Source organism: Dendropsophus ebraccatus, chromosome 2 (genome assembly GCF_027789765.1).
Source record: "Dendropsophus ebraccatus isolate aDenEbr1 chromosome 2, aDenEbr1.pat, whole genome shotgun sequence".
NCBI classification, from domain to species: domain Eukaryota; kingdom Metazoa; phylum Chordata; class Amphibia; order Anura; family Hylidae; genus Dendropsophus; species Dendropsophus ebraccatus.
The window spans coordinates 84,686,188-84,974,545 of NC_091455.1; the positions used below are offsets into that span (position 1 = coordinate 84,686,188).

General features: G+C 41.4%; 1 protein-coding gene across 6 annotated transcripts; it reads left to right on the plus strand.

Moving 5' to 3' along the window:
- The first annotated feature begins 53,725 nt into the window (after positions 1 to 53,725).
- Positions 53,726 to 210,046, plus strand: NFATC1 (nuclear factor of activated T cells 1). Of its 6 annotated transcripts, XM_069957888.1 has the most exons (11): positions 53,726 to 54,206; positions 79,480 to 80,557; positions 93,636 to 93,795; positions 105,775 to 105,977; positions 109,815 to 109,987; positions 110,370 to 110,510; positions 145,159 to 145,214; positions 145,583 to 145,715; positions 172,622 to 173,004; positions 173,116 to 173,311; positions 208,248 to 210,046. In XM_069957888.1, the coding sequence occupies exons 1-11, from the start codon at positions 54,077 to 54,079 to the stop codon at positions 208,295 to 208,297; spliced, it is 2,703 nt and encodes a 900-aa protein (XP_069813989.1). In that variant the 5' UTR covers positions 53,726 to 54,076; the 3' UTR covers positions 208,298 to 210,046. The 6 variants fall into 6 exon arrangements, with proteins under 6 accessions (XP_069813989.1, XP_069813987.1, XP_069813992.1 ...); XM_069957886.1 differs by having other exon boundaries at positions 172,622 to 173,311; XM_069957891.1 differs by lacking the exon at positions 173,116 to 173,311.
- The last annotated feature ends 78,312 nt before the right edge of the window (positions 210,047 to 288,358 follow it).

The window sequence follows — 288,358 nt, forward strand, 5'->3', positions numbered from 1 at the left end:
CCGCTCAGTGTTCTAGAACTAGATGTAAACATGGCTGCTCATCCAGTGTATCATAAAATTTATTCTCTCCTAAACACATTGATCAGGGTCTATTGGGGGCGGCCTCCATATAGCAGATCACAGCGGTCCACCCTTTATGACCCAAAAGATGACTTCAAGGGGCATAAATTGTGTCACCACCGAGATGGTCCTGGAGAGTACTATTATAACTTTGAAGGGAGCTACCCTATGCACACTAAGTATAGGGCTTTCCTCAGGGGTGGGGCCAGGTGTAGATGGAGAAGGCACCTACCTAGGGTGCAGTGGCAGGGGGGGCACATTATGATTATGGCTCAGAGTGGATCAGTGCTGGGGGGGGGGCAGTAGCGCTCTACATGGCCTACCAGAATAAGAATTATACTTCAAACTGCATGGAAACAGCACAGAGGATCACGGTAAGAGACATACCTTCCTCCTCAGTGTCCGATGAGCAATAGGGGGCTATCAGCAGGTTAGATTTGTCTGATCCCGGCCATGCTCAGACAGCACTCTCAGAACAGGAACTTGTGGTACCCTTTAGTTCTTGGAAGAGTGAGAGTTGAACACACTTCTCTACTGCAGTAAAACCGAAAGACGGTGCTGCCAACTGAGTCCTTCCACCTGCTGCCAATTGATGAGTATTGAGATCCACATAGGAATTTTATTTTAGTTGCAAGATAACATACATTCCAATAATTACAGGTAAAAAACCTTTACTACAAGTTTGTTTCTAACATATAGGAGGAAGAAGGTTGTCCAAAGGAGTAGTTCCCATAGTTAACCAGTCCACTTACTCTAAAAGTCTTTGCATAGGTTCAAGGCTGGCCATAGGCGTGACATCAAAGCTGACTAAATCAGACTGTTTCATAGTGTTGGCTGGAATACTTCCCACACATCTTAAAAAGCCAGTTAGCAGAATTGCAGGTACCTGGAAACCATATACACTGTCAATCAAGTTATACATGGTGGTCCAAAAGTAGGTGGACAATATGTGTAATAGGATTATGAAGGGAGAGATTTATCAAACATGGTGTAAAGTAAAACTGGCTCAGTTGCCCCTAGCAACCAATCAGATTCCACTTCTCATTCCTCACAGACTCTTTGGAAAATGAAAGGTGGAATCTGAATTAAATAAAATTAAACTGTAGTAGAGACATAATTATGTGCGCACACAAATATTTTCTAATGTTCCTACATATGAAAATGAAGCTCAAAGTATGGAGATTTCAGGCCGGCAGGCTGTGAAATATTCGAAAGTTCGAAAATCAATTCGAGTAGACCGCGATGCTCGACTATTCGATCAAATACCTACTTGATTGAGCAGTACTTGCTAATCTCTAATAATAATTTAAAATATAAAAACTAATCAGATGAGATGAATCTGTACAGAACTCTGTATGCAAGCGGAGGTAACATTCAAACACACAGAATCTTGGGAAATTTTTGATAAAATTGTAATTGTAAAGTTATAAAAAAAAAAGATCCAGCTAGATCCAGCTATTGAAACCCCAAAAAATGTAATTGTGCAAATTAGGTCTTACATCGTTTTGAGGTTGTACCACAATGAAAACATACTAAAATCCTGACAAATAGAAGTAGGGTATAGGTTAAGGACTGGTCACTGGTGGGCTAGGTTTTGTATGTTAAAGTGAATGGTTGCCCTGCCAAACAAAATTTTTTCCCCGGGTGTAGATAAAGATAACTACCCCTCCAGTGGGAGTTAAGCAATTTGCGTAACTGTAATTGACTTTAAGGGGAGTTGCCCAAATATTGTAGAACCACTAGTGAAAAGCTGCGTTCGACTTTCTTCTGCAGTTCTGTAAAGAATGAAAAGAGAATAGACATGCATGCCCCAATGCTCACAGTGTTCTGATGGTCTCAGTTTCTTCCACTTTCTGTATGATCCAACAGGACCTGTACATTTAGCCAGTACATGACTGCAGCGGTGTTCCATCTCAGTCACTAACTGGCTGAATGGACTGATCCTGTGGGGTGAAGATTATATAAAACCACGGAGAAGTGATGACCAGCAGACGAAGGACAGCATCAGCATGGCAGCTGAGGGGAACAAAAGGTGAGTATAGCATGGGCTTAGGTCCATGGGAACTTTCCCCACTAAAATAATCTGACTCTGACACTTTGCAGTGGCAATGTGTTCATGCAGATATATATGATTATTTATCCTGTATACTTATTACTTTCCTTGCATTCGTTGCACTGCTTTATGCAAATCTATGGGACATGGATGGGATAGGAATATTGGGAGTTGCCATTCATAAAGTTACATATGTGGGGGGCCTGGCATGTTCCAAGACACCAACCACAGCCTCCCAACGTGGCTGGGAGATGTAATGTATGTGATCTCAAACTTAAAACATTTTTTCACATGTTAATAAGAAGCTCAGTAAGGATTGCTTAGCCCCTAGGCAGCCCTGGACATACCTGTACGTCTAGAGCCGCCTACGGGTGTTCAGAGTGGGGCTCTCAACCGCCACGGTCCCGAGTGCCGCATGTAGCCCAGGCCGCAGCTTTTAGCGGTCACGGTCCGAGCGCCGTGCCCGCTAATTAAGTAATCGGATGCAGCTGTCAAAGTTGACAGCTGCATCAGATTACCTTATGTCTAATGTCTAGTGGGGCGTTGTCCCGGAGGAGCGATCCACACATCCGGCTCGGGCTGGGGTCTGCGCTGTAATGGCGCTGATCCCGGCTCGGCACTCAATTGCTTCCGGCTGCAGCAGACGGAAGCAATCCACTGCATATCTCATTGATCTATGCTGTATACCTATACAGCATAGATCTCAATGAGAGATCAGTGTGCTTATACTAGAAGTCCCCAAGGGGGGCTTCTAGTATAAGTGAAAAAGAAAAAAAAAACCCTCCCCTAATAAAAGTGTGAATCACCCCCCCCCCTTTCCCCATGTTACAAATGAAAATAAATAAATAAATAAACATGTTTGCTATCGCCGCATGCGTAATCGCCCGAACTATTAATTAGTCACATTCCTGATCTCGCACGGTAAATGGCACAAGCGTAAAAAAATCCCAAAGTGCAAGATTGCGCATTTTTGGTCCCATCAAATCCAGAAAAATTGTAATAAAAAGCGATCAAAAAGTTGCATATGCGCAATCAAGGTACCGATAGAAAGTAAACATCATGGCGCAAAAAATTACACCTAACACAGCCCCATAGACAAAAGGATAAAAGAGCTATAAGCATGGGAATGGAGCGATTTTGAGGAACATATATTTGTTAACAATGGTTTGAATTTTTTACAAGACATCACATAATATAAAAGTTATACATGTTACATATCGTTGTAATCCTAACGACTTGAGGAACATATATAACAAGTCAGTTTTACCCCAGGGCGAACGGTGTAAAAAAATACCCTCCAAATAAAAGAAATGTTGTTGTTTTTTAATTTCACCACACATTGAATTTTTTTCCTGCTTTTGCAGTGTACTTTACGAAAACATTCAGCCTGTCATTGCAAAGTACAATTAGAGGTGCAAAAAATAAGCGCTCACGTGGGTTTCTAGGTGAAAAAAATGCAAGTGCTATGACCTTTTAAGCACAAGGCGGAAAAAATGAAAATGAAAAAATTAAATTGGCCCGGTCCCCTAAGGGTTAAATGAAAACCTACTTTTTAAAGGGAAACTCCAGGTAGAGGTAAAAAAATTAAACTTCTGCAGAAGCATTAAGCATTACTTACCTATCTATTCCATTTTTGAAACTACTAAAAATCTGCACCTTTTCTGCACTTCCTGGTTGAGCAGTTATACACAGTACTATAGGTTCCAGAATGCAATGCTTTCCCTCAGCTGTTCATCACAGTCCTCCACCCTGCCCATTCCCCGCCAAAAGCTGTTGCAGAACATCTAGGCTGTGTTCACACATTGCAGTTTCATTTTGTTACTGAATTATTTGCAGTAATTTATGATTTCATTGTGGTCCCACCCACACAGCACGCTCTATTCTCTACCTGTAACACCACACAGCACGCTGTATTCTCTACCTGTAACACCACACAGCACGGTGTATTCTCTACCTGTAACATCCCACAGCACACTGTATTCTCTACCTCTAACACCACACAGCACGCTGTATTCTCTACCTGTAACATCCCACAGCACGCTGTATTCTCTACCTGTAACATCACACAGCACGCTGTATTCTCTACCTGTAACACCACACAGCACACTGTATTCTCTACCTGTAACACCACACAGCACGCTGTATTCTCTACCTGTAACATCCCACAGCACACTGTATTCTCTACATGTAACACCACACAGCATGCTGTATTCTCTACATGTAACACCACACAGCACACTGTATGCTCTACCTGTAACACCACACAGCATGCTGTATTATCTACCTGTAACACCACACAGAATGCTGTATTCTCTACCTGTAACACCACTGTAACGCCTGGAGTCGTGGATCCACTGAACCGTCACTAGCGATGGTAGTAACCGCACCAGGGAGCGGAGTCTAAGGGGCCGCTGGTTTTCACCAGAGCCCGCCACAAGGCGGGATGGGCTTGCTGCGGCAGGCAACCCCCAGGTCGCTACCCCTGGCTTGGTTGCTAGTGACAGCAGGCGAGGCGTGGCAGGAGCAGTAGGCAGAAGATAGTACAGGCAGAGGTCTGTAGGCGTAACCGCAGGTGGCAGCCAGTGCTCAGGAACAATGGGTAAGCAGCGGACAGGGACTAGGGGCCGGGACAGCGGACAGGGACTAGAAACAAGGACTGAGGTCAGGAACAACAGAGAGCTGGGCCAAACGCCATGGGAAGCATGTAGAGGCTCCAACATGAGGGACAGGGCATGCTGGGATTTATAGGGAGTGATTGGTGCAACTTCCAATTAGGGGCGGACTGGCCCTTTAAATCTGAGACAGCCGGCGCGGGCGCGCCCTAGGAGGCGGGGACGCGCGCCGGCCGGCACAGCTGGAGACAGGAGCGGGGCGAGGTAAGGCGCCCCCCAGGGCCGAACAGGTAGCAGTGCCGGGTCCCTGCACATGGACCTCGGCGGCTGCATGGGGCGGAGAGGTCGTGGCGGTGGCCCGGAGCACGGGACGCGGCCGTGACAACCACACAGCACGCTGTAATCTCTACCTGTGACACCACACAGCATGCTGTATTCTCTACCTGTAACACCACACAGCACACTGTATTCTCTACCTGTAACACCACACAGCACACTGTATTCTCTACCTGTAACACCACACAGCACACTGTATTCTCTACCTGTAACACTGATATTGGAATAAAGTAAAGAACTTTTTGAATTTTTTTTTTCTTTTCATTTCCACACACATATCATGACCAAGCATCTGTTATCTTTGAAGTTGAGCCCCACAATAAGGCTCTGATCCTCTTTGCCATTTAGCATCATTTACTTGTCTTACTGCATCAATTTTGTGAATACGCTGCAGTACTGCAATGACACTCCAACATGTGTGAACACAGTCCTAATTTCCAAGCACACTACTGCACAATCAGAGAAATCAGTGCAACACCTGCTTCTGGCTGGTCAGAGATGGTGAATCACTCAGAGGATTGGGGGATCCATCCAAGCCTCCTGTGACATCACACCCTGCCCCCTGTCTGCATCATCAGCCTGATCTTAGCAAACACACCCAATGTGAGACAGAGGCATGAGATATTTGTCTTCTAAGGTGGGAGAGCAGTGGGAGCAAGAGACAATGTGAATTTGCGCAGAGGCCATTTTTCTTCACTTCCTTGATTTCTATCAGCCACCAGTGTGGCAGAACCATACAGATACAGTAATACATTGTTTAGACACATATATTTAACTTTTAATGTACTTTTAATAGAAAACAAGTTTTTCTTATCCGGAGTTCCCCTTTAAAAAGCATATTGTCATGAAATGGCGCCTTCCCAGCAACAATCACCAACTTCAGCATTAACACCTGGTGCTCCAGCAACTAAATCCAGACCCTATCATCCTTAATCCCTATCCTTTTTACTGGATAACTAAGGTCTTTGTAGAAAGCCAAATCGATTAGCAGTCTTTGTTCTGGTTATAATTGTAGATTATAGGTCTCCCACCTGTATGCATTTCAGTGTGAACATGCTCCTTTACCAGCTCCATTTTTTATGCACAGTCAGGGAGGAGATGGAAAATACAAAAACCAATTGTGGATAACTAAACAATATTTCCTAACTATCCAATGGTTGGCATAAGGAGTCAACAGGATATCATCTTTACTGATGCATGGGAGACCGCAGACAGGAATGAAGATATGATCTTTGATATAAAAGGATGTTTGAAGATTTGGTGGCAGAGTGGAGGTTTGTTCAGTAGTTAGAAATTTATAGGACTTTAGAATGTAGAAGAATGTTTTGTTTTTGCTTGAATTATACTTTTTATGTATGTTTATGTTGTATAGTGTACTCTTTTATATATATATATATATATATATATATATATATATATATACAAACACATTTGTTCGCACATCCACTGATCAGCCATTAAAATAACTGTGGTGAACTGACTAACATTGATTATATTATTACAATGAAAGCAGTTGGATATACATTATTAGGCAGCACATTACAAGTCAGGTGTTCAATTTAATGTATGGAAAGCAGGGTAAACAGCCAAGCAACCAGAGGAAAATTGCACTGGCTAGACAACCAAGTCACAACATCTCCAAAACAGTATACAGCTATACAGTGGTAAGTACCTACCAAAAGTGCTCCATGAAGAGCAACCAATAAACCAGCCACAAAGTTGATGGTGGCTAAATTTCACAGATCCATTATGAAAGGAAAGGCAAGCTTGTATAGTCTGATTCCACAGGAAAGCAGAAGTACTGTAGCACAAACTACTGATGTAGCCCCTGCCAAAGGTGACATCTCAAGGCTGCAGTTCACCAGTGTATTGTGGCCCCTCGTACTACTCTACGGAGTTTGCATAGAGCCCTGTATGGGACAAGCAATGCATAAACAATACTGTAGTTTCTTTGGTGCCCTACACAACCAGTATTGAGCACCACACAAAAAAATCTTAAAGAGGATGTACCACCAGGTACGTCCTCTTTAACCTGAACCCACTGATCGAACTGCACCGGCACGGGGAAGCAGGTGCCGCGGTCCGTTTTTGGACCGAGGCCCGGTTCCCATGTACGGCGCCGTTCTATGCACCGGAACCGGTCGGTGCTCAAACACTGGAGGCTGGCCGGGCTGCCCCCAGTGGGAGGGAATTCCCTCCCCTGTATGACGTGGCTCCATTCATGCTAAGGGAGCCGCGTCATACAGGGGAGGGAATTCCCTCCCACTGGGGGCGGCCCGGCCGGCCGGTTCTGGTGCATAGAACGGCGCCGTGCACGGGAACCAGGCCTCGGTCCGAAAAATGGAGCGCGGCACCTGCTTCCCCGTGCCGGCGCCGTTCGATCAGTGGGTTCAGGTTAAAGAGGATGTACCTGGTGGTACATCCTCTTTAAGTGGAGCATAGACTCCTGTCAAGCATAGCAAGAGTCCCTGTTCCTTCTAGTGAACATGAAGCCAGTGCTGCTGTATGTATGACTGGTTTACTGTCAGTAGATTTACTGGTCCAGGTGCTCTGTGCCTGGCCCAGCAAGCCTGCCTGGTGTGTTTGCAGTGTACTACAGGAGAAAGGATAGAACAAGAAGTACGCAAAGGAGCATCAAAGACAGGTGTCCCTGTCCCTTTCAAATCATGCTTTGCTGATAGTGTGGTGCTCTTTGTGACAGATGTAGCACGTCAACAATAAAGTTTGCGGCAGCCATATCTGTACTTAAAAATGAATGCTGGTTATTAAGTAAAGGTGTCAAAACATATAGTGCATTGCAGCTTGTAGGCTAGTCAAAGGCATCTTTACAGGTTTAGGTTACACCGTGGTTAGTAACCACGGTGGAAGCACAGCTGATAAACCACTGGTATAATTTATAGTAGTAAAAACGCACAGATGCATGTGGGGAGGGAAGGCTAGCCCATCTGGTCTGCACCGACATGAAAGCTCAAATTACTTAAAAAGTTAATGCTGGGTATCATAAATAGGCAACAAAACATACAGCGTATCAAAGCTTGTTGTATATTGGGTTTTGTATTGTCTGAAAAGCTATAGCATTTCCACAGCAGCAAATCCACATAAAATCGTACAGATTTTGAAGTGGATTTGCCTCGACAGATATAGGGATGAAAATACTAATATTTTGAAGAGAAAAGGTCGATGTATTTTTATTCTGCTGGTTCAGATACATCTTGCAGGAGACGTGTAGCAAAACCATAGCAAAATCAACAAAACCTGCTGATTTATTGTGGATTTCTAGCTGCCCGGAGTAATGGTACATCTGTTGAACTGATGGAGTCCAAGCCCACGTCTAGTTAACATCATTCTTATTAGTTTTGAAATAGCAGAAAGGGATGAGTAAAAATTATGGAGACATAAGTCATAGTTTTTTTTAATCCCCTTCTCAAGGCAACTATTGTTTTTTAATCTCCTTGTCATCTAAGAGGCATGACGGTTGTATTTTTAGGAGAGCAGCAGAGATTGTACTTTTTAATTTGAATTTTTTTATTAGAATTTTAACAAAAAATATGATGAATAAAGTCACTAGAAAATACTATTGTTAACAATGGCTGATCAACAGTGAACTGAGAACTATATGCACTCTTAACTTCAAGGTGTTAAATATAGAGAGAAGGCAAATCTCACTCTCCACCAGGCCTTTGGGGCAGGGGCATAACTAGAAATGACTGGCCTCCATAGCAAACTTTTGATTGGGGCCCTCCCAGCTACACACACAAATTGTACATTCACACATAAATAGGCACACTACATATGGTAGAAAGCATATTTACAATATATCTGCCGAAGTGCTGCGGATTCTGTTGGTGCTATACAAATAAATATTATTGTTATTATACTTCTAAAAGCTAGTAACCAACCAATAGACATGGTAATTCTTAATGACACTCTTTATTTTACCAAAAATATATTTCAAAACAATAAAATACTATTTATTTTTTTATTTTAAAAAGTTCAAAAAGGAAAATATTTAAAAAATTTTATTTGGGTGTATTTTATGTTTAAAATATTTTTGGGTTAAAATTTTTAAATCCTCCTTGTCACTTCCAATCTCCTTTAGGTTATGTTCACTCAACATTTTTTAGGCCAAAAAAAAAAAATGTTGCATAATGACGGCTGTTAGTAATGATCATGAGATCGGTGAGATGGCTAGAATTGTAGTTATCGCTGATCCCAACCACTGATGGCAGGTGTCAACTGCAGTTAGCATCCAGAACCTCCTGTTTAAGTCAGCTTAGATACATGTCAGCTAACAGCCATCCCTCCTGACATAAATTGATGGGTTAGTTGGCTTCAAACTAAAATGGCCCCAATTTTAATGAAAAATTAGATTGTGAGCCTCAAGAGCATAGGATCTGATGTAAGTGCTGAGACTCTCTGTATGGCACTAAAGTAAACATTTGTGCCACACAAGCAAAGATAATAGGTAAGTAATTGAAACCAATGTCCTTACCTCCCAAACCTAGCAACTAAGGAGAAACTTGACCAACAAAACACAGCAATTACTGAACTCAGGGAGATCAGTGAAAAAATTCCAATAAAGTACTCAATCAAGAGTCTCCATTGATGCCCCCTAAAAATTTAAATATGCAAAAAGGAGTACGTGGAGCCTTGGTTGCGAGTCTGAAAACACGGGAATAGCCAGATATCCCTAGCCTATTGCCAAGGGGTGCTTCCAAATGGGGAGAGCACCAAACCACCCTGATAGGTAGCCCCTTAAGTCCCACCCGGTTGTGAGCATTGGAACATAAATAGGCAAACACCAGGGTGGCCCGTTTTGTGTCAAAGTCTAACTCGGTTGCCAGTATTTCGACATGACAAGGGTTTACTAAGGCAGGCATTCATCCACAGACAGCTGTTTCGGGGTATTTTCCCCTCACCAGTGTGGAGCAGGATTCTGGCTAGCTAGGGCAATGGAAAATCGACCAACAAAACACAGCAATCACTAAGCTCAGGTAGATCAGTGGAAAAAATTCCAATGAAGTACTTAATTAAGAATTTCCATTGGTGCTCCCTAAAAATTTAAATATGCAAAAAATTAGCCAATGGAGCCTCGGTTGCGAGTCTCAAAACACAGGAATAGCTAGAGACACCCAGCCTTGTCCCAAGGGGTGCCTCCAGATGGGGAGAGCCACAAACCACACTGATAGGTAACCCCTTAAGTCCCACTTGGTTGTGAGTATTGGAACATAAATAGGGAAACACCAGGGTGGCCCCTCTTGTGTCAAAGTCTAACTCGGTTGCGAGTATTGCAACATGACAAGGGTTTACCAAGGCAGGCATCCATCCACAGACAGCTGTTTCGGGGTATTTACCCCTCCTCAGTGTAGAGCAGGATTTTGGCTGGTTGGGGCAATGGCAAATCGACCAAGAAAACACAGCAATCACTGAGCTCAGGGAGATCAGTGAAAAAATTCCAATGAAGTTCCAAATCAAGAGTCTCCATTTCTCCATAAGGAAAAACTTGGACATAGAAACTGATTGCTGCTATTTGCTTTATACTTTAAATATAGCTATAGATTCAAAGATATTTCTATCTTGCATCTTCATGGCACAGGGCTTTTCTTCACTTTCCTCTTTAGAAGGAAGGTGTTGTGACTTCATATATTTTCTGTATAATTAAAAGTGATGCTGGAAAAAAATGGAACAAGGAATGGGGGTGCGAATTATATATATATCTGAATATAACTTATATACAAACAGGTCTGTCATGAAGGTTCTATAGGTGGGACTGCTCTAAAAGACCCAGAAATCTAAACAAGGTGCCACCAACTTTCCAGCTACTCACCTACTGTTCATTGTTTAGGCCTTGATAAATATATTTTTATAAGAAAGATAGTATTATTACTATATTTAATTTCCATATGGTCCCACATGAAAAAAAATCAAACACATGCCCATTTATCTTTATGGGGCTGATTTGGTAGCGGTGTGTAGCATTGTATCATTATCAGCATTAGTATTACTGATGCTCTGTTGTAGTGACTCATCGTGTTAAAAAAGGTGTTATCAATGTAAATCTTGTAAATCTGCATTGTGTGTGGCGGTTCAGACATGCCTTGCAATGAATGTGATGATGGATCTAGTATTACCTCTACATTGATGGAGGCAGCCCCATTCCCCTTCCCTGCAGCAACACATGAACTAACCTTTAGTGAACCTGACAATCTCCAAGCTCTAGTGACAGAAAGAAAAACTTCAGACACTACAGTATAATAATGCACTGAAACAACAGTAATCTATAAATAGGTCTGTTTTTAGTGCTAAGCTCCTTTTAACTTTGTTAGTCATCGACCATCCTTAAAATAAAACCAGAGTAGCTATGGCTCTTGGTAGCAGTTGTAAACAAACTCAGGGAGGAAAAGTAGAAGGGGAAAAAAACCACATGCGATACAGCCAGGAATTCAGCTGTCAGTGGAAGGGGGAAGGGGAAGAAGATGTGCACACACTGACTGGTAGAAACATGGGAGAGACAGAACATGGTGGAGGCCAGAGGAACATCTGGACTGTGGTGTTGTTGAAAAGTTGAGACTGTGGTAGTTTAGGTGGGCGGCACTAGACGGTTCATAGCAACTGGGACCATTACTTAACTCATTCAACTCAGCAACATATTGCAGTCGATAGTTTAGATGTTGCAGATATCTCCTCTGATGTGACTGAGAATAACTGCTCTCGCAACAGCACCTTTTCTCACCCCCATGACCTGTCAATCAGGCAGACAATAAAAGTGATTTATTGGGGGTCCAATCTCTGTCATGCCCACTGTTTCCAAGATCAAGCAGGATGGGAATACACGACTGATCCTAAGTTGAATGGGAATATTGGTATCAGTGTTGCATGTTCACTTGGCTGTTATCACAGAGGAAGCAAACTGCCCGATCCCTGCCCTATTGTTCTTCTAGGTGTTGATTTTCTGTGCAATATAAATGACACGCTAGCCTTATTATTCTAAAGATGATTTTGTTTTTGTTTACCCAATAAAAGCACTAAACCCCTAATGAGACAGGAAATTTAAATTTTTGAGTTTTTATTTTTCCTCCTCTCTTTTATTTTTCTATCTACGGATGTGGGTTTGTTTATTAGATGACCAACTGTACTTTGTAATGACATTGTCATTTTAGTATAAAATATAATGCAAAGTATAAAAAATATTGGTGAGGTGAAATAAAAAGAGGCAATTTGGGTGGATTTCTGTGCAGTAAAAGTATCTATTATCTACACACCTCAGGTTGGTATGATTACAATGTACAGTTTCCATGTTTAAGTATTGTTAAAATATTAAACACGTTGTTAAAAAATATATATTTATATATATTAACCATTTTCTGACGTAACTTTTTTACTTTTCTTACTTTTTGTATAACTTTTCACCTTACACCTTTCATTTGGTATTTTTGCTCTTCAGTTGCCTTATATTTTATTAGCTTGGACATTTCCACCTGTGGTGTTGCCAAATGGAAAAAGAGGGTAATTTTAAATATGTAAAGTACATTTATTTATATTTTTTAAAACATTTCCTCTACACTTCTGTAGTCCCCCTAGGAGACTTGAATGAGCAATAACCAGATTACATATGTACTGCATTGATTTGTTAGATCTGCTGTTGACAAGCTGAATCACAGTAGCCATGTAAGCCTAGCAGAGGGCTTAAGGCCCTATTCCACGGAACGATTATTGGCTGTATTCGGCCGATATCGGCTGTTAAGGCCGATAATCGTCCTTTAGAATATAAAAAGCGCAGAAAAGGACAAGATCAAATCAATCAAGATCCAATCCTACTGTGTTAATCCAGGCAGGCAAAAAAACCTTGCTCAAAACATCTCGCTTAATATAAATCTCTCAATTAACCTCCAGAAAGCTAGTACCCAATTATGTGCTTTTTTTTAAAAAAAAATTATATTTCTTCCATAAAAAAGCTGAATGAAAACATGTGTTTTTTAATTCTTGCCATTTTTTTCTATAGACATTATTGATTTTTTTTTTTGTAATTCTTTTAGTGCCTCTAGAGAATCTACTAATATGATCACCCGATTGATCAGATAATATGCAGTGATACCTCTGTATTACAGTGTACTATATCTGTCAGTGTAAAACTTACAGGTACCCTACTATACACCCTTCCTCCGTCTAGCTTGTGTTTCAGGTTAGCCTATAGGGAAACTGTGGATGACCCCTGTCTGTGTATAAAACTGCCTTAAGCACTTTAGTACTTACAGATGGCTGTATACGAACCAACAAAGTTTGTGCTGACAAGAAAGAGAGTTGGTCACATTTATAGCCTTTCCCCAAAAACCTAGTGAACACAGAGACCTACAACCTACAAGTGCCATTGTTATTTTATTATAGAAGCCAGATAAAATTTGAACAAAAAAACAATAATGACATTTTGTGACAGTCGTTATGCAGCCATACTTTCCTTTGTTTCAGCTATAGCTATGGGCACATTCTGTAATTTAGAATAACTTGATCGCAGAGTCAAATAGTGTCTGAGCTGAGGGCTGGAGATAAAGAAAGACTTATAGGATGAATACACCTTTGGGATACTGGAAAGGGAGCGCTACATGTCCCAAGCATGGAAACTGCTCTATGCCATGCCATTTAAAATGATTGCAGGTGGGAATCAGTCTGTAGAGATATCTAGGGAAGGATAAACTGCTGTCTTACAGATAGATTTGTGTCTCCTTACCTTCTTGCTGCTGCCTCTTATGTGTCTATAAACAACTATGTGAATAAAGAGATATAAACTATCCCAAATATCAACAATATTTTAATATTATGATATATTAACAGCTTTTTAATAGACTGCTAATTATGTTTAATTTAAAAAAAATATGGAAATTAGGTGCAAATAAAATTTTTTTATAACTGATATTTATCATCTAGATAACTAAGTGGGTAGTCTGGAGAAAAAAATTTTTCAAATCAACTTGTGTCCTGCAGGAAGTCTTGTTTTCCAGTCTGACACGGTGCTCTCTGCTACTATCCCTGTCCGTGTCAGGAACTGTCCAGACCAGTAAAAAAAATCCCCATAAAAACCTCTCCTGCTCCCTCTCTTAGGGACTATTATAAGCAATCCCTGGATTATTTATTCTGCTCAATACAATACTATTGAATTAATCAGTTGGATCAGCCCTCTTGCTAGTAGAGCCTGACTATGGCAGACTTTATTAGCGAAGCTGCTAAAGCTAGCACAGAGGCCTAATAAAGGCCTCTGCCTGCAAAATTATCTGATTGGCACCCTGGGATTGTATCACCACACGCCTGCAGCAGCTGTCATCTTGCCTTCTAAATGCTGAGATTGATGACTGCATTTAAAGGATTAAATGTCCAACATTAGGGGGGATCGCTGCAGTTGGACACTATCTGTAGGTGTCTGCTGCAGATATCAGCAGACACCAACTGTGTATGGAGCAGGCTCAGCCCCAGCTCCAGAGATCCATTTCCATTCCAATTACAAGCCTAAAGAATGCATAGCAAACAGGCATTGTCCAGCAGCACCTCTTAAAAAGCTATATTCTTACTTTATTAAAAGTCCATACTCTCTTACAACAAATGGCAGTATACAGTAAGGGAAAGAATACTCTCAGACACAATCCTTAGTAATAGCTAGGGTAAGTATGGACATTTAGATAGAAACTGGAATTTTAGAACACACCCTGTTGTCAATATTGCCTCTGTTTATGAGCATCTTTATAGGGGTGGGGCCCTATTCCTAATGGCTTTTTTTAGTGCATATACCTGCATACTATAAATATTCTATATGTATTGTTCAACAGGAAACCCTGCAGGGTATCTCTTAAGTATTTACATTTATATGCTGTTTTATACTCAAGCAATATGCTAGACATAGGCCTATTCCTTTGCAATGGGAACATTCAAGGGCAGGGATGATGTTGGCTTTAGGCCAGCCCCTCAGCTGTCTCAGAAGGGAGGGGGAAGAGGGGTGACAGAGAGAAAGGCTCACACACAGATTTTTACTTGTTTGAAGTACAATGGCCTCTTGGTCAGTATCTCCAAGTGTCCATTTTGTGTAAAAGTTGCCTACGTGAAGTAAAGATTGATTCCTTGTTTAATGACTTCCACAGGGTCTTTCCTCTTGTGTTCTCTCTCTGGGCTACCACATATGCATACATTGCCCTGCAAAAGCAATTTAAGGCTATGTTCCCACACAGTATTTTTGCTCAGTATTTTGCAACCAAAGCCAGGAGTGGATTGAACACACAGAAAGGCTATGTTCCCACACTGTTAAAACTTAGTGGATAGCCGCTATTTAATGGCAAATAACAACCCCCAAAATACGCTGCGTTGCTATCCAATAAACAAGTATTTTGTCCCTGGAGAGCTTGGCAGCGTGTTCATCCAAGACAGGAGGATTGGGTTTTAAAACATGTATTCTGGCACCAATTGGAATCCACTATTTTTTGTTATTTCTGCATCATATTGTACCGGCACCTAGGAGGGTGTTCGGAAGGTCAACGGCAGCCTAGCCTCTAATACCTACCTAGTGGTTTTTAGTGACGTACCTAAGCATGTACAACCTTACCAGGTGAGCATGCATTTTTGTTTTTTCCAACCTTTGCTACCCAAATAACAGGTTTTACACATGCAGCGCTGTTGTGTCTTGGTTTTCGTCCCTTTTTAGCATTCAATGGAAAATAACGTCCGTTATTTCAAAACGATGGCAGTTTTACAATAACAGCAATTATTTGCAATTAAATAACGTCCATCCACTCAATTTCAACAGTGTGTGAACATTTGTGTTTTCAATTCACTGGTTTTGGTTGCAAAATAGTGACCAAAATACTGAGCAAAATTACTGTGTGTGAACATAGCCTAAGGTTTATTAGAACCAATTAACTCTCACAATTTGTCCACAAAGGCAATAATAATTGTTTTTTTCCCCCACAAAAACAATAATAAAACTGTAATATATATATATATATATATATATATATATATATATATATATATACTGAAATGTGAATAGATACATACTGTCGTTCAATATTAAAGTCACAATCCTTTAGGTGGTCTTTCCTGATTTTTAGTTGTATCTGTAGTTTCTATTTTATATTTTACCCCATTTGTTTTCTGCCTTCTGGATCAATGTTTATGAAAAAGAGATTTAAAAAAAATTATAATAAATTTTATTCGTCGTAAAATCCCTTTGACTATGTTAACTAAATCAGACCCTAAAATGCATCTGTATTATAGCCATGTCATAGTTTCCAACAGTCCTGGATTTCTCTGAACAATTATTAGAAGACAGTCTTTGTAAATTACCATCCTGGGTACTGTCCAAGCAAGTGGATATTACATTTCATGAGTCAGGTGTAGAGCATCACCACTTACCTCATTGGCTAGATTAGTTAGCAGCATTCTAGACTCCTATAATAGGCAGCATCCATTACTAAGTTGGAGCTTAGTGTAACATCAACTGGAAAGAGTGAGTACTACAGTTTTGGAGTGTCAAAAATGGTGCTCCTTGTCTATATAAATTGCCCGTCCTACCCTGGTATTACTAGGCTGCTGCTGTTTGGTTTCTACTTGGCTGGTATGATAAAGAGGGGACCCTACAGTACAGTAGTACTCGGTGCTTGAACGCATTGGAATTCGAACTGTTCATGATTGAAACAAAAATTTACCCCAAAGTAATGTTCAGAATTCGAAATTTGCTCGGTATCCAAACGTTTTTGTGGGCGTGGATCATGGGTTGTATGTGGCAAGTTTAGCACTGGTGAGGCTTCACATACAGTACAGGGCCATGTTCACACAACGTACGAGTTCCGTACGAATGACGGCCGTGGTTGGTATACACTCCGTCCGGGATCTCTAGCAGCGCCATAGGTACCACTGTATTTCCCAGTGATATGCTATCACTTTTTGTAATAGATTTGTTGGGACCATTGTGTTTTTCAAACTGCAGCCTGCTGTAGGTATGGTATATTGTAAGTGTTTATTTCCTATTGATAAGCCTTTGGTGTGTGTGTGTGGGGGGGTGCATACTGAACATGTTAGTGGCTCATGCATGCGGGGGAGCCGGGGCGGCAATCGGGCGTGCGGGTGGTGCAGGGGTTTAAGGGAGCCGGGGCTGTAAGCTGCGGGCGGTCGGCGGCGGAGCAGGGGTTAAAGGGACCCATGCAGGCAGCGTGTATGGGACCCATTGAGCTTCACAGTACAGGATCCGCAGCTGATTTTGCTGCAAACTCGCAGCATGAAAATCCGCTGCGGATCCGGTAGGTGTGAACGCATCCTAAAGGGGTTTTACAGGAAAAAAAAAAAGGTTGATAAGCTGTCCACTGGATAGTTTAACAGTCTCTGATCAGCTGTCCCTGCCCGCACTACACAGTGAATGGGGCCAGAAGCAATTTGTCTCCGTTCACCATTTAGCACCCACACACACACCAAAAAGTCACCAAAAAAATTAAACATGCTTAACGTGGTCCTCGTGCTCTCCAATGCCAGGGCTGAATTGTAGTTGCAGTCCGGCCCTGAGTCAGGGCAATCATTTCTCTTGAATACTTCTCAATGAACAAGCAGTGTGCAACGTCTACTGGCAGACAGTATGGAAAAAGGGATCTGTTATTATATATAACATCAAGCAAAGGTGATTATAAGAACTGATATAGAGGCTGGCCAACTGTAGTTAAGTACTTTCACAGGTCAAAGAGCAATTATGAAATCAGAAGCTTGAGTAAATGTATATATTTCCTGACTTTTCTTAATTAGTTGGGTATATTGGTAAATCAGCTGTCCGCTTTACACAATTCTTATTAAACAGGTTCCTTGACAATGAACAGATCGTAAAGGGTTGTCTGCTGGGACCACTAATGATCAGCTCAATCTGTGGGGTAATCTGAAAGAAAATATAACATTTTTTCAACATTATTTACTGTAGTTATATTGCATTTGTTCTTATGGGGCAAAATACTGCATGAGTGTGTGGTCTGCTCTGTTAACAACATTTTACTTTGCTTCTTGACAGAAATAAGTACTTAGGAAACAATAAATTGGAGGGGACTCCTTGACTATGAGAAAGTGTGCTAGGCATGCTCTGCGACTTGTGCAGACATCATTGTGAGGGGGGTAACTGTTATCTATATGAGAATAACCTGATCCTTTATACTGGTGTCACACTTTATTGTAATTCTGCATGTAATAATAATGATGATGATGAAACCAACATTTTTTTCTTTGCAGGAAGTGTAAGTTTTTTATTTGGCTTAGTGGCCAGACTGACAGCTGTGGGGTTTTAGAAATTAATATTAAATGTAGTCAAAACCAGGAGTGGATCCAAGACACAGAAAGAGAAAATATCTTTCTGTTATAGTTTTTCCCCATTGTCGTCTCTTGGTTTTGCATAATAAATAATTACCAAAATTATACTTGTGAACCCAGCCACATAAAGTAAAATGTAAAAAAAAAGCACAGGAAATGTAAATGCTCAGTTTAAAGTAATTTCCTAATGACACAAATATGGTTTGTCCAGGAGACGCAGGAGAAGACAGGCCCCCTTTGTGGTAACTGGGATCTTTAGCAAAGATGTGAAGATTCTCAACAGCAGACCCATCTCTAAGTATTCCATGGTAGAATATATAAAAGTTGTTTTTAACCTTGCCAACTCTTTTAAGTAGAGTTTTTCTATAACCATGATCGGCTAACCAATGACCACATTTTCCTAATAACAGATACAGGGCATACCTAGACTATGCTACATCATCAACAGACATCAGTGTGTCTTCAGCATCATCTACATGTGGAACTATGAGGCTACAGTATAAGGGAATCCACTGTAAAAGAGACTTTATGAACTCTAATTTCCATAGTGAATCTTATGATTCTTACACTTTTTGAGCACCTTTCCAGTTATCATTGTGAGAAATCAAATGGATAAAACCTATAACAGACAGAATGACAGCAATATTAAGATAATATGCTTCATTCTCCAGTCACATTATGTTACTGACATATGAAAAAGTTAGTTTGTATACCACAAGTGCAGTAACTCTCCAAAATGTCCTTGAAATATTCATCCTATATATCTCCCTATATGGTGACCAGCTCGCTGGTGGTATGCGTACACTTTTGTCCAATGACCATGAGAATGATTTACAGTTTGACTAAAGTTGTGTTTTTCTCCTTGGGGAGTGATTAGATTTGTGAAGTCAGGCATATATCTAAACCCAAAGTCACAGGACTGGCCTCCACCATAGCCTTTAAAATAAAAAAGCAAAAGAATAATGTTTTCATTCCACACAGCTGCATAAACAGTGGCATAACAAGACAGAGACTCCAGTTTACAACATCGGATGACATATACAGTACAGATTTGAAAAAAAAAAAAGAAAAGAAAAAACAGTGTCTTCCAAAAAGTGACGTAGCATTTATTCCACAAACAATCACTGACAAGGATTGGGAATTGAGAAATGCATGCTGGAGGAGGAAAGGGGTTACAGTGAATGGGAGGAAAAAGAAATGAGTGTTATGTGAATACATAGTTTGGTTGCAGAAAACTAATGTGAAAACACAGGACAGGGAAGAAGAAGGCTGCAGACAATCCTTGCAGACTATAGAGAAAACTCCCTTGTGAACTGGACCAATGCCATGGTGCTCCAGGCAACGGCATTAAACAGGAGGAAACAGACTGGGGATTCCGTCATTGCAATGGAGAGAAAAGGGAAGGCATTGAGAGCAGACAGGAAAGCGAAAAATATATATCTGTATAAGAAACCCTCTGCCCTTTACATTGCCTCATCAAACGAAAACAAATAGGGAAAGTCACATCAATGACATGGTATACATACATTACTTAACACATACATGCAAGGCTAATGACAAGAGCTGAATTATACTGTCTGGGCACAATGTCACTGCTGTGCAAACACAGGATACAGAAGAGGGGATCCAACAGGTCAAGGGGTCTCTGTAACACTGACTGATCAGTTCCCCCTCATTTGTCAACATCACCACCTATGTTTATGTGTGCCCACAGTTTTAAGATTCACTATAGATAAGCCGAAGATGAATTTGTCTATAAACATATAAAATAAACACTATGGGGGAAATTTATCAAACATGGTGTAAAGTGAAACTGGCTCAGTTGCCCCTAGCAACCAATCAGATTCCACCTTTCATTCCTCACAGACTCTTTGGAAAATGAAAGGTGGAATCTGATTGGTTGCTAGGGGCAACTGAGCCTGTTTCACTTTACACCATGTTTGATAAATCCCCCCCATAAATAGAGCCCATCTCCTGTAATGAGTCAGGGCATGAAGCGTGCTGCTATGTGCTTCTCCCAACTAAGTCTAGACCTCAGTGGCGTGCCTGTGTGACATATTAAAAGTTGTATTAAATGACAGTAAGGCCTTATCCCCACGTCCCGCAAAGTTTTCTGAGATTGCGGATCTGTAATCACGGATGAACTTAGTGCCCATTGATTTCTATTGTGCTTTTTCCACATTCCACTTTTTCATGGATCCACAATCCGTTCTGTAAAAAAAAATAGGACATGTCTAAGAATGGATCACGATTAGCCAATTGAAGTCTATGGGATCCATGTTTTTCATGGATGTCACATCTGTGCTGTCTATTGAAAGCGCGGATCAAACCTTAGCAAACTAGCTAAGTTTAACATTTTTGCGGCTGTGAATTCGAATGCACTATAAATGCAATTATTAACCTTTTTTCACGGATGACAGAGTAAAAATAGCGGACTTGAAAAATCACTCAATGTGTGAATAAGACCTTAAAGGGGTGCTCCAGCGTGGGGGCACTTTTTTGGGGGGACCAGGGAGGAGGTGGCTGAAATAAAAGACGTCCACTTACCTCCCTGGTTCCAGCGGCGGGTCCCGCATCACGATGCACCGGTCCCCGGTTCCCGGCCGCTTCCGGGTGTCTGACACCACCCGAGACGCTACGTCTCAGGGCCGCTCAGCCACTCAGTGAAGGAGGCGGGGTCCGAGCGGACTTCAAAGGGATCCCGCCTCCTTCACTGAGTGGCTGAGCGGACCTGAGACGTCGTGTCTCGGGCCCGCGTCAGACACCCGGAAGTGGCCGGGAACCGGGCACCGGAGCGCAGTGATGCGGGACCCGCCGCTGGAACCAGGGAGGTAAGTGGACGCCTTTTATTTCAGCCACCTCCTCCCCGGTCCCCCCAAAAAAGTGCCCCCACGCTGGAGCACCCCTTTAAGCTTTGAAATCCACACTGCAGGTCAACTTCAGTCAGGAAATCTTCTGATTTGAATAATCTCATCTACTTCTGCTGGTAATGTAATCCAGTGTGGATTTTACTAATGAAGTTCCATGCAGGAAATCCACAGGAAAGCTGCCCAGTGTGCATTTACTGTATAGGCCTTTGTAGAAGAGGAGTTTTTTTTGAAAATTGTTAAATGCTGTGCAATTATTTATTCCTTTTCTGGACTTCCCTTCTGGATTTCTGGAATCAGCATAGCACTGAACTGTGCAGCAGGACCAAATAAATTATAGACTCAATTATAGCTTGGTGCTCCTGTGCTCCTACTATACTATATATACCAATCAGTGAAACTGATATATTGCAAATTTTTGGTGCACCTAGGATCAGGACATGAGCTCTTCAATATATTCTTTTAACATTTTTGCTTAAAGTTCTCAGACAAGAACTTTTTAATTTATTGAATAAAAACAACTTCTCCCCAGGCCTTACAGCCTGTAGGACTGGTGTAGGTAATTCCCAGCACACCCACCATTGTCCTGTCTGAGGGAGATACAGTGCTTGTGTGATTGCTAGAGCCTCTTTAGTGTTTACATTGGTTTTCCCCCTGGTTTAAATCTTGTAATCACATCACTTTTCACAGTGACGTTCCCAGGTATTGCAAAATATCCCAGGGGGTTAAGGCTTCCCTATCTAGGGACAGTATAAGATAGTGATATAGAAGCAGAGTTCTGCAATATATTGGCCTACACCATTTGAAGCAGGATTTCTAAATAAAAATCAGAATCATTTGTGACTGGACTCCTAGGAGAGACACAGCCCTACCTAGCTCACCCACATATATCCATATACAAACAGATACAGAAGTGGCTGGAGACTTTAAAAGGGATCTTTTGAAATAGATTGCATTTACATAATGTGGACCAGGCTCAAACCACATATTGTAGAGGCTTCAGCATTCATACAAGTACTTCAGCCACTTCATTCATATAGCTGAGTATGTGGGGAGATGATTCCTAGAAAATGTCACTACTGTATGTTTTTTACTTTAGATTAATAGATCATAGATAAATGGAAAATACTGGGGATTACAATAAAAACAAATTGTAATTTGAGGTGGGATACAACTAGAATTATGCAAGTATCTGGAAATAAATATATCAAAGGCCCAATTTAAATGAAAGTTGAGCCTTAGGATTAGTGGTGAATTTCCTCTGAAATGACTTTCCCTGAAGCAATCTAATTGGGTATCATATATTCCACTAAAATGACTATACACCCTGTGTTAATTATGGTTCAAGGTTCGGCATACATTCTAGGCATGATGATCCTTTCCTAATATAATCCATTAAAAGACAGATGATACTATACCAGTTAAAGAGGCATCAGTGCTCAGCGCAAGCTAGTTAGGAAATATGTGTATACATACTAAGTTACATATGAGGGCCAAAGGAGAGATCAAATCTGTTATTTATTCAAAGCTTCTAGTCAGACTGCAGTGCCCAGAAGCAAACCCAATGTCATGTCCTAAGTCCCAGAGGCAGAGGCCATGTATAACAACTAGAGGAATTCAGAAAATGATTTTCTTATATGCAAGTGCACATTCTGTCAAATAAATTACAGTCCAGCAGTAACGAAATCAAAATGGAACACAGATGTATTACGGTCCTAAACAAACTTTCTTAATTTCTGCTGTTGAAACCTGCCTTGGTTTTGTGAGTCACTTTCAATTTTAACCATTAAAAAATGGATTCTACCAGTGCCGCGAGCTCTGTCTCCCTCTCGGGTGTCCCTGGTTTATAACATGACACTCCTTGTATATGAGTCAGTTGAAAAGATGTAAAATTACATTACAGCTGTAAATGGGGTGGTTCTACAGGGAATGACACAGAAATTATATGTTTAACAAACATTTTCTATTTCTTTCCAACAACAGCTTGACTAGGGCCAGGGATCTCAGAATACACCAAACGGGCAACCAGAGTTACACTTCGCTACCATTCCATCTATCTTTGCCATTCTCACCAGTACATTTATTCTGCCAGACTTGAATGAGTAATGATCCTACTAGGCCAGTCTTCCTCTGACAGCAGGTCCCATGACTAAGCTGTAACACGCTTTGGGTGGGCAAGTAGGTGAGGTGTGAGTTCATGATCCTACATTGGGACGCGCTGTGCGCTTATTCTCTGTAATTTGTGTTTTATTGTGCCCTCCTGAATATAGCTGTACATACACATTCATTTACATCCTGCCCAATGCATATTAGTTTATGCTACTTTTGGTGCTTTAACAGTTTACGGCTGGGTTCACACTACATATATTTCAGTCAGTATTGTGGTCCTCATATTGCAACCAAAACCAGGAGTGGATTAAAAACACAGAAAGGCTCTGTCCACACAATGGTGAAATTGAGTGGATGGCCGCCATATAACAGTAAATAACGGCCATTATTTCAATATAACAGCCGTTGTTTTAAAATAACAGCAAATATTTGCCATTAAATGACGGCCATCCACTCAATTTCAACATTGTGAGAACAGATCCTTTCTGTGTTTTCAATCCACTCCTGGTTTTAGTTGCAATATGAGGACAACAATACTGACTGAAATATACGTAGTGTGAACCCAGCCTAAAACTGTAAATTATGAGTGACAATAAAACAACGTGTATACAAAATAAAAAAAATGTCTATATTTTACAAAAACAGGTGGTAAATAATAAGCATGTTCATTATTTGGACGGTTAGAATCATTTACAGCCAGTATTCTATATGTTGAGTGCACTGCCGGCCAATTTCCCATTGACGTCAGTAGAGCACATGATTACATTGAAAATATGGCTGTGTTTTAACTTCAAATTCCAGCCATATTTTTCTTTTCTTTTAGGTTGTGTGAACACAGCCCTATAGTGCAGGACCATGCAGAGTAGTATTTCTCTTCTAATGATAGTGAATGTAATCATGTTAATACAACCATGACACAACAGTCAGCAATATGACCATCATGATATCAGTTGCTATTATAGTGAAATGAAACATTGTGATCTCACCAATGCACCAAGGTAAGTATAGAGATACAGAGTCCCATATTTTGTGGATGATTTGAGCAGAGTAATGGTATAAAACTACACAGAATATATTTTATAGACATAATCAAATAAAAATGTTTCAGTCCAATGTTCTTGCCTAGCTCAGATAGCATCATGAATGAATGTTAAACAACTTCCTGATGGAAAACACAGTGTATCCTTTCATCTTGTGCGATCAAGGCAGAGCTATGATATTAATTTAAGGTTTTCAACTGCCCTGGTTTGCTGTACAATGGTTTTCTTGTTGGAAAGAGGCGTGTAGCCATGGGTGTACAGTATGTTGTATGTCCTTGATGTAATACTACTTAGTTAATACTGCATTACAACTTCAGGTCACAAATGTGTTTGAAAAGTAAAACCATGATTATTTATGATCCAAATACAAAAACAATATTGCTAACATGAGATCACATTAAATCATAGATAAATATATAATTAGGCATTTTTGGACTATGAAGATTATAGTGTAAGCAAATATAAGAAACTTTGTAATAAAAAAGCCTCTTTCTCCTATTCTGAATTCATAAATAAAATCTGTACACATGAGACAGAGAGAAGATACATTTTCAGCTTCACTGAGAGATCAGATTATTGCTACTGCTCATAGATGTCTAGAGAATGGTAAAGGAGGTAGGAGAAGCTTCAAAAAGATAGAGCTCAAAAGATAGACATACTGCTGTATCTAGTTTGTGTTCAACTGTCTCACCTCAGTGCTTCAGCTTTTAGCACGTGTGCTACTGTCTGACCTCAGTGCTGCTGCTTCTAGTTAGTGTTCTACTGTCTCACCTCAGTGCTGCTGCTTCTAGTTAGTGTTCTACTGTCTCACCTCAGTGCTGCTGCTTCTGTGGTGTCCCACCACTGGTGTTTTTCTCTTCTTTTATGCACCTGTCCAAAAGTTCTCAGGTTAAGTGGCGGATGAGGTATTTTAAGTTTCCCCACCAGGTGTCACTGTTCTATATATGTATATGTATTACAATTGCACAGGGTTAATGATGTTTGTACCAACTTTTATGTGCTGACCACTAGGAGGCGCTCCTTCTCTTTGTCCTATCCTCTTTAGTCTTTCCTTTGCACATACTCCTGCCTGCCACTTCCAGGAGGGTACATAAACACCCCTGTAGGAGGAGTTACTGGTGGAGAAAGTGCAGTTCAGTCTTACTTGATTTCACAGAGAGGGAGGACACAACCAAAACCTGCAGTAGCTAAGCCAGGAACCCTGTCAGGGACACCAAAGTTCAGTTGAGGCAAGATACTGAGTGTGAACAAATACAGCTAGAGACCAAGAGTTTTCCAAAAGCCACCACTACTTACACTATGCAGTGCTAAGCACAAGTAAGGAAGAGTAACAACCAAGGAACATCATAGTCCATGCTAGGAACACGTCTACAAAGTGCAGGACAGACTCCTGAAGCAATAAGAGCTTAACCCAGTAGGACAAAGCTGCCATAAAGAAGGTCTACGTATCCTACTGCGCAGTACAGATAAATAAGACACCTCGCTACACCCAGATAACCATGACCGGGACTCATGCTACCCACCTAGGAGGAGTTCTACGACACTAGGGGGTAGAGATGAGCGAACCTCGAGCATGCTCGAGTCCATCTGAACCCCAACGTTCGGCATTTGATTAGCGGTGGCTGCTGAAGTTGGTTAAAGCCCTAAGGCTATGTGGAAAACATGGATATGTTACTATGTTACTATGATATAGTCATTAGCTGTATCCACGTTTTCCAGACAACCTTACAGCTTTATACAAGTTCAGCAGCCCCAGCTAATCAAATGCCGAATGTTCGGGTTCGGATGGACTCGAACCCGAACCTGGTTCGCTTATCTCTACTAGGGGGCAGAAGGCAGTCAGACATAGTCTAAACATGAGTACAAGTATCACTTCACTACTAAAGATATTTACTAAGGTTTTGGCAGAGTACAAGGCTACACTGGGCTCCTTTGGCAAACTCCTCTCCTCTTCTCTCTACCTTCTACAAAGCACTACAACTACTTCTTCTACTCTTCTCAAGCACCTACTTCAAGCACTAAGTTAAGCACTAAAGTCTGTATCAAGATTATTGTCTGTGAAACGTGTACTGTTAACCTGCAAAAGCTCTACAGTAAAGTTGTTCTATTTTTATATCAAACATACAGGATTCTGTTTATCTCTGCCCGCACCTGCACCTATACAAACACCACCACACACCTTGGGTTACTTCTCCCCCTTCTGTAGGTGGCAGTACCAACAATCCAAGTGGGTCAGTTGCCACTCCGGGTTGCTGTGACAAGAGCCCAAAAGACCCATAACAACCCGGAAGGCTACCGACCATTTTGGAAAATACAGCCGGCCATACAAAAAGCAAGTACCAACATAACATCTGTGTGCTGGCCTAGCACTGGCGTCACGACATATAACATCACTGGCTGAGCTCACAACAGACCATCCTAACCTCACCACACTTCTAGTAAGTGTTCTTCTGTCTCACCTCAATGCTGCTGCTTCTAGTTAGTGTTCTACTTTCTCACCTCAGTGCTGCTGCTTCTGGTTAGTGTTCTACTGTTTCACCTCAGTGCTGCTGCTTCTAGTTAGTGTTCTACTGTCCCACCTCAGTGCTGATGCTTTTAGTTAGTGTTCTAATATCTCACCTCAGTGCTGCTGTTTCTAGTAAGTGTTCTACTATCTCACCTCAGTGCTGCTGCTTCTAGTTAGTGTACTTCTGTCTCACCTCAGTGCTGCTGCTTCTAGTAAGTGTTCTACTGTCTCACTTCAGTGCTGCTGCTTCTAGTAAGTGTTCTAATGTCTCACCTCAGTGCTGCTCCTTCTAGTTAGTGTTCTACTGTCTCACCTTAGTGCTGCTGCTTCTAGTTAGTGTTCTACTTTCTCACCTCAGTGCTGCTGCTTCTAGTTAGTGTTCTACTGTCTCACCTCAGTGCTGCTTCTTCTAGTAAGTGTACTTCTGTCTCACCTCAGTGCTGCTGCTTCTAGTAAGTGTTCTGTCTCACTTCAGTGCTGCTGCTTCTAGCAAGTGTTCTACTGTCTCACTTCAGTGCTGCTGCTTCTTCTAGTAGGTATTCTACTGTCTCACTTCAGTGCTGCTGCTTCTTCTAGTAGGTATTCTACTGTCTCACTTCAGTGCTGCTGCTTCTTCTAGTAGGTATTCTACTGTCTCACTTCAGTGCTGCTGCTTCTAGTTAGTGTTCTACTTTCTAACCTCAGTGCTGCTGCTTCTAGTTAGTGTTCTACTGTCTCACCTCAGTGCTTCTGCTTCTTCTAGTAGGTATTCTACTGTCTCACCTCAGTGCTACTGCTTCTATTTAAAGGGGTAGTGCGGCGCTAAAAAGATATTCACAGAATAACACACATTACAAAGTTATACAACTTTGTAATGTATGTTATGTCTGTGAATAGCCCCCTTTCCCGTGTCCCACCACCCCCACCCGTGTACCCGGAAGTGTGGTGCATTATACATTACCTGATCCGTGTCAAGGGCCGTCCGCCATTTTGTGCCAAACGTCAACGTCGGACGGACGGCCGAATCCCTGCCGCCCGTCCCCCCTCCGCCGCGTCACAACTGTGCTCAGCCGCGATTGGCTGAGCACAGTTATGCTCAGCCAATCGCGGCTGAGCATCGGATGACGCTGCAGAGGGCGGCCGGCATTCGAAACAGACGTCATTGAATGAAGATCAGAGACGAGTGTCGGCACGTGACAGGTGAGTATATCGCACCACACTTCCAGGTACACGGGTGGGGGTGGTGGGACACGGGGAAGGGGGCCATTCACAGACATAACATACATTACAAAGTTACCGCCGCACTACCCCTTTAAGGTTCGACTGTCTCACCTCAGTGCTGCTGCTTCTAGTAAGTGTTCTACTGTCTCACCTCAGTGCTGCTGCTTCTAGTAAGTGTTCTAATGTTTCATCTCAGTGCTGCTGCTTCTAGTTAGTGTTCTACTGTCTCACCTCAGTGCTGCTGCTTCTAGTAAGTTCTGTCTCACCTCAGTGCTGCTGCTTCTAGCAAGTGTTCTACTGTCTCACCTCAGTGCTGCTGCTTCTAGTAAGTTCTGTCTCACCTTAGTGCTGCTGCTTATGTGCATTATTAGGAAATCAGACATTAAAGCAGTAGCCAAAATGAGGTACATATATTATATTATATACTAATATAATATTTGCTCAATAGTTTACTGATGTGGCCACATGTAAACTCTCAACAGAAATATATTCTTTAAAAATACCTATATACCGGCCTAAAGTTATACGTCCATATGCATAAACTATATATGAGGCCTATATGATGAACAAATATGCGGGACAAGAACAAAATTTCATGGTATATAAACATACAAGGTAAAAATTGTAGTAAGGCAATGTTCAACGTAGGATCTGTACCGGCCGGATAATCCGTCTGGTTGCAGAGCTTCCCATAGCGCACAGTGAAGCGAGCGGCCGGAGCCGCTCGCTTCACTGTGTGAACTGACAGGTCTTTCTGCGCCCGGAATTCACTGATTTCCGGCCGCAGAAAACTGACATGTCAGTTATTTGCGGCCCCGTATGGGATCCTGGCTGGAGCGTATACGATGTGTATACGCTCCAGCTGGGATCCCATATCAGATAAGGTTATGTTGCGCTCTGCAAAAAGTACGGCCGTTGTTACCAATGGCAACAACAGCCGTACTTTTACGTAGTGTGAACATAGCCTTATTAAGCTTACTGACTGTGTGTGAACCTAGCCTAATTTTTCCCCCATATAACTGGAGTCACACTTGTTGAAATTGCTTTCACATCTGGACGTACATGTAAGTCATTAGAAGGACATACTCCTAATAGCTGTGTCCACATTATCACCAGTGCCAGGCAGTAACTGGCAGCTGTGCTACAAAGACGTTAAAGGAGAAGAACAGTGTAATGACACCAGCTGATTTCTAGACAGCCTAACAGGACTTCGCCTCTAGCAGCTGTCTTTCTTGTGTCCTGTGAGTTCCAATGCTGCGATACCCAAAGATATACAGTTGAGTCTAACAATATGACCAACAGGCAGTAGGTCATGTAAAAAAATTAAAGAAATAATGGCCCTCTGTGTAATCCCCCTTTAGTGCATGGTCCCCTGTGTAGATCCCTTTTAGCAGGTGGCCCCCACTCAGTATATGGTCCCCAGTGGAGTCCCCCTGTCAGTATATGGCCCTCTGTGTAATCCCCCTTTAGTGCATGGTCCCCTGTGTAGATTCCCTTTAGCAGGTGGCCCCCACACAGTATATGGTCCCCAGTGAAGTCCCCCTGTCAGTATATGGCCCTTGTGTAGACCACCTTTAGTCCATGGTCCCCTGTGTAGATTCGCTTTAGTAGATGTAGTTTCTCCATCAGTGTATGGCCCACAGATATTTTTTTCCATCTTGCCATGCATTTTATAGTAAAATAAAAGGTGTAATTACCCAGTAAATTCAGTTTTGCTAAAAATGAGCCCTCATATGATTTGATGGAAAAATGAGAGTGTTATGAATTTTTGAAAATGAAAAAGTTATAAATGCGAGGAACAAAAAAAACAAATATAGAGGAATAAAAAATCAACGTTTCCCCTAAGGGTTAAATCGGTTTTCCAAATCTAACTTTCTTCTTGGCCATAAATGTCCTATGGCACCCTGGTTTATTGGCCAATTTTTTTTTTGTTAGTTCTCTACCTTTTTGGTGGCGCAGAAACCAGATACATGACCTTCAGAGAAGTGTTCTGGTCCTACTCCATGTCTGGTGTCATTCATCTCTCACATGATCTGTCATTTTGCCTTCCCCATTGCTCTGCTCACCCACAGCCCTCTCCAGCTCTCCCACAGCCTTGACGCTGGTCTTCAGCACCAGTCTTTCATGTCTCCCTTGCAAATTAGCAAACTAGCAGTAACAACATATTGGTAATGTGACTGGTTTGCAACCAGTACCTCATTTTTTTGTGATTTTTCTCTGACATAAACATAAAGTATAGACATAGTGCAATACCACCGTCCCTATCTACATAACCATATTTCATTAACCATGCCCACAAAAATGTCGCTTTGCCCATGCTTAGGAAAGCATTGATGAACTGGTATGGTGATTGCAACTGTTATTTGCAAATACATTATACAGTAGAAATCTAATACAGTATACAATATAATATACAATTTGATTTTACACATTTATTTATGTACCTAACATGGCCACTCATGCTTAAATTTGAACCTTCAGTATAAAGGTGGGATTTTTCTAAAATAGGAGAAAATAGGAGAAAACTCCAGTCAACTATGAAGCAGGAAAAGTGTTTGCTGCACACCAGGGAGAAAAAGGACTAGGAAATAAGACAGTTGCCAGGAGATGGTACACTAAGGGCCCAGACAGAAGGAGAATCCAGCAGTAATCATACAGACCAGGTCATTAACTCATAGTGCAAAAATAGATCCTAACAGACAGAACCCAATGAGCAGGCAAGAATAAAAGGGCTAATCCTGTGTGATAGAACATTAGATGTATGCTCAGTCACTGCAAACACCAGTTAGCAGCTTTTAGAAGAGATTCACACAGGTTCAGATTTTTATGCCTAAAGGATAGATCCTAAGGGTAGAAACAGACACAGCAGATCTGCAGCGAATTTGCAGTGAAATTCGCTTTGGATCCCTTGCTTGTCATTTTCAATGAGAATACATACTCGCAACAGGATTGAAACCCCTCTGCGAGTATGTAAGAGACAGCCCCCTAAACCCCCCGCTGGCCAGAGCATACTTTACCTGCTCCACGATATGGCCTGCTTCAGGGGCGTCTGGTCGTCCAGCTCAGCCAATCAGTGGCAGTGGCTGTTAAGGGGGCTGTCACTTACACACTCGCAGTGGGATGTCAGTTCCGCTACGAGATGTTATCTGATTGACAATGACAGGCAAGAGATCCGCAGCTGTTTGTATTTCAGACAGTCATGGCAGTTACCCTGCTTTATCCATATTCCTAAAACTGCTTGATTCCCATGAAAGGACTTTCCCATGTGACCAACTTTTGTCAACTGAACGCTCAAAGAAGCCGAAACTGTTTTTAACTCATTTGTGTTTTTGGCAAATTGCCTGTAAACATTGTATATGCTTCACATAAAAGCCTTAAAATGGTTTATTGTGTCAATTTGTACAAGTGTCATGAAATGCCAGTTCAGATCTGTGACCTAAACTATGCCAGATTATGAAAGAATTCTGATCCAGCTTTTTGTTCAGTAATCGGCAATCCAGATGAGCAAACCCTCAGCACGTTTGGGTTTGTCCATACCCGAGCGCTCTGCACTTGGTTACCGGTGGCTGAAGAAGTTGGATGCAGCCCTAGGGAGTCCTGGAAAACATGGATACAGCCTATGGCTGCCTGGAAAACATATGGTTGTATCCGTGTTTTCCAGGACTCCCTAGGGCTGAATCCATATTCTACAGCCACTGGGATTCAAATACAGAGCTTCTGGGTTTAAGCAAACCCAAACTTGCTGTTTTCCATCTGAGAAATCACAGATCATTCAATTGTTTTGATTCCACCAGAAATAAATGCTACTAGAGTTTTATGTACATGTTATTGAAACCAGAACTAATACCTTTTAGTTTTATCCACTACAGGTGCATTACCTGTGTCTATGGGGAATTCCAGAGTAAAGAAACACCTCTTTTAAGGCACGGCAATATTAGCAAATGTTATTAAAAAAAATGACATGCTCCTCTTTTCTCAAAAAGCCATGCAATAGGGGCATTGGTCCTTCATGGAAATGTACAGCGCCACTTAATGTGGGGCACTCCTAACCAGACGATATCGGGAAGACATTTTGATCTTTCCTATCTGACTTAATAAATACAGTCAATGCTTACTGTGGCATTTAGTTAGGATTTTATAGAGAATTTACATTTATTTTTAAGAGGAATCATCTATCTCATCTATGCATAAAAATTGCCTTGTTATATAACATATATACCCCTTTCAGTATATAAACCTCTGACACGTTGTGACTTCAGGTTCCACAGGTTTGATCCTTGGCTTGTTACTGTAGTCTGGTCACACATTTCCAAGGTACTGTACCTTGGCTGATTTCACATTGCCGACCCTTCCAGGCTGATTTTGCTTTGTTTCTCCTTTCAGCACAGTGCAATTCTGGCTTTTCCATACATCTAAAGGGATTTTTAGGGGAAGTCTATATAATTCCTTAGACCAGGGGTAGGGAATCTTGGCTCTCCAGCTTATGCTTCAACTTTGGCTGTCCAGGCATGATGGGAGTTGTAGTTTTGCAACAGTTGGAGAGCCAAGGTTCCCTACCCTTGCCTTAGACCCTGCATATGGTGTACTCAGTGAGTTTAAATAACGGGAAAGAGATAATCTACCAATACTACAGGTGCATAACTTAAAGGGGTACTCTGGAAAAAAAAGTTTCTAATCAACTGGCACCAGAAACTTACGCAAATGGTTATATGACTTGTATAAAAAAAATATAAAAAAATGGATGCATTACAGTACTTCTGTATGTAATGGAGGAAGTTGTGTATATTTTCCAATCAGACACAGCGGTCTCTGCTACCACCTCTGTCTGTGTCATGAACTGTCCAGAGCAGAAACAAATCCCTATAGCAAACCTTCCTTGCTTTGGACAGTTCCTGATGCAGACAGAGGTGGCAGTACGGAGCACTGTGTCTGACTAGAAAGAAAACACAACTTCATGTAGGGCATTCAGCAGCTGATAAGTACTGGAAAGCCTAATTTTTAAAGTAATTTTTAAATGTTCACTAAGAGTTAAGAGTAGGAGATCACAGCAAGAGGTCCCAACATGCAGGGACTTCAGGATATCCAGGCGCTGAACAGCTTGCAGCGCGCTTCTCACAGAGAGATGATGGGAGGCGTAGCAAGTTTTAACCCCTAGATGACCAAGGACGTACTGGTACGCCCTGGAAGTCTGTGCCCAGATGACCCTGGGTACCGGTACGTCCTTTCCTATGAAGCGCGCTCAGGAGCGGCAGTGCAGTGAGCAGCCCGGCCCTCACCGTTAATCACAGGCTGCAGCGATCGCACTGTAGCATGTCATTAACCCCTTAACCCCCGTTTAAGGGCCCTATTACACAGGACGATTATCGTGCGAAAAATTGTTATATCGTTGGAATTTGAGCGATAATCGTTCTGTGTAATTGCAGACAACTATCGAAAAATTTAAGCGATAATCGTTCTGTGTAATTGCAGGCAACTATCGAAAAATTGTTTGATGGATCTGATGAAGGGGGTGACCCTAAAATGCGTTATCTGCTTTTAAAACTTGCTGTTTTGATACTACTATGCCTCCCATCATCTCTCTGTGAAGAGTGCGCTGCAAACCATTCAGCTTCTGGATATCCTGAAATCCCTGCACGTTGGGCCCACCTGCAGCAATCTCCTACTGATTCCCCTCATGGTTCTTCGGTGTTCCAGGACAGGCAGCAGACAGCGATTTCATCCCTACGCTTGGCGGTACCAGGCTCAAAGCAGGACCGCCAGAGGTGAGCGGCTAGGTTAGCCATCCTACTTCTCTCTATTGTTTGTGGTCTCACACTATGTGCCCCTGTCGGTGCTTACTATTTTTCAAGTGACTAAGGGTTAAGAGACACATTTAAAAATTCAGTTTCACTTGTAGCAAGTGCCAGCAGCATGGATGGTATTCTTCTTTGCCAGGAGACTGCCTCCTCCATCCTAGTACTGGTAGGGGGAAAGGCTTATCCACAAGACCCCAATCAGAGTCCACTTGTTATGCTTGGTCACATACATTGGACCACCATACCAAGCGTCCCCACACATATTCCATACGCACTCTATTGTGCTATCTCCATAGAGTGTAGTTAATCTTGACATTTTGCAATTAAGGGTCTCTAAAATTTACTGACTCCCCCTTCATTTTCTATGGTCTTCTCTAACATTTTTTCTTCTCTTTCCCTCCCCCAGATGTATATTTTTCCTCTAAATGTGATATTTCCTCTCACTTTGCCTTCCCCCTGAAGAATACCCAATTGATCCAACCGGTCTAACCTGATGATACTGATAACCCTGGTACTTATAGGTATAGCATATTTCAGTTTTGAACTCATTAAGGCCTCATCCCTCCTGGATGAGTTTTGCATAGAAATGTCTAGTGTGCCACCCCACCCCCCACACTCCTACTCCCTTACTGTGCCTAGCTATTTCTTATATCTATACAAATATAAGTTAGAATTTTCTTTGTGTCCTTGTTAAGGATATGTTGACACAGTATTTAATTCAGTATTTTGGTAATTATTTTTATCCAAACACAGTGGAACCAACATAGAACAATTAGAGTGCAAAGATTTGAACCTTTTCCGTGTTTCTGACCTATTCCCAATTTAGGGCCAGTTCACACTGAGCAAGATTGTCGGAATTCCGCCGTGCTCAGTGTGCTTCTGTAAGTGAATGAGAGGGCGCGCGCTCGTTCTCAGCCCGGATCATCCTGGCCGCATCAGAGCTTCCCATAGCACACAGTGAAGCGAGCGGCCGGAGCCACTGTGTGAACTGACAGGTCTTTCTGCGGCTGGAATTCACTGAATTCGAGTCGCAGAAAACTGACAAGTCATTTTTTTCCGGCGCCGCATGGGATCCCGGCCAAAGCGCACACGATGTGTGTACGCTCTGGCCGGGATCCCATTGAAAATAAGGCTATGTTCCACCCCTCAAAACTACGGCCGTAGTTCTGCGGCCAGAAGTAGTTTTACGTAGTGTGAACATAGCCTTAGGCCCCGTTCCCACTGAGCAAAGGTAGCGGAATTCCGCGATAGAATTGTCCGCCGCGGAATGCCGTTAGCCTCCCGCTCATAATGGGAGTCTGTGGGAGGCGCACGCTCCTGCTCTGTACGCGCTGAAGTCTGTGGGAGCGCACGCCTCCCATAGACTCCCATTATGAGCGGGAGGCTAACGGCATTCCGCGGCGGACAATTCTGTCGCGGAATTCCACTACCTTTGCTCAGTGGGAACGGGGCCTTAGACTGTTCGCCCTATGGTAAAAACATAACCTGTTCCTATGTTCCTATTTGATTTAATGGCTTTTAAAAAATAAACCCTAAAAAACTAAATGTTTTAAAATTGCTGTATTCCCATCCTTATAACGCTTTTATCCTTTGGTCTATGGGGATGTGTGAGGTGTAGTTTTTTGTGCCATGATCTGTACTTTCGATCAGTAGCTTTTTGATAACTTAGTAGTTTTTGATAACTTTTTATTGCATTTTTTCTGGATTTGATGCGCAAAAATGTGCAATTTTGCACTTTGGTATTTTTTTCTGCTTACGCCGTTTACCATGCGAGATCAGGAATGTGATAATTTAATTGTTTGGGCGATTACACACTCGGCAATACTAAACATGTTTGTTTATTTGTTTATTTATTTATATTTATAAAATGGGAAAAGGGGGGTGATTTGGACTTTTATTAGGGGAGGGTTTTTTTTATTAATAGAAAACATTTTAACTTTTTTTTTTTCTTTAACTAAAAGCCCCTTGGGGGACTTGTATATACACAGCATTGATCGTTCATAGAGATCAATGCTGTGTATATACACAGCAATAATCAGTGAGATCAGTGATACATTGCTCTGGCCTGCTGCAGACCAGAGCAATGTATTGCCGAGCCTTGATTAGTGTCAGCGTGACGCTAAGGCCCGGTCCAGGCAGGAGAACGGATCTTCCCACTAGATCCATCTCACTAGACACCAGGGACATTAGGTACAGAGCATTTAAATACAGCTGTCAGGTTAGACAGCTGCAGTTAAATGCTTAATTAGCCGGCGTGCCAGCGGGACCCGCGTCGGCTAATAGAGGCGCTCCCCGGCTGCAGATAGCCATGACATGTGAGGTACATCATGGGACGCTAAGGGGTTAAGAGACCGGCAGGTCCTGGCAGTTCCCACACACTATATACTCGCTGCAGTCGTTCAATATGTAATTCTGCCGCCCTTAACCCCTTCTGCTCCCGCCCGGCTCCCCCGCTGTAAGCATACATTACCTGTCCTCGCTGCACGGGTCCGGCGTCCTGCTCTCCCGTCCAGCCAATCAGTGTGTTGCCCAGCTGCAGCCACTGATTGGCCGGACGGGAGAGCAGGACCCGTGCAGCGAGGACAGGTAATGTATGCTTACAGTGGGGGAGCCGGGCGGGAGCAGAAGGGGTTAAGGGCGGTAGAATTACATACGCGCTGCGGTCATTCAGACTACTTTATATTGAGAGGAATGACGGGCGTGTTGCTGCGTCACCTCCGGCTGTCCACAAAATAAAGAATTAAAAAAAAAAAAAAAAAGGTACCTCATATGTGGGCATAAACCACTGCATGGGCACACAGCGGGGCTCAGAACGAAAGGAGCGCCAATTATCTTTTTTAATGCAGATTTTGCTGAAGAAGTTTCTGAGCGCCAGGTGCGTTTGCAGTGCCCCTGTAGTGCCAGCGGAGTAAAATCTCGCCATAAGTCACCCCATTTTGGAAAGTGCACCCCTCAAAGAATTCATTTTGGGGTGTGGTGAGCATTTTGACCCCACAGGTATTAGAGGAAAGTATTCAAAAGTAGACAGTAAAAATGAAAAACTCGAATTTTTCCAATAATATGTTCCTTTAGTTTGAAATTTCTCAATTTGTAACGCAGGTTCTCATGAGTAGAACGGTACCCCATATGTAGGCATAAACCCCTGTATGAGCACACAGCCGGGCTCAGAAGGGAAGGAGCGCCAATTAGCATTTTCCGTGCATATTTTTCTGAAGAAGTTTCTGAGCGCTGGGTGCGTTTGCAGAGCCCCTGTAATGTCTACAGAATAGAACCCCCCCCCCCCCCCAAAAGTCACCCCATTTTGGAAAGTACACCCCTCAAAGAATTCATCTTGGGGTAGGATGAGCATTTTGGCCCCACAGGTATTAGAGGAAAGTATTCAAAATTGGCCAGTAAAAATAAAAAACTTGAATTTTTCCAAAAATATGTTGGTTTAGTTTGAAATTTAGAAATTTCACAAGGAACAGGAGAAAAAATGTACCCCAAAATCTGTAACGCAGGTTCTCCTGAGTACAACGGTACCCCATATGTGGGCATAAACCACTGTATGGGCACACAGCAGGGCTCAGAAGGGAAGGAGCACCAATTTGCTGGAGCAAAACCGCAGCTAGTAATAGTTATTAGAATAGCACAGTTACTAAAATAAAATAAAAAAATTAGATTAAAGGTAATCTGGAGGTGGTTACGGACAGTCTGGGGTGGTTCTGGGTAATCTGGAGGTGGTTACGGGCAGTCTGAGGTGGTTTCGGGTAATCTGGAGGTGGTTACGGGCAACCTGGGGTGGTTACAGGTAATCTGGGGTGGATACGGTCAACATGGGGTGGTCACGGGCAACCTGCTGTGGTTACGGCAACCTGGGGTGGTTACAGGCAACCTGGGGTGGTTATAGGCAACCTGGGGTGGTTACAGGCAACGTGGGGTGGATACGGACAACCTGCTTTGGTTACAGACAATCTAGGGTGGTTACAGGCAACCTGCTGTGGTTACGGGCAACGTGGGGTGGTTACAGACAATCTGGGGTGGTTATGGACAATCTGGGGTGGTTACAGACAATCTGGGGTGGTTACAGATAAACTGAAGTGCTTATAGGTAATCTGAGGTGGGTACATGTAATCTGGCGTGGTTACAGGCAATCTGGAGGGGGTCACTGGCAATTTGGGGTGGTTAGAGGCAAGGTGCAGTGGTCAGAGGCAAGGTGCGGTGGTCAGAGGCAAGGTGCGGTGGTCAGAGGCAAGGTGCGGTGGTCAGTGGCAACGTGCGGTGGTCAGAGGCAAGGTGCGGTGGTCAGAGGCAAGGTGCGGTGGTCACAGGCAAGGTGCGGTGGTCACAGGCCAACGGGGTGCCTGGGGTGGTTATGCGCAACCTGCGGTGGTTACGGGCAACCTGGAGAGGTTACAGACAATCTAGAATTGTTACGGATAGACTGAAGTGCTTATAGGTAATCTGGGGTGGGCAACCTGGGGTGGTTATGCGCAACCTGCGGTGGTTACGGGCAACCTGGAGAGGTTACAGACAATCTAGAATTGTTACGGATAGACTGAAGTGCTTATAGGTAATCTGGGGTGGGTACATGTAATTTGGGGTGGTTACAGGCAATCTGGGGTGATAACGGACAATCTGGAGGGGGGTCACTGGCAACGTGCGGTGATTACGGGCAACGTGCGGTGGTTACGGGCAACGTGCGGTGGTTACGGACAACGTACGGTGGTTACGTGTAAACTGGGGGGTTACATGCAAACTGACGTGATTACGGACAACCTGGGGTGGTTACGGGCAACCTGCGGTGGTTACGGGTAATCTGGGGGAGTTAGGGGTAATTTGGGAGTAAACGGCAATTATTACTATAATAAAAAGTGTGTGTTTCATTTTTTTGTATGTTTTTCACTTTTTGCACTTTTACACATTTATTTTCTCTATATTACTATGATTACTGTGATATTTTCAGAGTTGGCTGGTTCTGGAACGCATGCGCACTTCATAACCAGCCAGGACGCCGAGGAGGAAGGAGCTCCCAGGATCAGGTGAGTATATGCGGAAGGGAGGGTTACTGGGGGACGGGGGTGACTGGGGGGTGGGGGGCGACTTGGGGGGGGGGGGCACAGTATCACTTTTTATCCCGTCACCAATCATTCATGGTGACAGGGGATAAAAAGTGCCGGGGAGTACATGGCACAAGCGATCAGCAGTATATAGTATATACCGCTGATCGCTTGTACCGGGACCCCACAGGGGGGGCCCCCGATCACTGCCCCATGCTCTCCGCTACCTCCGGTGGCGGAGAGCATGGGGCTTTCATTCATTTTTACTATTTGATCACTGTGAACAGACATTAGTCTGTTCACAGTGATGGCGGCGGCCATCTTGGATCTGATGGCCGCCGCGGGGAGGGGGGTTAGATACTGGGGCACTAGGGGGGCTAATCTGGGGTCTGATTTCACTTATTTCATCTCCCCCCACCGTGGATCCACGGTGGGGGGAGATGAAATACAGCGGCGGCACCGGCCCATTAGTGACCGCCGTATCGGCGGTCACTAAGAGGTTAATGGGGGTCAGCTGCGGGATCGCAGCTGATTCTCATTATCTCCGATGCTGCATTCAGGTGAGAGCGGGATCGCTATCTCTGCAGCGATCCCGCTCTCATCATAAAGCCCCGTCAGAGCAGGAATGTATATATACATTCCTACTGCACGGGGTATGTGCAATAGGAACGTATATATACATTTTACTGACGTGAAGGGGTTAAAGTGACCCCCCCCCAAACAGCTTGTACCTTCAGATAGCTGCTTTTAATCCAAGATCTGTCCTGGGGTCCTTTCGGCAGGTGATGCAGTTATTGTCCTAAAAAACAACTTTAAACTGGAAGCCCCATGCCTAACGGCCGGGGCTTAGATTGTGTATGCATTAGAATGGCACACCCTCTCTGTCCCTCCTCCCCGCCCTCCTCATCATTAGGAATGCTCCAGGCAGATTTTCTCCTATTCCTCTATGTGAACACTGAACATGGGCTGGATCGTTGAGGCACCTGTGCAATGTTCAGACAGAAGAAAATGTTCTAGGGGCATTCCTAATGATGAAGAGGGTGGGGAGGAGGGACGGAGAGGCGCTGTAAAGTTAGGGCAAAGATACTCTAAGCCCCGGCCATTGGGCCCGGGGCTGCAAGTTTAAAAGTTGTTTTTTAGGACAATAACTGCATCACCTGCCGAGCGGACCCCAGGACAGATCTTGGCCTAAAAGCAGCTATCTGAAGGTACAAGTGGTTTTTTTTTTTTTTTTTTTGGGGGGGGGGGCAGATTGTGGGTACAGAGGTACTTTAGGATCTGGTTAAGGTCTGGAATAATGTTGCGAATTGAATTGGGAGGGGGAGGGTAGTACATTATTTTATACTTTAACCACTTGATGACACTCATCTCCAGGCTTAGGCTACAAAATAACATACTAGGGCTCAAGCTGGAGATGTGTTAGGAAGAACCACCTCCTAATTCACAGGTACAAACAGCAGAGAGTGGAGGCAATGGCACTTCCACAGGTACAAACAGCAGGGAGCGGACACAATGGCACCTCCACAGGTACAAACAGCAGGGAGCAAAGACAATAACACCTCCACAGGTACAAACAGCAGGGAGTGGAGACAATGGCACCTCCACAGGTACAAACAGCAGGGAGCAAAGACAATAACACCTCCACAGGTACAAACAGCAGGGAGCGGAGACAATGGTGCCTCTGTTAAGGTAGTTAGTTACCAAATTTAAAAATGGAAGTAATTTAGAAAATAAAAAGTGCTGCCTGATAAACATTTTTCATAAAACTTTACAGGTAGTGCTGCCATAGTTACAGTGGGGTGGGGGTGGGGGGGGGCAAGCTTGGCAAATAGCCTGGTGCCCATGTTAAAAGAAATACGCCCTTGGAAATAATCCCCTGCAAGTAAGTAGTCATTCAGCAATCTTTATGCTGGAACCCGAACACAGATTTATGTGCCAAAATACAGTCCTGGTCTGCTCATCACCACTTAGGGGACAACATTCAGTTGTACAAAACCAAACTAGCATTTTTCCAAAGAAAAGAGAGGCTAAAGAATCATTCATCTATTTAATACATTCACTTTATATTTATTGTGGCTATGGCACTTTCACACTTATCTTTCACACTTGATACTACAAGATTGCCTAAACTTTCCTGTATTACCTTACATCGAGTAGAGGAAACTGCATAGAGTTTATTTGACCTACTTAATTTGTAAAAAAAAAAAACATATTTGCCATGTTAAAACAGAATTTCTAGAGTGTGTATAATCATGTCAAGGTGAAAACTGGTTATTCATTTTTCTGAGAAAACAGAAGGAAAGAATCTGAATAAGTAAAAACAGGAGCTGCAAATAAAAGATAAACACCTCTTCTTATTTCCCTAAGACACAAGGAAAAGGAAAGATACTTACATGTCCTTTTAGAGTACTAATGCTATGTCTGTGGGGGGTTTTCCCCAATTAATGAGGGACATTTATCATTATTGGGCCCCTGGTGCAGATTCGCCCCTTCTCCCTGTTGTACGCCTGCCATATGTCCCACTTGCAATTCACTGGTCTCTCCTATGGTTGCGTCTTGCCCAGCTAGTGCTTTATTTTACATGTGTTTTTGTTATTTATACCGTCTTAGGCTTTGTTCACACAACCTCTTTTTTTGTCCATTTTGTGTCCATTATTTTTGGATGGCTATCATTTTGGCACCAAAACCTGGCCATTTTATGCAAATTAAGGTATGTAAATGACTGGTGCCAAAATGGCTGGTGGCCACAAAAAACTGCTGAAAAATGGCCAAAAAAAAAAGACATAGAAGGACATTTACTAAGGAGTCTAATTTGTGTGACTCTTCTAGTGAGGGTTGGTGGATATTTTGTTCCATTATCTTGTGACTGATTTATTAAGTCCTGGGGAGTCACAAAAAAGCAAAAATTGCACAAGCATATTCACCTGGTACTGACCAGACTTTAGCCTGCACCTGTTTGTGTGACAATGTAATATTGTTTTCTTTGTGTGTCACACAGTGAGATTACTAGTCCTGAAAAGGACTTTGGGGTATTTGTTAGCTAGTCACCTTCATAACTAATAAAACTAAGCCTACACTAGTACACTACCTCTGTCCCTGCTCCAGCAGCTCTCCCTCTCAGCTAACAGAGGGCAAGTGAGAAAAGCATCAGGTGACCTGGGTCTATATATACCCAGGTCATCTGATGCGGCCGGCCAATCACTGCTAGACCAGCAGCCAACATAGCTGCTGCATAGCCTAATGTGCCAGCCCCTTCCCGACGTTTATTGGCTAGATTAAGCCGCTAACCATGCGGGGAGGAGACTTTTTATTCTACACAAGTACCATGCGGTACACGTTAGAGTATTGAGCACTTTTGAGCACCCCGATACTTGAGCAAATAGTATACTCAAACATGTATACTCACTCATCTCTAGTGAAAACACTTTTTTTTTAATACGTAAAAGCACAGCGCCAAAAAAAAGGCATGACACAGCACTGGTTAATTAGAATACACCTTCAGAACTGTCAGAATTGTGTTGGCAGTATTAGAACTTGTCATACAAAGAAATCAAACTCCTCTGCCAGAACAGGGAAGATTCACAAAGACGCTCCCGAAGATGACTTTCCAGCCCCTCCAACCATTTTTTAGCGAACAGAGAGGTCGGGAATCCTGCAGATGCTTGGGATTTATGCAATTTGCATAACTCCACTGACCTTATTGGGAGTTGCACAAACAGTGTAGCCCTGCAAGCTATGATGTTTATATAACTCCAGAAACTACATAGACAGCCATCAATGAGTTACACAAATTGTGTAATTCCTGGGCTTCTGGTGGTTTTCACTTCCCGACCACCTCCAGCAGCCACATTGAACTGCACGATGTGATCTGTCATGAGTCTCTGCTTTACATTGGCTGCAATACACACAAGGCTTCCCCTTATGGGATTACAAAGATGAAAGGATGAGCCAGCCTCTTCCCTGCATGTTTGGCTAATTTGCTCGAGTATTGAGCACTTTCGAGCAACCCATTACTAGAGCGAATATTAGATTTGAACGAGTGTACAAGTAATGTTTACTAAATAATGTGAACATGAGGGCGAAATTACGGGAATATAAATTATTAAAGGGGTTTGCCAAGTATGAGATGGTGGTGGTGGTGGTCCAACCTGTCAGCTCCGTTCAAAACAAGCAAAAAAAGTCAACTTTTGTAAATCACTACATTTCTACTTTTTAAAATGTATTAACCAAAACACAATAAATTCATTAATTTATTCATCTGATTAAGTAAAACATTCCATAGGTATTACAACATACAGTGACACATTAGATTTCCAAAAAGATGACTGCGTCCTGAATGCCTAACCTGTCTGTGTCCTGAAGGGGTTAATGTGGTTTACCACTAAGCTTCATGTAGAATAACACAGTAAGTATAAAGCTGGAGATGTGCTGCCTCGGGGTAGAAGCCAGCCATCCCTAGGGCAGGAACAGGCACTAAATTCCGTGCTGACAGTGAAAGCGCAGTTTTTACCCAGGAGCCAGTGAGAAGGGCTGCTGGGCTTAGGGTTCTTCCTTTTACAACAACCACAACTAATATGAGATATATGATCAGTGCATAGAATAGCCTTTGTCTCTGTGTTCTGGCAGCATTTACAATGATTATCATGAAAACATGGAATGAAATTATAAAACTATATACCAATGCCCTAGGCACTTTACCTTCTGTGCTATACTCAGGAATAGGGAACAGAAGAAAAGGAGAATTGACTTCGGGGCCCCACCCTAAAGTTTCATGCGAAGATTAACTGTTCAGGTTTGGACTCTCAGGACACAGTATTTTCTTTTCACTGCAGCATTCCAAGAGCCAAAAAAGAAGTTTTTCCCATTGATGATGCCAAATGACACTGTTAAGAGGAACATATAATTATTATCATCATCATTTATTGATTACATTTACTCGCTGGGTGGGGGTTATTATCCCCATGTTGGTGTACATATAGTTTATTGATTGGCTTTGAAGTTTTCACCATGCACTGTGTGGTATAAAAAACTGTATTATGTTTGTTTTACAGATGATTATGATTGTGGCGGAAACAAATATGTAGTTTTTTGTGTAGTTAATGTATAGTGTTTACTATTTATTTTCCGTTTTTTTTTCTCACAATCAGTACAGGTCTAAACACTCAGACCCGGACCGATGAAAACTTTTGAAATGTCTGGCTATGTTCACACTACGTTTTTTCCTCTTTGTTTTCTTTTTTTTTTTTAAATCCAGCTTTTTGCTGTCTGGCCGTCCATCAGTGCAATGATGGCTGTTGGTACTTCATTCTAGTTTAGGTGGACTAATTGGCCTTCGATTTTGTCTTTAATTAAAAAGTCCATTGAATTTAATAGTTAAAGGGACTGTACCATCAGGCCTGGGCTGAAGCACTGGAGGTGGGCTGACCCACCCCCGGTGGGAGGAAACCTCCGCCCCTCTATGACACTGCTCCATTAGAATCAATGGAGCTGTATCATAGAGGAACGGGGGTTTCCTCTATGATACCTGATGGTACTGTCCCTTTATGGGTGCCTTCACACCTACCGACTCACAGTCGGCTAGGTCCTGGCTAGCCACTGATTGGCCGGGCGGGAGAGCAGGACGCCGGGACCCGTGGAGCGAGGAGGTAATGTATACAGAGCTGAGCGGGAGGCAGATTTACATACACGCAGCAGTCATTCAGACCGCTGCGTGTATGTACTAACAGTGATCTGCCAGGACCTAGCCGACTTGCAGCGTTATTAACGCTGTGAGTCGGTAGGTGTGAAGGCACCCTAAGATGGTAAAAGAATGGTGAAAATAAAAAAAACTGTGTGTGAACATCTAAAAAATAACATGTTTGCAAAAGATGTCTGAAAATAATTGACTTGAACATTTTTTAATGTCCGCGCAGACAATGTCCATGATTTAATACACTGTGCGCTTTGGACATCCGTCATTCCATTGACTTCAATGCATTGCCATGAAGTCAATTAAATTGCTGCAAAACCAGACACCTTTTCTGTTTTTTAAACATAGTGAGAACATAGCCTCTCTAAACTTTTGACATGCCTAATGCTACGTTTACACGAAACGAATATGCGGCGAATTTTCGCGATAACGATTGAATTCGAACGATAATCGTACGTGTAAACGCGGTGAACGATCGTTCATTTTGATCTTTTAACATGTTCATAAGTCGTCGTTTGCCGATTGCATAAAATTCGCAGATTGTTCCGTGTAAACAGTCGTTGCGCGATAGTCCGCCCGCCCGCAGCCCCGCCCGCCGCCCGCCCCCCCCGCTCATCCGCAGCCCCCTGCGCCGACTCGATCGCCACCCCCACCGCCCCGATCGCCTCCCCCGCCGCCGCTCCAATCGCCACTCCCGCCCCCGACGCTCCGATCGCCACCCCCACCCACCGCCGCTCCGATCGCCCCCCCCCCCCCGCCGCTCTGATCGCCACCCCGCCGCGGCTCCGATCGCCACCCCCTACCCCGCCGCTCCGATCGCCACCCCCACCCGCCGCCGCTCCGATCGCCCCCCCGCCACTCCGATCGCCACCCCCGCCGCTCCAATCGCCACCCCCGCCGCTGCCGATCCGATCGCCCCGAAATTCCCGACTCATCTCTTCAGCCAATCAATGCAAGGCAGCACTGATTGGCTGAAGGGGAGCCGTTTGAAATTCCTGACTCCCCTCTTCAGCCAATCAATGCACGGCAGCACTGATTGGCTGAAGAGGGGAGCCGGGAATTTCAAACGGCTTCCCTTCAGCCAATCAGTGCTGCCGTGCATTGATTGGCTGAAGAGGGGAGTCGGGAATTTCAAACGGCTCCCCTTCAGCCAATCAATGCTGAAGAGGAGCACTGATTGGCTGAACAGGAGCCGTTTGAAATTCCCGGCTCATCTCTTCAGCCAATCAATGCGCTGAAGATGGGAGCCGGGGATGTCGGAAGACCTGCTGCGCGGAGCAGGTAACGTATGCTCTTGGCCACGGCGGTGGGGGCGATCGGAGCGGTGGCGGGGGGGCGATCGGAGCGGCTGGGGGGCGATCGGAGGGGCTGCGGGGCGATCGGAGCGGCGGGGTGGCGATCGGAGCGGCGGAGGTGGCGATCGGAGCGGTGGGGGTGGCGATCGGGGCGGCACAGGGGGCTGCAGTTGATTGGGGGGTGGGCTGCGGGCGCACGATCGTAAAAAGGATTTTTCCGTACGATATATCGTACCGTCTAAACGCTGATCGTTATAAAAAAAAATTGTTACTTCGAAATCGTTAATCGTACGATCGGGCCAATAATCGTCTCGTGTAAACTTAGCATTAGGGTGCGTTTACACAGAGAGATTCATCTGACAGATCTTTGAAGCTAAAGCCAGGAACAGGTCATAAAGGAAAGACTGAGATTTCTCCTCTTTTCAAATCCATTCCTGGCTTTGGCTTCCAAAATCTGTCAGATAACTCTCTCTGTGTAAACACACCACTATCTTACACCACAGCAGCTTTCCTCCTTATCTGTGGCACAGTGCAACTAGACCTGCAAGACCTTTGCTGAGATCATAAGAAAGGTGTAGTTGCTCTCAGCAGTTTTTCTATACTGTGCAAAAAGTCATAACAAAAACGCTGCAGTTTTTACTTCAGTTTCTTTAAAACTGCTCCAGAAAAACACAGTCATGTACAAATCTAATTTTCATTTTTGCACTTTTGCCATAGCACTTTTTTTTAGTACTTTTTAGCACTTTAGTATTTTTTCACCTACAGACCCACATGATCCCTTATTTTTTAATATGTTCACAAAAGTTTCCCGACACTCACCAGAGGCTCGCTAGCTAATGTGCGTTTATTTAATAACGAGGTGCAAATTGAAATTGCTCTATTTCTATCCTTATATGGTCCTTATCGCTGTTATTTTTTGGTCTATGGGGCTGTGTGAGGTGTCATTTTGGCGCCATAATCTGTTCTTTTTATTGGTAGCTTGCTTGCAACTTTTTGATCACTTTTTATTACAATTTTCAAGATTTATGTGGCCAAAAATCTGTAATTTTGCACTTTGGAATTTATTTGCGTTTACGCTGTTTACTGTGCAAGACCAGGAATGCCATAATTTAACAGTTTGGGCAATTTCGCACAAGGCGATACCAAATATGTTTATTTATTTTTATAAAATGGGATGGGATTTTTTATTAATGAAAAACTTTTGTCTTTTTTTTTTTTTTAGTCACCTTGGGGGACTTCTACTATAACAATACTGATCTCTCTTAGAGATGAATACAGTACATAAATACTGCATTGATCAACGAAATCAGTGCTCAATTGCAATAGGCTGCTGGAGCCAGTTCCAATCGAGCATTGAGCTGGAATCAGTGTTATGTCCAGGGATGACTTGTTTATAGCCATTTAACCCTTAGGGGACACAGCCAGTTTTGGCGTTTATGACACGGCCACATTTTCCAAATATGACATGTGTCACTTTAAGCATCAATAACTTTGGAATGCTTTAACCAATCCTTGTAATTCCAAGATTGTTTTTTTCGTGACATATTCTACTTTATGTTAGTGGTAAATTTGGGTTTATACCTTTAGAATTTGTTTGTGAAAAAAATCCAAAATGTTGTGAAATATTGAAAAAAAAGCATTTCTCTACATTTGAAAGTCTCTGCCAATGTAGAACATGTCTACTTTATAATAACAGCATTTGGTGAACATGCTTTTACTTGTTTAGGATGATAGAGGCCGTTAATGTTTAGTAGCAATTTTCAAATTTTTCATGAAAATTTCAATCTGAGAAATTCTTTAGGCACCAGTTCAGTTTTGGAGTATATTTTGGAGGCCTGTATACTAGAAACCCCCATAATTTACCCCATTTTGAAATCTTCACCCTTTCAAGTATTCAAATCTACAGTCACACAGTTTTTTAACCCTTTGAGCATTTCCCAGGAATAGCTGCAAAGTAAGAGTGAAAAGTTAAAATTTGCATTTTCTTTGCAGAGATTCCAATGTAATCCTATGTATTTTTTACCACACCAATTACCGTTACCGATCCACCAATGCCGGCAATTGCCGATGCTGGAACTCCTTTGGGGTCCAGTGGCAGTTACACTAGACTGTCAGCTATCAGCTGACAGTTTAGTTGCGGCTCCCGGTCACTGTTTGTGTAAACAGCAAGCATCTGAAGCTGCGCAGTTATAATGCGTCATCGGGCTGAAACTAACCTTCTACCATGACGTATTATAACTGCATGGTGCGGCTAGGGGTTAAATGCAGCTGTCAACTTTGTCTTAACTGCATTTAAGTGGCTAATTAGCCAGGCGGGGTGATCGGCTGATAGATGCCGGGAGCCACTTGGTTCAGAGCTGGAGAACCTCTGATCTTAAGAAACATGAGGGTCCCAAGGGTGGGAATTGAATATAGGGGGCACTATGGCATATCTATTGCACTATGACAAATTATTTATCCAATAATTTCGATACTTAAAGGAGAAGTCCGGCCTTTTCTAAAAGCCGGCAGCCTGCAGGGGGAGGGAGGAAATTGATTTAAAGTAACAACTTACCTCTTACCATGGCCACGGTGAGTGGCGGGAGCTGCCGTGGGACCTCCGCCAGGCTCCGGGATATCCACGTCACAACCTGGCTGATGGACTGGCCGCTCAGCCAGTCAGGAACAGGGGCGGGACACTGCTCCAGTCACTGATTGGCTGAGCAGGCATTCTATTAGCCGGGACAGGCATTTTCCACCGAGTCGTGACATCATCACAACTCGGGGGGAAATGACTTCTGACAGCTGCTCCAGCCACTCACTATGGGCATGGGGAGAGGTGAGTTGTTAGTTGAAATCAATTTACCCCCTTCCCCTGCAGGCTGCCAGCTTTTAGAAAACACTAGACTTCTCTTTTAAAGTACCTACGGCAGCAGTTTAAGAGCTTATTTCCACGTCCCATATTTTATGGATGCTATGGACAGGGAAGCCCTGTAATGGAGTGTTTCCCCATCCGCCATGACGTATCAATATCATGCCGGGAGCGGAGAAACTGAATCTCCACGGCACTGTAGTAAAATACGAGACGTGGGAATAAGCCCTAAAGGAATTCTTTGTTTTGGCCACAGAGTACTTGTTGAAAATCGACTTCTTCATGTTTCATAGGGAATAATGCAGATAAAAGAAAATCTCCCCATCGTTGGCCAATATCTACATATAATTCTTTTTTTGTTCTTTTGTCATGACATTTTTTGGGTTGGAAGGTTCATTGATGACCTTCTAATTATTTGGCAAAGTACAGAACAACAAAACGTTTCCTGAGTATACAGAAAGATAACAACATGAATTTAGCCTTTACTTGTGATTTTAGAGGGAACACTGTCTCCTTATTGGTTGTTTTTATAAGTATCTGGTAAAGCCAGTGCTTGATAGCCCCTCACACAAAGGAAATGCAGAAAATTAACTATTTATGGCCACCTCTTGCCATTTTTAATATTATTTATTTATTTATTTATAAAGCGCCCTTAATTCCAGAGTGCTATACAAGCGATAAGGGGTAACAAACAGGAACACTACAATATCAAAAACACATTACATAAAAATAAATGGCAGACTGGTATATATAAGAGGACCCTGCCCGCGAGGTAAGGGCAGAGAGACAGCCAAAGTGTGATGCAGAATTATTATAGGTTATAGCCTAGTTTGAAGAGATGGGTTTTAAGGTTAGTTTTAAAAGTCTTGATGGTAGAGCCGGATGTATTAGGGGAACAGATTTCCAGAGTATAGGGGAGGCTCAGGCAAAATCTTGGAGGTGGTTGTGTGTGGTACGAACAAGGGGGAGCACAAAAGGAGGTCACTGGAAGATTGAAGGTTCTGGCCCATGTAACATAACATATGGGGAGTGGCCTAGACTACGTTGCAACTGTTTGGATGATGTGACTTTTGTCTGGCAACATCTGTTGGCGAGAGCCTATACTTTAGATCAGGGGTGTAAAACTCTGGCCCACAGTGCAAATATTTTTGGCCCACTGAGGAAATCTATTCATTTCCTAAAACTAGCCCATCAATACATATCACCTCTCCATATGTATCATCTGTATATACATGCCATGTTTTCTCTCGGCTGCCAGCCTTCTCCCTGGTGGTCACCTAGTTTCCTCTAGGACTCCAGGTATTTGCAGAAGCCAGTGGCCATGCTTCAGTACGTAGTGATTTATATTACCAAATCCCTGTCCAGCAGCCATGCTCCACACAGGACGGAGGAGGCTGGGGAGCCTCTGATTCTAAGATAGATGCGGGTCCCTGAAGATCAGGACCCAATACTCACCTACCAGTCTCATTAGTTTAGTCATGGTGATGGTCGCTATATTTTGACATATGCGTTATATATGTGTGTTCTCATGTTCATGTTGGTTCTCCAGGTTTTCTATATATATCTCCATGGTATGTTACAAGTCATGTGACAATTCCTTAGGTATTTTAAAGTTTCACTGTAGTTGTAACTTTCAAAATATAAATCAACAGCAATTTTGCAATTTACATTTTTTTTTTTAGTTATCATGGAGAACACGGCACTTCCTGTTTTTTTTTTTTGTTTTTTTTTTTGTGGGGGGGGGGTTCTCAAATAGACAGAAAACAGGAAGTCCTGTGTTTCCCAGGTCACCTGAGCGCTCATAGAGAAGGGAGTCATGTTATTGATGTTACACTTAAATACTGGCCGGTAATTCCAGTGTTTAGTCTGTTTTTTTCAACCAGCACAAGTCTAAAAATCTGTCTTCAGGAGACTGGACCTGGATTTCTGGTAAGTTCAGCTTTGTTTTACAGCAGGATAACATAAAAAAAATTATGAATGTAAATTGCAAACTTGCTTTATTTCACATCTACTGTTGATTTAGATTGTAAAAGTTATAATGACAGTGACACTTTAAGGATGCACTTTGTGATTTCTTATATGCTATGGGTCTTCTTTGTACATATGGATAGTGCATCCAGCCAGAACAAGTCTTTCCATTAGATTTCCCCTTTCCACTTGTGGCATTGTCTCAAAACACTGAATGAAGACCTGCTGTGTATGAAACCAGTAGTTTTTGGTCATGGTAAGGTGTTTTTTTTAAACTCAGAAGTGGATCCAGTAGGAAGGAGAAGTATAACACCTTCCTTATATTTTCCATTACCTTCAAATCCACTTCTGGCTTTGGCCCAAAAACAGTGGCGGATTTCCAAGACAACTGCTGATACCGACCCTTTTGGGTTCTTCCATTTTCTACGACACTGCTGTAAGTTAAGTATAATGAAATGTTTAATGTTATACATAAGTAATAAAAAAATAACATTAAAATAGTAAGAGTTATGTAAGTAGTAATAGTTTAAGAAAGGAACACAAACGTTTCTATGTAAAACCGCTAAATGCCTACCACTACTCCCACAGGATCTCAGACTGCAGTGGCAGAACAACAGTATGCTAAAACTGTGGGATATGATTCCATACAAAAACATAGCAAAGAGAAATAAAACCCAGTGAAGCAGCGCTTCCTGAAAAGTTCACAAAGTGCAAATAATTTCATAACCAGAGGCAGACACCTTGGTGTGTTAGGGATTTCAGGTGCTACTAGCGCAGTTAACAAACTTAATTAACCCTTTCATGCTGGATACACATGAGATGAGTAGGCTATATCATGAAAGGCAAACAATGATATTTTCTGGCAACATTACAGTTAACCTATCTATTAGATGGCCTTGTTTCCCAGTGCTTCATATTATGAAAATGACACTGATTAATATGGTAAGAGTCACAAGTCAGATATTTACAGTGTATTCACAATAATAACAAGCTGCAGTGTCTGAAACCAAATCCACTAAATCTGTAAGTAATTTAGCAGAATGGGATTTTCCTTTCCGTTGCCTGCCAGTTGCTCTTCTTTTCCAAATTTCCACAGCAGGGGAAGCCTATGACTTACATAATGACTTTAGCATGCAGCTTTTATTTATATATTTCAAATAGATTTTTTTTCCATTAAGAGTGCCTCCTTTTTAATGCAGTGGGTGAATAATATGGAATACTCCTAATAGTGTTATTGGTGGTGGTGATGGTGGGGGTGTTACCTTATTGGACATACTACAACTAAGAGCTGCCAACTCTATACTGATCAAATATTACAAACACTAATATACATGGCCATGGAATTTAATATACAAGCACAACAAACAGGTTTCTATGCAGCTAGACACAGTAGTGACAGATATGCAGAAGTGATAGAGTAGAGGTTGCTGAGTGAATTTTCATCTTATCTGACTGTTAGGCCCGTTCCCACTGAGGAAAGGTAGCGGAATTCCGCGACGGAATTGCCCGCCGCGGAATGCCGTTAGCCTCCCGCTCATAATGGGAGTCTATGGGAAGCACGCGCTCCTGCTCTGTACGCGCTGAAGAATGAACATGGAGGAGCATGTGACCGCCCCCCCCCCCTGGTCACATGCTCCTCTATGTCAGACATCTTATGGACAGGAACACCACAGAGCAGGACAGCACAGCCTGGAGGAGGGGAGTCTGATATTAGCTCTATGAGGTACACAGGGAGCTGCTGTCAGTATATACAGTGAGTGCACTTACTAATACGGTATACTGAGCAATATAACTATAAAGAGGCCAACCCCTTTAATATTCACTCACATACACACAGCATAATAATAAATGACTGATCAAATTTAAATAAAACCACCACAATATCTTACTATGAGTAAGGGTCCTTTTCAATAAAGACTAATGCATCTAAGTGCCGACCAAGTACATAGCGAGTTGGCTATGTTCAAATGACAAGAATTTATCTGTATTCATATATTCATATTCTTATCACTCCTGGGTGCCTATACCATGACTCCCTACAGGCAGAGATGGGCACTCTTATCATTTATTAGTCTATGTATACCGATACTACCTATTAGTAGTAGTAATATGCAGGTCACAAGTACTTTTTTTAAATACTTTTTAGAGACTTTCACACATATTAAAATCTGTGAATCTCTAAGAATCAGCCATAAAGATTTGGCAAACCCAATGGCGGAATACACCTTATGCCTTAGATATACTATATACAGAGATTTACTATACACAGAGAAATTTAATATGGGAAAGTCTTAATAAAGTATTTCTATGATAATTGAATTGTGACCAGAATATGACGTCCTCTGATGTCTTTTTCCTCTGTTGTCCTTTATATGTAACTATTACTATGAATGTTTTTATGATATTGATCGGGGGGACAAATTGTCGTAATTTTTGAATATAAAGTGAATTTGTTGCTGGTGCTTGTGTCTATGTGATGACTGTCCGCTGACAAATGATAATAGGTCACTGTAAAGAAAAAACGCTATCTGCAACAGATGAGCCGATAATGGATGATTGTTCGATCGCTGCATATGTTTACGCCGGGCAATGATCAGGAACCTTCACTTGATCTAATTTTCAGACAATAAGGGTCCTGTGTGAAAGACATTTAACCAAAGTGGATGGCTGGAGGGATATCAGTGAATGGGTGATATTTCCTGAGCTATGGGTGACATGTGAGGTCACCAGATTTGGATAAGTGTGTAGGGGTTAAGGAGAGAGCCCTGACAGAAGACTAGTGACACAGGCTGCCTCCCTCTCCTGAGTGACACTCCCCCAGCACTGGCAGGCAGCACAGGAGTAGCAGTCTAGGACGTCACACTGCCTTCTGGGCTGGGGGAGGGGCAGCAGAGGGGAGAGGGAGGAGGCACAGAGGAAGGTGCTGGGTGTAGGGGGGGTTTTCCAGCTTTAAAAAGGCAGCAGACACATAGCAGCCCTGCGTCAGAGAGAGACTTGGAGACTTTACTTAACTCCCAGCCTAACACAAACAGCTAGAGAGAGAGAGAGGGAAAGAAGTCCCCCAACTCCTCACTCACTGCCTGCCAGAAGTGCATGACACTGCCCAGAGCCTGCCATAGACAGCCAGTGCCACCCATACTCACCCATGCCCCAATGCCAGAGCTGCCACCTGCCTGCAGAGCTTGCCCCACTGCTGCCCCTTGTATAGTAGCCCCCTAGCAGCCCCATCCCCCTCCTCAGCTCCCCAGCAGCTCCTCGTCTCTCTCATCCCGGTCAGTGGAGGATACCGGTGCACGGTGACCCGGCCAGCAGCCCATCATTGCTCGGATCACCGAGTGGATGCCACGCACTAGTGTAGCAGCTGCCGCTCCTTGCAGTCTTCCCCTCGGTCCGCTGCTTCCAGCTTGCCTCAGAGACACTGTGGAGCTCCAGCCCTTCTTCCCATTCATCATGAAGTCAGCGGAGGAAGGTAACGTGTGTGCGCCCCGTCAGTGTCACCGGGAACACGTGTCACACCGGCTGCCTGTCACTGGCTCTCCGTGTCTGCCTGTCACTGTCTGCTGTCACTGGCTCTCCGTGTCTGCCTGTCACTGACTGCTGTCACTGGCTCTCCGTGTCTGCCTGTCACTGGCTCTCCGTGTCTGCCTGTCACGGGCTCTCCGTGTCTGCCTGTCACTGGCTCTCCGTGTCTGCCTGTCACTGTCTGCTGTCACTGGCTCTCCGTGTCTGCCTGTCACTGGCTCTCCGTGTCTGCCTGTCACTGGCTCTCCGTGTCTGCCTGTCACTGGCTCTCCGTGTCTGCCTGTCAGGGGGATTAGCGGTACATCTCACCATAGAGAGTGATGGGACTAGTGAGCGCTCAGCGCTTCTTCCTCTACCCACTATAAACTTTCCGTGTGGGATGTGGGATGTGTGCGCGGAGCTGCCTGTGGCTGCCAGTGTCCTCGCAGACCTGCTATATATCAGTCTATGCTTACTGGTCATACTTGTGTCAGCATCATGGACTGGTGATTGCTGTATGTGACAGGTAGAAGGACAGAAATAGTCCACAGCAGGACCATACACAGCTTCTCTGATCGGTGACCACTGTACCTAGTGTAGGTATACTGTATATTACTACTATTATGTATGAGGGCATGCTACACATGGGACAGTTCTATTTGTCTGTAGTCATTCATACCTTAGGCTACAATGTCATCAGTCTATGTGTAGGTATGGGATAAGCTGCACTTGGGACAGTATATATGTATACTATATATCAGTATGGGATAAGCTGCACTTGGGACAGTATATGTATATACTATATATCAGTATGTGTGTAGGTATGGGATAAGCTGCACTTGGGACAGTATATATGTATACTATATATCAGTATGTGTGTAGGTATGGGATAAGCTGAACTTGGGACAGTATATGTATATACTATATATCAGTATGTGTGAAGGTATGGGATAAGCTGCACTTGGGACAGTATATATGTATACTATATATCAGTATGTGTGTAGGTATGGGATAAGCGGCACTTGAGACAGTATATATGTATACTATATATCAGCATGTGTGTAGGTATAGGATAAGCGGCACTTGGGACAGTATATGTATATACTATATATCAGTATGTGTGTAGGTATGGGATACGCTGCCCTTTGGACAGTATATATGTATATACTATATATCAGTATGTGTGTAGGTATGGGATAAGCTGCACTTGGGACAGTATATATGTATACTATATATCAGTATGTTGTATACTATATATCAGTATATGTGTGGGTATGGGATAAGCTGCACTTGGGACAGTATATATATATATATATATATATATATATTATATATTAGTATGTTTGTAGGTATGGGATAAGCGGCACTTAGGACAGTATATATGTATATACTATATATCAGTATAGGATAAGCTGCACTTGGGACAGTATATATGTATACTATATATCAGTATGTATGTAGGTATGAAATAAGTTGAACTTGGGACAGTATATGTATATACTATATATCAGTATGTGTGTAGGTATGGGATAAGCGGCACTTGGGACAGTATATATGTATACTATATATCAGTATGTGTGTAGGTATGGGATAAGCGGCACTTGAGACAGTATATATGTATACTATATATTAGTATGTGTGTAGGTATGGGATACGCTGCCCTTTGGACAGTATATATGTATATACTATATATCAGTATGTGTGTAGGTATGGGATAAGCTGCACTTGGGACAGTATATATGTATACTATATATCAGTATGTTGTATACTATATATCAGTATATGTGTGGGTATGGTATAAGCTGCACTTGGGACAGTGTATATATATATATATATATATATATTATATATTAGTATGTTTGTAGGTATGGGATAAGCGGCACTTAGGACAGTATATATGTATATACTATATATCAGTATAGGATAAGCTGCACTTGGGACAGTATATATGTATACTATATATCAGTATGTATGTAGGTATGAAATAAGTTGAACTTGGGACAGTATATGTATATACTATATATCAGTATGTGTGTAGGTATGGGATAAGCGGCACTTGGGACAGTATATATGTATACTATATATCAGTATGTGTGTAGGTATGTGATAAGCTGCACTTGGGACAGTATATATGTATATACTATATATCAGTATGGGATAAGCTGCACTTGGGACAGTATATATGTATATACTATACATCAGTATGTGTGTAGGTATGAAATAAGCTGAACTTGGGACAGTATATGTATATACTATATATCAATATGTGTGTGGGTATGGGATAAGCGGCACTTGGGACAGTATATGTATATACTATATATCAGTATGTGTGTAGGTATGGGATAAGCTGCACTTGGGACAGTATATATGTATATACTATATATCAGTATGTGTGTAGGTATGAAATAAGCTGCAATTGGGACAGTATATATATGTATACTATATATCCGTATGTGTGTGGGTATGAAATAAGCTGAACTTGGGAAAGGTTTGGTCCTCTTCAGTATATGTATACTATATATCAGTCTATGTGTAGGTATGGCACTGTCATTTGTGCAGGCTATGCCAATCCTAATGCATTTAGGGAGGGTGATGGAGTGTGGTTCTTCAGTGGTCAGTGCATGGTATCATGCATACAGTATGGATTGGCATATGTAGACATGGCTCTTTGTTATACTTGAGAGATACGGTTTGTTCTTTACTTTTGGAGATTTGTAGGTATATTATTGTATCTTGTACATGGAGGACTTGCTACTCCTCTAGGTATATGGTTGAATGTTAGGTGTGAGGGGGTCACAATGTTATATGTGAGTGCATATGGCATAACTATAGATATAGTGGTATCATTGGACATCGTGAATGAAAGCTAGCTATTAGGTATCATTCTGAATCTGTATTATAGATCAGGATATGTTAGTAGTGTGCTTTCTATATTGATCCAGGTGTGTGGATCATCATGTATTATTGTATGCACTGTGTGTAACTATGTGAGAGCTATATCCCAACTGCTTTATGTAGGTCCAGTAGGAGGTGTGCTATTCAACACAGATACAGGTGTAGGCTCCTTGCTGATAACTTATATATAAAAACTACTGTTTTATATAAGGTTTGTGTGCTGTAAATGTGTAAAGGTGAATGTATTGGTAGATTATTATGTGCATAGAGTGAAGAAATGTCCATTTGAGCATGCATGACTAGTCTGTTTGCTGCCTGCTGCTACTACTGGGTGGTATTGATGCCCACCAATATGCCACATATACCAAATGGTTGGGCTACACGACACCTGATCATTGCTGTTGATCTGATTTGCTTTCAGTTATTGGCATACTGCCCAGGTAGGTACCAGGCTTCCTTAGATGACCCTTAGATGGTGACAGTGCCCAGTCGTGATATGGTGTAGCTGCATATATCAGTTTGCATACAGTCATGTGTTATGAGTGGCATAGCCCCTTGTGCTGCACAGGTGTACACCAGACACATACAATTACACAGTGTTCAGCTTTGCTGCGGGATAGGAAGCAGATGAGGTAGATGAGGAGGCTGGGTCCCTCCCTGTGTCCCCTGGTAATCCCCCAGCAGTCTGGGGCTGCACATCCTGGAGGTGTCTCCCGTGTTGGGTGCAGCTAGTGCCTCTCCTGCCTCCAGTCACTAGCCTGTCATCTCCTCATCTCCCCTTACTACACTGAACCTACTGTAGTCAGTGTCTGATGGGCAGTAATCATAGTCTAGCAGCAAATAGCAGCGATTAGGACAACACCCATAATTATAACCATCCCTGACATCCCCCAGACTGGAGAAGTGCACTCACTGAGACAGGACACAGTCCTCCTCCAGTCCCATCTCCAGCTTCCCCTTCACTTCTCTGGGAGCTGAGTAGCTGGCAGTGTACACGTGTCATGGAGCACTTACTACTATACTGCGCATACTGCTCTACGCTCATACCTATCACACTGGGTGCACTTACTACTATACTGCTCATACTGCTCATTACTGTCACACAGGGAGCCCTTACTATTATACTGCTCATACCTATCACACTGGGAGCACTTACTACTATACTGCTCATACCGCTTATACCTATCACACAGGGAGCACTTACTACTATACTGCTCATACTGCTCATACCTATCACACAGGGAGCACTTACTACTATACTGCTCATACCTATCACACAGGGAGCACTTACTACTATACTGCTCATACCGCTCATACCTATTACACTGGGAGCACTTACTACTATACTGCTCATTACTGTCACACAGGGAGCACTTACTAATATACTGCTCATACCTATCACACTGGGAGCAATTACTACTATACTGCTCATACCGCTCATACCTATTACACAGGGAGCACTTACTATTATACTGCTCATACTGCTCATACCTATCACACAGGGAGCACTTACTACTATACTGCTCATACCGCTCATACCTATCACACAGGGAGCACTTACTACTATACTGCTCATACCGCTCATACCTATCACACAGGGAGCACTTACTACTATACTGCTCATACCGCTCATACCTATCACACTGGGAGCACTTACTACTATACTGCTCATACCGCTCATACCTATCACACAGGGAGCACTTACTACTATACTGCTCATACTGTTCATACCTATCACACAGGGAGCACTTACTACTATACTGCTCACACTGCTCATACCTATCACACTGGGAGCACTTACTACTATACTGCTCATTACTGTCACACAGGGAGCACTTACTACTATACTGCTCATTACTGTCACACAGGGAGCACTTACTAATATACTGCTCATACCTATTACACAGGGAGCACTTACTAATATACTGCTCATACCTATTACACAGGGAGCACTTACTACTATACTGCTCATACTGCTCATACCTATCACACAGGGAGCACTTACTACTATACTGCTCATACCGCTCATTACTGTCACACAGGGAGCACTTACTAATATACTGCTCATACTGCTCATACCTATCACACTGGGAGCAATTACTACTATACTGCTCATACCGCTCATACCTATCACACTGGGAGCACTTACTACTATACTGCTCATACCGCTCATACCTATCACACAGGGAGCACTTACTACTATACTGCTCATACCGCTCATACCTATCACACTGGGAGCACTTACTACTATACTGCTCATACCGCTCATACCTATTACACTGGGAGCACTTACTACTATACTGCTCATTACTGTCACACAGGGAGCACTTACTAATATACTGCTCATACCTATCACACTGGGAGCAATTACTACTATACTGCTCATACCGCTCATACCTATCACACAGGGAGCACTTACTACTATACTGCTCATACCGCTCATACCTATCACACTGGGAGCACTTACTACTATACTGCTCATACCGCTCATACCTATCACACTGGGAGCACTTACTACTATACTGCTCATACCGCTCATACCTATCACACAGGTAGCACTTACTACTATACTGCTCATACTGTTCATTACTGTCACACAGGGAGCCCTTACTATTATACTGCTCATACCTATCACACTGGGAGCACTGCTTATACTGTCATACCGTCCAGGTAGGCTGCACTGGGATAGCTCTCCCTCTGGATCAGTCATGTCAAACTTTGGCCCACAGGCCAAATCAGGGCCTTAAGGGGGAGGCCTGGCTACTATACAAGACTACTGGGGAGGGCTGACTACTATATGGGACTACAGGGGAGAGCTGGCTACTATATAAGAGAATATGGGGGAGGGCTGGCTACTAGGGCTGGGCGATATAAACGATATGCCAAAATATCGTCATCAATTCGGTTGACGATATAGATTTTTGGCATATCGTCATATCGCGATATACCACGGAGCGGTAGTGAATAAGCTTCTCACTTACCGCTCCGTGGTACCGCGCTGCAGGGCCTTCCGTTCACGCATCGTCAGCGCGCTAGCGCGCTGATGCGTGTGACGTCAGGTCTCCCAGTGCATGCTGGGAAGAAGACGCGGCCCGTCTCGCCTCGCGGACTCCATCAGCCAGCCCTGCAGGAAAGGTAAGTAGCAGAGGGGTCGGGGGCGGCAGATGGCTTGGCATGGGGCTGATGATGGCCCTGGCTGGGGGGACATGATGGCTGGCACATGAAATGGCTGGAAAACTGAGAGGGGAGATGACTGGCAACGGGGGGCTGATGACTGGCAACGGTGGGCTGATGACTGGCAACGGTGGGCTGATGACTGGCAACGGTGGGCTGATGACTGGCAACGGGGGGGCTGATGACTGGCAACGGGGGGCTGATGACTGGCAACGGGGGGCTGATGACTGGCAAGGGGGGCTGATGACTGGCACAAAGGGGGCTGAAGGCATAGGGGAGGGCTGATGACTGGCAAAATTTTTTTTATATATCGTGATATATCGTTATATCGTGCATGCATCAAATTATATCGTGATATAAATTTTAGGCCATATCGCCCAGCCCTACTGGCTACTACATAAGAGACTATGGGGGAGGGCTGGCTACTATATAAGAGACTATGGAGGAGGGCTGGCTACTATATAAGAGACTATGGGGGAGGGCTGGCTACTATATAAGAGACTATGGGGGAGGGGGCTACTAATATAAGACTACTGGGGAGGGCTGGCTACTATATGAGACTATGGGAGAGGCCTGGCTACTATACAAGACTACTGGGGAGGGCTGGCTACTATATAAGAGACTACAGGGGAGGACTGGCTACTATATAAGAGAATATGGGGGAGGGCTGGCTACTATATAAGAGACTATGGGGGGCTGGCTACTATATAGGACTATGGGGGAGGGCTGGTTACTATATGAGACTATGGGGAGGACTGGCTACTATATGAGACTATGGGGCAGATCTGGCTACTATATGAGACTATGGGGAGGGCTGGCTACTATATAAGACTACAAGGGAGAGCTGGCTACTATATGAGAGACTATGGGAGAGGGCTGGCTACTATATGAGACTACAGGGGAGGGCTGGCTACTATATGAGACTACAGGGGAGGGCTGGCTACTATATGAGACTACAGGGGAGAGCTGGCTACTATATAAGACTACTGGGGAGAGCTGGCTACTATATGAGAGACTATGGGGGAGGGCTGGCTACTATATGAGACTACTGGGGAGAGGTGGCTACTATATAAGAGACTATGGGGGAGAGCTGGCTACTATATGAGAGACTATGGGGGAGGGCTGGCTACTATGAGGCTACTGGGGAGATCTGGCTACTATATGAGAGACTATGGGGGAGGGCTGGCTACTATATGAGACTACAGGGGAGAGCTGGCTACTATATGAGAGACTACAGGGAAGTGCTGGCTACTATATAAGAGACTATGGGGGAGGGCTGGCTACTATTTGAGACTACTGGGGAGAGGTGGCTACTATATAAGACTACAGGGGAGGGCTGGCTACTATATGAGAGACTATGGGGGAGGGCTGGCTACTATATGAGAGACTATGGGGAGGGCTGGCTACTATATGAGAGACTATGAGGGAGGGCTGGCTACTATATGAGAGACTATGGGGGAGGGCTGGCTACTATATGAGAGACTATGGGGGAGGGCTGGCTACTATGAGGCTACAGGGGAGAGCTGGCTACTATATGAGAGACTATGGAGGAGGGCTGGCTACTATATGAGAGACTATGGAGGAGGGCTGGCTACTATATGAGAGACTATGGAGGAGGGCTGGCTACTATATGAGACTACAGGGGAGGGCTGGCTACTATATGAGACTACAGGGGAGGGCTGGCTACTATATGAGAGACTACAGGGAAGTGCTGGCTACTATATAAAAGACTATGGGAGAGGGCTGGCTACTATATGAGACTATGGGAGAGGGCTGGCTACTATATAAGAGACACTATAGGGGAGGGCTGGCTACTATATGAGACTATGGGGCAGGGCTGGCTACTATATGAGACTATTGGGAGGGCTGGCTACTATATGAGAGACTATGGGGCAGGGCTGGCTACTATATAGGACACTTGGGGGGCTGGCTACTATTTGGGCACTACTGGGAGGGCTGGCTACTATGTCGGGCAATTTTGGTAGGGTTGGCTACTACATGAGGTAATATTGTGGGGGATGGCTATTACATGGGGTAATATTGGGGGGGGGCTATTACATGGGGTAATATTAGAGGGGTTGGCTATTACATGAGGTAGTATTAGGGGGGTTGGCTATTACATGGGTTGGGGTTTAATCATATCATAGCAATTTATTATGTCATTAATCATAGTGCATAGTGCAATAATTATCAAGGTTGACCAGCGACTTTGTCCATTTTTTTTATTTTTGCCCACTGTGTATTTGAGTTTGACGCCACTGATCTGGATGCTTAGTTGCAGTCCTGTGTAAGACACATAAAAACGCTTTAACATCAAGCCAAGCAGGAGAATGTCCACCTCAGTGCTACTACATGGCTACAGAATAGATGAGAGAGTGAGGGGGAGAGAGAAAGGGGGGGGGAGAGAGACTAAATACATATAATAGAGGAAAAACGATATCACATTATATTGTGAAATTAAAGTGACATTTCCTCCTGTCTTCTTAGACAGTGAGATAACACAATACAGGGCTGTCCAGCAGCCATGGCTGTCGGTAGGTCTCAGAAGTATAATGCCAGTCTCTGTTAGTTGCCTCCAGAACAGATTTGCCCCCATGGAGCTGTATGTCACCTCTCTGTGCATTGCCCTCCACCATCAGAGAGACGCCTGGTACCACCCTGTGCCCCCTCCATGCCTTGCTCATGAATACTGCATTTGTAGCTGTATATTCAATTGCTATCAAGTCTGTGCCAAATATTTGTCTAGTTCCTGCGTTGTTAATAAAACACATAGTAAAGAGGCTGCAGCCAGGGCAATGAAAGCCACCTTTATTTGTTGTATACATTACTCCTATAGATGAATAGTGTGTACCAGCATGCCCCTGTGCCAGCCTGCACCCGGCTGCGGAGACAGGAGACATTCGGGGGCTCTATCTGGGGGAGAACACAGCTAGTGATGATGGAGTAATGCAGGGTACGTGTACTGTGGGTGAGGTGCCCGCCTGGGGTGGCACAGCTGTGGTAATAGGTAACCCGCTGCAGGGGACTCCTATAGCCGTGAGAGGAGCAGCTCCCGGCACTGCAGGCAGCACACACCGGGCATCATAGAGCAGGCAGGCAGCGGACTGACACTGATCCCTATGGAATGTCCTGTAGTCGGGTGACATCCATAGGAGTTCTCTCACACACATACACACATACATATATACCTATTTGCCTCCTGTTATGCACACGACTAGAATTCGTATCAGAGCTATATTCGCACACCTTTCAGTTTCATTGCGTTAAATGATTAATTACTGCAATCAAGTGATGCAGTAACGCAATGAAATAACGCAGCACCGCAATAAAATCATCAACTATTGCAATGAAATGATTCCCCCCACACTGCATTTTCATTGGTTACTGCATGTCATTTACAAGGAATGAATCGTGAACTAATAATTGATCTGAATATATATATATATATATATATATATATATATATATATATATATATATATATATATATATACCGTGTGTTTTTCCTCTTTGATGAGAATAAGATTTTGGGGGGTTATTGACATTAGAGCTTTTTGTGTGTTTGCTTTTTATTAAATGGTCTGATTATAATTATTGTTGTATGTGTGTAGATCAGTAAGGGGAATCTATAGTGCTCTATTCTGTTCTTCTCCCAGCAATGATAGGACTAAGGTAAACAGTCTGGGTGGAGGAGGCAGTGCTGCTGTCAGTGTATAAGCTAACACATACATATACAGAGCACTCACCCATCAGCTACTATATAAGGAGGCAGGTTACTGGACATGCTTAGTCTCCCAGTTGTCTCTGCAGTCCTGCACATTCATCTACAGAATACTATGTTTAGATTTCTGTGTGTTTCTCTAATACAATGTTTTTATCACTTTTATGTCTTGGCCTTTCATGGGATGAACAGTAATCTAATGCCTTATCAGTATGGGACATGAGTGGTTTAGTGAGTGTCAGTAAGAACTGTGTGCACTGTATACAATCACTAGTGGGTGCTACAACGAAGCACAAACACTTGGGGGAGAAATGATAAAGCTGTGATATTAGTGGCTTAAAAACACACACAGTATTTTGGTCAGTATTTTTAACCAAAACCAAAAGTGGGTCAAAGCACTGAAAAAGATGCAAATCTTTCCATTATCATTTTCTCTGTCTGTTCCACTCCTGATTTTGGATGAAAATACTGAATAAAATCCTATGTGTGACAACAGCCTTAAAGTGGTACTAGTGGTAGATGTTATAATATTTTTCTATTCATACAAAGTGTTCTTATATTAATAGAAAAAAATATATAGCATCATTTAAGATATATACCATACAAACATTTATGTTGCATAAAAAGACAATTTGCTAAATATTTATAATTATGTATTAATATATTTCATATTACTTTTTATCTAATAATGTAGAAAATCTGCCACTCCACAGCTGCGACAGCATAGACCTGCAATATATCTTAGGTACCGCACACCCACATACAGAATATGCAGAGAGGCTATGTTCACACAACGTCAAAAATTGAGAAAAAACGTCCAATTTCGCTATTTAAAAAAAAAAGTCCTTTTTTGCAGCAATTTAACTGACTTCAATGCAATTGCATTGAAGTCAATGGGAAGACGGACGTCCTATGCACACAATGCATTAAAAAACAGACATTTTTTCCGCGACGTTAAAATAATGAACATGAACATTATTTTCGGACGTTTTTTTGCAAATAGCAGAGGTTTTTTATTAGTTGTTCACACACAGTTCTTCTATTGTCACCGTTCTTTCTCCGTTTTTACTATTAAATACAATGGATTTTTCAATTAAACCACAACCAAAGGGCAATTAGTAACCCCAAACTAAGATAATGTGCAAACACCCGTCATTGCACTAAGGGGATGCCAGGCTTCGAAAAACGTCCGTTATTTTAGACTCAAGATGACGGACGTCATTTTAAACGGAGCTGAAAAAAAACGTTGTGTGAACATAGCCAGAAATAGGAGCTTTTCTTTTAAAAAAACAAACAAACACAAAAATATAGTGGCAGATTTTCCGTTAACATTTCATTTTCTTTTTTTTTTTTAAAAAAAAGAGCCCATAGTGTTTTTTTAGGTAAAAAATGCTGCAGATAGATGTTAGCAAGGAGTCTATAGGGAAATATAAAATGTTTTAATTTGTGGGGTTTTTTTTTCACTTGGAGTATATTTGTCAAAAATGCAATAATGTGTTTCTATCCCATATACCGTCATAGTTTTTTTTTTTATTCAAAAGAAAAGCATTTGCAAATCGCTGCGTTTGTTTCTTTTTTCACATTCTTCATAAAATATCCTTGAATGGCATGATCAAATAATCACAACTTGTAACAGAATAAACGTAACAAAAATAGCATTTTATAAAAATACAAAAGCTGCTTAAAAATGCACAAAATAAAAAGCTGCAGTTTATTGCAGTATTTTCTTCAAGCCAGAAAAAAAATACTATGAAAAAAGTATGTGAAGGTAGCCCCACAAATGGAGTGATTTATAATCCAGAATATTCCACAGTCCACCTATCCGCTCGCTTCCGTGCACGGTTAAGGCCTCCTTTACACACATTATAATTATCATTATTATTATTATTTTTTTTTTGCAATCTGTAACACTTGCTATTTTTTATTCTGTTACATGTATAACATGGTTTGTTTTTTTCAGGCACTTTTCAGGCCACATATGGGAAAAAGGCTTGGAAAAAGTCATACGTAGACCATTCTGCATAAAAAAAAAAAAAATCCTACCCACTCAAAAAATGTAGACTTTAATAATATCCTATAGACCTTAATATCTGACTGCAGTATCTTATACCAAAAAGACTGAAAATGGCAATGAAAACAGTGCAAGGTGCTCTGCACATGCTGTGTGACTCCAACCTAAGAAGATGATGCAGTGTAGATAGGTAGGTGGAGCAGACCATGGTTTTCCTGTGTGACAGTGGAATTCCTTATAAATGCAATGAGTCACACAAAGATGTGATGTATATGCGATTGCCAGTGATTTTTCCCCTGACGCTGCTAGACATGATTTGTGTAACTGAAAATATGGTGGATGGTGTCCCTTTTACATGTAGAAAATAGTGAAGAAGAGAGTTTACTTTTCTGTTGTTTATCTGAAAAGTGATTTCTATCAAATATATATATTTTTTAATAAAAGGAAAAGAAAAGAGAGAAAGAAGCACAACGTCATGTGATCCCCTGCGCCAATGCACCACACTGGCCAAGCATCCCCGGCCTGAGGCCTTGTTTCCGTACAGCTTTTTTAACCATTTTTGAGCTGTAATTTATTTTCCTGTGTATGGACATAGCCTGACATGCCTGTACATGGAACTATTAGGCCCCAACGCCTTGTTTTTTTTTGCCATGGGGAATCTTGTGCAATATTTACTTTCCATAGCCTGAGGTGCATGTGCTTGGACGATTGTGACGTAGACAACACAATAGTGATTCTAGTATTTACTACTAATATAAATCGACTAATGGAGCGTGTAACGTCGAAGATGGTCTTAGCATTACAAAAACACCATTTCGGGCAGTGCCACATTGGCTAGGGCTTCAATTTGGTTGCACCATGAAGATTGCATTGTCGCTAAGCGTATGATGATTGTCAGTGTGGTAGTAATGCGATTTCTTATGTGACTGCGACATGTGGCGCGTTTCAGCTTTGATGGAATTTGCATTGCACCTTTTTTTTGGCCAAAATTACGTGACAGCGTCTTGCCAAATTGTAGGTGTAATAAAGTCATGTGACCGACGCAGATAGTTTGCTTATGCAACTTTGACTTGGTTCACACTGTGTTTTTGCTGTTCATTTAACCTATATGTTTTATGGGGGAAAACAATAGTGAAAAAACGAACAGTAAAAACGCAGTGTGAACCCAGCCTGAGATCTGCTGTCATGTGACCCATATGGCTCTGTATCCCGCCTAAAGCTCCATGTGTGGCCCCTGAGCACCTGGTGTGCAGGGTAACCTCTGGGCCCTTGTCTGTACCTCCCTAGGACCCCTGCTGTCCCGGGACATGAGGCCTCGGTACAGGGGGTAGAGCTGCCCCCCCCGTGTCTATATAGCCCTGGGTGAGGGGTGTCCCAGGCTGTAGACATGGCCGCCCCACCAGCTGAGGGTCCTGTGAGTGATGGGCACACCGGGCACACAGGAGGAGCCATGAGGACGAGCAGCACTCCATGAGTGAGGAAGCCGCCGCCGCCGCACTGAGCACATAGCGGGGAGGGGAGGAGGAGGAGGGCCGGCAGCCTCAGCAACAGGTCCCTGGTGAGGAGGAGCCAGCCGCTCGCCTCGTACCCTGCCTGGCAGCCTCACTCAGCGGCACCCACCGCCTGTCACTGCCCGGACAATGAGCGCCCCAGGGGACGACCCGGAGCTCGACTTCGACTATCTGTTCGAGTACGAGTACGACAAGACGGCGGGGAGCGAGCACCGAGGTGGGTGGACCGGGACGGAGTGTGCACGGGGAGGAATATCACTCTGCAACCTGTGCCCAGCCAGCTGTTCGGGACACTACAACTCCCAGCATGCACCGCCAGCTGCAGGACGACATGGCTGCTGGGAGTTGTAGTTAGTTGTAGAGCTGGAGAGCGCCGGGTTGCAGAGCACTAGTGTGTGTACTGGTGTCTACTCATTACTATGGGCTCGGGACGGTACCACCTGCCGGTGCTACTGTATGCCAGGGTGCCCATAGACTGCTACTGTATGCCACCCTAGCCAGGGTGCCTATAGACTCCTACTGTATGCCACCCTAGCCAGGGTGCCTATAGACTCCTACTGTATGCCAGCCTAGCCCATAGACTCCTACTGTATGCCAGCCTAGCCCATAGACCCCCTACTGTATGCCAGCCTAGCAAGGGTGCCCATAGACTCCCACTGTATGCCTGCCTAGCCGGGGTGCCCATAGACTCCTACTGTATGCCAGCCTAGCCCATAAACTGCTACTATATGCCAGCCTAGCCCATAGACCCCTACTGTATGCCAGCCTAGCCAGGGTGCCCATAGACTCCCACTGTATGCCAGCCTAGCCAGGGTGCCCATAGACTCTCACTGTATGGCAGCCCAGCCAGGGTGCCCATATACTGCTACTGTATGCCAGCCTAGCCAGGGTGCCCATAGACTCCCACTGTATGCCAGCCTATCCCATAGACTCCTACTGTATGCTAGCCTAGCCCATAGACTCCTACTGTATGCCAGCCTAGCCAGGGTGCCCATAGACTCTCACTGTATGCCAACCTAGCCAGGGTGCCCATAGACTCCTACTGGAAAATAAATAAAAGCCTACATTGTCTGGGGGCTTTCACACACAGCCTTGTGTTGCAATATTTTCTGCAGTATTTTGAGCCGAAGCCAAAAGTGGATCCAGCAAGCAGGAAAATTCGAAGTCCTTTATGTTTCCTACTAAATCCTCTCCTGGAGGGGTACTCCAGAGATCAGCTGGTGTCAGAAAGTTATACAGATGTGTAGTTTACTTTTATTTAAAAAAAGTCTCAAGCCTTCCAGTACTTATCAGCAGTTGCATGTGCTGTAGGAAGTGATATATTCTTTCCAATCTGACACAGTGCTCTCTGCTGCCACCTCTGTCCATGTCAGGAACTGTCCAGAGCAGTAACAAATCCAAACTTATCCTGCTTAGTTCCTGCCACAGACAGAGATGTCAGCAGAGAGCACTTTGTTAGACTGGGAAGAATACGCCACTTTCACTTCCTGCAGCACATACAGCAGCTGATAAGTACTGGAAGGCTGGAGATTAAAAAAAAATTAAAGTAAATTACAAATCTGTATAACTTTCTGACACCAGTTGATCTGAAAACGTACTTTTTTCTTCAGAGTACCCCTTTAACGCTGTACATCTCAGTATATGTCAGGATAACAGCAGAAAGGTGTGGGCTGTGAATGTAGGCTGCTAGTGACCATGCTTGGTCCACTTCCCGCATTTATTTTGCAGGACTCAGTAGCGGCGTCTGCTGGCCTGTCGCGTCATAGACGTGTGTGTTGAGGGTTTCTTTATGAACAGAAACTGCAATGTCTATTATATCTGTGCATATCTATTATATGTGTGCATATCTGTTATATGTGTGCATATCTGTTATATGTGTGCATATCTGTTATATGTGTGCATATCTATTATATGTGTGCATATCTGTTATATGTGTGCATATCTGTGATATGTGTGCATATCTATTATATGTGTGCATATCTGTTATATGTGTGCATATCTGTTATATGTGTGCATATCTGTTATATGTGTGCATATCTATTATATGTGTGCATATCTGTTATATGTGTGCATATCTGTGATATGTGTGCATATCTGTGATATGTGTGCATATCTGTTATATGTGTGCATATCTATTATATGTGTGCATATCTGTTATATGTGTGCATATCTATTATATGTGTGCATATCTATTATATGTGTGCATATCTGTTATATGTGTGCATATCTATTATATGTGTGCATATCTGTGATATGTGTGCATATCTGTGATATGTGTGCATATCTATTATATGTGTGCATATCTATTATATGTGTGCATATCTATTATATGTGTGCATATCTGTTATATGTGTGCATATCTGTTATATGTGTGCATATCTGTTATATGTGTGCATATCTGTTATATGTGTGCATATCTATTATATGTGTGCATATCTATTATATGTGTGCATATCTGTGATATGTGTGCATATCTGTGATATGTGTGCATATCTGTTATATGTGTGCATATCTGTTATATGTGTGCATATCTATTATATGTGTGCATATCTGTGATATGTGTTTATATCTGTGATATGTGTGCATATCTGTTATATGTGTGCATATCTGTTATATGTGTGCATATCTGTTATATGTGTGCATATCTATTATATGTGTGCATATCTATTATATGTGTGCATATCTGTTATATCTGTGCATATCTGTTATATCTGTGCATATCTGTTATATCTGTGCATATCTGTTATATGTGTTTATATCTGTTATATGTGTGCATATCTGTTATATGTGTGCATATCTGTTATATGTGTGCAGTTGTGTGACATGGTGCTGCAGTGACCACTCCCCCTGCTGTATGCACCGCTGTTATGGAGTAATAGGACATAACACCATGCTTTTTGCGATTTAGAGTCCGTTTTAAAAAAGTGGGTGGCTCTTAGGACAAAAGGGGCATGTCCCAGGTACGCCAGAGAGCTGGTATAGGTTGTAGCCAAAATCTACAACAGCTCGGAGCTGGCATAAATGTTAAAATGCTGCCCATGCATGGGCGCGGAAGATGTAGATTTATTAGGAGGCGCTTGTCTCTTAACAAATCTGGTGAGTGGAACACTAATGGGATTTTACCTAAGGTCGACGTGTGAAACACCGGCCATAGCAGGTTCCCCTATCGTTTTCTATACCGTTAAGTACTAATATGGAAAAGGTTGTCACTCTGAATATGGTGTATGGTATTTGTCACTTTAACCCACCTATTTGGCTGCATGTTAGGCTATGCTCACACATACTGTATACTGGAATACCAGCAGAAAGGTATGCCGACATATACTGTGGTACACAAAACTCAGGAATGAATGGGGTCTAGCAGTGACGTATATATATATATATTTTTTTTTTTTTTACATGTGTTATATACACGTGTCCTATATCCTATACATACATGTGTCCCATGTTAAATATTGAGTATGTTTATTTTTTATGTTAATTCTGTGTGTATTTTATGACAAAAAATAAAAAAAGCAAATTAAAAAAAGCCTGTAAACATGTCAAAATCACACATTTCTGGGGCATCTCTGATGTTTCTGTAGTTTCTTTAGTTTAAAGTTTGTGTTACATGTATTATCGATAACTATATTTCTATAGTTTCCTATTGTTATTTTTTGCAGTAGATTCAGTAGAATCATAGTCCCTGACATTTCTGTAAATAGTTATTGTCCTCATTACATGCTGTAATCTGTTGTATAATGTACATTTTCTGCATTTGCTGTGTATATGTTTTTAACCATTTTGTGTAAACTAGTCTTATAGGTTTGTAATTTTATATATGAGATCAATATACATAGCAGTGTGTGGATATTAGAGTGAGTGCCATATCAGAATATATCTGTAGCGGCCTCACATCACATATTGCAACACTTACCAGAAACATGAACAATGTGAACTTATGGGAAGTTATAACTTTGTCGCATTGTATTGCTTAGTAACATATGTAGAAAATATACGTATACAGACACAATATCATTTATATTACCGATACTCGGCCTTATATATTGGTTTTCGACACAAGATAATTTCTTGTGTAAACCATAATCCTGATGCAAATATATGATAGACTATACCTTTTGCACAACTTTTATTCAAGTCAATTGGGCCCTGTCCCAAATTTCCCTCCCGGATTCACTAAGAAGCACATGCCTGACCTCTGCCTGCTGTATGGCGGGTACAGAAATCCACACCTGCTCCTGAGCAGGGGTAGATTTGTGCCATGATTTATGACTGCCATGATTACATGCGAGCAGGCGTAAACCATGGTAAATCAGGTGCGGAAAGAGGCTTCGTCTCCTCCCCGCCACTGGGTCAGCGGGGGAATATGGCTGGCGTATGCCAGGGAGAAGGGGCGAATCAATGTTTGGCTTTCTAACCACCCTTAGCAGCTACAAGATGGCTGGAGGGGGTCATAGGAACTGGAGGGGGTCAGAAGCATGTTGATCTTAAAGGGAACCTGTCACCCGGCATTGCGGCGCAGAGCCCGCCCTACCCCCCGGTGGAGCCCCAGATACTTACCCTTTGCTGCAAGTCCTGCTCCTGGACCTGGAAGGTGAGCGCGCGCTGTAGGCTAATTACCAGAGATGAGTCCGATGCCCATAGAGAATGACTGGAGCCGTCATACTCTATGGGCGTCAGACTCATCTCTGGAGCGCGCGTGCAGGGCTGCCAACTGCGATATCTCCGTTCCGGGACCGGGTCCAGGAGGGGGACTTGCAGCAAAGGGTAAGTATCCAGGGCTCCACCGGGGGGTCGGGCGGGCTCGGCGCCACAATGCCGGGTGACAGGTTTCCTTTAAGATAGGTGTGGATCCCATAGGTAGGATCTGCATTTATCAGACATATCCCCTGGATATTCCATAATTATCCTAGATGGGAATACCTCTTTAAAGGAGTTGTCTCTAGATAGACATTAATGGCATATGATAAGTGACCCAGGACTCACAGGCATTTCTATTGCTTGATGAAATGGAGGTGGTTGCATGAAATGTGGCAATGTCCAGTTTTACAAAACTTTGGGAAAAAAGGAGTGGAGAACAAGTTGGGGATTAAAGGCCCTTTTCTCCTGCAGTGTGTTTACCAGGGGATGATCTACAGTTTGTTGGCTAAAGGGGTCGGAAAGAAATGAATCAATATTTTTACTTAGCAAAACTGTAGTTTATTAAAAAGTGAATGTCGCCACTGTCTCTGAATATAAGGGAGTGGGAAAACGTAAAGATATTATATGAGAGATATAGGGAACAGGAGGATTAACACAGGTTTTGTTTTTTTTTTCTTTCCTCTTAGCTTGCGGTGAATAGGAAGGGGGGTATAAAATTGTACATTGATAAGGGTTGTATACTGTTTAGTTATTTTTGTAGAATATTTGATATTTGTAACATTGGTTGTATAAGCATGTTGAAATTAATTAAGAAAGACTTAAATTAGAAAAAAAAGAAATATAGACATTTTAAGTTTGCAGCTGTCTCTCTAAGAGGCAAGGTTTTTTTTTAGAAATCATATTTTCGCATTTACTTGCACCTTTTGATCCAGCATTTTAAAATGGAAATGAAAAAAAAGACCCTAACCGAGCCTGAAAGCACCTCTTGTGACCCAGGACTCACAGGCATTTCTATTGCTTGATGAAGTTGAGGTTTGTCATCTCATCCAGGACCTCTTCCAAATCTAAAATGATTTGGCATCTGGTGTGCAGAAACCTTGCTTAGCACTCGGGTAGAGTGACAGCCTTGTACCAGTCACAGTGCTGCACAAGCCTTGTAAAAATAACCCAAGACATTTGCCAGGGGATCTAGTTAGAGATTGGGTATCACTTCTTCTGCTGATTATTGTATGCCCTGGTGCTGATGGCAGGGGCAGCATAAAAAGAGTATAAGAAGTGCTGCTGCTTAAGGGGGCACCACTAACAATCCGGCCATAATAGATTAATATGTGGTATAAAAATGATGAACGTTGTGCAGCATATATCTGGATGCTTTGCATATGCACCCTTGATGGATTATTAAAGAAAGTTTTTTTAAAAAGCTGTGTGGTTTTGGTAATTTTATGCTCTCAGTGCTGATATCAGGGCCCATTAGAGTCCTATGAATCGTGTACGGATATCTCATTTTATTTCAGGGGGCAGAACCAGAGCTGGTTTGTTTTCCAGCAATATTCATTCGGGGACTTTCTTTTGCTTACTTGTCTGGCCAATCACAGCACTTACTCTTCTCTGCTATGCCATGGGCTTAGTGCTAGTGACAGTGCACTGAACTGGAGAGGCTGACTGTGCTGGGAATAGTATGCTACTATAGATGTAATGTGGAGGGAGAAGAGGTTACTGGTGCTTTGACTTTGCAGTGTAAGCAGAGATAAATGAGACAGCAGCAGCACAGCAGGGAGTAGATTACACTAAGCACTGAACTTCTCATGATGATGAGTAGGCAGGGTGGTGGGTGATTACATTCAGGAGGCAGCGCAGCAGACAGGCCCACAGATTGCGGGTGAACAGGCCAGGCAGTAGCTAAGCCCCAAGGAAGAAGGAGCACAAAAGGAGTTCTGTGTTCTGTCTTCAACTATCCATGTAGAAAAAGTGTGGTATGGGATAATAGTTAAATCACCGTACACATCTGTATCTTGTATGTAACCTGTAATGCATCAACCTATGAGCGTTTATGTACGATGTACCGAGAATAAATCATCTTCATATTCGAAAAGGAGTATTGTGAGTATGTGAATATTATTATTATTTTTATGTGTCTTCTCTGAGGGGCACCACGCAATTAATTGCAAGTGACATACAAGGTACAGACGTGCACGGTGGTTTACCCATTATCCTATACCACACTGTTTGTCCATGGATTGTTACTAAGGTGGATAATGTGTGGAATACGACCGGTGTGGAGGAATGAGTGTATGGAGTGCGGCATTTATCTGATATTTACTGTATTCAACTGATCCTAACAGCAAGAGACAAACAGCAGATTGCAGGAAAGCGAGACACTTACTGGCCAAGACTTCACAGATTTTTTTGGGAGTAAGGAGTCAAATATCTACAAACACCACCATAGATACACTTTGGGTGTCATGTCTTTTTAGGGTTCTCACCAACCACATGGATGGGAGCTTTTTATAAGGACAGTGTCGATTTAACTTAATTACAAATAGTAAGGATTTTTCTGTTGTGTTTGCTGTGGTATGCAAAACAAGAGTCCGTGGAGCCTCAGTTACGAGTCTCAAAACACGGGATAGCCAGATATCTCTAGCCTGTTGGCAACAGGCTAGAGATATCTGGCTATCCCGTGTTTTGAGACTCGTAACTGAGGCTCCACGGACTCTTGTTTTGCATATTTAAATTTTTGGGGGCATCAGTGGAGACTCTTGATTGAGTACTTCATTGAAATTTTTTTTCGCTGTTCTCCTTGAGTTCAGTGATTACTGTGTTTTGTTGGTTGATTTTTCATTGCCCCAACTAGCCAGAATCCTACCCCACACTGACGAGGGGCAAAAACCCCGAAACGGCTGTCTGTGGGTGGAAGCCTGCCTTTGCAAGCCCTTGTCATGATCGCAATACTCGCACCTTGAGTTAGACATTGACAAAAGGGGCCACCCTGTTGTTTCCCTGTCTATGTTCCAATACTCGCAACCGAGTGGGACTTAAGGGGTTATTTATCAGGGTGGTGTGGTGCTCTCCCCATCATGGAGGCACCCCGTTGGCAACAGGCTAGAGATATCTTGCTATCCCGTGTTTTGAGACTCGTAACTGAGGCTCCACGGACTCTTGTTTTGCATATTCAAATTTTTGGGGGCATCAGTGGAGACTCTTGATTGAGTACTTCATTGAAAATTTTTTTCGCTGTTCTCCTTGAGTTCAGTGATTACTGTGTTTTGTTGGTTGATTTTTCATTGCCCCAACTAGCCAGAATCCTACCCCACACTGACGAGGGGCAAAAACCCCGAAACGGCTGTCTGTGGGTGGAAGCCTGCCTTTGCAAGCCCTTGTCATGGTCGCAATACTCGCACCTTGAGTTAGACATTGACAAAAGGGGCCACCCTGTTGTTTCCCTGTCTATGTTCCAATACTCGCAACCGAGTGGGACTTAAGGGGTTATTTATCAGGGTGGTGTGGTGCTCTCCCCATCATGGAGGCACCCCGTTGGCAACAAGCTAGAGATATCTGGCTATCCCGTGTTTTGAGACTCGTAACTGAGGCTCCACGGACTCTTGTTTTGCATATTCAAATTTTTGGGGGCATCAGTGGAGACTCTTGATTGAGTACTTCATTGAAAATTTTTTTCGCTGTTCTCCTTGAGTTCAGTGATTACTGTGTTTTGTTGGTTGATTTTTCATTGCCCCAACTAGCCAGAATCCTACCCCACACTGACGAGGGGCAAAAACCCCGAAACGGCTGTCTGTGGGTGGAAGCCTGCCTTTGCAAGCCCTTGTCATGATCGCAATACTCGCACCTTGAGTTAGACATTGACAAAAGGGGCCACCCTGTTGTTTCCCTGTCTATGTTCCAATACTCGCCACCGAGTGGGACTTAAGGGGTTATTTATCAGGGTGGTGTGGTGCTCTCCCCATCGTGGAGGCACCCCGTTGGCAACAGGCTAGAGATATCTGGCTATCCCGTGTTTTGAGACTCGTAACTGAGGCTCCACGGACTCTTGTTTTGCATATTTAAATTTTTGGGGGCATCAGTGGAGACTCTTGATTGAGTACTTCATTGAAAATTTTTTTCGCTGTTCTCCTTGAGTTCAGTGATTACTGTGTTTTGGTGTTTGCTGTGGTGAACTAATAATCTGTTGTGCTAATAGACATTAATAATGCTTTAATATAGTAGATGATAGTAGAAACCACAGTTGTTTTTATTGATGCATCTTGTCCAATGCTGAACATTGTAAATGTCACTCTTCACAAGGCAGGATGTTGGGGGTGGTTATCATTGTGTAGTATAGTTATCTGCTGCCTCCCAGACAATCACTTATCCTGACTGACATGTTACAGAGACTGATGAGTGGATTATAGCTTGACAAGTATTGGGTCATTGAGGGGTCCTAACATGTCTCCTTGTGTGGCCACCAGTAGCCTCGCTTATAAGACAGTTGGGGATGTTTTAGAAGCTGGTGATACAACTTGTGTTTCAGAGGGAAATGTCAGGTTTTAGGTTCTCACATCCATCATGAAACCCTTTATCTTTAATGTGACAATCAGCATTTGAATCATCTTTCCGATTCTGTTGCTGATAAATGCATGTTGATTTAACTCACCAAATGGCATGTGGCTTAGTAGTCGTTCCACAGTGGGATGCTGCCATCTGCCATTAACACCCCTGGCAAGCTGAGTACCGCATGTACTGAATGGAAGGAACTCCTGGCGTACAAGACTTAAAATGCATTTACACAGATCTGAAACTCTAATTATAGTCTATTTACAGGGCATCTAAATTGCAGCCTCCATCCCTTTGTTATACATGGATGAGAGGACAGAAATGCTGCACAAAGCTACAGAGTTGCCAGTTTGTTTGGAAGTGTTTGCAGTATCGCACCAATCTAGGTTAGAAAAAATAAGCCATGTGATGTCACAGGAATAAAAACAGAGTTAAAAGAGTCCAGCCTTCGACCCGAGGAGGAGATGAGTGCAGCTCTGCCATCTGAGTGTATATGAGTACTTTTATACATCTATCCTGGTCTATGTCTCATAGAGAGTTATATAAGCAGCATATTGGGATCTACAATGAAAATAATTGTAATTGTGCCATTTACATTGTATAACAACTTTTAAACTACTTAGATTTCTTCCTAAAGTGTAATGTAATACTGGATCTAAAAGCTTGTCTGAGTAAACATGTGCAGATTCATTGTCTAAAATAGTCTAAAAGGAGGAAAATGGAGACGATTATATCCTTAGACTGTGTATGTCATTAATCTGTCATGTTACCCATTATGTATGTGATATCCGTCTACTATATGTATATACCATAGTATACTTATGTTGTCCAGGTTTATATGCACTTGGTAGCTGAACCTAAGCTATAGAAACTACTACAATGCAATGCATTTCTATTATTTAGCTAGGATTGCATGCATAAAATAATAATGTATTAGTATTATATTGGGGTGTTCATCCTATGGCTATAATGCTACTAGAATACTACTTTTAGAGCACCACTTGGTGACCAGGTGTATGCAAATTCAGCACTTTTTCACTTCTCTACCACCTGGTCCTCCTGCCCAACAACATAACATTTCAATTCTCTTCTGAAACTTCACTAATAACATTTACATGAATTAATAAAATCATCTGAACCTTACCACCAGTAATAACTATGTCTTATGGTCCTTTTACACGGAACGATTTATCGTTTGTTTTTGCACGATAACGATCGAATTTGAACGATAATCGTACGTGTAAAGGCAGCGAACGATCAAACGACGAGCGAGAAATCGTTCATTTTGATCTTTCAACATGTTCTCAAATTATCGTTGGTCGTTCGCAAAAAATTCGCAGATCGTTCCGTGTAAACATTCTTTCAATGATTTCACCTATGTGTGAGATAGGCTTAAGCGATCGCAAAACGATCGCATAACTATTTTTTCGTACGATGTATTGTTCCGTCTAAACGCTGATCGTTGTATGGCCATTGTGACGCTATACTTTGTTAACACTGCAGGTGATCTATTGTCATTCTAGTGTGGGGGAAATGTTTCACTTACCTGTATACCTTTATATGTTTAGATTGATCTAATGTTTAAGAGTAAAGTCATTTATCTTCATGGGTAGAAATGTATTTGAATATCCAGTGGTAGGGATTATGCTGTGAGCCTGCAGTGTTTGTGCAACAAAATCTGCAACTCTGCAGATTTATTGTAGAATTTGCCTTTCACAAAAAACCCTGGTCAGTATCTATGTGGATTATCTCTGGATTTTAATACAACCAACTCTCCTCCCTTAGGTGGGTTGGAGGTATCAAATTGTATCACAACATCCAATTGCCCAGAGGCCCAAAAAAAAACCTTAGCTGTGACCTCATCCTATTAAAACATTTTAAATATAACTTTTATTCAAATTGTGTCTTAAAATTGGCAAAAACAAAAACAAAAAAAACAGGAAAGAAATTTCTAATAATCTCATTTGCAATGCCGATACCATAATCCACTGTAGATTTTTCACAAACAAATGCCCAGCGGGAAATGCTTAGCAGATATGACACCTATACGTATAAATTATAAACAGAGACAAGTGACAGGTTATCTTAAGTTTTCGGTCATTTGTTCAGTTAAACGCAGGGTCAAATTACTTTTGGGGTTAGATTTGGTGCAAAAATTTTGCATACATGGAGAGGAATATTTATCCAGACTGGTGTACGCTGGTCTTAAATAAAGCCTTGCTCCCCTTTACCTGGCCGAATCCACTAAGTGGCACACACCGGATGCAGAATCTACACCTTGTCTGGAGCATGGTGTATTTGCTGCGTAGATCAACTGCCCCCTTCCCCAGCCTTGCCAGCCTGGCAAGAGGGGCTTAGGCCTGACAAATGCCACGGAAAAGGCTGAAATCAGCACCTTTACAGTAGTGTATGCCAGGAGCTTATAAATCTGCCCCAGAATGTCTACAACCTTCTCTAACAATGGGAATATAAGTGAAAAATCTCTCCAAGTCTTCCTTCTTTCAGAAACTAAGACACCAAAGAAGCACTAAATAGAGTAAAACACAGCACAGTCCTGGAAAAAAGTTACTGTATATTTATTGTTACATTACTTTGTACAATGTATATTCATTTTTTGCCCTTTCATCTTGCATTTACCATCTTCTGAAACATACTATTTTATCTTAGCTTTTAGATATAGCACATGCATGCATTATTTTTCTTTTTAACTAACCTTGACATCTTTCATAATTTTTTTTTCCAGAAAACTATAACTATGCATCTTCCAATTTAAGTGCCAGCCTATCACTGGGTGTGATGAATTCTTCATTACCAACTCCATGCCATGGTGTTCAGTCATCAAACCCAATCATTTCCATTATTCCATCAGCAAGTCATTCATCTGGATATGGAGGGAATCCTGAGAATGAAGCCTCTGGATACTATTTATCTCCGAATTTAAGGCCTAATGGAGCACCATTAGAAAGTCCTAGAATTGAAATCACTTCTTGTCTGGGGATTCACACTGGCAATAACCAGTTCTTTCATGAAGCTGATGTGGAAGAATCCATACCTAAACGAACACTCTCTACTGCTACGTTGAACTTACCAAATGTTGACACCTACCGAGACCCTTCTTGCTTGAGTCCAGCAAGCAGTTTGTCTTCCAGAAGCTGTAACTCAGAAGCTTCCTCTTTTGAGTCAAATTATTCTTATCCATATACTTCCCCTCAGACCTCTCCATGGCAGTCACCTTGTGTATCCCCTAAAACCACTGAACCAGATGAAGGTTATCACAGAAATATGGTGGCCTGTAATCTGGTAAACTCACCCAGGCATTCCCCATCTACATCTCCCAGGACAAGTATATCAGAGGAAAACTGGCTCACTGCTCCAAACTCACGTCCTACATCTCCATTCAAAAGAAAATATAACATCAATGGTAGACAAACCTCGTACTCTCCACACCAATCTCCTACTCCATCTCCTCACAGTTCCCCCAGAGTAAGCATCACTGAGGAGACCTGGCTAGGGAACACTCACCAGTATACAAATTCGGCTATAGTGGCAGCTATTAATGCTCTTACCACTGACCCCATAGATATGAATGATGGCATTCCAATTAAATCCCGGAAAACAGCAATAGATCACACTCCAACCATGGCTCTAAAAACAGAGCCTATTTGTGATGAACATGACACACTGTCACTAGCCACTGATTTGCCATCAGAAGACTTCTACCACATCAGGAAAACAATGCCCTGCGAACAATATTTATCAGTACCACAGCATCCTTATCACTGGGCCAAACCAAAGAACATTTCCCCAACATCCTATATGAGGTAAGACACTATAATCAGGTGTATTCATTTAGTTAAGTATATCATTTATGTAATTTTGGGTTGTCATTTCCAAAAACAACCATGATATTATCACTAAGGCTGTGTTCCCACCGGCATGCATGAAAATGCATGCATTTTCCAATGGCCGCATGATGTTGCTGTGATTTTAGAGGCATGCCGGATGCATGCATGTAGGAACACAGCAACTACAAACATGCTTCCCATTATGGGTAATGAATATATATATGTTTACAAATTCTAATACATTAAGGCTCGGTTCACACGTTGTAAGAGTGCGGCTATATTTGCGGCTGTAATTGTGCGGCGGTATTTTTGGTGGTTCGTGTGTATGCTTGGAAGTATAGGATATGCGGCTGCACAGTGCACACTATCTCTGAATCTACGGCCCTATCGTATACGGACCCGTAAAAAATGAACAAGACCATTGTTTGCGGCTGGACATGCGGCCGTGGATTGACAGGCGGTCCGTACGGAGTACTTCAAAAATAGCCGGCAATGATGCCGAATGCCGATGCCTCTAATAGTTAATATATTAAATTAATCAAACACATTTTATTTGTAATCAAGACACTTTCGTTGATCAATAATTTATTTCTAACGAATCCATCATTTTGCAATTAAATATACTGTTAAAAAAAATAGATATATAAATAAATGTATATTTATCTATATATGTATTTTTTGACAGTATATTGAATTGCACAATGATGGATTCGTTAGAATTAAATTATTGACCAACGAAACTGAATTTATTTCCAAGAAAATGTGTTTTATTCATTAAATATTAATTAGTACAGGAAGCTCTATAAGCCGTTAATTCATATGCCGGCAATAGAGCATTCTGTACTAATCATCACTTTACTTTAATGAAAACATTAAATGTTTCTTCTAATTATGTTGTGACAATAACATAATTAGAAGAAACATTTAGAATTATATGTGCGCTCAGCTGATTGGCTGATCGGCTGAGCGCACATATAATGAGCCGGTCCGCAGTACAGTCACTTCATTGTGCTGCGGACCAGCGAAGAGGACACATCGGGGTGAGTATAGAGCTCTCCCCACCCCCTCCCCGGCACTGCACCCCTCCCAGCAAGGAAGGGGGGGTCAGTTAACCCCTTCCTTGCTGGGATGGGTGCAGTCTGACATCAGTCTGGCCCCCAGGGGGTTAAGGGGGATGCAATACATCCTCCCTTAACCCCTTGGGGGTCAGACTGTAAGCAGCGATCTGTAAAGATGCTGCATACTGTAAGGAGCACAACACCGCTCACAATGATGGGTGTTGTGCTCCTGTTTGTGTGTTTTTTGTGTGTTTCTCCCTTTTTGTTTTTCAGATATCGGTATCCTGGGGATTACGTCGGATTCCGTGGACTACGTCGATGACCAGCGGTTGTTCTTTGAATTTTTTTAATAAAATAGTCAATGAGGGGTGTGGGGGTGTTTTTATTTGAATAAAAAATTTTTTAAACTTGTGTCTTGTCTTTATTTCTTTACTTTTTAGACTTAGTAGTGGAAGCCGTCTAATAGACGGAATCCATTACTAAGTTGGGGCCTAGTGTTAGCCGGTATAAAATGGCTAACACTAACCCCCTATTATTACCCCAGTACCCAATGCCACCAGGGGTACTGGGAAGAGCCGGGTGCCAGTGGTCCCGGAGCGTCAAAATTGGCGCTCCTGGACCGGGCGGCAGCAGGCTGGTAAGATTTAGGCTGGGGAGGGCCTAAAACAATGGCTCTTCCCACCCTGGTGTTACCAGGCTGCTGTCGTTTGGTTTTTAACCCGGCTGGTTATAAAAATAGGGGGGACCCTATGCGTTTTTTTTAAATAAATAAATAATTAAAAAAACCCGCATAGGGTCCCCCCTATTTTTATAACCAGCCGGGTTAAAAACCAAACGACAGCAGCCTGGTAACACCAGAGTGGGAAGAGCCATTGTTTTAGGCCCTCCCCAGCCTAAATCTTACCAGCCTGCTGCCGCCCGGTCCAGGAGCGCCAATTTTGACGCTCCGGGACCACTGGCACCCGGCTCTTCCCAGTACCCCTGGTGGCATTGGGTACTGGGGTAATAATAGGGGGTTAGTGTTAGCCATTTTATACCGGCTAACACTAGGCCCCAACTTAGTAATGGATTCCGTCTATTAGACGGCTTCCACTACTAAGTCTAAAAAGTAAAGAAATAAAGACAAGACACAAGTTTTAAATTTTTTTATTCAAATAAAAACACCCCCACACCCCTCATTGACCATTTTATTAAAAAAATTCTAAGAACAACCGCTGGTCATCGACGTAGTCCATGGAATCTGACGTAATCCCCAGGATACCAATATCTGAAAAACAAAAAGGGAGAAACACACAAAAAACACACAAACAGGAGCACAACACCCATCATTGTGAGCGGTGTTGTGCTCCTTACAGTATGCAGCATCTTTACAGATCGCTGCTTACAGTCTGACCCCCAAGGGGTTAAGGGAGGATGTATTGCATCCCCCTTAACCCCCTGGGGGCCAGACTGATGTCAGACTGCACCCATCCCAGCAAGGAAGGGGTTAAGTGACCCCCCCTTCCTTGCTGGGAGGGGTGCAGTGCAGGGGAGGGGGTGGGGAGAGCTCTATACTCACCCCGATGTGTCCTCTTCGCTGGTCCGCAGCACAATGAAGTGACTGTACTGCGGACCGGCTCATTATATGTGCGCTCAGCCGAACAGCCAATCAGCTGAGCGCAAATATAATTCTAAATGTTTCTTCTAATAATGCTATTGTCATAACATAATTAGAAGAAACATTTGATGTTTTCATTAAAGTAAAGTGATGATTAGTACAGAATGCTTTATTGCCGGCATATGAATTACCGGCTTATGGAGCTTCCTGTACTAATTAATATTTAATTAAGAAAACACATTTTCGTTTAAATAAATACAGTTTCTTTGTTCAATAATTTAATTCTAACGAATCCATCATTGTGCAATTCAATATACTGTCAAAAAATAAATATATATATAAATATACATTTATTTATATATATATTTATTTTAACAGTATATTTAATTGCAAAATGATGGAATCGTTTACATTTAATTATTGAACAATAAAAGGGACTTTATTAGACAGAAAATGTGTTTTAGTAATTCAATATATTAACCATGAGAGACATCGGCATTAGTGCAGAGGATCGCAAACCCCGGTAATAGCAATTCATGTAAACTGTTTCCCTGCTTTCCCAGATGCATCCAGAGGTGTTTGCATCACTTTCTTAACATTTTATTTGTTATTTTTAGTTGAACCAGATTTCCAAGTAAATGACCGTATGTTTTGAGCCGCATGTCTATTTTTTCCCACGGCCGGAGTTTCACCCGCACATTTACAGCCGCATAAAAAATACAGCCGCACAGTTACAGCGTGTGAACCCAGCCTTAAAGTGTATGTGTGACCCTGATACCACTTACCAAGCTGGTTGCACTGCTTGATAGATATCACTGAAAGAACACACCTTTATTTCCTGAATTTTTTTTTTTACATAAAAATAAAACAAAACACCTTTAGGGTAGCTTTACACAGGAGGGATCGCAGCAGAAATCTCGCTACGATTTTTGCAGCGAGATCCATTACAATCCAAGGTCCTGTCAGTTCCTATGTGAATACATACTTGCAGCGGATCTTTCAGACCACTGCGAGTATGTAAATCATAGGCACTATTCACAGCCCAAATAAAGGTGTTTTTTTAATGAAAATAAAAACACAGGCAACAAGGTATGTTCTTAATGCTTTCATTGATATCTATGCAGTGGTGACATCAGCTCAGTAGGCAGTCAGGGGGTCACAGATTTTTTCTAAATGAATTTAAATAATTTTTTCTTTGGCATGAGATACATTTCATACAGATTGTGTGCAAAATTCCACACAAATGTTTTATACTTAAAAATATATATATATTTACTGTGTCTGAACTTTTTCTGTGTCTGACAAAGAGGACCGGGCTCTGGTAAAAAAGGACCATGATTTTGGCAATAGGAGCATGGCTTCCAAGGCAACACTGAGTGCCAAAACTGTGCCAGAATTCCGGTGCAAATTAGGCCAACTATTATGTGGTGTCAACTTACAACAGATTGTCTAAAGATGCTGAAAATTTCCAAAACACCTTGAGCCACTTTTATATATTAGGTATATTCGGGTAGCTGAGATTTCATGTAAAATTATAAAATAGCCATGTGCTACATTTTCTTAGAGTTAGGTGCTGACTAAATATTTTTTTCAGCTGAATTATTTGTATTTATGTACATGTATCCCTCTTTCTGCTGCTTGCCTTTCTCTCCATAGCAGGGTTAGGTTGCGTATACTTTGTCAGTGATGATGGCCACGCCGCTCCCCCTTTCTTCTGTCCATTTGTGTTACAAAGCCTAACAACAGACAGTGAACAGCAAATTCAGTGGAAGGGACACCCGTAAAGACTTTATACAGATTACTCAGTGGAAAACAAAAACATTATCAAAGGGGTACTTTACATTCAAATCAACTTGTGTTAGAAAGTTATACAGATTTGTATAACTGCTGCCACCTTTGTCAGTACCAGCAACTTTCCAGAGCAGGTAAAAAAACAAAAAACCTCTCCTGCCCTTGACACTTCCTGACATGGACAGGGGTGACAGCAGAGAGCACCCTTTTAGACTGGAAAGAATACACCACTTCCTGCAGGACATATAGTAGCTGATAAGTACTGGAAGACTTCATACTTTCAAATAGAAGTAATTTATACGGCTGGGTCACGGAATGGCCAGGCTCTAAAAAGATCATCCCAGCCGGTACTGCAGTACCAATCAGATGAACTTTGCAGCCGAAGAGTTCTGGTGCGGGCACATCCGTGCGGGCACATCCCCACAGCACACTATGGAGCAAGCGTCTGGAGCCGCTCGCTCCATAATGTGCACTGACATGTTAGTTGTTTGCGGAGCCGCTTGGGATCCCGGCTGGAGCTTATACCCCATGTATACGCGATGTAATAATCATGGCCGTTGTACACCGGCCGTGGTTTTATGAAAATATACGTAGTGTGAACATAGCCTAAATCTGTATTATAAACTTTCTTCCACTAGGTGATTTGATTTTTTTCTCTCTGGAGTATACCTCTAATGGATGTAAATTGCAATTTGGATACTGCCCACATATACTTAAGAATAAGCATAAATTGTGTGAAAAGCTAGTGACCTGTTAGGTTTACACTGTCTTTTTATGAAAAGTTATGACCAGAAAGTCCATATCTGCCATCCTATAGATATCGTAAAACTGGTCTGGTCCTGATCATTCTTTAGTCTACTACCTCACAGTACACTTCTCCATCCTCCTTTCTCTGTTAGCAGCTACTGCATGTGTATGGCAAATGTAAGAGATGCTGGACCCTGGACAATTATTGTTTTGTTTTTTTTTTCATTAAGCCAGAAAGCCTGTTTAGTTATACATTATATTTTTCACAATTTATTAGTTGAAAGGTTTGGCATTTGGCTGCAAGACAGATGAGTATAAAAATACAAGACCATTAAGTATAATCTGAATAAAGTCATTTTCCTTAGTAACAGATGTTAAGTCTGCCGAGACAGACAGTGTTGAAAGTCGCCATTTAATCAAGGCAGGAGCTGCAGATCATGAAGCACATGATGTATGAGGAACATATGCAACAGATAAAGACATTGCATTCTTGAGTCGGAATTAAGGCATACACATTCCACGTCTCCAAAAAATAATGTATCAAACTTTAGACAGGTTATTATCCTATTTTAAAGAAGCCACCATTAGGATTGAAGGCCGTTGGCTTCAAAACTTGTTCCCTATGAGAATATTGTCTGCATATTTCCACTTCAGTCCTCAAAGTACATAAATCTTCTTCAAGGTATAGAAAAAGCAGAGTCAACTTGATGTCTTTGTAGCTGTACAATATATTGTCTGGCAGGCTCCCTAGGCAGGGAGGGGGTTAAACAATGAAATGATGGTGACCATAAAGCGGAAGTTTGTTGTGTGGTTGCATATTGGTGATGCGGAGGCCTGTCTCATGCAATGTCTCAGCTTTTTCAGAAGCCGAAAGTGTCAAATATTTACATTGCTCAATTTGATCTTACTGCATTCCACATCTGGGCCTATGTGACTCATGCAGACAGCAACCGTAACACATTACATGAGGGTCTATGTGAGAAATATTCTCTTGCCATGTTCCCATCATGCATCTTTTTACAAAAGTGCACATACTTATTCCTAATGCCTATAAAATGTTTAACCAAACTGATGCTAATGTTTTTCAGCCCTTGAAGGGATGATATTTTTACATCTGTCCACTGAAGCCCCACTATTGTGTTCTATCAACATGCTGGATAAAAGAGATTTTATACTGATGTGTAACACGTTTTACCATTGTAAAGATGGAGAATTTTTTTTTAATCACTCCACCTATTTAAGAAGGACCTGTTATCCCTCCTGACAGCTTTTTTACAGTGAATCAGTACACATCAAGTAAAATCCCCAATTTACATAGCAAACAAAGTTATAGAGTCGTGCACACTTAGATCAGATAGCAGCATGCATGCTAAAAACAAGAAATTGCATCTTATCAGTTGTATAATATCAGCTGACATATGTAATCTTCTGTTTATAGATGTTAAGCTAAAAAAAGAAGAAAAGGTTACTGTTTTTAAGGACACTACTTGTGTTTGTGTGAATTATTAAAGTGAAGCTGAAAACAAGAAAGTATAAAGAGATGAACTGTGTATTGCCAGTGAGAAGCCTGTCCATGCACTGCACCATGTGTGACACTGCAGCACGTCACTAACAACTCAGGGATTTGTAAATCACTCTTGGATGTTTACATGTGTCATGACATGGAGCAGCTGCGGTTTTTCACGTTTCAGATTCACATTGGACTGACAATGAAATATAGTCTGCGAGCATGTAAGTCTGAGCATTAATCCAGCAGAAAAACACTCATACTGTATATATCACAGGGGCTCTAAAACTACAATAAATGTTTTCAGTCTGGTTTCTATGAGTATGTCCAATTCTGCACATAGTCACACATGTACATACATTTTCTCCAATATACTAGATTTAGTCATTAAAGTATACACATTTTTTTTTCTAATGTATTTACAAAAATATTAACCTTGACGTCTTTTACAAGTTTAAAGAAGAAGTCCCGCCAAGTACTTTTCTGTTTTCAAGGCAGGGGAAACATAATAACTAGTCCTTACTTACCTCTCCTTGTGCCTGCCAACAGCCGCGTGACCGGCCCTGGGACGCCCACTGGAAGGCATTTTCCCCCGAGTTTTCATACTGTCATGACCCTGGGAAAGTGCCTGTCCCGGCTGGTGGACTGGCTACTCAGCCGGTCAGTGACTGCAGCAGAGTCCCGCTCCAGTCACTGACTGGCTGAATTAATCTGTCAATTAACGCCTTACTACTACTTCCTCCTCCCTTTCCTTCACAAATAATCCCTGCTGCCCTGCTCACTCAGCTGTCAGCCTGTGTCTCAGATTGCAGCTCAGTCCTCTGTAGGCAGTTTATGTCTAAAAGAAACACTCCAATATAGTTGAATTTCCTAGCTCAATTGTGTTGGAGCTGTGGTAAATTATCTGTGTAGAGCCAACAACATTTTTTTTCCTTTGGTGTGATTCCCCTGAGGACAATGAAATATAGCTATTTATTTTTTACTCATTATTGTATTAAAAAAAATTTTTTAAAACTAATTTGGCCCTGATTGAGAATTCTTTGCACTTTTTAAATATGATACAATAATGAGAAAAAAAGAAAATAATACATAACTATATTTCATTTCCATCAGAAGAATCAAACCAAAGGGAAATAAAACACTTGTTTGTCTCTATACAGATGATATACTCCTAGACCACAGCTGCCTACAGAGTACTGATCTGCAATCAGAGACACTAGCTGACAGCTGAGCAAGCAGGAGGTCAGGCAGCATTAATTATTATTATTAAGTATGGCACACACAACACTTTGACACTTCATTACAGTAGGATTGTGCATAATCCACTGCAGGGACAAATAACCAAAAAGTACCATGCTTAGTAGGAGACTGCCTGCTACAGCACACTGTCAGCACCTTAGGTAGGGCCCTGGAGCTGAAAGATTCCCTTTAAGAACTGAGTTTTTTTTTTATTTATTACAAAACAACTTTAAATTTTTTTTAACCTTTAATTTCCTTTATATAAAAAAGAATGAACAATGAGTCAGTATCGGAGCAGAATAAGAAGCGTATCCGACAGCCCTCACAGCCTCTCTGTAAGATTTGTTTTGCACAGAATACAGTTGTTAATTAATTCACACATTTGTATGTGAGATAACAACTACATAAGTAATCTTGGTTTATGAAGCAAATTGAGCTCCATCTCAGCATGTGGTATGTGCTCAGCATAAAATTGAACTTACTTAAAAATGGTAAAATGTTTGCAGAAATTGCTAGAAACATGAAAAAGTTATAATTTAGATGACATGATAGGTCTCATGTGCTGGGAAATAATACAATTTTAAAGCAAATATTTTATGAAACTGTGGAACACTGTTTAAAAGGGTTTTCCAGCCATGAGCATTTATCACCTATCCACTAGATAGCTTATAAATGCTAATTCGGGACCCCCACCTATTGCTAGAATAAAACACCATTGGAGTACTGTGTCTGGCCGATGTTTAGAGCAGTGGTTAGGTGGGGGGCCCAGCTTCCAGATCCCCACTGATCTTATATATATCCTCTACATCTAGAGGAAAGAAGATTTCACCATCATTACAGATTTGGATTCTTTACTGTAAGAGCAGTGAGAATATGTTGCTGTGCCACAGAATGTTGTAAAGGTTTATTCAACTAGGTCAAGAGGACTCTGATGACTTCCTTGAAGAATATAATATTAGGGTAGCTTTACACATAACGGAATCACCGCAATTCCCTTTCTGTTAGTTTCAACAGGATTACATCCACGCTCCGGCTTGCTTTGGGGTCTCCCGACGTTTGGACGTCCCACTCAGCCAATCAGTGGACAGTGCACTGATTGGCTGGGCGAGACGTCCAGGTGCTGGGTGCTGGGGTCACATTACATTTCTTCTTTCTACCTATAACAGGCAATGAGGGATCAATTTTTAGTTTCTAAATTTTCATAGAAAATGAAGCAAGTTGACTCTCAGATAAGGGCAACAGTAGTAGCTTTCATACATAAAACCTATAGTTATAGCGAGGCCCGTGTCCTTGTGTGCCGGGGTCAGCACAACATAAAAGGCAGGAAAGTTATTACAAAAGTTCTATAAACATACTTGTACAGACAGGAAACTTCCACTTACAGATCCCCATCACATTGCCCTGTTGCCCATCATTGCTCAGCTCTTCAGTACATTATAGCTCTTGTCTTTTTCACATTACAGCAGAAAAGAGACAAGGTATTGAGATTTCTTCATCCACTAGACTTCCAGAGGTCAAGTAGAGTTCAGCCATACCAAAGTAACCCATGCACACATATGGGGAAGCTTTATATTTCATACCCGGGACATGATTGTAGCGTGTCCTGTTAGATCAGGAACGCCTTTCACTAAAGTGAACTCCAGCATCAGCTATAATGAACTTGTGAGCTTGACAGGAGTAAACTAACGCGATTAGCGCTCGTTTGCTCCTCGTTCCTCGCTCGGTGCTGCCGCCACGCGGCGGCAGCGAGCGGGTGACTCTGAGGGGGTGGGCGCGGGGAGCTGCGGGGGGGGGGGTGGCTGCCAGGGGGGTGGCTGATCTGCTGCCGACGCTCCTATTCCACGGAGTGACGGAAGCAGATCGTTGCTATTAGTCGACATGATCGTTGCTGTCAATACCACGGGACGATTATCGGCCAAATGCGGTCGATAATCTTTCTTTGGAATAGGGCCCTTAGTTTCCCAGGATTGAATCCAGCTTTTCCTGGCATCCGGGGTGCAGCGCTGACAGGCAGCCGACTTGATGAGCGGAGCTTTGTTTAGATGAGTGATTCGCTTATCTCTACTACCATCCATATGGATTCACAGTGGTCATAATGGAGTATAATATCCAAAGAATAACAATAATTTGCCTAAACCCACACTTCTTACAATTGCATCATATATATATATATATATATATATATATATATATATATATAGATTTTTTTTTCCACAAGAAATATGGGTTAGTATATTTAGTAACTCTAAAGTAAGTAAGTCTTAAGGCTAATGTCAAGCTATATATGGGACTGTCTCTTTAAAGATTTTGTATTCTTAGTATAACATTAGCTCATCTGAAGATTAGATCTTGCTTGTCAGGCAAAATGCTTCAGATCTTTTACATATTTGTTTTCTAGGAAAATTCTAGTAGCGATGAGATTCAGTGGAATGGGCTCTATACAGATTTTGATCAGATAGATTTCCACTGTTTTGGTCACAATGTGTTTCCTGCTCCCATTCAATATGTTTCCATCTGACCTTAGTAACTTTTGCTCTGTCCCTGCTGAAAGCTGATACAGGATAGAAATGTGAGCTATTTTGTTAATCTCACTTTTTAGCTAAACTTCCTTCCACAGTTATAGTCCATCAACATACTTGTTTGTAGCACTATTTTAAATATATTTATACGTCACTAGGGTCAAAGACTACGCAATGGAGTCCTCCCCTGATGTTGTTTCAGCATGGGCTGTGACCTTACTTCCTCATGTTGTAATGTATTTTTACTGTTATTCTATAGCAGTATACCCCAAACTATAAATGTAATGACTGGTTTAGCCATTGCTGTTAAGGAAGAATAATGTAGGCAGCTTTCTGGTATTTTATAATAAATAGATGAAGCACCAAAATCCATACATAGCACTTAGATGCCCCTGAAACATATTTATTTCCATGTTATCCTTCAGTGGAACCTTAGGACCTTAGGTAGAATCACTCTGTTTATGGGGTTTATTATTGTTCCGTACTAAGGATTTATGTTTTCTGTAGTTCATAAATTGTGGTAGGCTATGGTTGTAGGATTGCTACAGCCTGAAAAAAATTATTTTAAATGTAAAGAATTTCAAGATGTTATCCACAATGACTGGGAAGAAAGGATATGCAAAATATCTATTTGCTCAAGAGGGGTGAGAGCTATTTTGCATATTTTTCCCAGAATTCTCAGTGGAGCAGCAACGGTCTGTAAGTCTCCACACGTCTTTATGACGGGCTCTCATTAGGAGAGTCACTACCGCTTTAATCAACAATGACTGAAATTTACTTACAATCATACAGCCTCCCACTCACATGGTATGTAAAAACACCATGGAAAATTCTTGAAGTCATGGGGGGATCTATGAAGACCATTAGGCCCTGCTCGCTTTTCCCGGCAGGATTCACGCCTCCTCCCCCCCTTGTCACGCCCCCCCCCCCCCAAAATCGAGCTAGCAAGGCATACAGCAGGCATACACCAGGGAGAAGGGGCGAATCTGCACCTTTTCCCAGGCGTACGCCTCAGGCTGACCTTTCAAAAATATCCCCCCTGGTGTTTTTATTTTGTTATATTTAGGCTATGTTCACACACAGTAAAATAAAAGCAAAACACAGCAGTAAAATATGTATAAAATGCGGATGAATTTTGAATCTAATATTGTGCTACATTAAAGTCTATGGAAAAATGCCAGTCTGTGCACACAATGTTAAAAAACAGAATATATATGAAAGTGTCAGACCGCCCTCACTGCTTCCTTAATGTTCCAGCAAAGCTCTTATTCAGCTCCTGATACCTGTAGAGTCCTCTCCCTTCTCCTGCCGGACACTGAACAGTGAGATTAGTGACGAGGAGGAGAGGAATCTGGAGGTGATGTGTATCCCCCCCAAGATTCCTACATGTAAAGCCCCAGAGGAAATAACTCACCAACAACAGAGCTGAAGGACCTGCAGGACCTTCAGTGTTGTCACCTAACTGGTAGAAGGGCTCCCTGTAAATACTGTAGTAGGAACAATTAAAATTGTGTGTGTCTGTTTGTGTCTCTTTATGTACGTAGCTGAGCTGTTATGTATGATGATGGAGCGCGGTTGTGTCTGTGTATGTATGGAGCAGTGGTGTTTGTGTATGGTGATGCAGCAGAGGTGTCTGTGTGTATGTAGTGGACCCCGCTACGGCTGCTCACTGGCTGAGTGGACCGTACACGTCAAGACCTGGGTCCCTGCTTAGACCAGGAAGCAGGCGGGGACCGGAGTGGAGCAGTACGCAGCTGGAGCGGGGGAGGTAAGAGCACGTTATTTCTTTTATCCCCCCCAGCAATTGTTAAATAAATCGATTTGCCCGGACTTCTCCTTTAAGGAATTGATACAGAAAAGATATGGGAAATTTGTATACCTTATATAAAGAATAACATGTATTTGCTAAAACAGTGATCCCTTATGTTTCAGCATTCAGGGCTGGGTACATAGAAACCCCCTGCTTATGCTTAATGCTGTGGGTTGTTTTCTTCCTATGTATAGGAGCCTTTTTCTTATTGCACTACTACTGATAAACTAATCTGGCCCCGGAGTGCTGTCTAATACTTTGTTCTATCTAGCATAGTACTGTTCGCACCATATTGTCTTCTGTGTGTAGATCCTTCCTCCATATTTCTCATTGCATTTTGTAAAGGACTTTGTAGTGTGCTGGCACTCTGCAGAGTACAACTCTGACCTCTTATAACCAAATAGATAAATCCTTCCTGTTAATACAGTATTTCTCCATCATCTGCTTATTTATTAATACTCTCACTTTGAAGACAATTAAAGGCGGTTAGATTCATGGAAAGGGAAACAATGTGCACACAGTTTCCACTGACATAAGGAGTGCGGTGGCAGCATCAGTGGCCATTCATCTTCATGAAGGGGAAAGAGGTTTTGGCCACTTCACGGGCTTCTAAATTACTTATGTCATGGCATTAGACCTATTGATGAAATTTTAAATGTAAGACAGTGAGGGATAGGTGGCTAATCATGGTCTCTAAAGTAATAGTGCCAAATTCCTGTGGTGTGGGATAATACACTTTGTGTTAATATTTAATAGCTGTTAAATAGCTGTTCTTTTCCATTACAGCCCCTCTCTGCCTGCCCTTGATTGGCATCTGCCGTCGCAGTCAGGACCTTATGAACTTCGCATTGAAGTACAGCCCAAATCTCATCACAGGGCTCATTATGAGACGGAAGGAAGCCGCGGGGCGGTGAAGGCCTCTACTGGTGGACATCCCATTGTGCAGGTAACCATGTGATACGTGGTATTGTTTATCCTGGCATTTCATCAGAAATAATCATTACAATTCTCAGTAAGGTGTAGAGGATGATAGAACATTCTTTCCCAGATGTATCAGAAATGCATACATTATACAGCGGTTTAGAAGTTCTTAGTTTTTCTTCACTATTCACTAGGGATATTTTCCTACATGTTCTAGATGTCAAAGAAGGGATGCACAACATAGTTGCCAATTGCTAAAGGTGTACCTCTCATAGTTACTAAGACTAAGAAGGTTTAGTGGTCTACCTTACATAAGCAATCCATTGATCATGAAAACTGGGGAACATGTTTAAAGGGGTATTCTGTTATACAATATTTGATATATGCGGTACAGATTATCAATCCTTAATATATAGTAATTAAATCTTTTCAAGTAGTTTCCCACATAATTATTCAGCACTTTCTGGCCCATAAGGTGATGTTTATAGCTAGCTTCTTAGGCTATGTTCACACTACGTACATTTCAGGCAGTATTTGGTCCGCAAGTCAGGTCCTCATAGCAACCAAAACCAGGAGTGGATTGAAAACACAGAAAGGCTCTGTTCACACAATGGTGAAATTGAGTGGATGGCCGTCATATAACGGTAAATAACTTCCATTATTTCAATATAACAGCCGTTGTTTTAAAATAACAGCAAATATTTGCCATTAAATGACGGCCATCCACTCAATTTCAACATTATGTGAACAGAGCCTTTCTGTGTTTTCAATCCACTCCTGGTTTTGGTTGCTATACAGCCTCAAAAATACAGCCTCAAATATACGTAGTGTGAACCCAGCCTCAAAGCGTAACTGTCATTTCAGGGTAATTTTTCTGAAAACAATAAATATCAACAGTACAAGCGATTTTAAGAAACTTTGTAATAGGTTTTATGTACTAAAAGAGTTTCCTTCTGGACTGAAAAAGCAATCTCCCAGCCTCCCCCCTCACATCAGATGAAGCAGGATGTCTCTCTCCATTATGTGGCTATGGAGAGGGGAGGGGCTGTTAGGAGTGACTGAGCACAGAGGATTTCTGCAAAGCACAACATAGTACATAGTAACATAGTAACATAGTAAATAAGGTTGAAAGAAGACAAGAGTCCATCAGGTTCAACCTAGGAAAATCCTACTGTGTTGATCCAGGAAGGCGAAAAACCCCTATGGGGCAGAAGACAAACGCCCCACCACAGGGAGAAACTCCCCCCCCCTCCCCCGACTGCAATGGCAACCAGAACAATCCCCGGATCAACGTATCACCAGAAATCTAATGCCCATAACTTGTAATATTATATTTTTCAAGAAACCCTGCAATCTTCTCTCAGTAAGTTCATAGATAAGCACTGACCTTTCTGACACCTGAATTTAGCGTTTTAGGTGCCCAGAAAGTCTACAAACAGCTGACCTTCATGTCACCTCTTCCTGCTCCCTCATCTCCCTCAGCCCCTCCCCCCCTTCATAGGCTTACAATGGAGAGAGCAGAACCCGTCTTCACTGGCTTCTCTGTAATGAAGACGTGTTTGCCTGATAATGCACAGATAAGAAGTCAGGGGGGGAGGCTGGGAGATTGCTTCTTGAGTACAGAAGGAGGCTTTTTTGGCTGATGAAACCTATTACAGAGTTTCCTAAAATCGCTTATACTACTGATTTCTGCAATAAAAAAAAACATGACAGTTACGCTTTAAGTAAAATTTGTAGTGGTGGAGGTGTGGGTGGTTGGTTGGTTGGTTGTGTGTGGGAGTATGATATTGCAGCAAAAAATTATATTATAGGTTTAACATTAACATTACCAGTATAGGTTTAGCTAAACTATTCAGTTCACTATGATGAGTGGCTGCAGCTTGTATTGTACAACATGATGCACAGCATATTTCAGTGAATTTACTGAATCTGTTAGCATATCAAATGAATGTAGGCTACAGCCAGGTTTATTGAGGGTAAGAGTATAGAGTACAGTGCACACAAAGATATCTTTTCCTGTACTATAACATTGTGTATCCACAACGGTGCCCTCACAAATAACAGAACATCCTGTATTTGCTTTTAACGAAATTTCTACCACTTGTATATACTTTATTTTCCTGTAAGAAAGCGCTGGCACATACTCTGCTTCGAGTGGCCTTTTGCCATTATTTGCTTTAGAAGGAAACCATCTTTTGCACATACTCACTATATTCACTTGCCATTGCACTCTGGCAGTGGAGTTCAGATGATGTTGTAATATGATGTATCTGTTATTGTAGACTAAATATTGTGTAATGGGAGCAGGTTATACCTCCTATCATCCACTCATTCTTATTACTCTTCATCAAGTGCTGTGCCTTTCTCTCTTTTTAATAAAAACAAGATGAATGCATCATATAGTATGCACCTAAAAAATAAATCCTGTTTCTGCGTGGGCTGGAAACACAAATTGCATCTAACACATTCTTTGAGGTCTGAACATGAAGAACAGGAAATGTTTTGAGTCAGAATCTGTTAAAAAGTATATGTATATCAAAATATGTTTCTGTCCAAACAGAGATGAGGAAAATTAGAGGCTGGCAAGGTGTTTAGCATATATGTAATATATTCATTTCTGATGGCTAGACGAGCCAAAATGACACAATCAGAAGAACATTTGCCAAGACCTTTATACCAGCATGTAAATGCTACACTTGTCCTCCCTATGTGTCAGGTGGGAAAGGAGAACTAGATGTAAATGCCTAATTTGCTTAGTGTACGTAATAACGACAGTTGTGAGAAATCAAAAGCCTATTTATAAGGCATTGCTGAACGCCTGCTATTCTGGCCAGCAAGGAATGTAAAGAATGCTTTGCAAAAATGATGAGCAGCTATTACAGTCTGGTAGGTTTCTATTGGCAATGAAAAGTTTGTGCTAAAAAAACGAGCTTGGATCTCTTTCTGAATAGCACTTTCATGCACAGTTTTATTGTGTATCACATTCTCGAAATCAGTTGTATTACTTTCATGCATAGTCTCTTCTACAGCGTCGAAATCTACTAAGACAGGAAAATGAGCTTTCCCCAACTACTGCTCTGTGTTATACCATAATTATAGCTCAGGGTCAAGGAGAAAGTTTAATTACAACTCATTGGGAACAAGGGGAATATTTTTGTAGCCGTGAATCAGGAGGAAGTGGAGGTAGAGTTGGAGTAGTAGACCGAGAGGAAACCTTCCAAATTAGTGTCAGTGCCTCCATGTTTTCATTATCCATTACCTACAATTTATGTATGGGTAATGCACAAATTGCTGGCTCCGTACCCCACCCATGTTTCCTTGGCATTCACCACTGCGCACGTTAACTAAAAAAGCCTGTGTCTATTGTCCATGTGTTTCTAAAATATATCAGAGGTGCAAAAAAAGACATTAACACACATCTGCGAGCCAGGATGCAATTATTATATGTAATGAAGCCAGGCAAACATACCACAAAGCAGACATTTTATAGCTCAATCATAAACGGCTGGCACTTTTTACCAGCAACTCCACATGGGTTATTGCAATATGCACATGGCCAGCACTTGCCAAATAATACATTCACACATATTCAGCGTAAAAAAAGATTACATTCAAGTCAATGATTTCATCAGCTGGAAGCAGTAAGTTTGATTGTTGGGCTGGGGCCAGTTGTCTTTCTGTTTTTCAGCCTTGCATTTATTTCACTATACATATATTAACACGTTGCATATTCCAGGTGGTAGAGCTCTTCAGTTTCATTGTGATTCCGATCTGCTTCATGGTGTGAAGGTCTTTGGTGTCAGTTATATCATGTCTGGACCTAAGTGCCATAAGTGTAACACATAAAAGACATACTATGAGAGCAAATAGTTTCTTCTTAGGTATACTATTACATCAGGTGGATGGGATTGTCTTATAAGCCTTTTTCTTCATGAAGCTTGCTGGATTTCAGTGCTAAGTGTGCAGAAAGTGGTGGAAGGACAGGCGTGTCATGTTTATATCTTTTATGTTCTTTAGGATTTTATAAAAAGTCATTTGTGTTGAAACCTCATAAAAATAAAGGATGGTATATGAGGTTCTTTGCCAATGCTTTATTTAACTTGGCACATTTTGTAAATGTTGCATCTTATTGTATAAAGATTATTATGCTTTGTTAGGAAAAGGTATAGTTTTGGCAGTTCAGGGCATCCAGAGGAAGATTATGAACACATTGTGGAGTCCAATATATTTGACCTTAGTCTCATCTGTTTTAGGCTGTGTTTTTTTGGGCCGTCTTTTTGGATTGCTGTCAGTTAGAGCCAATAATAAGTTTGTTTTTTTGACTCAAAATGATGGATGTCTAAAAAGACATTTCCTAAACTTGGCCTTAGGGTACAATTACATGGTGCAGATTTAACCGATATAAATAAATAGCTGAAATCCACAGCAGTTTGTGTGAACGTACCCTTAGTTCTGCAACTCTGATAAACGTTAGAATCAATATTATGCTCCAATATATTCTCATATGAGTTCAACATAACACCTCTTCAGTTAGACATCTTATATGTTATTATCCTCCCATGAAGCCATTGCTAAAGAAAAGTCATGTATTGTCTGTCTGAAGGCTGGACTCATTAGAGGAACCATATTTACTGTTGTTTTCCAGTAACGGTAACATAACAGGAGGGCTGGCATATGAACAAAGCTTCTACGTTATACATGTACAATATGATTTTTGCATTTTTGGCTTGTATGATGGCAAAAACTCTCAATGTATATTACACAGGGGTACATAAAGATCCTACTGCATAGTTGTATTGAGAAGAAGGTTACCGCACAAACATGCTGTTCGATATGTTTGGCTATGTCTTCAGTGGGTCCATGAATAAACACTGAAGGCGATGTGAATTTAGCCCACAGTAATCATACTATGTGTATATAGTTGAAGTTATTTTATAGCACATTGTACATTTCTGACTTGTGTCCACCTATAGGCCTCATAGCCTACCTGCTGTACCCTTTTTAGCCCCAGTTTTAAGTTAAAAATAAATAAATATGGTTTATTTTTTTGCAAACTTGATTTATACTGTACAGATGTCTTGCATTAAGAAGTATAGAGCCACCCTGGCTTCTGCTTGATAAAGAAGACTAGGTGCCACCTCTGTTTTCCATAAGTTCTGCATATAGCCATTGTGTAATTGTGTCATGCAGACAGGCACCCTTGCACATCATATATTTTGAAGAGGTGTGAACTATTTTTGTGTGAGCATGTAAAAAAAAAATCACTTATAATAAACCAAAATGAACAAAGAACAGATGTCCTCAGCATAAAGGACACACCATTTTATCACTTAGTTCATTTATTTTTGTTACTAGTGAAAGGGATCCATATGAAAACCATACAAGAAAACACATGCAGCTGACCTCTCCGATTTATACAGACGTGGAGAAGCCATGTTTCTGTATAGTTTCGCTCAGCCAGCAACCAGACGCACCATTATTTTTAGCTTACCTGCCAAATGCTGGGTATACAACATGAGGCAAGTGATACATTTTTATATGTCTGGCTGTAATAAAACATCTGGCCTCCATTCTTAATGTAGTATCTTGGCATGAAAGACTGTTTGCTTCCAGCACGTATTAGTAGAATCTGTTTGCATTAAAGACATTATTAATTATTGTAAAATTGCACAGATAAAAAGAAAACACTTTTACATGTTCTTTCCTCATAAAGATTCCCGTTACCATATGGGATGCGATATAAGAAAATTTCTGGCTTGCTGTGGTCCTAGTATTTTATTTGCTGTTTTATCATGATGAATTTTTATTGTTTGATAGTTTCCTAATGATAAATGTCAGTAGCTGTAGAAGAAGGTGATCCCATGCTCCTTTGCAGAACAGCTTTAATTCAGACGAGTTTTGATGTATACATGCTTGTAGGTCCTGCTCTAGTGTTTCTACTGGGTTCATGTCAAGATGCAATTATGTATAGCCTGTCATGCTTCATAAGCAAATATTGGACATGCATTCCATAACTAAGAATTCATAATTTCTTCAGTGATATCAAAGCACCCCAATACCATCACTTTATGTTCAATACTGAATTTGATTTATTTCAGGTATAAGTGGAGCTGCATTGCCCTCAAAGTTCCATGCTTTACTTATGTAAGCATGGAACATTGTCAAAGCCTGGAGATCAGCCATATGCTCATGGACAGATGTGGCTCTGCATTCTCCCATAAATGCCATTCCCGTCCGGTTTCTTTCTTATTGTCTTTAACTTTAATCTTCTGGAAAAGAGTTAAATGTCCTCAACATCAATATGAAAGACTTTATAGAAAGATTATTAACCAGATATTATTTAGTTTGAGGCAGCATAAATTCTCCACAAACATCACAATAGGCGTCAGCCTTCAGCTCCTTTCTGTACTTGTACTTGGCTTATTCTTACTAGGAGCTTACTAGGGCTGTGCGGTGCAACTCCTCTGAATAATACTGTGTATGGAGCAAACGTGTCAGTTTATATTTGTCACTCTCAAGTAGTTAAACTTCATGCATTCACAATACAGCCATTGTGTTTAGGTACAATGACAATGTTTAATGCTTCCAAGAGATAGGAGTCCAGTAAATACTATAATCTTACACCATGAAACAGATGACATATGAGCTGCCTAATGAGCAGGACCCAATTCTATGCTATTCCCGTCCTGAAGAGTAACAAAAAATCATTAAGTCTAATTCAGCTCAGTGATTCAGTTAAGTAGTGTGCGCTCACTCTTGTGCGTTCTTTGGCTTGCCTCCCTGTTTTGCTACTTGTTTGGAAGCATGAATGATATCATTAATAATCTGGCAGCTAGTACTGCTGCTTGCCGCTAAAGCAGTATCATCATTCAAGCTGTTATCTTGCTGAACCTGAAAAAAAAACATTTTATATATATATATATATATATATATATATATATATATATATATATATATATATTTTCAGCATTCCAGAGAGAAGTTATCAGAAAAGGTGGGATATAGTATGGTACATGTGTTATGTCATGTAGCTTGCATTCCTTCATGCCTCTTTACTAGGAAACATGCAACATGGGGTAGTGTCAAGCTGTTGAACCGTCTACAAGGCAAATGAGACAAATAGATCCTTTGTAGACACAGCCATCAGAGAATGCCTTGTAATCTTTCTGTTTTATCGCAAGCTGTTCTTTGTTCACAGGACCAAAAGAAAAGTCATGCTTTGTGTAATAGTCATTTAGAAGAATATAATCATGATTAAAGAGGGAGAGGAGTCTTACTGGATACTTTAGTTATTGACAAGTATCAGGAGGCGTAAGGGTCAAGCTGCAAATAGGATAAAGCTACAGTTTCACAAGATTGTCCACATTGATCAAGATACTTGTAGTGCTGAGCTGTGCAAGCGCTTTCTCTTCACACTTGGTGTGGCTGCAAAACAGACTGCAAAATATATGGCCATGATCTATCACAGTGGCACAGCATGTAAAGTCAGTGCAGATCAGTCATGGCATGATGACAAGTATAGGGTATATATATATATATATATATATATATATATATATATATGCAGCCTTTCACAATTCTGGGGGTAGATATATAGACAGAATCAGACATTACAGAGATTATACATGTAATTGTCAAGCCATACATAGGGAGTGAGAGCCCTTACACACTATGAGGAGAGGGTAGGGGACAAAAGGCAGAGGGGATATATTACCAGTATGAGACGTGCATATTGCATGCTTCTGTTTGTTTCTATATTTCCCATGGAGAATAACGCAGAGAGTGCACAGGGAATAAAATGTGAGTGAGACAACTCAGTATATATTGGCAGGTTTACCATTGTTTTGGTGGCTCATTTTGAGTAATGAAAATACCCCTTAATGTAAACTGAAGCCCAAACAGACCTAAAATAGTATTGTACATATACATTGTGTTTACATGAAATGGGACATTTCATGTTTCTAATAGATAAGGGGGGAAGGCAGCTTCTTTCAGATCCTTACACAATCCTGTTTGGTAGTGTCATCTGTAATGACAACAATACACGTTCACCTGCACATCCTCAAACGGGTGGAAAATGCCCTGCCATAGTACGGAAGGATTTTCCTTCAGGGAGACACAAATTAATCTCTTAGGAGAGCAAAACAACATCCTTTGCTGATATTGCCGTTGATATTGCAAATCTGCCCAGTTATTGTCCCATTTTCCACCAGGCTTCAGGCTGAAATATACTCTGTCGTTTCTATTTAAAACTGGAAGGCAATACACATATGTGTATACATAAAAATAAATAGTATTCATTAAAAACAGGGCTAGCTCATGTGTCCCTATACTGACCAAAAAGGAAGAGTTGTCCAGCCTTAGGGATCCCCAGCAGACTTATGAACGAAGGGACCACAAGTCATGTTTAGCGCTCTATCCTCTTATAAGTTAAAGAGGTTGTCTAATGCAATATTTGTTTTTATTTAACATAGATATGTCCAGGCTGGGCAAAACAACAAGGTCTGCACTTACTTACCGCTCCCCCCCCCCAGCCTCCACTATCCCAGCACCCTGGCTCCTCTGCGCTCTACTTCAGCACGAGGCATTGCTGCTCACTTAATCATTTTCTTAGGGCCCTATTACACCAACAGATTATCTGACAGAATTTGAGCCAAAGCCAGGAATGGACTAAAGGAAAGACTGGGATTTCTCTTCTTTTCCAATCCATTCCATTAATCTGTTGGTGTAATAGGGCCCTTAGGTGGGACACAACAATTGACTCAGTGACAGTGTCTTGTGGTGACCTTGGCACCAGAAAGTGGAGCACAGTGGAGACCTGAAGACAGTATAATGGAGGCAGCAGGGGAACAAGGCAGGTAAGTGCACACTTTGTTGTCTTGATCATCCAGCCTGGGCTTATTTATGTTGAGAAACTTTTTACTAGACAACCCCTTTAACGTAAATGCGGGACAGCGGGTAGTATTGTGCAGATGAAAAACTGTGAAAGGGATTCATTGCTAACAAACTCTGTCTCAGTCTCTGGACTGGTAAGGTACCCCCAATGATTATTAAGTAGTTGTTTTCTGTCTACATGCCATCACTCTATAAGATGAGAATCACCCTCTAACGCTGTTTAGGCTATAAATCTTTTCAGATGTGAGACATATTAGATCTGTAAGAGTTTACTATAATGTTTCTACCCATAGACATATTAGATCTGTAAGAGTTTACTATAATGTTTCTACCCATAGACAACAAATAATCCTAAGAATAGTGAGGAATTGAAATATGAAATATATTAAAAAGTTGTGTTACTTTTCATTTCCTACAGTATTCATACAGGTGTTACCCGAGCAGGATACAAGTCCAGGCTTTGTCTTGAAAATTTTAATTTAGTTTCTCACCACTGTTTCAAATAGAGACTTGCTTTTTATGAATCATTGTTTTGCAGTATAACCCAGCTGCATTCTAGATTCAACTTTCAGATGTCCAGACAGTCTTAAGAAAGCAGAATTCACTATTGCAAAAGTGGCAATCTGTCCAGGTACTGAGCCAGCAGAACAGCAGAATTTTCTTCTTGTGAAACGCTGTATACACGTTAGATCATACATAATGGGACCAAAGAGCACAAAGAAGTGGGTTATGTGTATCCACAGTAGTGGCCATTGAGAGTTTGTGATTTGGATCCTGGGCTGCTTGCCTCAATAAATATGATGGCTCAGGGAACGGACAGCTCCACTGATACATTTGCATGTGTCAAAAGCTCTCAGTAGAGGGAAGGGTTTTCATTGCTGTCGGTGACCTTTACATACTTGCATTCAGAAAAGCAGAGGTAGCTGGGAGTCATATGCGTTTCCATTATGATACTGAGTTTAGAGAGTCCTGTAGGTTTTCTGCGATGTTTACAGGGTTTATCCAAAACATTAAGAAGTCATTATAGTGCTACAAGATAAGAATAGATTCTTAAATACATGTATTTTAATACATTGATGGGTTTTTGGTGCTTTCTTTAATCTCCACATCACTCTAGCTCATGCTGTCAGTAGTTCTTTGGCAGCCTGGCCTGCTCCCTCCTAGTACTCCTCCTAGCAGCCTGCATCCCTACCCAGCTTATATCAACTTGGGTCCCTCTCTAGAAATATCATGTGTTGCGCCATCTAGTTTTTTTTTCTGTTTTCACACTCTTAGTTTTCTCCACAGAAGTCACTGTCTTTATTTAACTCGGGACTCACTCAGTGTCAGCGTCGCGTATGACCCGCGGCGGATTCCGTTGCTCATACCCGCACGCGGTGGCGCACATCTCCGCCCGTGCAATAGAAACTATTTTATGCACGTACGGATTCCGCATTCCGCCGAAAGAAGTGAACCCGCCGTGCATAGAATAGTGCCTATGGCATGGGGCGGAGATGTGTGCCACCGTGTGCGGGTACAAGCGTCGGAATCCGCTGCGGGTCATACGCGGGAATTCCGTAGTGTGCGCGCACCCATACATAGGGAAAATTACTTTCAGTCCACACAGCAAGCACTGTGTAAATCGGCAGTGCAGCAGAGACTGAAGCCATCCTAAGTCATCCTATGGGAAAAAATAAGCACGGCCGCTTTTTTATAGAAACAGCACCTGTGGCTTCACAACTGCTGTGCCACTTTGCCCCGCCCACATCGCCACCGTAGTCCCCGTCCCTTCATGACGTCATCAGTGTTTAGGCCTACGGCGCTGATGTGAGTGGGGCCAAGTGACACAGCGGTCGTGAAGCCGCGCCCAGGTGGCACAATCCACCAGTGATAAAAAGCATTTTTTACTGGACCAAGTACCAAGAAATGTATTATAAAGCAAGGTATGAAAACGGCAGAATTTAGGCTTTACAGCTGTCTTCATACAGAAAGGGGGTGAAAGTATCACTTTAAGGGTCTGTTCACACGTACAGACTCGCTGCGTAAAACACAGAACTCACATCAAACTTGCATGAAAGTAGCTGCGTTTTTTTGTGGTGTTGAACTTGCCTGTGAAAATCAAAACTCGCATGTAAAAATCGCACCAAACACGCAGCGAGAATACACATACATTGACTTAATAGCAATCAGTATCGCTGTGAATTTATGTGCGATAAACTCACAGCGATAAATACGCAGCGAGTCTGTACGTGTGAACAGACCCTTAAGAGAAACTGTCAGTTACTTACCTGCCATGCCCTCTTCTGCCACTCAGGCTTCATTGGCCTGTCCTTGCACTCAAATGCAGCGGTGCAGTGGCTGCATAGGATCAGGAAAGGTAAGTATAACTTGTTTATTATGTTTTTATCCACTGTGATATCCTTGTGACTATATCAGATCATGCACTTATCATACTAACAGTTGTGACATCACCAGATTTTATATTCTTAGCCTTAAAAATCAGTGTGCCAACAGCTTAGTTTATTAGTAAAACCTCCATAGGTTTTCCCATTATATTTGAAGAAAACATTTTTTATGTAATTACAAATCAGATAAGTTTCATGCTGATCATTGTGCCTTGCAGCAGATATACAGGTAATGTAAATTATATTTGTTGGCTTGTGTAAGAATAATGACATTTGGAAAATATTTTTTTTCATTGTGCTATATTTCATATTAAATATTAGTCACGTTTTCTAAATATCACAGGATTTTTTTTTTTTTTAGCTTGGTATTAAAGTTCTTTACTATTGGTAAAAATATGCTTAGAACTCATATTGAATATAGTTTACAGTTTGTAAAAAGTCAGATCTATTTACTCAGTGTCTGCTTCCATTACCTGAAATGTGAGCTCCCCCAACCCTGGAGAGATGAAGACTGTGTCTAGGACTCTTCTAAGGGCATGCAGCGGTTCATATAAAGATTAAATCTAACTTCATTGCCTCAGGTCACTGGAATAATGAGACATTTTTCTGACTTACACCTTTTTTATTACACCAATATTGCTGGGCAACCTGATGGCCTAACACTCAGCACCTGTCCTGATTATTTTTTATATTTTCATGCCTGAACCTTTTTGTTCTCTTGCCAGCTACACGGGTATTTGGAAAGTGAGCCACTTACCATCCAGCTGTTCATCGGCACGGCAGATGATCGGCTGCTGCGACCTCATGCCTTCTATCAAGTCCATCGCATCACCGGCAAGACCGTATCGACAACAAGCCATGAAACCATCATCTCCAACACCAAAGTCTTGGAAATCCCACTGTTGCCTGAGAACAATATGAAAGCCATGTAAGCCGTGAGCCACCTGCTTGCCAGGCCTCTTCTTGTATAACTTTTTGTTGGAGACTCAATATGGAAATGCTTTGTTATGTAAATTCCAGAATGCGCCCATCTTTTCCCAATCAGCTCTAGCAGTGTGCCCTTTGAAGTACCTCTCCCCATATTACCACCTCCATAAACCTTGAAAAACATTTCTGACAGCTTATTGCTTTTGGTTATAGTGTTTCAGCCCATGTGCCTGTTGCTTTTTATAAATCACATCTCAGTTACACAGCTGTAAATATCCACTTCAGCCGCAGTGTACACTTTATAGCATGACACTTATTGGATCTTGTATTGTGAAGTGCCCTGTTTTTCAAGCATGCAAACAGATTAAACAATGCAATTGTACTACATTTTGCAAGGGTCCTGCTTTTACCTGGAAAGCTATATATATATATATATATATATATATATATATATATATATATATATACATATATACATTCTACACACTTTACTTGCTTGTTGAGTGCATGTTTGCTTCAATGCTTCATGCAAATAAACGTATGTATCTGTAGACCACCATTTACCCTATGGAGGCCAAAACTATGTCCTTTTAGTCTCTGTACTGACAGTATATGTCTGTCTACTGTTTTACGTATAAATAACATAGCAGACTATGCTACTTCATAAAAAGGCCTTTTTTTTAAATAATGAAAGCCTATGGGCGAGAGGTGCCACTGTTTGCCTATACAGTAAAAATCTGTCAGAGAAGTAAATCACAAGTATTCATTGGGAAACCCTTCCAATGTGTACTTCTGATTAACACTGTAAAAGTTGAAGAGTCTTGTAAACATTTTCCCAGCTATATCATAATACCCACCTCCCAGGTGTAAAATAGGACTAGAGACAGAGAGATAAAAATACTAAAGTTTACTATGCTAACTTTTTTATATGTAATCAATAGTCAAGAGTATCACGTCTGATAAATTATCCTGGTATTATTGCGATTCACAAACTATGATTGACTTTGTCTATTAAAATGATGCAAGTCCCTATGACACGTTGTTTCTAACTCCTATAACATGGACTGTTGAGCAGTAAACCACATTGCAGTGAATCACTGATATCAGCGGAGGTGCAGGCGTGCCAGCAACTTCTCTAATTAATGACACATTCTCATTTTATGCAGTTTGCACTGTAGATTACATTACGGGTGGGCGATTCTTCCTTAGGCAAATTTGCCATTGTCAGCCCCAGCCATTAAATATTGTTAAAAAGCCACATTCTTTAATTGAATCTAATTCATTAAAAAAAAGCTGTTTGACAGGGGATGAAATGAGAGATAAAAATTTGGAGGTAGACATTGACAGGAGACATACTGTAACTTGAAGGAAGATGCTATCAAGGGATGTATTGAGATAGTAAAGTCTGTAATTTCAGGCTTCACTTTTATGATCTGTAAATGTTAAACTAACCATGATTCTGTAGCAATACATTCTACAGGAATCATGAAAATGAGAAAACTAGTCTGATAACATCACAATGGACTCTTGCTAAAATGGTAGTATTAAAGGAGAAGTCCGGCAAAATTTTTGATTAAAGTATGGTATTGCCCCCCAAAAGTTATACAAATTACCAATATACACTTATTATGGGAAATGCTTATGAAGCTCTTTTTTCCCTGCACTTACTACTGAATCAAGGCTTCACTTCCTGGATAAAATTGTGATGTCACGACCCAACTCCCAGAGCTGTGCGGGCTGTGGCTGCTGGAGAGGATGATGGCAGGGGGACACTGAGGGACACTAAGCACCCCTCTGCCATCATCCTCTCCAGCAGCCACAGCCCGCACAGCTCTGGAAGTTGGGTCGTTGGGTCCTGTTATCCAGGAAGTGAGGCCTTGATGCAGTAGTAAGTGCAGGAAAAAAAGCACTTTATAAGCATTTCCCATAATAAGTGTATATTGGTAATTTGTATAACATTTGGGGGGGCAATACCATACGTTAGTAAAAATTTTCACCGCACTTCTTTAATAGCCCTTAGTGTTTTTGGTGAGAACATAGTTTCTACTACTGCTCATCAGGTTGAATCAGAAGACAGGTCCCAATGCATGCAGGAACTATGGAAGGTCTCAGGGCTCATTCAACTAGCACCTTAGCAGTCTGTTTTCCTTTTTTTGGTCACCATACACAGGAAGGATCCCTGCAGAGGGAGCAATGAAACTTTATGGAAGGTGCGGTTAATTGTGTTTCCACTGGTTATATCCTTTTCCATCTTTTGATGAAGAAAAATGAACAGAATATAGAGGAAATATAGGGCCCACATACTACTTTAGAGCTGGAAGCGCACATGCCATTTTTTATGGCAGTTTTTGCAATGGAAATGCATCAAAAACTGACAATAAAATTGCATATGTAAGGCCAGGTTTACACTTATCCGGTGGCGTTTCTCTCTGATGAAGTAAAAAAGTGCTGGAGGGAAATGTATCTATGAACTGATGCCATTGATTTCATTGGGACTGTTTAAAGCATCCGGCATGTTTATAGTATCGCCTGACCCGCCGTACTTAAAGGGGTACTCCAGCGGGGGGCGGGGGGCACTTTTTCGCTGGGACCGGGGACGAGGTGGCTGAGGAAAAAGACGTCCACTCACCTCCCCGGTTCCAGCGGTTCCAGTAGGATTGTGGGTTGGGAAGAAGCCACTTTGGAACTTTCACACAACTGATTCTTCAGGCAGCATGAAAGTGATGAAAGCTTCCATTTAAAGAGGATCTGAGGAGCCATACGATGTCAGAAGCCATACGCTCCCACTGCTGGCCTGTTTCAGGCACTTTTTTTCTTTCCTTCAAAACCCATATGCTGAAAAGCTCATGCAATACACACCCATTGCTTTTAATGGGAATATGTGTTGCAGTTTAATTTGAGAACAGCAATACTTTTTTTTTTCATTGTGCATTTTGATGTCACTTATCTTTTTGAGTGTATCCCTTGGGAAAGTGTGTCAGAAATGCAGAGTGTGGATTAGCTCATTAGAATGGACCTAATCATACAAAATATGACAAAAATGTGTTCCAAAGAGTCCAAATACACAACAGAAATCTGAGACTACCTTCTTAATATGTGTCTGTGTATTTTTCTGCTATAGGAAAAATACGACGTATGCACATACCCTCAGGTTGTTTAGAAATAGAGTAATCATTTTAGCTAGTTTTCTCTTTTAAACATCATGATTTATTATTTTTATTACTTTTTCTTTAATGGTATGTTCTGAAGAGGTAATATGCTTTTTTTTTAAAGATTTTCCATAGTTACAGATATATAGCTATAGCTTTAAAGGAGAATCTTAATATAAAAATAAAATCTTTGCCAATGACTATAAAGATTTCTTTATTGTCCACAAACCTGTATTTTGCCACTCACTGGGGGACTACTGTACTTTTTATGTAAGTGTAATGGTGAGCAGAACTGGTTTTGCACAGACACACACACACACACACACACATTGACATGTAAAAATTAATTATTTAGTCTTTCCCTGCAAATTATATCCTTATTTGTTGAAAGGTTTTTGACAGGTGCCTTTCAACATTGATAACATCAAATCCCCCTATGGCAAGTGCAACTCTATATATTCTGCCCTCTCTATGTTATCTTCTTTCCCCGTTTACCACTGTGTGGCCAAGACATCGCTGTAAATGTGGTGTGAAAAGCCTGTGGCACCAGTTGTTGACAGGGTTTAATTCCCACTATGCTATTCTAGACATCGTAGTTCTTGAACCAGATTACAGTAAATACAATTGTCATTTTACAGTACATGTTGTAGTGAGGCTCTAAATTATATTTGTTGTTTTTCTATTAACAGTATTGACTGTGCAGGTATATTAAAGCTGCGAAACTCTGACATTGAATTGCGGAAAGGGGAAACTGACATTGGAAGAAAGAACACCAGGGTACGACTGGTGTTCCGTGTACACATTCCACAAGCCAATGGGAGGACTCTGACTCTTCAAGTGGCGTCCAATCCAATTGAGTGTTGTAAGTCAACTCTTCTTTTTACAGTTGTATTCCCAAAGTAAAAAAAATATTTCAATATGATTGTTGCTGTAAAAGCCACAGTTACTGTATGTTTATGTGTTTTGTGGTATTTATTATGCATTGTACATGTATTATACAAAATGTCCGAGGTTCAGTGGAGGGCATAGCACAGGTCTATTTAGTTGAGGATCACCCACAAGTTCCAGCTAGTTGTAGTGTTAGACATATGTTAGACACTCTGTTCTGATAGCATATCTGTTGTATTGTGTCACCACTGCTTAAGCACTTGTGTGTAATCTATATTGGGAATATCTCTATATTTACCCTGGACATTTGAAAACCTGCTGAGAGATGATTGTATTATGTTTCATTTTCTTTGTAGCCCAGCGTTCTGCTCAAGAATTGCCTTTGGTAGAAAAGCAAAGTATTGACAGCTTCCCAGTGAGTGGTGGAAAGAAAATGATTGTGACTGGGCACAACTTCCATCAAGATTCCAAAGTCATATTTGTTGAGAAAGCACCAGGTTTGTCAATTATATGTTCTGCAGACTGAACACATATTGTTCATGTGTGATCTCTTACACATGAATATTTTATTGTTTAGTGCTTTCTTGTATTAGCCACCTGTGTACACAGAATAGACATATAAAACAGTACATGCATTCATCTGTAAACCTGCCATGTGTCATATCTCGATGACTTCAGAAAAGAGAGTGAACAATATGACTGCAGACTAGGTCTACCTAGATTTGCTGTAATATCAAAGAGATGGCCACCATCATATTGTTCCAGAGCTGCTTGCATCATGTGATCAGAGTAATAGCTTTCTTTTTCTTGTATTTAATTTAAAGTTGATACCATACATTGCAGCTCTGATTCTACTCCACGCTTATAAGCCTTAAGTTAAATCTTGTCTTTGACATTACTATGTTTCTTAATGTAAATGTGCTGACAAAGTGTTTCTTGTAGCTTTATATGGGTTAGAGTGTGTTTTTTCTGATACTGAATTAAAATGTGACTGGAAGAACCTGGTTAACTACTTACCCTTCATACATTTAACTCAATGTTAAAATAGTATGTTATAAGCCAGTATTCTAGGACCAATTTGTTAAAAGGGGTATTGACTTCAATATATTCCTGCCCAGGTGCAGAACATAACAAACAGCCTATTCTTACCTCTTAGCACTCCCCTGGTGTCCTACTACATCATCTTCGGTCCTTCACTTCGAAGACAGACTATTCTGGCAGTGACAGCCTGCGCAGCCAGTCATTGGTCTAAACGACCGCAGAGTGTATGTAATTCTGCAGCCCTTAACCCCTTCTGCTCCCGCCCGGCTCCCCCGCTGTAAGCATACTTTACCTGTCCTTGCTGTACGGGGTCCCGGCGTCCTGCTCTCCCGTCCGGCCAATCAGTGGCTGCGGCTGGGCAACACACTAATTGGCCGGACGGGAGAGCAGGACGCCGGGACCCCGTGCAGCAAGGACAGGTAAAGTATGCTTACAGCGGGGGAGCTGGGCGGGAGCAGAAGGGGTTAAGGGCGGCAGAATTACACACTCGCTGCGGTCGTTTAGACCGCAGCAAGTATGTAGTGTATGGGAACTGCCAGGACCTGCCGGGCTCGCAGCGAGAATCTCGCTGCGAGCCCGTTCGTGTGAATATACCCTTAACAGGATTTGATTGGGTGTCCATAACATCTTGAGGAAATATTTAAAAGGAAATGTTTTAGCAGGTTAGAAGTATCTAACCTGCTGATATGTTCCTATAGCGCAAGGGGCACTAAGGATGAAGGTAATTTTCTCACCCTCATCCTCAGCTCTGTTTCTGTGATACACCCCCGGTGCATCGATCAACCCTTTGCCACACCGCAGCAACACCCCACCCCCAGCCGGATTACTCTGCTGATATTCATTAGAAGGGACAGGCTGGCCAGGGGGCGGATCACCGCATTGATCACAGACATGGCGCCAAGGATGAAGGTAAGAAATCTACCTTCATTCTCCCGGCCCTGTGAGCTATAGGGAATTATCAGCAGGTTATATAATTTTAAAAGCACATCACATCCCCTGCTGATTTTTTAAAAGGCGTGCACAGATTTACATTAAGTCTAGTCTTGATAAATTACCCCTATGTCTATGGAAAGTTTTAGCTTTGGAACTCAACCTTACACTACGTTGCCAATTCTTTTCCAAATACTATTTAACTTTTCTTTGGCAACTACTATTATCAATTGCGCTGGTGCCACATTTGTATATATTATTACACCCCACTAGAGATGAGTGAACCTCGAGCATGCTTGAGTCCATCCGAACCCGAACGTTCGGTATTTGATTAGCTGGGGCTGCTGAAGTTGGATAAAGCTCTAAGGTTGTCTGGAAAACATGGATACAGCCAATGACTATATCCATGTTTTCCACATAGCCTTAGGGCTTTATCCAAGTTCAGCAGCCACCGCTAATCAAATGCCGAATGATCAGGTTCGGATGGACTCGAGCATGTGCATTTTTTTGCCCGATAATACATATCACTACTGTTATTACATAGATTACATTGTTGCCCTGGATATTTCATCACCTCAGCACAGATAGTGTATGCATTGATCAGCAGTCGTGCCCTGTTTTGCTTCATTGTCAGCATGGTTCAGATAGCCTATTGTTGCATCCAAAGTGTTGAGAGCTCTGTATTAATTTAAAAAAATATATATATTCCAGCCATAGATATGTCACAATATTCCATGCAAGCAAAAATGAGAATTTGTCTAATTGTAGTAATAATACATTTAAGTCCACATTGGTAAATGCCTAGCGGTCTGCCAATAAAGCAATGCCAAGATAATATGTTTGTGAATATTTTATATGGCATTGTCAGTACTTATTTTGCAGCAACAAGGCGTCTTTTGTTTATTTTGATCATAGAACTTGTTTTAAATAGCTGTTTAATAGAAACATTTCATTGTATATAAATTACATAAATTTCAGCTCAGTCTGAACTTTTCAGATTGTTTTGAGCAGTGTGATGCTATTAAGTGGTTTGTGAAAACATATATTGTGAATAATTATATTGTGTTATAATTAAGTAAGCCCATTCTGGAATAGACTTCTATTCAGCCCACTCAACAGGCATTAAAGCCAAAATAAAGGAGCCGAGGTGAGGACTTCCTTCGTCGAGCGCTGGGTCTGGTCTTCTAAAACAATGGCCTTTTAAATATCCTGGACCTAGGTTGTAATGCCAATTAATGTTAGACAAAAAAATGCCAGCGTATCCAATGGTGATGCATCATTCTACAGTAACTCTTGTTTTAATTGTATTTTGTGTGCCGCCACTTAAATGCAATTGAAATAAAAATATATAATAATAGTAATTTTAGTTAATTAGCCATCTGCAGTATCTCCGACAGCAGGGTGTTTTCTTGTTACCTTCAAGAGTAAAAACAACAGAAGCAGGTACCTGACACCCTGCATATAGCTGCTGGGGGTTCCGCTTTTCTTCTAAAGACTAAGGAGATTTGTTCTTTGAAAATTAAAATTAACATAAAAGTTAATAACATTCCTAGTGGGCTTCAGCTAATAGAATTAGAGGAGGTTAGTCATTATTATAAACACCTTAGTAAAATCAAGCAAAATAATGAATGCTTCCATAGAAAATAAAATAATCATAGTAGGCAGAATCAAAGGGTTGTCGCTTGCTATTTTGCCGTTGTGTATAAAAAAAAAAAAAAAAATCAACATTTTAATGGGTAATTATAATCTGTAGCAGCAAAGTCTAAAAGCCTAGCAGTGGGTGAGTAATTAACCAGAAAGAGGCAGCAGAGAGAGGGCAGTAAAAGAGGCCACTAACTTCATTTATTAACCAGTTCCATCACAGAGAATTTACATACGGTACAATGGCAAGTGCTCATAGCATCCCCTTCAGTAGGACCTTGAGGATTGCCTTCACAGACACTGTTAGGACTGTTTACATATTACCTGTTCTATATGTATGCATGCTGAATTGAAGATGCACTTTTTGTTTAACATTCAAGTCCATAAGAACAGTTACATTTTTGTCATGGTTGTGAATTGTGTAGAAGCTGCATTTATTACATATCAACAACTCTAGTGGCATGTTTTCTTTGCGCTCCATGGGCTCCTTCTTAGGGTCACTTCGGACAGGCCAATTATTGTAAGGCAAGAATGCTCACTGCTGATAATTGACGAGTGTAAAAGTTCTTGGCTGATCACAACTTTTGTGTGAGCATGTAAATAATCGCTAGTCGGCCACACCTCTTCCCATGTTAACAGGAATGCGCCGCCAACCATGACATTATTAGGCCGCATGAACAGAACAGCAACCGCTTGTGCGGCCTGGGTGCACCATTAGTTGGGCCTTGTAAAGGCTCTGCAAAAGAGTGCTCATCTGGCTGATTAGCGCTCATTAGTGGTGCTGCATCGGGCCATGTAAACAGGCATGTGTGTTAGCTGCATGCGGAGAAATCCCACATCCATATGTGGTAGGTACGGTCAACAAAATCTATAATGGGTGCCCAGTTTTGCAGGTAAGCAGCTGTTTTAGGGTCCATTTACACAGAAAGATTATCTGCCAAAGATTTAAAGACAAAGCCAGAAACAGACTATAAACAGAGATCAGGTCATAAAGAAAAGCCTGGCAAGGGAGAGAAAAAAGGCCAGGCCAGGACAAAATGGGTACCAGGTCTTCAGAAGATACCAGGATATGGTGCTTTGGTGGAGAGTGCAGGGCTGGAAGCCAACTAGGATAGTCCAAACGGAATGCTCCCAGGAAGGGGCCTGTGGGGATAAGGCTGGTCTAAGTACAAGGTGTGTGACTAATCCATCAAGGTTAGCACCAGGGCTGTGGAGTCGGTAAGCCGCAACTCCGACTCCAACTCCGACTACTGAATTTTATCAGAACCGCCTCCAACTCCGACTCCTGCTCCTTCATAAATGGCCAGTCATATACCAGGGGAGTTATTTATTACACTGGCTAAGCAGCTTCTCCCTTATGTCCTACATGGTCCTGGGGCGACTTCTGAGTGAATAAGGAAACATATAAAGCAGCTTCTCCTGTGTGTGCAGTGGATGCAGCAAGTCTCCTGCCTCCACACACACACACACACAGCCTGCTGCAGCTATAGCACACACACACACAGCCTGTTGCAGCTATAGCACACACACACACACACACACACACACACACAAAGCCTGCTGCAGCCATAGCATACACACACAGCCTGCTGCAGCCATAGCACACACACACAGCCTGCTGCAGCCATAGCACACACACACACACACTGCTTGCTGCAGCCAAAGCGCACACCACACATACACACAGCCTGCTGCAGCCATAGTGTGCACACACACACACACGCACACACACACAGCCTGCTGCAGCCATAGCACACACACACAGCCTGCTGTAGTCATAGCACACACACAGCCAACTGCAGCCATAGCACACACACAGCCAACTGCAGCCATAGCACGCACGCACACACACACACACACACACACACACACACACAGATGCAGCCATTGAACACTGAAAAAAACACACAATCTTCTCCCAGAGAGAAAACACCACACTGAGGACAGAGGTTACAGCTACACTACTTATGTCTTCTCCTCCTCCTCTATATTACACAGGATATCTTCATATTACACTGCTGCTCATATACAGTCATCCAGCATCCAGGAAGAGAACAGCACAGATTCTCCCCCCCCCCCCCCTACACACACACACACACACACAATGGACTCTTCCAGCTCAGAAACAAACTGCCAAATAGTGACTGACAACTTTTTCATGACCACATTTATGTAATAGGGCCAGTGCTGTATTACTGATATATTCCCCAACCACCCTTATGTAATAGGGCCAGTGTCCTATTACAGATATATTCCCTGACCCCCCTTATGTAATAGGGCCAGTGTCCTATTAGAATGTTTCTCATAATATATATGCATGAGCAAAACTTGTAAAATTCATATCAAAATTCAATTCTACATTTTTTTAAAGATTTTTTTTTAAGCTGGAGTTGGAACCCTGGTTAGCACTGCCCAAAAGACTCCAACAGTTAGAAGCAGATGAAAAGTTATTTATCAAAAGTGCACAACTAACGCGTTTCAAGGAACAAATTCCTCTTCAACAGAATAGCAGTGCAAAAAGAAAAGAGATTTCTCTTCTTTTCAAATCCATTCCTGGCTTTGGCTTTAAATCTTTGGCAGATAATCTTTCTGAGTAAATGTACCCTTACATAAACATATATCCATTGACATTGATTTTTAAACGGGTAGTGCGGCGTTTAACAATTATTCACTAAATAACACACATTACAAAGTTATACAACTTTGTAATGTGTGTTATTTAAGTGAATGGCCCCCTTCCCCGTGTTCCCCCCCACCCCGGGAGTGTGGTGCATTATACTCACCAAAAGTGTAATGTGTGTTATTTAGTGAATAAATGTTAAACGCCGCACTACCCCTTTAACGATAATGGAGTTTTGCAGGTGAAACTGCGGTTTATGGTTTATCTGCAGATTTGTGCGTCCGTTAACAATCTTTTGTTCACATCAAGTTTTTGCATCTTATTGAAAGGTACTTTATTTTTTATTTCAAGATCCTGTTTCATATGCATCCTGTGTCGTTGACTTGTGTGTTACCAAACACAGCATCTAGCTGGATCTTTTTAATAAACAGGATAGAAAAAAAAAAGAACCTGCATCATTTCTGTGAGAAATCATTAATGCTATCATAAATGGTAAATTTGCTCCCCAAAACACAAACATAAGGTGAGCCATGCTCACCTTATGTGTGTGTGTGAGACAAAACTTCTCTTTTTGGCTGTTTTAGGGGCGCCCGTCATTTTAGTGCTAAAATATTGGTGTATTATGCTTATTAAATTTGTAATTTGCATAATACGCTTGTGTTTTGCCAGAGAAATGACGGCTTTCCAAATAGGCTTTTGTAAGACTGCCAAAAAAGGACGTTATAGGAACATAGCCTTGAAGTGCAAATGGCGACTAATTGCCATTATAATTGCCGTTATTATAAAACAACCACTGTTGTTTTAAAATAACACCCGTTATTTGCCATTAAATGGCGACCATCCACTCAATTTCAACAGTGTGTGAGCAGAGCCTTTCTGTGTTTTCAATCCACTCCTGGTTTTGGTTGCAAAATACTGACCAAAATATTGAGCAAAAATGCTGTGTGGGAACGTAATTTTAACATTGGAATTATGCCCCATATATCAGATTTTTTTTTTTAACATTTCTTTGTATAGATGATAAATTGTCATCCTAGGTTAACCTATTTAATACTAAATGTGCGGCAAATGTTTCTAGTTAGTAACACAAAATAGAAAAAATGCCACGTCTTTAGTAGAACACTTTACATCAATAGATTATGAAGATCAGTATATATCCTTTCTATTGACAACAGACACTGTCAAATTAACAGTTTGTACTATTACACTGGCAGTGCATGCCAGGAAAAATAGACACTGAAAGAGAAAGTTATTGGAGATGATTGTGCACTATTACACCTTCGACTGGTTTTACCTCCAGGTCTGACATTAATCCATGCCTCTTGCAAGACAAAATCTCAGCTGTTATACCCTCAAGAGGCAGAGCATTATCCTGCTCCTTCAATAGGGAGTCTCTGTTCTAACAATGACTCATTCCAAGGGAATCCCAAATGAACAATCATGTCAGTGCTTGAACTTGAAAGCAGGAGTGCTGCCTTCTCAGATTAACCCTCTGCTTCCATGTCAGCTGTGTTATGACTGCAAGGAGCAATTGTGTGTTTCCAGATGATTTGTGTAAGCCCGCCTTCACACACACATTTTTCTGTGTTCCATTTTCCATTTTCAAGCATTTTTCATTGTGTTTTTTTAATGTTGTTTTGAAGATGAATCTATAGGAACATACAAAAAGGAAAAAAGCTATTTACAGAAAAAAAACACAAAAAACAAGAAAACACCAGAGAAACACCACAAAGCAGAACACAGCAGGACAGATCTACTTAAACTATATGGTTTTTTTTTTGTCAGTATTCTGTTCCGCTCCTGGTTAAAAATGCTGACAAAAAGGAGGACCAGATAATGATCACAATGCTATGGCCTTCATTTACTGTGCCTGATGGCCCAGAGTTTTTATTCCACACAGGTGAAAACAGTGGTAAACAGAAATTGAGGCACATTATTATGCTGTGTGCAGCAGAAAGCAAGTAAATGTACAACAAGGGGCATGGGCAAAAAAAGGGTTTTGGTCACAAAGGTCATGCCATACTTTTGGTGCATTATTTTTGTTTGAAGTAAGCCAACTAATACTTGCTGTAAACCAATATGTAAATATATGCTTACATAGGGACGTTTTACACAGCCTGATGTATGCAGCTGCAAATGTGCAAGATCGGTGCCTGTTTGAAGTGCCTTTACAAGTGTGCTTATTGGACTGCACTGTTATTGGCCAGACATCTCCAGTTTTGACAGAAAGATGTGCAGCCGATAATGATTATAACCATACACAAAATATCAAATCAGCCGACATGCAAGCGAGTATCCATGTTCAGCTCTTTTCCTTTTTTTAGTCCGGCATGTTGCTTGAAAGATTGATTGTACGAATGAGCCTGTGGACGTCTGATGGTCTGCATTATACGGTACATAATTCATTTATTTATTACATTGGTCAGTTATATCTACCATAAAATGGATAAAATATGTTAAATAGGGAATTCGGGATCTTGTGACCTTGAGATTTCAGTTGGCTGTGTAATACTCAGGTCCATTTCTGTCTACTAATCATTAAACTAATAGAAGTTCAGTTTTATCAAGAAAATCAGCAGAATATGCCGAAAACAATATGGAACAAGATAGGATCAGTGTGGGTTCTAAAATATAAATATGACAGCCTAATACAAGCAGCAAACCATGATGCTTTTTATATTTATACTAGATAGCTGTATTTATTACCTATTTTTCATTAATATATTTTGGATGAACCCATTTAAGAGACTTAGACCTTATTCACACGTTATGTAAATTTGTCCATAATTGTGGATCCGCAATTACAGACAAATTTAGGGCCCATTGATTTCTGTTGGGTTGTTCAACACTATCCTCAGTTTTAAAAATCTGCAATCCAGTCCTAGTGCGGACTGTAATTGTGGTACAGATTAGACAATAGAAGTCTATGGGATCCGCATTTTTTGCGGAACTTTATGGATGTAATTGTTCAGAACATTTGCCAAAATATGGATCACCTTAAAATAAATATCACCTTCTCATTTTTTGTGGATCCAGAATAAATATTGATTACAGGAACGTCATTAGGAATGGCTGTTGTAAATTAAAAGATAATTTTTTACCCTTACCAAGGCATCAGGAACATTTTAAGACAGGAAAATTTGCAATAGGGTCTACAAACCCTTTCCCCTTTTCTCCCTGGATTTCTTAATGTCTTGTTATAAAAACCGAAAAATTTAAATAAACAAAGATTGGAAGAAGAATGGGAGGGACTTACTCTCATCAAAAAGATGGTACCAGTATTTTTTTTTGTGGGGGGAGAGGTGTCAGTTGATACAGTATTGCTTTAAAATGTGATGAAGAATTTCATGTTCAATGAATCTTTAGCTATAGCAATGTTTTAAGCACTCCCGAAAGTTTCCCATCCCAGTTTGCCCCATAGTAATGCAATGAAAATCTGATATAAGCAACTATATTGTTTAGATTTTGTCCCCTTTTGTCACTTGTCTACATTCATATTTCAAGGATACCAAGCATGCAGTTACTAGTGTGAATGAGATCACCATCATTGAAAACCTTGCTGGCTAGCCTAGATGTGGAATCACTGTATAGCAATATTCAGCATAATTTAGTAATGTTTGGCACACAATGGTTTCAGTACCTTCTTTTATCAGGTTCCGCTGTCGGCACAACTTGTGCACTGATAAATGCTAATGTATTTTTTGGGTGGTGGGAGCACAATTTTTTTAAAAGGTGTTGGCCACTTTATAGTAAAATTTCTCAGTGGACAGTATTGCTAACTTGGTAACTGTACTCACTGACAGTAGTTCCCTGTGTACCTCATTGAGCTAACATCAGACTCCCCTCCTCCAGACTGGGCTACTCTGCTCTGTGGTCAGTCTGTCCTTGGCCGACATAGAGAAGCATGTGTGTGTGTGTGTGTGTGTGTGGGGGGGGGGGGGGGGGGTTACAGTAAACTGTGTTTACCGTTCAGGAGGCTGTCACTGTTCTGAAAGTGGACTACTATGGCCCTAGTGGATTATGCACTGCTGCACCAGTTGTTGTTTTTTAAGCACATCTCTTTCTCTCCCCCTCTCTCTCACCCCCCCTCCCTGGCTTCCATGTGGGCACTACTGGTGTTATGCTGCCCCACCCTAGGTGTGCAGCCACTTCTTGTTTGGGGGTTGTGATGCCACTGGCCCACCAAGCCCATCAGTGGCTAAGGTGGGACACTATTGACTTAATGAATCTTTTGTGCGGCCACTTAAATTATCATTATTGGCTGCGCATCAACCTGACAAAAAATGAGATGTGCACTTGATATTATATTTAAATGTCCTGCACAATAATTGGGCCTTGTAAAGGCTCCGCTAATGCTTGAGGTTCTCGATGATCAGTGCTTGTTTGCTGTCTCCCATCATGCAATGTAAAGGACTCCTACGGTTAACAGGATCTCTGCTTACAGTGAATGGAAACTGTCATTGTTTACCTTCAGAAGCTGAACCTGTCCTGATTATATTCTGTTCACACAGTTTCATAGTGTTACAAGTTACTCTACCTGCAATTTATAACATTTCTATAGGTTAACATACTATATTTGATATGTACTTTCTGCTTGATTTTAGGAAATGTGACTTTTATCATTATCCTGTCACAGGACAGCACTATGCAACAGTATATGCACCATGGAAGCATTTGTATTTCCGTCTCATCATAGTTCCCTATTTTGCTTTAGCATCCCTTTACATTTAGTAAACAAGTCTAATCTGCTAGACAGCAGCCATTATTTCAATCTGGAGGCAGATGCAATTGGAGGCTTAGGATTTCAAGTGCTGTTTTGACGAAGTGTGACGCTAGCTGAATTCTGGCCAAGCTCCATTTGGTAAGAGATATTGCATTCTCAGAGGTCTTTCCACACTCTTCCCTTTGCCAGTAGCAGTCACAGTGAAGAGGCCACTGGCCAGGAGCGTGTCATATTACCACTTGTAATCAAAATGTAATTCATGTAAGAAAATATACACAAACACTACCATTAATTCATTGAAGCTGTGCTGTGTCAGTCTCCATATCATATATTGCAAGCTTTCCCTTCATTCCAAGGTAAATATACCAATTTATATAACACCAGTTTGTTAAGCCCAGCATGAAAGGTCATGGATTTAGCCAAAAATGAATCAAATGTACATTTGAAAACATTGTAGTTTGGATTGGACATCCTTTCAAATGTTGCTTTATGGATAAAAATATTTTTTATGAATGTTTATATGTTCTCACTGCCAACTCAGACTATTTGTTTTAGACTGAAGCATATACTTGTATTTTTTTTATTTTACATAAGTTTTACTGCACATTTGAGTTGGAAATACAATGGTGGTACTTGGCACAAATGTAACGTGGCTGGTCCACTGGAAGCTGATCATAGATGGGTAAAAAATAAAGATGAGTGAACCTCAATAATGCTGGGGTTCTTCCGAACCCAAGGGTGCGCCATTTGATTTCTGGTCGATTAAGAAGTTGGATTCAGCTCTAAGGCTGCCTGGAAAACATGGCATTTTTTTAGTTAAGTGTTATAATGTACACACTCACTTAATATTAATGAAATAATAATAATAATAATAATAATAATAATAATAATAATAATAATTTAGAAGCAGTCTATTTTTTATATGATAACTCAACACAAACCTTAAATTCCCCCAGTTCACTCTTGTAGGGATTTTGTTTTGTTACTTTTCCAGCACTAAATGCAATCTAAGATGAGTGGTGACAGGGTCGGCTCCAGGTTTTTGCGAGCCCTTGGGGCGAAAGAGCCTTAGTGGGCCCGTCATCCAACCACTATGCACCCATCATCCACACACTATGCACTATCACTTGTGACACCACTAACATACACAAACACACATTACTGACACAGACGCTGACTGAGACACATATTACTGAAGCAGTCACTTACTGACACAGACACTGACTGACACACACACTACTGACACTGACATATGTACGTACATAAATACTTACATACTGCTAAATTATACACAACTAACTGACACAGATACTGACTGCCACATACACACAGCACCTACAGCTCAGTATTTTTCCTTTTTCTCTCTGTTGGGCTCATCTCCACTCCGTGCAGGTCCTACTTCTTTCTCCTGTCTTCTGATGTTCAGTTCGTTCACCCTGCACTATAGTGAGCAGGCTGAACATTAGAGCACTGGGCCCCTCTCCCTCTCTGGGCCCCCAAAGGTGCTGTGGGCTCTGGCACATGCCCAGGTAAGCCGAGTGGACTTTTTAAATGTTGTCATACTTTCCTAAAGAAATGGGAAGAAACAAGGTGAACTGTGACATCATTGTACCCTTTCACCTTTCAGCTATAATTACAGTTGGAATGAAGCAAAAATTAATGGAAAATGCAAGTGTATGCCCAAATTTAATAGGCTTGTTCGTCAGGCTGGCTAAAAGAAAAAAATGTTATTCACCTCGCTGATCCTTTAACACTGCTATTCTAATACTTATGGGGGGACTTATAATCTCCTTGGTCTGCAGTTTGGCGTGAACAAATTGTTACTCAAGCTCCAGTCTGTGCAAAAATGTGCAACTATTTGCTGGTTTACACCAGCCCCGCTAATTCAAGAAAAGTGGAAGCAGCTTGGTGGGATGGGGGCTGGGCATAAGTGCCACCCGATTTATTACAGTATATGCTAGAGAGCTAGCAAACAGTTGTGCTCAAAAGTTTACATACCCCAACCGAATTTTTGTTTTCTTGTCCTTTTTTCAGAGAATATGAATGATGACACAAAAACATTTATTCCCACTCCTGGTTAGTGATTGGGTGAAGCCATTATTGTCAAACTACTGTGTTTTCTCTTTTTAAATCATAATGACAACCAAAAACATCCAAATGACCTGGATCAAAAGTTCACATACCTTGGTGATTTTGGCCTGGTAACATGCACAGAAGTTGACACAAATTGACAAAAATTTAGGCCACAACTGTCAGGAAAATTGTTTGCGATGCAAAGAAATGATTGAGTTGCCAGAAGAAAGCTATTACTGCATAAATGCCACAAAGTATCTCGCCTAAAATACACCAAACAGCACAGAGACAAGCCTCGAAACTTCTGAACAAGTCGAACTTCTTAGCCACAACCATAAACATTACATTTGGAGAGGTGTCACCAAGGCCTATGATGAAAGAAACACCATTCCTACTGTAAAGCACAGAGGTGGATCGCTGATGTTTTCGGGATGTGTGAGCTACAAAGGTTTAGAAAGAAAGAAAGATGAATGAACCACGGTATCAGCAAACATTGGAGGCAAATTTACACTCATCAGCCCGGAAGCTGCTCATGGGATGTACAAAACAAAAATCCAAAACACGCGGCCAAGTCAACCTGTCATTCTCTACAGCAGAACAAAGTGAAGGTTCTGGAGTGGCCATCTCAGTCTCCTGACCTCAGTATCATTGAGCCACTCTGGGGAGATCTCAAGCATGTAGTTCATGCAAAACAGCCCAGGAATTTACAGGAACTGGAGGCTTTTTGCCAGGAATAATGGGCAGCTTTACCATCTGAGAAAATAAAGAGCTTCATCCACAACTACCACAAAAACTTCAAGCTGTCATTGATGCTGGAGTATGTAAACTTTTCATCAGGGTCATTTGGATGTTTTTGGTTGTCATTATGATTTAAACAGAGAAAACACAGTAGTGCTTCACCCAACCAGTAACCATGAGTGTACATAGTGCACTAGTCCTATGTAGTCAGTGGAGTAGAGTAATATTTGATGTCTGGGGATGGAGCTGTATCACATTATTTTAAATATATAAGCAGCAAAATATTAGCCTAGTCAGACACAAGTGAAATGCTGTGTGATCAAAGCCATTAAAAGACAGAATAATTCATGATCCGCAGTGAAGATTTAGAGGGTACTGATACTGTGTGTCCTTGTTCTGCATTGATTGTTTTCTTTTCTCAAGCACACTCAGAGTTGAATTCCCTTTTGCTGATGTTGAGTGGCTTGACCCTAACTAAACATTAGGCTTATCTTGCTCACAAAGCCATTGCTTTGTGAAGCACAAGAGATTTGTTTCACTGGTCTCTTTGGGCACAGTTGTTCTAACAGCTTGAATCAGCTTTACAGAAAATTAGATGAGAATGATCAGGATAAGACTAGCCAGGCTCTTAAAAAAACCCTGGAATATGACTTTACTTTTATTTTCCTGGAACAAGACATATCAGGCAATTGCAAAAACAGGGTGAAAGAATATTTGTTAGTATTATACATTTGCTGGCCTTGTTCCTTTCAATACTATATGAAACTACACCAATCGTGAGAAAAGGATCTTATAGTCTTGGCTCAAAAGCCTTTGGAAACAACGTTCTAAAAAAAAGGTTCCAGTGAAGATAAAAATTGATAGCATATCTATATTGATTCTGGTCCCCTGATTGCAATCATTTTTCCTCTTCCCCACTATTCTGCTACTGACACCAATACTTTTAGCATCACATATGTTAAGCCCCTATTACACAGGGCGACAATGCTCGTTTGCTCCTCGTTCCCCGTTCGTTGGCGCGGCTATTACGAGCTGGGGCAGCGAGCAGATAAGTGCAGGGGGGGCTGCGAGGAGCTGCAGGGAGCTGCCTGGGTGATAGTTAGATCGTCAGCCCATAGATCGCCAGCCCGCTAGATCGTCAGCCCATAGAGCATAGCATCAGTCTGCTGCCGCTACTATTCCACGGCGTGATGACAGCAGATTGCTGCTATCATTGTCGTTTGTCTTTCAACATGTTGAAAGACAAATGACAGCAATGATCAGCCGACATTGTTCATGTTGGCTGATTGTTGGCTTCTATTACACGGGACGATTATCGGCCGATAATTGTTCAGTGTAATAGGGCCTTTAGGCAGTATCCACCGCCAAGTGTCAAAGATGCATAAACCTGAGCCGCTCTGACAATGTAAGAGCAAATACAGCATTGAAATAGTGTAAGGGCCCTATTACATGGAGTGATAATCGGTCGAATTAGCCCAATCCGGCCGATTATCGCACTGTGTAATAGAGACAATGATCAGCCTATGACAACGATCATTGGCTGATCGTTGATTTAGGTTTGGACCTAAAATCATCTGGCACCAACCATGCATCACTATGTGCAATAGCGATGCCCGGCCAGTGGCTGAAGATTTGCCAACAGTTTACATTACCCATCCATGCTCCAGGGCACCTCTTGCGGTCTGCTTTTTCCCAGGTCCTGCGCTGCAGCTTCAGAGCAGCCTGTCTGAGCTGACAGGCCACTCAGTCAATCACTGACTGGGACCACCTTGGCAAGTGATTGGCTGAGTGGCCTGTCAGCTCAGACAGGCCCAGGAAGAAGCAGACCGCAAGAGATGCCCTGGAGCATGGATGGGTAATGTATATTGTTTAAACAAGGGCTGCAAGGTCATCAGTAACAATGTCTGTGCAGCCATTCTAGCAGATAGGCGTTTGTTTACAGTTATGATCAGGCCCCCATCAGCCTGTGTAATAGCACCCTAAGTTTAGGATCGCATGTTGCAGATTTTCTGCTGCAGAAAATGTGCCAAAGGCAGAATTAGATCCAGCTAAAAGGGGAAGTATAACACCTTCCTTTGTATTTTCCCATCCAGCTGGATCCACTTCTGCCTTTCTGCTGCAGAAATTCTGCTGCTAATCTGCAACGTATCTTCCTATCCTAAGTCATCCATTATGTTTCTGGAGAGGTTCTGATAATGTCAGTGTGATTAATGTGACTCTGTACCCAGAATATGACCCCCCCAAACCACTTGTACCTTCTGATAGCTGCTTTTAATCCAAGATCTGTCCTGTCGTCCGTTTGGCAGGTGATGCAGTTATTGTCCTAAAAAAATACTTTTAAACTTGAAAGCCCCGTGCCAAACGGGAGTATCTGTGCCCTAACTTTGCACCACCTCTCTGTCCCTCCTCCCTGCCCTCCTCATCATTAGGAATGCTCCAGGCAGATTGCCTCCTATTCCCCACCTGTGGCAGCCCAGCACATGGGCTGGATCGTTAAGGACCTGTGCAATGTTCAACATGGAAAAAATGTTTCAGTGGCATTCCTAATGATGAAGAGGGACGGAGAGGTGGTGCAAAGTTAGGGCACAGATACTCCCATAGGGCACGGGGCTACATCACCTGCCGTACGGACCGCAGGACAGATCTTCGATTAAAAGCATCTATCCAAAGGTACAAGTGGTTTTGGGGGGGGGGGGGGTCAGATTGTGGGTACAGAGTCGCTTTAAACACTGTCAGATTGTCTCAGGTTTGTCAGCCTGTTTCACACTGGGTGGTGGATACTGGCCAGCTGGTAATTTCTTTAATTCATTGATAAGCATTTATGTCTCTGTAAGTAGCGGCCCCGATTGCAGGGGAACAGGGGGCCAATAGAAAAAAGAAGCAATTTGCCATCATAAAGGTATGCTCTTTTTATTTTTATTTATTTGTATAGCGCCAACAGATTCCGCAGCGGTATGGGCCTCATATTACATTTTACCCTAAGTTTCACCAACAATAATCAGCATTAACGAAAATATGTCATACGCATCCAAAAGCAAGGGCCAGAATTAGGGATTACTCTTTACCCTAAGTTTCACCAACAATAATCAGCATTAACGAAAATATGTCATATACATCCAAAAGCAAGGGCCAGAATTAGGGATTTACAGGAGAATCCACTCCTTTAGAGGTAGAAAAGTTTATTTTTATGAATCCTATGCATTATCAGAAAGAGAATTCTATCTTCTTTGTAAAATGTTCACCTCCCTCACCAGATATTGTTAAAAGTCATTTGAGGTCATGTGTAGAAATACAAGTATGAAGTTTAAGCCCAGCAGATTAAGTCTGGGATGAGCATGTGATTATACATGTCTATATGTGGAGGACTGGAGGAATCTACTCAGCTTGATGTATTTGCTCCATTACTGCTATTTAACATAAATGGCAGCCCTGGATCCTCTGATCTCCATTGTTGCTTTGATTAAGGGACCCAATTTGTTATAGAAAATTATATTAAAGGGGCTATTGGGTTAATATTTTTCACTTTGTGCCTTGTAATATTGTTCTTATGGTAATATATTTTAGATTAATGATCCTTAACAACATCAGCACAAACCCTTGGGAAAATGAATAATAGTTACAGTGGTGCCTTGGATTACGAGCATAATTCGTTCCGGGACTGTGCTTGTAATCCAAATCCACTCTTAAACCAAAACAAAGTTTCCCATAAGAAATAATTGAAATGTAGACAATAGATTCCACACCCCAAAAATAATGATTTATTATTCTGACTAACATGTAAAACAAATAAAACAAACATTTAGAAACAGCAGAATATGTGATATTATAAGTTACTGTACAGTAATAGAGAGGATGGGAAACACAAGGGAGGACAGAGACTGCCGGGGGCATGAAGGAATGAGTAGGACATATGTGGGCACATAAATGCAGCGATCTCTGTCCAGAGAGAGAGGGGTTACAGCTATGGAGAGATTACCTCCACAGTCATGTCCCCTGATGCAAGCCCCAGCCTGAAGCGGATCTGCTATGATTTGCAAGGTGAGCGAAGGCTTCCTGGGTCAGAGTACAGTGCTGTAGACCATGCTATGCAGACCATGTCCCTCCCCAACTCCCCCTCCCACCCGGTACTGGGAGCTCTTAAACCAAAGCAATGCTGTTAAACCAAGTCACAATTTTGAAAAACTGTGAGCTCTTCTTGCAAAACGCTCTCAATCCAAGTTACCCTTAAAGAGGATGTACCACCTGGTACATCCTCTTTAACCTAAACCCACTGATCGACAGCGCCTGCTGTTCCGCACCTGCTGGAGCCGCGTCATACAGGGGAGGGAATTCCCTCCCACTGGAGGCGGCCCGGTCCGCCTCCAGTGCTTGAGCACCGGCCGGTTCCGGTGCATAGAACGGCACCGTGCACGGGAACGGAGCCTCGGTGTGAAAAATGGACCGCGGCATCGGCTTCCCCGTGTCGGCGCCGTTTGATCACTGGGTTTAGGTTAAAGAGGATGTAAGAGGTGGTGCATCCTCTTTAAACCAAGGTACCACTGTATATGGTTCTCCTGCACATTGGAGCTGATCTCCTGAAGGGAGGTGTCCTCAGCACAAAATCTCCAGTAACCCTTTTGCCTCAAAGGGACCCTTAATCTGAGATGTGGTAATGCAAACCACACAATTTTCTAAAATTAACACTTCCATATACACAATATAAAATAAGTGAACTGTTTGTATACAAAATCGTCAGAAATATCAAATGATACCTTCATGCTTGTATAAATGAATGCTCCTGTTAATGTCAGTTCTGTATAATATTCCTTTGTAACACCAGTTTAGACATGACGCTTGAAGCTGTGTATAGATGAAAGCATACACTATGTAACAATATCATTTCCTGAGAGCAGCATTTTTTTTTATTTAATATGCTTAGTTGCTTTATCACATGGAACTTTCCACCTGCGTTTATCTATCGTAAACTATTTGTTCTAAATTAGCATTTACTAAAATAGTATTTCCTTTCTAGAACATTGTACAGTGACTAAAGCTTGGTGATATAATCACAGAAGAAAATATCTGTGAAATGTTGATTGTCCAGATTTTTGCATGTGACAAGATCACTTTAATATGTCATTTGTTAGTTCAGGTAGTAAGTATAGTTTATAAATTATTTATTTTTAAACTTTTACTACGCGCAATAGGAAATGTGTTTTAAATTGTTATAAACTGCCATGATTTCCATAGTCTGTGCCCTTAGTTGTGGAAACGCCTGTACTTGTAAATTGAACTTATTAAATATTATGCCTTAGTTGTAACATTCATAAAATGGGCATACAGCTTGCTGAACACTTAACAAAGTCAATGGGGTAGAAGCCTACATGCCTTGTTCCCTGTTATATGTTTTTCAGACATGTTGTTGTTGTGTCCCTCTGTGAATTAGCAAGAAGAGGTTGACTTCATATAAAGGTGCATGATCTAAAAAATGTTGCAATGCTCCAAAATGCCACATAAAAACTACCATAAAGAGTGTCAACTAATAGGGTGGTATAAAGTTAGACCACATTTGACTTTAAAGTTAGACAAAAGTCTAAAGATGCGCCAAAATGGTCAAACAGCTTGAGCCACTGGGATCACTTTGGGTCCTTTGGTTAGTCTGCATTTACACAATATTGTGTACGTATTAGTTTAAGTTAATATGGTCCATTCTCATGTTAGGCTGGGTTTACACTACGTTTTTGCAATCCGCTTTTTAAAAAATGGAACCAAGACGGAATCAAAAACGGAACCAGTCTTGAACCATTTTTCTGTTTGTTTTTTTAACATACACAAAAACGTGGTCGACCAAATTTTTGTGTACAGTACATTAAAAAAAAAAAGGATACGTTTTGATTTGTTTTTTTTTTTCATAATGGAAGTCAATAGAAAAATGGGTTAAAACGTATGCACACATATATATCAATTTTCCAGTCCATTTTTTCACCTTTTTTTTTTTTTTTTTTTTAAACGGATAAACGAAATGGATTGCAAAATGTAGTGTGAACCCAGCCTTAACCACACATATGATTCACATGTGTTATATGTATCATTATTAATTACTTTAGTACTAAAAGAATAATGGCTAGGGTTCACTCGGTTTGATACTAGTTGATAAGAAAATCATTAAATTAGTCATTCAGACCATAATATCAGGATTTTGTCTCCTGTGGTCACATACACTACATGCTGAGCCAAGTCAGACAGTTAGCCCATTGGCTAGCCCACAAGGAACAATATCAGCAGAGCAGGTCAAGCCAACAGATAACTCTTACTTTACTCTTCCACAGGTTTGTTTAGCTGTTTGCTTAGCTAGGTTAAAGGAGTTGGCCCATCAATAAATATTATGTCCATTGTTAACATCATAAATTATGAGCAATGTTTCACATTTTTATGCAGTTAAATGATGATCTAATGATCATAATGATCCTTTGTACACTGAAGAGCAGCCAACAGGAATGGCATTCTTCCCTTCCCTGTAAGAGCCATGTCTTTTATTCTGTAAGTCGTATCATAGAATCCATCATTTTAATCAGGTGTCCTTCTTATCTTTGCATTCACCGATCAACGATAACATTTACATCACTTCTCAGTGGTTTCAATACTATTGATTCAGGGGGTGGAAAGTTCATGTTTTGGAAGCAGAAGGAATAGGAAGGTTTGGGGATCTGAGTGACTTTGTCTAGGGTCAGGTTGTGAAGGCTATATAACTGGTTAAGAACATCTTCAACTAGCATGTCCTATGGACTGTATGGACGAAGGAGAACTGATGAACTGACAGCTGTCATGGGCGCCCAAGGCTCAGTCATGTGCATGTGGAGCAAAGGAAAGCCTGTTTGTTGTAATCTTACAGAAGAGTTATTGAAGGATAGATGGCAGATAAAGGTAATGCTGGCCACGATATGAAGGTTTCAGAACATACACTGCATTGCAGCTTGCTGTGTATGGGATCAAATAGTTGCACATGGGTTAGAGTGCCCATACTGGTCCTTGTCTACAAAAAGCACCTAGAATGGTGATGTGACCATCAGAACTGTAAAATGTGGCCTGGTCTGAGGAATCATGTTCTCTTTCATATCATGCGGATGGCCTGGTGTCACTTAAAGGAGAAAAGATAACAACAGGTTGCAGTATGCAGTAAGCTGCAAGTTTATTGTGTTGACTTTGCTTTCAAATTCTCCATATCTCAAAACGATCAAGTATCTGGAGGATGTGCTGTAAAAACAAGTCCAATCCGTGGAGGCTCCACCTAGCAACATAGAAGACAAAGCATCTACTATCAGCTTGGTAGTAGATACCACAGGATACCTTTAGAGGTGGTATTGTAGAGTTTATGCCTTAACAGGTAAGAGCTTTTTAGTGACAAGATGGGGGCCTACACAATATTAGGCTGATGGTTTTAATGATATGGCTGATTAGTGTGTTTTACTCTTTTAATTTTTGCTTTGACTCGGAATATTAATGTTGCTGCCCATGATCAGACTAAAAATTGATTCCATACTTGTTATTATCTATTCAGTCTCCTTCCCCCAGTTTTCTTTCTGCTGAAAACACAAAACTCTGTGTGTGAACTTTTTTTCTGTCTCCCCTTCCTCCCCCCTTCTGAGATGACTGATGTAAACAAGTCCCTGACTGGCTTTATCTGCAACATTGTAGCTTCTTTGTAATGCTGGGAGGGTTAATTGCAGTGAGTTCATTAGCAACTTGACCTCAGAATAACCCTCCCAACATTACAAAGAAGCTACAATGTTGCAGATAAAGCCAGTCAGGGACTTGTTTACCTCAGTCGTCTGAGAACTGAGGGGGAAGGAGGGGGAGACTGAGAGAAAAGCTCTCTCACAGATTTTTGTGTTTTCATCAGAAAGCAACAGCTGAGAACTGGGGGAAGGAGACTAAATAGATGATAACAAGTATGAAAGGCTTTGGGTTTAGGTTCGTGTTTAAATGTTGGAAACTGGTCATTCTCTCTCTCCTATGCCCAGGGCCTATCTGAGATGCACCTTATCTATAGGACACCATGTATCCTTGTTCTACTTGATGGCAAGTGACTACGCCTGTCTTGTGGATGACCTTTCCCATAACTTTTTGTGATGTATTCAAAGAAAAAATTTGTGAAAAAATTTAATAAATATTTTTTTTTTTAAAAAGAGAAGTACCCACCGCATACAACAAGGAGGCAGTAGACTAAATTAGTGTTAGTCTAAAATTAGCAGACGTTGGTTTTTACATTTATGTATGTGTGCTATATTTGGATCAGCATATATTGTTCCTGGAGCAAAAACAAAATAAACTATGTAGCAGAAAAAGAGAAGGTGATAACATAAGTGACTGTTAATGCTCCTCCTTCGGAGTTTTCCTAGCCTGTGGCTGTATGGTTTGTTGCTGGCTAGCTGACAGTCTCATAAATAAAATATGCTACAGTTGTAGTATTTCCTTTATGCAATGGCTAAAAATAATATTTTAGTTATTTTTATGGAACATATATATATATATATATATATATATATATATATATATATATATATATATATGCTTTTTTTCCTATACTAAATTTATGTAAAGGTGATTTTTTTTAAAGCACATTCTTGCATTTATTTGCACTTTTACTGTGTGGTAGATTAGAGGGGTTTACCATGATTTATTTATTGATGGCCTATCTATAGGATAGGCCATGAATATCCAATTGGTGAAGGTCAATCTCCCGACACCCCTACTGATCACCTGCTTGAAGATACCTTTGCATTCTTTCATGCAGTTTTGTACACTGTAAATCAGCTGTGCCTGGTACAGACAAGCTTCAGTATAAGGTACAACCACCACTCAGTTTATAAAGCTGTGCCAGGTATAAGTGAAGAGGCTTCAGTGCTCACAAAAGCATATTGGCTCCGTAAATCAGCTAAACCTGCCAGGAGTTGAACTGCCAACAGTTTGAGATTGATGATGTTGGACAAACTTCCACTAGCGTCAGAGTTAGTAGACGCGCTCAATAATACTTACCAATATGAAAAAGTGATAGCGAGAGGCACTACCTTTTTTGATAAATTTGTCCGTAACTGGGGCCTATGGAGTGCTTCTAGATATTGTGTGAACACATGATGAAGGGGGTGATTTAGGAGCCAAAACTTATCTTGTGTTGTATAACTGTGGTGCATCCTTATCAATACTTTTGTTTTATGGCTATCCCTGAGGCACGTTCTAGTGACTTGTCAATTTGTAATAATATGCAAACCCTTGCTGGACTTTTCGCAGTCTGCTTGATTTTCTGTTGAATATTGGTCCTGCCTGAGGTGACCTTTGTTTATACCTTTAATTCTCTGTTTACTGTTTCCCGGGGTGTTTACCCAGAGTTTCTGTTCATTTCTACTGACTATATAAGTGATGTATATGTATCATGTTTGTAATAATTACTTTGGGAGGAAAAAAAAAACTTATTAAAAGAGATTGATGGCCTATCCCATCATAAGGTTATCAGTAGAGTTGAGCAAATTGACAGTTATAACAAATTGAAGTGCTTACAGTAGTTATCTCTGCAATCCACTTATCAGCCTGCTGTCTTTTAACTCACTGATGCTCCATGCCACTCCTCCCCGGGTGCTGGGAAAAGCTGGATCCAGTCCTGGGAAACTTCTCCCAGTTTCCCAGGACTGGATCCACCTTTTCCCAGCACCCCAGGAGGAGCAGCACGAAGCAGCAGTCAGTTATAAGGCTTGCAGGCTGATGAGCGGATTGCAGAGATAACATTCGTTATTATTGTCAATTTACTCATCCCAAGTTATCAGTATAAAAATATTCTGGAGTTGTCCTTTTAGGGTGGGTTCACACTCAACGGATCCACAGCGAATTTCATGCTGCAAAATCCACTGCAGATCCTTAACTATTATTTAATGCGAGTATGTCAAAGGCAGCTTCCTTAACCCCCACGTTCCGGTACATACATTACCGGATCGATATAACTATTTTAAAGTGGTATGCTTATATCTACAAAAGTAAAATGTGTGCTGAAAATAATGTTACAAATTACAATGTAATGAAACAAAGGAGGCTCAGCCTTAAAAACTCATATTGAGGTATTTGCGCATTGCTACGTGTAGTGGTGCACATGCGACGGCTGATGACAGTGTAAAAATAACAAAGATTATACTTACCTATTCACCCTTGGTGTCCTGCAGCCTTTGCCTCTGTTCCTTGCTCACTGCTAACGCTTCTGGCCCCATCTCTTTAGTGACAGGCCGCTTAGCCAATCACTGTTCATGGAGCCGTCCCAGCAAAGGCTGCAGGACAACAGGGGAGAATAGGTAAGTGTAATCTTTATTATTTTTAATGTAAAAAGCAAGGGCTGTATGGACATTGCTAATGATGATAAGTGAGCTGTGTATTGGCTCGGTTGACGCTTGCTTACTGTGGGGGGTTGGGCTGTGTAATATGGCCCGTATCTGTATGGAAAAATATAAGACTTATGTAAGATACAGCAGAACTATTCTCTTGATAGACTTTTGCCAATGCAATAATGACCCAGATGTATCAATCTGAGACAACAAAAAAATAATCGCAGCATTCTGAGAAATGAAAGCTGAGCTGTAATTGGTTGCCATCTGAGACAAGTATCAGACACATTTATGTCTTAGCCAGATGGATAAACCTGGGCCAATATGTCTCATCTAAGAGGGTGAGACATATGATGTTTCAGACAGAACTAAATCATTTCTTAAAGTTCCTTAGTCGCTTTCAGTGCGACAAAGACAGGCAACGATTTACAATTTAGGCGCAGAATAATTACGAGCGCATCACTGGCAGTGCATGTCGTAAAGTGAGCCAAAACATAAGGTTTTTGCAGTCTAAACAGTGTTCATTGAAATTATCCCCTTAGTATCACATGATGCAGATCCATACTGTCAAATGCAAACGAGCAGGATTATAACTACTTATATTCTGTAGAAAGGTCTGACTTAGTTAACGCTTGACATATGACCATTCCAGCTGTGTTATGTCTGCAATTTAATTATTTGCATTTGGAAAAAAAAATGTATATGCTTTTCATAGTTGGATTTTTGCCAGTCGCTGATTTACTTTGGATTGAAGGGTTAGGGCAGGGTAACGGACATTTTTTTGTATCATGCAGCATATTTAATAATCTATTACTAGAAATAGAAAAGCATGGTTCATGGATATGTAAAGGCTTCTGTGCAAAAAGCTTTCAGTTTTATATCATCTTTGATTTGCCAGTTGTAAGTAGTGTATATATTCTTATTGTATTTACTACAAAAAGACTTGGGGATTAACGGAGCTCTGTTGTTTCAGTCTATATATGTACCTTGGTGTTTTTTACTCATGACCAAGAGATTGTTAAATTGTGTCTCCTACTTCAGATAAAATACACAAGTAGCCAGGTCTTAACAATACATAAAGATTTCCTTTCCTCCATGTGAGAGCATCTGTATATCATCTTTGATTTGCCAGTTGTAAGTAGTGTATATATTCTTATTGTATTTACTACAAGAAGACTTGGGGATTAATGGATCTCTGTTGTTTCAGTCTATATATGTACCTTCATGTTTTTTACTCATGACCAAGAGATTGTTAAATTGTGTCTCCTACTTCAGATAAAATACACAAGTAGCCAGGTCTTAACAATACATAAAGTTTTCCTTTCCTCCATGTGAGAGCATCTGTAAATCATTTAATTTTATCACAAATTACTCCTTATTCCAGAACAAAGCCTTAGCTTAGTAGGTGTCTCACTGCCATGCAAACGGCTGTCCACTGCCTGTTAGGTGAATTCTGTCTCTAGCAGCAGATAGACCAAGGTGAAACACAGGAAGTCCACCCTCTGTCTGAAGGGTAAATCAAGCCTTCCCTCCTATCTTTGACCAACCATAAAGTAGTGGGCAGCTGTCCCTTGTGTAGCTTATCATCATCATCATCAGTAGTAGTAGTAGGTCGCCCTCACCCTCCCATAACTGACCGTGCTTGGAGCCCAGCTATCAATCATGAAGTATCATGATGGGTGGGAGAGCAAGTTTCATTCCAGCTTGCAGTAGTTCTGTAGCTTGGGGAAATGTCTATATTGTTTTGCACTAAAGAATACATTTTTCTACATTCTGGAAGCACAGATGCATATATGAAAGATAAAGTGTGTCCCCTTGACCTAACAGTTATGTAACTTTAAGCTCTTTTAAAAGTCTTTTTAATATTGTGCCAAGGAGGCATTGTCCAGGTATTGTAATGCCCTAGGCTATAACACCTCCATGCTCAACCTCTCCTCCCTCCTTGATTGACAGACAGTGCTCAGCTTGCTGCCCCACGTGTGCACAAAGTTCAGAGAGGTGACTCAGTGCTGAGAACTCACTGCACAAACACCAGAATCCGACTACATGGCACATGTAAAAGATATCCACAGGGTTTGGTGCTGCAAGTGTCAATCAAGGTATAAGGGGGGAGAGCAGATTGAGTGGGAAGTTGTTCTACTCTGAGGTACTACAGGGTCTGGGGATTGGCTCCTTCACACTTTTAAATAATATTAATATTAAAAAGAAATTTTTTAAGATTTTTAAAACATAGACAGCAAAAATAAAGATAGTATGTGGGTGCCAGCATTAATGCCTATATAGAACTGTCAGCAGTGTCTTACTACTGAAAGATTTACTTAAAGTCATAGATGGATTAATGTATTTTTTTTTTTTTTTGTTGCTAAAACAGCCTTCATTTATGTAGGCGTTTTGTGCCAGCCTCATGAATAAAGACTGAAGTGAATCTGTCTAACAAGGACAGGGAGTGCTGCAATACCTTTATTTAGAAGGTCTGCTGCTTCCTTACTAATAACTGGGGTGGTTCGGAACACTTGGGGTGGTCCTGTAGCCCTTAGGGCACCGATTCACCTCATTTACATAGGAAGACAAATAAAGTTTTATCAGTAATAAAGCAGCTGACTTTCTAAATGAAGCACTCCCCATCCCCTACCCTAGTAGAATCCAGCAGCAGGTTACATCTAAACAATCTGCTGCTACATTCACTTTAGGGATGGGAGCTATTTATTAGTTCAGTAGCGGAGAATTTGATTTAGGGAAGGCAATAGAGAAATCGTGCTCTGCCAGCCCAGTAGAGATTACAACGCTGTGTGTCTCTCTAACAGGACAAATATACGGCATATTTTTTCTGCCAACCAACCAACTTAAACAAGATACATTAAGTTACTGAAAAATAAGTAACTGTTTCATAATACAAAATTAAATGAGATTTTGTGAGTAGCGCTAATAAATTTAACTAAGCTTCATTAAATGTTAGAATGTTATTTTTCCTGCACAGCTAATGCAGTTTAGAGTAATGGCTCATGAGCTGAATCCAAATGTCTGAGCGTATTTCTAGCAAAGCTCCTCCCCATTAGAGCAGATGTGGCAGACATACAATGGAAACTTCTGTGGCTTATGTGTCCTCAGGCATATCCTACTGAAAGAGGTTATCCCACTGAGATTGTGGGCTGCAAAATATACATGGGCAACAAAACTAAATGCTTTCACTGTTCAGTAAGCTCACTTTTAGAAATGGGCCCCCGCAAATTGCTTTAGTACCCTTTTTTCAGCATTTGTGTGCAATTCTGCAAAACATGTTTACAGTAAGGGGCTGACGTAGTGGTCTAAGGTTTCCCTCCTGGACTTGCTCCCAGTTCATAGGCGTTGAGATTTCCCTGTTGGTTTTCTAGACGTAATATGAGGAATTGTCTACGTTTTTTTTCTTCTTCTACGTCTGTATCACAGCAGCTCCTGCTTCTTATGTTTTTCTTAAATAAAATGGCACTACTCCTTAATGAGTAGACTACTCTTTTTATAACTGTAAGAGTCTGGATATTCTCAGAAGAATTCCTTACAGTAATGAAAACTATTTCATGTTGGCTTCCACTGACAAAAGACTTAACAGAGTTCAGGTTTTAATTTTTGTAAACTTCTGGATTATAAGATATAAATTCATTTTTGTACCAAGTATCCTTTTTATAAGCACTAAAAAAATTGGGACGTCTTGGAGCCAGGCCAAGGAAAATGATTTGCACAGGATCTAATCATATTAGGAGAATTTAGATGACTGGAAATCTTAAAAAATTAAACAATAGTATCTTCATTAATTCTATCTTCAGTTTTAAATATAGTTTTCTATATACAAGTATAAAATATTCCTGTGTCCCAGTTTGTGTTGGCCTGTTACCTTTGTATTAAAGTACAGTATGGCTTAGCTTAGTAGGCTACGTAGCTAAAGTTTTCTTGTTACTATTTTAATTTATTTTTACTCTCTAAAAAAATTGGAACAAGCCATTGTTGAGTTTATATTCTGAAATCTACCCTTAATATCAGCATATTCAGAGGACAGAAAACCTATGTAAACATTAGGAGAACATACAGATTACATGCATATGAAGAGCCGTCACCATTTTTAATTAGAGAATAGTTCATTTATTCTGTAAAAAGGTAAAATACTTGAATATTGTTGGTATATCCTTAGAACAGGCCATGAATATTACATCAGTGGGGGTCTTTCTCTTCGCAACCCCGACGTTTCTAGATAAATGCATTGGATGGGAATACATGTGTTCTCTATCTATATCATAAAAATGAAAGTCTGTCTGTCTGTTCAGTATAGACTTCCAAACGCCTGAACCGTTTGACCCCAAATTTGGCACACAGATACATTGGGTGCCCGGAAGGGTTAGAGCGAAGGTCCCGTCCCCGCCAGATGTACAGGAGGAAAGAGGGATGGGGAATAGCGCCCTATAGAGATAAATGGGAGAATCTCCACACTGCATACAGGTGATATAATTAGCTGCAGATGCCCAGAGGAAACGGCAGTTGGGAGCCTTAGCAACCAATAGGATTACTGCTTTCATTTTCACAGGGAGTTGTGGTTCTAGGGCAGCTGCCTCACAACATCCACAGAAATAACTGGTAGACCCCCTACTCCATCTATACATTACATGTATACAGGGCTCCCTACTCCATCTATACAGTACATGTATACAGGGCCGTATTACCAGCTGCTGCTGCCCTAAGCACTAAACCTGAGGACGCCCCATCCTCACTCACCAATTAGCATCAGGATTGGTAGATTGGTAGGTAATAGCTCCAGACGTCACATTTAACACCGCCACACCAGACCTGACCAATACCGCCTTACTGTGGCTGGATAACACTGTCATAACACACCTGACCAATACCGCCTTACTGTGACTGGATAACACCGCTATACCAGACCTGACCAATACCGCCATACTGTAACTGGATAACACCGCTATACCAGACCTGACCAATACTGCCATACCCCCCCCCCCTCGAAAAGACACCAGATTCTCTGGCAACTCTGAACTGGAGGTGGGAGACTAGAAAATAAAAATAAATAAAGTTGTTTCCTTCCCCCTGCTTCCTGGTACTGCCCCTCTGCAAGATGCTGCCCTAGGCACCAGACCATAGGTGCCTAATGGTAAATACGACCCTGCAGGTATACAGGATACTACAGGTATACAGGACCCCAAAACTATACACTACAGGTGCACGGGACCTCCACCAACTATATACTACAGGTATAAAGGACCCCCGATCTATATACTACAGGTATACAAGACCTCCTCCCACTATACATTACAGGTATACAGCACCTTCACCAACTATATACTACAGGTATACAGGACCCCCCAAACTATACAGTACAGGTATACAGGACCTTCACCAACTATACACTGCAGGTATACAGGACTTCCTAAACTATACAGTACAGGTATACAGCCCCCCCAACTATGCACTACTGGTATACAGGACCTCCCTTAACTATACACTATAGGTATACAGCCCCCCCCACCCCTCAACTATACACTACAGATTTATGGTACCCCTAAAAACTATACACTTTAGGTATACAGAACCCCTCCAACTATGCACTACAGGTATACACTAATTCCACTGATTAACTCAGATGAAACAATACCTTTTAAAAGATTGCAGTTTCCTGTTAAGCACCATTTGCAATGACAATAAACAAGACCCAAGGCCGATCACTGCAGGTGGCAGCATAAATCTGGATTCTGCATGTTTTACGCATGGACATTTGTATGCTGCTGCTCCAGAGTTGTATCAGGTAAAAATCTTTATGTCTATGCACCTGGCAATAGCACTGCCAATGTTGTATATAACCAGGCTCTGTATAACACTGCCAATGTTGTATATAACCAGGCTCTGTATAACACTGCCAATGTTGCATATAACCAGGCTGTATATAACACTGCCAATGTTGTACATAACCAGGCTCTGTATATAACACTGCCAATGTTGTACATAACCAGGCTCTGTATATAACACTGCCAATGTTGTATATAACCAGGCTCTTTATATAACTGCCAATGTTGTATATAACCAGGCTGTATATAACACTGCCAATGTTGTATATAACCAGGCTGTAAATAACACTGCCAATGTTGTATATAACCAGGCTCTGTATATAACATTGCAATGTTGTATATAACCAGGCTCTGTATAACACTGCCAATGTTGCATATAACCAGGCTGTATATAAAACTGCCAATGTTGTACATAACCAGGCTCTGTATATAACACTGCCAATGTTGTACATAACCAGGCTCTGTATATAACACTGCCAATGTTGTATATAACTAAGCTCTTTATATAACACTGCCAATGTTGTATATAACCAGGCTGTATATAACACTGCCAATGTTGTATATAACCAGGCTGTAAATAACACTGCCAATGTTGTATATAACCAGGCTCTGTATATAACACTGCCAATGTTGTATATAACCAGGCTATGTATATAACACTGCCAATGTTGTATATAACCAAGCTCTGTATACAGTCTGATCACATGGCATCTCAGTTTGGCTATTAGGTATTTAGGATGTTTAATGTTTTTATTTTATTTCTAATGTGCATAAGCAACAAATTTACATAAACAGAGCAGAACTGTCGGGTATGAAGGGCTACTGGCGCATTTCCTCTTAAACAAAAAAAAAAAACAAAGACATAGATTGGCCTCCTGGGCACCTTAGAACAAATCTAATTAACACACTGACACTTTATACCCGGGCAGCGCCAGGTACATTTTCTAGTTACAGTATAAATATTACAAAAAAAGAATAGGGCAACAGCTTGTCTACCAACAGAAAAATGTATTTAATTTAGTGTGAATTTGTAGCTGATTACCAATTATTATTCTTACTGGGAATAAACCATCTAAAAGGACCAAAATATAAATTACCGAATGAAATGCTCAATTTGAATTGTATTGTCTGATACTTAATGACCCTCAATATGTCAATAAAATGGATAAGCTACAGTCTCCTATAAAATGGGCAAACTATGTTTAGATCCTGTTTCAGTAGTAAGTCTCATGAATCCTAGACAGAAGAAATAAAAACCCATTTTGCCAATGCTTAGAAAAAAAAAAACATCTGGTATATAAATTTGAGCAGTGATCCCCAGAAGCCCTTAAAGTTTTGTTCTGTTTAGTTCTGGCAGACCTAATATAAACTACTGCTAGGAAGATTTGGATACTGGCACCACATTCACTTTTTTCCCCCAACCACTGCAAAATCTATTCAATTTTTTTTAATAGCTTTGAGATTTCAGCAACGTAGGAGTGTAAAATAAGAGAAATGAAAAGTCCGCACTTCATCACAAGAAAGGCAAACCTCTTTAAGCTGAGAACTGCAAATCGATTTGCCTGAGAATGCAAGCGACCCAAATGTTTCTAAGCTAACACAAATACCTGAGTCCTGTTTGAAACAGATTTCTTGCACAAAGAGACTTCTGTACACAAAATATGATTATTTCAGACATTTGCAATAAATCAGGTTGCTCTGTATGTGAAATGTCTATATGTATGGGGCGTGAGACTAGATGCAGAACAAAAAGGGCTTTCACTGAGAGCTCTTGAGATACTTTTTTTTTAAAGCATGCAAAGGCTGTGCGGTCAAGTTCAAAATAACTAATATTTGCATTGCCTAGCCTATATGCTGACATACATATTCAAAAGCAGTTGCTTTGCAGTGCTCTGACATCTGATCTCCAGTATGTCAAACTACTGTAGCAACAGGTATCATTCACCAGGCAGAAAGGCAGAAATGGAATTAGTAATTAGAAAGAATAACTCATTTACTTTTAGTGGTCCTTTCCAAACTTGACATTTATGAGCAGTAGATAATTACTTTAGATAACTTTAAAGGGTACCAGTAGTTATATAAAGCAAGTTTGCAATGTACATTAAGTATATATATTTTTTTAGTTTTCATGCTGTAATTCAAAGCTATACTTACCAGAAATCCAGGTCCAGTCTCCTGAAGGCAGATTTTCTGAGTTGTGTTGGTTGATAAAAAGAGACTAAACACATGAAGTCTGACCAGTACAGAGTGTCACGGCTCAATGTGTCCATCAATTACATGACTGCCTTCTCTATGAGCCCAGATGACTTGGGAAACACGGGACTTTCTGTGTTTAGTCTCTTTTTTAGCTAGCACAAAACCAAAATGCTGCCCTCAGGAGACTGGACCCGGATACAAGTAAGTAAAGCTTTGTTTAAAGCATGATAAAAAAAATAAAAATAATGTGAATTGCAAACATGCTTTATATCACACCCTCTGTTGATTTAGATTTTGAAAGTTATAACCAGAGAAACACTTAAAATATATTGAAGATGAGCTAAATGACTAAAGGTAGCCATACACCTTCAATAACCGATGGCCGAACAACTGTTTGGTATCACTTTCACACCCTGTTCTCTATACACAGGAATGTTCAGCATGGGCGAGCCTTGCTTTGTTTTCTATGGGGAGAGGGAAAGTGCAAGCCAGAGAGCTCTGACTTTGGCTTATCTCTCTCAGAACAAAGAGGTCAGGTGATGATTTTTTTTTTTTTATCATGCCTGACCCCTTAACCCCTTAACCTACATCATCTGTTGGTGGATGGTAAGAAGAGCCCCATACACCAATACCAATGGTCAAATCTGCCATAGGTGGTGTGTATTACCGACAAGAGTATAAGATGTAACGGGACCTTGTTTAGTCTTTGCACTAGCTATCATTGAACATTTTTCTCTATGGTGACTCCTAGGCATATCAGAAAAATTAAAATGGTCAGCCAAAATTTACCGTTATCCTAGATGTATAGCGAGTCCAATAGGGTATAATGGCAAAGGGTGCCTTGGTGAAACAACCCCTACAACTGACCAAGATGTAATGGTTAAATAAAAGACATGTTTGTAGTTAGGTAAAGTGCAGAACAACAACATAACAATTTCAGTCCAAAGTAAACCTAGCTGGTGGAAAAAGACAAAGAAATAAACATTAAAGGGAACCTGTCCCAAATTTAATGCTGCATGACCTGACACAATAAAAGGCTCTCCAGCACATTAGTAATTCATGCTGCCCCTGGTTTTCAATAGGCTATTAAGATTAAGGTCCCTATACATTTTATGCTTTTGACGTCTGTACCCATCACTCTGATAGTTTAAGGTGTATGAAGCTCTCCTGACCATCCATCAACAGATGTTGTCGGAGGAGATAGGGGTTAGACGTGATGAAAGATCACTGCCTGACCTCTTTGTTTTTAGAGAGATAAACTACAGCCAGAACTGCCTGGTTGCCACTTAACCCTCTCCTTACCATAAAAAACACAAACACTCACCTGTGCAGAATCTTTCTGCCTATGGGGAGGACTGGCTTGACGGGAGAGTTGACTAGTTGTTTAGCCATCAGTCTTTGAAGGTGTACAGCCACCTTTAGACTGGTGATTGTCCAATTTTGCCCAGTAGTCAGACCCCCACCATTCTGCCTGGTGATTAGATAACCCCCCCCCCCCCCCCTCTCTCTCTCTCTCTCTCTCTCTCATATATATATATATATATATATATATATATATTATATAGTACTAAAATGATGACTATAAATATCTGAATATTTCATGTAACTGTTGTGTGGGAATTTGGGAATTACTAATGATTTTTCTGTGAGACACATTAGGCATTAAGCGTCTTTAAAATAATTAGCTGTCAATGAATTTATATATTCAAGCTGTTACACTGGCAATCCATAACAAAGCATATGAATGGGCCGATTCTGTATTTTTGGCTGTGACATTTCTTACTTTGAATAATGGACATACAGGGAGCTGAATATGAAAATGTATTATTGTTTGTGTAATGGTTTGGAGGTGGAGAGGGATATTCCCTGAAGTAGTCTAAATGGTTTCCACAATGCAGAAGTCAGTAGAACTTCCAGTCATCCTGGGGTTGCACCGTTCACAGGTTGTTCATTTGATATATGAAAGATAGTAGAAAAATGCACTCTACTTCTGAAAAAAAAATGTAAATGAAAGGCTAAAGAAGGAAATACATTCCACCCGAAGCAGCAACATATGATAATGGAAAGGATGACATAAGAGAGATCCCTTTTCTTATATGAGTTCATACCTTAGTTTGTGCCAGAGGACATTTCCAAACCCTGGAAAAAAGTTTCAAAGGTATGCAGCGTGTTGACGTCTTCAACTTTGCACACAAAAAAGTACAAAATGACTGCAGAATACTTTGACAATCTAAATTAGTTTATATATCTTAACTTTATACAGCCTACAGTACATGAAGAGTACAATGTAATACTAATCTCATGGATCACTTAGGCTTTGTAAAGTCAGCTTATATTGCCATTTAGATGTACAAATTACAACACGATACTTAAATGCATTATGCTTTTTGAAAATTTGTAGAGCGATAAGCACTTACAGTTGGTTGAGTAAGATTTACTGATAATTTTACTTGCCAATATATTATTTTTATTGAACAAATTCACATCTCATAGATTAGTGCAGGCCCCTTATTATATTTGTTCATCATTCTTATTAGAGGACTCATTATTTATTAGCATCATTTCCTTAGAATAGGCCATATCAGATCGGTGGGGGTCTGACTTTCACACTCCCACCAATCAACTGTTTGATGGGGCCAACAAGTGCTGTCTCTCCTCACTTTTGTTTACTGTGCCATCTCATTCATAGTGGCTGTGAATGGAATTACAGCCTCTTATTGTTTACTGGCATTGGACATGTGCAACATGAAGTAGTGTAAAAAGCAAGGAGGCCACAGCACTCACACAAGCACTATGGCCCCTTCACACACCTCCTCAGCAGCAATTGCTGAGGGTCAGATCTGGGCCAATCTGATGGCCTAGCCTTAGCATAGCCCATTCATTTTAAACTAAAAATATAGCAAACACCTACAGAATATTTCTCTAGAAACTATTTTACTAACAGTGCAAACAGTTTGTACCAAAGATTTAACATGTCATTGGCTAACATTAAACGAATGTGTTTTCCTTTTTTAGATGGTCATCATGTCTGGGAAATGGAAGCCAAAACGGACAAAGAAATGTTCAAGCCTGTAAGTATAATTAGTTTTCAGAAAATCATTTATGGGTCTTTTACGTAGAGAATTACTTTATTGCCTGTATCCCACAATCAAATGTTCAGTTTGAACAAAAAGAAAAAAAAAAAAATGAATGATGAATGAATTGCAGAAATCCATGCTCTTGCAGCCAAAACAGCAGCAGCATTTAGATAATAAGACTGATTTTCAGTCACTGAGATTTCTGAACCTAACTTGTAGTGTTTGTATGTGTATATATATATATATATATATATATATATATATATATATATATATATATATATCTCTTCTAATCAGTAGATGGAAACGTGATTAATTATTGGACATTGTTGATTCACTTTAGTTTTTTCTTATTATTCCAGAACTCACTAGTTGTGGAGATCCCAACATTTCGCAATCAAAGAATATCCAGCCCAGTTCAAGTAAATTTTTACGTCTGCAATGGAAAGAGGAAAAGAAGCCAGTACCAACAATTCACCTATCTGCCAGCCAATGGTAACATAATGACTCATGAAAGTGTTTCTTATATATCTGAAGCTAGGTGCTTGCAGTTTTGTTAAAGTACTGAAATGTCTTTTGTAAAACTTGAGAAAAACACGGCTCTGCATTTTCTTAACAACTCCTGGTGGATGAGGGAAAGTGGCAATCTTTCTAGAAAAGAACTGTTTGTTTTGTTCTGGCTAATCTGAAAAGCATACTATCCAACCTCCCATTTACAAACATCCTATTTGGTGCCAAAAACATACAATATAAGTAGCTAAACCTTTCAAATGGTGCAATTCCTTGAGGGCCCATATCTCAGGTCTACTAGATGACAGAGTACTGGGGACAACATGTATTTTGCATGAGATGTATACAGTGCTATTGTTTGTGAGATCAACCAAACAATGAACTTTCTTGTTTCAGGAATGTCTCTTTTAAAGATTTTATTTTCAATTTAATGTAATCTAAAACAAGTTATGGCTTGAAGGATTGCATTTTTGTGCAACTGGGGTGAGTTGGGAAGAAAAGGGTGGGAATAGGAAGAAAGGTCTCACCCGCTGTTTTGGCAGTAGCCTATGCAAAATTCAGAACAAAACAGCTGTTGCTGATCTGGGTGTGGCCGGGGAAGAAACAAAGACTCTTTTTTGATAAACCTTTGCAGGGCAGAGGTCTAGCAATCTTCAGCTAGAATCTTGATATTTATTTTTACATGGAGTCCTTAGTGGAACATGGATCTAAGCCATGCTACCTCATCTGTGTTAAGATGGGTGCATGGGAATTATCGCACTGTTTCCTTGTTGATTGAGGTGTAACAATCTTAGGGATGTCATGAAAACACCTATAGGAATCACTTTCATATACCTTTTTTTTTTTTTTTTTTACAACATATTCATTTTTGTAAAAACAATCACCTAATGTATTATATCAAAAATTACATTGTGAGATTTTTTTTGAATATATATGTAAAATAAACTTGTTTTCATTGTTTGCTGCTCATATTACTGCAAGTAAGATTTATATTGTTGCATGTCATATATGTACAATTTGCTGAGGAGGTGTAGCTGACCTCGACTAATATGTGTTGATTATTTAAAGGGTAAATTGGCAGCATAAAAAGATTTAAGTATTTACATGGGTCATCCTAAATATTGGTCTAAAGGCATTAGGTAGACAGTAAATACCACCAATTTACTAATAGTTACCTCTATATTCTGGGCATTTACATGATTTTGCTGCTTAGTATATAGCTTCTATTTTCTATAAAAATTGAACCAAGGTTGTGTAATATCATTTGACTTACCTGGGATAGAATCAAGTATATTTCTTTTAGTGATCAGCCCTTACATCACAACTTTGTGGTGACAGGTTGTAATACATTATTTTAAGCTAAACTTTTGAACATCAGTTTTGTGAATTGAATTATACTTTGTGAATTTTGTTTGTACAATGAAGATCAAATTGTAAATTTCCTTTGTTTTATTAAAATAAACAGGTTGATTTTATAAACAGTTGGCATTAAGTGGATTATGTACAGTAAAATGTCTCAGGTATGCGGTGAGAAAGGAACTTTGCACAATGCAGTCTTTCCTCATGCCTTCCTTATAAGAAATGCTCCCTTGTGTATCAATCAAGCCATAAACTGTGGTATAGGGAAATGAGCAGGTGACGCTGTGGGAAGAATTTCAATGCCACATGCTTTCCTGCAATAATATATCCAATATGGCCTTCATGGACTATTTATCACAACTGTATGTATTCTACATAATACTAAATAATGCTGTATGTCAGGGATGTACAGCTGGTGGAACTTTAGCTTGGATAATGTCCATAATAGCTTCCATTTTTTTGACGGTCAAATCCTAGACAGCACTAGAATCCATGATATATGTATTAGTAACATAATTGTGGACGTATTCATGCTGAGACTTCTGTACCACTTCTGTATATAGCTATGTACTAAACTGCAGAGTGGTCTGGTCCCTCTAGGTGTAACAGTTCATTTTGATCATCTTACGGACTTACATTTCTTAATACTATACTGTGCTTCTGTCATGCACATACATTTGTTTACTCGCCTACTGACTGACAAACATGAATTCACAAAAGTGGGTAGAGGATGATAAAAAATTAATTTAATACATAATAAACAAAGGCAATAATTCTACAATGGATACAAATAGAAATAAATATATATGCTGTGCTCCAAGGACTGTATAGACATGAATTGACGTTTGAGGTAGAACAATAAGAGGAAGTCAGGAGAGCAAAGCAAAAGAGAATAAATGGAATGGAGGAGGGATCTGAACGTTTGTGCAGAGCAAATCCCTGAGGGCAGGGTTTATTTCTAGATGTCCTCAGTTATGGAACTAGGAATAAGCAAGAAGAAAGGTGGGGTACAGAAAGTCTCATAAACCTTCCAGGTCGAGAATTTATCGACTATTACAGGTGAGGACAGAGAAACTTACCTCACAATGGCAGAGTTTTTTTCAAACTGGTCTTGACAGTCCTGTTTAGTATACATGGAAGTTTTCTCATTGACCATAAAGATATGTTCCAGTAGTTTTTTGACAGTATTATTTGACAGTAATAAAAGTGTCTGTATTTTGTAATAGTAAAATAATGCTAATTTTTAAACTTCCATTTCAACTGGTTTTAAAGGGAATTTATCATCAGACCTACTATTTAAATTAAATTTTTATGCTAAATATTTTCATAGAATATTTTGTGTTTTTTTTTTTTTTTTTTTGTTAATTCTCCATTTTACTATGCATAATATAAAATAATCTGGAAATTTTGCAGTGCTCATTTTAGCCACTAGGGTTGAAACTAAGCTCAGACTTCCTGTTCTTTTCTGATCATTTCCCAGTGGTGCCCTTCTTATCACCACAGACAGAATTGCATTTAAAGCTGACACCAGTATATATATATATATATATATATATATAACACAGAGGTATACACAATAGCTGTTGCCCACAAATCACCCCTTCTCTCCTGTAAAATTAGCCTATGGAGCATGCTCACATACAAAGAATAGGGTCTGGAGATGTTCACTGTCTATGTTCATATCACTAAATGCTGTTAAAAAACAGGTTAGGCAGGATGGTAAACCCCATAATGTACTATTACAAAAAAAAAATAGAACTAGAGGTGAAGCCAGACCACTGACCACTAAGACTGTCACAAATAGTAAACTAGCCTGTTGATATCCTACTACAGTTTTCCAATTACAACCAACTGGCTAAAGAATACAACACAACAACTCATGTTTTCTCAATAATTTGGGTACTTTTGCTTCCTTTATTTTCTAAAGTAAAGTATAAAGCATCAATGAGAAATATAGATAGCCCCTCTGCATCAGTATATACAAAGAACATCTTATATTGCAGATGGATACATATAAAATAATTTTTATCCCACATTCAATCTGTTGACGATAATTAGGTTTCAATCCCTTAAAGGGAATCTCTCAGCACCTGGGCCCTACCTGAGGTGCTGACAGTGTGTTGTACTTGGCAGTCCCCTTGTGAGCATCTTGCCTTGTGGTAATTTGTCTGTGCAGTGGATTATACACAATCTTACGTCTCCCACTGTAATGAAGAGGCAAAGAGGAGTTGTAGTTCAGCGTTTGTGCCACACTCTATCACACCCATCTACTCCTTCCTCCTCCCTCCTCTTCATGAATAATCTCTGCTGCCCGGCCTTCTGCTTACTCAGCTGTCAGCCAGTGTCTCTGATTACAGATCAGTTCTCTGTAGGCATTTTATGTCTGAAAGGAACACACTCAGATATAGTTGAATCTCTGAGAGCAAATGTGTTGGAGATGTTGTCTGGGCGTAAATCACCTGTCTAGAGCCCACCAGCAGTTCTTTCTCTGGTTCGTATCCCCTGATGGAAATAAAATATTTTTTTTTTTTATCATTATTTAATAATTATTAAAATTGCAAAGAATTCCCAATCAGGTCCAAATTCATTTTAATACAATGATAAGAAAAGTAAAAAATATATAGTTTTTTTTTCTTCTCATCTTTGTATTAAAAATGCTTAATTTATTTGGACCTGATTGGGAACTTTTAAAAATGATACAATAATGAGAAAAAAAAAAATAAAAAAATATTTAATTTCCATTAGAGATTTGAACCAAATAAAGAACTGCTTATCTCTAGACAAGTGATTTACCCCTAGACCACACCTCCAACACACTTGGGCTCAGATATTTAACTATATCTGATTGCAGATCAGTCCTCTATTGGCAGCTACTGACAGACAGACAGAATATACATGAAGAAGAGGGAGGGTGAAGGAGTGGTGAGGCGTGCCATAGTGTGTCACAAATGCTGAGCTTCAACTCCTCTTTGACACTTCATTACAGTAAGAGACGTGAAATTGTGCATAATCCACTGGATGGACAAATTACCAAAAGGCAAGATGGTCACTAGGGGACTACAGCACACTGTCAGCACCTCAGCTAGGGCCTGACCGATTCGCTTTAGGGTAGCCATAAATGTTCAATAATTGTCTGGCCCCTGTCCTCCCCATACACAAGAACATTCAGCACAGAATGTTGAGGGTTATCTCCTTCAACATGATTACGCCCATCTCCACTAACAGTCGGAAGAACCCCATGCGCCTTATAACAATGGGCGAACCCGCTGACAGTGGCAGGTATGGCTGACTAAAATATAAGGTGTAGACCTTTAAGGGGGTGAAATAATCAGCAATAAGTTCCTTATCACTGATCATGTGGAGGCCATAGAGACAGTAGAGGATATCCTGTATAAGGCTGAGCAAAGAATAGTACAAGAAACATGTAATCTGTATTTTATTTGTATTTCTGTATTTATAATTTGTTTATTTCCATCTGTCATTTTATCACTGTTAACATTTCAGAGTAATTTATGGGAAAATCTATCATATTTACCCTGCGCGTCTGTTCTCCTACAAACCAGTTTTAACCACACATGCTGCCATATTGATATTTATTGTTGCCCACTTTCTTGGAATTATGCTCAAATATTTTATTATTAAATAATTTCCAAGACGTTGGCTTGAAGTCAGCAGTTGGTTTCAAAGTGCTTGTTAAAGAAGTAGCGAACAGCCCTTGTTTATTAAGATAGGGTACAACATTCATTTTCTTTCTGGCAAACAATTGTACTCTACCATATGAGACTCAATATTTTCCCATTGACGGCAAAATAATAAATATTCATCATTATCTGATTTCTTTAACATAAATTATGTCACCACAGATTTTGTTTTGTCTGGCTTATCAACAAATGGATTACAGTCCACAATCTATAAGGTAATGTCTGGTATAAAGGGTAATGCGGTAGATAGTATAGATGTATAAAATAAAATAGCCATATAAACTGTGGTAACAAACCTGTAGATGTAAAAGGCTATGGTTTTTGTTCTTAAAATGCCTTAAAGAAGTGACTATGAGTCAAGTAGTATCTGGATATTGATAAGCAGAAAATAACAGGTGTTATTGCTAGTAGTTTCTAGTATACAAGGGGAGTATGAAGTTAAATGGAGGTGGCTTGTAAAGGAAGAAAATATTACTGATCACAAAAGATTAGACAGTGACTATAGCAGAATGGACACTAACTATATCAACAACCCCAATGGAAAAAGCTTTCTTTGTAACACAGATCAGCAAACAATGACAGTAAACTATTAAGGTGAGGGAATTTGATGCTGAGAAATTTCCCAATACTGGAGCATGTCCCAATTTTTACGGCTGTATCGTCATCTTATGGAAAAAAAAAAATACTTTGATAACATGTCTGAAAAATATGTTGAACCAAATGATTGTTGATGTGTATTTCATCAACGGCCCAAAACATCTCGGTTAAGAGGGGAAAACCAAGTGTGTTAACAGAATTGAGTATACCTCATTTACTTTATATCATTCAGTCATGAAGTAACCTCTAGCTAGTATTCCAGGTGCTCAGCCTTCAACATTCACCATGTGATCTCATATTGGGACTCCAGTTAACCCCCAAGATTCTGGAGAATACATATGTCCCATCTCACCAGCTATAAAAAAAAAAGCTTAAAATCACTCCAGCAAATAGTTACCATGTGCTTACCTAGTGAGATGTATATGTAAGAAATCTTAGGCTTTAAATAATGGGTGCCAAATTATAGTAAACTACTAAGTCTTATTATGTGAGCACTGCTGCTCCAGACATATGGCTCGACTGAGAAGGCTGTGTTAAAGACATTTTTCACGACAGCTGAAATTAGAGCGTCTAATTTGGGATGAGGTCACCTTAAGTGATCGGTGGTACCAGTTTGGCTTTTTGATGGTTAAGGAAAAGTAGATTTATTGGTCTGTTATTACACAGCTATGATCAATAGATTTACACCATATATTACAATAGCAGTCTATTACATTTTTATAGCTTTAGCAATGAAGAGGCAGACCTTAAATTCTACTTGTGTGTATTTTGGCAAGTTATCTTTAGGTATTGAAACAGATGGAAGTTGCAGTCAAAATTTCATTGTGTGTTATACATGTATATATTGCTATATCTTCATGGCCTAAAGTGTGTGCACAATCCTTCTAATGAGTGAATTCAATTATTTCAGTAACACCTATTGCTAACCATTTTAAAAACTCAGCCTCTTTAGAGTAAAATAAGTCAGACTGAAGAGTGCTTTGTTTTTCAACACCGTACTGTCCTAAGATGCCACCTTTTAGAAAATTTGCTGTGAGAATGTTTTGTCTCATACATCTACCAACTTATAAGGTACTAATAGAAACATAGAAGACTGTCGGCAGAAAAGACCACTTGGTCTATCTAGTCTTGTATTTCCCCTCTTATTATATTAGGATAAATATATGTTTATCCCAGGCATGTTTACATTCTGCAATGTCCAAAAGTATTCCAGCGAGACAGCCTCGCTGTCTCGCTGGAATACTTTTGGACATTGCATTTGACCAGCCCTGTGAGTTCCAGGGCACTAGCAACGCCTCCTATACCACTTACCCATCTAGGAGAAGGTTCAGACGAGCATTACAGGCATGTATATGGCTGCAGCGATTTTTCTATTTTTCTGCGATGTTTACATTCTGTTAGTGTAGATTTATCAACCACATCTGCTGGAAGTTTGTTCACAGCATCTACTACTCTTTTAGTAAAGTAATTTTCTTACGTCACTTCTGATCTTTCTCCGGCAAATATAGGACCAAGAACTGTTCAGACACAAGGGGAGGCCATGAAAGTTTCCACACTCATGCATTCAAACACAGGTCTGAGATCACTAGCTGCAGTGCCCAGCATCAGTGTTGTAAAGCACCATACTGTTGGAATCTGAAAAAATAGAAACTTCATTCCTTGAAGAGGGAATGTACACTTATTTATCTCCCTCTGGCATTCATGATGCCAGTAGAGGGCTTGCTGCTTAAAGAGGAAGTTCCACAAAAACTAAAATCGGCAGGCAAAGGGGGTGAGATAAAATAATAAACAAGTGAACTCCTCCTTCGCCTCCTTTAAGCTGCTCCTAGGTCCCGTTCACAGCAGCCAGCTGTCATCACCTTCTGGAAACCAGGTACAACACATACCCGGCTCTTCCAGCTGCAACATCCTAGCCCGACTAAGCGATTGCGTGTAGTAGCAGGAGCAACAATCATGTACACTAACATCGGTGGCATTCACCGATCGGCGATCAAGTTCAACAGGGGCAAGGATGATTATCAAGTACAGTAAAGGGGGATAATGCAGACTATCAATTACAACAATGGGACAGGTTAAATAATCAGGCACAGCAACGGGACAGGGATGATCATTATTATTAACTATTGTAGTGTGACGGCGTTGCTGTTCTCTCCTGACTGTGAACCTCCTCCTCACACAGCAGAAAAGATCACAGCCGAGAGAGCTGTCAGAAGCGCCACTAACCCCCGTGGCCTGGGAAGATACTGTACCGGGTCCCCATTCCTGCTTGCTTTAGCAAGTATCCGCAGTGGATTTCGATGCAAATTCGCAGTGTGAGATCTGCTGCAGATACGTTGTGTGTGAAGGCACCCTTATTTGCAAATCTTAACCTCTCCCTAGAGAGGTACTGTATACTTTGTATTCGATTTATATTTTGTACAGCTGCTAGAGCCCAGTTCTCTCTACCTCTAACTTTTTTCTAATCTGTTTTTGATATGACAGGTATACTTTATAACAATTCCATTTTTATTATTTAGTCATGTATTTAATGCAAAGCTTTGAGTCAAAAATGTCTACAGCTATTTATTGTCAGTGGTGTAAATAGGTCCATGGATACATAGGGCTTGTTGTTATGTTTCCGGGCATACCGTTTATTTCAAATGTGCTCTCCAGATTAAACATTTTTGTTGATGTGCAAATAAAGCTTGTGTGCCCAGGGGGCGTCCCACAGCACAGCAGGAGTGCAGGCAAGTCCAGCCCACCTCCTCTTATTCACCACCCTCCCCAGCCCACTTACATCTTCCCTCCCCCCCCCATGTTTGACAACCACTAGATAAAGAGAAGACAGTCTGGATCTACCTGGGCACTTCCAATGCTAGGGAATGCCCCCTGGGCACTTAAATGGAATAGCATTAAGTGACATATTCTACTCAGTAACAAAGGTGGAAGGGATGAGAATAAAAAAGCATACATGTAGATGATATATACTTTGAAAGGGAATGATAAAAAGGAGACTTATCACATAAAGCGAGATGTTCCTATACTGTATGCAGTAAACCTTTGTTATCTAAACACAGTTGTCTGAATTTGCGGTTCTCATGCCACCTACGCTGGTTTTTATTCAGCATTTTTTAAAAATGAACGCTGTTGCTTTTGTTTAGTTTGTGGTGTTATTTGTTTTTGAATATATTTGTGTATAAAAAGTGAAATGAACTTTTTCAGAAATTGGTGAGCAGTACCAAAGACAGGCCTTCGTCATCATTTCGCCCACTCTACTTCCTTCCTGAAACCTAAATTTATCTTTTGGAGAGTTCAGTAACAGATTAACAGCAAGCATGCTTTCACCCTGAATGCCAGACAGTGGACACAAAATATTCTATTCTCAGCTGCTCTTATTGTCAGGATTCCTCATATGTCAGAGATGGTCAAGACATCCTATGAAAAGACCACCAATGCTACATTTCAGTATGTTTAGTCACCATAGCATGCAGTGTATTTGCAGAAAATAAATAGTATAACAAGAAGTATAATTTATGCTCTTTGAGTATGAGTGAACACATAAGGAACCTTTTTACGGAACCGTTGCAATCAGCGTTCGTTCTTTACTAAACATAGCCTAAGGCTATGCTCACACAATGTCTTGTTTCTGGACTTTTTTTTTTTTGTGGACAGCCATCATTTGAGAGGAAAAACAGCCGTATTTTGTTAATTGTGGCCGTGATTGTCAATACGGTCATATTTTTGTACATTACATCTGTGTACATTAAATCCTTATATATTCATTGTAGTGAGTGGAGTACTTTTTTCTGATATACTTTTTTTCTGACATAAGTCCGGATGCCATTTATTGTAGTTAATATTCTGGCTGTCTGACACTGACTGACTACAAAATAGGAGGCAACTCTCTTTTCTAGAAGCAGGGTTGTTACAGACTGCTGAATTGTTTTCTATATCATAACCAAACGCCCACAGTGTAGAATACTGTCTGACATTTCATGTAATAGGCTAAAATAGTCTCAATCCACATCTGCATCATGCAGAAAATCCTAATTGTACTAATTGTAACAAGTCAACAAGAGCTCATGTGCATGTGACACATTTCAAGCTGTAGCTGTATGGGGCATATGGGAGGCAGTAGGCCAACGTTCATGAGAAACTCCGAATGGGTGCATTCTGCAGATTTCTCAGTGCATGTTAGTCAGCAGAGATTCTTCTGAACTTGTTAGTAGAGAAATTGAAACTTAAACACTTAAAAAGAAATATTAAAATAGCTACTGACGTAATAGAAACTACCCTTTAGATATGTGAATGCCCAGTTGCTTTACAGTACTCTTTAGCATTACAATACAACATATTGTGCATATGGAAATCCACTTTTTCACATTTTGTTACATTGCTGCCTTGTGACCAAAAATTGTTCAAATATCACATTTACCAAAAATAAAATCACTAAAACTGTCAGCTCATCCAACAAAAAGCGAGCCATCGCCCCACACATGAATGGCCTTGAGATGTTTTACTGCTGGTGTGACACAATATTTTTTTTTTTGTGAAAAAAGTGTTCTTTTGCTGCCCTTCTTGACCCAGACTTGCCTCTCTGTGCATCCAGATGCACTGACACCTGCCTACTGCCATTCTTAAACAAGCCCTGAATCCATGTTAGCAGTTGGTCCTGGCACTTTTTAGACTGGGGTCCTTTAAACCTACCTCACAGCAATTGAACCTCTCGTTTTCATAAATAGTTGATTTAGGGGCAGCAAGCAGCAGGTAAAACCTTTTGATGCAAAATAATAAGTTTTCTTGGAGGTTACCATGGTTAACAATAAGACAATGATTTCAAGCACCCCCCCCCCCCACACACACACACACTTTTAAACCTTTCCCACAGAATTATTTTCATGGTACATCCATTTAAATACCACATACATCTTTGGCATAACAGCAGGAGCTGGGTGGTTTTTTTGTGAATAGGAATGGCTTTTATTGCTAATAAAAAGTCTGTTTGACCACTACTGTACTGTATCATTTTAGTAAACTTCTGACATGTGATAGAGGCATATCAGAAGTTGTGATTCGTAGGGGGCCGTGTGTTAAGACTCTTGCCAATTGCTGAAACAAAGAGGCCGAAGCGCATGGCTCAGCACTGTTTGGCTTTGTTTTCCTGCTCTGCTCGTAAAGAAAAGGTAGAATGAGCCGTAGATAGATTTGCAGAAAGTCCCTTTAAAATTGGAAATCCATAAGAGAAGAATGTTCTCCAGATCAGGGCAGATGTTCTCAAAGCAGCAGTCATTTGAAGAGCTTTTATTCCATAACAATGCATTCTGTTATGTTCCCCCCAGAGAAAATATTACTGATTTGCCATTTCACTCCAGTAGAGACGTTTCCTTACTAGATGTAGCACATAAAACATTTCCTCTTTATTTCCATTCCCAACATTTTTCAAATGTTCCCTTCTGTACTTTCAGTATCACTGGTGGACCAAAGCTACATAAGCCAGCATGCGGAGACTTGTTCATTGCTACACACACTGTACGACAGGTTCATGATGTCAACCTGAGGGCACCTTATGTGTTGCTACATGGTTTTTCAGTGGGGAAAAAATCTCTTGTGTGTAAAGCCGAGGTGCAGTATGTGCCCAGATTTTAATGGGCACCGTACATGAGACGTTTGGGATCCATCTGACAAGGATCTTGAATACTTAAAGTAAAAAGGTCTACTTTAATGCCGTCTTTAATAAGTGTGTAAAATGTAGTTACATCCATACTGCTTTATAATATTGAAAAAGACACCAATTTATAAGCTATAAAGTGGCGTGTTCATTATTTGCCTTGAAACCTTAAAGACGGCTGACACCTTTTCATTTCTTTCTGTTAAAGTTTCACACAACCCAGCAGCCGCCTGAAAGTTTTTGCACCTATTTATCATATAAGCTTTATTTAATGGGCACAATTTCTTCAAATAACCTTCAACACAGCCTGGCTTTTAATCCCACAATGCCTAATGTGTTATACAAACAGCAATAAAGGTATACACAGGCCTACCTGATGAAATACTTCTTAAAAACCTATTAATGTTTTAAGCTGGTCTCAATAAAGAGGCAACACCTGCAGCCATTTGTTTGGCTCTGTTTCTGAACTGAAGTAACTTGCACATGTGTTTTCTTTCTTCAGTAACTTTTACATTACCCGAAATATTGAGCCTGGACTTCTGAGTGGGGGAAGCAGCCTGAATAGGTTCTTTATACTTTGACATTTAAGGCCCACACCCTCATTTGTTGGCTGGCCCAGCTGAACGGTTTGCTGTGACTAAACTTTATACCATTTAATGCATTTTACAAATGAGAGAACACTAAGCAACTTTGGCATATTTTATTTACTTAGCTCATAATAAAGGTTTTCTGTCTGCTGGAACTAACGTTTCTTAGTTTTCTAATGGACTTAATATCCATGTAGTTTAGATTTTCCTAATCATACAGTAAGTGTAGAGATATAGTGGAAAGATACAAGCAGTTGACCACAGTAATCTATTAGTTTGCTTCTGACTGCCGTTCCTGTGAACAATGGCCTAGATTTCACTTTTGGATTGTTTTTAGCAGCTTTGAGGAGCTCAGGTTTTTCTGCCACATTAAAGGGGTTATCCGGGTAACAAAAACATTATCCCAAGCAATCCCTCTTCCCAATACCACCCTATGTCTAATATACATGTATAGTATGACCTATCTTTCACCCTTTCCCTGTTTTTTTCTCATTCTTGTTGACTCTTGTTGTCTAAAATCTTCTACTTTCGGTCCACTCAGACCACGCTCAGTTCCCTCTCCCCCCCTCCCTTTGTGGTCTGAGGACATGTGATCACCTCTCTGGGGGCCGGGTAAGCTGTCTATTGACTTGGTAACCCGACCCCTGGAGACATAATCTACATCATCTCCATGCACCTGTGCTGGTTCCATAGACTTACATGTGTCCCTGAGCCTAGGTTTCTGTATGAAAAGTTTTAGTTCTATTTCTGCTTGCTGTCAGTGAATGCAGGTACGTGTACCTGTCTTTGTGTCTCAGCTCTGCATATTGTTATAGTGTTATAGATGTTCTGAGCGTCTGGATAGAACTAGAATGTTTTCATTCAAGTCAGCAAGCAGAGATCTAAACCTACACTACACCCCTCAACCCCTGGTAAACAGATGGTGTTATGCAGCACATGGTTACACCATGCGCGCGTCATCTTTGCATATTGGGGTGATGTGATGCAAAATCAGTGAAAAAAACAGTCCTGCGTTTACTGTGCAATAGTAATGACAGCAGTGGGCAGAAAAGAAAGCTAAGGGGGTGAGAACGCAAATGGACCAATCAGGGAAATGCTTGATGGAGGATGGCTCAAAATACTCAGGGGGACTTGATGACCAGCTAGCATTTCGTTTTTTCGCTTATAGGATAGTCACTTTAACTATTCCTGTTCACTATTTGGGCCATAGTATCACTCCAAATAGAAAATCCTGTTTCTAAAACATATCTTTTATTAACACTATTAAAACCTAAATGAAAAAGCAGCATATGAAAAGTCATAAAACCAATGTATGCGCCCACTTGGGTGAATGGAATAGAGGTAAATAGTAGACAGTAGAGGCTTATAGAGAAACAGGGTATACGTACACTGGGTTTAGATCCCAGCTTATGCTTCCCCATTTCCTTTGATTCTCTGTTAGCCCGAATTTAGAATTAACCTCACAATACACAAAAACAAAAAAGGCACTTGAGACTAAACCCAATTCCGGCGCTTATCTACCCCTGCCTGCCAAGTCTATCCCTACTACTCCTAGATGATAAACTGTACAAGAAAAGTGTAAAACAAGAATAGAATCCCAAAAAATCTGTCTAATCTCGACGAGTTTCCCCCTGGGGATATCATTATATCAGGGGATCATGAAGGCATATCAAAGTTAGTCTATGTTCACACACTGTATAACCACGGCAGGTGCTTAGCAACAGCCGTTATTATTTGGCCGAACACCGACCTTTGTTTGAATGTTTCCAGAAGGCCCATTGGGGGTGTGTCTAGAAATCAATTAAGTATTTCCTTTAATACACATCATGGATGAACAAAGTGCATCCATGTGTGCAATGAAGATTAATAGCGGATACTGTTTATGGAACAGCGGCTATTATTAATTAACATGCTATTTTTTTTTGCACAGTTGTACCCAACAACGGTCGTTGTTTGTACAACGTGTGCAAAATTTCAATGCAATGCCGTCCAGGCTGAAAAGAAATGCTGCTGTTCTCATTGAAAACAGTGGGAATTCTTTTAAAAAATAATACATTGTCTGTACATACCCTAAAAGTCCATAATAGGTACCAAAACGAAGAGAGAGATTTAGGCGAACATGACAACAGCATGTGGGAGCTGTCCCTTTCCAAGAGACTTTCTAGTCAGATTTATGAAACAAAAGCGATAGATTGTGCAGCATACTGTATATCTTTTACACAATGTACCACTTTAAGGGTCCTATTACACTGATCAATACTGTAAACGAGTGCCGATCTTCTAAATCTTTACTGGGCCTATTACATGGCGCAATAATCAATTACCAAGGGCTGCACTGACATAGCGATGTCCATGCAGCCCTTGCCAAAACAGTTTACATTACCTGTTACCGGGGAGGAAGCAGAGTGCAAGAGAACACCGGGAATGTGGACAGCTAATGTAAACTGTTTGTTGAATTGTCAGTCGTCAGCCATGCATTGCTATTACACGTAGCAATGCGTAGTTGGCAGCTGACTATTTTAGGGCTGGGCCTAAACAAAAGATCAGCTGATGATCATTGCATCGGATGATCATTATCTCTATTACACGAAACAATAACCAATTTGGGCCGATTCAGGCTATTATCGCTCCTTATAATTGGGCCCTAAGAGTGGTATAAACAAAATCCAGACAAGCTAGATCAGACAGTTAGTGCCAAAATTACCATAGCCCATGCACCACAATAGTAAATACACTACCACTGAACTAAATGTACATTTAAACAAAGCCTACTGACAAATAGACAACAAGCAGTAAATCGTGGCCATTGTTAGTAACCAGGTGATTTATGGACACTGAAGAAGAATGAGAAAAAAAATTATATTAATTGTGTTAGACCTTGTTCACAACATGTTCCTGGTGAAAGGTACTGTTTTTTTTTGTTTTATCTTTTTTTTTTTTTTTGGGGGGGGGGGGGGGTGGATTTAACATTAAAAAAACATGCAACAGAAAATATAAAAAGGTACAAGATGCAAAAACATGGTGTGACGGGAACCTAACAGAATTAACTTAAAGCAGATCTATCAGCAGCTAAATAGGGGTGTACATAAGCACATGGCTAGATAGGGCTTCACATCATGATCCCGGCCATACCTTTTTATCAACATAAGCATAAGCCTTTTTGTTACTATGTAAACTAGGCTCAAGTGTCCGGGGGCATTTTCCAGGGCAGCAAGAGCCCAGGCAAGTGAAGACCATGTCCTCATATTCACAATTCAGACCTGTTACCTAAAACAAATACATTACGTTAAAAGTATAGTGTTATATTCAGGGTCTGTTAGATAGCTAAAGCTGTTTACTGAGAAGATGTGAATAATATTTTCTATTTTATTTTGTGTGATGGCTTGATTTTAAAATTTTTGTAACAAAACATGCTTCGTATAATTGACTTCCATAGAACTGTTTAGGTAAATGGGGATCTTAGAGTCGACTTACATTTAAATCAATATGTGGTCTCCTCCAAGAACATAGTATTAATCAAAAGTGACAGAAATTGGGGCATCTAATACGATGATGTCTCCATTTTGAATTGTAATTAAATAAAAATCTGAAATCTTATAGCAGGATGTAGATGTGGTTGGATATTATGCCATGTAGTGTAAGTGATCCACTAAAATAAGGATGCAAAAGGGTCATATACATAGGCTCACATGTCTGTGATTGTACATGGTGAAAACGACTCAAGCTGAAAGGTACTTCTCGTTGATATTTACTGTACCTGTCTGAGTACAATCATTAACCATCATTGTTCTTTATGAACTGGACAGCAGAATGCCTAACACTTACTGTATAACCCTATGTAAAGTGTTAATATTTCTAAAATTTGTGACGCACAGTGTTCAATGGCTGTTTTCCAAGTTGACTGTTCTTTAATCTGTTTTTGGTGTACTCTATATTGAACCATATCCATATTACAGACTTACAGTGGGCCCAGGGGTGGATTAACTTTACCATAGGCCCCGGGCTGTTTACCAAGCCTGGGCCCCAACCCGGACTGTAACTATGGCAGAACTAGCGTGGTGCTCATAGTACAGGATAGATAATGTCATGATGCCCTGATTTGTGCAAAATTGCAAAGCAGCAAATTTTTTTTTTGCAAATCATGGCTGAACTGTAGCCTGGAGATAATACACCACTGAAAGTCATTTTGGGTGGCCCTGGGCCCCCCAGGAGCTCAGGGCCCCGCGCTACTGCCCGAAACGGACCTATTATAATCCGCTACTGAGTGGGCCCCTTTCTAATGTGAATAAAGAGGGTATGCTAGTTACAGAGCACCCCATTATGACTAGGTAGTAAATCCCTCATTGCTGTGCCTATCCACCATAACTAATGAACCATGGGTGGGAAGCATTATCATTATTAGTCCTTTTCATACCATTTAATAAACAGTAAGGAATGATATTATCTTTTACACAGTAGCAGGTCCCATTGCCAGCTGTATCTCTGTGTAGCTGTACAAGTTTCACATATCCAGGTGTGCAGTAGGTAGTAAGGTTTTTTTCATTATAATATATGTTAAATTGCTGTATTGGTGAATACCTGTTGCAGTTACATTTGTTGATATACTGCATACCATTATGTACTCTTTATATTATATTTCTTATATATTGCCTTACCATTAGTTTATAGTAGTAATTTATAGTAGTGACATCCTATTCCCTTGACAAGCCAGAATCCAAACAGCATGGGAAAACATTTAACCCTAGATACTGAAAAAGTCTGCTGTTGGTTAAATGTAGAAAAATAAATGGTTATTTACATTGGATAGAGACAATATACTGTATGGTAGAGAACTTCTTCAAAATACCAACAAAGAAGAAGGAAGGAAATGAAGTAAGAGATAAAGAGAGTGCAGATCTGTAAATGATGATGAAACCTTTGTGATATTTGGCATAACCAAAACAAAGCGAAGGATAGCAACATCTGGTGAGTTGAACACAAGTATATAGAAATTAGTATATAGAAATTTGGCAACTATACTAAGTGACTTCTATTCTCCTTTATGATGGATATCCAGTTCCTCCTTTACACAAATGACTGAACAACATTTTGGCCGATGGCGTACTTGAAATTAGCCTGATTGACTCCATTACTTAGCTAACTGCGTTACTGTGAGTGGATGTGGTTAGGCTCTGATGGTTTATAATGGAGTTCTGCTAATTTGTGAATACACAAACTACATTGTATAGTTACAACAATAGCTGTATCCTTTAGATTTATTTACCAGACATTGGACAGCTTCCACTTTACCTGTAGTTTTTTTTGTTCACATTCACAGCGTACTCTTATAATCCACCAAGTATAAAATCTGCAGAAGAAATTAAAAATATTTTTATATAAAATTAAAAAAGAAAGTTCTTATGTGTAAATTATACAACAATGTATAAAAAATATGTATCTATCTGTGTTTACAAGAGCCATTGCATGAACATTTGTTGTGCCGCTGAATTTAGCCTGTAACTATAATATTTATTTCCATTATTCTAGTCTTTTAGAGTTATTGGTTGGTTGACTTAAACATGTAGCTAGGTGAAACACAAAAAAACAGGAAGAAAAACAATAAAAAGCTTCCCTCAGACTCAACTTTTACAGGACATTTTCTGGGGACTTAAAAAACACCACAAAAAACTGTCAGCAGTTTTTCCTGCTTTTTTACATTTTTTTAAAGAGGAAGTCCCATGAACCGTAAAAAATAGCAGGCAGGTAGAGGCAAGAAAAAATAACAAGGGAACTCACCCATCCCTATGCCTCTGTTGGCTGGCTGCAGCAGCAACGTCACAGCCTGGCTGAGCAATTGCCCACTCAGCCAGTTTGTGACTGGGGTGGTGTCCTGCCAGGGTCATGACATTGTAGCTAGCAGAGGTTCAGGACCCTGGCTGATGTGAACAGGACCCAAGAACAGTGACACAGAGGCACGGGGATGGATGAGTTCACTTGTTTGTTATCTACTCACCCACCCCCGCCTGCAGCCACACTGAAAAACATCAAACTGCCCATAGCAAAAAAAACAAAAAACAAAAAAAACGAATTTTGGTATTACGTTTACTTTTCCCCATTGACCCTCAGCCAACAACTGGCCACAGTGTTTTTGACCCAAAAAAATGCAATGTGCCAAATTTGTTGTTTTTTTAGTGGGTTTTTTTTCCCAAAAATTGAAAGTTAGGTTTGAAAGACAAGATGGAGAGACTATGTTCACCTTTCTGGTAATTCTAGAGGATATGTGACCTTTTACCGAGACAATGTCACGCCCAAGGGAGGGAAGAGATGTTTGTATGTGGCAAGAGGGCTAATAATTACAAATGTAGTATAAAACATAGGAAAGCAAAAGAGGAAATAATAAAAAGGAAGGTTTTAAGGTTTATTCGGGTACTTTAAAGTTTTTGTAGTGTCTACAGTGTTACAGAAAGAATAATATGTCCAACTCAATAAACTTTAGTCCCTAATGTCTAGTTTAATTTATCCAAAAATGTAGCGGCCATTCCAGTGTATTCGAACAAACGTCTGGGGTGTAAAAGCCCTGTTACACGGGCCGTTTGTCAATAACAAGCGTTTCTAGAAACTCTCATTTAGCCGTTAATCGGCCCATGTGAAAAGGCCAGCAATCAGCCAATGAGTGCCTTGTTAATCAGCGTCCGATTGCAGCAACACTCAGCCACATATCAAGCTGTCTAAAAGGACCCTAAGAGAGAGGTTGATACTTCTAAGTTCAATCTCAATTTGCCAGATACTGAAGTAAGGGAAAGATAGATAAATAATAGGAAAAGGGTAAAGCATATAGATCCTGTAGCCAAGGACTCTTAAATTAAGGATATTGAAGGATGATATTATTTGTAGAGAGTTAGCTAAATTTTGTAATGTATAGGATATATTGACAGTAATGTGTGTGATTTGATAATTTGATGAAAACATATGCTAACTCCTAATGTTAGTTTTTATTTTGCTGGGAAGCAGTGAATCAATGTATGACATGTGGATGTCTTTTTTCTCTCCATAGAATTGTATTGTTATGTAAGTGATTATATAAAGCTGAGTGTGTGAAAGTGGAGGAAGTGGTGGTGTTCACATGTCATGTAAAAATAAGGAGGTATTATAATAAAGATTCATGGGATGGTTTATATCAATTATAACTTGATATATTGATAACTCAATATTTTAAATCCAAGATCTGTCCTGGGGTCCGTTCGGCAGGTGATGCAGTTATTGTCCTAAAAAACAACTTTTAAACTGGCAGCCCTGTGCCCAACGTCTGTGGCCTAGATTGTGTATGCATTAGCCTGGCAAAACCTCTCTGTCCCTCCTCTCCGCCCTCCTCACCATTAGGAATGCAGATTGCCTCCTATTCATCAGCTGTGTTAGCCCGGCACACAGGCTGGATCGTTAAGGCACCTGTGCAGTGTTCAGACAGGAGAAAATGTTCTAGGAGCATTCCTAATGATGAGGAGGGTGGGGAGGAGGGACAGAGAGGTTGTGCCATCCTAATGCATACACAATCTAGGCCACGGCCGGTTTACACAGGGCTGCCAATTTAAAAGTTGTTTTTTAGGACAATAACTGCATCACCTGCCGAACGGACCACAGGACAGATCTTGGATTAAAAGCAGCTATCCGAAGGTACAAGTGGTTTGGGGGGGGGGGGGGGGGGGGTCAGATTGTGGGTACAGAGTCACTTTAAGTCTTACTTCTATGCAAAGTAATGAAAAAGACCCTTATAAGCTAATGTTTGATTTCCTTACCTTTCATCACTTTCTCAGTTATAGTGTCTGTTGTCTTGGATATTGTCCTAGAGGAACTTTTCTACATGGAAATAAAATCTTGCTTTATTTGAAAATTCTAATTAAAGGAGTATAGGACAGACCATTGTCCAAGAGGTTTAATGTTGACCATACATATTAGATAGATCAACCCTCTTCAATTGGGTAAAGTAAAGTCAAAGCCAGACACCTGTGTCAGTTGTCATCTTCTGAAGTAACAACTGATGAGGCATATTGGAGCCCAACTTTCTTAAGCCTTTTTACCCATGATGTGTAATACAATGGGACTTTCAGGCTGTCCCCCATGTACATTCTGGCAGCTTCTGTATTCTATCATCCAGTGATTATGGACAGCTTTATGCTTTGCTGACATGTCTGCTTTACATCTCTGAAGGAGTCATTTGTTTAGAGCCTAGGATGGCTCTAAACTCCTTCCTATGGGATCAGAAAAGCCATTTCCAAACCAAGTTTGGTAAGTGGATCACTTGATATAACAGACCAGAATCCCATATTCTCTAAATATACAAAGCCATAAGCTAGCCATACATGGTAAATTAATGGTGGACAAAATTTCTGATTTTTACCACCCATCTATGTGACCTCCCAACTGTCCCTGAAAGATCATTTCAGGGGACGAAAGCCTAATCCCCAAGGGGATTCAGCAGCAGCAGCAGAAGCGTACTTCCCTTTCTCCACTGAAAACTTATACATGCTGGGCACAAGCCCCCTACCTACAGTTGCTCCGTCCCACCTCCTGTATCCTCATGTGTACAGATGAAAGAGTTATTTCTGCTATTGTACAGGCAGAAAACGGATTAAAAAAACGGATACATTTGTGTGCAACCATTTTGATCCATTTTTCCATTGACTTCCACTGTAAAAAAGACGGATCAAAACGGATCAGTTTTTTTTGATGGACACAAATACGTTTTTTTTTTTACAATGGAAGTCAATGGAAAAATGGATCAAAACGGATGCATACAAATGCATCTGTTTTTTTCATCCGTTTTTCATCCGTTTTTTGTAAAAAAACGGATTGCAAAAACACAGTGTGAACCTAGCCTAAGTGGCTTCTCCTCACAGCACTGGACAAGGAGTGGTAGGGAGAGTAGAAAATGTTTTTCCTGTTCTGCTCTCCGATGCTCTCCTGCCTCTCTCTGCACCCCCACACATGATGTTCAATAATTGCCCAATGCTGCACCTTAGACAAGATGAGCAGAAACAGGAAGTGGAGTGTAAACCTTTTCTGCTCCCTGGATCCTTCACACCCTTTAAAGGGGATGTATCACCTTGGTCTTGTTTTACCGATTACAGCCAGGTACTGAAAGATTCTCTTTTTTAATAATGTGTTTCTATATTTTTATTATGCTTTCTTTTTATTTAAAGGGGTTCTCTGGAGAAAATCAAGTCAACTGGTGCCAAAAAGTTATACACATACACAATTACTTCAATTTAAAAAAAAAACTTTAAGCCTTCCAGTACTTATCATTTGCTGTATGTCTTACAGAAAGTGATGCAGCCACCTCTGTCCTTGTCAGGAACTGTCCAGAGCAGGATAGAAAATCTCTCCTGCTCTGGACAGTTCCTGTCATAGACAGAGGTGACAGCAGAGAGTGTCAGCCCGGAAAGAATACACCACTTCATGCAGGGCATACAGCAGCTGATAAGTACTTGAAGGTGAGAGTTTTTTTTGTTTTCAATAGAAGCCATTTTACAAATCTGTATAACTTCCTGGCACCAGTTGATTTGAAAATGTTTTTTTCTCCAGAGTGCCTCTTTTTTGTACATTTTATGGGGGCTGCCATCTTGTCTGAGCAACAGCAAGCCCCATGGACCATTGGCAACAATAGACAGGCTCAGTCTTATTCAGATGAGTGAGAAATGTTTCTGGGTATGCTCAATGACCTTTTATAGAGGTCATCCTACAAAGAGAGGGGCTGAGTTGTAAGCAGCAGCTATTGTGTGCACCTCTGTTCTCTATATACTGATGTAACCTGGCACTGTACTCCTGGCATTGTTGATTAAAAGGGTACTGTTAGGATATGGTCTGTATAGAAAAGGAGTCTCAGCTTAGTTTTAGGCCTAATGGTCAGAATGGAAACTGCAAGATTTCAGGATTATTTTAAAATATTAATTGTAAACTTAGAAAAATTTTAAAAAATCACCTAAAATTCTTAAAAAATATGTTTAACATAAAAGCTTGATTTAACCAGTTAACGACTCAGGGCAAGCATGCTCAGGACGTGAGCTTGTTCTATACATGACACATGGCTGCTATCAGCTTTTGGGGGCAGCCATTCATAGCCGACACGGAGCAATCCTCTCAGCTGGCTATTTAACCAAAACTGACAGTGGCAACGATTTTAAACACTATCATTGTAATTGTTCTGACTTGAGAAATATAGATAGCGTGTCAGATTTAAGACATGGCTAACGGCATAAAGACAAGACTCCCCCCCCTCCCCTAAAATTTTAAAAATAGATTCTTTTTTTTTTATTTCACCGCTCAAATAATTATCTTTCTTTGGTTTCACAGCATAGTTTATGGAAAAATAAGCATGTCATTACGCAGTACAATTGGTGTGGCAAAAAATGAGACCTCACATGGGTCTGTAGGTGAAAAATTGAACGTGGTATGGCCTTTTAGACAAGACTGGGCAAAAAAGTTCAAAATGAAAATTTGTTCAGTCCTTAAGGGGTTAATCACAAGGTAATTGTCTGATGACACATTCCCTTTAAGAGAAATTAAATAAGAGCCATTATGTGCCATAACAAGTATGTAACAGTATTATCAAATACACTTGAGCAGCATTTTTTTTTTCTAGTTGAAAATTGACTAAATTAAAGGGGAATAACTCCATATTGCATAATGCATATTACCATTAGAATAGACATTACACTTGGGGAAGCAGCCTGTTTCTGGAGCATTGCAGCCTCCACACAGTGAAACAGAGCAAGCAGTGACTTTCCACACGCTCTTCCTTACTGTGTGGTGGCTGCAGCGCTTCTGACTCAGGCTGCTTTCCCAAGTGTAATGTCTATTCCAATATAAGTACAAGGATAGCAGGCAGCTTAGCAGACCAAGGAGAGTAGTGTAAGTCCCATGGGACAGAATGGAGCCATGTCTTGACTACTGCTGAATGTGAATGTAGTGGACACAGCATTGATATATGCTTCATAATTACCCGCTATGCCCCTGCCTCCACCAATTACACCAAACCCTCTACCAATGCTTTCCAAATATCGAACTACTATTCCGTTTCCAATTCCGGCTATAGTAATAATGTTGTAGCTAATATTCTACCTAGTTTGGACACTATCATATATGTGCATACAGTACTACAGACAGAACCTAGGCGGCTTTGGTTATTAAAAGGCAATGGATTAGAACGAGTTGTAACCATAATACTATGTCAGTGTTCTAATATGTGCATGAGCTACAAGAAAAAGTCTACATTTACATGAAAGTGATTGACTAACACCACAGACATGTTAATGTGTGACATAAGGCGGTCACAGGAGAAATGTCTTTCTTTAGCTAAGAAAGTTGAGTACAGACTCAGTCAACACTGGCTCACAACTCTGACATCTCACATTAGTCTGACCTTCCTGTAACATAGATTTCAGGCTCGTAATTACAGAACGGTGGAAACACTGAGGGCAGAAATGTAACTACTACTGACATCCACACCAAGAACTAGTCCTCACACTCAAGCTTTTTTTTTTTTTAATACTGATGAACTGTTTCATGAGTTTCCACAGTTGTCTTGTTTTAGGATTTACTATTTTAACCTATGAGACATCGGCTGAAGAGATAACTGCTATGGTGATAGTGTAAGATTAATATGAAAGGAAGTTGCAGATGTGTGGTAACCAGCATCTGATGTTCACTAGTAGGAGTTGATAAGTGTGAATATGTTAGGCCAAGGCTGCTTGGGAGGCTACATAGTGAGCCTCATCATATGCACAGCTTTTTTGTATACATTTAGCACAATTTGGTGGTTTCATGTTTGTTTTTTGTTTGTTTTTTTGCCAAACCAAGAGTAGATCCCAAAGAGAGAGTATGCACATTTATTCCACATATCTAAATAGGGTTATCGTAGCATGCACAAGGCTTTTGGACACCCTATTCAGATCTATAGAAAAATGTAGTGCATAGGGCCTATCCTGTATCTCCATGTCTCTCTAACTTAGGCCACATTCACGCTTAGTATGACACTGGCCGTTCTGTGACCCGACTGAAGTGTCACCCAGTGTCAGCGAAGTTTATCCCAGACAGTACTGCAGTACTGGCTGAATAAACTTCATTTGTATTGAATTTTTTTATCTCAATTCATCATTGCACACAATGGAAAGTGCGGCTGGAGCCACACTCTCCATTGTGTGACCTGTCAGGCTTGTGCGGCCGCTATTCAATCAATAGCAGCTGTGCAAAACTGACATGTCAGTTTTCCTGTGGTCACTAGATCCTGGCCAGAGTGCATACTATGGGGGACATTTATGAAGTCCGGCGTGCTTACAAATGTCCCCACAGCTCCGGAGCTTAGGGGATTTATGTAGAGGCGCATTGCCTCTACATAAATCACAAGCGCACATAGCCTGTTCATGCGAAAATTTCGAAACCTACGCCAGCTCAGAGCTGGTGTAGGTTTCAATATAATTTTTCTACTGGAGAAATGATAAATGTGGCCCTCTGCGTGCAGCCGCACCCCCCGTAATGCCCCCTCTCCGCCCCACTGGCAAAGGTGGAGCAGATGCGAAAATTTGTGAATATTTTTACGACGATTTGCCCCATCTGTGCCTAAAAAAGGCATTTACGCCTTTTCATTCATGTCCCCCTATGTGTATATACTCCGGCCATGATTCCTTAGACTGCAGCACGATGCAAATTTTCTATTAATCACGGCTGTTGTTGCAAATTGGCAACAACGGCCATGTCTAATAGAAATTTTCTGTTGTGTGAATGTAGCCTTAATATGAAGGCATTTAGAGATTTTTTGTTGGAGTTTTTATAAACAGCAGGAAAAGAAAATTGTTGCATATGCCACAAAAATGATAGTGGCCTGAGCATCCTAGCAGCACCCAGGAGTAATATGAGAAACCCATTCCAATGATAATGATTGTGGCAGGCGTATTATGACAGGGCAAACAGGCTGTGAAATAAGTGAGAGTTACTGTACTGCGTCCAAGGCAGCTTGTAGATTCCACTCTAGTCTTTGGGTCTGTTCAACTTTCTTGGATAACTTGCCAAAAACGAGGAAAAATGTGTTCTCCAATTAAATATTCATTGCATTTTACTGGAAAATACATTGCTAGTTTCTCATTGTGGTTTTAATGCACACAAATAAGGTGTGCAGCTTATTATGTTTTAGTACAGTTACCAGGGTGTGATTTATTTTGCTTGTGACTAATTTTCTTAATGGTAGGGAGTGAAATTAAAGGAATTACATTCTGTGTGAGGCTTCATTGTTTGTGCTCTGCATACTTGTCATGGGTACAGAAGCTTTCATTTTCTTTTTTTCCTCTCATTTTAAGCACTATCCATTATGTATGCTTTACACTGGGTGTGCACTTAGGTAATATTTATACAATATAATTCTCTTTCTTTTTATGATAAATAATAGAGCTCAACTACAAATAAGCTTTGAAAATGAGACCCTCATCTGTCTCACAGTTTGTCTGGTTTTACATGAGCGAATAGGAATAGGCCTCTAATAGGGATACACATAGGGATATTACAGATGAAATACTATCACTATGTGATCAGCATTTCATTTGTATTTTGGGGGCCTTTTTTTCCTCCGGACTTATAAATCCCTAAGGATTTATGTAGAGGCGCAATGTCCCTACATAAATCCCATGCACACCGGAGCCTCTGCCTTTGCACGCAGTGAAATCTATGTCAGATCAGAGTTAAAGTGGGATTCACTGACATTTTTCCTGTGGAAAAATATGAAATGTGACGCACACAGAGCATGTGTGTCCTCTGTGTGCAGCCGCACCCACCGTCCTGCCCTCACCCCACTGGTGCAAACAGCGCAAAGGGGCCCAATGCAAAATAAATATTTGCAAAACAGGCCTTTGTGAAAAAATATATACGCATGGGGCCCCTTTATGCCACAAAATATCGCCAATGCCACATAAAAGATGTCCCCCTCTATGCTGATCTGTATTTTAATCCTTTCCCATAGACTCCATTGGGCGTATTTTATCCAGTAAATAGATGAAGGTAGTACATTCTAAATTTTTTAAATATGCACAAATTTTATACACCCGTGTGAACAGCCTCTAAGATTAGCATTAGGTCTATATGAACCAAATGAAATAGACATAATATGGATGCCAAATACGATGTACGGTTATAGGATGTGCCAATGCATCCACAACCACTGAATCCAACCAACCACAAAGTATAGCACTAGGTTAGAATTATACACAAACCATTGTCAGCCAGTGGTTACTTCTCTGCTTTCTGACAAATGTAATGAAGAAACACTTACTGGGGGGTGGCGTAAATATAACATGTGAGAATGGTGATGTATCTTAACGCAAAACACTAGCACTTGCATGAATAGGCTGCATGTTAATCGGCAGTGTAATAATCCTGCAATGTATGAAATTGTGTATTAGTTCTAACATTACAGTCTTCAGTAGTCTGAAGAAGGGTAATCTAAACATGCTCGGCATTGCTGGACACTCGCATAATCATCTAAGCTGCTGGTGACATCATAAACCACAACTGCATTTACTTGTATATATTTTATCCTTGATTCATTTGAATCTGTTTAGTCTGACAGCAATTTTAGCAAACACACAGACATTTATCAAGCGATCCATCAGTAGCAGCAGAAAAGGCAATAATACATCCAAGTCAAATTTTTTGCTTTGATTAATACAAATCCATGGAGCCCTTGGGTCCAAAGCTTCTTCAGCAACATGGCTATTTGCAAATAGATTTTTATAGCACATTAGTGCTGGAGGAGATTCCAAAGAAAATAGCTCTTTTGAATATTAGAACCAGCTGTGACTTTCTTATGCTGATGACTCATAGTTTTTTTTTTTTATTGGGTGGGAGAACGAGGCAAAAGACACACAGAGTCTTATTCAAGACGTTGTTTGTTTTGCAAGGGGTATCCTAGCCACAAGCCAACTTGATCTTACCAAAATGCAACTAATGTTTATTTAATTTTTTTTTCTCCTCTCCTAACAGTTCCAATTATAAAAACAGAGCCCACTGATGACTATGAGTCAGCTCAAACCTGTGGCCCAATGAACCAAGGATTAACTCAACTCTCCAAGCCATACTACAGCCAACAGATTTTGATGCCCTCTGATCCTGGTTCGTGCCTCGTGTCTGGCTTCACGTCCTGTCAGCAGAGAAACAGTGTGATGTCATCGTCTCCAAACTCAAGCCCCAAACTCCATGACCTTTCAACTTCTGCGTACAACAAATGCATCTCGAATCCTGGTCACTCCCAGCTAGGACTTCAACAGCCCACTGGAGGGGTCCCCACCATACAGGAAGTGCCACGGTCTATAGTTGTGCACCCAAGTTCACCCGAACAGTCATCCCACATCATGCTGCAGCCGCAGGTGAGTCTCCATCAGAGCAGTAGCTGTCCCCTTGGTTTTCAACAAACAGTCTATCCCAACAGTCCCTCTTCTCCAGTTCCATCTATTACCCAAGAGCCATCCTATTTTCAGCCCTGCAGTCCAACTCACTCATCAGTAATGGGCCAACAGCAGCACCAACAACAGAAGGTTCAGAGAATTGAATCTCCAACCACTCAACCTCTGTCACTGCCAGAGTTGCATGAGGACAGTAATCATAATTTGGCCCCTATTCCTGTAACCATCAAGTGTGAGCCTGAGGAATTGGATCAGTTGTACTTGGATGATGGTAAGTGTTCCGCAGCTGTTGAGGCATTCATTCCACTATATTGCTGTATCAGTAAGTTCTTTATTAACCAGATGCTTTCAGGAGCACTCATAAATTAACAGCACTAAGAAATGGTGCAGAAATATGTCCATTTAGAATTAATAAAAATAAGAAAAGGGAATTGAGAATGTTCCTAATGTAGCATTTTTCATACTGTGTATTTAAAGCATTAAATGCCATTCGTAACCACAGAGGTAGCTTAACCACCAATTGCTACACACAAGTAATTGCAACCATATGCTCTTAGCTCATGCAGGTGATTTGATAAAGTCTGAGTAGAAGTACAATAAAACGTCTAGCTATGAATAGTTCAGCTCTCTAGTGCACTCACTCCAGTAGCAGAAAAGATCACATTAATCTAAAAGGACTGTATTCACTCAGTATTAAAGCTCTTTTAGAAAGGCTTTGAGTTTATCGATTGCTTTTATTAAAAAAAAAAATAGTGCAAATGAAATGTCTAATTAAAAAAAGTTATAATATCCAAAATAATAAAAAGTGAGCATAGACTAACAGCTCCGAGGCAATGTGCTCATTGTCGTTATATGGGAAATTGCTGCCATCTCTGTTCTGCAGGTGATCTATCTGTCTTTCCTGGAAACCTCTGATAATGTACCTCTTGTTAAGCTTTTTTTTTATAGTAAAATAATTATTATTATAGTGATTATTACCATGTGTAGCATCTACAAATGGTAGCTACGGTAGTACATTGGAGTTGCCACCCAGCTTTTTACTGACCCCTGTTATGTAAAACTCCACTGATAAGTGTACCTGTCACAATATTTTAATTTTTTTTTTAAGAAATCAGCAGGGGTTGTGATCACAAGCAATATATTCTTTCTACGTTTAAATCAATGTTATACATATGGCTGCTAGGTGTCTCCCTTCCTGCAGTCCATTCTCCCACAGTGATGATATATAATTAGCTTAGGTTAATTGCTCTCAGCTGATATATAAGCTGCATGATGAACAGGTGTTTTTCCTTGCATGAAGGCACCAAGCACTGGGACTTCCTGTGTTTAGTCTCTATTTTTCGAACAGAGAAAAGGCTAAATATCGGCACAGAGGGAGCATGTATAATGTTGATTTAACCATAGAAAACTTAAAAATAAAAATAGAAATGGAAACGTCTCCCAATAGGTCTGCATCCAGATTTTCCAGGCACCCAGAGCGGCAAGGAGTAGAGTGGAGTTCAACGGCAGCCGGCTGACGAGCCGACCACATAGCTTAGGGCCCTATTACACGGGACGATTATCGTGCGAAAAATCGTTAAATCGTTCGAATTTAAACAATAATCGTTCTGTGTAATTGCAGGCAACAATTGAAAAGTCGTTCGTATGTCGTTGATCGTTGATTTAGATCTGAACCTAAAATTATCGTTAATCGTTCGCTTATCGTTGGCTGTAATTCCTTGTTCGTTCACTCAAGTTCCGCACTTTTTCAGTGTTCAGTTCAGTTCAGTGTAATAGCACATTGCCCATTGTTTCCCTGAGGTCAGAAGGAATAAACGATAGCAATAACGATCGTAATAACGACTATCGTTCTGTGTAATATGGCAAACGATTTCAGGTTAACAATAAACAATGTAGTTTGCGACCGTTTATTGTTAGTTGTTAATCGTTAAAAATCGCTCCTTGTAATAGGACCCTTAGTGAAGCCCTTTGCTAGCAATGGGAATTTGCTCATCTCTAATAACAACCCCTGTTATTTTCTTCAAAAAGAAGGAAAAATTTCTTTAAAAAGACAGGTACGCTTTAATGTTAGGGCTTGTTATACAGATGACACCAAGGAAAAATGATATGCCTATATTGTCCGTATTGTACATCTCTATGCCTCTTATTTCATAAAGAGATAATTTTTTTTCCTAAAGAATATATAAAAAAAAAAAATCATGGTATGATTTAATATCCCTTAAAAGCATTGGTTGTAAGGTTGTTCAGTGGTTTCTCAACATACAATATTAGGCTATGTTCACACTACGTAAAAGTACGGCCGTTGTTGCCATCGACAACAACGACTGTACTTTTCACGTTGTGGAACACTGCCTCTGCTTCTATGGGATCCTGGCCGGAGCGTATGCACATCGTATACGCTCCAGCCAGGATCACGTGCGGCTCCGCAAATTTTTCTGCGGCCGTAGGAAACTTTGTTAGTTCACACAATGAAGCAAGCGGCTCCGGCCAGTACACTGCGGCCAGAAAGATCACCCGGCCTGAAGTGGATCTGCTATGATTTGGAAGGTGAAGGAGACCTCCTGGGTCAGTGAACAGGGCTGTAGACCCCGCTATGCAGATGATGCCCCTCCTCCACTCGCGCTCCCACCCAGTACAGGGAGCTCTTAAACCAAGTCATCATTTTGAAAAACTGAGAGCTCTTAAGCCAAAAAGCTCTTAAACCAAGTTACTCTTAAACCAAGGTACCACTTGTATTTAACTTGAAGAGTCCTACAAGTATAACTATACTAGTTGAGATGAGAATATCCCTTTAGGGAATGTGTTTTAGAGCTTAAACCGATCACTTTATGGTCCACAAGACATGTCTCAGATAGATGGAAAGCTGTCCCAGCAGAGCTTTTGTTTATCAGAATTATCATCTCATTATATCCCATCATATTTGTCTCAGACAGATTGATAAATGTTGGGCATATGTGTAGCATCTACTTAACATTAAAGTGTCACTATCAATTTAAAACAACTTTTCATATGAAATAGAGACATGTCAAATGTTTTGATGAGTCAGAATGATGGTGCCTCGACCTCCTTCTATGGCTAGAATGAGCCGGAAGAAGTGCTCAGCTAAGCACTTCTCCCTGTCCTGCATAAGATGAGCAAGACAGCATCAGTAGTGCTTAGTTAATCATGTCTCCTTGCAATTGGTGTCTCTATGACCTGTTAAACGTTTTGCAAAGTGATAGTGACACTTAATGAGCTAGATAGATAGATAGATAGATAGATAGATAGATAGATAGATAGATACTGTTGTCTCAAGTCAGTTTTAAACTTTTTAATCCATAAAAAGTAGGATTTTTGTTGTCAGAGTTGTCAGACTTTGCTTCTAAAAGATTTATTGAGCTATTTTGAAAGGTTAATCCAAATAGTGATTGTGACCTCAGCGAGTTGTGATTTAGCACTCACCACGGCATATCCTGGGGACCTCAACTCCTTGTATTTCTGTGATGCATAAAGTCTTTAGTTTGAATAGGATTATAATTTACAATTAACTTGTCTGCTTTAACTAATGGTTGCCAAGGAACATCTGAATCTGATTGTCTTTTAGGGAAAAAAAAATACATAACAAAATAGAGTTCATTGTGTCTTTCCTTAAAAATGAAGCCAAAGTTAACTGCAGGATTTTGCTGGGTGCAGGTATAAAAATCAGGGGGTTGCTTGGGGCTTGACTAACAAGGGGAGCTTTTTACTATGCAGACGAAAAGAAATTTCTTTATTACCACAGCTGCAAAGCTCAATAAAAATGTCAGACTTGTTCTAATTCTTAACTCTAGTTTAGGATATGATTCTGTAACCCTTACTAATGAATTTTACTAATATAAAACAGGTCAGTGATTATATCCAGGACTTTATATGTCCTCTTATGTGATTCTCTGCCAATCTGAGACAGTATATTGACACCTAGAGAGCTTCTCTCCACATCTTGCTGTTCCCTGCATAGACTTTCTATTGGGTCTATCTCCTGCTGAAGTGAGAGACAGGAAGAGAAGCACTTAGCTAAATGCTTCTCCTGGTTCATTCTAGCGATTGGCGAGGGTCTGAGCACCCATACAGTACTCAAACCGAACAAAACTTTTGACATGTCTCTATGATATGCTTGGCAAAGACTAGTTCTGGTTGAAATGTTGCATTTTTCTGTATTTGGAAATGGAATAAAGCCTTAAAAATGGAAGCTGTTGAATTCCCCATTTCTGCATGTCTTTATGATATTTCTGAAGTTTTTTTAAATAGAGATTGACACTTTTTACGGGGTCCAGCTAAATGAATTCATCTATCTTCAATCTTATATGCACTTGGGTATTATTTGATGTTTTTAATGGAAGGTACGTTTTACAGTCACTTGAGGTCTTTGTTGAGAAGTATATTTTTCGGTAGATTAGTCAATGTAAAGTACTGCAGTTTATTTCCTCAACATTCACAGCTAAATGCAGTGTGAGGACCCCAGAGAAAAGTTTCCCAGACTTCTCCTTCCTGCTCTTTTCTGAGTGTAAGCGGGGGTTATTGTGCTTTATAGATGTCATTGAAGGCCCATTTCTATGAGCCTCTTTCACTGGTAGCCTATTGACGTATTATAAAGTTAACCAATTTATATCTGGAATTTAATAATACATTAATACTCTGCATTGAAGACCGTTGGATACTTAGACATTCCCTTTAATTCCAATCAAAACTGAATTTTAGTAATTTGTGTAGCATTGCCTTCATTAAGAGTATTACCTTGAACAACCCCATTTTCTAAGATGTTTTGGGGATTTAAACCAAGCAATATTACTATACATTATGATACTAAATGTTGTTTGCAGCAGTAAATGAATAGTTAGTGACTGCTCTCCTTGGCAGGAGCAGCTCACGTGCGCTAATTTCCGATAGCTAACCCCCTTCCCCCCCCCCCCCCCCAACAATCTGGTCATCACTAGACATGGACTGACTAGAGCAAATAATCCCTTTAATGATAAAATATCTTATTAGAACTATTCCAGTGACCTTTTTGGAGGACTATCTTAGTGGTCTAGCCTTTAAGTCTTCAATCCTTTGCTAATGCATAAAAATAATCTTGACCTACTGATCATAATTTTTTTGTTTTTAATTAATTTGCAACCATCACCATTCAAAACCTGATATACAGGGGTTGTGGTATTACCCTGAGCCTTCCGATTTTGTATTGGTTACATGTGAAACAATAAGATATTGTGCTTTATGGTTCTGTAGTTGTTCCTACTGTGGAACATACTAGTGTTCCCCAATGCTTTGAATATTACAAGAGCACTGATCTGAATGAAGCTAAACAGTGACTGTGTGTAAACAGTAGCTCATGTTTCTTATCCTTAAGGGATTTTTCAGTCATGAGAATGTGTTGTATGTTGAGGTTGACCAGGCTAAAACATGTGTTTACAGAGCTGGTAGATTGAGTGCACATGATCTGAGCTTTCAACAATTGTTATAAATGAATATGGAAATATAAAAGAAGACTCATCAACATTAACGATGAAGTCACTAGTGACTAAGTGAAAGATGACATTCAGACGTGAATTTGAAGAAAGGACAAAATGTCAGTCCAGCCTGGTTTGTGTTTCTAGTCAAAAGGAATTGTAGAAAATTTAAAGTTAAAGCTGGAACAGGTACACTTCCTGTCTAATACTGGCCACAAAAATTGTGAGGTTTAATAGATTTTTGTATACCTGATTGTTAATATATTTCCCTTTTGATTTCTGAATTCAAATTCTGAATTTTCTCTGAGGTTGGAGGCTCTATGTAAGCCTAGAAAATTGGCAGTTGTCACTTCAATATTTTAACTACCTTTGAGCCAAACAAAAAAAAAAAATATATATATATCCTGCATTTTTTACCAGATTTCCCCTGTGCAGACCATCTTTAATTGTCAGTTTTCTCATTCCTCTGAATAGCCTTCTGTTGGTAACATGTATCCCGATGCCTCAGTGAGCTGATAATCTGTCTTACATCTTAGGTGAATTGTAATGAATTGAGCGTGAACCATCAATTACAGTAAGTTCAGGTTTGTGCGATAGGCCATATGCTGCATCTTTTCCAGGCAGTCATTGGGCTGCATCTATCTTCTCCGGGCTGAGGGACTCAAGATGTCCACAACTGCCTGCCTTTTCTGTCTCCTTTGGCGAGATTGAGATCACAGTGAGACAGAAGTGCTCAGTCTTGCGCTTCTCCTTGCACTTAAGATTAATTGGAGTCTGATCACCAATATAATTTTAATGTGGCAGGGACAGTTTAAGTGCTGCTCTTGACCATCTGCAATGTATGTAGGTGTGCTCCAGTAACAAACAGGACTTATGCATGAAAACTATCTAGTTTACTTTGGAATATGAACGTTGGACAGTTTCTGTCTTATTTTCCAAGGTAATTTTAACTCAAAAAGCAGATAGGTCTTGGAAGGTCAGCTGGCGTAGGTTTTCTGCCATGCGCACCGGTGCGCACAGGATTTATGTAGAGGTAGTCCGCCTCTACATATCTACATAAATCTCAGTAGTGCCGGAGCTGCGGGGACATTTTTAAGTCTGACGCAGAAAACGTTGGACTTAATAAATGTCCCCCATAGACTTTATACAAAATTGTACTTTTTTACCTTAAACATTTACTGAAGTAGATTGAAAAAAAAAAAAAAAATGCTTGTTGGGGTGTACTTACTCTTTGAATGGTCCCAGTCATTCCAAATAACTTCCCTCTATTTTATAGTCTAGGTAATTCATAACTTATTTGTTAATCACTTGAAAAGCCAGTGGATCCTTAACAAGCCTTTTTTCCACGTGCCATCTATAGTAGTGTACTGTGTATATCACCAGCCCAGCCAAGTGCCAGCCTGTTCAGTGTCCCAGCTCTTTGTTATGACATAGCAGAAATGAGTATGTGTTCTTGCTGTGGTTGGCCAGAGAAATAAAGGAAAGGCAATCCATGTATGTGTACATCTGACTAACAACCCAGCTCCGATCCTGTTCCCTGAAATGGAGAGGATGAGAAATAGCTTTGCACCAGCTCTCCGGGGCGCAATAACAACAATGAGAGCACTAAAATCACCTTGGCACCACTCTGAAGGGTTAATCTAACAAAATCAGGCAGGTTTTTAGAAATCTTTTGAAATAACAGGTACGCTTTAAGTTTTTTAACCCTATATAAGTAGCATGAAAGGGTATAAAAGAAACTAAAATGTATATTTGAACCAAACTAAATAACTACATCATGATGAAGGAAATTCGGGGTATTCTGGATCTATCAAAATAGTTTCCCAGAAAATTGCAGCCTTATTCAGACTTTAATAAAGAAGAATTATATGGCAGATATCGCTAACATGACATCACTATGAATGCAACATCAATGTTTATTTTTATAGATACTTTTTGTAGCTCTTTTTCCGTTTTCTGCATTTCTCTATCATGGCACGCGAATACCATGTGGGCTTAATTTGGGTTAACTTGGTTCTTGGTGCAGACTGTCAAAGTGGTGTGTTGGAAATAATATCACAGTTTAGAATGTTTTAAGCTGTAGTTAGGTTTTGGAAAAACATGCATGATGGCTGAGTGCCGTCACTTTCTATTCCACCACATGTTTCTACATGAGACATCTCTTTTGTAAATGAGAAACACTGACAGTGAGGCATTGGAGTAGGCACAGGATCTTTTGTGCAGCAGGTAGCCTTTTGTTTGTTGCCTTTCGATAGCACAATTAGTGGGTTCGGCACGAGGTTGACACAATTACGTCTTCTTAAAGCCCAAGCTGTTTCCAGTAGTTGGTATGTCATTACAGCAATATGTGTGCAGGTAGTTTATGAAGTTCAAAACTATTGTCTCTTCTCCAATCTAAATGCCAAACCTATTGCTTCCTTTTCATCCCAAATAACCAGTCTTGGATGAAAAAAGATTTCATGAGATTTCTTCATGGAAAGTTTTACTAATCTGGCTCCTTGCCCATACCTAGGGCCCACCACATTTCTAATGATGATTGAAAGAGTACATGCTGTGATAAAACGTGCTGAGTTGCTAACATTTGAGATGAAGCTTTAGATTTGATGGATAGAAAGAAAATAAATAAAGGGACAGAATAACCCATTAGGGTCAGATCTTTAATGGGTTGAAATGTTTACTACTGCAAGGCAGAGAGCTATAAAACAATTCAGGCTGCCAGGATATCATGCTTGCCTCTCCCTGTTTAACCTGTGCCCCTTCCCCTGCACATCTCTCCAGGGGCTCTCAGAAGAGATTGGTCTGCGCAGCCTAATTGACAAGGGCAGGTGGCTCACATATTTGCAAGCCAATAACTTGGTCTAAATGCATTGCTGCAATGAACTTTACTTGTACTTAACAGATTTCTGGTTGGAAATGTACAAATCAGAAGTTCACACTCTCTCTTAGAAGAAAATCCGATTACTGCAAACAATACAATCTGGGGCTTGTACGTTTTGTTTTGCAGGGATAAACATTATGGAACATAATATGATATCTATGATTCAACAAAATGTAAAGCAGAAATCATATATCAATGATTTTTATGTTGGTAGACTGAAGACGCAACTACAAGTCTTGTCACATTAAATTTTACACAGAAATGCAAAAAAAAGTAAGAGATTCCCTTAGACCTAAAGTGTGTGGCTGCACTCACATGTCGGACCTTATGCATGGTGAAAGCCTGTAATGTAATGTTTCCCAGGCTGGCATGATGTATCAACATCATACCAGGAGCAGGGAGACTGTTTGAATCTCCACGGCACTGCCACTACATAGAAATGGAACATACTCCAATTGGGCCACAGTTACGGGTGGGATTACAGAGTCAAATGTCAATATTTGCAGATGACAGTGAACTGGGTAACGTTATCATCACAGAGGAGGAGCAGGTGAACTGGAGCGGGTGCAGAGGAGGGACACAAAGGTCATTAAGGGAATGGGTGGGTTACAGTACCAAGACAGGTTATCAAGCTTGGGGCTATTTAGTTTAGAACTAAGATGTCTAAAGGCCCTATTCCACAGAACGATCATCAGCCATTAAGATAATCGTCCCGTGGAATAGAAGGCAATGATCAGCCGACATCGTTCATGTCGGCTGATCATTGCATCGTTTGTCTTTCAAACATGTTGAAAAACAATCGACCAGGATAGCAGCAATCTCCTGCCGTCGCTTTATGCTTTACGTCGCTTATGCTTTACGCACTCACCCGCTTGCTGCTGCCACTTGGAATAGCGGTGGCAGCGAGCGGGGAACGAGGAGCAAACAAGCGCTGACAGCGCTCGTTTGCTCCTCTCCGTCGGCCTATGGAATAGGGGCTTTAGGGGTGATCTGATCACAATGTACAAACGAATGGACAGTACAGAGATCATTCTAGTGATTTTTTTCTTTTTTACACCAAGGCCTGTAACCATGACAAGGGGAAATCACCTACATCTAGAATAAAGAAGGTTTTAGCATTATCACAAATAGGGATTCTTTTTTTTAAGGGTGCTCCCAGACACAGCTTTTTTATGTTGTTTTTCTGGCCTCCAGAAAAACCACCAGGAAAACTGCCAAAGATTACCTTTGAGGTTTTTTCAGGTCTTTTTTTTTTTAGGTGTTAATTGTTTTTGTGTGCTTCCAGAAGGGGAATTAGTAGGTGAATAGGAAAGTTGACAGCCTTTTTATGTCATTTCCCGCCTTCTCACATATCTGGAGAGCAGCAATATGGCTGAACATCCTTTTCCTCAGGAATTACAAGGCGAAAAGAATGCCATGAAAAAACGCTATACACTTAAGCAGTAGCATTTTTGAGAGGAACAGAAGAGAAAAGTGACAGTTTGCTGGGGGGAAAAAATGGCAACCCCTCAGCATGCTATATTTTCGAAAAACTGCCACATAGCCAGAAAAATGCAAGAGTGGAGAGAAAAATGTTTTTTGGGGCAAAAATTTTAGCTAGTGTGAAACCATCCTAAAAGCAGTGAAACTATAGAACTTTGCATAGGCCTTTTAAGGGTTTTTGATGGACACTTGCCCTTTTTCAACCTTATCAACTATGTAACTATGAATAACTGACTCTCTGATGTAGAAGAAAGGTCTTAATGTGTAGAAATTGCATACAACCTGCTGACATTGATAACCCTGGTATCCTGGATTGGTCCATGCACACATTTGAGTGAGCCAAGGAGTCCAAAGTATGCCATGGTAAAGTCCCAGCAACTGTTCTATATTAAAGTTTGTGACAAGTTGGCACTGCTTCTGACCACTATCATTCATTCAGGAGCATCTCCACTAGTCAGAGGGATTTTAATAACCCAAATATGCATTACTTGTAATACAGTCATGTTGGATAAATGTATAAATGGATTAAGTAAATACCTGTATACAAAACACTATTCACAAGTATAGGCTGCCTTTATGCATTTCTCCTATAGATTTATATTACATTCTTATAGTAATTGTTTCATGTTTTTCCTCTACAACTGGTTTCAGTTTGAAATGGTGATTGCCTTACACAATAATAAATGCTCACCTATGCTAAAAGTAGCTCAGGGTTAGGGTCAGCTATTAAATTATCATATGTACAGAGAAATTAAGGATGTTTTATAATATATAATATATATATATATATATATATATATATATATATATATATATATATATATATATAACTGGTATAATCCATGTGATTGTGATGTTTGATAGTAAGCAGGATAGTAACATAATATCTGTTTATTGGATTAGAGAAACAGCACTGATGGCAATGCAGTGTTGGTCTGGTTAAAGGGACTGTGAAGGTTTCATAGAAAATAGTCTGTATTTACCATTTTATTAATCTCTTGTAGTTTTTCTGTACTTTGTGGGCTCTCTTATGGCAGGGATGTGAATAGTATGTGTGAGGCCACCTTAGCCCATACATAATATGGACACAAGTCCCAGCCCAAATGGTCTAGCAACCTATAATGAAAGCATTATGGTGAGCTATAATGCTGTCAGTTCAGGTCATCAGGCCCAATGTTCAGCCAGGACAGGCACCCATAATACAGAAGTGAATATGTGTCTGTATTACACTTATTTAGAAACCTATGCCTCTAATAAATCTGACATAGGTGAGAGGGGGGATTTTACTTTAGACTGGTGTATCAATACTTTTCTTTAAGGATGGGTGCAGACTGCAATTCTGTTTCCATTACAGTACATTTACGGTAATTTTAAAGTACTAATAAACCACGCTTCTATGCAAGTAGAAAAAACTTTACCTTACAATCCATTTTTTATTATGTCACGGAGATATGGCCTTCGGCTCATCTGCATGTTCAATATGCAAATGAGTGGAGATGAGTCCGAAAGCCATAGGAAATCACAGGAGCAGTAAATTCCTATGGCCATCAGACTCATCTCCACTCATTTGCATATTGAGCGTGCAGGTGAGCTGATGGCCAGAGCTTTGTGCCAGATGCCGGGTATGTATGTGGGGCCTTGTCCAGGGGTGGGGTGGGTTCAGGGAGGCTGCCTGGCGTCATAGGTTCCCTTTAATGTACATTTTTTTCCTTTTTAATATATATAAAATATATACATTAAAGAGAAACGAAAATACAGTGTGAACCTAGCCTAACGCATTGATAAGTCTAATGGCTGGGGTTAGGGTCATTGCCTTGGCATAATGGTGTCCTAGAAGAGAAATTGGCAGGGGAATGTGGAGAACGTTAAGCTATCCTGGGTTATTGGACAAGACAGCCTTAGGTTTTGAAACAAAAGAGCTACTGGATAGGCCAAAGAGAAAAGGAAAACGGCTATTAAACGAAGGTAAAGTGCTCCTTCTAATTGTAACAAAACTGACAAGTTCTATCTGTCAAATAAATACATAATGTGATGATGTGAATCATTGGATCTCACATATATTGTGAGTGATGAACAGGAATGGTAGCTGCCGTAAATAGTGATGTTGCAGTATGAAGCAGCCAGTGTTCTGTTGTTTGACTTTGCTTTACACATTGAGCCTCTGCATATATTGTATATTGCAGAATAGAAAAGTAATACATGCTGAGCAGTGACACAGCTCACAATAATGAGCTAATGTGTGCAGGCTTATTCCCTAGGTCATAATAGAAATGCTTATGTGTAACATGTTTGAAGAATATGTCTGCTTTATCTTGCAGCATGGGATTTTCTGTAATCTGTACTCGATAGAAAACACAATAGGACTTGTCCACAGTTACTCATTTTCTTGTTATCCTTGCATGCACTTGAAGCTATCGTTCCCATGTCTGTATCACTGTGGTCTTTTCTTTGTAGACATCAGGGGACCGTCCTATCTCTGCTGTTAGTAAATCTGATGTTGTGCCCACGCTATCAGCTCCCCTTTTAACTGTCCTGCTCTCCTTTCCCAGTCCCATTTGTAGCTTTCCTTCTCGTTTGTGAGAGCCATTACCCTGGGACTTCTCTATCAGACCCATGCAGCTGCTGTTTTTTCAGATATGGCAGGAAGTAGGCACCGGAAAGCAGCAAGAGGATAGAAAAAAAGGACAGAAATTCCTCTTGATTTACAAAGGTTCTGGCTCCAATCAAAGCTAGATGCAAAAGAAAAAAACAAGAGTAGACATCCCTGTCTGGACTGTTGATGTCAGGACGGAGCATTAAGCCATCACCTTCTGTAGGCTACTCTGGAGTTATATGATACTTCTCTGTAAATCTTGAAGCACTTGGCTCCATGAAAAGTTCCACTTCACTTGCACTATGGAGGTGGAACTGACACGTGTGCAGTGGGGAGACTTCTGCTTGCTCAGCCTTTTAACCAGCTGAGAAAACCCCTTTGTATAACACTTGGTGGAATCCAGGGCACTCCCGTTCACACTCCTTTTTAATAGCAGTTCTGTGCTCCAGCATCTCTTCATTCCTGGAGACTCTGGTCAGTTATAAATAATAGATTGCAACGGGAACTTTGTGTTTCTTTAAATAGTTTTATACTCGTGAAGACACAGGCGCACACATTTTTGGTGGGTTGGTTTGTTTTTATACATGTCCAGATACAGAACCTCATTAATCTAAAAAACCTCCAAAAATTCATAGAGGGTGAGAGAGAGGAAGGATTGCACAATTGAAGACATTTTTCACTGTGATAGAAAATCTTCTTCTGTAATATTGGACATTTCTAATAAACCACCTACTATAAGGTTTCTAGACCCCAGGTCTTAGTTACCCTTAAAATGCCCTACCGATCAAGCATGCCACTACTGGAAATACTGCTGACGCTCAAGATGACATAACATGACTGGACCGACTTACACAAAGACCCACAGGAGACAAGGGAATAGCCGATGAGGGAAAAACCTTTAAGTGTATATTCAAAGATTTCACACTGCACATTAAATGCTGTGGATTTATTAGGTATAAATAAATAGCTAAAATGCACAGCATAAAATCTGCAGGATGAAATCAGTACAGGATTACTGCCGGCGTCGGCAAAAAAAAAAACGATAACAGACACAGACCCTATACTCACCATCCCTCCTAAGTCGATCGCCATTCAAAAATCCCGCCGACTGCGATCCCCTTCAACCCTGTCCACGTCTTTATCTTCTTCCTCACTTCCTCACTTCCAGGGTCCCATGGTATGAATGAGAGCGAAAAGGCTGCCGCTGCGCGTACGCACTGGTAGCCTTTTCATTGGCTGGATCGCATCACATGGCTTCCTGCTTGCTCAGCCAATCAGAGCTGAGCAAGCGGGAAGCCATGTGATGCATTCCAGCCGATGAAAAGGCTACCAGTGCGCACGCGCAGCTCCCATTCATTCTAAAGTAAGACGGGGAAGAAGAGGATGACCAGGCCCGCCCCCCGCTTGTGATGACATTGTCTTAAAATGGCGGCGGGAGAAGAGGCCGGGGTCGACAGTAAATTTGTAAGTATGGGGGTTTTTTTACTTCCAGGGGGGGGGGGCATTTTGGGGGGGAAGAGGCGGAACAGCTCCAGGCAGGTGACTAACATACATTACAAGGTTATATAACTTTGTAATGTGTGTTAGTTAAGGGGGGGGGGGGGGAAACGCCGGAGTTGCCCTTTAATGTGTTAATTATGTGTGAATTCACCTTAAAATGACATGGTAAGTCAACACAGGCTTAATCAAGTCAAAAGGAACCTGTAGGAAAATCCTAAAGATAAATCTGCAGCTGATCCTGTGTGTGTGAACTTAGGGCTCTATTACATCGGAGCAATAATTGGCCGAATCAGGCCTACATACCAGTCCATGGCTCCATGATGTCCCACTAGCTTCGGCCCGCTCCTGGCACTGTCTGAAGTGATAGGCCGTTCAGCCAATCAATGGGACAGCAATGCCCTTTTTACATGGGCAAGTGATGTCTGGGCAGCCCTTGCTGTCCAATTATCCGGCAGTGTATAGGCTCAGTAAGCAAGCGCCAGTCTAGGACATCGGCGCCTGCTTACAGAAAGTCATTGGGCCTTGTAATAGGGCCCTTACCCTAAAGAGCTGGTGGCTAAAATTGTTGAAACATGGAGCTTTCTTCTATATTAATTCTATGCTGTAGTTTGTTTGTTTGTGTTTTTTTTTTTTTTGGGGGGGGCTTAATCCAGTATATTTATTGTCTTAGTTTTCTAGTGTACATTGTGCAGTGCAGACATTATTTGTTTACTCTCTGTATTTAAGGGGTTGTCCAGGCAGGAGTAAAGGTCTGGCCTGTTCTGCTCTCCAGTTGGGGGAGACAGAGGGGGTTGGAGTGTTGTGAAATAATGCTAGTCTCATCCTTATCAAAACGTAATTAGCATATTACACTGTTTATATCAACACATAATCACCAGTGTCTTCAATGTATCAGTATTGCTAGCTGCATTAGATGTACAATTACATACACAGCGGTTGTGTAGTGAATGATTAAGTGATGGGTCCCCATGCTATTCTTAGATGGTTTTCTTCGTCATAGTAGCCCATGTAATACCTGCATATAGAAAATTCTGCAATAGAGAGCCCACATAGCAAAACCATATAGTGCCCAATATATACAGAATATATACAAAATACTGGCATTAAATAATTACCATGATATTTAGCATGGAAATTACCCCATACACCAAAAATAATACTGGATGGTCTTCGTTTGCTCCTAGTGTTGCTGTTCTTTGGTGCCCTTCCTTTACAAACCCAAAACTGCATACACTAAGTACAAGGGGTGAGATTAAAGTTTAAAATTAAAGTGACTCTGTACCTACAATCTGATCCCCCCACCTTCAGATAGCTGCTTTTAATCCAAGATCTGTCCTGTGGTCCGTTCGGCAGGTGATACATTTATTGTCCTAAAAAACAACTTTTAAACTGGCAGCCCCATGCCCAACGACCGGGGCTTAGATAGTGTATGCATTAGGCTGGCACAACCTCTCTGTCCCTCCTCCCTGTCCTCCTCACCATTAGGAATGCCCCAGGCAGATTGTCTCCTATTCCTCACCTGTGTCAGCCCGGCACATGGGTTGGATTGTTAAGGCACCTGTGCAATGTTCAGACAGGAGAAAATGTTCCAGTGGCATTCCTAATGATGAAGAGGGTGGGGAGGAGGGAAGGAGGGGTGGTGCAAAGTAAGGGCACAAATACTCTAAGCCCCGGCCATTGGGCACGAGGCTGCAAGTTTAAAAGTTGTTTTTTTAGGACAATAACTGCATCACCTGCTGAACAGACCCCAGGACAGATCTTGGATTAAAAGCAGCTATCTGAAGGTACAAGTGGTTTGGGGGGGGGGGGGACAAATTGTGGGTACAGAGTCACTTTAAAGTCTGTAAGGACCATGGTCCTGTGGTGTCCCAAGCACTATAAAGCTTTTTCATATTGGCAAAAAATGATGCATAAAAAATTCCTATGTGGCTTCAGCCTTCAGGTCCCTCTCTGTGACGTCCCAAAGCTTGCATGCCCCATGATTTAATGAAATCTGTTCCTTATCTACACAGAATTACTGTATGCATCTTCAGACCAACAAAAAGTATCTGCAAACAAAATAATGTGCAAAATATTTTTTCATCACCCTATTTTTCACTTTTACACCATTCCACATCTGCAAACGCTTAAATGGAAGAAATGACATTTTAAGATGTTTTCATTTTCATTACAGTCTCCAGATGATATTTGTCAGAGAGGGTGAGAGTATTCCGCAGTGACAGATGTCAGTAACCAGTATTCCATGCTGCAGCCAGCTAGCATGGGGGAAGCCGCGCTGTTTGCTGCTCTTGGCTCAGCTTTGCACTTTAGCAATGTCAGACTCAGAAATGCCTTCACAGGCAATATCTTCTTTTTTTCCCTCCTTTAAACAGTAGCTTCAGCCAGAAAGCTGTATACTACTGTATATTAGCCTGGTTTAAGAACCCAAAGATTCAAACAAATTAATCTCCTGTTGACATTGTAATAAAAGTAAGAATAGACGCAAGGCTTCAATTATTTTAAGGAGCTGAGATAGTTCCCTAGGAATCTCAGACTCCCAGTGCAGAGAAGCTATTTCCTTTTGGCCGTTGACTGAGAAAAGGTTTGGTTGTATTAAATGATGTGGCAGATGTAGAGCTTAAGTCAGCTGGGAGGAAATGGTGTCTCCCCATTACTTATATGTGTTCAGAAAGCATGCTGAAGTTAACTATTTCTGAACTTCAGTACTGAATAGGAATATTACAGCTTCTAATGCAATGGATTATCTCTCTATTACAAAATATATGAGCACTGTAGGTGACTCTATACAGCATTTCCACAAGCCCCACCTGACACACTCCGGCCACCAGCACACTGCCTCCCTGTCTCCTGCTAGCCCACCAATGCTTCCTGATGAGCAAGCCCTCTCTATCCTGCAGCTCACCAACACATCTCCCATAGACATGCCATGCTTTACTCAGGCCAGTTGTAGGTGTACTTGACACTACATATGGATCATCCACATTCAGCACCCTGGCACCAAAACACTCTATTAGGCTTTGTTCTCACAAAGTTTTTTCCTCTTCGTTTAAAATGACGTCCGTCATTTTGAGTCTAAGATGATGGGCGTCATTTAGCTGTCACAATCTTTATTTTGCATCCGTTATTTTATACACTGCGTGCATTGGATGTCCATCATTCCATTGACTTCAGTGCACTGAGTTTAAGTCAGTTAAATCACGGCAATAACGGACGTGTTTTTAAATAGAAAAAGCGAACGCCTTTTCTCTTTTTTTGATGTTGTGTGAATATAGCCCTATAGTAGCTTCTCAATACTGCACCTAGAGTTGACAACAGATCACACAAGCCCACATCAGCATCAGGCTCTTCCTCTTCGTGTTGTGGTGTTTTTTTTTGTATAGACTTCCTGCACTTGTATAAAGACAGTACATCTAATAACAATGACTCCATGTTTGGGACTTATTGTATATGGAATACTGTACATAAAGAACCTAAACATGCAAAGATCAAATGAGAGATGACAGCTCAAGAAGAGAAGCTTCTAGGAGTTCCTTTCTATAGCTGCTGTTCTGTTACCTGACTAGTTTCCCCTCTAAGGCTATGTTCACATTACGTGAACGACCGGCCGTTCCCCGACCCCGGTCTCTGCCCGGATCATCCCGGCCGGTACTTAAGTACCGGCCTGACGATCTTTCCAGCCGCAGGGTTCTGATGCGGGCGCATCAGCGCGCGCCTGCATCAGAACCTCCCACAGCACACAATGAAGCGGCTGTGTATACGCTCCGGCCGGAATCCCATAGATCAATAGGTAATGTTCACAGGTGCATAAGTACGGCAACAACGGCCGTACTTATACGTAGTGTGAACATAGCCTAAGGGTGAATTCTTTATCATAGCAGTTCAGAAACCACCCATATCTTAGAAGTAGCAAAGATGATCCAGCACTGATATGTTGTGAGCAAGGCGAATAGCCAAAACGTGTAAACGTTGTGCTTTTATGTCCAGTATAAAGTGAATAAAGGTTTTTTCTACCTCAATCAGTGCTGGATCATCTTTGCTGCATTTGATGGTTTCTGGACTTGAACCTTCCGTGCATAGGAGTAGTTGGTTGGCTTGAGCGGCTTTAACATTTGTTGCTGCATCTTATCTTAGAATTAGCCTGCCTCGGCCGCTGACTGGCTGAGCGGACTGCACATGCTATGACCCGGGCCCAACTAGGAAGCAGCCAGGGACCCGGGGACCAGAGCAGCGGTACGCGGCGACCAGAACTGGAGATGGGGAGGTAAGAGCATGTTATTCCTCCCCCAGCCCAGCACTTGCTAAAGGAAACCAATCAGGGCAATTGGGCTGATTTGGCTCTTTGCAGCACTGTACAAAGCTCCTGTGCAACTCGCGGCACGTACCAGCCACGGCTGCAGTAGCAGCAGCTTAATACCCCAGAAAATGATGTTTAATCCCCCGGTGCGTGGCAGGGAGAGGGACAGAAGGTAGTCATCTGGACAGCTCCCCACCCATGTCTAGTCACTGCTCTCTCCCTGTCAGCGTGCTTGGTAGGGATTATTGACAGGGAGAGGCGCCAGTAACGGGCCTCTCTGCCTGTCACTCCCTGACAGGCAGTGAGTGATGACATGCGCAGGGAGCCGCCAAGGTGACTACCTGCCACGCCTCTCCTTGCTACGCACCGGGGGATTAAACGTCATTTTCTGGGGTATAAAGCTGCTGCTGCACAGGATCTGGGGTATAAAGCTGCTGCCACGAGCTGCACAGGTGCTTTATACAGCAATTGGGCTGATCGGTTCCCTTTAAAAAATTGATTTGCCTGGTCTTCTCCGTTAAGTAATTTCCGACTTTAGAAATCAGCGCAGGAGAAAGATGTATGTGTAACAGGAACCTTTTATTTCTTTATCATTTTTATCTATCTGCCATGTTTGCTGGGAAGAGAAGCAGACAATAAACATACCTACCAGAATGCAGCTCCCATACAATCTGGGAGGGATTAGAACAGTCTAAAACTTCCCACTCAATTGAAAATGATACATTGACATAGTCCCTTGCCTAATATGAACCTTTTTTGTTAGTTTGGCCCCAATAACCTTTTTTGACTACAGAAATATGTGACAGATTTTTTAGCAACTAGTGCAATTACAATGAATTGTCTTCTGCCAGTCAAAGATATACTGGCAACAACATAATCAATGTTTCCTGTTTGTCACTGCCAGGATAGCACTTGGTGCATCGCCAGCAAAAGTTATTGTGCGGCTTTATCCTAATGTTAACATTTTAAGTTAGCCTTGTGCACCTAAAATATAGGAAATTACTAAAATAAATAAAAGTGAATCTTAAACTTTTGGAATTACCTTTGTGCAGAGTAAATCTTGAGTTATGTAGCTTCATAATATTGAATCAAGCTCTGTGAAATGCATCACTGTTTGTGGCTAATACAATAAACCTTTATTAAGGAATATCTTTGTATGTGTAAAATCTTGCATATAGTAGTTTTTTATTTCTCAATGAATCAGTTTTAAAGAATAACTTGAGATTATTTAGGTAACAGTCTTAACGTTATTTATGCTCACACTTTGGAAATACAGCCATAAACTAATCATTCTGTGCCTGCCTCTGGGAGGTATTACTTACAACAAACAAAATCCAATGTACTAAAGGATGGTAAATCTTAGGCCCAGTTAATGTCTGTATCATAACATGCCAGGTCCATTGTGAAGAAATGAGGATAATGTTTCAGGAGATATAAATATACAATACAGTGGTAGTCAAGAAAAGCAGCTTAGCTGTAAATTACCTATAGTGGGTTGCTTTTTTACATTAATAGGAATTTGTTATTTTAGTGCATGTAAGCCGATGATTTGCCACATACGGCTTGGCTTTGTACCCCCAATCTATATGCTTGTGTATGTCATGCCAGAGGGAAGAAGAGTAAGTTACTATGGGCGGTTTATCTCCTGTGTTATTTTTGTTAGTTTTTTTTAGTACAAGTCATGTGATTCTTTATAATTTGATGCCAGGATCTATTCTATTTCTATTGATGTCCTGGGGAAATAACACTAGAAAAATACAAAAATATCACGAGGATATTGTTTCATGTTTCCCCATTGACTCTCGGCCAATATCTGGACCAACATTTTTGGACCTAAAAAAGTGCTGTGTGCAAATTTGGCGTTTTCAGTGATGATTTAAGCCTTAAACCTTCATGGACAATTGTCAGTGGCACAGACTAGTACTGATTTCTGTCAGGTTCTGTCTGATTAATGTAAACCAATGTTGCTCTATACTGGTATGAGTAAGTGGCCCAATCATTTGATGGAATTTGTCTGCCAGACAACTTATCATAGAGAAGTAGGGTTTTATTTTCCTATGATAAAAACAGACTGCAAGGATCAGTCATCCTAACAAATCTACAGGGATTTGAAGGGGTAAAGGGGCATATTTGCCCCTTTTATGTGGCATACACCAGCTGTATCTCCCACTCACCTGATGGCCAAGCAGGGGGCGTGGCAGGGCTGGGAGAAGGTGTGGCCTCCTCCTGCACCAGATTTATGTGAGTGGCCGTAAATCATGATACCATTCTACACTTGCTCCCAAGCAGGTGTAGATTCATTCCGCACCTCTTAGTAAATCCAGCCAGGGAAAAGGAGGCAGGGCTTTACTTAAGACTCTTGTTAAATGTCTCCCTTTCTGTACTGATTGGACCAGATCGGTCAGATATGTGTGTGTATATATATATATATATATATATATATATATATATCTGTGCTGTCAGTTTCCAGATGACAAGCACTGTATAATTGCAGGACAAGGCGGGGCCTGAAGATATAGCTTCATGCAGCCCGGCAGCTCGCTTTATCGTGCCACGTAAAGGCCCTACAAACAAATGTCGATCTCGCTTATCAGCGCTCGTTTCCAGCCCCTGCGGCTGACAAATCTTTTAATCTAAAATAACCTTTAGGCAGAAGTGTTTAGAATCAGTCTTGTCATGGCGTTGTAATGTAAATGACTAAGACTTTGCCAACTTGTGTGGACTCAATGCCAGCAGGGTTGCTCAGAAAAGAAATACTGCTGCTTGCTGTGTTCATTACCAGTTTTTCTCAGGGTTTTGCTACAGATGTCTCCCAGCTGCTGTGAGGGATCCATCTCACCGCTGCAAGTTTAGCTTGTGACCTTTCATAGCTTGTTACTGTGAAGAAGGGAGGTTGCGGAATGCTGGGTATGGCTCTGGATACATTGCCTTATCACAGTGGAAATCTCTTGGTGCTTTGTCCTCAATCTGAAATAAAGTATAAACAAATTATTAGGAAGTGAAACCAGTACACAGTTTGTGTTCCAAGCTGCTGACACTGTTAGATAGCTGTTAGGGCAAGGAGACACAAGGTACCTTTCATATAGTCAGCTTTGCTTTTATTCTTTAGAACAAAGAGTCAGAATTACTTTCCTGACCTCCTGAAGTGAAGCAAGGTGTAACACTTTCTTACTCCCCCCCCTCCCCATATCTGACTAAACTTTTAATATGTTTCTGCCCTTGAGAAGAACATTAAAACAAGTTATTATTACCTTCCCATGCCTCTGCAGTGTCCTTCTAAATCATCTTCGGGTCCCAGCTGAACAATCCCACCTTCACTTCTGAGACGAAGATCATCTCAGTAGAGACAGCCTGCTCAGCCAATCACTGGCCTCGGCACTGTCCCTTCTCAGTCAGTGATTGGCTAAGCAGGCTGTCACTGCCAAGATGAATCTGTCTCAGTGGAGGCGGAATCATTCAGCCGGGACACCAGAGGACATCGGGGGAGTGCAGGAAGGTAAGAGTAAGCTGTTTATGATGTTCTCCCCAAGGGCAGCAGCATATTAAAGGTTTTGTTTAGTTTGAGCGGTATACCCCTTTAAAGGACAGCTGAATATAAGAAAGGTACTCTGTGTCTACTTGACCTAACAGCTGTCTTACAGTGTCAGCAGTTTCTAAATTGAATTACAGCTGACAGATTCCCTTGGAATATGCATGATATATGGTAGTAGGGTTAAAAACTGTTTCAGACTGGACAACCCCTTTAATAGTTTTGACTGCAGATCCTATAGAAACTTCCACATCTCTTAAACATTAAATGCATTCCCCCCACCCCATCTTTTGTGGTAATATCCACTTAATTTTTTTTTAAGCCGAGTCTCTTGCAGGATAAAATAGTCACATTCTGTTAGCATCTGAGAATACACATACGAATAGCTGGAACCTGTCAAAAGGGTATAGCACAGGAGTGAAAACAAACAACTAGGGTATTAATAGAAATGGAATATCTTCCCTACTAGTCTGCTGTAGAATAGTGAATGTATAACATAAACAAGCTAGGCATCTGTCAGGAAACTACGAGGCCCACAGCAATTTCTCAGCAGGTTATCCCAGTTATGTTACCTACTCATCTTCCCAGATTTCACCCTATTGACAACTCTGGACACTCCCTTGTAAATACATGTATATATGACACACAGTCCTCCATGCTACCAGATCTTTCTTTAAATCTGGGTAGAAGGTAGGAAACTATTTCTGCCCCATTGTTTGACAGTCACATCTGACAATACTAGTCATCTCTGCCAAAACCACATGCTTAGGGGAGGATCGTGTTTTATTAGAACTTGCTACTTGTTGTCAGTTAACAACGCCTCTATCCAATCTACCATTCCAAAAACAGCATGGCCTACGGCTATAGATTATTATGATTAGACAGAAACAAATGCTTTAACTTTAAACAAATCCAATGCACCTGAAGTAACAAAAAAACAGATGAACTCTTGCAAGAATGTGTTACCATACATTTTCCATTACTTCATGACTTTTCCTATGCACTCCTCCTCTCATGTTATAACTGCTTACGTGCTATTCTGTGTTCACCATTAAGGGAATCTCTTTTATCTTGAGGTGTTGTATGCAGTATGGGATTACAGAAAGGATTATGGGAGTGAGCTGCAAAAGGCAGTCTATTGTAGTGGCTTTTACATGTAATTAAAGGGGTTGTCCACTATCTACTCTATCTATCTATTTCTCTACACTCACTGACAAAAATATAGCACTCAGCTAGGAATGTCAGATTGCTGTATAACTTGTCCTGGAGTTATGTCTCAGGCACATATGTTGTGCTTTGATTAGACACTGGGTCTTGCTGTGACCAGTGGGACCCTCATCCATTAAAAATTTTGACAAAAGTTATTATTATTATTATGACATTCACAATTTAGGCAAGCTGGTGTATTTTACCACTGTGAAGGTGGCAACAAAATGATGCTGCACAGTGGTATGTAACCCCTTCAAGACAGAGCTCATTGATGCACGGATGTCCGGGTCAAACTAATGCAATGTTCCTCCCCACCTTCTAGGAGCCATAACACTTTTATTTTATCTCATATTGGTCTAAAAGAAAAGTTTTGATCGCTTTTTTTTTCTTCTGATATATAATTGTAAAAAAATCAGCAATCTTGGTGTTTTGTTTTTTTTCCGTTTACACTGTACCGTGCGGGAACGATAATGTTATATTTTAAGACAATTTCGCATGCTACGATATATAATATGTTTATTTATTTATTTTTTAAAACATTTTTATTTTGATAATGGGCAAGGAGGCATATTAAACTTTTATTGGGGGGGTATTTATAAGGGTTTTTTAAAATACTTTTAACCACTTTTTTTATTACACTTTTTTTTTTTTACACTCTGATTTTACAGTTTAACATGCATTAGATTGCATATACTGATCTATGCTATGCCATAGCATAAACCAGGAGAAATTATCTGCCAGGACCCAGCAGATGGTGGATTGTCCTTTCTCAAACGGGCGCAGGTGGTTAAGAGCGGCAAATTCTGGCTCAACCGTAACTATTAAGGACACGGTGACCAAAATATTGCAAGGATAAATGCCGCTCAAAGATAAACCATAAAAGAGTGTGTTTATTTGTGGCAACGCGTTTCTGCCCTCTAATCCGAGAGGGCCTTTATCAAGCTCTAGACAACATCTCACAGATGTAACCTTATATAGTAACAGAGAAGTACTTCCGATCAATCTACACATATCAACATTACAGACATATCATAAAAACCTTGCAGACAGATCATAAAAATGTTATTACATACCAAACTTCATTATCATATGGAGTCGCGCTCCCGCGCTGCACGCCAAACACCGGTCTCTGAGTGTGTACGGAGAACCGGAAGTGACGTCTCGGCACTGGGATACGCAATCTCCGTAAACATACGCTAAAGGAGTAAGTAAACAGCGTAGTAGGTATCATATGGTCTAAAAAGATGGATCGTGTGAATATGGGGGTAAGAGAATATCACAGAGGTAAATAAATAAATAAATACATTATAATACAACAAATAGCCATCACGATGACTAAAACAAATGGCTGAGCAGGCGCAGTGATGATGGGTAGTATCGCTACACGTGCTCAATCACCTCATTTAAACCCTCTGGAGATAAACATCGTAATTTATATATCCAATAGGACTCCCTTCTATTTAAACTAATTATTTTATCATCATCGTTAGTTTTTACCTGTTCTATGGGTATAATGGAAATTTTACTAAAGTCTTGCGCATGCGCTAATGTAAGGTGGCGAGAGACACTGTGTTTTAGGAACCCCTTGGCTGTATTGTGGCGATGGGAGTTTAATCTCTTATGAAGGGGCTGCGTGGTCCGACCTATATATTGGACTCGACACTGACAATTCAATAGATAAATAACAAACTGGGACGAACAAGTCAGTCGCTGGTTAATTTTAAATTTTTCTCCTGTAGCATTCGACCTAAACTCAATGGCACCGTGCTGTATGTTATCACAGCATTTACACATGTTCCTCCCACATTTCCAGACCCCCAATTTACCTCTAGTGACACTACCCATATTTTTGCTATTTTCATTACTACCTTCTACCTTTTTTATAGAGTTCTTAATTCTACTAGGGGCAACTAAATTCCTCAGGGTTTTCCCCCTTCGAAAGGTAAGTTTAGGATTTTTAGGAATCAGTTTTTTTAAAACTGGGTCATTTAATAATAAGTGCCAGTGTTTCTCCAAGGTTTTTCTTATCAATTGATTGCTATTATTAAAAGACGTAATAAAATTGGATCTCATATCAATTTTCTTAGACTCTTCATTTCTTTTTTTAGATACCAGTAGGTTCTCCTGTTTTGTTTTCACTAGTTTTTGAAAAGCTCCTTTAATTAATTTTTTTGGGAAGCTTTTTTCTAGAAAACGTTCATTTAAAATTTCTGCTTGAGCATTAAAATCCTCTTTAAAAGTGCAATTTTTTCGTATTCTATGAAATTGGCTAAATGGTATGTTATGTAACCATTTCTTAAAGTGGGTGCTTTTAAAATTCAGGAAGCTGTTCGAGTCCACGGTTTTAAAATGTGTTTTAGTGCATAAGGTGCCCTCTTTATGAAAAACCACCAAATCTAAAAACACTGTGCTAATTGTATCAATATTGGGAGTAAACTGTAGACCCCAATTATTTTTGTTTAAAAATTCTACAAATAATGATGCTGATTCTCTGGTGCCTTTCCAAATTAAAAACAAATCGTCTATGTACCGCCTGTAAAAAATTATATGATCTTTTGACCAGGGGGATCCATCGATGTATAGGGACTCGAACCGCCCCATAAATAAATTTGCATAACTGGGTGCGGCCCGAGTCCCCATCGCCGTCCCCCTGGTCTGATGGTCCTTCTGTCTGTCTGTCTGTCTGTCCCATATAGACTTCGAAACGCCTGAACCTGAACCCCAAATTTGGCACACAGATATATTAGGTGCCCGGGAAGGTTTTAGCGAAGGTCCCGTCCTCGCCAGATGTACAGGAGGGGAGGGGGAGGGGGAAGAGCGGCGTACCAATACCGCCATACTGTGACTGGATAACACCGCCATACCAGACCTGACCATTACTGACACACTGTGACTGGATAACACCGCCATACCAGACCTGACCAATACCACCATACTGTGACTGGGTAACACCTCCATACCAGACCTGACCAATACCACCATACTGTGACTGGATAACACTGCCATACCAGACCTGACCAATACCGCCATACTGTGACTGGATAACACCCCCATACCAGACCTGACCAATACCGCCATACTGTGACTGGATAACACTGCCATACCAGACTTGACCAATACCACCATACTATGACTGGATAACACTGCCATACCAGACCTGACCAATACCACCATACTGTGACTGGATAACACTGCCACAGCACCTCCACCAACTCTATACTAAAGGTATACAGAACCCCAAACTATACACTACAGGTATACAGGACCCCTGAACTATATACTTCAGGTATACAAGAGCTCCACCAACTCTATACTACAGGTATACAGCACCTCCACCAACTCTATACTACAGGTATACAGGACCCTCTATACACACTGACACTTTATACCCGGGCAGCATCGGGTACATTTTCTAGTATATAATAATATACGCCACATGTTATAGTCATGCTATAAATATGTATATTCATATACAGACATGTAAATTGTCCTGTTGAATGTATAGAGTAAGCACAATCGTGGGAGTACGAAAAGTAAACACGAAGTTAGATGTACGTGGACAAGGGCAAAAAAACCCTAGTTTACACATATCACTAACCAGATTGTTGCGGTTGGCATTATGAGCTAAATATAGCACATAAGCAAGACGTTCATATACAGTTTCTATTTGCGGACACAGAGGAAAAACAATATGTTAGAGTCATTTCTCACTTCCTTTAAATGCACTGTGCACAGGATGGACTACCTGGATTGTGAGAAATAGTGCTAACTGCAGTTCAGCTGTACACACTATAGATATTATGTATGAATTACATAAATATTGAGGTTCATTTCAATGGTACACAATTTCCTCTGTTTTTTTTATTTTTATTTTTTAAGAAAATACCTTGACTTTTTGGGTTAATAACCTAAAGCACTCTTTATTTAAAGTACTCCTCCAATGTGCTGTTATACCATAATTATAAAATATACATTAAAGGGAACCTGCCACGCCGGGCTGCAGCGGCTCAGATCTCCGTCACCCGACCACCTCCAGAAGCAGGACCCGGCGGGATTAGGTGAGTATAGGGGGCTCTAACGGGGGGTCGGGAGCCTGTCACCCCGGCACAGGGGGTGACAGGTTCCTTTTAAGAATCTTTAGTTTCTGATATAGGCTATGCTTACTGCCATGACTGGCCAGCGGGAGGTTTTCAGAATTCCAGCTACAGACACTCTTGTGTGATCTTTAGTGTACCTTTTGTACTTCTTTTCTTCCTTTTACCGCCTCCCCTCTTTTCTCTTTATACTACCCCTATAGGACAGACTATTAGCAGATTTGGCCTTCAGTACCATGTCTACACCATCTCTACACCTCTTCCCATGACATCACCCCTGCAGTCCTACAAAATACTGTGACTGTCTGTCTTCTGATGACTCCTCTGGTTTTAATATTAGCGAGTCATTTTTGTTATGTGTGATTATGTACCATCACAACTGTAAAAATCATACCCGTACTATTTTGCATGCGCAAATGCACATTTAGGGGGAGATTTATTAAACTGGTGCAAAGTAGAATTTGCCCAGTTTCCCCTAGCAACCAATCAGATTCCACCTTTTATTTTTCAAAGAGTCTGTGGGGAATGAAAGGTGGAATCTGATTGGTTGCTAGGGGCAACTGAGTTAGTTCTACCTCACACCAGTTTAATAAATCTCCCCCTTAGTGTTATTACACATACAACACAATCGGATGAGCATATCAGACATGCAAAAAATATGGTTGGCTCCACAAGTTGGCAGATGTTACACAAGGAAAAGAACCAAGAAGAGAATAACCCCTTTCCAGTGTCCCAGAGGGTCAACAGAAATGACTTGTTAGTTTGTCTTTAATATTTCTTGCTTATCATAATTCTAAGTGATGGATGAATATATTTGAAAATGTGTTGACCATTGAGAAGACTGTCCCAGTGGGACCTCACAATTACAATTCTTTAAAAAAAATCATTGACATCTCCTTCACTTGCTCTGAAGATTCCTTTAGAAATAGCAGTCTGTGTGTAGCCCCTGTTTTCTTTTAGCCAAGTTGTAAGATCTTGTGCCGACTCTTAATCTTGGAAACTGTTCAGTTGTGTCTGCTGTGGTGTTAGGGTATGTGTACACTACAGAATCTGTGCTGATAACTTTCAGTGGATTCCGTGCATACTCCAGAAGTTCCGCCCGTCCCATAGGCTCCATTCTATGCTCAGGCAGATTTTGCCGTCTGCCCCCAAGAATTTACATGTCAATTCTTTGGGCTAACGGAGGAATCTGCCCGAGCATAGAATGAAGCTTATGGGACAGGCAAAACTTCAAGCAGGAGCATGCAGGGAATCCGCGAGCAGCGGAATCTGCTGGAAGTTATCCATGCGGATTCTCTTTGGCACATACCCATATTGAGTAACTTTAACATTTAACAGGACTTTCAGTGCACTGGGGTGATCCTTTAGCTACTGAATACTGAGCTGGCGCTCTGCAGTGAACGGCAGCCTAGAGTGATGTCCCTGTAGACCAACAGCTGAATATTTATCAGTAGTTGTCCTGCAGGAGAGGGTGAGCAAATCGGTGCTCTGAAGGCAAAGTGACCAAGCCTAAGGGTCCATTTACATAGAAAGATTATCTGCCAAAGATTTGAAGCCAAAACCAGGAATGGATTTGAAAAGAGGAAAAATCTCAGGCTTTCCTTTATGACCTGATCTCTGTTTATAGTCTGTTTCTGGCTTTGGCTTCAAATCTTTGGCAGATAATCTGTCAGATAATCTTTCTGTGTAAATGGACCCTAATGCACCAAATGCCATCATTTATATAGTAATAAAAGCTAGTTACTCATTGAGGTCTCAACTTACCAACATAATAAAAGTCTTTGCTGCCTCTCCTGCCTTATTAGAATCTATCGGGATCTTCTAAGCTGCTGCTACATTTCCTTTAATAAATTCCTCCAATCGTATTTTTTTTAAGTAATCATATTTAAAGCTTTCCTTTCCAATTTTTTTTTATTTAAAACAATGCACATTTCAAAATAAAGTACTTGTTACCATATCATTCAATGACAGTATTTTTTGTAAAAGGCACAGTGGCAATAATAGGCTATATGAGTAATACAAAAAGTGCACATGTGCATGTGTTGTTATTAATATCCACTTTCAAAGTGAAATAGCACATCGTCAGTGAAATCAGGGTATGACCAAGCCTAACATAATGTTGCTGTGATTTTCTGTTCTTGAACATTGAGTTTCCATCTTCTAACTTGAAGAAATGAAAGACGTGGGAGTGCAGAAAAAAATATGCTCAACTGAGTACTTTTACGTGTGGTCTAACAGCTCGCCACATCCTGTTTTACTATCTCTTTTGATAGTTTCAAACAAGCAAGCAACTGCATCCTACAATTCTGTATAATACGTGGTGAATGTCACGGGTTACCTGAAGTTCTCAGCTATTCAACTGATCATGTTTTTTTGTTAATGGAAAAGCTGCATATGAAAATGGAAAAAATATTGTTGATTGCAATTGCTGGATGAGTTATCTGGAAAATAACAAAATAACTTTTCAAAAATAATAGTAAACTCAATTGGTAAAATTGCTTTATGACAGACTAAATCACTCTCAAGTACATAGTCTCCTATAGCTATATATTTCATGGCCCAGTCATCAAAAAAGTACGCAGCAATCAGTCATGATATACCTTTTATCCAGCACTAGAAAGAAGCTGAAATCCTATTGGTTACCAAATTACACCATTTTGTTTTCTTTGCTGTCGTCATCATGCCCTGATCATGCTGTCATAGTGGCAGCATCCAAATGTTACACGTGTCTGCTGTGTGGCATACAAATGTCGACCAACAGTCTAAAGCCCCTATTACATGGTGCTCGCTTGCTCCTCGTTCACCGCTCGCTGGCTGCGCTATTACACACGCCGACAGTGAGCGGGGAAGAGCCGGGGGGGGGGGGGAGGTGGGGGAGATAGGAGATAGCGACGGTCTACTGCCTCTGCTCCTATTACATACAGCGATGGCAGCAGAGCGTTATTATCCTGCTTGTTGGTCTTTCAACATGTTGAAAGACATTAAAAAACAACGATCGGCCAAAATCGTGCATGTCGGCTGATCGTTGCCTTTTATCACACTAAGCAATTATCAACCATAATGGCCAATAATTGGCCGAATACGGACCGTAATCACTTTTTGTAATAGGGACAGTCAATCAGTTGTAATGATTACACCTGTGAATGTACGGGAACTTGTGGCCATAACATAGATGCAGAAATACAGCCGTATTACATTTATACTATTACAGATGAAATAAAGGGGTCTAACAGGGTGGTGGTAAATAATAATAATAATTATTATTATTTAAAAAAAACACTTACCTTCCTGCCACCACTGGTATCCTGGATACCCAGTCCCTTCTACGCAACCCTTCTGGGTTAAGGGACTGTAGTTATATCAGTGGCTGAGGTGGGACACTAGGCCTATGACATCTAGTCCTCTAACCCAGATGTACTGCTCAGCAGGGACAGGAGCTACCTCACTGTGATCTCAGTCTTGCTGCAGGAAACTGTCTCTATAGACATGTATTGTCTTCTGCAGCAGGACAGGGATAGCAAAGGCCATATAAAGGGGAGAGAAGGGCTCAGCCAAACGCTTCTCCTCGCTCTTATGTTTGATAGTTGTCTAAACACCCAGGACCCCCAACTAAGCAAAACTTTTGACATTTCTCTAGGATGTGTCTAATTTTTTTAAGTGATAATGTTTTCATGTTTCTGTACTATATGTTGGTTTTTGTTTCCTTTTGTCAATTCTTTATGTAGAGCTGTTACTAGAATCAAACTTATGATTTAATAGCCAATTATACAATGTAGTAGCTTAAAGCAGAAAACTTTCTTGGAGCAAAATAAGCTGCATTTGTTATAAACTTTGTATTAGCATACCCTTTGTATTAGCATATACACCATATAATTTACTTTATGGTTAAATCATATTTAGTTCCTACTTTCTAAACCAGTGCTTCTCAAACTGTGAGGCGCCCCCTAGTTGCTGGTGAGGCCCAGCTGGGGAGGTAGTTTTCACAGAAGTGACTATAAGCAGCACAGTCCTTTCCCTGGCTGCAACAGCCTCTGGTTTAGGAACATTATTGACTCATTTTGTACTTACTTTAATGGTATACAGCGTTTAGGAGACAAATAAAGGGTAGACTGAGCAATAGTTTTTACATTTGTATGGACTTCCACCATAGATAGTGAGGCCCCAGCATCCTCTTGGTCAGTCTTATGAGGCCCAGGCATTATTATGTCTCTTTGACGAGGCTCCAGTAGAAAAAGTTTGAGAAACACTGTTCTAAACCAACTGTAGTATCCTGTATTATGATATTTGTGTCTTCTCAGACAAGCACTGTTATCTCAACTATGCCCATACTTTCTGTTGAGCGGTACAGTACAGAAATGGCCTTGTGTGATGCAGCTGTACTTGCCGCAAACATATGGATAGCTGTTCCACTGACGCCCACCAGGGTATTCCCTTTGAGGCAGCTTTCAGGTGTTCTGGTGGGCTGTGTTGGGGAAACCCATAAAGAGATTCTTATTTCTTCCTCTTTCTGAGTTGAGCAGATGTTGTTTCCCTGTTCACTGGTTTATTTTAGTCTGACAGATCAAAAAGATTAAGCATATGCGTCAATATGTAGGTATAGAATAATGAAACAGTCTGACATTCACTTGAGTGACATATAATAGCTGCACAGGCTGCATAGTAAGAAATCACTTGTAGACTACAAATAGAAGAGCATGCTTACTGCACTTTGAGGATTCTTATTGCAACTTAATATCATCTTCTGTTAATATTCAGTAGCCAGCATACCCCGTCGCAATATCTGAACAGATTTCATAGCAGTATTTAGACGACAGCCTTCTCTGCTGAGGTTATCCATAGTATATATAAAAGACCTGATGACTTGCTACTCATATGTCTTCTCAGGAAGTTGATGGTGCCATATCCTAAGATGCACCTATAATTATAAGTCCTACGATGACCCTTTTTATTCGTTTCTCAACATAGACATTTACTTGTGTCCGAGGAGGAAGATTGGGGTGTTTGTATGTGTTGACATTTAGCATATCTTTGTGGTAATCAGGTGCTTGTGGTGGCAGAGGTGGTATTGAGTGGGTGGACTGGGGAGGGATGGAAACAGGAGGGATGTTGTACAGCTTGCTTTAGATGGCCTTTGCCAGGTTCAGTCATTTCCTGTCCGTCTGCCAAAAAACACAGGCTGATAAATTGACATGAAATGATGAGTGTGGGAACTGTATAGGCTGACAGTGTACAGGACAAGACGACAATGACACAAGAAGCACCATCTAACAAAATGTGAACTGTCAATCTGATGGTGTTTTTGCAGAAAAATAGTTCCTTCTGTATTGTCATGCTTCTCTATATAACACATAACTGAAGGAATAACAGTGGAAAATAGAGAGGAGATGAGATGTAACAGCTGAGAACTGATGTCTATACTCAGAAGTCAAGCTGCTCCCAGCTGTGCTCAGATCCCAGGCCTAGTTTCTACATTGTTTGGAAATCTTTAGTTGTTTCCTAGTAGGGAAACATATCAGGGGTCATGTTTAAAAGTGTCAGTTTAATAAGGTTAAAACAACAATAAGAACAACATACCTCATCTGCATACATTTTTTTCTGTTTTCTAAAGATCTTTTTTTATGGGACAGAGTCAAAAACCAAAACCAGTCTATTAATGTTTGAATACAATCTTCAGTCTGTCTGGAGGATGACTGAACAAATGGAGGAGAGATTTATCAAGACTGCGTATCTGTATAGTGGTCTTACATAAAGCCCTGCATCAATGCCCTACGCAGGTGCGTACCTCTCAGCAAATTCAACGACTTTGAGGCTAACGTCAGGCAGACTCAGAAATCTGCACCAGCCTTGGAGCTGGTGTAGATTTTCGCCATGATTTATGCTGCTTATAAGCCTCCCCAATGCCTTGCTGTACGCCTCTGCAGCCAAGCAGTAGGGATAAGGAGTCAGAACTTAAGCTTAATGTTTACCTGTCACATTTGTTTTAAAAGGGATGAGCAGGGGGTTGTGGTCACAAGCAGTTTTGCAATACACTCTCTTTATTTTTTTTAAAGTTTGTGTTTAAATCAATGTTATACATATGGCCACTAGGTTTCTCTCTTCCTATCAAACTGCGGTCCATGCTCCCTTTGTGACCATATATAAATATCCTTAGTTAATTGCCCTCAGTTGATATAAAACTTGCATGATAAACATGTATCTTTTCTTGCATCTTTTCTGGGACTTCCTGTGTTTGGTCCCCCAGAGAAAAGACCATATATCAGCACGGAGGGAGCATGGATATAAGCTTGTATAACGTTTATTTAAACACTGAAAGCGTACAAAAAAATAATAATTATAATAATAATAATAATAATTAAAAAGAAATAAAGCAAGTATATTGCAGCCCCTGTTTATTTAATAAAAAAAAAAACAACTCTAAAAATTACATACATGGTTTACTGTGGCCATAACAGGACTGGTCATTGCCTTTTTTTTTTTTTTTTTTTTTATATTAATTGATAGCTTTAACTTCTCGTTACCTGATTAAAAAAAATCTAACTTATATTGATAACTCCTACTTTGAAGAAAGTATTCAATATCCAGCTCTATGTCTCCCACCAACAAAGAACAAAAGAAAGAGAAACCTCTGGACTGTGGCACATAGGAACGAAAACCATGTTTCTCTTCAGCTTTTAATGTAAAAAATATCATAATTTTATTTCAGTGCCTTTAAAATTCCAACGCAACAGTCCTTAATCATGGCTCTACATAAAAACGTATAACATGAATTGGAAGCTGACATGTTAGTGATACAAGGACCCAGTCAAACCTAACTCAACATTTTCTGTAATCAACATCTGTATGATACATTTTTTTCCTCTTTGGACTTTTATTCAAAGTTAGTCAGCTTTTATACCGATATTCTAAACTGTTGCATTGTCTGTGTCTGTCTGTATTATGGTCTATGGAGGGGTCTAGGGGGATGAGGGATCAGGGAGACGAGAGAAACAGCTCAGTGTATAGGATTCAGCACAGCACAACATCCTGCAATCTTACCTCACCAAGGCCCCTGACCAGTACTGAGCAGTCTGACCTGTGATACCAGTCTTTTATGTTCCCAGACAGCCTTCAAACTGCAGAGCTGGTTCTCTTCTCTTCCTGCTCACTCATCCCCCTCACCCCCCCCCCCCCCCCCCCCAGAGGTTATAATGGGACTCAGCAACCCCGTCTTTACTTTGCTCCTCTGTAGGGAAGACGTCTTTGCCTGATAATGCACTCATAAGAAGTGAGGGGGACGCTAAAAAAGAGCTTTTTAAATACAGAAAAAGTTTCTTACAATCGCTTGTACTATTGATTACTGCAAACATATTTAAAATGACAGTTACATTTTAAGCAGCAAAAACTGTATGATCACAGAATAAATTTGGCTCATACAGATATGTTAAATGTTCCAAATTTTGGCACATTTTCCTTCAAGGTCTAGGCGTAAACTCATTACTAAATGTGCCCCAATAACATTAGTATAAGATTTATTATTCAGATGGCCTGTACACAGATCATGTATTTTATATAGAAACTGTAGGAGGAAGATTATGAGAACTATAATTCTGCTTGTCAGATAAGCTGGGCAGTTTTCTTTTAATGTCTCAAAACCTCAAGTCCAATATGTTTAACCATTGTTATTCTTTCCACTCTGAAAATGACCCCATTGTGTCTAACAGCATGCTAGTTCATCTAAAGAATATTGTATATCTTACACCTTTAATATTGTTTCTTTATTCATCATACTATGAACCATTACTTTATATGTTACTTTTATTGTCTATGATGATGCATGAACTATTTTATTTATGGTAAGGGTTTATTTTACCTAGGCATTGTTCCAGCAAAATGTCACATTCTAATCAATATATAGATATATCAGTGTAAAAAGATAAATATATATATATATATATATATATATATATATATATATATATATATATATATCAATGTATAATAAAGTATCATTGGGTAAATGTAGTTATAATGATGAATTTTATGCAGTGGAGTTAGTGGAGTGGAGTAGAGAAAGCCTACTCTGCCTTTAGCTAAATCTGTCGCTGGGTACTATTCACAAGTATATACTATAGGACTGTAGATTTATTGAGATTTAATCTTATTTCTTTGTTTTTATTTTTGCAGTAAATGAGATAATAAGGAATGACTTGTCCAGCAACATCGTCCACACATAGCTATGACAATCCTGGAGTTATCGGACAGAGACATCTGTCCCCTATCTGCTCATCAAGTGAAGACTGGATTGGACTCACCACTCTTCATATTATGGGGATTCAATCTTGACCTCAGCAGACGTTTTAAATCTTCAGCAGAATTATCATCTCAAGAAAAAAAAAAACATGAAACAAACATTGTGACTGTGTATTTGTAGGAAATCTAACTGAAATACTTGACAAAGCTGAGGGCCAGGAACCGCAACTGATTCTTTCGGCACCACCGGTTGCCTGCAGTGCCTTAAATGTTCGTATTTGTGGCATTAGGATGAATCAAAAAGCTTTCTGTTTGCTACCAAAAGAAGTATTTTCGGTGCAATGGACTTGGAAGCAATTGTTCAGCTTGCTGATCTGGGTGGAAGCAGACTTTGTTATCAAGAAGAAATAAAGGCAAAGATTGGATGTATGTACAAAATGATCCAGCAACCTCGCCTTAATCTCTGCGCCTCAAAACCCCCCAATCTGACTCTTTGTATTCTATTTAATCCATATAAAGAAATCCATTTTAATAAAAGAATGTTTTGTTCTTAATTTGGAAACAGAGCACACAAAAGATAAAAGCACAAATCTAATAAACATACGTACATGTTAAAACATGATTTAATCCCTAGATGATGCTTCATAGTATCAAACATCTGTTCCTGCCATTGACATAACTAGCTCAATTTGAAGGCATATTGGGTTACATACAAATTAAGCAATGCTCCTCATTCCTCGCCCAGCAAATAGTCAAAGGCAGTTCCATTAGGCTACCATGTCGCCTGACATATACTAACACCACACAGTTTATTCGCTGTTTGATCGTGATCACGGCCAAGTGCAGTATATTGTATGCATCGTGTTGCTCAATCCTGAAAGCAAGCACTTTAGAATAAATAGAAAAAAAAAAAAACGTTTCAGTAGATTAAAAAGCAACCAAGTGTAATTTGTACATAGGCGACTATAAGATTGTAAATATTTGTTTGGTTTCACAAAAGCCTTATATATCTAATTCTTCTACAGTAGGGGCGTGGACATGTGCCTCTGCAGCTGTTGTTAAACTACAATTCCCAGAATGCCAGGTGGTAAGGCATGCTTGTAGTTGTAATTCAAAAACAGCTGGACAGCCACAAATTGCCTCAGGCTGTATGCCGGGAATGTTACCAAAAATGGCTGACAATGCAGTGCTATGTGAACTGTGTCCATATGTGTTAATATCATTTGGAGTATAGTAAAGATATGTAGTATGATCCTGTCCATTATCTATTGTACATGTAGCAGCTAAATACTAGTGATACATTTTTACGACGTGTAACCAAACTCTAGCATGGTCTAATTGAGAATACATTGTAACTAATGTTGTGCCTTAGTAATCAATGCCCTCTTCTGGAAAAACGCCTGAATTACAAGCTGATGAAAGGTATCCGGCTTGAAGAAATATAATGCTGTGTATTACGTCTTACTTTTTGAAAGAAACTATATAAGCCATATTTAATATTTGCACATGACTGTGATAAATTGAGCGGATAATATGGCTTTTCTGTACAAACCAGGCTTTTCATTATTGTAATAACTATCTTTTAACTTTTCATGTGTAATCAAAAGATGTTTACCCATTATATAGCACTATAAGATTTGCATGATATATGTATAATAGATGACCAAGTAGACATTTCAGTGCTCAGAGTCTACGTATGCTGGCTATCCCTGAATGGTATCAATAAAGCAATATTATGGAGCCAGTATTGCCTTGTATTCTTTACTAGTGTGCCTACATATTGTGGAGCGCTGTACAGAATCGTTGTCATTTACATCAATCCTTATCCCTAGTGATCATACATTTTTATTTCCCTTATACATATAATAGTGTATGCCCTTAGGGCAGGAACCTACCGACTATGAGTGTGGGAGGAAACCAAGCATGGGAAGTACATGCTAACTCCATACACATATTGTCATTGATCAGATCAAAGGTAACTATGCCGCTTGCTGCAGTGCAACCTGGAACCATCTCATCTACAAACAGAAAATGTTTCCCATGTCAAGTCCATTTGTGTTTGGGCACTTCGGAAAAGTGGAGTAAGATTGGTGGTAAGAGTTTTCATTGGCCACGAAATAGGCACCAGCGAGCATATAACATTCAATGAGCAAATTACATTATTTGTATAACTACTGAGGTCCATGGTGTTGATAGCTTCAGCTCCATTCATACATCTTTTTACAAAAAAAAACTAACAGTTTTTGTACCACCCATGGATCCACCCATGGCTTTGACCTGTGGTCTGTCCTGTGAATTGGCCATCCCTTTACTGATATTAACCATCAACTGGGGACTTTTTTTGCAGGACAGTACATTTATACAGAGAAGAGACCTGCTTTTGACTTACATCTAGGGATGGTCCGAACCGAGTTCGGTTTGGGTTCGTACGAACCCGAACTCTCGGTAATGATTCCAGCTGTCTACCCGCTCCGTGCAGCGGGCGGATCCAGCGGGAGGACCGCCTGGAAAACTGGGATACAGCCATAGCCATAGGCGGTCCTCCCGCTGTATCCACCCGCTCCACGTAGCGGGCAGACAGCGGGAATCTGATGCCGAGCGTTCGGGTTCATACAAACCCGAACCTCGGAGGGTTCGGACCATCCCTACTTACATCTGATTAAAGAAAGTTCTTTGCTTTTAAATGAATTCTTATCACGCCTCATGCCTGACTCTATGCAGTGATAGAATGACTTCTGGCTACTGCACAGTTCTTGCTTATGTTTCAATGAAATATTCTGGGTGAGGCCTGACCACACACATACCAAACGTACATGGCAGGCAGCAGAATACTTTAGGAAGAACTGAAGGGAGCTTTCCTTCATGTGGCTGTTCACATAGCTCTCCAAAATGCTTGCTTATATTGGCTGATGGACCTTCCTTTACTTCAACGAGCTACTTGTAGGATAGTGGAAAATAGTGTCTTTGTTTTACTCATTACATTCTCGTAAATTATTCTTACTAACACTAACTGATGTTAAGGGACTATTAATAAAGATATGAGAGAGAGAATCCTTCAGAAATGTGTTCAGTTAAGCAAAGCTGGCTACTACAATACAGTGTCTGTGATCATAAAGAGCTTAAAAAAAGGCTATGAGGGAGATTTATCAAACTGGTGTAAAGTAGAACTGGCTCAGTTGCCCTTAGCAACCAATCAGATTCCACCTTTCATTTCTCACAGACTCTTTGAAAAATGAAAGGTGGAATCTGGTTGGTTTCACTTTACACCATGTTTGATAAATCTTCCCCTATAAGTTTAGATTATTCATACATTTCGGCCATTATTTAGAGATGTTCCTGATGGTTTCCTGAAGGTAAAAACGGATTACTGTCAGGAAACCTAATACTTTCCTGACGCCATTTGAGGCCTGATGTGTGAATGGGGCCTTACAGAGAAGGCAACTCAATGACTCAACTCAAAGTTGACATACTACAGGCAGAATTTGTGAGATGTCTACCATTTCTAGATAGTATGAATGATCCTGCCAAATGCCATTTGTTTATTTAGCATCAATGATCAGCATGCAGCAAAGTGTAGCTGTAGCTCAATAGTAAATGGGGGTTTCCGCACTTTAGTATTAGTTACTTAAAGGGGTAGTGCAGCGCTAAAAAATTATTCACAGAATAACACACATTACAAAGTTTTACAACTTTGTAATGTATGTTATGTCTGTGAATCTCCCCCTTCCCGTGTCCCACTACCCCTGCCCGTATACCCGGAAGTGTGTGGTGCATTATACATTACCTGATCCGTGTCGAGGGCCGTCCGCCATTTTGTGCCAAACGTCATCTTCGGACGCACGGCCGAATTCCTGCTGCCGCCCCCCCTCCGCCACGTCACAACTGTGCTCAGCCGCGATTGGCTGAGCACAGTTATTCTCAGCCAATCGCGGCTGATGACGCGGGGGAGGGGGGACAGCGGCAGGGATTCGGCTGTCCGTCTGAAGATGACGTTTGGCACAAAATGGTGGACGGCCCTCGACACGGATCAGGTAATGTATAATGCACCACACACTTCCGGGTACACGGGCGGGGGTGGTGGGACACGGGAAGGGGGCGATTCACAGACATAACATACATTACAAAGTTGTATAACTTTGTAATGTGTGTTATTCTGTGAATAATTTTTTACCGCCGCACTACCCCTTTAACAATCAATATAGGATCAATGGAGATCCAAACCCCACCATCCTCACCAATCAGTTGTTTGAAGGGACTGTTTGCAGTTCTGCTACGTCTTCATTGCCAGAGTTTTAATCTGACCAAAGTTAACATCGTCTTGGAGTTTGTATGTTCTCCACATGTTCAGTTAGCTTTTTTTTGTTGGTTTCTTCCCACAGTTCAGAGATTTAATGGTTTGGAATACTGGTTGTGTGCTCCAATGGGCAAATAATGTAATGACTCAATCAGTGGCAGGAGTGGTCAACCTTGGAGCCAGTGATTGGCTGAATAGGTGTTTCCTGTGTATTGAGTTGGGATCACTGGGCTTCCATACAGCTGCTGTATGTCTTGCAGAAAGTAGTATTTTCATTCTATTCTGACACAGTGCTCTCTGCTGCCACCTCTGTCCATGACAGGAACTGTCCAGAGCAGTAGCAAACCCCCATAGAAAACCTCTAGTGCTTTGGACAGTTCCTGTCAAGGACAGAGGTGGCAGCAGCAGAGAACACCATGTTAGATTGGAAAAAATGCACCACTTCATGCAGGGCATACAGTAGCTGAAAAGTACAAATATGTATAACTCTCTGGCACCAGTTGATCTAAAAACTATTTATTTTCTCCGGAATACCCCTTTAATATTTTTTTTTGTAACGTAATAAAAATATCAGACAAGTCTTATCACTTATGTTTACTTATTAAAGTATAATCTTACAGCAAATGTATCTGAGGTATGTAAGCTTATGAGCCGACTATATAATCTCTTATGACTAATTGATTGCTTGTAGAGATTCTGCATATTTTGTTAGAATTTCTTTTTTTTATTTTATCATGTGTTCATTTGAAACAGAGACTGTGTACATATTTCCTGTCAGATACTGGACACATCCTGATCCTGGTGCAATACTCCACTAAGACATGATGTCATTGCCTCCAAATAACAAAACATTACATACAGTTATACAGTCATATGGATGAGTCACTAAACAAAACAAGAAGTGGCTATCAATGGCCTTCTGGAGAGGGCAGACAAAAAGCAGTCTGGGTGTGAAAGTAACATCTCAATACTTATAGTTAAACACACTTTTGTATAAGGTATTTTTACTGTTCAGTCATAAATATAGTAAATGGGCAAAAAGCAACAATAGTAAAGGAGTTAAGTATAGATAGAAAGGTAGTGTTAATGAATGATACAGTTAAGTATAAATATTCTTCAAGGGTGCAAGAAAACATAAGGTCTGTGGGTCTAGGAAGTAGTGGTCATTTGTCACTTTTATTTAAAGGGAATCTGTCAGGTCCGTACCAGGTACAGAGCTGCAGACACAGGAAGATAGGAGATAGGGAGAAAAAAACAAATAATACCTTTGTCTTTCCTGATGGCCATTTGCAGAGTTAGGCTGGGTTCACACTATGTATATTTGAGGCTGTATTTGTGAGGCTGTATAGCAACCAAAACCAGGAGTGGATTGAAAACACAGAAAGGCTATGTTCACATAATGTTGTAATTGAGTGGATGGCCGTCATTTAATGGCAAATTTTTGCTGTTATTTTAAAACAACGGCTGTTATATTGAAATAATGGCAGTTATTTACCGTTATATGACGGCCATCCACTCAATTTCAACATTGTGTGAACAGAGCCTTTCTGTGTTTTCAATCCACTCCTGGTTTTGGTTGCTATGAGGACCTGACTTGAGGACCAAATACTGCCTGAAGTATACAGTGTGTGAACCCATCTTTACAGTGGTTTGCAATAAATCAGAATATCAACAATTTTTTTTTTCAGTAATTCAATTCAAAAAGTGACCCTTATATATTCTATAGTGTCATTACATACAGAGTGAACTTTTTCAAGCATGTATTTCTGTTAAAGTTAATGATTATGGATTACAGCCAAGAAAAACACAAAAGTCAGTATTTCAAAAAATTAGAATAATTAACCCAAAACACCTGCAGTGGCTTTCTAATTGTTATAAAATGTCCCTTAATCTGGTTCAGTATGCAACACAGTCACGGGGAAGACTGCTTACTTGACAGATGTCCAGAAGGCAGTCATTCACACACTCCACAAGGAGTGTAAGCCACAAAAGTTAATTGCTAAAGAAGCTTGCTGTTCTCAGAGTGCTGTATCAAAGCATATTAATGGAAAGTTGAGTGGAAGGGAAAAGTGTGGTAGAAAAAGTTGCACAAGCAACCCGGGAGAACTGCAGTTGAATTGTAACAAAAATGCCATTCAAAAATTTGGGAGAGATTCACAAAGAGTGGACTGCTGCTGGAGTCAGTGCTTCAAAAGCCACTACATAGAGACATCTGCAGGACATGGGCTACAAGTGTTGTATTCCATGTGTCAAGCCACTCCTGACCAATAAACAAGGCCAGAAGCGTCTTATCTGGGCCAAGGAAAAGAAGAACTGGACTGTTGATCAGTGGTCCAAGGTGCTGATTTCAGATGAAAGTAAATTTTGCATTTCATTTGGAAATCAAGGTCCCAGAGTCTGGAGGAAGAGTGGAGTGGCACACAATCCAAGCTGCTTGAGGTCTAGTGTGAAGTTTTGACAATCAGTGATGGTTTGGGGAGCCATGTCATCTGCTGGTGTAAGTTCACTGTGTTTCATCAACACCAAAATCGATGCTGCCGTCTACCAGGAAATTTTAGAGCACTTCATGCTTCCCTGTGCTGAAAAGATTTTTGGGGATGGAATTGTCATTTTCCAGCAGAATTTGGCACCTGTCCACACTGCCAAAAGTACCAATACCTGGTTTACTAACCACAGCATCACTGTGCTTGAATGGCCAGCAAACTCGCCTTAACCCCATAGAGAATTTATGGGGTATTGTCAAGAGGAAGATGAAAGACACCAGACCCAACAATACAGACGAGCTGAAGGCCGCTATCATAGCAACCTGGGCTTCAATAACACCTCTGCAGTGCCATCATCTGATCACCTCCATGCCACGCCGCATTGATGCCGTCATTCATGCAAAAGTTGCCCCGACCAAGTATTGAGGGCATTTACTGTACAGACTTTTCATTTGGTCGACATTTCTATGTTGAAAACATTTTTTTTTTCAGTTGGTTTTATATAATATTCTAATTTTCTGAAATACTGACTTTTGGCTTTTTCTTGGTTGTAATGCATAATCATCAACTTTAACAGAAATGAACGCTTGAAAAAGTTCACTCTGTATGTAATGACTATAGAATATATGAGGTCACTTTTTGAATTGAAATACTGAAAAACATTTTTTTTTTTATATCCTAATTAATTGCAAACCACTGTATAACTCCCTCCCTGTCTTGACTGGTTGATGTACAGGACTGAGCCTCCAGCCCTCCAGTGGTATTCACTCAGAAGTCGCCCAAGGATCATGTAGGATATTACGAAGAAGCTGCTGAGCCAGTGCTACTGTACACTAGTTTGACAAAAAAAACCTCCCCTGGTGTCTGACTGGTAATTTATGAAAGAGCCAGAGTCAGGAGTCGGAGTTAGTGCCTGATGAAATTCAGAAGTTGGAGTTGGCTTTGGAGTTGCAGCTTACTGACTCCATAGCCGTGTGGCTAATCTTGGGACATTTGAGCCTAAAATATATTGGTTCAGGTCTCTATTTATACTTTTCTGCACCTGTACAACAAATGCAATATCTGCACCCTAGCTTAAACAAAATGATGACCTCTAATTTTATAGTGGTGCAGTTCATGTAACTTTCTACACGGGTCATACTTGAGCCATCAGTTTAAATTTTTAAACATTTTGTTGACAATTACACTTTGATGCAAATTTGCATGAAGTTGTTTCAGGAACCTACCAGGCCATTTTTCCCCATTGCGGTGGAGGGAGCATGGCAGGAGCTCTGGGTCCTTTGGATCTGCTGATGCCGTGGGTATGTGGCAAAATGGCAGCCAAGAAATGTGTCAGGGAGGACACGCTCAGTGATGCTGAAGTCAGCTAACCTATCAGGGATCTATCTAATCGTGCGGCCCAGCACTCCTGCAAGTATCTATGGAGGCATACAGTATTTAATTCCTTAAGGTCTGAGCCAATTTTCAATTTTGTTTTATCTGACTGTTTTTGAAAAATTTATATCTTAAAAAAAAAAGAAGAAGAAATATTCCTTAAAATTGCTCTATTACCATCATTATGACGCTTTTATCGTTTGGTCTATAGGACTGTGTGAGGTGTCATTCTTTGCGCCATGATGTGTACTTTCTATCGGTAACTTAATTGTGTATATGCAACTTTGTAATCATAACTTTTCTGGATTTGATGCGACCAAAAATACACAATTTAGCATTTTGGAATTTAAATAATTTAATAGTTTGAGTGATTACGCACACGACAATACCAAATATGTTTATTTTTTATATATTAAATGTGAACAGCTGCATTTAAATGTGGCCGCGCCCACTAATAGCGGTTCTGGCCACGGTCACGGCCCCTCTCTGAACCCCCTTAACGGCGCTATGACGTATCAGATATGTAATGGGTCTTTAAGGGGTTAAACAGGCATGTACATGTAGCCTATGAGAGTTCTAGGCTTTCCCACACTACACTAGCCTTTAATTATATTTTTTACTCTGTGTTTTGTCTTCTTTGTCCCTGATGTTGTACCATGCACCTGACAATGTTAGACCTCTGCTTGCTATACATTTTTCCTTTCCATTCTAATTTGGTACTGCACTGCTTTCTTGGTTCGATCCTTGGCATGTTTATTGGTTTCTCTCTTGGACTCTGATTTGTGGTCTGACGTTACTGTTTGTTACCGACTTGGACTGTCTGACTAATCTTCCTCCCCTGACGGCCACATCATCTTAGCAGTGTAGGGACCGTCACCAAGTTTGGGTCTTAGGGCAGCACATCAAGTAGTCAGGGAAAGAGGGCTGGGCTCAGTTAGGACTCATTGAACCTTCCTAAACGTGACAATTGTCTGTAAAATGCCTATATGCCAGGTAAGTGCTGATAAAAAATATAAGTGTATTAACATTTAGTATAATATTTGTTTTGTAATTTAGGATCTACTTATATGTCAAAATCGAGAAAATTGTTGTGGCTACTAGAGATGCAAAAAGTCCAAAAAAGACTGGCAGTTTAAAGGTTAAATGCCATACTTGAGACAGCCAATAAATTATTTTTATGGATTTTGTTTCTTTTGAAAAACAAAAAGCAGAAACAATTATTGCTGATTCACTTCTAAAATATTTAAATTCTTATGGTCTATCAAAGGAATATTTGAAGAATATTTGTAGGTTTTGCGTCTGATGAGGCCAGTGAGAAGGTTGAGAAAAAGTCTGGGATTGCCGATTACTGAACAAAAAGCTGGATCAGAATTCTTTCATAATCTGGCATTGTTTAGGTCACAGATCTGAACTGGCATTTCATGACACTATTGTACAAATTGACACAATAAACCATTTTAAGGCTTTTAATGGAAGCATATACAATGTTTACAGTCAATTCGCCAAAAACACAAATGAGTTAAAAACAGTTTCGGCTTCTTTGAGCGTTCAGTTGACAATAGTCAGTCGCATGGAAAAGTCCTTTCATGGGAATCAATCAGTTTTAGTGATATGGATAAAGCAGGGTAACTGCCATGACTGTCTAAAATACAAATAGTTTTCTCAATAATTGTGAAATTCTTAATCCAGAACAATGGCCAGAACATACGGTCAGTGTAAAACCAGAACAACAACAACAACAACAGCACAACAGTTTTTTCCAGTGATTTGACAACTCAAGACATTTTTCTAAACATGACATTAGCTCCATAAGGATAACTCCCATACAGGTGCGTAGCTAGGATTCCTAGGCTCGGAAATAAAAATAAAATCTCTTGTGGCAAGAGGCAGTCACAAGAGTGACTGGCAGAGCAGAGAGCCAATGGTTGTTTGCTCTGTCAGTCAACTATATTTAACTATAAGGGCCCATTAGGAGTCAGTATGGTTTAATAGGTGCAGGAACAGACTACAATTTGCCTAACCCCTTATGTACTGAAGTGTGTAAGTGACACAAACCTCACTTATATGCTGCAGCACAAAAAAGGGTTAAAAGCAGAATAGCAGGAGATGGCTAATGCACTGAAAACCCCTAACCTCTGCAGAAGCCAGGAGAGCAGAGGTCAGGGTTTATCAGAGCAGTGAAGCCAAGATCTCCTTCTCTTCCGCTTTTTACCCTTTTTGTGTTTCAGCTTGTAAATAAACCTTGATTCACTTACACACTGCAATATACTATATAAGGGGTTAAAGAATTACTCCGGCATTGATAAAAAAAAAATCAATCAATCAAACATAGTTTTTACATTTACCGTCCCTCCGGAGTCCGTCTCGTTTGAATTTTCCGCTGTTTGCAGGTCCCCGAAGCTCCAGTTGGTGGCTTCATTTTTCCTTTACTTCCTGGTTTGGGGTTTCCCATGATTCACTTTGTCTCCTTACTGACTCTGTAAAACTGTAGGATGGCTTACATCTTGCTCAGCCAATCAAAGCTGAGCAACCTTTGTCATCTGACAAAGAGAGGCTGGCTTAACTGGGCTTAGACCCGCCTCCCTCTTGATGATGTCATTGTCACAAAATGGCTTCCTGGGGTCAACAGTCATTAGGTAAGAATGAGTTTACTTCACTTCCTAGTGGGAATTGAGGGGGGGGGATAGAGAAGGGGCAGATAGGTGATTGAAGCATATTACAAAGTTACATAACTTTGTAATGTGTTTCAATTACTGGCAAAAAGCTTTTCGCTGGAGTACCCCTTCAAGTAGAAGCACACAGGCGGTTCTTAAATTCCCTGTGCATCCCCCTGGCCACAATCCTCCTGTGGTGGATTGGGGGGATTGGCTACTATATGGGGCCCTGTTGTTGGGGATTGGCTACTATAAGGGGCATTTTGGGAGGATTAGCTACTATATGAGGCACTATGTGGAGACTGGCTACTATATGGGCCACTGTTGGGGGATTGGTTAATATATGAGGCACCGTGGGGGGATGGCTACTATATGGGGCACTTTTGGGGGATTGGCTGCTATATGGGTCATTTTTTGGGGGATTGGATACGATATGGGGCACTTTTGAGGGAGATTGGCAACTATATGGGGCACTATTGGGGGACTGGCTACTATATGAGGCCCTATGGGGGACTGGCTACCATATGAGGCACTATTGGGGGGGATTGGCTACTATATGGAGCATTTTGGGGGGGAATGGCTACTATATGGGGCATTTTGAGGAGTAAGCTACTATATAAGGCCCTAGAAGGGGATTGGCTACTATATGGGACACTTTTGGGATGTTTAGCTACAGTATGGGGCACTTTAGGGAGATTGGCTACTATAAGGGACACTATGGAGGAGATTGGCTACTATATGAGGCACTATGGAGGGGATTGGCTACTATATGAGTCACTATGTTGGGGACTGGCTACTATATAAGGCAACATGGGGGGAAATTGGCTACAGTATGGGGCACTTTTGGGAGATTGGCTACTATAAGGGACACTATGGAGGGGATTGGCTACTATATGAGGCACTATGGTGAGGACTGGCTACTATATAAGGCAACATGGGGGGAAATTGGCTACTATATTGGGTAGGTGTGGGGGAAGGAGTAGGGTGTGGCTTTAGATGTGGCTGCAAAGGCAGGAGTGTATGCAAGTTTTGAAGGGGGTTGTTTACCGGGGAGCAGAGGGGCCAAGTTCACAGCTCTGCCCAGAGGCCCAAAATGCTGTTAAGACCGCCCTGTTTGAGGCCAGGCATTTTGTAGTTATTCCTCTGCTGTGATCTTTATCCATGCCATCAGAGTTGCCATAGGAGATATGATAGCCGATGATGTCATACTTTGGTTCACAGGAAAACAGCTGACCCATGACAGACCACTTCCTGAGACACAAAAAGTAATTTTCTGGTGGTCTGAAGTACTGGTCACATGACCCAGCTACAGTATTTAAACCTAATAATCCAGATGTGCTGTGCTGGAATGCAACAGATGGCTATCAAGAAACGTCACCCTCCAACTCCAGCAACCGAGGAAGGAAGAGCACCACCACATAGGACAAACCATAAAATTTACAGGCAACATTGAAACAACATAGAATTTGCAGGACATTACTATCGGTGAAGTACTGGGTTCAGGAGACAATTTATAAACAAATTAAGGTCTTTTCAAAACATTTGCTTATGGACTTCAAGAAAAGGTGAGGTCAATGAGATCACCATGTTCTGGCTGGAAAGCCTTGGTGTAGCTTGGTGCAGTGTAAATAAATTGTATCCTCTTAAGTCAGACACTGAACACCCAGACTGCTGTAGGAAGACAGCCTGTCCGAGGCCTGTTTAATCATAACACGGTTACAATGGGCCTTTAAGTGAAAGTGATTAAAGCTTTTGAGTGTTTTCCTTTGGGACTGTGATTCGCTGTGCAGTTCATATTACACTGTTCAGTAGTGTGTCCTGGTTGGAACAGATGGGTATTATGCAAATAGAGTCACAGTTTTCTCCAGAATATGTTTGTTGCCTTGCAACTGCAAAGGCGTAAGGGGCAGACAAAGAATCAGCAGCCAGTATGAGAGCAATGGGAATAAAAGTCATGTTACACAACTGAAAGCCCTGAGGTGGGAAAATCCAACGGAAGCAAATCCCTAGTAGTAGAGATTATCGCCACTGAAACTCAGATACTAAAGGCTTAATATTGAATTCTCACTATTCACACTTGTGTAGCAAAGGATACATTTTTACCTTATTACAGGTCTGATGACCCAAACTTACATCTCTTTGTTGGGGTCATTAGATCCATCCAGCATCAGACCGGTATTTGCAGCAGTAATACAAACACAATGCATCCAAATTACAAAGTGTAAAAGGGTAAAAAGGTGAGAATTCAACACTGCACCTGAGTGTGTGACTAAGCCCATATCCCATACACAAAATATTTGGTCCCACTGAAATTGGAAGGCCCATATAAACAAAATCGGTGCCCCCTCTCCTCGAAGAAAAGATTGAGTTGGAGAGCTGAGTGAATCTTAAATTAAAGGGGTATTCCAAGATAAAACTAACTTGTCCACAGGATATGGGACAAGTAAGAGATTGCAGGGAGTCCGACCTCTGTACCCCCTGGGTATCTCCATATTGGCCAGTGGCTCCTTTGTTTTGAATAGAGCCAGAACGTGACCCGCAACTCTATTCATTCTTATGGAGCCACTGGAAATAACTGAGTGCTGTAGTCGGCTTTCTGCGGTGGCTGATTTCATTCTCTATGGAGCCGCTGGAGAGAGCCGTGTACAGCACTCGGTTCTTTCTGGCGGCTCCATAGGAATGGATAAAGCTGTGGGTCACTTGTCAAACATTTGGCTCTATTCAAAACAAAGGAGAAGCAAGCCAATATGGAGATCGCCGGGGATATGGAGGTCAGACCCCCGCAATCTCTTCCTTGTGCCCTATCCTATGGAGTTAGTTTTATCATGAAGAACTCCTTAAAATCTGAACTCGGAGAGAAGATTATAGCATCATTGCAGGCCTGTTACAGTTTTATCTTGTTGCGAGGAACTTTAGCACAGTTATCCCCTATTTGACCCAGGTTTTTTCTTTTATTTTCTGGTATGAGAAACAGTAGAGAAAAAGTACAATATGGAAGCCTCACAACCTTGGAAAAAGCTTTAGGGTATATTCACACGGGCGGGCTCGCAGCGAGATTCTCGCTGCGAGCCCGGCAGGTCCTGGCAGTTCCCATACACTACATACTTGCTGCGGTCTAAACGACCTCTCGCTGCGAGCCCGTCCGTGTGAATATACCCTTACTTTGGAAAATTGTGCGCTATAGAAGCAATTCTTACTTTTTTTGCATTTCAACAGAGAAACAACCAATAAAAGATAGATGATATTAGACATTTTGAGGTTCCAACAGATGACTTGTCATTTATTATTGTCAGTAAGAGTTCTCTCAACATATCTTATTCTACGAAACTATCTAAAGGTCTGCACCTTAACATAAAGTTATATAATCAAAGAAATTGACTTAAAGCTCACCGTCCTCTCCAAAATTGTGGGCCGTAAATTGAGAGTTTTTAGAAATTCGCTGAAAACAAAGAGAAAGACCATAAACCAACAGATAAAAAAATGCAACAAATGGATCTCAGTGTAAGCAGCTGCCATGCTGCGCCTCTCATCCTTTGTTATGGACGACGCAGCCTTGCTGATTCTGTATATTTTTTGTGTGAACATGGGTTAATTCTACCATGGACTACTTGATTTAATTCTGAATAACGTCCGTGCATTTTTGGAGAGATTTTTACCAGCACCTAAATGGTTATATCCTATCCTCCTGTCTAATAGTGTGTTTACACAGAAAGATTTGACAGATTTTTGAAACCAAAGCCAGGAATAGATTTGAAAAGAGGAGAAATCTCAGTCTTTCCTTTATGACCTGTTCTCTGTTTAGAGTGTGTTCCTGGCTTTGGTTTCAAAAATCTGTCAGATAAATCTCTGTGTAAATGCACCCTTAGTCCTTGTCTGTCTGCTCCAATTACCTCTGAGACCGGGACTTGGTTACCTTTAGAACCCAGTCATACTTGTCCTTGTCTCGTAATTGTCTCAAGTTTGTCTCATATTTGTCTTGTGTCCTGTTCCACCTATATTAGCATAGGGGGCGGCTCCAAGTTGTCCTGTGTCACCTAGGACACGTTGAGACAAGTAGGCAGGGACAGTGGGCGTAGGACAGCATCAGGACTGCACTAGTCTCTGCATCACCTGTATGTACCCTGACCTGGTCTAACACATAGGGGGAGATTTGTCAAATTGTCGTAAAGTAAAATTGTCATAGTTGCCCCTAGCAACCAATCAGATTCCACTTTCATTCCTCACAGATTCTTTGAAAAATTAAAGATGGAATCTGATTAGTTGCTAGGGGCAACTAAGACAATTCAACTCTACATCAGCGTGAGTTTATTTTTTTGTTTATTACTTTTTTGAGGCTCAAAAGATGGCTGAAAAAGCTGTGTGGCAACATAAGGAAAACAGTATAATAATATAAAGAGAGTTGGTAAAACTGGCACTAGGCTGAACACGTTTCGACTGAATAAACATCTTCATATGGAGAGAAACCGCTCAGTTATCAGGCTGTATGGCCTTTAGGACTAGCATTTGCATGTTTTTCCCCTTCATGAGTTTGATGATAATTTGCCGAACTTTGCAGTTGCTTTCTTTGGCGTGGATATGACTTTGTTTTCAAACTGCTGATTCACTCCTTCTCTGACATATTTTCTTTTCTAACTTAAATGAGAAACTAACAAAATGCAAGTGTGAGAATTCTTTGGCAGTACATGAGTATAGACTCCCTTTTAGATCTGCCCAACATGTTTCAGTAATGTACGTCAAATACATGAAGTCATCTTAATTATTGGTCTTTTGGACTCCCTGATGCATTATTTCTGGCTACAGCATCCCAGTGTATAGTGCAACCCCCCCCCCCCCCCAAATGGCTACATGCACAAATACAAAAGTGAGGGTATCCAAATTAGCAAAATGTAATCTAGCAAGGAAAACAGGCATTTAATACAAAGAATCAGGCAGAAAATTGTCACATATCTATATAAAGGATTAAGGTCCAAAGAAAGATAAGGGAGTGACAGGTCAGAGGTACAAAGAGTCATATGGGAGTAGGGAAAGACAGCTACTGTAAGTACAGTCAGGCACAGGTAAATAGAGAGAGTAACAACATTGATAGGAAAAAGGGTAAAGTTTACCCTTTGGAGTGACTATAGGCTGCCAATAACCTTCTAATGCTTGTATTTTCCATACAGTCTTACCTCCAATAATCCAATGGTTTGATGAAGGCCAACACTTGGCTGAAATGTCACATGTTGCTATCTGTGGACTCTATATAATAAAGTTTATACTGATTGAGCATTTACAGTTGGGTGCCACTTCTGTCTGCTGCAGAATGCACAAAGCAATGCAGATTTGTGGCTGTCAACGAGTGCATTTCTGGATTATTGCCATGCAATAGCATATTCTGTCTGACAGAAGCTCCCTGGGATGTTTTTTCTTATACAGTGTAGCATATTCTATTGTTAGAGAATAATGTGGAGGTTATTTTGTATACCTTGTGTATACCTGTTTTAGCTGATTGTTGGGTGACATCCATGGGTTTTTGGCTGTCCTGATTCCTATTTTGGAATATGGTTTCACTGATATGGTTTCCTAATGCTGCCTATGTTTTCATGATGCCTCTGTATTTGCAGAGAGAGGGTTTGTAGTGCAGTAACTGATGTATTCAGTTCTGTCCCCTTACACATTAGAGTATTACATTTTTACTGTGATACAGCAGCAATCTCACATTTGCTCACAGTTACCGCAGCTCTTACACAGGGTAGAGTCATGTCAGGCTGCTGTGTGATTAGATTAGTTTTATAACTCTACAAACCTGCAGCTAATAAGTGTATGGACATATCCACTTCTATATACATTGGTCCTATAGAGATATGAGAATGCTAGAGAGAGATATAGATAGAGCTGGGTGGGAAGGTGAGGGGTCTGGGAGCTACCAGGATGAATAGGATAGTTGATGACGACATTCTTTAGTTCACAGGAGATTAGCTGACCCATGAAAGACCACTTCCTCTAACACATAAAGCCATGTAGTTTTTTTGTGGGCTAAGTTCTGGTCATATGACTGATAAAATGTTTGGATGCAGCTGAGCTGGAATGAAACAGATGACACTTTAGAGATAGCAGTGGTGGAGTGTGTATTATATGGGCAAGAAAAAGTATTTCTTTAACAAGACTAGAAAAGACAGCAGTGATATACTTGATACAGTAGAGTTTCCTTTACTTAATATTTATGTATAATCTGTGCAGAATCAGCAGATATATCTGTAATTAATGGATTAATACATTTATGGGTATTGCTCTACTTATCCACTTAGCGTGCTTTTCCCCAAATTGTGTAATAATTCCACTGTATTTGCCATATTATTCATCAACTGTAAACCAATGTTATTCAACCTCTGATGGGGCTGCTGTACTAGCACTGAAAGAAAACTGCAGCCTCTTCATTGTGTATACAGTACAGTATGTGCATGCACTACTATATGGCATGAACAAGTAAAAGACAGGATAATTCCTTTAAGTCCTGTAAGGTGGGGGCATCCATGGATCAGATCTGTTTTTCAGCACATCCCACAGATTCTCACTCAAATTGAGATCTAAAGAACAATTTTTGAAGTGTGGCAGGGCAAATTATGCTACGGAAATAAGGCCCTGCTGAGAAGAGGGGTACTTGTCTGTTATATTTAGATAGGTGCTATATGTCAATTAAAATCCACATGAATGGGACCTACAGTTTGCCAGCAAAACACTGCAGAGATCATCACATCTTTTTCCCCAGGTAAGTGACACGCACAGACACAAACACAAACAGCCTTCACATGATGAACAGCTGACACTTACCTAAGTGGGGTCAGCTAAGGCACTGACCTGATACACCGTATGTTCTTGCATCTCTCTACCATAGCTGCCATCACCTCTTTTTAGCAAATTCTGCTACTGTAGTTCTTTTGTGGAATCAGGTAAGATGGGCTAGCCTTTGGTCCCCATATACATCAATAATCCCTGGGCAACCATGGACCTGTTGCTGTTTCAGGGGTTGTCTTACCTTGGACCACTGTTAGGTTAATCAATGTATACAGGAATACTTCACAAGACCCTTGTCAAAACAGCTGATTAGAGTATATAGGTGTATATAACTATGGGTGGAGACCTGTAAGTGCAGTTACCTAATAGATATTTTACATAGATGTATTGTAGTGCCTTACTATATATTTCAATTTATATTCACTTTAGCCATATTTTGCATGTTTTTTCAATTGGTCATCATGATGGAAATCATTTATGTCTTACAGAAAATGCATTATTCATATGATGGCAAGGTTTAAGCAATGGATACTGAGTCACACAGGACCATTTTGAAGTTCTCTGGCCATACATTTTACGTATTATTTTCTTCTGTTAACACTGATTCATTTCTTCCTGGTGACTGTGACTAGCAGAGACCAAAATCACTGGAGACACAACTTTTCCTTCTTCTGTAATGTCAAAGTGCAGCTTAGTACATTGTCACAGGGCATCTCCAAAGAGGTTCTGGAACTAGGGAGACCTCTGAAACTAATAGTACAGGAATGTTTCTTTGACTGTAATACTGGGTAAGTACTAGTGTTTAATTTTTACTTTGGATCCTAAAGAAGGGGATGTCTGCCAAAATGAAACAACTAAACCCAACACAGAATAGAAAACATTCATGTAGTCTATCTAGTACACACACACACACACACACACATATATATATATATATATATATATATATATATATATATATATATATATATATATATATATATACTTTATCTAGTTAAATAAACCTAGACAAGGCTTATACCAGGACCCTTGTCCGGGACCAAAGTTCAGTCTGAGGAGTCTAGTCTAACACACAAGTGTGTTCAGATGCAGCTAGAGACAGTTGTTTTACTACTCATACTATATCTACTATGCAGTGCTAAGCACTTTAAAGCGACTCTGTACCCACAATCTGATCCCCCCAAACCGCTTGTACCTTCAGATAGCTGCTTTTAATCCAAGATCTGTCCTGGGGTCCGTTTGGCAGGTGATGCAGTTAATATCATAAAAAACAACTTTTAAACTGGCAGCCCCGTGCCCTTTGACCGTGGCTTACATTGTGTATGCATTAGGCTGGCACAACCTCTCTGTCCCTCCTCCCCACCCTCCTCATCATTAGGAATGCTCCAGGCAGATTGCCTCCTATTCATCAGGTGTGTCAGCACGGCACATGGGCTGGATCGTTAAGCAGCTGTGTAGTTTTCACTGCAGGGGAATAGGAAAAATGGTGAAAAGGGTGGGGAGGAGGGACGGAGAGGTTGTGCTAGCCTAATGCATACACAAACTAAGCCACGGACAAAGGGCACAGGGCTGCCAGTTTAAAACTTGTTTTTTTTTATGACAATAACTGCATCACCTGCCGAACGGACCACAGAACAAATCTTGAAGTAAAAGCAGCTATCTGAAGGTACAAGCGGTTTTGGGGGGGGGGTCAGATTGTGGGTACAGAGTCGCTTTAAGGGAGATGAGTCTAGGACAACCCTAACCCATGCCGAGAACCAGTCTAAAAAGTGCAGGGCAGTATCCTAAGAATCAGAGGAACTACCCTGGATAGGGCAAAGCTACCAAGTAAGGTCTATGTATCCTCTCTCACAGTGCAGGTAACTGAGACAACCCCGGGAGCTTAGCTTCACCCAGATAACCATGGCTTGGGCTTGTATCACCCTATTAGGATGGGTAACTCGACACTGTAGGGCACAAGGTGGTCAGACATAGTCTATACACAGGTACAAGTAAACGTCTTATTACAAAGTCTTCTCAAAAGTTCAGTAACAGTATATTGCTACATTGGGTCAGGGCTCCTTCGACCAACTCTTCTCCTCTACTCTACTCAACTCTCCAGGTACTGCTGCAACTGCCTCTCTTCTTCTCCATTCCTTCAAGCACTTCCTCCAGCACAAACAAGTTAGGCTCTAAAGTGTATGTGAAGATTTACTTATTCTACTAAAGTGTGTTGTACTACTAAAAGACTACACAGTAAAGTTGTTTTATTTTTATATCACTGGGACTCTGTCATACTTTGTACACACTAACACCCATACACACAGCACCGAACACCTTGGGTTATTTTTTCCTTGGACTGTGGGTGTCAGTACCAATAGTCCGGATGGGTCAGTTGCTACTCAGGACTACCTTGACAAAAGCCTAGTAGACCCATACCCACCTGGCAGTACCACCACTGGGGAACATAGCCAGCCACATAAACAAAGCAGGTATCAACATCACACCTGTGTACTGGACAAGCACTGGCGCCACAACAATACCATCTTTGGCTGAGCTTACACAAAAACACTTATACCTGTACCTCACCATGCATACACCACTTGCTTTGGGAGCAGACTACAAACCTGCCGGGATTTTTAAAGTGTATGTTGGCACGAAAGGATAGGTGCCCTTTAACTCAAGCTCCATCTTGATTTTTTTTCTATGGACACAATGGAAAACCAGTAAATCATAAAATCTTTTTCTTTAATGGACACTGAAAAAGTCCACTCTTTTTACAAATTGCTCAGAGTTTTACAGACACATGGTAACCTTTTTAGTGAAGAAGAACATTGAGTGGGAAGAAGTGGCTCACAGCTAGTGTTCAATAATGCAGAGACTGTTGGAAGGATCTCTCAATAATCTAATATCAGATATAAGATGACTTTGCCATGCTGATAGCTTTAAGTCATAAACATAATCTATTGGTAGAGTTTTTTCAGTAGCTGATATTTCAATTGATTTAAAAATATCTCTATGTTCTCATTTACTGCAAACATTTATTAAATGTTGTTGCATAGAATGACTGTGTACTGGAGCATTATGATATCTGTTTATTGGATCCAAGGGGACCAGTTCAAACTATAAAAAAAAACTAGACCTGGCGTTCGATAAACCCAGATTTATACTTTACACTGCCAGATGATGAAGTGTGATTCATAACTTTAGAGAACACATTTCCTGTGCTCCAAACTCTAATACTTCAAAGGGCGTTTGTCAGGAGATTTATGCTAACTGGACCATGGTACAATCTGCAAGGGACAGACATGTGTCCGATCTGCCCACAGCAACCAATCACAACACAACAAGAACAATCTAAGGAGTAAAAGCTAAGCGGTGATTGATTGCTATGGACTAATCAGTAACTTTTTTGTCTAATGAAGATTAATAAATCTGGACCTTATATCCAATCATTAATATAGCTGATCTTAAAGAGGTTATCCAAGATTAGGAAAAAATGCTGTGACACTGTTCTTGGAAGAAATTAACTATATTTTAAAAATCCTGCATAACCCATTTAAAAGTGTGGAGAGTAAATCAACCCTGACCCCCATTCAAGAATAGGCTTGCATAAAGGCAGCATGACTTCATGTGTATACATAAGCACATATATACCCAAAGGCTCATACAGTATATGTGCAGGCACATATGTACAGACATGTATATTCAATATATATACCTACAAAAAGACACAAACATATGCACTCATAGTAACATAGTAAATAAGGTTGAAAGAAGACAAGAGTCTATCAGGTTCAACCTAGGGAACGCCTACTGTGTTGATCCAGGGAAGGCAAAACCCCCCATGAGGCAGACGACAATTGCCCCATCACAGGAAGAAAATTCCCTCCCGACTCCAATGGCAACCAGAACAATCCCTGGATCAACGTATCACCGGAAATCTAATGCCCATAACTTGTAATATTGTATTGTTTAAGAAAAGCATTCAGGCCTCCCTTAAACTTATTTAATGAATCGGCCATGACAACATCATGTGGCAGAGAGTTCCACAGTCTTACCGCTCGTACAGTAAAGAACCCGCATCGATGCTGATGATGAAATCTTTCCTCTAGCCGTAGAGGATGCCCCCTTGTCATGGTTTCAGACCTAGGAGTAAAAAGACCACTACAAAGATCTCTGTACTGTCCATTCATATATTTGTACATTGTGATCAGATCGCCCCTAAGACGTCTTTTCTCTAGCGTAAATAGCCCCAAGCTTGATAACCTGTCCTGGTACTGTAACCCACCCATTCCCTTAATGACCTTTGTTGCCCTCCTCTGCACCCGCTCTAGTTCAGCTGTGCCCTTCTTATATACCGGTGCCCAAAACTGTACACAGTATTCCATGTGTGGTCTGACCAGTGATTTATAAAGAGGCAAAACTATGTTCTCATCTTTAGCATCTATACCTCTTTTGATGCATCCCATTATTTTATTAGCCTTGGCAGCTGCTGCCTGGCACTGATCACTAAAGTTGAGTTTACTGTCCACCAATACCCCCAGGTCCTTTTCGGAAGTAGTTTTACCCAGTGCTTTATTGTTTAGTACATAACTGTACTTATAATTTCTACAGCCCAAGTGCATAACCTTACATTTATCCACATTAAACTTCATTTGCCATTTCACTGCCCAAGCCTCTAGCTTCTCCAAATCCCTCTGTAATATGATATTATACTCCTCTGTGCTGATTACTCTACCCAGTTTAGTATCATCTGCAAAAATGGAGATTCTGCTCTGTAGCCCCTCAACAAGATCATTAATAAAAATATTAAAAAGAAGTGGACCCAACACTGACCCCTGTGGTACCCCACTAGTAACTAAAACCCAATCTGAATATGTTCCATCAATGACCACCCTCTGTTTTCTATCACACAACCAGTTACTTACCCATTTGCATACGTTTTCCCCAAGTCCCAGCATCTTCATTTTGTAGACCAACCTTTCATGTTGCACAGTATCAAATGCCTTTGAAAAGTCCAGATACACAACATCCACAGCCTCCCCCAGGTCCAGTCTATAACTTACCTGTTCATAGAAGCCAATCAGATTAGTCTGACAGGATCGATCCCTCATAAATCCATGCTGGTGCTGCGTCATAAGATTATTCTCATTAAGATACTCCAGTATAGCATCTCTTACAATCCCCTCAAATACTTTACCTACTATAGATGTTAGACTTACGGGCCTGTAGTTTCCAGGATCACTCTTTGACCCCTTCTTGAATATTGGTACCACATTAGCTATGCGCCAGTCCTGTGGAACAATCCCTGTCGTTATAGAATCTTTAATTATTAGGAATAACGGTCTGTCTAACACAGTATTTAATTCTTGCAAAACTCTAGGATGGATACCTTCTGGGCCCGGTGACTTATGGATTTTAATGTTTTTAAGGCGTCTCCCCACTTCTTGTTGTGTTAGGCAGGTGAGATTTATGGGAGGATTTACATTATCCCTAGCCATGTCGTCTGTTATGGGATTCTCCTTTGTGAATACAGTAGAGAAGAATGTATTAATTGGCCTTTTCCTCTTCCCCCTCCAACATTACACCTATTGTTGATATTCTGTCTGGCCTATTGGTTAAGATTAGGTCCAGGAGTGCCCCCCCCTCTTGTTGGTTCCTGTACTAGTTGGGAAAGGTAATTATCTTTTAATATTTCCAAAAACCCGCTTCCCTTCCTGGAGCTGCAGGTTTCTGCTTTCCAGTTTATATTTGGGTAGTTAAAGTCCCCCATAATAATGACGTCACCCTGCTTCGCTGCTGTATCTATTTGTCTTATAAGAAGATTTTCTAATTTTTCCACTATACTTGGAGGTTTATAACTCACTCCTATAAGAATTTTATTATTCTTCGTCCCTCCCCTTATTTCTACCCAAAGAGACCCCACATTATCATCACATATATCCTCCCGCAGAATGGGCTTAAAGGGGTAGTGCGGCGGTAAAGAATTATTGACAGAATAACACACATTACAAAGTTATACAACTTTGTAATGTATGTTATGTCTGTGAATGGCCCCCTTCCCCGTGTCCCCCCACCCCCACCCGTGTACCCGGAAGTGTGGTGTGCTATACATACCTGTCACGTGCCGACTCGTCTCCGATCTTCAGTCATTGAAGTCATCTTCGGACGGCCGGGCCGAATCCCTTCAACCGTCCTGAGTGCCAGCCCCCCTCTGCCGCGTCATCGGCTGCTCAGCCGTGATTGGCTGAGCACAGTTATGCTCAGCCTATCGTGGCTGAGCAGCCGATGACGCGGCAGAGGGCGTCCAAAGATGACTTCAATGACTGAAGATCGGAGACGAGTCAGCACGTGACAGGTATGTATAGCGCACCACACTTCCGGGTACACGGGTGGGGGTGGTGGGACACGGGGAAGTGGGCCATTCACAGACATAACATACATTACAAAGTTGTATAACTTTGTAATGTGTGTTATTCTGTGAATAATTCTTTACCACCACACTACCCCTTTAAGGCAGGATTTACCATATAGGCAGACCCCTCCCCCTTTCTTATTTTTACGGTCATTTCTGAATAGACTATAACCCTGGATATTAACGGCCCAGTCATAGCTCTCATCCAGCCATGTCTCGCTTATCCCCACTATATCATATTTCTCTTCCACCATTATGAGTTCTAATTCCTCAGCTTTATTAGTGAGGCTTCGAGCATTAGTATACATACATTTAATATGTTTGTCCATATTCCATTTCCTCTTGTCACTAGTGACTGTTCTATCCCCTCCCGCGCTCCACCCCCAGTTGCATAATCTAGGCCCAGTTCTCCGTCTACTCTGTCTTCACTTACTATATTGTAGTTGCCTTCCCCCCTGGTCCCTAGTTTAAACACTACCCCAACCTCTTGGCCCATCTTCAACCACTCTATCCTACACCAGCTCTTGAGCCACTTATTAACCTCCCTATTCTTCCGCTGTCTCTCAGGTGTGGCTCGTGGTACAGGTAATATTTCGGAAAATATCACCTTGGAGGTCCTAGTTTTAAGCTTCCTGCCTAAGTCCCTGAAATCGTTTTTATGGACCCGCCACCTACCTCTAACTTTATCTTTGGTGCCAATGTGCACCATGACTGCTGGGTCATCGCCAGCCCCTCCCAGTAACCTGTCAGCCTGATCTGCGATGTGACGAACTCGAGCGCCAGGAAGGCAACACACCATTCGACGATTCCGTTCGACGATCCAGGTTGCCCTGTCACAGATTTCTGCAAAACTCAGCGTACAGTTATGTCTGAAATATACAAATGATTACAGTGGTATAAGTACTTCTACCACCACTAAATAAAAGGGCTCTCAGTGGGTACTTTTGGGCAGTATACATCTTGTGGGCTATGGCCTTGTGCGCCCTCTTACACAAATTTGCCCCTAGGCTGGTTGAAGGCTACCATGAGGTTCTTTCCTGGTGTAGATTTATAGATAAAATATTCATCTTATTTTTTCTTCTCATTGGTTGACTTTTTAAACAATAATAGCATTGGACTTAGCTTTATTTTTAAAACTAGTGACCTGACCCTATCATTTATGGATGTCCCAATGGTTACCTTCAGACAACGATTCATAGGAAAAAAATGGCCATCAAAACTCTCTTGAGGGGTGAAAGAAAGCCATCCAGTACCACTTTAAACAGGGCATTATCAAGGGGCAATACCTCCGCCTCAGGAAAAATTGTTGCAAAAAAGTAGGATTTTCTTGCACTAGCCTTACTACATCCTGCAGAAAGCATACCAGGCAGCAGGGACCAAACAAAGAAGGGATCTGTTGGCCTCTAGACAAGTGGAGGACATATACCAATAATAGGTACCTGTGAGGAATATGGACAGCCCTGTCCCTAGTCATGAATATGTGAAGTGGTATTATATGTGGTGTGTTTTAAATGTATTTGTGCAGTGGATATTTTACAGATTTTATAGCGACCTGTCGGGCTAGTGAAACCCAGGGGAACCCAGAGCTCCCAAACTCCTATGATCCCCTTGTCTTGTTTTCCCCCCTCTTGGCTTGTCCCTTCCTTTTGGTTTTTGGACTTTTCCCCTTGTTTTGGTTAGGTTTCCCCTCCCCCTTGTCACGGAATGGCCAGGGTGGGCGTGTGCCCCGTAACAGTACCTTTGATAAAAAGGCAAGAAGGTCAGGAACATTCTACAGAGATACTAAAATTGGACCCTGAGCTTATTTTAGTATCTTATACCAGTATCTAATACTTTACTTATCTTATCTAAAACTTACATCTTTGTGATTGGTAAACATGCCTATACAATGCACTTAAAGTCTGTCCAGTTGACAGATTTTGAGAAGGGGTAAATTATTGGACTGACGCAAGACTGTTGTCTTGACAAACTGCCCTCCATTTAGGCCATTCTGCATACGCAGTGAACAAGAACAAGCATGAGCTGCTCCAACAGTTTCCTTCTCCACCACGCACACATAGACCAAACGATTATGTTGATAAGTGAGGGGCCTAACTACTATACAGGGACACAGGGGGGCCTAACTACTATATCAAGGCACAGTGGGTGAAAATGGTGCTGGAGTGCAGAGCCTAAAATGTTTGTCCAGCAGATTCTGTAGGGACAAGGCATCACCAGGAAAAGTTTTTTCATGATAGCCGGGCCAGATGGAGAATACAAAAGTCAGTGACTTATCATAAAAGTCATCCCCAGTGAGTCACTGGATGTAACTGTATTGTATTTGCCCATATGGGGTGCAGAGTCTGTCCAAAGGGATGTATGTGCCTAGGGCAGCATTGTTGGGGGGTAGGGGGGTGCACTAGAGTGATTAAAAAAGCAAACAAACAAACATATATATATATATATATATGTATATATATACACACACACTGAATTTAGAGCCAACATCGCCTCGCTGCTCCTAGTTTCCTGATAAGTGGTCACATCTGCTATATGCAAAGCGCCCTATTTTCTTTTTGAGTCTGAATGTGAATATATATATATATATATATATATATATATATATATATATATATATGTTTCCACATGGATCAGAACTAACCCACAGTTGCTCATTATTTTCTGGATTTGTGATTGATTCTACTGCTTTTTGTGTATTGATTGTGAATCTGCAACAATCTGCAAGTCATTCATGCGTTTTTTGCAGCGTATTAGTGAACAATCTGCACGCAAAAAAAGCTTTCACTTGTGGAATTGCCATAATGGGGTGTATTCAGTCCGAGTGCCGAGGGCAGCACAAGCTTTAAATATGGCCATGCCTGTCTACCAATGGTATCTACCTCAATATACAGTAAGTCAGTTTATGGGTGAAATACTGGTCTTTGTATAGTGGATTTTATTTAGTAATGGTATGATATGGTATAATTCACGATTTGGTGGTGATGGTAGTGGTAAGGGGTGGATTAAGGTTACCATGAGCCCCAGGCTTTTTACAAATTGTGTGCCCTTTTTTAACCACGCCCCTATAGTAGCAGCAGGCAGCATTATAGTAGATAAGGGGAGACACATGTACTCACATGGCCCCTAGTGTACTGTGTCATCCTCTAATCTGTAGCAGAACTACAACTCCCATTATGAGATCTAGTCCTGTATACTACTCCACACACCATGCTGGGAGATGTAGTCCTGCATATTACCACACACGATACTGGGAGATGTAGTCCTGTATATTACCACACACCATGCTGGGAGATGTAGTCCTACATATTACCACACAACATGCTGGGAGATGTAGTGCTGCATATTACCACACAGCATGCTGGGAGATGTAGTCCTGCATATTACCCCACACACCATGCTGGGAGATGTAGTGCTGCATATTACCACACACCATGCTGGGAGATGTAGTCCTGTATATTACCACACACCATGCTGGGGGATGTAGTCCTGTATATTACCACACAGCATGCTAGAGATGTAGTCCTGTATATTACCACACACACCATGCTGGGAGATGTAGTCCTGTATATTACCACACACATAATGCTGGGAGATGTAGTCCTGTATATTACCCCACACGCCATGCTGGGGGATGTAGTCCTGTATATTACCACACAGCATGCTAGAGATGTAGTCCTGTATATTACCCCACACACCATGCTGGGAGATGTAGTCCTGTATATTACCCCACACGCCATGCTGGGAGATGTAGTCCTGCATATTACCACACACACCATGCTGGGAGATGTAGTCCTGTATATTACTCCAAACACCATGCTGGGAGATGTATTGCTGCATAGTACCACACACAGAATGCTGGGAGATGTAGTCATGTATATTACCACACACCATGCTGGGAGATGTAGTCCTGTATATTACCACACACCATGCTGGGAGATGTAGTCCTGTATATTACCCCACACACCATGCTGGGAGATGTAGTCCTGCATATTACCACACAGCATGCTGGGAGATGTAGTCCTGTATATTACCACACACACCATGCTGGGAGATGTAGTCATGTATATTACCCCACACACCATGCTGGGAGATGTAGTCCTGTATATTACCACACAGCATGCTGGGAGATGTAGTCCTGCATATTACCACACCATGCTGGGAGATGTAGTCATGTATATTACCCCACACACCATGCTGGGAGATGTAGTCCTGTATATTACCACACACCCTGCTGGGAGATGTAGTCCTGTATATTACCACACAGCATGCTGGGAGATGTAGTCCTGTATATTACCACACACACCATGCTGGGAGATGTAGTCCTGTATATTACCACACACCGTGCTGGGAGATGTAGTGCTGCATATTACCACACACACCATGCTGGGAGATGTAGTCCTACATATTACCACACACCATGCTGGGAGATGTTGTTCTGTATATTACCACACACACCATGCTGGGAGATGTAGTCCTACATATTACCACACACCATGCTGGGAGATGTAGTCCTGCATATTACCACACACAATACTGGGAGATGTAGTTCTGCATATTACCACACACACCATGCTGGGAGATGTAGTCCTGCATATTACCACACACCATGCTGGGAGATGTAGTCCTGTATATTACCACACACCATGCTGGGAGATGTAGTCCTGCATATTACCACACACCATGCTGTGAGATGTAGTCCTGTATATTACCACACAGCATGCTGGGAGATGTAGTCCTGTATATTACCACACACCATGCTGGGAGATGTAGTCCTACATATTACCACACACGATACTGGCAGATGTAGTCCTGCAAATAACCACACACTATGCTGGGAGATGTAGTCCTGTATATTACCACACACCATGCTGGGAGATGTAGTCCTGTATATTACCACACACCATGCTGGGAGATGTAGTGCTGCATATTACCACACACCATGCTGGGAGATGTAGTCCTGCATATTACCACACAGCATGCTAGAGATGTAGTCCTGCATATTACCCCACACAGCATGCTGGAAGATGTAGTCCTGCATATTACCCCACCCACCATGCTGGGAGATGTAGTCCTGCATATTACCACACACAGCATGCTGGGAGATGTAGTCCTGCATATTACCACACACGATACTGGGAGATATAGTCCTGCATATTACCACACACACCATGCTGGGAGATGTAGTCCTGTATATTACCCCACCCACCATGCTGGGAGATGTAGTCCTGCATATTACCACACACCATGCTGGGAGATGTAGTCCTGCATATTACCACACAGCATGCTAGAGATGTAGTCCTGCATATTACCACACACACCATGCTGGGAGATGTAGTCCTGTATATTACCACACACCATGCTGGGAGATGTAGTCCTGCATATTACCCCACACAGCATGCTGGAAGATGTAGTCCTGCATATTACCCCACCCACCATGCTGGGAGATGTAGTCCTGCATATTACCACACACAGCATGCTGGGAGATGTGGTCCTGTATATTACCACACACATAATGCTGGGAGATGTAGTCCTGTATATTACCACACACCATGCTGGAAGATATAGTCCTGTATATTACCACACACCATGCTGGGAGATGTAGTGCTGCATATTACCACACACCATGCTGGGAGATGTAGTCCTGTATGTTACCCCACCCACCATGCTGGGAGATGTAGTCCTGTATATTACCACACACCATGCTGGGAGATGTAGTCCTGTATATTACCACACACCGTGCTGGGAGATGTAGTCCTGTATATTACCACACGCCATGCTGGGAGATGTAGTCCTGTATATTATCCCACACACCATGCTGGGAGATGTAGTCCTGTATATTACCACACAGCATGCTGGGAGATGTAGTGCTGCATATTACCACACACCATGCTGGGAGATGTAGTCCTGCATATTACCACACACCATGCTGGGAGATGCAGTCCTGTATATTACCATACACCGTGCTGGGAGATGTAGTCCTGTATATTACCACACGCCATGCTGGGAGATGTAGTCCTGTATATTATCCCACACACCATGCTGGGAGATGTAGTCCTGTATATTACCACACAGCATGCTGGGAGATGTAGTCCTGTATATTACCACACACGATGCTGGGAGATGCAGTCCTGTATATTACCACACACCGTGCTGGGAGATGTAGTCCTGTATATTACCACACACTATGCTGGGAGATGTAGTCCTGTATATTACCACACACCGTGCTGGGAGATGTAGTGCTGCATATTACCCCACACACCATGCTGGGAGATGTAGTCCTGTATATTACCACACAGCATGCTAGAGATGTAGTCCTGCATATTACCACACACACCATGCTGGGGGATGTAGTCCTGTATATTACCCCACACACCATGCTGGGAGATGTAGTCCTGTATATTACCACACACATAATGCTGGGAGATGTAGTCCTGTATATTACCCCACACATCATGCTGGGAGATGTAGTCCTGTATATTACAACACACCATGCTGGGAGATGCAGTCCTAAATATTACCACACACACCAAAACTACAACTCCCATCATTAACTGTCAGCTGGGCATGATTGGTGTTGTAATTCTGCAAACTGGATGGCCATAGACTGCAAAACTACAAATCCCATCGCAAGACATGATGGGGGTTGCAGTTCTAGGGGGTAATTGGATGTAACTTTTTTTGGCCCCTGAATGCGCATCATCGGATGGGAAGGGGGGGGGGGATAAGGTAAAATTTTGCACCAGGGCCCATCTACCTTTAGCTATGCCCCTAGTCACATGTATTGGGCTGTAAAAATCTGCAACATATCCTCTATGTCTGAACTCATTCTACATCATTCTAAAAGCCCAGAAAAGCCTATTTGACATTGTGAGGCTGGGTTCACACGCTGTAACTGTGCGGCTGTATTTTTTATGCGGCTGTAAATGTGCGGGTGAAACTCCGGCCGTGGGAAAAAATAGACATGCGGCTCAAAACATACGGTCATTTACTTGGAAATCTGGTTCAACTAAAAATAACAAATAAAATGTTAAGAAAGTGATGCAAACACCTCTGGATGCATCTGGGAAAGCAGGGAACACAGTTTACATGAATCGCTATTACCGGGGTTTGCGATCCTCTGCAGTAATGCCGATGCCTCTCATGGTTAATATATTGAATTAATAAAACACATTTTCTGTCTAATAAAGTCCCTTTTATTGTTCAATAATTAAATGTAAACGATTCCATCATTTTGCAATTAAATATACTGTTAAAATAAATATATATATAAATAAATGTATATTTATATATATATATATATTTATTTTTTGACAGTATATTTAATTGCACAATGATGGATTCGTTAGAATTAAATTATTGAACAAAGAAACTGTATTTATTTCAACGAAAATGTGTTTTATTAATTAAATATTAATTAGTACAGGAAGCTCTATAAGCCGTTAATTCATATTGCCGGCAATAGAGCTTTCTGTACTAATCATCACTTTACTTTAATGAAAACATCAAATGTTTCTTCTAATTATGTTGTGACAATAGCATTATTAGAAGAAACATTTAGAATTATATGTGCGCTCAGCTGATTGGCTGTTCGGCTCAGCGCACATATAAAGAGCCGGTCCGCAGCACAGTGACTTCATTGTGCTGCGGACCAGCGAAGAGGACACATCGGGACATCGGATGGTGAGTATAGAGCTCTCCCCACCCCCTCCCCGGCACTGCACCCCTCCCAGCAAGGAAGGGGGGTCACTTAACCCCTTCCTTGCTGGGATGGGTGCAGTCTGACATCAGTCTGGCCCCCAGGGGGTTAAGGGGGATGCGATACATCCTCCCTTAACCCCTTGGGGGTCAGACTGTAAGCAGCGATCTGTAAAGATGCTGCATACTGTAAGGAGCACAACACCGCTCACAATGATGGGTGTTGTGCTCCTGTTTGTGTGTTTTTTGTGTGTTTCTCCCTTTTTGTTTTTCAGATATCGGTATCCTGGGGATTACGTCGGATTCCATGGACTACGTCGATGACCAGCGGTTGTTCTTTGAATTTTTTTAATAAAATGGTCAATGAGGGGTGTGGGGGTGTTTTTATTTGAATAAAAAATATTTTAAACTTGTGTCTTGTCTTTATTTCTTTACTTTATAGACTTAGTAGTGGAAGCCGTCTAATAGATGGAATCCATTACTAAGTTGGGGCCTAGTGTTAGCCGGTATAAAATGGCTAACACTAACCCCCTATTATTACCCCAGTACCCAATGCCACCAGGGGTACTGGGAAGAGCCGGGTGCCAGTGGTCCCGGAGCGTCAATATTGGCGCTCCTGGACCGGGCGGCAGCAGGCTGGTAAGATTTAGGCTGTGGAGGGCCTAAACCAATGGCTCTTCCCACCCTGGTGTTACCAGGCTGCTGTCGTTTGGTTTTTAACCCGGCTGGTTATAAAAATAGGGGGGACCCTATGCGTTTTTTTTTTATTATTTATTTATTTAAAAAAAAACGCATAGGGTCCCCCCTATTTTTATAACCAGCCGGGTTAAAAACCAAACGACAGCAGCCTGGTAACACCAGGGTGGGAAGAGCCATTGGTTTAGGCCCTCCCCAGCCTAAATCTTACCAGCCTGCTGCCGCCCGGTCCAGGAGCGCCAATATTGATGCTCCGGGACCACTGGCACCCGGCTCTTCCCAGTACCCCTGGTGGCATTGGGTACTGAGGTAATAATGGGGGGTTAGTGTTAGCCATTTTATACCGGCTAACACTAGGCCCCAACTTAGTAATGGATTCCGTCTATTAGACGGCTTCCACTACTAAGTCTATAAAGTAAAGAAATAAAGCCAAGACACAAGTTTAAAATATTTTTTTATTCAAATAAAAACACCCCCACACCCCTCATTGACCATTTTATTAAAAAAATTCAAAGAACAACCGCTGGTCATCGACGTAGTCCGTGGAATCCGACGTAATCCCCAGGATACCGATATCTGAAAAACAAAAAGGGAGAAACACACAAAAAACACACAAACAGGAGCACAACACCTATCATTGTGAGCGGTGTTGTGCACCTTACAGTATGCAGCATCTTTACAGATCGCTGCTTACAGTCTGACCCCCAAGGGGTTAAGAGAGGATGTATTGCATCCCCCTTAACCCCCGGGGGGCCAGACTGATGTCAGACTGCACCCATCCCAGCAAGGAAGGGGTTAAGTGACCCCCCTTCCTTGCTGGGAGGGGTGCAGTGCCGGGGAGGGGGTGGGGAGAGCTCTATACTCACCATCCGATGTCCCGATGTTGTCTCTTCGCTGGTCCGCAGCACAATGAAGTGACTGTACTGCGGACCGGCTCATTATATGTGCGCTCAGCCGAACAGCCAATCAGCTGAGCGCACATATAATTCTAAATGTTTCTTCTAATAATGCTATTGTCATAACATAATTAGAAGAAACATTTGATGTTTTAATTAAAGTAAAGTGATGATTAGTACAGAATGCTCTATTGCCGGGAATATGAATTAACGGCTTATAGAGCTTCCTGTACTAATTAATATTTAATGAATAAAACACATTTTCGTGGAAATAAATTCTGTTTCGTTGGTCAATAATTTAATTCTAACGAATCCATCATTGTGCAATTCAATATACTGTCAAAAAATAAATATATAGATAAATATACATTTATTTATATATCTATTTTTTTTAACAGTATATTTAATTGCAAAATGATGGATTCGTTAGAAATAAATTATTGACCAACGAAAGTGTCTTGATTACAAAGAAAATGTGTTTTAGTAATTTAATATATTAACTATTAGAGGCATCGGCATTCGGCATCATTGCCGGCTATTTTTGAAGTACTCCGTACGGACCGCCTGTCAATCCTCGGCCGCATGTTCAGCCGCAAACAATGGTCTTGTTCATTTTTTACGGGTCCGTTTACGATAGGGCCGTAGATTCAGACATAGTGTGCACTGTGCAGCCGCATATCCTATACTTCCAAGCATACACACGAACCACCAAAAATACCGCCGCACAATTACAGCCGCAAATACAGCCGCACTGTTACAACGTGTGAACCGAGCCTGATATTGTATAGTTGGTAACATGACTAAGACTGCAGTGCAATGTGCCCCAACCTGAAACAACAGCTTCCAAGATGCCTTGACAACCTATCAGGGCATGCTCATGACATCAGAATACTACAAGCAGTGACATCAAGTGACATAATGGGTGATGTCATCCCAGGAGCCTAGAAAAGAAGGTGCAGAGCCCCAGATTCTCTGTCCTGTGGGGCTCCACACTAGTGACCACACTGTCTGTAATGCCTGTGCATACTGCCAGTTTGTTTCTAGTGCTTCTGATTCTTGTCAGATCATGGAAAGAGAGGAAAGGATTGACAGGTATCTTGCCATTTTGGCAACCTCCTGTGCTATGCGGTTACAATCACCACCACCAGTGATTTAATGACTTTGATCTGCAGCACCAGTGACCTGATCATCTGTAGCACCACCCTCGCCCTTAGCAGTTTCCTGCAGATCTGGAGAACCACAATCAGCTGGATCTCCACCACTAAGGCATACCTCCCAACTTTTGCAAAGAGCAAAGAAGGACATGTGCGCCGCGGTCCCCATAGCCACGCCCCCATAGCGACCCTCCATAGCCACGCCCCCATAGCAACCCTCCATAGCCACGCCCCCATAGCAACCCTCCATAGCCACTCCCCTACAGTCACCACATGCTGCTGACTGAATAGTGCCTTATATAGTATCCAATCCCCCCCAAAATGCCCTATATAGTATCCAATCCCCCATTATAGTGCCCCACATAGTATCCAATGCCCCCACATATGCCCCACATAGTATCCAATGCCCCCATATATGCCCCACATAGTATCCAATCCCGCACATAGTGCCCCACATAGTGTCCAATCCCCCACATAGTGCCCCACATAGTGTCCAATCCCCCACATAGAATCCAATCCCCCATATAGTGCCCCACATAGTATCCAATGCCCCCATATAGTGCCCCACATAGTAGCCAATGCCCCCATATAGAGCCCCACATAGTAGCCTATGCCCCCATATAGTGCCCCACATAGTAGCCTATGCCCCCATATAGTGCCCCACATAGTAGCCAATGCCCCCATATAGTGCCCCACATAGTAGCCAATCCCCCCATATAGTGCCCACATAGTAGCCAATCCCCACGTAGTGCCCCACATAGTAGCCAATCCCCACATAGTGCCCCACATAGTAGCTAATGCCCCAATATAGTGCCCCACATATTATCCAATCCCCCATATAGAGCCCCACATAGTAGCCAATGCCCCCATATAGTGCCCCACATAGTAGCCAATGCCCCCATATAGAGCCCCACATAGTAGCCAATCCCCCCATATAGTGCCCCACATAGTAGCCAATGCCCCCATATAGTGCCCCACATAGTAGCCAATGCCCCCATATATGCCCACATAGTAGCCAATCCCCCCATATAGTGCCCCACATAGTAGCCAATCCCCATATAGTGCCCCACATAGTAGCCAATCCCCATATAGTGCCCCACATAGTAGCCAATCCCTCCATATAGTGCCCCACATAGTAGCCAATCCCCCATAGAGTGCCCACATAGTAGCCAAACCCCCATAGAGTGCCCACATAGTAGCCAATGCCCCCATATATGCCCCACATAGTAGCCAATCCCCCATATATGCCCCACATAGTAGCCAATCCCCCATATATGCCCCATAGTAGCCAATCCCTCATATAGTGCCCCACATAGTAGCCAATCCCCCATATAGTGCCCCACATAGTAGCCAATGCCCCCATATAGCGCTCCACAGAGTAGCCAATACCCCCCATTAGTGTGGCCCCAGCGGAAAAAACAAAAAAACAGTAACTCACCTGTCCTCCGGTCCCAGCAGCTCCTCTCCCGGCAGAGCGCGCACTCCCGTCATCCTCCGGGGCAGGCAGCGGGGTACAGAGACACTGACTGTGCCGGAAGTGACCTGCAGCCTCTATATGAATTACTTCCGGTACTGTCAGTGACTCTGTACCCCGCTGCCCGCCCCGGAGGATGACGGGAGTGCGCGCTCTGCCGGGAGAGGAGCTGCTGGGACCGGAGGACAGGTGAGTTACTGGTTTATTGTTTTTTTCGCTGGGGCCACATATATTGCGGGACACGGGGGACCGTTCCGGGACCGTTCCGGGACCGTTCCGGGACCGTTCCGGGACCGCGGGACAGCACCCCGAAAACGGGACTGTCCCGTGAAATCCGGGACGGTTGGGAGGTATGCACTAAGGGTCCTTTTACATGGAAAGGTTATCTGACAGATAATCTGCCAAAGATTTGAAGCCAAAGCCAGGAATGGACTATAAACAGAGATCAGGTCATACAGGAAAGCCTGAGATTTCTCCTCTTTTCAAATCCATTCCTGGTTTTGGCTTCAAATCTGTGGCAGATAATCTGTCAGATAATCTTTCCATGTAAAAGGGCCCTAACACTGGGGAGCTGCTAGCCTGGATTTCCACCATCCTGAGTCATCTTACAAAGAGAGGCTGGCCTAACAGGGCTTAGACTAGTTTCCCTCTTGATGATGTCATTGTCACAATATGACTTTGAAAGGAACAGAAGCTAGCCTGCTTGACCTCCATTCCATTCAAATGCCTGCTTACTGTTGTTTGGAAGGAATGGAGAGGGGACTGAGCTTCTGACATGCCCGCTGGCATACCTCTCCTTCTGTTCCTGTCCTCGGCCGCGTCTCCTGCATGGCCCTGCCTCCTTGTGCTCTATCTTGAGCCGCCGTGCACATCACTACCTCCTAGGGGGACGCATGCTTGCCAGGTCTGCTTTGATTTAAAGGGCCAGTACCCTAACTAGGGGGTAGTCTTTTTTTGCACATTTATATATATCCGCCTCTTCCTGTACCTCTTTTCCTCCTTGTTATTTGCCTATTGAAAAAGCCTTGTCTGACTACTGTTAGGCTATGTTCACACAACTTATGTATTGTAGAAATCATGTCCATTGCAATAACGGCTGTGATTTATACAGCACACATGTTGTAATGAAAGCATAGGATCCGGCCAGAGTGTGTACACATGGTATACACTCTGGCTGGGATCCCTGGCGGCCGCAGAAAACCCTGTCAGTGCTCACAATGGAGTGTGCAGCTCCAGTCGCACACTCCATTGTAAGCAGTGGGAAATTCTGATGCAGGCACGTACGGATGCGCCTGCATCAGAATTCAGCAGCACTAAAGATTGTTGCAGAACGGCCGGTCTCTTACAAAATGTGAACATAGCCTTATACTCTACAAGTTTCCTCGCTTACGTCACTTACATAGTTAATACGGTTGAAAAAAGACACATGTCCATCAAGTTCAACCAAGGAGGGGATGGATACAGGGAAGGGGGAGGGGTGATAGGTTCTATACATATGCATTTATATTATTTTGCTCTAAGAACTTGTCTAGCCCTGTTTTGAAGCCCTCTACTGTTTTTGCTGTGACCAGATCCTGTGGTAGACTGTTCCACAGATTCACAGTTCTCATGGTAAAGAAGGCTTGTCGCCTCCGGAGATTGAACCTTTTTTTCTCCAGGCGGAGGCAGTGCCCTCTTGTCCTTTGAGGGGGTTTTACCTGGAACATCTTTTCCCCATATTTCTTGTAGGGGCCATTTATATATTTAAATAAATTAATCATATCTCCCCTTAAACGTCTCTTCTCCAGACTAAACAAATGTAATTCTTTTAATCTCTCCTCATAACTAAGATGCTCCATTCCCCTTATTAGTTTAGTTGCCCGTCTTTGTACCCTCTCCAGCTCTAGAACATCCTTTTTATGAATCGGGTTCCAAAACTGGACGGCATACTCCAGATGAGGCCGCACCAAAGCTTTATAAAGCGGTAATATTATATCCCTGTCCCGTGAGTCCATGGCTGTTTTAATGCATGACAATATACTGCTGGCCTTAGAAGCAGCTGACTGACATTGTGTGCTGTTCTGTAGTCTATTATCTACAAGTACACCCAGATCCTTCTCTATCAGCGACTCTCCCAGAGTAACTCCCCCCCAGGACATATGATGCATGTGGGTTATTAGTACCCAGGTGCATAACTTTACATTTATCCACATTGAACCTCATTTGCCAAGTGGACGCCCAAACACCCAGTGTGTCTAAGTCATCCTGTAACATCTGCACATCCTCCATAGACTGTACTGTACTACAAAGCTTGGTGTCATCTGCAAAGATAGAAACATTGCTGTTAATTTCATTCTCAATATCATTAATAAACAAGTTAAACAGAAGAGGGCCCAGTACTGACCCTTGGGGTACACCACTTATTACCGGGGACCATTCGGAGTAGGAATCATTGACCACCACTCTCTGGGTACGATTATTAAGCCAGTTTTCAATCCAGTTACACATTAAATTTTCTAAACCGATAGACTTTAACTTACCCATCAGACGTCCATGAGGAACTGTGTCAAACACTTTTGCAAAATCCAGGTACACAATATCCACAGCCGTGCCACCGTCCAGGCTTCTACTTACCTCTTCATAGAAACATATTAGGTTGGTTTGACAGCTTCTGTCCTTAGTAAAACCATGCTGGTTATCATTTACAATACTATTAGCCACTACATATTCCTGGATGTAGTCCCTTATAAGCCCCTCAAATAGATTCCCCACAATGGACGTTAAGCTTACAGGTCTGTAGTTACCTGGGGAAGTTCGGCATCTTTTTGAAGATCGGCACTACATTTGCCTTACGCCAGTCCCTCGGCACAATACCAGTAAGCAAAGAATCACTGAATATTTCATACAAGCGTAGAGAAATTACAGAACTGAGTTTCCTAAGAACTCTGGGGTGTAATCTATCAGGCCCTGGAGCTTTGGTTACATTGAGTTTATTTAATTTATCTTGGACCATATCTATAGTAAACCAGTTAAGTACATTACATGTGTTAGCAGCACTTGCCCCACCCACCTCCTGATCCCCAGTTATTAACTCCCCGTCACCATTATTTAGGGGTCCTACATGCTCTGACCTTGTTTTTTTTTGCAATAATATATTTGAATTTTTTTTTGCTATCTATAGCTATCTGCCTTTCATTGTGAATTGTTGCTGCTTGTATTACATTTTTACAGGTTTTGTTTACTTCTTTGTAATGTTTAAAGGCTAAAGCTGACCCCTCTGATTTGTATTTTTTGAATGCCCCTTTTTTCTTACAGTGAGCTCTGGTAAAGACCAGCAGCCCCATAGGGTGAGTTTACACAGAGAGATTTATCTGACAGATTATTGAAGCCAAAGCCAGGGACAAACAACTGGTCATAAAGGAAAGACTGAGATTTCTCCTCTTTTCAAATCCATTCCTGGCTTTGGCTTCAAAAATCTGTCAGATAAATCTTTCTGTGTAAAGGCACCCTTAGATTCTGCTCCCAAGTACAACCTACACCATCTATTGTGGAGGTTCAGCTGATCCACTATCTTTAGCCGTTACAGCTTCTCTGTTCTATTGATCTGTGGGGTTCCCAACTGTTAGAGCCCATTAAACTAGTGTACCCCCTATAAACATAAACTTTAATTAAAATGTAACCAGGATGAGTCACAGGTAACTCAGATGATTAAAATATCTAAAACTTTAATGAGAATTTGCACATAAAGTTTTTAAATAAAGGAGCCTGATAAGTTATTGGGCAGTGCCTTCATCTCATCTTTAGGTAGAAGAATACTGAGTTGTCCAAATCCCACTGAGTAGGGAAATAGTTTACCACGTGGTGACTCTAAAACGTTAGAGTCACCACGTGGTAGATGCCAAATGAGGTTAACTGCTAGAAACACTTATAAAAATATTTTCTTTGTAGTTCTAATTTAATTTCATAATGAATTTTAATCATGGGAAAAATAAACAATGCAAGATAATTGTTTTGGTGGATTAAAGAGGTCATTTCTGAAAATTCATGACATATGGAAATCCTAACAGGAGACATGGATCTAAGAACAGCAGAATATGATTAGTACAATATCCTACAGGCTGCAATTTCCCTGGAGACAGAAATAAAAATGAAATGTCCAAAGACACCATACTGTCAAGATACAGCTTTTTCCATATTACTAGATGTTTAGAGACGCTCAAAACTTCACTAACGTATTGAACACTTGACTATTAGAGTTGGGCTGTGTATTTGCTAGTAAATGAAGCTTAAGACCATGTTCACACATTGTGGACTTTTCCCAGATTTAGGCCAATGCACAGAATAAATTCAACTGTGCATTTATGTCACGGATTGTCCTTAAATTCCACCATGGATATACCCATGTTCATTGTGTAAACATAGCCTAACAATTTCTGTCACATATTGTCCCTGAAACCTATCATGGATATACCTATGCTCAATGTGTTAACCTAGCCTAACAAAGACCACATATATATATATATATATATATATATATATATATATATATATGCATTCACAGCGTCCCATACAGTAGGGCAGGAGTGGAACAATTAAATTAACTTGTTAACTATAAAGCGTCAGTCCAATTGTCATCTGCCCAAACTGGCAGTGGGGACACAGAGATGCTACAGTTCATCAATAATGGTGGATGATCTCTCTTTTCAGGTAGAAGAGACTGCATGTTTCTTTTAATGAACTGTTCAGTGACTGAAAGACTGCTCAGCTGTTTATTTAATGGTTTACATGTTGCCTGTATATATGCTATATTGAGTGTGGTTCGTTCTGTGTGGTTTAGGTCTTCAGCCCTGGGTTATTTGGGTTTGGAAGGAGTCAGTTCTAGAAACAATGTGTAGGACTCAAGAATATAAATTTGGTCTGGGGAAGTGTTAGGGTGGTATTCCACGGGCCGATGGGGCCTGATAAACGAGCGCTGATCTGCTAGATCGGCGCTCGTTTACTGGGCCTATTCCACGGCCTGATTATCGTTAAACAAGGGCTGCAGGGACATTGTTACCGATGTCCTTGCAGCCCTAGCTTAACTAATGTACATTACCTATGCATGGTGCAGCGCTCCTCTTCTCCTGCTTCTCCTGGGTCCCGTGCGCTCCTCCAGCGTCAGGGCGGCCTGTCTTGGCTGACAGGACACTCAGCCAATCACTGACCGGGACCAGGCCAGTGATCGGCTGAGCGACCTGAGTGATTGGCTGAGCGGCCTAAGCTGAGACAGGCCGCCCTGATGCTCGAGGAGCGTGCGGGACCTGGGGAGAAGCAGAAGAAGAGGAGCCCTGCACCCTGCATAGGTAATGTATATCGTCAGTCGCCGGCCGCGCACTGCTATTCCACGTAGCAGGTCCTAACCTATATCAACGATCAGCCGATGACAAGGATCATCGGTTGATCGTTGTCTCTTTTCCACGGAGCGATAATTGGCTGAATCGGGCCGATTCGGTTGATTATCGCTCCGTGGAATAGGGCCCTTAGGCACAAATCCAGGGTAGATTGCTGCCAGATTGTAGACTGGGTTAGTGGAGGGCATAACATAACCTTGTGGGTTTGGTCTGTGGAAATGTGAGTCATTTGGAAGGGTTAAACTATATAAACAATCAGTATTTTGGCACCCCCATTGTGGGTGGGGGTGGGGGCAGAGTTTTAGGTAAAGCCAGGGTACAGATACACCAGGTTTGTTTTACGTGCCACAAAAATAAAATGTTTTACTAAGCACTGAATTTCTAGGTAAAACATCTGTCAGTTTACATTCAGTTCAGTTTTACTACAGATATAAAGTGAAGTGCCAGCTACTTCTTTGAGGGCACTTTCTTTGAATGTTTTTTGTCACTTTTTTGGGCCATTCACTGCTAAAAAAAATTACAAAAACCCTGAAAAAAACAAACGAACATTTAAAAAATGAAAAGAGGGATCAAATATTTAAAACTGCAGAAAAATCTGCCATTCTGTCTGAAAGCTAAGCACACAATGTAAAAATAAATGAAAATAGTGTCTGTTGTTAACCCCTTCAAGACCAAGCCTATTTGCACCTAAAAGACCAGGCTCATTTTTTAAAATCTGACCTGTCTCACTTTATGCGCTTATAGCTCAGTGATGCTTTAACGTATGCTAGCGATTCTGAGATTGTTTTTTCGTCACATATGGCACTTTATATTAGTGGCAAAATTTGGTCACTACTTTGTGTGTTTTTTGTGAAAAACATCAAAATATCATGAAAAATTGAAAAAATTAGCATTTTATGAACTTTGAAATTCTCTGCTTCTAAAAAAAGAAAGTTGTATTACATAAATTAGTTACTAAGTCACATTACCAATATGTCCTCTTTATTCTGGCTTCATTTCATAAACATATTTTACTTTTTTAGGGTGTTACGGGGCTTAGAAATTTATCAGCAAATTACCACATTTTCGTGAAAGTTTCCAAAACTGATTTTTTTAGGGACCAGTTCTTATTTTAAGTTGATTTAGGAGGTTTGTATACTGGAAACCCCCATAAGTGACCCCATTTTGGAAACTAGACACCTTAAAGAATTAATCTAGGGGTATAATGAGCATTTTAACCCTACAGGGGCTGGAGGAAAGTATTTACCATTAGGCCGTAAAAAAATGAAAAATTAAAATTTTCCAATAATATATACATTTAGATTAAAGTTTCTCATTTTCAAAAGGAACATGAGAGAAAAAGCACCCCAAAATTTGTAACACGGGTTCTCTTGAGTACTACGGTACCCCATATGTGGGCGTAAACCACTGCATGGGCACACAGTGGGGCTCAGAAGGGAAGGAGCGCCAATTAGCTTTTCCATTGCAGATTTTGCTGAAGAAGTTTCCGAGCGCCAGGTGCATTTGCAGAGCCCCTGTAGTGTCAGCAGAGAGAAAAAAAACCATAAGTCACCCTATTTTGGAAAGTACACCCCTCAAAGAATTCATCTTCGGGTAGGATGAGCAATTTGACCCCACAGGTGTTAGAGGAAAGTATTCAAAAGTAGACAGTAAAAATGAAAAACTCTAATTTTTTCCAATAATATGTTCGTTTAGTTTGAAATTTTTCAATTTCACGAAGAAAAAGAGAAAAAAGTACCCCAAAATTTGTAACGCAGGTTCTCCTGAGTAAAAAGGTACCTCATATGTGAGCATAAACCACTGCATGGGCACACAGCAGGGCTCAGAAGGAAAGGAGCGCCAATTAGCTTTTTCAATGCAGATTTTGCTGAAGAAGTTTCTGAGCGCCAGGTGTGTTTGCAGAGCCCCTGTAGTGCTAGTGGAGTAAAATCTCGCCATAAGTCACCCTATTTTGGAAAGTGCACCCCTCAAAGAATTCATTTTGGGGTGTGGTGAGCATTTTGACCCCACAGGTATTAGAGGAAAGTATTCAAAAGTAGACAGTAAAAATGAAAAACTCGAATTTATCCAATAATATGTTCCTTTAGTTTGAAATTTCTCAATTTCACGAGGAACAAGAGAAAAAAGTACCCCAAAATCTGTAACGCAGGTTCTCCTGAGTAAAAAGGTACCTCATATGTGGGCATAAACCACTGTATGGGCACACATCAGGGCTCAGAAGGGAAGGAGCGCCAATTAGCTTTTTCAATGCAGATTTTGCTGAAGAAGTTTCTGAGCGCCAGGTGGGTTTGCAGCGCCCCTGTAATGTCTACAGAATAGAATCCCCCCAAAAGTCACCCCATTTCGGAAAGTACACCCCTCAAAGAATTCATCTTGGGGTAGGATGAGCATTTTGGCCCCACAGGTATTAGAGGAAAGTATTCAAAATTGGCCAGTAAAAATGAAAAACTTGAATTTTTCCAAAAATATGTTGGTTTAGTTTGAAATTTCTAAATTTCACAAGGAACAGGAGAAAAAATGTACCCCAAAATCTGTAACGCAGGTTCTCCTGAGTACAACGGTACCCCATATGTGGGCATAAACCACTGTATGGGCACACAGCAGGGCTCAGAAGGGAAGGAGCGCCAATTTGCTGGAGCAAAACCGCAGCTAGTAACAGTTATTAGAATAGCGCAGTTACTAAAATACAATAAAAAAAATTAGATTACAGGTAATGTGGGGTGGTTACGGACAGTATGGGGTGGTTCCGGGTAATCTAGAGGTGGTTACGGGCAGTCTGAGGTGGTTACGGGCAGTCTGAGGTGGTTACGGGCAGTCTGGGGTGGTTACGGGTAATCTGGGGTGGTTACGGGCAGTCTGAGGTGGTTACGGGTAATCTGGGGTGGTTACAGATAATCTGGGGTGGATACGGTCAACATGGGGTGGTCACAGGCAACCTGCTGTGGTTACGACAACCTGGGGTGGTTACAGGCAACTTGGTGTGGTTAGAGGCAACCTGGGGTGGTTAGAGGCAACCTGGGGTGGTTACGGGCAACGTGGGGTGAATACGGACAACCTGCTGTGGTTACAGACAATCTGGTATGGTTACAGGCAACCTGCTGTGGTTACGGACAATCTGGGGTGGTTGCGGACAATCTGGGGTGGTTACGGACAATCTGGGGTGGTTGCGGACAATCTGGGGTGGTTACGGACAATCTGGGGTGGTTACGGACAATCTGGGGTGGTTACGGACAACCTGGGGTGGTTACGGGCAACCTGGGGTGGTTACGGGCAACCTGCTGTGGTTACAGACAATCTAGGGTGGTTACAGGCAACCTGCTGTGGTTACGGGCAACGTGGGGTGGTTACGGACAATCTGGGGTGGTTACGGACAATCTGGGGTGGTTACGGACAATCTGGGGTGGTTACGGACAATCTGGGGTGGTTACAGGCAACCTGCTGTGGTTACGGATAAACTGAAGTGCTAATAGGTAATCTGAGGTGGGTACCTGTAATCTGGCGTGGTTACGGGCAATCTGGAGGGGGTCACTGGCAATTTGGGGTGGTTAGAGGCAAGGTGCAGTGTTCAGAGGCAAGGTGCGGTGGTCAGATGCAAGGTGCGGTGGTCATAGGCGAAGTACGGAGGTCATAGGCGACGTGCGGTGGTCATAGGCGACGTGCGGTGGTCAGATGCGACGTGCGGTGGTCAGAGGCGACGTGCGGTGGTCAGAGGCGACGTGCGGTTGTCAGAGGCGACGTGCGGTTGTCAGAGGCGACGTGCGGTTGTCAGAGGCAACGTGCGGTGGTCAGAGGCAACCTGCGGTGGTTGCGTGCAATCTGGGGGGTTACATGTAATCTGGCATGATTACGGGCAACCTGGGGTGGTTACGGGCAACCTGGGGGGGTTACAGACAATCTAGAATTGTTACGGATAGAGTGAAGTGCTTATAGCTAATCTGGGGTGGTTACATGTAATTTGGGGTGGTTACAGGCAATTTGGGGTGATTACGGACAATCTGGAGGGGGTCACTGGCAACGTGCGGTGGTTACGGGCAACGTGTGGTGGTTACGGGCAACGTGCGGTGGTTACGGGCAACGTGCGGTGGTTATGGGCAACGTGCGGTGGTTACGGGTAATCTGGGGGGTTACGTGCAATCTGACGTGATTACGGACAACCTGGGGTGGTTATGGGCAACGTGCGGTGGTTACGGGCAACCTGCGGTGGTTACGGGTAATCTGGGGGGGTTAGGGGTAATTTGGGAGTAAACTGCAATTATTACTATAATAAAAAGTGTGTGTTTTATTTTTTTGTATGTTTGTCACTTTTTGTACTTTATACATTCATGTTCACTGTATTACTATGATTACTGTGATATTTTCTATCACAGTAATCATAGTTCAGTGACAGAGACCAAATTGGTCTCTGTCACTTTAAATTTTCAGAGCTTGGCTGGTTGTGGAGCGCATGCGCACTTCATAACCAGCCAGGACACGGAAGAGGAAGGAGCTCCAGGAGCAGGTGAGTATATGGGGTAGGGGAGGGTGACTCGGGGACGGGGGTGACTGGGGGGGTGGGGGGCGACTTGGGGGGTGGGGGGACATCACTTTTTATCCCCTGTCACCAATCATTCATGGTGACAGGGGATAAAAAGTGCCGGCGGCACATGGCACAAGCGATCAGCGGTATATAGTATATACCGCTGATCGCTTGTACCGGGACCCCACAGGGGGGGTCCCGATGACTGCCCCATGCTCTCCGCTACCTCCGGTGGCAGAGAGCATGGGGCTTTCATTCATTTTTCTTTTTTGATCACTGTGAACAGACATTAGTCTGTTCACAGTGATCGCGGCGGCCATCTTGGATCCGATGGCCGCCGCGGGAGGGGGGGTTAGTGACTGGGGCACTAGGGGGCTGATCTGGGGTCTGACTTTTACTTATTTCATCTCCCCCCACCGTGGATTCACGGTGGGGGGAGATGAAATACAGCGGCGGCATCGACCCATTAGTGACCGCCGTTTCGGCGGTCACTAAGGGGTTAATGGGGGTCAGCTGCGGAATCGCAGCTGATCCTCATTATCTCCGGTGCTGTACACAAATGAGAGAGTTCTCATCACAAAGCCCCTGTCAGTCAGGAACGTATATGTACATTCCTACTGCACGGGGCATGTGCAATAGGAACGTATATATACAGATGGCTGACGTGAAGGGGTTAAAAAACAATTATTTTTACATTGCGTGAACATAGCCTTTGCTGCGTTCACACTACGTATATTTCAGTCAGTATATTTCAGTCAGTATTGCAACCAAAACCAGGAGTGGATTAAAAACACAGAAAGGGTCTCTTCACACAATGTTGAAATTGAGTGGATGGCCGCCATATAACAGTAAATAACGGCCATTATTTCAATATAACAGCCGTTGTTCTAAAATAACAGCAAATATTTGCCATTAAATGGTGGCCATCCACTCAATTTCAACATTGTGTGAACAGATCCTTTCTGTGTTTTTAATCCACTCCTGGTTTTGGTTGCAATAGTGACTGAAATATACATATACTGACTGAAGTATACGTAGTGTGAACGCAGCCTAAAAATGCATTTTGTGAGGGTTAAAATGAGGATTAAAATACATTAGGTGTACAAAGCCTTATTATTACAGGATTCATTCGAGCCAAGGTCCAAATGAAGTGCCGACACTTCTCCTGATATATTAATTTTAGTTCTGGTGCAGGTTACAGGCAATATGATAGTTGTTAATTGGGGCAATCTTTGGCATTTATTTATTGTTTTTGAGCCTTGGTACTGTATATTGGTTATAATGGGGTGTCCCACCACATGTGTTTTTTAGTATGGGCACCTGTCATAAAAGTCCTGTAGCATAAAATGGTAATGAAGGTGACAGATGTCACTGTATATATTTATGTATGTTGCACAGCTGTAGTAAGCCAAGGGTTGTTGTATTTTGTGATTCTTTACACCAATGAGAAATGCTTTTCTCTTCCTGCCTATCTCTATGCTCTTTTCTTCTATGCACTTTCTTCTCTACAACTCTAGGGAGCTGTTACATACACCCTGTAGGAAGTAGTCACATGGGGAGAGGAAGTGTAGGTCCTTTTTAGTTATTTATTTCTGACTCTAAGTGGAGCAAGATACACAGATCAGGCATCCCTGTTGAACTTAGCCAGGAGACTGGCTTTGCCAGGTTTCCTGTCTGGGACAGAACAGCTGTGGTGTAAGGACACATGTATGGTGAATGCAGAGACTTTCTTTCTTAAAGTGACACTTATACTCAGGATGCAGTGCTAAACACTAAAAGGGAGGACAAGTCAGAGAACACCTCAACCTACGCCGTGAACATATCTACACAGTGCAGGACAGTATCCTAAGCAGAGGAACTGATCTGGATAGAGCAAAGCAGCCATAGTCAAGGCCTAAGTACTCTATCTCACAGCGCAGGTGACACTGGGACACGCTCGGACACTTTTCTCAACTCAGGTAACCAAGACTGGGACTTGTGTCACCCATGTAGGACGGGTACTCCAACACTGCAGGGCATAAGGTGGTTATAACGAGAAAGTTCGAAACACGGGCAAAAGTATTCTTTTTCTTTCAAGTATTTCTTCTTCAAGTATTTCTTCTACTAAAGTTCCGTCAGAGCACACTACTAAATTGGGTGCGGCCTCTCTCCCGACAAACTCCTCTCCACTCTTCTGAACTCTCTACTCTACTCAACCAAACCAGCACTACTGTTCTACCTCAGCACTTCAGAAACTCACGGTACAGACACAGTAAAGGCAAGTCTGTATAAGTCACATATTATACTATTCACCTGTATTATCAGAGACTTGTCAGTAAAGATCAATTTATTTATTCAACTAGGACTCAGTACTATTTGCACCAGCACCCGTATACACAGGATACGGGTCCTCTCTCCACTTCGGACCACTGTGATAAGAGCCCAAGGGACCCATCGCAACCTGGCAGGTCACCGACCATTAGGGGTCAAAACAGCCAGCCACAAAAAACTAAAAGCAGGTACAACACCATATCTGTGTGCTGAGACTAGCACTGGCGTCATGACTATACAACCATTGGCTAAGCTGTATTCCAACCACTGACATAACATCATCCCGGCAGTTGGGCACCACACATACCGGTGCATCACACACTCACCACAACAGGGTCTCTGTGGAGAACAATAGTCTACAAGTGTGAAAAAAAGGAACTATAATATACTGTATTCCTGCCTGTGCATAAAAAAATTAGAGAGCATACTCACCTCTCCTGCCCCCCTCCCTACTACTGCTACAGTCACATTTTCCAGTCCCTGCTGCAGTCATCTTCTTTCTTCAATGACTATATTGTTACATATTATGAAGTCATTAATGTTTGATACAAGATAAAGCTAGTCATAACGGGACAGGAGGAAAAAAGAAGTCATTTGAGGATACAGGTGAACAAGGCTCGGAGCGTGCAGTGTCATTGGAGTTAATATGCAATATGTATGGACTACTGCTTGGGCTAATGTTCTCATGAGTGTAAAGAATTAATGTTTATAATGGTGCCCTTGGGTCAGATGATAGCGGCTATGGGTAAAGATGTTTCAGCACTTGTAGTAGAGAAAGTGCTATAGGATATACAGTAGTGATTGATTCCGCCTTCAGGGACCTTTTCACGTTGTATTTGGCTCTTACCGAGATGTATGTGCTTGAACTGTATTTCAGCCTGATATATGTATTTGTATTTTGTAATCTTTGCAATGTTTTATGATACACTTTGTATAATAAAAATAGCTGGTATGGCCTTTCACAATATGAAGTGCAATGTGTTTAATGTCATAGGAGTCTTGAAGTAATGAACTTGAACCCAAAAATCAGGGACACGTGACAAATCTGATCACACCTGTACTGATAAACTGTACAATATACAGTTATGGCTAATAGTGTTGGCACCCCTGACATTTTTCCGGAAAATAAAGTATTTGTCCCAGAATTATTTGTATAATATATATATATATATATATATATATATATATATATATATATATATACAGTCATATGAAAAAATGTGGGCACTTCTATTAATCGTAATCATTTTTAGTTATCAAAATTTGTTTTTTTGCAACAGCTATTTCAGTTTGATATATCTAATAACTGATGGACACAGTAATATTTCAGGATTGAATTGAGGTTTATTGTACTAACAGAAAATGTGCAATATGCATTCAAACTAAATTTGACAGGTGAAAAAGTATGGGCACCTCAACAGAAAAGTGACATTAATATTTAGTAGATCCTGCTTTTGCAAAAATCACAGCCTCTAGTTGCTCCCTGTAGGTTTGAATGAGTTCCTGGATCCTGGATGAAGGTATTTTTGACCATTCCTCTTAACAAAACAATTCCAGTTCAGTTCAGTTTGATGGTCGCCGAGCATGGACAGCCCGCTTCAAATCATCCCACAGATGTTCAATGATATTTAGGTCTGAGGACTGGGATGGCCATTCCAGAACATTGTAATTGTTCCTCTGCATGACTGCCTGAGGAGATTTGGAGCCGTGTTTTGGATCATTGTCTTGCTGAAATAACCATCCCCGGCGTAACTTCAAGTGGAAGCCATGCGACCCTCAACTTTAACAAGATTCCCGATGCTGGCATTGGCCACACAGCCCCAAAGCATGATGGAACCTCCACCAAATGTCACAGTGGGTAGCAAGTGTTTTTCTTGGAATGCTGTATTTTTTTCGCCACCATGCATAACGCCTTTTTGTATGACCAAACAACTCAATCTTTCATCAGTCCACAGGACCTTCTTCCAAAATGAAACTGGCTTGTCCAAATGTGCTTTTGCATCCCTTAGGCGACGTTTGTGGCGTGCTTGCATACCTCAGGTGACCCTGTGTGTGGCGTGCTTGCATACCTCAGGTGACTCTGTGTGTGGCGTGCTTGCATACCTCAGGTGACTCTGTGTGTGGCGTGCTTGCATACCTCAGGTGACTCTGTGTGTGGCGTGCTTGCAGAAACGGCTTCTTTCCCATCACTCTCCCATACAGCTTCTCCTTGTGCAAAGTGTGCTGTATTGTTGACCGATGACACTGACACCATCTGCAGCAGGATGATGCTGCAGGTCTTTGGAGGTGGTCTGTGGAATGTCCTTGGCTGTTCTCACCATTCTTCTTCTTTGCCTTTCTGATATTTTTCTTGGCCTGCCACTTCTGGGCTCAACAAGAACTGTCCCTGTGGTCTTCCATTCCCTTACTATGTTACTCACAGTGGAAACTGACAGGTTAAATCTTAGTGATGAGTGAATACTGTTTGATCGAATAGATATTCAATCAAATAGTAAGGTATTTGATCTATCGAATATTATCAAATAGTTTGCCGAATATTCGAGAAATATTCGATAAGCGTTCAAAGCCCCCAGCTTCCGGTTTTTACCTCCAAGTGGTCAAATAGATGTTTTTTAATAATCAAATACTTGTTCCCAAAGACTTTAATGGGATTGAATATTCGATCGAATATTCGGGAGATATTCGTATGAATATCGAATATTCGAATATTTAACTATTCGCTCATCACTATTAAATCTCTTAGACAACTTTTTGTATCCTTCCCCTGAACAACTATGTTGAACAATCTTTGTTTTCAGATGAATTGAGAGTTGTCTTGAGGAGACCATGATGCCACTCTTCAGAGGAGATATAAAATAGGAGAACAACTTGCAAGTGGCCACCTTATATACCTTTGCTCAGGATACAACTGGCTATGAAGTTCAAAGCTCAATGAGGTTACCAAACCAATTTAGTGCTTCAGTAAGTCAGTAAAAAGTAGTTAGGAGTATTCAAATCAAGAAAATGATAAGGGTACCCATACTTTTGCACCTGTGAAATTTTGTTTGAATGCATATTGCACACTTTCTGTTAGTACAATAAACCTCATTTCAATCCTGAAATATTACTGTGTCCATCAGTTATTAGATATATCATACTGAAATAGCTGTTACAAAAAAACTTATTTTGATAACTAAAAATGATTTAGATTAATAGGTGTGTCCAAACTTTTTTATATGACTATATATATAATTTCATGTACGAAAACAAGTTTGTTTCAAGCAAGTGATACTCATTCAAACTTACCTGTGGCAAGTAACAGAATAAAAGGGGAGTTGACATAATATTTCCATTGTGTGTCTGTATGTTCATGTGGAACAGAAAGAGGAAAAGAGAACTGTCTGAGGACTTCTCATCTAAATCCCATTAAACACTTGTGAAAAGATCTTAGAATTGCGGTAAACAGAAGGCATCCTTCAAATATAAAATACCTGAAATAGTTTTCAAAAGAAGAGCTGTCCAAAATTGCAGTTGAGGGGTGTGAGGGTGCATACACATGCTCGGTAGATCATGGATGCTATGGACCGTGAAGCTGTGAAGTTATAATTTGGTACAGCAGTTATAAGTAGGGATGGTCCAAACCGAGTTCAGTTCGGGTTCGTACGAACCCGAACCCTCAGTAATGATTCCCGCTGTCTGCCCGCTTCGTGGAGCGGGCGGATCCAGCGGGAGGACCACCTGGAAAACTGGAATACAGCCACAGCCACAAGCCACAACCTCGGCAGGTTCGGACCATCCCTAGTTATAAAATTATGAGATGAGCGATTATGCTTCTACAAGCTCACTATGCACTCGAGTATCGGGGTACTCAAAAGTACTTAACGCTTGAGTAAAAATAATAATCTCCTTTTGGCGTGTTTGGTTTGATTAGCCAATATCCATGCAGGGAAGGGGCTGGCACATCCTGCTATGCCACAGCCATGTTGACTGCTGGTTTAGCAGTGATTGGCCAGTTGTATCAGGTGACCTTAGTGTATATAGACCCAGGTCTACTGATGCTCCATTCACTTGCAGTCTGTTAGCGGATAGGTAGAGCTGCTGGAACAGGGACAGAGCAGGTGTAAGGCTTAATTGTGTATAGTATATCAATTAAATATGAAAAACAAAGTGAACACTGTACACAAATTTAAAAAAAAATTGTGAAAACTAAAAATAACTGAGAAAGGAAAAGTAAAAACATGATAAATATCCATACTAGAGACCACAATGCTTCCAATTCAGATTAACAGGTGAGCCCTGTAATGGTTCTCTTTTTCATAATGTACTATAAAAGTGGGGAATGTTCAATGACTTGTGCTGGGAACTGCTTAACCACTGGGACCCTTGATCTACTGGAATATACAGCCTGACATTAATGATGTCTTACTGACATTATGGGTTTGCTCCGATTATGTTTTCTTTTTTGGGGGTATCTATTAAACCACAAACATGTTTAACCCTTGAAGAGTGTATATTTGACCCCAAAAGAGCTTGGAGAGTTGATATCCTTTGTTTTATTGGTTATTTTTTATAAGGTACATTTAATAGAGATAAAGATTGCCAATTCTTTAATACTTTCAGATTTCTTTTCTTTGCCAGGACAGGACTAAAATGGAAACAGCCTGCAAATCTGAGAGGCTTCTGGATATTAAGATATCATTATATATGATTATTAAGTCAGATGCCAAAAGGTCTTAGAGTTTACTGGTCTATCCAGCCAGCCCAGGAATAATAATATGAAGCACAGTGAGTGACATGGTGTGTCACTATCGTTTTCAGAGGACAGATTTTGTAGCATTATTATACTCAGGGGTACAATGTGTGCTATTCTGTTTTCAGGGACAGAGTGTGTGGTAGTACTATATTAAGGGGAGCAGTCTGTGGGACTATGGGGAACTTGTCTTAGCATAGGTGGTTAATATCTACTGTAAGGCTATGTTCACACTGCGTAAAATAACGGACGTTATTTTCAACGGACGTTATTTTGAGGCCAAAACAGCGGCCGTAGAATTACTATCATACGGGCTAGTCGTAAAACTACGGCCATTGTTTATTTTGATTCCTGGCATGATTATAAACGGGATGAAACATTTACTTTAAATACTGCGCCCAGCCCGAGAAACCACACACATTTTTTTTACATCAAAATCAAGTTTAATTCGGCAGATATAAGTTTTACGTTTGTGGCCACATTGAAATCCACGGCCGTTGTTGCAGTATTACCGGCCAGAAATAATTGACATGTTCATTTTTCACGGGGCCGTATAAACAACGGCCGTTATCTGATACGTAGTGTGAATTCAACAGCCGTAGTTACACTGCATTGCAGTCATTATAGGGAACCTCAAAACAACGGCCGTTATTTTACGTAGTGTGAACATAGCCTAAAAGTGAGAAGCCAAAGACATCTTGGTGGTACCCTTTGTGGCTGTTTTCTTGCTTTTGCAGTGGTCCCCCACTGCAGCAGTATTCTAGAAGAAAGAAATATTGGACCCAGCATGCAGTATAAGGCTATGTTCACACTACGTAAAAGTACAGCCGTCGTTGCCATCTGCCCTATCTGCTATGGGATCCCAGCCGGAGCGTATACACATCGTATATGCTCCGACCGGGATCCCATGCGGACCTTAAAATAACTGACATGAAAGCTCTGTCAGTTCACACAATGATGCGAGCGGTTCCAGCCACTTGCTTCATTGTGTGCTGTGGAGCGTTCAGATGTGGGCGCGCGCTGATGCACCTGCATCAGAACACTACGGCCATAAAGATCATCCTATGAATGCTTGGCTTTCCCAATGGACAGGGAGGGGGCAAGCCAAGGTCAGACTCTTCTGGTGGCAGCTCATCCGGCAGTTAAAATTCAACATGCCCAATCTTCCTCTTTCCTGAGATCTTTAGGGTGGCCTTCTGACTCTTCCCCTACAGACGATAAGTGGGAGCAGTCAACACTTGTCTATCATGTCTAAGGATTCTATTACACGGAGTGATTGTTAACTATTAACGACTAACAATAAACGATCGCAAACAAGATTGTTTATCGTTAACATGAAATCGTTCATCATATACACAGAACGATAATCGTTACTATTATCGTTTACTCCTTCTAATCCCAGCAAATCAATGAACAATGTGCAATTACACTGAACGATTAGTGAACAAATGTGGAACTTGAGCGAACGAATGTGAAATTACAGCGAACGATTAGCAAACTAGTAACAATAATTTTAGGTTCAGATCTAAATCAACGATCAACGACATACGAAGATTTTTCGATCGTTGCCTGCAATTACACAGGATGATTATCATTTAAACTGGAACGATTTAATGATTTTTGCACGATAATCGTTCTGTGTAATAGAGCCCTAAGGGGAGATGGCAATCCTGTAACATTTGGAAATTAGGCTAGGATTTCACTGACTAGTGTGAAAAGAAGGAACATAAATGTCATGCAACCAAAAACAAAATGTATGATTCATCTGCCCAATTATTTCACCGCTGCCTGCTTTTAACTGTAAGTACATGCGCATACAACTAAAAGTATGGCGAGCCACTTAAGTTAATACTTAGCTGCTGGAGGGATATCTATCTATGGGGTATACTTGGCCATGGGGGGGCTGGATATTTACTTAAAGGGGTTATCCAGTGCTACAAAAACATGGCCACTTTTCCCCCTACTGTTGTCTCCAGGTCAGGTGCAGTTTGCAATTAAGCTCCATTTACTTCAATAGGACTGAGTTTCCAAACCCCACCCAAAGTAGAAACAACAGTAGGGGGAAAGTGGCCATGTTTTTGTAGCGCTGGATAACCCCTTTAAGCAAATACATGACATAACTAACTGGAGCAATACCTATGTAAAGACATACTTGGCTACTGGAAAGGATGGAATACCTACCTAAGGACATACCTGGCAACTGGGGTGGTATACCTATGTAACGACATAACTGGCTAGTGGGGGGCTACCTACCAAAGGACAAACTTTGCTACCTGGGTTGAAGGGACCATCTACCTAAGGATGTGCAAACCTGCTGGGGGTGGCAGGATCTGTCCTGGGGTCTGTTCGGCAGGTGATGCAGTTATTGTCCTAAAAAACAACTTTAAAACTTGCAGCCCCTTGCCCTTCAGGCGTGGCTTAGAATATCTGTGCCCCAACCTTGCACCACCCCTCCGTCCCTCCTCCCCACCCTCTTCATCATTAGGAATGCCACTGGAACATTTTCTGCATGCTGAACATTGTACAGGTGCCTTAACGATCCAGCCCATGTGCCGGGCTAAACAGGTGGGGAATAGGAGACAATCTGCTTGGAACATTCCTAATGATAAGGAGGGAGGGGAGGAGGGACAGAAAGGGTGTGCCAGCCTAATGCATACACAATCTAGGCCCAGGGCAATCTGGGCACAGGGCTGCCAGTTTAAAAGTTGTTTTTTAGGACAATAACTGCATCACCTGCCGAACGGACCCCAGGACAGATCTTGGATTAAAAGCAGCTATCCGAAGGTACAAGCTGTTCGGGGGGGGGGGGGGGTCAGATTGTGGGTACAGAGTCGCTTTAAGTCACTAGATGTAACAGTATTTACTTATATAGTATACAGATCCTGTATACATCTGGTACGGCTGTCACAATTTAGGGGTTCACTACGTGACAGTTACTGCCTACTGGGAGGGTACTTACTGTAAGGGGGTACATACTTGGGGGATACTGCCAACTGGGGGGGGCAACTCACTGCTAGGTTGGTTGCCTACATCAGGGATACTGCCTACTAGGGGAGATTATGGAGGGGATGCCAACATGGGGCATAATACCAACAGGGGGGCTACCTGTACAGAGGAGCCTAAAAATATATGGGGGCCGTGAGTGGCCTTACTAAAATATGGGGGAGCAGAGGGACCAAATTACTGTGTGAAGGCACAAAGGGACTGATATACTGTATGGGGGCAAAGAGTAACCTATCTACTATATATGCATAAGCCTTAAGCACGTTAATGGAAAATTACATCTTCATAAGTGGCAGACTTCCTCATCCTAACAAACAGAATGAATATATGGTATAGCATATTTATGGAGATCTCAAAATAGCAGAGAATAGTGATATATTCATAATGAATATTCAAGATATCCTGATATTGAGTTCATCTCCTCTAAATCGGTCACAGCTGTTCACACAGTGCACTCTGCAAATTAACTTCAGTTTATGGAATAAGCAAGAGTTTGAAAGCTGAGCCGATGGACTCTGTATGGGCTATACAGACACACTCTCTTAATTTGCATAGTAATTAGGATTATCTCATAGGAAAAACAAATAGTGATGACTGGGATTATATGGTATGGTAGATCCATTTATTTGGATTCTAAAAGAAAGATGTAGGATTGCATAGCATCAGCAAAACAAAAATACATCAAGTTTTCTGAATTACAATGGTTTTGGTCAAACTATTTTTGCCATGGCTCTGCTCGACTTTTCTTTAAAGAGGATGTACCACCAGGTACATCCTCTTTAAGCTGAACCCACGGATCGAACGGCGCCGTCACAGGGAAGTCGGTGCCACGGTCCGTTTTTCGAACCGTGGCCCGTTTCCGTGCGCCGTTCTATGCACCGGAACCGGACGATGTTCAAGCACTGGAGGAGGGCTGGGCCGCCCCCAATGGGAGGGAATTCCCTTCCCTGTATGACGCGGCTCCATTCATTCTAACGGAGCCGCGTCATACAGGGGAAGAACGAAGAACGTACTGCGGCACCGGCTTACCCGTGATGGTGCCGTTCGATCTGTGGGTTCAGCTTAAAGAGGATGTACCTGGTGGTACATCCTCTTTAAGGCTGTGCACAATGCTTTTGGGACTGCATTTTACAGTTCAAAAACCTATGTTTTTTGGACTTTTTCTGACTTTTTTGTATTTTGGGACACATTTTAAGCTGTAAAATTTGACCGTTTACAACATTTGCTAAATGTGTATGTTTCAGTAGCTGCCTAGGCGGTAAAAAATATATCATTGATCACTTTTATGGTGTGATTTATTTCAAGTAGCCTTTTATTTTAAAACTAAACTGAGGCCTCAGCTAAATCATATATTACTGTAATATAAAATGCCTGCCCGTTTCTGTGTACATTTTCTATATGACTCAATTGAAGCTATAAACCATGAGACAATACTGTCTTTCCTTGATCTAACTACTGACTGCAGTAACATAACACTATATCATCTTACTTCAAGCTTAAATGGTGAAGTTGAAAATGCAGACAGGTCATAATAGAATAGGAGTGATGGCAAGCCCAGATGTGCCTGCTGTGTTATAGCCAGCAGGATAGTATTTTCTAATCAATGTATATGAGTGAGCTAAAGAACATATGATACCTTTCTATGTTCACACAACCGTTGCCACATTTACCCATACATTATATCAATTTCAGCTATTAAACATTGTGGATCTTTTATAAACAACTTCATAGTTAATGGGATTGTATGTACACTACCGTTCAAAAGTTTGGGGTTACCCAAACAATTTTGTGTTTTCCATGAAAAGTTACACTTCTTCACCACCATACGTTGTGAAATGAATAGAAAATAGAGACAAGACATTGACAAGGTTAGAAATAATGATTTGCATTTGAAATAACATTGTTTTTACATCAAACTTTGCTTTCGTCAGAGATTCCTCCTTTTGCAGCAATTACAGCATTGCTATTAATCTGCTATTAATCTGTTGAGGTAAGCTGGAGAAATTGCACCCCACGCTTCTAGAAGCAGCTCCCACAAGTTGGATTGGTTGGATGGGCACTTCTGGCGTACCATACGGTCAAGCTGCTCCCACAACAGCTCAATGGGGTTCAGATCTGGTGACTGCGCTGGCCACTCCATTACCGATAGAATACCAGCTGCCTGCTTCTGCTGTAAATAGTTCTTGCACAGTTTGGAGGTGTGTTTAGGGTCATTGTCCTGTTGTAGGATGAAATTGGCTCCAATCAAGCGCTGTCCACTGGGTATGGCATGGCGTTGCAAAATTGAGTGATAGCCTTCCTTATTCAGAATCCCTTTTACCCTGTACAAATCTCCCACCTTACCAGCACCAAAGCAACCCCAGACCATCACATTACCTCCACCATGCTTAACAGATGGCGTCAGGCATTCTTCCTGCATCTTTTCATTTCTTCTGCGTCTCACAAACGTTCTTCTTTGTGATCCAAACACCTCAAACTTGGATTCATCCGTCCACAACACTTTTTTCCAGTCTTCCTCTGTCCAATGTCTGTGTTCTTTTGCCCATCTTAATCTTTTTCTTTTATTGGCTAGTCTCGGATATGGCTTTTTCTTTGCCAATCTGCCCTGAAGCCCAAAATCCCGCAGCCGCCTCTTCACTGTATATGTTGACACTGGTGTTTTGCGGGTACTATTTAATGAAGATGCCAGTTGGGGACCTGTAAGGCACCTGTTTCTCAAACTAGAGACTCTAATGTGCTTATCTTCTTGCTTAGTTGTGCAACGCGGCCTCCCACTTCTTTTTCCACTCTGGTTAGAGCCTGTTTGTGCTGTCCTCTGAAGGGAGTAGTACACACTGTTGTAGGAAATCTTCAATTTCTTAGCAATTTCTCGCATGAAATAGCCTTCATTTCTAAGAACAAGAATAGACTGTCGAGTTTCAGATGAAAGTTCTCTTTTTCTGGCCATTTTGAGCGTTTAATTGACCCCACAAATGTGATGCTCCAGAAACATAATCTGCTCAAAGGAAGGTCAGTTTTGTAGCTTCTGTAACGAGCTAGACTGTTTTCAGATGTGTGAACATGATTGCACAAGGGTTTTTCAATCATCAATTAGCCTTCTGAGCCAATGAGCAAACACATTGTACCATTAGAACACTGGAGTGATAGTTGCTGGAAATGGGCCTCTATACACCTATGTAGATATTGCACCAAAAAACAGACATTCGAAGCTAGAATAGTCATTTACCACATTAGCAATGTATAGAGTGTTTTTCTTTAAAGTTAGGACTAGTTTAAAGTTATCTTCATTGAAAAGTACAGTGCTTTTCCTTCAAAAATAAGGACATTTCAATGTGACCCCAAACTTTTGAACGGTAGTGTACATGCTCTTACAGAGTTTTCGGGGCTATAAAAGTCCATAAAAATGACTTTTGTTCCATTCTATTGAAATCAATAGGGAAACAACTCCTTAGATCCCACACAGTTTACCATAAAGTTATTAGGCACCCACAATTACATGAATGGGAAAAGTCATTTTTTTCCCCCCTAAATATCCTAAAGAGATGCAAGGAGCCTAAATACAGTATGGAGCAGAAAGGAGCCAAACTACAATGTGGGCTACAAGGGGGCCTTATTATAGTATGCAGACATAAAAAAGGCCTAACTACTATTTGTGGGCATATATTAGTGAATTACAGTATGGGAGCACAAGGAAATGTCTAATTGCTGTGTGTGGCATACAAAGGTTTATATAATGTATGTGGGCACAAATAGGGCCCGTTACTGTGTGGGGGCTAAAATGGATACTTTTGGGAGACAAAATGTTTGGCAATTCTGCATTAATGGGCCTGATGGAAAAGATGACAAAAGCGAAGAACTACAATCAGAGAAACATTCACCTGTGAGTTACTGGATGTAACTGTAGTATTACCACTTACATGGTCTGCACAGTACAGCTGGTACGAATGTAGGAAAATGAATAGTCAAATATTAAATGAGGGCATCTTATTGAAGAAGTTTGCAGATTTAGGCTATGTTTACACTACGTAAAAGTATGGCCGTTGTTGCATCGGCAACAACGGCCGTACTTTATGCAGTGTGGAATATTGCCTCTTGTTCTATGGGATCCCAGATGGAGCATATACACATCCTATATGCTCCGGCCGGGATCCCGTGCGGCGCCGCAAATAACTGACATGTCAGTTTTCTGCGGCCGCAATTGCAATGAATTACTGCCGTAGGAAACCCTGTCAGTTCACACAATGAAGCGAATGGCTCTGGCCTCTTGCTTCATTGTGAGCTGCCGGAGGTTCTGATGCGGGCGTGCACGGATGCGCCCGCATCAGAACATTGCGGCCAAAAGATCATCCGGTCGTACTGCAGTACCGGCCGGGATGATCCGTGCAGAGACTGGCCGTTCTGTGACCCGGCCGGGGTCATGGAATGGCCGGTCTCTCACGTTGTGTGAACATAGCCTTAAAAATACTTGTCCCCTACCCAAAGGATAGAGTACAAGTATGAGGTTGTGAGGGGTGGGGGTTGTATGGTTTCTAAAGTGATTTGTACAGCATTGCAGTGAAAGGTGACACCAGTAAAATGAGGAAACATCAGTTTCTGCATATGGTTGCCTATATCCATGATGCTAGCTGTAAAGCATATTTTAAAATACTATAAAACAGGTTTCTGCCCCCATAATACTGTACAAAAAAATCATAAAAAATTACAAACATTAGAAAATAAAAACATGTTTCAGTATTTGGCACTAAGGGGTTAAAAATTGCTTTCTCAAAGATTTGTCAGAGAATACCTTGAGAACAGACTCTATATAAAATTACCCGTGAATATCAAGTGATAACATAAAGGAAAAGGAGATCAGTAAACAGTAGAAGATACAGTAAGTTGAAGTGACAAAGTAACAAGGTGCTCTTTAATTTTCTATTGTTGGTGATTTGTATAATGTTATTCAATGTAAGAACCCTGTGGTCTTAAAAATAATCTAAACACTTAGTTGGTCCTTAGAAAAGTATAATAATGCTATCCAATGTGTGTGACCCTGCTTAATATAAAGAATTGAAGAATCGTTGTTCACAGAAAGGACACGCTGGGAACCATAGTTCGGCAGTGGCTAGAAAGTCATATATTCCTGGAACCTTAAAATTAAAGCCTGAGAAATGTATTTTAGGAGACTAAAGGAAGGGAACTCTTAGAAAATATGCACTGGCTCACTTACAGTGACATTTAGAAGCCAAACAAAACTCAACCAAGCAATGAGTGGGCGAGTCAGAGCAGAGACTGTCCTGTTACTCATACATTACTTTGGCTGTGACTATCAAGGTGAGTTTTTTCCACTCAAAAACAACAGAACAGTTTTACTGTCGATTGTTGGTCTTGTTCCTCAGAAAGCAATTCCTGGCTTCTTTCCTACAAAAAGGACTATTCCTATTCCTCATAGTTGCTCACACCCTCAAAACCACTCTGGCAAATCCATACTATTGTCAGTTTTTCCTTATATTGGTAACACGGCGTGTTAAAAAGCAGCATTTAAGCAGCTCTTATGCCACTATTTGGTTTCCCACCCTATTTTTTATGTTAACCAAGTCTCTGCTGTATCTAGCTCCACAACTTCAGCATTAGAAAAAATAAAAAAAAGTTTTGGAAGTAAAAGACACATTTTCAGCCAATGAGAACATATTTTTGGATCATGCAAACTTTAGCAAATTCAACATCTGGAAAACACTGTGTCCTAGATTAAAAGCCAGGCTTTCAGAAGCAGGGAATCAACATTTTTAACTTCTGAGGTAGAGTTGACAACGTTGATATCAACCGTTTCTGTAATTCTAGTATAAAACAGTGGTAAGTGGTCTTAAGATAAACTGAGCGTCATTGAGAAAAAAAAGGACACTACACAAAGATTACAATTATTTTAATGAAATCTAATCTTCTCTGACGTTCAATATTTTTCATTCACGTAACATGACCATAGAATATTCTTATGAGAAGTTATTTATAGTATGGGTCCTGTAAGGGTCATAGAATTAAAGGGAAACTATCATCAATTTAGACAAATCCAACCTGCTGATAGCTTATAACGCCCGGGATGCTGAGGAGGAAGGTATGTGTGTTAGCTTCCTCCTCTGCGCCAGTCCCAGACTGTTAGTTGGAGTAATCTTCACTCTGGAGCACCATTAGGAGCACTGCCGTGTCATCTGGTCAGCCTGCTCCATTAATTATCATTAGAGTGGGACTGGTGCCAGTGTCCTGGGCACTACAGGGCACTATCAGCAGGTTAGATTAGTTGTAAATGTTTGTTGTAAAGGTGCCCATACAAAATAAATGAATACTGGTCAAACCTGCTTATTTCAGCAAGACTGTCCAACCATCTAAATAACATTGTGCAATGCCTCGACTCATCCCTAATGGCAGATGTCTACATACACAATGTGTTCTGAAGGGAGATGGCAGGAGTCAGGGCCGGCTCCAGGTTTTTGTGGGCCCTTGGGCGACAGAACCTCGGTGGGCCCCTTTAAGGAACAAATCATGGAGATACAGGAAAGGAAAGATTTTCGGCTGCTGCATATCTTTCTCCTCCTGTATCTCCTGATCTCTGCGGGTGTCACATTACAGAAGCTATATACGGGAGAAAACTAGAAGCACCAGCATGTCCATGTTGTATATATCACAGACAGGAGCTGTATACAGGAGAACTAGAAGACCCAGCATGTCCATGTTAAATACACATAGCAGGAGCTGTATACAGGAGAACTAGAGGCTTTAGTTCTCCTGTATACAGCTCCTGAAGTGATATATACAATACATGGACATGCTGAGACCTATAGTTCTCCTGTATACAGCTCCTGTCTGTGATATATATATATATAACACATAGACATGCTAAGACCTATAGTTCTCCTATATACTGCTCCTGCAGTGATAGATAGAAATATCTATCTATCAATTACTGCAGGAGCTGTATATAGGAGAACTAGAAGCACCAGCATGTCTGTGTTTTATATATATATATATATATATATCACTGCAGGAGCTGTATACAGAGCTGTATATAGAGCCTCTAGTTCTCCTATATACAGCTCCTGCAGGGATGTATATAACACATGGACATGCTGAGCCCTCTAGTCTAGAGGTCTCAGCATGCCCATGTGTTATATACATCACTGCAGGACCTGTACACAGAAAGCAATTAGAAGCCCATACAGGACATTATTAGTTTCCAGAGCCTACCTGCCCTCCATCCACAGTCCGATCACATGACCAGTGACATCATGAAAGGTCCCCCATAGGTGTGACCAGTGACATCATGAAAGGTCCTTCATCCCCCATAGCTGCAGCAGCTACAGGGAAGTTTTGTGCAGAGAAACAAGTGCCCGGGACTCCAAGTATGTATCGGCGCCCCCTAGCTGTGCTATGCCGGCCTCTAGGGGCCCAGTCCCCTCTGTTACTACACTTTTTTTTTGACAAAAAAAGTGTAGCGTCAGACGGGACTGGGCCCCTAGAGGCGCTGTGGGCCCCGGCACTTGCCCTAGTCGGCCGGGTGCTGACACCGACCCTGGCAGGAGTGTCTGGCAGCAGCTTAGTCCTCTCTCCCAAGTGTGAACACTTGGCCGAGCAAAGTATACATCTGTGTAGGTAGATCAGGAGGAATAGCTGTCATTTAAGCTGGCAGCTATATCATTTCTATTAACAACTTCTTAGAAGACATTTAGTGAATCCCCTAAGGTTCTTTTTTCCTAAAGAGAAATGATTTTTCTAATTGCCAGTTTAGAACGTGACATCGCCTTCATGCTGCCTGAACCATAAATCATCAGGGAGTGGCTTCTCCCTGTCCCACCTGTTCTGATCGATAGATCCCTCCCTGTTTGGTTTTAGGACGAGAACTAACAATCAAGACCGGCCGGCCAAGCAGAAGCCAATGGGGATAGGCCTGATGACTTGGTTCAGGCAGCATGAAGGTGATGACAGGTTCCTTTTATTGATTTCCTAGTTTTCCCGGTTATTAGCAGGAATTCTTTTATAAGCCAGAGCTATGTAGCCTGTTTCTTTACTAAACTGCAAGTGCTGAAGTGCTAGTAGTAAATGATTCTATACATGCATGAAAGTAAAGGCCATGTTGGTAAATTGTCATACAGTATGTATGACTAAACTGATAAATGAGACAAATAACAATAGTAAAGCACAAAACAGTATCTGTGTTACCCCTCCAACACCAACGCCTTTAGATGACATGTCAAAAGTTATTTTTAATGACAGTTACTATTTTATGCTGATCCTGTAATTAATTCCTTGTTACCTAAAATAATGCATAAAGTGATAAGCTAAAAAAGGTTGTAGACTAATGTTATGAAGGTACAGAGGTTATAGGTAGAGATGAGCGAACCGGGTTCGGGTCGAGTCCATCCGAACCTCAACGATCGGTAATTGATTAGCGGTGGCTGCTGAACTTGGATAAAGTTCTAACGTTGTCTGGAACATGGATACAGCCAATGACTATATCCATGTTTTCCACATAGCCTTAGGGCTTTATCCAACTTCAGCAGCCACCGCTAATCAAATACAGAACGATCGGGTTCGGATGGACTCGAGCATGCTCCAGGTTTGCTCATCTCTAGTTATAGGTATTCCCCCTTAAAATCCAGTTTCATAGGCTAAGTATTGAGTGGGACTGTTTATTCTCTAACTAGCGGAACGTCTCTAACCAAGGTTGCAATTAAGAAATGTGAGTGAGATAAGGAGCACACAGGGGCAAACCCTTACTTCTTTGGCATTTGCTGCTGGATCCCAAGCCAATCTGCTACTTAATCATTCATGACAAGAAACCAGAAATGATTTATTATATCTTTCCATTGCTTTAGAAGCAAGGGCAGCAAAATGCTTATGCAGCTACTACCACAAGGTTATGTCAAACCGTATAGGACAATACTTTTGAACCCTTTCTATGCTGCTGGGACTTGTGATACTCTAGAGAACATATGTGTGGACAGAGGTTAAACAGTGTCACCCATACATGCCTTCTACTATCTGCAACATCCTTGTCACTTTTACTTGAAAAAAAAAATGGATCGGGTTCCATGTTTGTTTGCTGAAGCTCTAAGTGACACTATAAATGTAAAGCAACATATTCCATATAATATTGATAACTATTGCAAAATATGAGAAGTAAATTCAAGCAGCAATTATATGACGTCATGAGATACGTTCCAATATAAAATGTGTACAGTACAATGATAAATAAATATAATAGCTGAATAAATTAGCACCTTAAAAACATTACTAGATTTATGGCTATACACAGAAGTACTGTATCTTTATTCCCAGGGTAAAAGTGAATCATCTAAAGTAGAGTAGAGGGAGTTATCTAGAGTAGAAACCATAGGGATTTCTAGGGATACAAAATGATGAACCCTAAGGCCTAAGGCTGGGTTCACACTACGTATATTTCAGTCAGTTTTTTGGTGCTCATATTGCAACCAAAACCAGGAGTGGATAGAAAACACAGAAAGGCTCTGTTCACATAATGGTGAAATTGAGTGTATGGCCGCCATATAACAGTAAATAATGGCCATTATTTCAATACCAGCAAATATTTGCCATTAAATGGCGGCCATCCACTCAATTTCAACATTGTGTGAACAGATCCTTTCTGTGTATTCAATCCACTCCTGGTTTTGGTTGCAATATGAGGACCACAATACTGACTGAAATATACGTAGTGTGAACCCAGCCTCAAAGCAACAACTGTAGGTGTGAATGCATTCTTAGGCTATGTTCACAATTTGTAAGACACCGGCTGTTCCGTGACCCGGCCGGAAACGGAACAGCCGGTGTCTGAGAAGATCTTTAGCGCCGCTGAATTCTGATGCGGCCGCATCGGTGCACGCCGGCATCAGAATTCCCCACTGCTCACAATGGAGCGTATGGCTGGAGCCGCGTGCTCCATTGTAAACACTGACAGGGTTTTCTGCGGCCACTATTCACTGAATAGTAGCCGCAGAAAACTGACATGTCAGTTTCTTGCGGCCCCACTAGGGATCCCGGACGGAGTGTATACTATGGGGGAGATTTATCAAACATGGTGTAAAGTAGAATTGTCTTAGTTGCCCCTAGCAACCAATCAGATTCTACCTTTCATTTTTCAAAGAATCTGTGAAGAATGAAAGGCGGAATCTGACTCCGCCCGGGATTCCATTGAAGGCAGCACTACATAAGCTACGTAGTAATCATGGCCGTGATTATTACGTGGCTTACGTTGTGTGAACATAGCCTTATAGTGTTTTTATGGTTTGCCCTAATGCAACATAACAATCACCTTTTCTTTCCTGTAGTTCAACGGTTGTGTTGCTTTGAGTAAATGAATCAGATGTGCTAAATAAATACCAATAATTGGAGAACAGAAACCCTTTGCACCTGCTCACATGACTTACCATCTCCTAAAACGTTTTAACTTCCAGCATTTTAATTTCCTTATTGTGTGATGATTAATCAGAGAACACCCATGGGTGCTGAGCTCATTGCAATCATACACCAGTCTAGTCAGAATGATGCAACACTCCTAATCCTTTCAATGGTTTGTAAAATGAATCAGTGCCAGGAAAGCATAATACAATGTGTGAAACCCAAAAAAGACCATTTATACTCACATTTTCTTCAAAATTCAAAGGTGAATAAGGTACAGATATTATAATAAATACATTAGTTTTATACTGTGCCACCTCTAAAACTCATTAGAACATTAAGTGACACACCTTAACCATTCCTTTGTTTGCTGTATAAATGTAGTGCCATGACTGTATCTGGGGCTGATAAAAAAAGAAAAAAAAAATGAACTGAAGCTCCAGTTGGTGTCTTCCATTTTTTCTTCACTTCCTGGTTTGGACTTTCCCATGATGCACATTGTCTCCTGTGATGTCTAACTGACTCTGTAGAACTTCTAGATGGCTTACATCTTGCTCAGCCAATCAGAGCTGAGCAACCTGAGGCATCTGACAAAGGGAGGCTAGCCTAACAGGGCTTAGACCAGTTTCCCTCTTGATGATGTCATTGTCACAAAATGGCTGCCACATGAAAGCCTGGGGTCAACAGTCATTAGGTAAGATTAAATTTACTTCCCTTCCTGGTGGGGGGTTGAGGGGGAAAAGATAGAGAAGAGGGGCAGATAGGTGATTAAAGCATATTACAAAGTTATATAACTTTGTAATGTGTTTCAATTACTGGGAAAAAGCTTTTCACCGGATTTGTCTTTTAAACCCTTGGTTTCGAGCTCTGGCTGCTGGCTATGGCAGTTGGGGCAAAATTTACGTACTTGCTAGTTGTTCTCGTATCTGCATTTCACTAGTGTGAACATGGTTTAATTCTGCTATGGCTAAGCACCTAAATGGTTCACGCCTTGCCAGTGATTAACTGACTTATTCTCCTGTCTTAGCTCTTGTCTGTCTGCCCCAATCACCTCTGAGACCTGACTTCCTTTAAGACTCAGTCATTTACTGTGTCTGATGCATGCTGTAGTGTATACATTGTGTGCCTACTGTATACTCGCTTCCTGTCCTGTGATTGCTATCCTGACTTATTGGTATTCTGACTTGGTCTGTATTATAGTCCTCTGTATTTTTGACTTTTTGACTCTGTTTATTGCCCAGCGACTTTGTATCTGTCTCTCCTGGTTTGACCCTAAATTGCTTACCACCCACCATTGTGTATTTTTGTCCTTGTCTTTTAATTGTCTCATATTTATCTTTGTCCTGTTCCACCTATATTAGCATAGGTTAGAGATGAGAGAGGTGAAGTAGGCTTGTTTGGTGAGATGAAGGCTTTAACCGAACATTAGCCTGGAACTGAACTCCAAAATGGCTGTAAAACGGTTGTGTTAAGGGGTAGAGGGCTGCAAATGGAAGCAAAATCGGGATAACAAAAGGGCAAGCTCACTGTTAACAAGAATTCCCTGAGTTATCCACCCAGTGCTATGGCCTAATATTTGAAGTGTTAGCAGAGTTAGGCAAATGAGTGGGCAAGAGCCTGGTGGTGACCCTCCTACTAATTGTGGTCAAAAGCCTGGTGGTGACAAAATGTTTCAATTAAAAAAAAATTTCATTTTAAATTTCATTTTATATTTCATTTGAAACCTGTTTAGCAGACAGGATACAATAAAATTGTAAAAAACTACTCTAAAAAAGTTCTTGGCAGACTAAAAAAGTGCCTTGGCCCTGGGTGCTGGATACTGATGTTGAACGAGCCGGTAGGCTCTGGTGTTTTGGGGCGACTTGTCACGGTGGCCAGGAGTAGTAACCCCCCCCCCCCCCAGACACATGGGCAACTGGACCTTTGGTAGAACTAGTGTGAGGTGCAGGGTGCAGTGACAGAGATTAAAGAGTCCCCCCTAAACAAGGCTTAACTTTACTTGAAAATCTCTTCAGTGCAGTACAGAAGGTAATAGTGCTTTTGGTACAGTGCAATAATCAGTAACAACAATAGCTTGAGGTGAAGTAGATTAAGGAAACTCTGTAGCAGGAGATAAGGGCGGGATGGGAGGTCCTTGCCTTTATCTGACTGCCTTCTGCCTCTCAGTATCAGGGATCGCCCTGATAGGTAGCACGAACCGCAGGTCTCTGTCTCTGGGGGAAGTTAACTAGCAGAAACCTTCCTACATAGTGGAGCGTAGTCAGTAGAGAGCGGCGTACTTGCATCTGTGCTCTACTGCGGATCAGCGTTTATTTTCCTCTCCTTCTCAAGGGGGTGACTGTCCTGAAGTAATCAATCATCTTTGTAGGCAAGGGGTACTCCTGTAACTGCTGCTACCCCAGGGTTTGGTTCAGCAGAGCATGACTGCTGTAGTCTCTGGCACTAGGAAACAGGAACACAATTTGACTGGCCTAGAGCAAGACTAGAACTGAACTAACCTCAGGAAGTGGAAAGTGTGAGAGTGTGTGTAGCAGGCTAAACCTTCCTTCTTTAACTGCAGCTGTGCACAGGAGGAGTGTGACACCTAGCAGCTGGAGTAGGGCACAGCAGCTACATAACCTAGCTGTGACACCTGACAGAACTATTTTTACCTGTGTGTGTCTAGATAAAGAAAAAACACCCATAGTGGGACACTACACAGGAGCCAGACCCTGGGGGAAACCCTCCTCCAGAGGGGGTGTAGGTTTTTAAGAGTAACTGAGGAGACACATAGCATCATCTACTGCCTATAAAATGCTTGCACACAGTTATCTCAAACAAAAGTGATCTGACAATACTGTCAATAGGTAGACATGTCAGTATAAATAATATAAGCCAAAAAAAATGCAGATATAACACATTAATTTAGTCAAGACTGTCCTGGTTCCCTTAATGCAAGAAAGACTTTGTTTGTTTTAATAAACTAGTAAAAGTTTGTGGTCACTGGACAAATTAGATCTCTTATTCAGGAAAGACTCCCCTCCCCCCTCCCCAATAAACTGGCCAACACTGTTTAAGTGGCCACAAACGTTGCTGAAATAGGCCCGCTCTGGTTGCCTTTATTCAGGAAAGACTGGCCAACACTGTTTAGGTGGCCCCAAACTTTTTTTTTTTTTTTTTACAAGACTTTGCCACCCTCCTCCTGTCTCACTGATGTTCTGACAGCCACCATCTCCTCAACAAAGATAATCCCACTGGTTTAGGAAACTTTGTCAGGCCTTTCTATACCTGCCTGCATCAGCAACCCTTTCCCTAGTGTTAACAGATGTTTTTAACCCCCTCCTCCTGTCTCACTGATGTTCTGACAGCCACAAGCCTCTTAGCACAGATAACCCCCCCACTGTTGGGCCCTGAAAAGGCTAACCTCTCCCTACATTAACCAGCAGCACAATGATGGTGGGACACATAACCGGTGTTATTATACAGCAGGGTCACATGTCCTGCCTGACCAATGACAGCTATGTCTCTATAGGGCATGGCTGTGTTTGCTATGGCAATGGTGGTGCATAGAAGTTTCCTGAGTAAGCTGATGGCTAGCCTTTCAACAAACTTTATTGCAGAACAACCGATTGATTGACAAAGAGACTTGTTATGGTTTGCGGATCGATCACGTGCACGAACATTTGGATTTGGGCATGAACCTGAACTTTGAACTTTCGAGTTCTCTCATCATCAGGACACATAATTGAAATTACAACATACAGTATCAATCCAGGCTATTGTTTCTAGTAAGACAAATTTTGGCTAAAATGTAAAGCAGCTGCCTAGCTTCCTATGTGAGACAGTGGGCAGTAGTCATTAAGAAAGGCTCATAGTCCTACCAGACTATTGACTTATAAAACCCTTCTTCAAAAAGCCCATATACATTTACTGTCTTTGTATACAAAGGGAAGTACAAGTGTACATAATTATGATACATTATAATTTTATAAATGAAACAGACACACATTTACTAGAGAAATGAAAAATTAATGTATTTCCTTTACTGCACAAGATGTTTCAAACCACAATGCTGTAAACTGTTTCCGTAAGACATTTTCCTAAATTAGCACACAAAAGAAATCCTAATTTTTGCCATCAATTTACCATTGATGAGGTCTTTATTATAGTCTTCTTATGCAAGAAACATATGTGCATACGGCTTTGTGGACACTACTTATAAGACTTCCACTGTTACTGTGTTGAAGGTAGTGTCTCTTTTTGTGGGGATAACCAAGCTGGTCTCAGGGAGGTCAGGCCTATAACACTTGCTAGGAAAAATGTATGAAAATGATCTTTCCTCAAGAAGCAAAATAGGTGGCTATATTGTGTCACCTATTGGAGGTTGACACCCTGTAAGTGAATAATTGACCAATTAAAACATGATATGAGTTTATCAGTCAATCTAGAATCTCCTTCAAAAAGTCTATAAACATGGCACTATTGGCACTACTGTAGAAAAGGGAGTGGTCTGAGCAACGACTTACTACAGCCATGCTTTGTGCACCACATATACTGTCACTCCTTTTTCAGTTTAAAAGGGACAAGCACCATTTGAATCAGAAAGCACAAAAGCTGTTTTCCTGTTTTTATAGATTAGCTGACTAACTCTGTGTCTACTGATGAACAATTTTGTGTGTATAAAAGTCACCTGACTCTCCCCAACAGCAGATGTCAGGAAGAAGGGATTTGGCATGCTGGATTTCAAGTCCAATACTTTATACCTGCAGCTGATAAGCTTCTGCTAGAGGGGTCTGAACATGGGTTGTCTCCCTTTACCTACTGAAAAGACATGAATGTTTGTCCATGCAATGTCTTTGAGATAGTCAATTAAAATAACTGTTGGCCAAGAAGTGTTTGGCCAACAGCTATCTTCCAAGGTACCTCTAATTTTGTTGCAGTGGGATAAAATTTCAAAAAGGCCACGACCCTTTCACACCAACAAACTTTTCCCCTTATCGCTCAGAGAGAGCACTTCATACCAAGCAAAAAGGTGTGCATTTAAGCGCAAACAGAGGTCTAGATCTGCAGATGTTTTTCGCCCCCTCCTCCTGTCTCACTGATGTTCTGACAGCCACAAGCTCCTTAGCACAGATGACCCCACTGTTGGGCCCTGAAAAGGCTAACCTCTCCCTACATTAACCAGCAGCACAATGATGGTGGGACACGTAACCAGTGTTATTATACAGCAGGGTCACATGTCCTGCCTGACCAATGACAACTATGTCTCTATAGGGCATGGCTGTGTTTGCTATGGCAATGGTGGTGCATAGAAGTTTGCTGAGTAAGCTGTTGGCTAGCTGTTCAACAAACTTTATTGCAGAACAACGGATTGATTGGCGGATCGATCACGTGCATGAACATTTGGATTTGGGCATGAACCTGAACTTTGAAGTTCGAGTTCGCTCATCATCAGGACACATAATTGAAATTGCAACATATCAATCCAGGCTATTGTTTCTTGTAAGACAAATTTTGGCTAAAATGTAAAGCAGCTGCCTAGCTTCCTATGTGAGACAGTGGGCAGTAGTCATTAAGAAAGTCCTACCAGACTATTGACTTAAAAAACCCTTCTTTTCTGTGCCCTTGGTGTACAAAAGGGGCAGATTTGACTCTTTTCCATGGCATACACCAGCCCCAAGCTCGGTAAGTTCAGGTTTTTGAAGCCCCGGACATTTGGCATTGGAGAAGATAGATGCAGCCAGGGTAAGGGCTGTATTATACAGCCTGATTTTGTGGGTAAGTGAGCAACAATTTCCTCTATCGGTGCTCACTTACAGAGCCTATTACCCAGCTCAGTTATCGTGCAGCAAGGGCTGCACAGACATTGTTAGCAATACCCATACATCCCTTGCTTTGGTGTAAAATTATAAAGGCCACTAAGTCAATCACTGGCCGTGGCAGGACAAGTTTGGAAATCCCGAAGGCAGAGAGTCACAGAAACAAGGCAGGATACTTGGTAAGCCTGGACAGGTAAGTAATAACTTTATTATTGTATCAACACTATCATCAGCTGCATTGGCCGCACTACCTATTACATGTAGCAATGCCCGGCCGGCTGCAGATGATTTTAAAAGTTGCCAAAGGTGATCAGCCAATGATTGGCTCTTTGACTGATTGTTGTCTTAAATACAGGAGGAGATATTAGCCTCATTCAGCCGATTAACGTGCGGTGTAATAGGGCTCTAAGTTTTGGGTTTTGCGAACCTGAACTTACTTTAGATTCACTTATTTCTACTTTCTACATTCTGCCAAGGTCATTGTGTCATCCAGTTACTTTGTATGCCTGTCTTCCTTACAGTTGCAGACAAGACATTATTAAACTCCATGGAATAGTGAATAATATATGTGTTGACTAACTGGTGTCTTTTCTTTCTGCAGTACATTCTTAAAAGTACAAGACCACATTCCGTGAAACATCTTCAGTCACGGCTCCAACTATAATTGAGGAAAAGATTGTTGGGAATCTTTCTATTCCCCCATAAGGTGTAATACCCATGAAATATTCCATTCTAGTGAAAAGATCAATATGTGGTTATTTTATTTGATGTCTCTGGATGGCTCAACAGTTGCCAAGAATTTCTCGTTTTTGTTTGGATTTGGGTGAGAGATCGTATTGGAAACAAACAGATATTTTGTCAGAAGGAATATGAGAACCTGTTTTATGCTTTCATTAGTCTTCATTATGCGACCATGACAGATTTAATTGCAGCTTCAATGTACATGAGTAAAAAATGTAAAATGTTTAAATGAACTGTGGCTCCCAAAAGCCATTATAAAAGATTAATGAGGAGCACTCTCTTAGAACTTAAATGAGTTTTTGCATCCCATCCCAGCAGCTTTCGTGGTTAGGCAATATTAGAACATTATTTGTTAGGCCCCTTTGTCGTAAACCATTATGTGCTATTTAAGCTTTGATGGTTTCTCATCTGTTTTTAGATATTTTAACCCATTACTGGTCATTGTCACTAAGATCAGCACATCACTTTGCCAGGATTTAAAATCATTTCATTGCACAAAATGAACAAAGAAAATTTCTAGAATGTCTACCTATTTAATGTACTGACACGTTAGACTTATTTCTGTACTAAAAGTAAGTTGTCTGAAATTAAGAACTAGAGATGAGCGAACCGGGTTCGGGTTTGAGTCCATCCGAACCCGAACGTTCGGCATTTGATTAGCGGTGGCTGCTGAAGTTGGATAAAGCTCTAAGGTTGTCTGGAAAACATGGATACAGCCAATGACTATATCCATGTTTTTCACATAGCCTTAGGGCTTTATCCAACTTCAGCAGCCACCGCTAATCAAATGCAGAAAGTTCCGGTTGGATGGACTCGAGCATGCTCGAGGTTCGCTCATCTCTATTAAGGACTCAAATCCCCTTTCACAATTAAAATTGACTGTTAAACTATCACTAGTAACAAAGTAAAGTAAAGCAACAAAAGTACAATAATGTGGCTGTCAGATTTATTAGCCCCTGGAGCAACCTTCTTCCCACATGATATGTTATTAATTTTATGTATAATACACATTAAGGGTACCTGCACAAATACTGTATTGCAGTGGAGTTTACACTGCGGAATTCTGGTAGTGAAATCTGCTGCAATATTGATTACCATTAAAGGCGAAGTTCTGGCAGATTTTTATTCCGCTTTGAGGATCAAGTCCGTGGGCTTGTAAACCTAAGGTGCTGTGCTGCTGTTATAGTAAAAAAACAAAAGAGCCATACTTAACTGCCCGCACTCCCCCAATGCCTTTCGATGCTGTTCCTGGTCCCTGCTCAGTGATGGCCCGCTCAGCTAATCACTGGCAGCGGTTTGGACAATGTAGTAATTGGCTGAGCAGGCTGTCACTGAGACCACAAACAGTGCCAGAGGGTATTGAGGGATAACAGACAGGTAAGAATAGCAGCCTTTTTTTTTGCATCATAGCAGCGTGATATTTTAGGTTTTACTAGCCTACGGACTCCGTAGTGTCATTATGTACTACCAATATTTTCAGGTCCAAAGTATAACAAAACATATATTGCAAAAAATAAATAAATAAAACAAACAAATAAATAATTTTTTATTGTCTGGTCAAGGGTATTACTCCTCTAGTTTTCTATCTACAGAGCCATATGTGGGCTTTTCTTTTTGCTGAAATAATTGTACTGACACATTTTATTCATTTTATTTTAACCTAAAATTTACAGAGATACTGAAAAACAAATATTCGTGTAGTGAAATGGAAAAAAAGCTATTTTTTTCTTTAAAAAAATTATGTGCTGAAAAATTGCTCACTTTTTGCACCATTTTAGTTTTGATGAGACTTTTTATTAATGTTATTGTGGTATATGTGACCCAAAATCAGCAATTTTGGCATTTAACTTTCTGTTGTTTATGCTGTTGCTGTGCAGTATTAAAAATGTTATGTTATAATAGTTTGGACAATTCTGCAAGTGGAAATACCAAATATGTTTATTGTTATAAATAATCCCTATATTGTGTACACTGATCAATGTAATTCTATTACCATTGCATCAACCAGTTAGATCAGCACTCTGCCAGTAGATCCTACCTAGACTCTATAACAGGGGTGTCAAACTGAAGCCCTCCAGCTGTTGCAAAACTACAATAAATAAAATAACGGCCATGTTTTTTACATAGTGTGAACCTGGCCTAAGTCTGTTTTCTCTATCTGATGAGCCTTGGTGTACAATCAAGGAGGCAGATCTCCACTGTTATCTCTCAAATAGCGAGGAGGCACATGACTGTTCCATGCTGCATGTGGTACCATTAATGTAGAGACTCCACTGCTATATCACTGCACTCCTGGTCTTTTAGGTGAAATTTGTATGTTCAGCAACACCCTGTACATGTAGGAGTACAGAGGAACAATGAGGAAGAAGGTTCATGTATCTCCCCCAAACGTTTGGCAAAAATACATGTCAGAGGGAGACTTCAGAATTCTCATGCTGTAATATGATTATAAACTCCTAGAAATCTCAAAAGTTGAGCAATGTCCAAAAAAGACTATGAAACAATGAGTAGTCTGCATTTTGAGCATCTCTCAGCTGAACACATGCTGGGGCCAGTCTCTGTTGGTTGACCTATCCCAGACTCTGCAGAAATGTGTTGTTGGTTGCAGTTTCATTAGCCATAGTCTTATAGGGTTGGTACAGGAGTACGCCTTCACATGTCACTAAGTGGCTACTGAGGTGATAGTATACTGGAAGTGCAGCCCACTAAGCACCTCAGAAAGTATGTGTTGAGCATTATTATCTATATGAAAGCTGATAGAAAAAATGTTGATCATTGCAAACCCTACCAATAGCATCAAATGTACCCACTCTCACCAACATGTCGATCAGGAACAGCTAAAAAGGGGGGAAGAAAACCAGATAATCGTCCAAATCATCATTTCAGAACTTCTAGTGGAAAAGAATACCTCAGACTCCTACATCTGACTTGGTGAGCTTTGACCTTAAAGGGAACCTGTCACCCCCCATGCCGGGGTGACAGGCTCCAGACCCCGGCTAGAGCCCCCTATACTTACCTGATCGCAACGGGTCTCGCTTCTTGATACGGTCCGGTGACGGAGATTTCAGCGCCCAAAGCCCGGCACGCGCGCTCCTGAGATGAGTCCAATGCCCATAGAGAATGAATGGTGAGTCCGCCGCTCCATTGTATTCTCTACGAGCTTCGGACTCATCTCAGGAGGGTGCGCTGGGCTTCGAGCGCTGAAATCTCTGTCACCGGACCGTATCAAGAAGCAAGACCTGGCGTGATCAGGTAAGTATAGAGGGCTCTAGCTGGGGGTCGGGAGCCTTTCACCCGGCACAGGGGGTGACAGGTCCTCTTTAATACAACACACATGGGTCTTTAATGCCAGCCAGATACAACTCATAGTAACCCACACAGAATTCACAGAGCCTATGATTACATCTACTTCAGTTATCAATACTGCACTCACATCTGCCTTCACCATTAAATAAGATTCACCTAATTCTAAAATGGATACGATATTAGATGAACCCATCCCTACAGACTTAAAACCTAAAGACAGAGCGTCCAGTTATTATGATAGCAGATTTCAGGGACATCTTAAAATTGACACCAAGCCCCTTAAATAACCTTACATGTAAGGAAAGACCTTTATTACAAAAAAATTATAACCAGGGCTGCAGAAAAGGGAAGATAGATAGATAGATAGATAGATAGATAGATAGATAGATAGATAGAGAGATAGTAATTTAGCACAAAGTTCATACATCTAAAAAGCATCATTCTTTGCTACCAAAAACATTTTGGGATCCTGCCATGAGATAAAAATGAAAGCCTATGGACATGAAGTTAGTAATAAGGCCTATGTACAAAATCCTAAAAAAAATGCTATTTACTCATACCACATGCTAAGAAGACTTTCTACCTTCTCCTGAAGATATGAAAAATCTGACACATCCACCACATCCTCAATTATATAAGACAGGTTTAATGACAACCAACTTTTTACATGATATAAAATTAGATCTTTAGATGTGGGCAATAAATCTTTTATCCCATATTGGAGATTTATCAGATCTTCTAAGTACATCATAGGCAGCTAAAAAATATTGAGTGAGCTCCCTAGGCACCAGTAAAGTTCATATTAATAAGGAGAAAAAACATTTGTAAAATTTTTAAACAACGATTGAAACCTCAACATTGCTCACAATATACAAAAGGAATGTAACGCCTGGAGTAGTGGATCCACTGGACCGTCACCAGCGATGGCACAAACCTCACCAGGGAGCGGAGTCTAAGGGGCCGCTGGTTTTCACCAGAGCCCGCCACAAGGTGGGATGGACTTGCTGCGGCAGGCGACCCCCAGGTCGCTACCCCTGGCTTGGTTGCTAGTGACGGCGGGCGAGGCGTGGCAGGAGCAGTAGGCAGGAGATGGTGCTGGCAGAGGCCTGTAGGCGTAACCGCAGGAGTCAGGCTGAACACAGGAGCAATGGTGTGACAGGGGAGCAGGAACCAGGAACAAGGACTAGGGACCAGGTAGCGGATAGGAATCAGGAACAAGGACTAGGGAACAGGTAGCGGATAGGAAACAGGAACAACAGGGAGCTGGGCCAAACGCTATGGGAGGCTCCAACACCTGTAGTGGGGCAGGGCTGGAATTTATAGGGAGTGATTGTGTGCATACACCAATTAGGGGCGGACTTTAAATCTGAGACAGCCGGCGCGCGCGCGCCCTAGGGGGCGGGGACACGCGCCGGCCGGCACAGTGAGAGACAGGAGCGGAGGAGAGGTGAGGCCCCCCCTAGGGGCCGAACTAGCAGCAGCGCCGGGTCCCTGCACAAGGAGCTCGGCGGCTGCATGGGGCAGGAGGAGGTCGCGGCGGCGGCCCGGAACACGGGACGCCGCCGCGGCCGTGACAGTACCCCCCCCTTTGGCCTCCCCCTCTTTCTTGCCTGCAGATGGAGGCAAATCAGTGATGAAGTCCATCCCTATGTGGTGCCAGGGAAGGTCTGGAACTGGCAAAGGTTGTAATAGGCCGGCAGGCCTTAGTCGGGAGGACTTGTTTTTGGCACAGATGGTACAGGAAGCCACAAAGTCCTTGACATCTTGGAATAGACTGGACCACCAGTAGTGGTGGGAGATCCGTTGCCCGGTCTTTTGGACTCCAGGGTGCCCGGCCTCCAATGAGGAATGTCCCCACTTCAAAATCCTTCTTCGAAGCGCAGGGTGAACATGGGTCTTTCCGGGGGGTATTCTCTGAAGAGTAGAGGTGGCGACTGGCACTAGGCGATCAGGAGGTATAATGTGGCGAGGGGATGTGGATTTGTGGATGAAATCCTTCTGTAAGTTCTCCCGGATGTAGGGGGACATGGGCTCAGTCTCGGGTACGGAGAGAGGGTACACCCGATCTCGTGGAGAAGAAGTACCAAGAAGGAGGTCTATGGGACAATCGTACGCCCGGTGAGATGGTAGAGAGTCCGCCTCCTCGGCAGAGAAGGCATCCGCCAAGTCTTGGTCTTCCGCCGGTAGGCCGGATAGAGGCTTGGCGGGGTCAGGTGACGACATAGAATACTTGGTCTGAGGTGACTTGAGACACTGGTTGGAACAGTCCTGAACCCAACTGAGAATCTCCCCGGTTCTCCAGTCCAGCTTAGGGGCATGTAATTGCAGCCAAGGGAGTCCCAGGAGGATGGCGGGAGAAGAATGGGGCAGGACGTAGAAGGATATCTTTTTCTGATGTAAAGGATCCACCTGGAGGACTAGAGGTGCGGTCTGGTAGTACACATCGTCGGTAAGAATCTCGCCCGTGACCGAGGAGATAGTCAGGGGCCTGGCTAGTTGGGTCACGGTTAGCCGCCATCTTTGGACCAATGTTGCCGCAATAAAACTGCCTGCTGACCCAGAATCGAGAAAGGCAGAAGTCTGGTGAGTTTGTCCTGAGGGTGTCTGGATGGAGACTGGCACAGACAACTTTGGAGAGGTGGCATTCACACTTAGGGAGACCTCTCCCACCGGACCTAGGTGCTGGCGTTTCCCGGACGCTTGAGGACGTTGGGGACATCTCAGCAGAAAGTGATCCGAACCACCGCAGTAGAGGCAGAGATTCAGCTCCAGACGACGAATTCTTTCATCAGGCGTCAGGTGAGCCCATTCCACCTGCATAGGAATCTCAGGAGTCGACTGGGACACCGGAACGTCAGGATTCTGGAAGACCGGCGCCAGCTGGTGATGGCGACGGGACAGGCTTAGTCGCCGTTCATGCCAGACCTCCTCCTCTCTCTCAGAAAAACAAGTATCGACCCTGGTGGCCAGTAGGATGAGTTCGTTCAGGGAGGTAGGTAGGTCTCGGGCGGAAAGCACGTCTCTCACCCGACTGGACAGGCCCTTCTTGAAGGTGGCTATTAGAGCAGCCTCATTCCGGTCTAATTCTGCCGCCAGGGTGCGGAACTGGATGGCGTAGTCACCAACAGAGGAGCTCCCTTGAGAGAGGTTGAGGAGAGCAGTTTCAGCTGAAGAGGCACGGGCAGGTTCCTCAAAGACGGAGCGAAACTCGACTAGGAAGGTTCGGAGATTGGCAGCAACAGGATCATCTCGGTCCCACAGCGGCGTGGCCCAGGCCAGAGCTCTACCCTCCAATAGGCTGATGATAAAAGCCACTTTAGAGCGCTCGGTGGGAAACTGACTACTTAAAAGTTCAATATGCATGGTGCACTGAGTCAGGAATCCTCTGCACAACTTGGAGTCACCAGAGTATTTGCTTGGGAGAGCCAGTCGAAGTGTAGAAAAAGCAGCAGGAGGTGGTGTGCGCTGGGCTGTAGTATGCTGCTGTAAGGCGGCAGTGAGTTGCTGGATCTGCTGCACCTGTTGGGCGACCACTCTGGCTACGTCACGGATATCAGGCACCTCGCCGGGATCCATGGTTGGAGCCTACTGTAACGCCTGGAGTAGTGGATCCACTGGACCGTCACCAGCGATGGCACAAACCTCACCAGGGAGCGGAGTCTAAGGGGCCGCTGGTTTTCACCAGAGCCCGCCGCAAGGTGGGATGGTCGCTACCCCTGGCTTGGTTGCTAGTGACGGCGGGCGAGGCGTGGCAGGAGCAGTAGGCAGGAGATGGTGCTGGCAGAGGCCTGTAGGCGTAACCGCAGGAGTCAGGCTGAACACAGGAGCAATGGTGTGACAGGGGAGCAGGAACCAGGAACAAGGACTAGGGACCAGGTAGCGGATAGGAATCAGGAACAAGGACTAGGGAACAGGTAGCGGATAGGAAACAGGAACAACAGGGAGCTGGGCCAAACGATATGGGAAGCATGTAGAGGCTCCAACACCTGTAGTGGG

Bases quoted from the DNA above. Each gene is read 5' to 3' on its own strand.
- NFATC1 (XM_069957886.1), top strand. From the start codon at position 54,077: ATGCCACGCACTAGTGTAGCAGCTGCCGCTCCTTGCAGTCTTCCCCTC. The intron at 80,558-93,635 runs GTAAGACACTAT...TTTCCATTACAG, and splicing joins TCCCCAACATCCTATATGAG to CCCCTCTCTGCCTGCCCTTG. The intron at 173,312-208,247 runs GTAAGTGTTCCG...TTATTTTTGCAG, and splicing joins TCAGTTGTACTTGGATGATG to TAAATGAGATAATAAGGAAT.